Raw genomic sequence first — 288,358 nt, 5'->3', positions numbered from 1 at the left:
AGAACCTTAAGCATTATCTGGTGTTAAATTGACAACTTGCAACTTAGAGGCCCATTTATCAAAGTACGATTGCCTCCAAATACAAAAAAAACCATAAGTTTTCATACCTTGTGTATTTTTGCTGATTTTTTTGCTAATTTGTGCAACTTTTTCGTACTGTGTGTAGGGGTTTGAAAAAAATGGTCCCCGTAGGATGGACACCCCTAGTACAGGCCCCAGGGTGGTGCTGGTAATTGGTACACTTGGTATGGTCTGGGATATTAGTAGTTAACAGGGAGTATCCCTGCAGTTCGGGTTGCAGCCACAGGGTGGTGTGCAAGGTTATATAAAGGGATGCAGCCATGTGCTGTGGAGGTCTTAGGCCTGGGACTGCCTCTGGGTAGAGGAACACAACAGGCTCAAGCATTAGATAGTCAGTTCCGGTGACAGGTCACTCCAGGAGTGACATGTAGGTCAGTAAGTTAAAATGGGCGGATATTGCCCCTCCAAGAGTGGTAGTGGGGTTAAGCCCCCAGCAATGCATCTGCTGGAGCACAGGGCCTAAAGTGTCTAGGTAGGTGGATCAAGCCGCCGCTAGAAGGAGTCCTACTCTGAGGGTACCTGGGCGTGAGTACCGGGGTGAGTCCTGGAGGTGGGTCAGCCTGGCGAGAGTACCGGGGAGAGCCCTAAGAGAGGGTCTCTTGGTGTGAGTACCGGTGGTGGAGGCACGCCATTTAGAGTGAAGACTCACTGTTACCCCCAAAGTAAGCGGGGGCTCAGGACTCCTGTTAGCTCCAGAAGTAAGCCAAGAGGGCACCAGTAGCAGCACCGTTCGTTAAAGTGGGCTACATGTGCATCAAACATTATGCAACAAAATCGTATTGTCGCAATGAGTAAAAAAGTTTCGGATTTATTCAAATTTCGGTATTGTGACTTTCCTTGGGCCAGGTTGGAGCTGCAGAGTGCCATTGAGCCCCATGGGAGACTTTCCTTGGGCCGGGTTGGAGCTGCAGAGTGCCATTGAGCCTTATGGGAGGCTTTCCTTGGGCCGGGTTGGAGCTGCAGAGTGCCATTGAGCCCTATGGGAGACTTTCCTTGGGCCAGGTTGGAGCTGGTGCCATTGAGTCCAATGGGAGACTTTCCTTGGGCCAGGTTGGAGCTGCAGAGTGCTATTGAGCCCTATGGGAGACTTTCCTTGGGCCGGGTTGGAGCTGCAGAGTGCCATTGAGCCCTATGGGTGACTTTCCTTGGGCCAGGATGGAGCTGCAGAGTGCCATTGAGCCCTATAGTTGACTTTCCTTGGGCCAGGTTGGAGCTGCAAAGTGCCATTGAGCCCTATGGGAGACTTTCCTTGGGCTGGGTTGGAGCTGCAGAGTGCCATTGAGTCCTATGGGAGACTTTCCTTGGGCCAGGTTGGAGCTGCAGAGTGCCATTGAGCCCTATGGGAGACTGTCCTTGGGCCAGGTTGGAGCTGCAGAGTGCCATTGAGCCCTATGGGAGACTTTCCTTGGGCCGGGTTGGAGCTGCAGAGTGCCATTGAGCCCTATGGGAGACTGTCCTTGGGCCGGGTTGGAGCTGCAGAGTGCCATTGAGCCCTAAGGGAGACTTTCCTTGGGCCGGGTTTGAGCTGCAGAGTGCCATTGAGCCCTATGGGAGACTTTCCTTGGGCCGGGTTGGAGCTGCAGAGTGCCATTGAGCCCTATGGGAGACTGTCCTTGGGCCGGGTTGGAGCTGCAGAGTGCCATTGAGCCCTATGGGAGGCTTTCCTTGGGCCGGGTTGGAGCTGCAGAGTGCCATTGAGCCCTATGGGAGACTTTCCTTGGGCCGGGTTGGAGCTGCAGAGTGCCATTGAGCCCTATGGGAGACTTTCCTTGGGCCGGGTTGGAGCTGCAGAGTGCCATTGAGCCCTATGGGAGACTTTCCTTGGGCCGGGTTGGAGCTGCAGAGTGCCATTGAGCCCTATGGGAGACTTTCCTTGGGCCGGGTTGGAGCTGCAGAGTGCCATTGAGCCCTATGGGAGACTTTCCTTGGGCCGGGTTGGAGCTGCAGAGTGCCATTGAGCCCTATGGGAGACTTTCCTTGGGCCGGGTTGGAGCTGCAGAGTGCCATTGAGCCCTATGGGAGACTTTCCTTGGGCCGGGTTGGAGCTGCAGAGTGCCATTGAGCCCTATGGGAGACTTTCCTTGGGCCGGGTTTGAGCTGCAGAGTGCCATTGAGCCCTATGGGAGACTTTCCTTGGGCCGGGTTTGAGCTGCAGAGTGCCATTGAGCCCTATGGGAGACTTTCCTTGGGCCGGGTTGGAGCTGCAGAGTGCCATTGAGCCCTATGGGAGACTTTCCTTGGGCCGGGTTGGAGCTGCAGAGTGCCATTGAGCCCTATGGGAGACTGTCCTTGGGCCGGGTTGGAGCTGCAGAGTGCCATTGAGCCCTATGGGAGGCTTTCCTTGGGCCGGGTTGGAGCTGCAGAGTGCCATTGAGCCCTATGGGAGACTTTCCTTGGGCCGGGTTGGAGCTGCAGAGTGCCATTGAGCCCTATGGGAGACTTTCCTTGGGCCGGGTTGGAGCTGCAGAGTGCCATTGAGCCCTATGGGAGACTTTCCTTGGGCCGGGTTGGAGCTGCAGAGTGCCATTGAGCCCTATGGGAGACTTTCCTTGGGCCAGGTTGGAGCTGCAGAGTGCCATTGAGCCCTATGGGAGACTGTCCTTGGGCCAGGTTGGAGCTGCAGAGTGCCATTGAGCCCTATGGGAGACTTTCCTTGGGCCAGGTTGGAGCTGCAGAGTGCCATTGAGCCCTATGGGAGACTGTCCTTGGGCCAGGTTGGAGCTGCAGAGTGCCATTGAGCCCTATGGGAGACTTTCCTTGGGCCGGGTTGGAGCTGCAGAGTGCCATTGAGCCCTATGGGAGACTTTCCTTGGGCTGGGTTGGAGCTGCAGAGTGCCATTGAGCCCTATGGGAGGCTTTCCTTGGGCCAGGTTGGAGCTGCAGAGTGCCATTGAGTCCTATGGGAGGCTTTACTTGGGCCAGGTTGGAGCTGCAGAGTGCCATTGAGTCCTATGGGAGACTTTCCTTGGGCCGGGTTGGAGCTGCAGAGTGCCATTGAGTCCTATGGGAGACTTTCCTTGGGCCGGGTTGGAGCTGCAGAGTGCCATTGAGCCCTATGGGAGACTTTCCTTGGGCCGGGTTGGAGCTGCAGAGTGCCATTGAGCCCTATGGGAGACTTTCCTTGGGCCGGGTTGGAGCTGCAGAGTGCCATTGAGCCCTATGGGAGACTTTCCTTGGGCGGGGTTGGAGCTGCAGAGTGCCATTGAGCCCTATGGGAGGCTTTCCTTGGGCCGGGTTGGAGCTGCAGATTGAGCCCTATGGGAGACTTTCCTTGGGCCGGGTTGGAGCTGCAGAGTGCCATTGAGCCCTATGGGAGGCTTTCCTTGGGCCGGGTTGGAGCTGCAGAGTGCCATTGAGCCCTATGGGAGACTTTCCTTGGGCCGGGTTGGAGCTGCAGAGTGCCATTGAGCCCTATGGGAGACTTTCCTTGGGCCGGGTTGGAGCTAAAGAGTGCCATTGAGCCCTATGGGAGGCTTCCAAAATCATGCACAGAAGGATCAAAGTCAAAAAAGGTTTTCCCGCCGTTTACGATTGTTCGGTACTAAAATTTTGTGACTTTCGGATCACCAATACATTATTTTCGTGACTAATACGATTTTTTCGTAAGCATTTCCGTGATATTTGCAATCACCAGATATGATCGTATCTAATCCGAATTTTACCCATTTCGGGATTCAAACTCGTACTTTAAAGAATCAGCCCCTTAGTGGCACATTTATCAAAAATCAAGGTAACTTTTGGCTAATTATGGCCAATGACGAAACATGGAAATATGCAGTAAATCCATGCCTGGTGAAATTATTTCCCCAATTACAAGTCACAGCCAATCTGCTGCTACATTTGATCACTGTTATTTATGTATTCTCCTTTAGTACATTTTTTTCAGTGGATTGTTTTGCAAAAAAATGATTTCTTGATCTCTTCCTTTTCACACTGCAGTGATCAGTCCACTTGGTCTAATCTGATCTAATTTCTCCTTTGAGCATTTTTTTCACTAATTCTTATGGTTAATATCACAAGGCCCCTTTCAGCAGGAGGTAAATCAGCCAGCTAAAGAAAGCTTTTGGTTGGCTCCCATGAATCAAATAAATTAGAGGTCCCAGAAACACGAATGTGAAGGCCTTTAAGAAAATGCATTGGTGACATTTTTTTGGGCCAAAAAGCACTTATGCCTTAAACTGAGCCTACTATGGGGGGCATGTAATAAAAGTCCACTCCACCATCCACTAGATCAAAACTGGGGGTTATCAGAACCTTATTACATTCCAGAGCAGGAAAGATCCCCACTAGCACAGAGGCGAAGGTGAAAGAGCTGGAGCATCTCAGAGGGGCCCTTTTTTGCCAATTTACAGTTTTTCGAATTTGAGTTTTAAAGAATTTGAAACACCTTCTGACTGTAATGCATTTGGCGCATGAAAAAATATCCATAGACTCCGGTGCGTTCAGCAAAATTTGAAAAACATTTTTGGTAAAACAGGGCAGTTTAGATCACCGCTAATCATTATTCTCACAGGGGGAATACCTTTTATAACAACTCTAACCATTGACCAGCAAGTTATAACCAGCCATTTAACACATGCATATGTAGGGATCCCAAAGAATTAGGCCCCTCCAGGATTAGTTCCCCTTTAGACAGGCACCATGAGGGTGGCCTTATGAGATTTGGACACCTAAAGGTGGTCCTAGGTGTTTATGTGTGAAAAGGGAGTTTCCCTGCAAGTTAACAGCAACCACTAGATGTCGCTGTGCTAAAAGTATAAAAGGGAATGACTCCCATGTTCAGCAGGTCTTAGTCCTGGGACTGCTTCTTGTAAAGAAGCGTATAACAGGCTTGTGTTCTAGTACAGGAGGTACTGTAACAGGTCACTCTAGGAGTGACAGGCAGGCTAGAGAGAACAGGCAGTGATAGCCCCAACAGGAGAGAGAGGGGTTAAGACCCCCCAGCACTCATGGCTGGAGTTAAGGACCTGTAGTGTGTAGTAAGAGGAGCCAAGTCAGCACCTGGGAGTGTTCCCAGTGAAGGGGCCCTACGTGTGGACCGGGGTGAGTTCCTAGGTGGAAGCATCCGGCGGGAGTACCGGGGGTAGCCCAAAGAGAGAGAGTGACTTGAGCCGTCTGTATGACATCCTCTGAAGTGTTCTGCCTGCATCAATAAACAAGTTCATCTGGTTCATCATTTTAACCAGTGTCTTGGCTTTTCATATACTGAGGATCCTCAACTGCCTGGTAAGCAGCTACCCCAAGGGAGGGGCAAGGTACCGGGAGTTGCTGGGAGTCCGGGTCCAAGGAGGACCTCATAGAGTTTTCCCAGGGAGGAGACATATAGTTCTACCTATACCTACCCTGGGTGGAGGCACGCCATTCATTTATATCATACCTGTCCCCCCATAATAAGCGGGGGCTCAGGGCTCCTGTAGCGCCACACGCAGGTGATTGCGTGTTTAAAGTACAACAGTAGCCAAAATAGGGTTACACATATAATTAAAATTAATTAGTTTATCATTAATGGAGATTATTTACCTATACACTTTGAATTCTGTACCCACCACCTTCTCACTCTTATCTTAACACATCATATTCAGTTCAAGAAGGAAATAACCTCTGAAAAAATAAATTACAACACAGGTATGGGAGCCGTTATCCAGACCCGGATAGACTGAGTCTATGGGAGACGGCCTTCCTGTGATTCAGAGCTTGGATAACAAGTTTCTGGGTCATAAATCCCATACCTGAACCTTATAGAAATGTATTCAGTTGTTTTATTTGATGTTTCCATTTAGAAAAACTAACTGTTATCTACTGTACATATGTATGTATGTATGTATGTATGTATTTCTCTATTTAAAAAGTGCTACTTATGTACGCAGCGCTGTACAGAAGAATACATTAATACAAACAGGGGGTTATTAAGATAATAATAGATAAATACAAAGCATAACAACAAATACAGATAAATACAAGATAAATACAGTTGCAACAAGTTAAGAGTCAAAGACACAAGAGGATGGAGGTCCCTGCCCCGTAGAGCTTACAATCTATATGGGAGGGTAACTTACAGACACAAATAGGCAAATATAAGTGCTGTAGGTCACAGTGGGTGACGCTACAATATAAATACATATGCAAACACTGAGCACTATTAGTCTATAGGCATGTTATTACAAGTGATTTCTAATAATTAGTGATAAGCGAAATAATTTGCCAGGCATGGATTCAGCGTGTGTCAAAAAATTATCACCCACGGGACAAAAATAGCTGCACCCCTAAAAAATAATGTGCAGCAAAAAAAATTATCACGTACGTCATTTTTTTTGTGTATCGTGTATCATTTTCGCCGTTTTGCGAATCTTAACATTGGCGATTTTTTGGGCAAAGCGAAATGGGACAGATTCGCTTATCACTACTTAGAATGATTTACTTCCCTTGTATAAGATTAGCGTAATTTTTTTTTTTTTTTTAATTTACAATTTCAACATTGCCTGAACTAGCACAATTTTCTTTTTCATATTGACCAACTGCAGAAATACATTACCTGTCGTGATTTGTTAAAAAAAAAAAAAAAAAAAAAAAGCAATATCGTTTTTCTAAGAGTCCATACTTTTTATTAAGAAATAAATCATTGGAGCATGTATATTATTAGCAAAGAACATAAGGTACTATTAAGAAACTAGAGGAAAGCTTGATGGATTATTCATGCCAAAAAAAGGGTAAAATATCATAAGTATTGTATAGTGTTTTCATAATCAAAATTCTGATTATCAGTCAAATATCTTAGGTTCTAAACTTCATAGAAACAGGCCCAAAGCAGTTTTTATTGATCTCTTATTTAATTAAACTGAAATGTAAGGTTTTCTGTATCTCAAAACAGTTCATTATTAGCCGTTTAGTTTGTCAGCCATCATTTGGCACATGAATGGTTTCGAATAAAACTGTTTAATGTGCAAGGTGTAGTATGTGCATCTGTCTTCACAGACAGACCTAATCCTTCATGGTTCACTGAGTGCACTTTTATGAGTACTTTTGATTGGTAATTGAGAAAATAAATCTTTGAAGGTCCTACATAAATGCAAAATATAAAAACAGACATTACATTTCAGCAGGTGCTCGAAAATATATTTTATAAGGTGCCTTCCGAGACCAATGGAATTTAAATGAATTTTGCCAGATAGAGATTTAGGATTGGCATTCAAGCTATAAATGCTTTTGTGATGCACTGTCAACTGCAACCTATGTGTTTTCACTACCATTCCCTTCATAGTATATGATCTGTGGGTAAAATGCATCCTGGCTCCAGTCACGCAGCGTGAAGCAGCAAATCATCATTTGGGCGCTTAGTGACCTTAGAGACAGAAGGTATCTCATATTTATAGTTTACTGATGCACATTACTAATTTAAAAATCAAAGGCTACACCTTTTCATTCTGGGAGAAAAGTTGTGAAAATAAATGGAAAATAGTTGTTAGTTTAGAATTTGAAATTGAAGTTTCACTCCTCCGTTTAGGTACTACGTGCAAATGTTGATATTTTTATGTTGCAGTAAAATGGAAAACGATTGCTCTTGCTCTTGCTCACGTTGATCTTGGTCGGTAGGTTATGGAAACATTTTAAATAGCTTTATATTATTTTTAAGAACATTTATAACTAAATTGTACTATTTCTGCTGTATTGTTCAGTATTCAGAGTCTCAGAGATGTATTCATTTTTGTACAAATACAAATGCTAGGAGTACACTTTCTTCTATACCCATCTTCTGCCAGGTATGGGATCTAGTATCCAGAACGCTTGGAGACAGGGGTTTTCCAGATAAGGGATATTTCTGTCATTTGGATCTCCATACATTGGGGGGCCTATTTATTATGTTGTGTAAAATGAAATTTGATTAAAAAAACGATGTTAAAAGCTGTGTAAAAATAAAAGTTTGCCATCCACCCGACAGATTTGGCGGCACAATTTTACTTAAGTTCCGGTGGAAGAAAAAGCATAAAAAAATTACGCATGCCGATGTGCAGTGCATTTAGTTGCAGTTAGTGATGGGCGGAATAATTCAACAGGCATGGTTTTGCGGTGAATTTCCACATTTCGCGATTGGCAGATTGTTTTGCGAAACGGGCAACAAAATTTGCCTGGCGACAAAATGTCCCCCACTTAAAAAAAAAACAAAAAACTTCATTTGTAGCATTCATAATTTGCAGCAAATTTTCGCATTTCACCATTGGCGAATTGTTTCGATAAACTTCCGGAAAAATTTGCCGTGGAAAAATAAGTCACACAGATTTTTTTTTTGTTGTGCATCAAATTGGACGCAGGAGCATCAAAAAAGGCGCGGTCGTGTAAAAAAAAACACTAGCGACAAAAAAATGGACGCGGTGACAAAAAATAGACGCAGCCGAACAAAAATTTCGTGGCAAATGCGTTTTGCTTATTTTTCGTTGCTTTGCGAATTTTCTTGCTGTTTCGCAAATTTTATGGCGAGGCGACACGGGACAGATTCGCTCATCACTATTTATAAGCTTACTATGAGATAACACAGAATCATTTTGCTCCAAACAAGATCCAGATTAGTTTGGCCAGATTTGTATAGCACCATTTGATTCAAATATGCACACTTTGCAGGATCCGTCCTTATAAGTTCTGACTTTGACATGTTGACTATCACACAGCTGGCAGAGGTTTACCGAAATGGTCTCTGCATTTATGTCAGCTGCGTTTTGATCAAGATGTTTACTGATCAAGGTAGAACAGAGCCATTGATCAGAGTTATTACAGGTTTATTGAAGTGAATAAATGCCTCAGGTGCAAAGAGAACCCATAAAAACAGTGCAAATAATATATGTCGTTTTCTTGGAAGTTCTTTTCTGGTTAATAAAAACAATAAGTTAGGAGCACATTCACTTATCTTTCGTATTGCAGATGATATCTTATGCCACCCATGCTCATGAAAATGAAATTGTTCACTCTATTACCTATTCTTTCAATGCATTCACTTACTGTGGCCTTGTGGCTAGCTCTACATATTGTAAAATGTGTTTTCCTGCTTTCATGTTATTCTCTTTGAAATGCTTTTAAATCCTACATGGGGCAACTGTAGTCTTCAAAAAAAAAAAAATGTTACTGTCTGGGAACATTTGTGTCAATGTTTGTTTGATTAATTCATTGTTAACACGGGCCGTGAGAGTTTAAAACCCTTTGAGTTGAGATCTAGTACATCACTGCAAGAGAATATACATATTTATTTTGATTTGGCTCTTTTAAAATGTGTGGGATAAGGATACATTTAAGCCTCTACATAAAATGGGAAAAAGGCAGAGGTCTCAAAGGTGCGCCAACATCGGATTGTGGTTTCCACACCTTTGATTCAGTTAACGTAAAGCTCTGCCTTCTTGGTAATAAAGATAATGTAGTGATTCTCCCTCTTTTGTTATAGGCTGATTTATACATGTCTCCTTTTTCTCTGTCATTTAATTTGATGGCAGCATGAAACAAACTAATTGGGGCTTCAGAATATGTGATTGGAATGCCAAGAAGTATCTACAAGGGGCTGGGTTAAAGATTCTATAACCAGACAGTATTCATTTTATCTATGACTATAACCTACCACTAGTCGCAAAATTAGAAATAAATACACTTGTTTGGTAGCTAATGTTAACGTCTACTAAAGGAACACATAAAGCCCCCTTTATTAAACATTGGCAGCTGTGTAATCTCTTACTTTATAAAGACTCCATCTGTGTAGAGATGAGCGAATCTGTCACGTTTGACTTTGCTGTAAAATTTGCTGAAAATTCACAAAACAGCGAAAAATCAGCAAAACTCAATGTTTCAACTCAGGTGTGTCAAAAAAAATTGTCACGTGTTTCAAAAATTTGTTACACGCAGCATTTTTTTGACACGTACAACAAAATAGGCATTGCATCAAATTGGGCGCAGTCTCATCAAAATAGGTGTGGTCACGTTAAATAAGGTGTGGTCATATAATAAGCACAGTCACGTAAAAAAAGATGCTCGTTACAAAAAAAGCCGTAGGCATCAAAAAAGTCACGCCACAAACGCATTTCGCTGATTTTACACCGTTTTGCAAATTTATTGTCATTTCGCAAATTTTCTGGCGAAACGAAACAGGACAGATTTGCTCATCATTACTTATTAAGTAAAAAATGTGAAAAATTTGCCATCTAAAAGCTAGGAGGTCATGTTACAGTAAATGGCTAATAGTTAATGTCTATTCTAAACTATTTAGTCAATTTGAGTTTTTTAAAAATCATGCAAGAATTACAAAAATTCGGGTATTCTAGTTTTTTTTACAGTTTTAATCAATTGTGTTTTTTATTCAGATTTTTATTAAAAAATAAAAATAAGGGAACCTTTTTTTGACATTTGAGGTTAATTGAAGTAGAAAAAAAATTATATAAATTTGAAAATTGACAACTAGTGATAAGTGAATGTTTTCACCAGGCATGGATTTGCAGCAAATTTCCGCCTTTCGGCATTGACGAATTGTTTCGCAAAATACAGCAAAAAATTAGCGCAGAAAAATACAAAGTGCATCAAAATAATTATCGCAATAGCGTCAAATTGGGCGCAGTTGCATAAAATTGGACATGGTCGCGTCAAAATAGGCGCAGTCGCATCAAAAAAAGACACGCGTTACAAAAACACGAGACGCGAATTGTAAATCCAAACTGCAGTTATAGTACATGTAGGTATGGAACCTTAGCCACTATTTCAGGAATAAGTCCCTTTTTTTTTTTTTTTTAACTTTTTGTTCATGTTGGATGTTGTTCATTTTTCCCTATTCTGCTCCATTGTTTGAAATGTGTTACATTTTTATAGTCCATGCAAAGGCAATTTAACCGAAACAGTTTGTACACATTCCCTAAGGCATTTGTTTCTTGAGGCTCGCCTGATGAAAGCTGTCAAAACTTTAGAGTGTGTTACTCTGTCTTTTCACAAAATAGATCAATTTTGGTTTGTGCATTTGTCCTGATGGAGAGATGGATTCTAATCTGAAGAAAGTACTAAGGTTCATTTTGCACCAGTAACCTCGTGATCAGATGTATAATACAGTAATTATTAGTGATGGGAGAAATAATTTGTAAGGCATGGATTTGTGGCGAATTTCCATATTTTGCCATTGGTGGATTGTTTAGCGAAATGGGTAACAATATACGCTGAGGAAATAATAGCAAAAATTTAAATGAACAAAAAATTGTCAACCACGTCAAAAAAAAATTGTCACGTGTGAAAAAAATGGAGCAACATTTTCACTAATCTTTTGAAAGATTTGCTAATTTTTTTAAAATTTATCTGTTACACTTTGGCAAGTCTGTTGTGTTATAACGGCAATGAATAGCGATGGGCCAAATTTTTCGGCAGGCATGGATTCGCTGCGAATTTCTACGCTTCGCCATTGGCAGATTTTTGCACGAAACATTTTTTTTTTTTTGCCATGTGACAAAAAGTTGTCGTTCGCATGGAAAAAAAATTGTCGTTCGCTGCAACAAAAATAACATGCATCCAAAAAAAAATTTGTATGTGTGTCATTTCCGGTGTTTCATAAATTTTTAGCCGTTTTGCGAAACTCACCTCTTTCTATCAGGGAAGGGAAGCCATAGCCTAATCCAAGGATCTACATCTTCTACTTAAAGACCTTTCTGCATGGAACCAGTCAGGACATGGGCATCAAATTTGCAAAAATGTGTAACAAACTTTGAAATGTTTTGCCAGGCCTGGATTTGCAGCGAGTTTCTGCATTACGCCATTGGCGAATTGTTTTGCAAAAGTTCTGTGAAAATTCACTATGGGAAAATTTGTTGAGCATCAAAAAAAAATAGCGCGACAAATGCGTTTGGCAAATATTATGGTGAAGCGAAATGGGACGAATTCGTTCATCACTAAAGTTAAGCCTTGCCTTAGATATTTTGGGCAACCACCAAATCTTAAAATTCTTCTCTAAAATGAAGATACAGTATATAGGAAAATACTGTAAGACCGGTGTTTCACCCCCAGATAAATTCAACTGGATGCACAAAAATGTACTAAATAAATGTTGGGGAGTAGTGATGAGCGAATCTGTAAAATTTGCAAAACGGCAAGAAAATTCGCAAAAAACACATTTATCGCAATATTTTTTTGTTGCCCGCACTTTGTTTACATGACCGCCCCCTTTTTTTGATGCACCTGTGCCCAATTTGAAGTGCGTCGAATTTTTCCGCTGCAAATTTTCACTGAAGTTATGCGAATCAATTCCCCAATGGCGAAATGCGGAAATTCGCTGCAAATCCATTCCTGTCGAAATAATTCACTCATTCAATCATACACTCTCACAAGAAGGGCCCTCTTCCCGTGTCTCCTAACAATATGCAATTGTAACTGTGCATCTAGTCTAGTGAAATGTTTGTCTGTAGATGTAAACTGTTATGTCAAGATGGCGCAATATAAAAAAATAATATTTATTATAACATATTATATTATAATAAATTATATTAATTTTAAAAAAACTCTAAAACAAATAAATATTTACCTATATTATATTTATAATATTATATTGTGTGCATTTTAAAAGCTCAAATCTCTATAGTAAATCACAGTTTTTAAACTTGTCTTTACAAAACCTGGTTCCCTTAGAACTCCTCTTGGCTTTTGGTTATTTAAGCAAGAAGATCGTTTTTTGTATTTATTTTTCATGAAATATATTCCAGAATGGTGTATATGTTTGATCAGTAGATCAGGTTTGCTTTTTAGATTTAAAATGTACAACTGAATAAAGCTAGTCAGTCCCATTTTATTTCTACAGAAGTAAGAAAACTCCTTCATTTAACTATGGCTGATTCTCATAAGTCAGTTTATTTATATTGGATCAAAGAGAATGCTCCTTCTTTAGATAATATATTGACTTACTTTTTGCTTCCAAGAAGCAATTATATATAGAACTGGAGACCAGATAATTAGAACAACCTTTCTAAAAAATGGGTCTGTTGATTTGCAGGATTTTTACAGGAAAAAGAAAGACTATTAGTATACTGTATATAATAGAATATAAGCCTAGTTTTTCAGCACCCAAAATGTGCTGAAAATGTCACCCTCGGCTTATACTCGAGTCGGGTGCCATGGGTCCCTCTAGACTAACACTCTCTCCATTGTGTGCAAATTAGGCCACCCGCAACCAGACCCCCCAGTGCCCTGGCCTAGGCTCCCACTAACAATACTTATTTCCCCTTACATCCCTCCGGGACTGGGTCTGCTGCCAGTTTGCCAATGTGCAATGAGCATGGGGTAGTACTCATATTGTTTTTGTTGACCCTCTTCTCCGCTTACAGAGCTAGTTTACTGTTTTTCTTTGAAATAAATATTGAAAAACATATACCCCACTGATGTCTCAATTAATGTAATTTTATTGGTATTTATTTTGATTGTTAAAACTTAGCAGTAGCTGCTGCATTTCCCACCCTAGGCTTATACTCGAGTCAATAAGTTTTTCCAGTTTTCTTAGGTAAAATTAGGTACCTCGGCTTATATTCGGATCGGCTTATACTCGAGTATATACGGTATATAGATTCATAAAACATTCCATTTAACATCATTATTTTTTTTGGTATGTGAGGTTGTAGCCATTGACATCATGTTGTGTCTCAGTCTGAATTGTCCTTTGTGTGTTTTGAAAGGAAATGCGCATTCTAATCTGTTTGCTTTTGGAATATTGTATTAAATTGTATTAATGTCCATGTTGATATTCTGCTATACAAACACCTTGTGAATTTTGAAAATTTAATAAACATAATTTGAAACATGATCCCATGACAATATGCTATTTAGTAACAAACTCAATATCTGTAGGTATCTGCATTAAAAACTAACAAAAAAAAATCTCTATAATAGTCTACAACCACAAAACTCCTGCACCTTTATGTTCCTGCTTTACTTTTTTGTTTGTTAACAGCATAAGATAACAACATTTGCAAATGTTCCAAACAGCAAAACATTTGGGAAACGGTGGAAATCTCTTGTAATTATTTTAAAGGAGAAGGAAAGTCATTTTGGCTTAGATTTGCCACATTAGTGCCACGCTATATTTATACAGCAGAAAATAACCTCCCTCTGTTAGCAGCTGACATTTTAGCTTGGTCTTGGTAGCTTCCTGCTGTGGTTATAGCTAGTGATGAGTGAATCTGTCCCATTTCACTTTGGCGAAAAATTCGCGAAGCTTTCAAAAGATTCGCGAAATGTTAAAAAAAATTTGTTGCCCGCGGCTATTCTTTTGTCGCCTGCGGCTATTCTTTTGTCGCCCACGGCTATTCTTTTGTCGCCCGCGGCTATTCTTTTGTCGCCTGCGGCTATTCTTTTGATGCCCGCGGCTATTCTTTTGTCACCCGTGGCTATTCTTTTGTCACGCAGCTATTCTTTTGTCGCCCGTGGCTATTCTTTTGTTGCCCGCGGCTATTCTTTTGTCACCCGTGGCTATTCTTTTGATGCCCGCTGCTATTCTTTTGTCGACAATTTTGGGACACGTGGCAAATTTTTCTGCGGCTAATTTTTTTATCCATTTTGCAAAACAATCCGCCAATGGTGAAATGCGGAAATTCGCTGCAAATCCTTGCCTGGCGAAACATTTCGCCCATCACTAGTTATAGCCTTTGGAAGCACAGATCACACATTCCTAAGGGTGGGGGAAGTGAGTTCTTATGGGAGGGAGGTCCAGGAGAAGGGAGGGGGAGAGGGAGAGAACTGAGCAGATTTAAGGCCCAAACCTGAAGGAGCCCTAAAAGAGAGGAAGTCTGATACAGAAGAACATGTTCCCAAGAAAGGAAACAAGAAATCCTGTTTTGATAGAGGACTCTCTGTAAGTGCTTATGGCTGTAGTTACATAGACCTTTCTGATAAAGCTTACTTAGTTTTTACCTTTCCTTCTCCTTTTAAAACAGCCTGTAACAAAGCATAATGTCAAGGGATAACAAAAATAGAACTGGACCCAGAGATGGGTAGTGATAAGTGCAAACTAATTGGTATGCAGAAAAAAAGGTGAGGAGAGGAATAGGATACAGAGAGTAAGATGTGGTATAAAGGAAAGAGCATAAAAAGAAATAATGTATGATAAAAATAATGTATAGCAAAAATGAAGAAAGGATTTTTCATTTTGCACTGTAATTTTTTTAGGTAACTGATGAGAATGTAATTTTGCAATGTACTTTTTTGCAAAAATAATCCCTTTTCCAGTCCTTTTTTTTTTTACAAAAAGAAATTGTGGATGTGTCGCTAAATACTCTGCCTTTGTAAGCATTATTATGTGAGATATTTTTCTTTCCCATAACACCAGACACAATGATGTCAGAAGCTAATTTAAAACTGGGCCATTAGGAACAAGTGTGTCAAACTGGTTGCTCTGCTGATTTGTAGGCAGCTCCACTTATGCCAATTGCCCTCCCTGTATGGGAAAATTCCTGTAAGGTTTTTTCCATGCCATAATGTTTATACACAAAAATTGCATGCTATTTTAATTTCTATTTTTTGCAGAGGGATGAAGAAATGAATAGGCTGATTTCCTACGATCTTTTTCGTCCATTTTCTTGGACTTGAGAGAATCATGTTGATTAAGAGCTTTTATATCTGTCCCATGCTGAGTGATTTTTCATTTGAGATCTGAAGAGCACTTATGGGAGGATAGTTTGCTACTTTATCTTCTCTCATTGTTCTAAGCTGTTATCAGTTCCCCATGATTCCATACATTTTTGATGATAGCTGTAGTTTTTTTTTATTTTAAATGAGAAGCAATTTGATCCATTAAGGTTACTCCTTTCCTTGCATTTTAACATTTTAATTAGAGCTAAGCCTTTGGGATCCCATATCCAGGAATCCATCATCCGGAAAGTTCCGAATTACGGAAAGGCCATCTCCCATAGACTCCATTATAAGCAAATAATTCTAATTTTAAAAATGATTCCCTTTTCTCTGTAATAATAAAACAGTACCTGTACTTGATCCCAACTAAGATATAATTACCCCTTATTGGGGCAACCCTATTGTGTTTATTTCATGGTTAAATGATTCCCCTTTTCTCTGTAATAATAAAACAGTACCTGTACTTGATCCCAACTAAGATATAATTACCCCTTATTGGGGGCAGAACAATCCTATTGGGTTTATTTAATGGTTAAATGATTCCCTTTTTTCTGTAATAATAAAACAGTACCTGTACTTGATCCCAACTAAGATATAATTAATCCTTATTGGGGGCAGAACAGCCCTATTGGGTTTATTTAATGGTTAAATGATTCCCTTTTCTCTGTAATAATAAAACAGTACCTGTACTTGATCCCAACTAAGATATAATTACCCCTTATTGGGGCAGAACAGCCCTATTGGGTTTATTTAATGGTTAAATGATTCCCTTTTCTCTGTAATAATAAAACAGTACCTGTACTTGATCCCAACTAAGATATAATTACCCCTTATTGGGGCAGAACAGCCCTATTGGGTTTATTTAATGGTTAAATGATTCCCTTTTCTCTGTAATAATAAAACAGTACCTGTACTTGATCCCAACTAAGATATAATTACCCCTTATTGGGGGCAGAACAGCCCTATTGGGTTTATTTCATGGTTAAATGATTTCCTTTTCTCTGTAATAATAAAACAGTACCTGTACTTGATCCCAACTAAGATATAATTACTCCTTTTTGGAGGCAAAACAAGCCTATTGGGTTTATTCAATATCCTAATGATTTTTAGCAGACTTAGGGAAAGATCCCTTATCCAGAAAACCCCAGGTCCCGAGCATTCTGGATAACAGGTCCCATACCTGTACTGCTTGCTTAAATGTGTACATATTATTAAAACAATTATATCTTAACAATTACCGTATATGAATTCAATATTCCATATTTTCTCAGGCTATACTATTATCCAAATTAAAAGGTTTGTGCATGTGTTGCAATTTCAAACACAGGGAGGAATAAAGAAATGATTTCAACAGATACAGATTAGCTGCAACAGAAACCAACTTTTTAACAAAATTGCTAATTCTTAATTTGCTTTTAAAAAATAAACGGAGGCTGGAATATTTAGTAACTTTTTACATAATTGTACTAAAAAATTGACAAAAAAGATTTCATAAAAATAATGCTACTAAAATATTTTTGCAATTTAGTCACACCTTTTTTGTTTTTTTAATTTTCACGAGGTTCCCTTTTCTTTTATCTGTGGTAAAGGATATCATCTAAACTTAGGACAACTTAAAAAAAGTTAAATTAAAAGGTTTGTGCATGTGTTGCAATTTCAAACACTGGGAGGAATAAAGAAATGATTTCAACAGATACAGATTAGCTGCAACAGAAACCAACTTTTTAACAAAAGCTGCAGTTATAGCCATTTTAGCTCGGATTACACATTCCTAAGGGTGGGAAGTGTGAGCTTTATGTATCCCATAAGGATACATAAAGCTCACACTCCCCACCCTTATGAATGTGTAATCCGAGCTAAAATGGCTATAACTGCAGCAGGAAGCTACGGAGACCAAGCTAAAATGGCAGCTGCAAATTTAAAAAAAACAGAGGAAGCTTCTAGGGCTGATTACTCAGGTATGATAAAGCTTTCTGCAGAATAAATATAGTGTTCTAGGTGGCACTACTGTAGCAAATCTATTGGCAGTAAAATGCCAAAATGACTTTCTTTCTCCTTTAATACAGGTACAAAATCCAATTTATTTCAATAGAAATTGACACATAACATTCTCATGCTGCAGGCCAAAGTAATAGGAAGGCAGATTTATTAAAAAAAAAAAAATCTATTTTCCTAATTTAAAAAAGATAAAAAAAACTTTTAAAAATCTGGTATGTCTGCTTTTTTATTAAAAAATTTGAATTAAAAAACCTTGCTTCCATAAAACTATTCAAAAAAGCACCCTGAACACACTGTAATCCCATTTACCTACCTTGTTGAATGAGTCTGCCGAATTGAGTCAATCTTGAAAACTCAAATTGAAAAATGGCTGCAATTTTGCTAATACAACTCCCATTGACTCCTACATCAAATAGCCAGGTTTTAGAGGCTGATTTCTTATATTTTAGTTTTTATTTATAGTTTTTGCACTCAAAACTTTCACTGCTTGGCTGCCATAATTTTAGAATTATTTGATGTGACTGCAACTTATTTGACGGGTCCGCAACTTTTTTTCCAAATTTTGTCGCTGCCAATTTTCTCACAAAAAAATTTGCCAATACTGAAGCAACAAATCCATGACTGGTGGAAAAATGTGCCCATCACTACAGAATAGCTTATATACAGTATATCTAAATTAGTTGCTCACTAGCTGTACAGTATAGACATGTTATGCTTGTTACATTAATATTATTATAAAGAGCTAGCTGAAAACTGTTTATTTTTTTTTTCTATGAACTGTATAGGTCTCTAGTATAGGGCATTTCAAAGTAAACATCTCAATATGGCAGGTGTTGCAGCTCCAGGATATTTTTACTGAAATAAAATGTTAAGTAAATCCAAATAAATAGGATGAAAATGCATAGAAATTGCAAACCTTTGATAATCAAAAAAGTGAATTTCAAAAGTCTTAAAGTACAAAATAAATGAGTGTTATTATGTTCAACTTAATAAAATGGAAAAAGGAATGGGAATTTTTGCCGAAAAATTTGTGAATCTTTCAAAAGATTCGCGAAACAGCGGAAAATTCGTGAAACAGCGAAAATGTCGCGCGTCAAAAAAAGTGTTGCCCACGACTATTCTTTTTTTACTTGCGGCTATTCTTTTGTCACCCGCAGCTATTCTTTCATCGCGCAGCTATTCTTTCGTCACCCGCGGCTATTCTTTTGTCGTGCTGCTATTCTTTTGACGCCCGCGACTATTCTTTTGATGCGGGCGACAATTTTTTGTACGCGCAGCAAATTTTTCCGCGACAAATTTTTTCATCCGTTTCGCAAAACAATCCGCCAATGGCGAAACGCAGAAATTCGCCACAAATTCATGCCTGCCTAAACATTTCGCCCATCACTAGATATTACTAATTACTCAATCTCAAAGATAAGCTAGGTATCAAGTGGCTGCGGTCTCAAAATTTACCTTGCCTATATGGCTAAATTATACTACAAAACCACAAACCTCAAGGACCTTAGAGTGAAAACAGTGATAAGATAAAGTGTTCGAGTCTCTTTAGCTTCTATACTTTAAAATTACCCCTGACCCTTTATGTCTTAGGTTACAATTATGTCCCGGGACTATTTGTCCCGTTTTGCTTTTGTGAAAATTTTTCGAAACATCAAGAAAATTCATGAAATGGCAAAAAAATCTCCGAAATGAGGTCGTTGCGCAAATTTTTGGTTGCACGTGTATTTTTATTTTTGTCACACGTTTGATGCGACCACGACTAATTTTTCCGGGGCAAATTTGTGCCGAAGCAAAAAAGCTCTATCAGTTTTGAATCTTTGTCTGTTCTGAGAAAAAACTGTTTTATTGAAGTTTTTGCTTTCATTATCAGAAAAAAATTGCAAAATAGCTAAATGTTTGTGAAATAGCATTAACACCATGAAAGATGCAAACTTTAAATGTCATGCTATACAGTACATTCTGCCAGTGACACTTAGTTAGTTTTTAAAGAGCAACAATTGCAAAAATGAACATTTAATATAATTACATTAAATATATATATAATATATTTAATGTAATTATTGATTATATTTAGAAAATAATTATTTATATATATATATATATATATATGAAATTATTTTCTAAATATAATCAATTAAAAATTCTGTAACCTTTCTGAAATAAAGTTAGTAATATTTCCCTCTGAGTAACCATTCCATCTTCATGTAGCAGTTGGGAGCCAGATTTTGAACACCAGTTTGGTCTAATACAGCCTTTGTGGAGTGCTCCTTTTGCCTATGTATTAGCGCTAACTCAAATCAACACATCAGTTATTGGGTTAATGCCAGTACATTAGCTAGGAAAGAGAGCTCCCACAAAAGATAGAAACAGAAAGAGACAGATGTTGAGTAGTGATGAGCGAATCTGTCCTGTTTTGCTTCACCATAAAATTCGCGAAACTGCCAAAAATTCGCAAAACGCATTTGTTACACAATTTTTTTTTGTCGCACACGTCTTTTTTGTCACCTGCATCTATTTTTGTCTCCCACATTTATTTTTGTTGCCCACGTCTATTTTTTTGTCGCCCTGGCTTTTTTGACGCGACCACGTCCAATTTTGAAGTGGCTGTGCCCAATTTGACGTGCGTCAAAAACAATCCCGCGCAACAAATTTTTCCGCTGCAAATTTTCACAGAAATGTTGCGAAACAATTTGCCAATGGCGAAATAGGAGATTCGCTGCCAATCCATGCCTGGCGACAAAATTTGCTCATCACTAATGTGGAGATGGAAGTTAGTGAAGACTAACTTGGTTATTTCAGAAATGGTACTGAATTTGTCATTGATTATATTTAGAAAATGGCTTATTTCAGTATAATGAAGCTTATATTAAATGTTAATTTTCGCCATAGGAATTATGGAATTATAGAATAAAACATCCTTAGAACCTTGGCAGACAAGGTCTTAAAGGAACAGTAACGCCAAAAAATGAAAGTGTATAAAAGTAATTAGAATATAATGTACTGCTGCCCTGCACTGGTACAACTGGGGTGTTTTCCCCAGAAACTTATATAAACAAAGTTGCTCTGTAGCCATGGGGGCAGCCATTCAAAGGAGAAAAGGCACAGGCACATAGCAGATAACTGATAAAACACTATTGTATTCTCCAGAACTTATCTGTTATCTGCTATGTAACCTGTACCTTTTCTCCATTTTTCCAGCTTGTATGGCTGCCCCCGTGGCTACACAGCAGCTTATTTATATAAACTATAGTAGCATTAATGTAGCAAACACACAACTTTTACCAGTTCAGGGCAACAGTACATTCTATTTTAACTGATTTAAAACACTTCCATTTTTGGTGTTACTGTTCCTTTAAGGTCTTAAACATTGCACGAATGCACATTACGAATCCCCACTGTTAAAATGAAATAAATGAAATAAAGAATATTACGTTGATTACTTTTATTTTCTGTTTATGATTTTTATTGCATTCCTCTTCTTGTGACTAGTTATATAACTGTTCTTTGTTCCTTACGCAAAGATGTCTTTTAATAGATTGATGACAGTTGTATAGTAATTAATTGTAATAAACTGCTGACATTTTGACAGGTGTCAGGATGCAAACAATGAATTGTTTTTGTTTTAACTGCCTCAGTAAGACAAATCACTCTTCGTTTCAGTGTTCAAACAAGTGGATATAACATCCTCTCTAATATCAAAATGTACATAGCATTTGCTTGGCCTGCAATCATCTTGTCCAATAAACATCTTTCCCATACTGAATAGTTTACAGAATTTGTGTGCAGTAAACAATTAATAGGCATTGGTAGAGTTAAATTTTTCAGCACTTGTGAAGTCCCACATTATATGAGATATGAAGAAACACTGGTTTAAAGACAAGTAAATATGGACTCCCTTATTTAAAGCTGATATGTCACACTTACCATGATCATCCCCGTGCATTCTAAATAACCCCCCCCATTCAACAACTGCTTACATAATAAGGAAACCTTGCCTGTTGGGGTGTGCTTGGAATAAAAATGCACTAGGCTTGTGTATGTATAACCTTTTGGTCAAGACTAGACCTCTGCTACTTCATTACTGCATGATTCTACTGTATAAGATTCCCTGCAAGAGTAATTGAGGGTGCAGATCTACTTTTTATAGAGATAGACAAGGATTCAAAGACTTAACTGAAGTAAAGACAAAAAGGGCTTAGTAAACCTGCACTGAATAGTACAAAGGGTCAGGCAAAGTAAAATTAATATAAAGGGTCATGAACCATGAAATCAAAGCAACCATTAACTCAGAGATCCCCAACCAGTGGCTCATGAGCAACATGTTACTCCCCAACCCTTTGGGTGTTGCTCCCAGTGGCCTCAAAGCAGGTGCTTATTTTTAAATTTCTGGTTAGGAGGCAAGTTTTGGTTACATAAAAAACAGTGTAATTGCCAAACAGAGCCTTCTGTAGGCTTCCAGTCAACATAGGGGATATCAAATAGGCAATTTGGCACCTCCAGGAACTTTTTTCATGCTTGTGTTGCTCTTCTAAACTTTTTTCATTTGAATGTGGCTTTACAGGTATAAAAGGTTGGGGATCCCTGCGTTAACTGGAGACAAGAGAAAAACAAACACTGAGTGAAGGGACGGCTGTCAGAAGCAGGATACCAGGAACTGCAAGACAACACAAGTAAGAAGTACAATATGGGACCTATAACTAGGGGCACTCCTACCACGAGGCAAGGTGAGAAACTTGCCTTACGCAGAGGTGACAATTAAGAGCGGAAATTCTGATTTTAAACTTGTTAGTTATTCACAAAGGAACAGAAAAGGATGCACTGAAGTCATAAACAAGTGAACCCTGGAACCTAGAGGTAAGAAAAGGCATTAACACTTAGAAGTAAATACTAACTTCAAATACTGTACAGTTATGGCATATAGATGTAACTAACTTTGTCTGACATCACAGAGTCCTTGGCAGCACAAAACTAGTACAGGTATGGGATCCCTTATCCGGAAACCCGTTATCCAGAAAGCTCCGAATTACGGAAAGCCCGTCACCCATAGACTCCCATTTTAATCAAATCATTTAGAATTTTAAATCTGATTTCCTTTTTCTCTGTAATAATAAAACAGTAACTTGTAACTGATCCAAACTAAGATATAAATAATCCTTATTGTAAGCAAAACAATCCTATTGGGTTTAGTTAACGTTTTATTGATTTTTTAGTAGACTTAAGGTATGGAGATCCAAATTATGGAAAGACCCCTTATCCGGAAAACCCTTGGTCCCGAGCATCCTGGATAATGGGTCCTATACCTGTATTCGAATTGGATTGTTAATGATCAATTTAAATGTACTTACAGAGTAGAACATGGGGAAGAGGTGGTCCAACTTAACATACTGTAACTTGAATTTTAATTTACACCTGTTAATAGGATCCCACTTACTCTCTAAATCATTCATGGAAAAAATAACAGTGTTGGGGTTTACAGAAGCCCTATTATTGAACTAAGTCATATTTACTTGGTCTTTAACAATAATCTCCCATATACTATTTTTTTAATAGCCATAAATTAATTAATTAGTTGTCATCTGAAGCGGAAATATTGCTGTGTTTCTTTACCTTACAATCACACTGACGCTGCATCTTTTGCAGTCAGATCTATCAACATTTCCCATGTTACATGGCATGAAGTTGCTCTTTGCTCATCTTATCCCACTGTGGATATAGTTTCCATGAATTTAACTTAACCTTCATCAGTAAGCTGCTTCTGCTACTTTCACCTTTCCCCTTTAATAATTAATCTTACATGATTTAATCAGCTTCCATCCCTGTTGTGCATTTCTACATTGTTTCCCCACAGCATTTACGAACATGGCTTCAACATCTTCTGTTTCGTTCAGAGTTCACGGTGAACAAGCTAAAATTGTTTATTCTTCCCTTGGAAAGTGGAGAATTTCTTGCAGCTGGAGGTGTTCAAGGTTATAATGTGCACTTGATTAAGACAATGAAATGGTGATTGATCCAGATAGAAAATCTAATTACATGGCCGGAACAGGAAGCTACTTAATTTCCATCCTTGAGGCTAAACTGGCTTCTGTATCATGGGGGATTTTTGTTTTCTTCCTCTGGGTCAATAATGATCGGATCTGTATGAGGTTAAACTTGATGGACTAACATTTCCAACAACCTTGGTGAGAAAGTCTACATTGCTTCCTTTCCAATATTCACAGATATTTAAAGAGACTGGGTGAACCTTTTGGAAGCTGACAATGCAGGAAAAGTTTAATGCACAATTTAAGAAACAATATATTTCACTGTTGAACTGGGAGGCAGTTTTTGTCTTGTGCTTTCTTTTGCGAGCGGCAAACCCACACTAGAATCTTCATCACCCAAAAAAAAAGATGAAAAACTGTCACTTCATCATTATGCACCCTCGTCTTGCAAATCAACGAATGGCATTACCAAAAGTCATTGGAGTCAATAGAAAGGAAAAATTACATTGTGGGTAAGGTGTTTTTAGCATATACATTACCTTGTTAGAAAAGCTTTTCACAACTGTTCTTCATATAATAAAAGGCCCCCATGTTGCCAATGTCTTCTAAACCTGTGCCTTGTTATCCTCTATGATAGACAGGGGAAGCTCTGGCATTTTCCTGCTTTGGTTTTTGGTTCCTTTTTGGCGTAAATGACCTTTAATGACTGTACCTTTAATGAATGGGATTTTTTCACACAATGCTTTCAGGTAAATTATACAATACAACTATACAATCTTTTACAAAATGAAGGAACTCCAAACATCTCCGGACAATGAAGAATTACTAGAAACAGGTCTTTATTATTCCATCTAAAAACTTAACACCTGACGCGTTTCGTGCACTTACGCACTTACTCATAGGCATTCTTACTCATATACAATCTTTTAGGACACAGAAGGCCTCAAAACATCAAAGCTTAAAGTAATACAAAAAGATTAGCTTCTTCTAGACCAGAGCTTCTTTGGTACTGAGGCTAGAATTTTGCTGACCTATGTGGTGGAGAGGCAATAATGACAGCCAGAGTTTTCAAACCACAGGCACTTTAAGCCACACCCATGTTACCATAATCACTTTTAAGGCTAAACTGCAATAGACAGACTGTCCAAAAAGTAACGTCCAACATCATATAGCACTGACTGCCCAATATTAAATGGCAAAATAACATCAAATAGCATCAAATGGCACAGGCCACTCAAAATGTAACTGCAAATTAGCATCTAGCATTTAAGTAACCTCCAGGAATTTTCTTTTTCACTGTTAAAATTACAGTGCAGCTCCTCCTTACCCAGGAAAGTGCTGAATGTCTTCTTGCCTTTGAGACAGGGTTATTTATGACTTAATGCCACCAGTGGCATCTGGCCTCTTTTAAAGTCTTGAAAGTTCTTATTGCGTTCATCCTCACATCTGATAAAAACCTCTGTGTGCTCCTCTGATAGCATCTCCTTGCTCCACTGAATATGTCTGATGTCAGATGTAATTAACTGAGCTCAATGGACATTTTCACCGAAGCACACTGGTGGAATTAAGTCATAAATAACCCTGTCTCAAAGGCACGGAGACTTCCAGCTCTTTCCTTGGAGCAGTCTAGGGAAAAAGGGGCTGCACAGTGGCAGAGGGAGAGAAAACCTCAAGGTGCAGGCCAAACAAGGTAGATCCATGGGCCGTATGTGGCCTGCGGTTGCCAGTTGGACAGCACTGTCCTAGACAATGAGTTTACTAACAGAAAAAGTACTAACATAGATTCTTTCTTCCTGAATATAAGCAACATCATACATTGTAATTGCTATAACAAACATATCTCTGTCGTTGGCCACACACTATTACAGTCGCAAATAGCCAAACTGCTACAACAATAACTCCTTAAACACTATACTACATACAACATTATCAATGTAAATAGCTGGTATCTTTTACTGTTACATTAATTATCATTGTTGTATCACTTTTTGAAGTTTGGACCACTATGTTACTACGTCTGTACCACATGCTGCATAAGATTTCCAATGTGCCATGAATCATGATACAAATGGCATTACATTTTGACTTGACTTAAAGAACTTCTTCATACCACGAAGATCAGACAGGGAACCTACATTATAGGTTTTTAATTTAATAGATAATCCGAGCACTTTTACACTTAGGCCTAGCTATTACCTTTATCTGGGATGCTTTGCATTCTGTATTAATAAATTCCTAAATTCCTATTATGATGAAAGGGTCTCCTAATTTGAAATGCTTTTCTTGTGGATATAACAGTTGCCAGCACTTGATTTATTTCTATTGTACTTGTCATTTTATCCTCTTCTTACACGATCCCATGTAAAACTATAGGATCTCTCCTTCTCAAGCTTGGCATCACTTGTGCATTCTATATTAAATTGCTTTCCATGGAGACGTTACTTATCATCTCATGATCCTGTATCAAATTTACATTACCTTACTTGAGACCTTTCACCTAGCATTCATATCCTCCCTGCTCTAATCAAAGAACAAGTTGAGGACTCTGTTTTAGAATTTTTTTTCCAATAGTACAGATAAAACTTACCTTCAGTTGTACTTCACTCCAACATCTCATTACATTTTTGGAATTTTAGTCCAAATAATATAATTGATCCTAATGCTCTTATCTTCATTGACTCGTCTTCATAATCTTCATTCAAATATAGCTGCTAATTCTCAAGTGACCAATCCATTCTTTTCCAAATAGGGTCGGACTGGCTTACCAGGAAACTGATAAAATCCTGGTGGGCCCAGTCACCTGCCCACAAGCCAGCCTTTCCCAGCAACCACTGCTCTCCACTCCCCATCTTTAATTTTTAGCATCAAAGTGAGTAGCATAGCAGAGTGGGAGCAATGGTGGCTGAGCGTGCTGTGGAAGAAGGTAGTGGCAGTGGCTGAGTGGTAGGCCCTTCTGTGGCTGGTTGGTGGGCCCTTGAGTCAGGCACGGGTACCCCAGTCCAACTCTGTATGGTACAGGTATAGGACCCATTATCCAGAATGCTCGGGACCAAGGGTATTCCGGATAAGGGGTCTTTCCGTAATTTGGATCTCAATACCTTAAGTCTACTAAAAAATCAATAAAACATTAATTAAACCAAATAGGATTGTTTTGCATCCAATAAGGATTAATTATATCTTAGTTGGAATCAATTACAAGGTTCTGTTTTATTTCTACATAGAAAAAGGAAATCAGTTTTAAAATTCTGAATTATTTGATTAAAATGGAGTCTATGGGAGTCGGGCATTCCGTAATTCGGAGCTTTCTGGATAACGGGTTTCCGGATAAGGGGTCCAATACCTGTATATTCTAAAGCAGTCAGCTGCAGTCTTAGGCTAAGAGATCTTCTAAGAGATGGGCAGACGTATATAGCTAATAGTGATGGGCGAAATTATTTGCCTGGCATGGATTTGCAGCAAATTTCCTTGTTTCTTCTTTGGCGGATTTTTTCGCAAAACGGCCATCCAAATTCGCTCGCATAAAAAAACTGTTGCTTGCGTAAAAAAATGGCGCATGTAAAAAAAAAAACCGTTGCATACGACGTCTAAAAAATGACTCACGCAACAATTTATTTTTTTTTTTACATCCGACCTTTCCGTCGTTTAGCAAATTTTCAGCCGAACCAAAACGGAACAGATTCACTCATCAGTAGTTGCTAACTCAAGGAAACCTGGGAAACGTTATCAAACCAGATCTGGAGATAGTCAGGGGGTCTGTATGGCAAGAGCCTTCTCATTTTGTTTTGTGCTTCTGTGTATAATGTTTTCTTCCAGGCCCCTAACATTCAATTAAAATACTGGGTAAGAGGTTTTTTCCTGTATTACAGTGCAGCAAGAGTCTTTTTTTCTCTACAGACTGCAGTGGAGTTTTTTTTCTGTTTCCTTTTTTTTATTTTCATTAATTTTTTTTATGTAATAAAACCATGAAATCCAAGTGTGCTACTGAGTAGATTTATTAAAATGAAGGATGGAAGCAAAGTGTCTATTAAACCATAAAATGGCACCCATAATTGTTTAGATGATAACTCTGCATTTTAAATGGGATATTGTAAGAATTGCTTAATAAAAAAAATCAAAGCTCTTTTATTGAGGCGCAATAAGAGTAGTTATACTGAAGCAACATAATTGTCAAGATTATCTATAGGTTGAAAAAAAACTGAACTACCTTGAAACTAGCCATCAACAATATATATGGCTTTTAAAATAGATCTCATCAAGGTGAATAACGAGCATTTTAAAAACTGATGGACTGTGGTTAGAATTTACTTGGAAATGAAAAGCACTTTGAAATTCTGCATGCTTGCAGTCAGAAATATCGCTATGGTAACTAATCAGAATAAAAGGTAAGTAAATCTTTAAAAAACGCTATACAATAGTTACAATAAAAAGAGGTTCTTTATAGACAAAGATATACTGACTATATAAACCAAAACACATATAGATATATGATAGATAGATGATAGATAGATAGATAGATAGATAGATAGATGATTGATAGATAGATAGATAGATAGATAGATAATAAATAGATAGATAGATAGATAGATAGATGATAGATAGATAGATAGATAGATAGATAGATAGATGATTGATAGATAGATAGATAGATAGATAGATAGATAGATAGATAGATGATAGATGGATAGGTAGATAGATAGATGGATAGATGGATAGATAGATAGATAGATAGATAGATAGATGATAGATAGATAGATGATAGATAGATAGATAGATAGATAGACAATAAATAATATAATTTGCTGTCTGGATGTCTGTGACATCCAGACAGCACCTTAGTTACTGTATATGGGGGGGGCTCTGATCTGATTGGTTAATGTGGGACACAAGTTCATATTACATATTACAATACGAGCCTGATTATTACATTAATTGCTCTGGTTTCAGAGTTACTGTGTACAAATAACCAGCCCTGTAGCATCAGCTAATATGACAGGCTACCCTCATTTTATGATTTGCAACAACCCCTAAGCTTTGCTTCTCAACAGCTGCTCAGAGCATACTGAGCATGCGTGTGTCACTGGCTCTACCTATGCTGATTAGAAAACCCTGCACTACACTGAAGGGCGAAACCGGTCTGTAGTTGGCAATCTGATCAGCTATTATCCTGGCTTTTGCTTTAAACCCAGTGGGTGAGCTTTAGCCTATAGGATAAACCCATGTAAATGGGATTTTTCTAAGAGCCTTCAGGAATTATGTACAGTATGAGGCGGTCTCCTTTTGCACTACTAACAAAATGCAAGATGGTGACCCCCTGTAACAACTTTGAAAGCTTGGGTCATTACTGTTATAGGGAGGCTGAACTTTTAGGTCAGTGCAATAAGTTCAGTATATAAAATATGGCATTTCTAGCATACTAATACCAGAAATTAAAACTCTTTTACATCTATCATAACAATAGGCTTTGCATGCTATTTATAGTTTTGCATTAAAAGTATTTCCTGATGCTTTTACATTCCTTATCTGATCCCCCATGTTCCTCGATGAGGGGGCGGCCATATTTGTGAGAAGGGACAGTCGGGTTGGCAAAACAGTCAGGATTAGGGAGTTCAAGTAGCAATTGCTTACAAAAGTAGGCTTATCAATTAAAAACAAACAACATGACCTATAGGTAACTTTTAAAAATACATTCAGATTTTGAGTAGTTTATTAGTGTCAGTAGCACTTTAACAGTTTAGTATTTTAGAGGGGAGTCTAAAGTGCAAAGGAGTGGAGAACAGGTCAGTAGTGATGAGCGAATCTGTTCCGTTTCGCTTTGCCGAAAAATTCGTGAATCTTTCAAAAGATCCGCGAAACAGCGAAAAATTAGCGGCACAAATGTCGTGCGACAAAAAAAAATTGTCGCCCGCGGCTATTATTTTGTTGCGCGGCTATTGTTTTGTCTCCCGCGGCTATTATTTTGTCGCGCAGCTATTGTTTCATCGCCCGCGGCTATTATTTTGTCGCGCGGCTATTATTTCATCGCCCGCAGATATTATTTTGTCGCCCGCAGCTATTATTTTGTGGCGCGGCTATTGTTTCGTCGCCCGCGGCTATTATTTTGTCGCGTGGCTATTATTTCGTCGCCCGCAGCTATTATTTCATCGCCCGCGGCTATTATTTAGTCGCCCACGGCCATTCTTTTGTCGCGCGGCTATTCTTTTGACGCCCTCGACCATTCTTTTTTTACACAGGCGACAATTTTTGGACGTGCGGCGAATTTTTCCGCGGCAAATTTTTTCATCCGTTTCGCGAAACAATCCACCAATGGCGAAACGCGGAAATTCGCAGCGAATCCATGCCTGCCGAAACATTTCGCCCATCACTACAGGTCAGTACATTATTCTTTCTTTTACTCAAAATGAATGACTCCTTTTTCTGGAAAACTCTGCATCCAATTATTTTTTATGCCCGTTGCATTTCCCCCCATGGTATTCAGCAGGTAGAGTAATTGTTTATATTTAGCAGCTCTATTTGTGGGCATGCCAACACCTTTCCGTTATGAGAAGAGGAGGTCTCGGTGTCATGTGATGCCAAGAGTTAATGAGGTTCTTGGAGAAATGAGAAAGTAATACCTATGAAATGAATGTGTGAAACACTAATATTACTAAATTGAAAGGAAGTACAATTTAATACTGTTCTTGATTAAATCTGGCCACTCTGGGACAATTACAGTAAAACAATTATAAAATGAACAGATCTATCCCCAGTTTCTCATCTGAGGCTCAACCTGGTAAAAAACTGTATCAAACATCTAAATGTATTGCGTGCATGCTAAATAATATATTAAAGGAGAAGGAAAGTAATTTTGACATTTCACTGTCAATAGATTCACCACATTAGTGCCACCTAGAACAATATATTTATCCTGCAGAAAGCATTACCATACCTGAGTAAAGAGCCCTAGAAGCTCCCTCTGTTTGTTTAAGATAGCAGCTGCCATTTTAAGTATCTTCCTGCTACAGCGTTAACCGTTGGTAACTCAGATTACACATTCCTAAGGGAGGGGGGAGTGAGTTTTATGAATTCTTATGGGAGGGGGAGCAGGAGAGGGAAGAGAGGAGCTTTGCAGGCTCTGGCCCCGGGTATGAAGGATTTTTTTGAGATAGTAAGTTAGATACCTTAGAACATGTTTACAAAAAAGGAGACAAGAAATCCTGTGTTTCTTTTGATAGAGGACTCAGTGCAGCATTACTGTCAGTGCTTATGGCTGTATTTACATAGACCTTTCTGATAAAACTTACTTAGTTTTTACCTCTCCTTCTCCTTTAATTCAATTCATGATTCGTGAGTAAAATTAACCAACTACGGTTTCCGTGAATAATAGTACGGTTATTAAAAAAAAGTCTGTGAATTGTGTAGCTGGTAGCACAGGTATGAGATCCTTTATATAGAAACCTGTTATACAGATATCTCAGAATTACTGGAATTGCAGGTGATAAAGCATGCCCAAATAGCACAAAAATACCTAGTTCTATTGAGTTTTGTCCATTGTACTGTGAGAGGCTACATGTCTTTGCCTGCATCTGTGCATCTGGGACTGGGTCTACAGGAATTATTTTTTTCCTCTTTTTTACTTTCCTGTTTATAGTTGCTTGGTGGGTAGAGATGAGCGAATCTGTCCAGTTTCGTTGAAAAATTCTCAGGTCTTTGAAAAGATTTGCGAAGCGCGGCAAAAAAAAATGTTGTGCATGTCTTATTTTTGCTGCGTGCAACAATTTTTTGCAACACCCATCATTTTCTTTATGTCTGACACTTTTTTGACGTGACACTTTTTTTTTTTTGTCGTGCGTGACAATTTTTTTGTTGTGCACCGAATTCTTCCGTAGCAAATTTTTGCTCCCGTTTCGTGAAATGCGGAAATTCGCCCCAAATCCATGCCTGGCGAAAAAGTTCGCTCATCAAATTGGTGGGTTCTAGTGATGGGCGAAATGCTTCGCCAGGCATGTATTCGCTGCGAATTTCCGCGTTTCGCCATTGGCGGATTGTTTTGCGAAACGGATGAAAAAATTCGCCACAGAAAAATTTGCCGCACGTCCAAAAATTGTTGCCCGCGCCAAAATAATAGTCGCGGGCGACAAAATAATAGCTGCGCGACGAAATAATAGCCGTGCGAAAAGAAATAGCCGCAGGCGACAAAATAATAGCCGCCCAACAAAATAATAGCTGCAGGTGACAAAATAATAGCCGTGCGACGAAAGAATAGCCGCAGGTGACAAAATAATAGCCATGCAACGAAAGAATAGCCGCGGGCGACAATTTTTTTTTTGACATGCAACATTTTCGCTGTTTCGCAAATTTTCCGCCGTTTTGCGAATCTTTTGAAAGATTTGCAAATTTTTCGCCGAACCGAAACGGGACAGATTCGCTCATCACTAGTGGGTTCATGATTTCACCTCAAGGAAAATTTTAATGTTTTGATCAAGGAACAATAAGTGACTAAACCAAATTTTGTAGTTTTTATATATATTTTGGTCCTTTAAAACACAGGTTATTTCAGAGCCAGATTGGGGACTGAGTGAAAAGAGGCCAAAAAGAGAACGTTCATTCCAGAATTCATTTTTTCATGAACAAGTTGATATTCAGGAATTTTGTTACTTTGTATTCCGAGATTAAACATACTAGTTAGTCACAAAACACCCACAACCAAATAAAGCAAATCCGTTCGGAAGCTAATTTTTATTCTTATAATATCTAATTGTATTTATTAGTTCAATCAGCCCTTCTCGCATCACCTTTCAGTTGCCATTCAAACCTCTGAAAAGCCACAATCTAAAAGCGAGACCAGTTGCAGATTGCATCAGAATATCATTGCCTGCAGCATACAAACATTTTATTTTAAGATGTACATCAACAAATGCAGGATCTCTAGGGGCCAATTTATTCCAGTGTTTGTTATGGTAACAATGGTCACTGCTTCGTTAAAAAAAAAAAAAAAAAACGTCAGGCATTCACTATTCAACTTTTTATTTTCTACTCTGACATTGTCCAAATCCATTCTTCTCAAATGAGATTGGCACTGGGGAGTACAACTTTACCCCCATATGTAATAAAAGGCACTATGTTTGCCCAGGTGCAGTAACCCACAACAACCAATAAGATATTTGCTTTTAAACAGGTGACCAGTCAATGCTTTCTGCTCATTGGTTGCTATGGGCTACTGCTCCTGGGCAAACATAGTGTCCTTTATTACATAATGCCAATAGATGGGTGTTAGTGTTCAGTGCTGCTCTTAGCAACTCCATTCAACAGAAAGGAACTTAACTAGTGATGAGCAAATTTGTCCCATTTAGCTTTGCCGAATCTTTTGAAAGATTCGTGAAACGGCGAAAATGTCGCATGTCAAAAAAAATGTCGCCCATGGCTATTTTTTTGTCACCCACGGCTATTCTTTTGTCGCCCGCAGCTATTCTTTTGTTGCGCGGCTATTTTTTTGTTGCTCGCGGCTATTATTTTGACGCCCGCGACTATTCTTTTGTCGCCCGTGGCTATTTTTTTGTCACCCGCGGCTATTATTTTATCGCCCAGAGCTATTCTTTTGTCGCCCGCGGCTATTCTTTTGTCGCGTGTCTATTTTTTGTCGCCCGCGACTATTCTTTTTTGACGGCGGTGACAATTTTTGGACGTGCTGCAAATTTTTCCGTGGCAAATTTTTTCATCTGTTTTGCGAAACAATCCGCCAATGGCGAAACGCGGAAATTCTTCGCGAATCCATGCCTGCTGAAACATTTCGCCCATCACTAAACACATTTTAGGAAAGTGGCACGGGTATCTTCATTAAATTGTCGGGTAATTTTTGCTGACAGGCAGGAAAAGTTTTGACAAAGATAAGAAAAATAACCAACTGCTGGAAATCCTTCAGGCTTTGCTAACTCAATAACTGATATATCTTCTTCTTAGTACCTTGCAGTTGGTCTTCATTATTTATATTTTATAGTTTTCAAATTATTTACCTTTTTCTTCTAATTCTTTTCAGCTTTCAAACAGGGGTCACTGACCCCCTGAGCCAAAAAACTATTGCTTTGTGATTATTGTTTATTATTGTTATTTTTTTACTCTTTTTTTGGTACTTATTCATATATCAGTCTTTCATTGAAACCACACCCTGGATCCCAAGCTGCTGAAACTGTGAACTGGAGAGTTGGAGCTGCTGAATAAAATCTGAAATCATTTAAAAACTACAAATAATAAAAAATGAAGACCAATTGCAAATTGTCTCACAATATTGCTCTCTACATCATACTAAAACTCAAAGGTGTTAAGGAACATTTTAAAAAGTTACTGTGCATTCCCATCAAAAAAATAAATTGTAGCAGCCCAACAATAAACACTCAGGGGCACATTTTTTCGTCTTTCTAGATAATTTCAGAGATTTACAAGTGGGTTTTTACCAGAATTCATTTTTTTTGTCATTATTCCCAGAAAAATTCAAGTTTTTCAAAAATAACTCCCATAATTCGTCATTTATTAAAGTTTAGTTAACTTTTCAGTAAAATAAAAATTCGAAAGGTTTGATCTGTCAAGTACCATTGAGTCCTTTGGAGGCTTAGGATAGTAGAGGAATAGAATAGTCATTAACAGCCTGTCCTTGACACATTTTCAAGGACCCCTTCATTGCTTTCAGTTTCACCCAGTTCAAGGACAAATTAACCCCCTCATTGCGTTCAGTTTCACCCTGTTCAAGGACAAATTAACCCCTTCATTGTTTTCAGTGTCAGAGAAAAAAGGAACCATCTTGTTTTCTGTACTCCATCTTGTTCATATCAATTAATTTAGGAGTGTTTTAAATTTGTTTAAAAGTGTTGTTCTGTTAAAACTGTGAAATGCTGATTTTGCCTAATGGAGGGGCCTCCAACGAAAATAGCCCACTCCACACTTTGTACATGCGTCAGAGAGGAGCCTTAGTTCTATTGGCTATAGGGCTCCTCCACCTTTCGTCTGTGTTCAAGAGATAACAAAGTATTGTGTAACTTTAACCGTATAAATGATGGTAGTTAAATGCTTAAACTTTGAGTAGCATGTTGTAGGGACAACGTCAATGCGTCTGTCTGTCTACTCCTTTCACGTGAAATAAACCACTTCAATCAAACTGACCTATCCAACAGTTTTTCTTTGACATCAGTTTCACCCAGTTCAAGGAAAAATTAACCCCCTCATTGCTTTCAGTTTCACCCTGTTCAAGGACAAATTAACCCCCTCATTGCTTTCAGTTTCACCCTGTTCAAGGACAAATTAACCCCTTAATTGTTTTCAGTTTCACCCAGTTCAAGGAAAAATTAACCCCCTCATTGCTTTCAGTTTCACCCTGTTCAAGGACAAATTAACCCCTTCATTGTTTTCAGTTTCACCCAGTTCAAGGAAAAATTAACCCCCTCATTGCTTTCAGTTTCACCCTGTTCAAGGACAAATTAACCCCCTCATTGCTTTCAGTTTCACCCTGTTCAAGGACAAATTAACCCCTTCATTGTTTTCAGTTTCACCCAGTTCAAGGACAAATTAACCCCCTCATTGCTTTCAGTTTCACCCTGTTCAAGGACAAATTAAGCCCTTCATTGTTTTCAGTTTCACCCTGTTCAAGGACAAATTAACCTTCTCATTGCTTTCAGTTTCACCCAATTCAAGGACAAATTAACCCCCTCATTGCTTTCAGTTTCACCCAGTTCAAGGACAAATTAACCCCCTCATTGCTTTCAGTTTCACCCAGTTCAAGGACAAATTAACCCCCTCATTGCTTTCATTTTCACCCAGTTCAAGGACAAATTAACCCCCCCATTGCTTTCAGTTTCACCCAGTTCAAGGACAAATTAACCCCCTCATTGCTTTCAGTTTCACCCAGTTCAAGGACAAATTAACCCCCTCATTGCTTTCAGTTTCACCCAGTTCAAGGACAAATTAACCCCCTTGTTTTTTTCAGTTTCACCTCGTTCAAGGCCAAATTAACCCCCTCATTGTTTTCAGTTTCACCCAGTTCACGGGGAACGTAACCCCTTCGTTGTTTTCAGTTTCACACTTTTCAAGAGGAAGTTAATCCCATCATTATTTTCAGTTTGACCCAGTTTCAAGTGAAACTTAAACAAGTTATTGTTTTCCACAAGTGCTCATGCTTCTAAAATGGCTGCTGGAGCAATTCCTGTTTGAGAAAAACAAAGAGTTTTCATAGAAATGAACGTCGAAATTTTCGTTCGAACGATTCAAGCATTATTGTGACATTTTATAAATACAGCAATGATTGAGTTTAATTCGAATTTATACCATGTTGAATTTATACGACTTTCAAGCCCAGAAAAAAGAATTAATTTTAGCAAATGTGCCCCATAAACTCTGTCAAATATACTTGTTTTTCAATGTGCATACAAATCAGGGCTATCATGGAATAGCCTCTTGCTTATAATATGTATAGTATTTAATATTCTACAATATCATGTGAATATGTCATAATATAAACTGCACACATTCTAAATGGAACCAATGTCTAAATCTGTCAGCAGCTTGAATTGGAATATGGCACCTTAACCTCCCATCGAGTAACGGCGACTCTTATAAACAGTGACGCCTCTTTAAGTAAAGGAATCCTTAATGTATCTGAACATTTTTAAAAGCAGTTAAAGGGCAGCAAAGCACAGTCACAATCCATTAACCAGTGTTAGAATGCTCAGGGTCTTTATGGCTGGTAATTTTTCTGTATTCTTACTTACCATTTCCTCTTTATATATATTTAAACACACACAACATTTGCAGCTTGCTTAGTTTTCTCATATTCTTTTCTTGTAATAATATAAATGTCATTGCCATTTGTTTCTAAACAAAGGATTGCATAGGGAATGTAGATACTGCAGTGAGTACAAAAAGAAAAAAATCATAATTTTTCATTCTTTCTTTAACAAATATGCCCCGAAGGGTCAGCGTGTTTGCGTGTATTAAACAGTGCAATGTGACACTACTATCCCTTTGTTTTGGGACTAACCAATTGAAATCTGTAAAGAGATTATAATTAGGGATGAGTGAGATTTTCAAACAAAAAACATGGTGGCAAATTACCCACAGACCCCAATGTATTCTGTGTTGAAAAGTCTCTTGGCAAAAGGCCATAGACTCCAATGGATTGTGTGCTGAAAAATTCACAGTGAAAAAAACACCCATTGACATCAATGCATTTTGCTATTTTTTGGTGAATGTATGTATGTATATCTTTATTTATAAAGTGCTACTTATGTACTCAGCGCTGTACAGTAGAATAGATTAATACAAACAGGGGGTTATTAAGATAATAATAGATAAATACAAAGTATAACAATAAATACAGATAAATACAGTTGCAATAAGTTAAGAATCAAAGACACAAGAGGATGGAGGTCCCTGCCCCATAGAGCTTACAATCTATCTGGCAAATAGGCAAATAAAAGTGCTGTAGGTCACAGTGGGTGACATTACAGTATAAGTGCCAGTTCCCAGATCAGGTGCTGGGCGAGTGCTCCAATTGGTAGTCTTTAAGTTTAGTTTTGGTGAAGCAGGACAACTTTGTGCATCATTAGTTATAAATAGTGATGGGCGAAATAATTCGGCAGGCATGGATTGGCAGCGAATCTCCACATTTCACAATTTGCAGATTATTTAGCGAAACGGGTGACAAAATTCGCCACGGAATAATTCTGCACGTGACAAAAAATTGTCTCCCACATCAAAAAACATTGTTGCACATGTCAAAGAAATGCTGTGCGTGACAATTTTTTTTGCAAATTTCTTGCCATTTTGCAAATCTTTCGAAACATTTGAGAATTTTTCGGTGAAATTGGACAGATTCACTCATCACTAATCATAAAGGTTGATGTAAATAATTATTGAAATTATTAATAGCGATGGGTGAAATAATTTGCAGGCATGGATTAGCGATGAATTTTCGCATTTTGCCAGTGGTGGATTATTTCCCAAAATGGGCAAAAAAAATTTGGTGCATAAAAATTTGGCCGGGCAACAAAAAGTTTTTCACCATTTTGCGAATCCTGTCAAAGATTCACAAATTTTCCGGCGAAGCAAAACAGAACAGATTCGCTAATCACTAGCTATTAAGTTTATCAGAATATAATGCCAAGTGCATTACTGTATATCAGAGTGAATTTATATATTAATAGTGAATTATCAATTGCTGGGTGATGAGTTTAGTTACCCTAGAAGCTGACGGGGGTTTTTGTATCTCAGGGAACCTTATTTATTTCTTGGATTGTCATAAATATTTCTGGGGTCATTTACCAAAGGCCATGTTTTATTTTATCATGATTCATATTTTTTGCACAAAAATGGGATTTTGTCTAAAGAAAAAACACAATTTTTTCATGATTTATTATGTGACAAAAATGCAACAAATCTGAAAGAAAAAATACGCCATCTATATATAGAAGTCAATGGCAGGCATCCCTTTAACAACTGGAAGATCTTTCTTTGCTTTGTGGTTTTAGAGGTTTTCAGGGGGGTTTTGACACCTGTATTTGGGTGACAATTTTTTCCATGTCTGTTTTCATTTGTGCTTTTTCAATTCAAATCTTTTAATAAATGACTGGGCATTGATGGTTTTGGTGGAAATTAGTTTAGTTTTGATTTAAAAAAAAAAAACAAAAACTCAAAATCGAAATGTTAATAAATGCCCCCCCCCCCTATTGTCTCAAGATGCTGATAAGTAAGTCTTTATCAAAAAAAATAAAAAAGCAGAATTTATACAAATGGCCATTGATACCAAATTTATACAAACGGATTTATATTATCAAAAAATGACCAGAATGTCTGACAAATATTAATTATGGAGTTAGAACACTTGTGGTAGAATACCTCTGCATGGATTTGTATTATGTAGTGATAAACAATTTTTTTTGGTAGGAATGGATTCACTGCAAATTTTTGCATTTCGCCATTGCCAAAACGTAAGCGAAAATCCGCCGCGGAAAAATTAATCATGCATCCAAAATATTCACGCCCGCGTCAAAATGGTCACAGCAAAAAAACAAAAAAGACTTGTGCAACAAAAAATGAGCGAAAAATGCATTTCGTTGATTTTTGGCAGTTTTGCGAGATTCGCTCATCACTAGTATTATGTATTATTTGAAAACACTTAGGGGCACATTCATTAAAGTATGAAATCTGAAATCCAATAAGTTCTGATGATTGCAAAAGTCGCGAAAATTCCATTAGTTTGAATACGAAGATTTTGTACTTACGATCCGAAAGTTTCAAAATTTTCACATTGAAACGATCATTTGCGAATGGCGATCCGAATGTTCGAAAATGGCAGGAAAACCTTTCTGATTGATTTTGGAAGCCTCCCATATGATTCAATGGCACGCTGCAGCTCCAACCTGGCCCAAGGAAAGTCTCCCATAGGGCTCAATGGCACTCTGCTGCTCCAACCCGGCCCAAGGAAAGTCTCCCATAGGACTCAATGGCACTCTGCAGCTCCAACCTGGCCCAAGGAAAGTCTCCCATAGGGCTCAATGGCACTCTGCAGCTCCAACCCGGCCCAAGGAAAGTCTCCCATAGGGCTCAATGGCACTCTGCAGCTCCAACCTGGCCCAAGGAAAGTCTCCCATAGGGCTGAATGGCACTCTGCAGCTCCAACCTGGCCCAAGGAAAGTCTCCCATAGGGCTCAATGGCACTCTGCAGCTCCAACCTGGCCCAAGGAAAGTCTCCCATAGGGCTCAATGGCACTCTGCTGCTCCAACCTGGCCCAAGGAAAGTCTCCCATAGGGCTCAATGGCACTCTGCAGCTCCAACCCGGCCCAAGGAAAGTCTCCCATAGGGCTCAATGGCACTCTGCAGCTCCAACCCGGCCCAAGGAAAGTCTCCCATAGGGCTCAATGGCACTCTGCAGCTCCAACCTGGCCCAAGGAAAGTCTCCCATAGGGCTCAATGGCACTCTGCAGCTCCAACCCGGTCCAAGGAAAGTCTCCCATAGGGCTCAATGGCACTCTGCAGCTCCAACCTGGCCCAAGGAAAGTCTCCCATAGGGCTCAATGGCACTCTGCAGCTCCAACCCGGCCCAAGGGAAGTCTCCCATAGGGCTCAATGGCACTCTGCAGCTCCAACCCGGCCCAAGGAAAGTCTCCCATAGGGCTCAATGGCACTCTGCAGCTCCAACCCGGCCCAAGGAAAGTCTCCCATAGGGCTCAATGGCACTCTGCAGCTCCAACCTGGCCCAAGGAAAGTCTCCCATAGGGCTCAATGGCACTCTGCTGCTCCAACCCGGCCCAAGGAAAGTCTCCCATAGGGCTCAATGGCACTCTGCAGCTCCAACCTGGCCCAAGGAAAGTCTCCCATAGGACTCAATGGCACTCTGCTGCTCCAACCCGGCCCAAGGAAAGTCTCCCATAGGGCTCAATGGCACTCTGCAGCTCCAACCTGGCCCAAGGAAAGTCTCCCATAGGGCTCAATGGCACTCTGCAGCTCCAACCCGGCCCAAGGAAAGTCTCCCATAGGGCTCAATGGCACTCTGCAGCTCCAACCTGGCCCAAGGAATGTCACGATACTAAAGCTTAAATGAATCCAAAACGTTCGTACTCGCGACAAATACAATTTTGTCGCACAAATTGTTGCAAAGTACAAAAAGTAGCGCAAATTAATGAAAATATTGCAGAAAATACGCAAAAGTTGTAAACTTTAGAAAAAATACCTGTCTAATTTTAATCAATGTTCCCCCTAGTGGCAGATTTATTACATTTCAAGATCATGTCAGAAAACTGCGGTGAAAAAACAAACTTTTTTTTTTTTAATTTGAGTTTTTGAAATTCAAATAAAAAAAATTGGTAGCTTCCTTGGTGTTTTTTTAAGATTAAAGCTACATTAATGTTTTGTTAAATTTGTAAACATAAAGAGAACAATACGATTTTAGTTGTGATTGAGTTTTTTTTTCTGATTTCTGATGTTTTGTAAAAAATGTGCTATAAAGAACAAAAAAATCCCAATGGTGAAAAAATACTTGATCGAGTTTATTCATGTTATTCACAGGAAATGTCTCAATATTATTATCTACCACTGCTAAACAACTGGGCTTTAATCTTGAAAAAGTTTCACCAAAAACACCTCGTTTTAGGATTTCCTCGTTTTATGTACAATGTGCATAATAGTATGAAGACCAGTAAAATCAAAATTAGACCTTAATACACATTAATCATTTTCTAGCAGAATGATGTGGATGCTTAACACTATCAATAGGGCTAGTAAGAACTAGCCAGCTTAGATATGGAGATCTCTATTATGTTTGGTGATCCCTATACATCGCAATGTTCTATCACTATCACTGCATATCACATGCATAGCCTAACCTTTTGTTCATCTCCATGTTGTTAATGGCATTATACATCTCGTGATATACATGATTCTGGGTATCACCAAAAATACCTCTACAACTATAAAGTGATTTAAAACTATAGTGTAATGTAGGGATCCCCAACCTTTTTTTACCTGTGAGCCACATTTCAATGAAAATACGGCTGGGGAGCAACACAAGCACAAAAACATTCCTAGTAGGAAATAAGGACTCAGATTGGTTAATTAGCAGCCCAATGTGGACTGGCAGACTACTAGGGGCTCTGTTTAGGAGTCTTTATGCCTACAAAACATGCCTGCAAGCCAGAAATTCAAAAATGGGCACCAACTTTGAGGCCACTGGGAGTAACATCAAAGGGGTTGGTGAGCAAGATGTGGCTCGCGAGCCACTGTTAGGGGATCACTGGTCCAAGGGGTATTAGCATAACATATTAGGCATGGAATTTATTATATGGAGCAGTGGTGTAACTATATTTTACTGAGCCCCACAGCAAATTCAATTTAGAACCCCAAAACATTAGTAAAACATTGACCTGTTCTACCAAGATATATTGAATATGCTCATTTATTTAGGGCACTTCTGGGCCCCCTACGTTCCAGGACCCCCCTCCAGCTGCAGGGTCCGGTTCCTCTATAGTTACGCCCCCTGATATGGAGCCCTCATATACTGAATGTCCAAGAACTGGCAAGCCCATTCCCCATATTGTATTATTTAGATAATGAATTCCTAATTCTTTCCTGATTTGCCATCAGTACTAACATTCCGATGCCATAAACTGGGCCAGAATAAATGAACGTTGATGACAAGACAGCCATATTTGCTTCTTTTTACGTTATATTTAAGTCTACATTTTGTTTTAGGGAGATGCAACATGTCCAATGTCCTTTAGAAGGTCTTTAGGAGTAAAGCCCATGACATATGAATGGTTTCAAACACTGCAGCAATGATCACAGGAGTTCAGTCACATAAGGTTTGTTGATGCATGCCCTGTACAGAACCAAATCTCCTTTGTAGAAGTAAACATTTATTTTTTGCTAGAATGTTCCGCAAAGATATACACCAGCCTATTTAATATAAGTTGCTACTAATCTCACAGAATGCAAGTATTGCATATACCCTTGATGTATTTCCCCATGCGTTTGATAAAAACATAATCTAATTTCTCCTGAAACTGTATAATATATATTATCTATCACTGCAGCTGCTGCTATTTCTATCTGTGTGTGCGGCATAGATGCCAAGGAGTCCGTAGTTCAGTAAGTATTGCTGAGCTTGACAGTTCTGACAGCTGCAATTGCTTTTTTTTTTCATATGAGGAGGCGCATACAGGCTGGTGATTTGTTCCTTTAATTGGAAGACTTGTGGGTGCCCACTCTTTAGGGTTGATTCCATTAGTAAACCTACTTATGTGAAATAAAAGTTGAGACTGGTTGGTCAGATCATTACCTGCTTATTTTTTTTTATTTATTCCTTAAGCCTGTTGAACAATTGATAGTTCCAGTCAAGGTTAAGGGACATACAATAAACAGAACTGCCATTATGTTATAGTTGATTCATGGCACTGTGTATAGCACAATATAGATTAAAGAGAAATATCACTACATTTATAATCACCAGAAGCAGCATCCATAACGATATCCATTCCTAGCTCTTCCCTAACATGCTTAGTGGACATCATTTTCCTGAGATGAACAGGCAGAAAAATCTCTGTTTGCAAAGCATTAGGCACACTTGGCTTGGCTGTATACACCAATAAACGTACTAATATTTACCATCCCAACAAATAGAATTCCAGTGTAATTGCAGATACCTATTAAAGGAGAACCCAATCCTAAAAAAAATATAGTTTATAGAAACTTAGTTAAGTGGGGCTGAAAAAATATCAAAGTCCATAGTTCTAGAAATGCTGTATTTTATATACTGAACTTACTGCACTCAGCATATAATTACCTACAACAAGGAGTTCCTTCAATCACTAGTGATGAGCGACGGAGCAACTAGTGAAAATTCGCCACGGAGCGACTAGCTTTTTGTTGTGAATCAAATCGGGTGCAGCAAAAAAGGGTGCGCTTGCGTAAAAATTGGTCGCAGTCGCGTCAAAAACACACGGGCGACAAAAATAACCGCGGGTGACAAAAAATAGACGCGGGCAACAAAAAAATTGTGCCCGTCATTTCGTGGATTTTCTTGCCGTTTCACGAATTTTATGGCGAAGCAAAACGGGACAGATTCGCTCATCACTATCAATGGCTACTCCTCAACTTGCTTCTCATTCAGAACTTATTGTTACCCATTTCTCAGATATCTCCCATTCCAAGGAATGGAACTACCCTACAAAAGGTAATTGGAAAAAGTGTTGGGGAGCAACACAAGCATGGAAAGGGTTCCAGGGGGTGCCAATAACAGCTATAATTGACTTAATAGCCCCTATGTAGATTGGCAGCCTACAGAAGGCTCTATTTACCATTATACAGGTATTGGACCCATTATCCAGAATGCTCGGGGCCAAGAGTATTCCGGATAAGGGGTCTTTCCGTAATTTGGATCTCCATACCTTAAGTCTACTAAAGAATCAATAAAACATTAATTAAACCCTATGGGATTGTTTTTCATCCAATAAGGGGTAATTATATCTTAGTTGGGATCAAGTACATGTACTGTTTTATTATTACAGAGAAAAGGGAATCATTTAACCATGAAATAAACCCAATAGGGCTGTTCTGCCCCCAATAAGGGGTAATTATATCTTAGTTGGGATCAAGTACAGGTACTGTTTTATTATTACAGAGAAAAGGGAATCATTTAACCATGAAATAAACCCAATAGGGCTGTTCTGCCCCCAATAAGGGGTAATTAAATCTTAGTTGGGATCAAGTACAGGTACTGTTTTATTACAGAGAAAAAGGAAATCAGTTTTAAAATTCTGAATTATTTTATTAAAATGGAGTCTATGGGAGACAGGCATTCCGTAATTTGGAGCTTTCTGGATAACGGGTTTCCAGATAAGGGATCCTATACCTGTACTTGGTTTTAATGCAACCAAAACTTGCCTCCAAACCAGAAATTCAAAAATAAGCACCTGCTTTGAGGCCACTGGGAGCAACATCCAAGGGGTTGGGGAGCAACATGTTGCTCAGAGCCACTGGTTAGGGAACACTGCTTTAACCCAATCCACCCTAACACAACTCAACCAGTACGACAACTGGTGCTGGCAGTTGTAAACTTGTAATCAGAAACTTTGACTCATTTTTGAATGATCTGCATTTTAGCTGTATAGTCAACAAATATGTTCACATTTTTAAATTTGGTTGACCATGTGACTCACATACTCAGCTGCACCTTGTGTCCCAGAACATACCTCATTTATAATTTAAATCGATAGTTGTCAGCCTGTGTTACACAACATAAAAGCTAAGTTGCTCTTTATGAATAAACTGGGTCATAAAAAATATAGAACTGCCAACACAAGACACATGAAAACAGCAACATTGTTTTACTTCTTTTGGGATACAAGGGTTTTAGAGCAAGATATCAACAAGCTGTGAAAAGGCAACACATGCTATTTACTTTATGGAAAGAACATTATGTCTACAGCTATTCATACATTGTACATTCTTAATACATAGCTGTGTGCCAATAGATGCAGGGTTGTTGTACATACTAACTATAATGCTAACAAATAGTGATGAGCGAATCTGTTCCGACAAAAATAATAGCCGCGGGCGACAATTTTTTTTGGCACCCAACATTTTCGATGTTTCGCTAATTTTTTGCCGTTTTGCGGATCTTTTGAAAGATTTGCAAATTTTTCGGCGAAGCAAAACGGCGAAAAATTTGCGAAACGGTGAAAATGTTGTGTGGCAAAAAAAATTGTCGCCCGCAGCTATTATTTTGTCGCGCGGCTATTATTTTGTCGCCCGCGGCTATTCTTTTGTCGCCCGCGGCTATTATTTCGTCACGCGGCTATTCTTTTGACGCCCACAACTATTCTTTTTTGACGACAGCGACAATTTTTGGACGTGCGGCAAATTTTTCTGGGGCAAATTTTTTCATCCGTTTTGTGAAACAATCCGCCAATGGCGAAATGCGGAAATTCACCGCGAATCCATGCCTGCCGAAACATTTCGCCCATCACTACTAACAAATGCTCAAAGAAAGAATGGTTGTAGGAGCGGCAATTGTTTCCTTATTTCCTTAATTACATAATTAATAATAACCATTACTGAATGCATGGGAGTGTCCCAAAATTATAAGCTGATGTTTGGTGAATCATTTTATCCTTTATATTCATTTGAGGAAATGGTTTACTTAAAGAGATACTGACACCAGAAATGAAACCTTTTTTACATCTATCATAACATTGTCTTTGCATGCTATTTATAATTTTGCCACAAAAGTATTTGTCCAATGCTTTGACATTCCCTATCTGATCCCCCATGTTCCTCTGTGAGGGGGCGGCCATATTTGTGCAGCAGGAGGCCATTAGCATTAGAAGGGATAACTGACAGGCTGAGACGGGACAGTCAGGTTGGCAAAACAGTCAGGTTTAGGAACTTTAAGTAACAATTACTCACAAAAGCAGCTCTATCAGTGATCAATGATCGACATGACCAATAGGTAACTTTTAGGGGCCAATTTACTAATCCACGAACGGATCGAAAGCGCCCGAATGCGTTTTTTTCGTAATGATCGGTATTTTGCGATTTTTTCATCGCCGTCGCAACTTTTTCGTAAATTGCCGCAACTTTTTCGTAGCCATTACGACTTGCGCGAATTGTCGCAACTTTTTCGTAGCCATCGCGAAAAAATCGGAAAGGTTTGCCCGTCGTTTACTAGCGCAGAATACGAAAAAGTCGCGACAATTCGCGCAAGTTGTAACGGCTATGAAAAAGTCGCGACAATTCGCGCAAGTCGTAATGGCTACAAAAAAGTCGTGACGGCGACGAAAAAATACCAAAAAAATACCAAAAAGTCGTAAAATGTTCGTTTCCAATCCGATTTTTTCCCATTCGGGATTCTGATTCGTGGATTAGTAAATCAGCCCCAAAGTGTACATTTAGCGTCTGTATCACTTTAACATAGATTTCTAAATAAAAGTTGCACACAAAGACATCGCTGGCAACAAAAACATCAGTCTCCTCCAATATGAACAAGTGATTTTATGGACATGCCCCTTCTCCACCGTAACCACATGCCATTCTGCTCTACCCCTGGTGAGGTTTGAATATAGACCAATCCAGGCAAAAAGTGTTCACCATATTTAGTTGGATGCAGGTCTCAACTTGCAAAGCATGGATAGCAATAAAATAGCTAAATATACAGATCATATTAGAGCTTCTAAAGCAAACACATTTTTGAAAGTACAGTAACGGAGATCAGATGAGTAGCACTTATTTGCAAGGAACCCATTGCAGTTTGGAGTAGCCCCAATCTGAAATAATTATCTGCATGTGTGTACTTTATATGTTTCAAGTGTTAAGGCCAATGGGCACCTAGGTTTTGACCGTCTTCTAAGAGACAGATATATTAACTAGTGATGAGCGAATCTGTCGAAAAATCCGCAAAACGTGTTTGGCACATGACTTTGTTGTTGCCTGCGTCTTTTTTTTTTTGTCGCCCACATCTTTTTTTTTTACGCGACGGTGCCTATTTTGCCGTGCCCGTGCCCATTTTGACGCGACTGTGCTCAATTTGATGCGACTGTGCCTAATTTGATGCAACCATGCTTATTTTGATGTGACCACCACTTTTTTTTTGACGTGCGACAAATTTTTCCACTGCAAATTTTCGCTGAAGTTTCCCAAACAATTTGCCAATGGCGAAATGCGGAAATTCGCTGCAAATCCATGTCTGCCGAAAAAAAATCACTCATCACTAATATTAACATTTAGATTCCTTTCTTTTTTTTTTGCGCTAAAACTCACACGCCCAAATTAAGTCTTTCTGAAACTTGTATGAGCAAAAAACGTCAAAAACTTGAACGTAAAAATTTGGCATCTAAAGGATAGCATGTATATGCAGACATCAATGGGAGTGATACTAAGCAAGAGATATATGAGGTACAACATACAGTATATGTTCCCTTATATGCAGGAAACAGCGTTAGTGATAATAATATGTGGGATGCAAACATTTGTTCCTTTTTGCACAGTTCTGATATGCTTTGCAAACGCATTGAGATTCAGCCACCAATGAAAAAAATTATGTGTTTAAGTAATTTACGTTAGTGCTCAATAAATATAATTTTAAAAAATCATGCTGCTTTCAAGCAGATATTGAAAATAAGCAATGCTCAGGCAATAAATTATGGGGGGAACGTTACATTGCAAAATGCAGATTTGTATTATTTTTGCAACATTTTATTTTTATTCTGCTTATGTGTTTAATTATACTCAGGATAATGCATGCAAATGGATATTGTGCCACACAGAATGCCACTAAGACGACTCAAATGACTGAAAGTAATATTATACCTTCTGGGACATATATCCCAAAACACTTCAATGGTGCATAAATATTTTCTTGGTGAAACCAACTGCTTTGTGTTGTTTGTAGCTCATACACAGCATGATGAATGCAAACGGATATTCTGACATAATAATGCAGCTCAGGCTATCCATGATTTCTCAGAATATCCCAGATAGTTTGGTTTTCTAAAGTGGATTCCTAGGTATTAATTTCTTAGAGATGGATGAAAATAATATCTCGCCTCCTGGGACATATATCCCAAAACACTTCAACATTGCTCAGTTATCGTTTTGGTGAAACCAACTGACTTATGTTGCTCATAGCTCAAACACAAGCTGATCCATGCAAACAGATACTCTGACATACAGATGCAGCTCAGGCTATTCGTGATTTTTCAGAATATGCCAGTTTTATTTGCTAAGCTAAATTCCTAGGGGTTAATTTGATTTAGATGAAACCTTTTGGGACAAATATCCCAAAACACTTTCAACCACTTTCAACTTTTGGGCCATTTACTGTATATACTCAAGTATAAGCCTAGTTTTTCAGCACCCAAAATGTGCTGAAAAAGTCACCCTCGGCTTATACTCGAGTCGGGTGCCATGGGTCCCTCTAGACTAGCACCCTCTGTCCTTTGTGTGCAAATTAGGCCACCCGCAACCAGACCCTCCAGTGCCCTGGCCTAGGCTCCCACTAGCAATACTTATTTCCCCTTACATCTCCTCTGGGACCAGGTCTGCTGCCAGTTTGCCAGTGTGCAATGAGCGTGGGGTAGTACTCATATTGTTTTTGTTTACCCTCTTCTCCGCTTACAGAGCTAGTTTACTGTTTTTCTTTGAAATAAATATTGAAAAACATATACCCCACTGATGCCTCAATTAATGTTATTTTATTGGTATTTATTTTGATTATTGAAACTTAGCAGTAGCTGCTGCATTTCCCACCCTAGGCTTATACTCGAGTCAATAAGTTCCAGTTTTCTTAGGTAAAATTAGGTACCTCGGCTTATATTCGGATTGGCTTATACTCGAGTATATACGGTAATCTGTCAAATGTTGATAGCATTGATGGTGCTAGAATGAGCAGAGGAAGTGGAAGGGGTTAAAAGGAACAGGTTAGAACAGGAGGAGGGGGGATCATCAATCAGGAAGTGGGATCAGGATAGGGAGAGGTGGCAGTAAAAAGGAAGAGGTGGTCCCAGTTACCTTGTGGAAGCCAAGGAGCATTGTACTGCCCCGCCTACCCTTGAGTGAAGCCAGTGGTGGAGCAGGGGGGGTGGAGTTCGTTTTATGCTGTCACAGCTTGCGGTACGAATGCTTGCTAGTGGGTGGTGGTTAAGCCTCAGTTTTGGCACATTGTGTGAAAAGGTGAATGGTAACTTCCTCAGACAAGGGCCCCAGGAGAGTAGTGCTGTTCGGTTTGCCTATTCTCACTTGCCCACCTGAAGCTGCTGCGGAAGGTGGCTGGCATGGCAGGTAGCCATGGTTGGTGGTTTTTCCTTGGCAAGCATTCCAATGGGCATAACATGGATGTTAAATGTTATTGGTAAAAATGTTATCATTTAAATTACTGTATCTATTTATCTATTTACATATTTTCTGTTTAATAAAAGCTGAGGCCTGTTATATCCCATCCTCGACGTCATCATTGTCTCTGAGGTACCTGGGGTGGGGGAAGGAGCTGAGTAAGGAAGATACAACCTGGCCAAGAGGACGGTATTGTTCTCAGTACAGCATACATATGTTGTTGTGTATGAATTGTGCATTTGTTATACACTCCAATTGTACTAAGTCAAAACATATGCAATTTCATGACTTGCGTGCAACTCTATGACATCAGTTTACGATTGCTGCGAAACAAGGGTATTCTGTCTGTATGTGACAAACATTACATTAGGTTCTGGCCTTCTCACCTGTAATATCTCCATTCCTAGGAAATACATAAAGTGAATTTGAAGCAGGCAGGTTGTTTATCCAGGATTCACTGTATTGTAATTAGTTGAAAAATGCTAAATCTGATTATTGAGCATATGTGTGTAATAAATAATGTCCACAAAATGCCATTGTTAAACGATTTTGTTCTGTTAAAACCTTTACAATTATTTAATACCCACGGAGCGAAAATGCAATCAGATCAATATTTTACATTGCTCCCAAGCATTGTTTCTGTGCGTGTTACAAGTCATTATTTTAGCAAAGCAATAGATCAAACAAACAGCAGTTATCTAAATATAATTTTCACAAATCATCCAGCACCTACTGAGATATAAATTATACTGTTAATGTTTTACTAGTTGCATTAATTATCTACTAACATTGTTAATTAAGTTCTGAGGTCTGTTTCATGTATTTATTCCCATCTAAAGACATGAAAAATTAAGGCTTGAAATGGGCTATTTACATATGTGTTCAATATAAACTATAATAGAAATCTTGATTATTTTTGTGTGTGTATATTTATTCGATAGTGGATTTTTTTTTCTTCATTGTAATGACGCTGCTACCCTTATATAGAAATTGCTGCCCTACTGGGAAGATATGTTATTAATTTGCCCCACTATTCGGTTTAGACCTTGGGGATTTCGCAATGAATGATGGTAAAAAGTGTTCCATGTTGCAAGATATGCATATTTGAAGCAGATGTGTTTCTGTGATGTTGTCCCCAAGTAACTACCCCTGTTCTATCAATGTATACTATTGGTATTAATGGTGTGCATCCTATGGACTATTTTGTATTTACAGTGGACTCATTGGGTCTTTCTGTGGGTAGCACCCATTAAACTTTTTGCTGCAAATGGTGTGCACCCTATGGACTATTTTGTATTTACAGTGGACTCATTGGGTCTTTCTGTGGGTAGCACCCATCAAACTTTTTGCTGCAAATGGTGTGCACCCTATGGACTATTTTGTATTTACAATGGACTCATTGGGTCTTTCTGTGGGTAGCACCCATCAAACTTTTTGTTGCAAATGGTGTGCACCCTATGGACTATAATGTATATTATGACATATATCAATACAATTGTGCTAATGTCAACTACCCAACTAATTCATTCTTCCTGGACAGCCACTATCTCCATAGAGTGAGCCTTATCCTCCCTTTGCTTTCTTTCTTTAGTTTACATGTTAGTATTACAATCCCTCACTAGTAGTGATGAACACATTTTTTCACCAGGGATGGATTTAGAATTGTTTTGCGAAACTTCAGTGTAAATTTGCCCTAAAAAAATTTGGTGCTCGTAAAAAAAAGTTGCTGTGTCAAAATACATATGGTCGCTTTAAAAATAGGTGTGGTTGCGTCAAAAGAGACACGTGCAAAAATTCACATGACAACCGTGTTTTGCGGATTTTTTGCCGTTTTTTGAATTTTCCTGTCATTTTCAGGGGAGCGAAACGGGACAGATTCGCTCATCACTACTCACAAGTGATGAGCAAATTTTTTCGGCAGACATCCAAATTTCGCCATTGGCAAAATGTTTTGCGAAACTTCCGCGTAAAGTTGCAGCAAAAATATTTGTTGTGCATCAAAAAAAGTAATTGTTGCATCAAAATAGATGTGCACGACCAAACATTTGCGTGACAACCGTGTTTCGTGGATTTTTTGATGGTTTGTGAATTTTCCAGTCGTTTTGCGAATTTTTCGGCTAATCGAAATGGGACAAATTGGCTCATCACTACACACTAGTGATGAGCGATTTTTTTCAGCAGGCATGGATTTGCAGTGAATTTCTGCATTTTGCCATTGGCGAATTGTTTTGTGAAACTTCTGAAAAAATGTGCCATGAAAACATTTATTGTGTGTCAAAAACTGTCGAAGTCGCATCAAAAAAGGTCATGTGCCAAAAAGAAGTCTCGCCACAAACGCATTTCGCACATTTTTGCTTATTTTGCGATTTTTTTCTGTCATTTCGTGAATTTTTCATCGAAGCGAAATGGGGCAGATTCACTCATCACAATCCCTCACACTTTTTGAAATTTCATTGTCACCTGACCACTGTTCTTCCCATCTCCTAAGTCCCCCATCCTAGAGGGCGATTACTTATTAATCAACATGTGCATTAATGCATGTAAAAACATGTCTTTTATGAGCTATGCCAATAAAAATCAAGTTATAAAAAAAAGAAAAAGATGTGAGGGAATCACAAGTGTTTTAATACTTTAGAAAAATTAGTATTTTTTATTTTTTTGATTGTTGCAATTTTATGCAAGTTTTTCCTCTGCTCATTTGCAAAAATAACTCACTGACAATTGTGATTAGATGGAGAATAACGGCCTACGGGTTTATTTACTAATGCTTGTGTTGATAGAATCTATGTGAATTTAAATTCAACTGTCTTTGTCTATTAGATTATTCGGTAAAATTATATTTTATTTTCATTTTCCACCTTTTTTCCAATGTTTTTGTTATTTTCAACAGTATGTTCCACCCCAGCCCTCCTGAATGTTAAAAATGATATCCAATGAGAGTATTTTTACATTCTTTCAGCATTCAATTAAAATATCAAATCAAAAGTTAAAAAAAGAAATTGTGGTGTGATGGAAAAATAATTGTACAGCACAGAAATTGTATTGATGCAAAAAGAAAGAATTGTGTAAAAAGTGTTATTTCTTTACATTTCAATACTATAAAACCAAGATTTTTATCGACTCCATTTTCCAAAGACTTTCGGTGCAATGTGTTTTCACAATTAAAAAATTTTTTTTTTAAAAATTAGGAGCCAATTTTCAAAGTTTTGACCCATTGGATAGAATGATTTTTTCCAACTTCAGTTGGATTTGATTAAGTCCATTGGACTAAGTAACCAATGGGGTCATTCTTGAGCGCACACTAACACAGCGCTAGCGGAATGAAAAACGTGCAATGCCAATATTTTTTCTCTGTTTAAATAACTTTTCCTTTGCCCATAATTAATATATGCTTTGTGAATGTGGGGTGGGGGGCTTATTTGAAATTCAAATGCATAAGCTTTTTTTTTAATTTGAAAATCCCCAAAAACTTACTGAAAACTTGAGAAACCTGAATTGTAATTAGTGATGAGCGAATCTGTCCCATTTCGCTTTGCCGAAAAACTGGGAAAAAAAGCATGCGTAAAAAAATTGTCACACGCATTGTTTTTTTTTACGCATGCAACAATTTTTTGACACACACGTAAAAAAATGCATGCTCGTCAAAAAAATTATGCGTGCACAAAAAAAAAATTTTCACGTTCGACAGCAATTTTTTTGTTGCTCAGCGAATTTTAACGTGGTAAATTTTGTTGCCGTGTTTCGGAATCTACGGGGACGCAACTGCCTATGACTAAGTACCGGAAGGGTATGAAACTAGCGAATTTTTTCAGCAGGCATGGATTCGCAGCGAATTTATGCATTTCGCCATTGGTGAATTGTTTTGCAAAACTCAGAAAAAACCCGCAATCACGTCAAAATAGGCACAGGTGGTCAAATTGGGTGTGGGCATGCCAAAATAGGCGCAGTCACATACAAATGGGCGTGCTCAAATAAAAAAAAGTGTGTGACAAAAAAGCCCTACGACAACCGCATTTCATGGAATTTTCGCCGTTTCACAAATTTTCCTATCGTTACGCGCATTTTTCGAGACAGATTCACTCATCACTATACAAACACGTAAGGTGGCACTTTGTGGGGTCTGTAAGTTTTTAATATGGATATTTGAATAAAAATGGGATTTTTTCTTTTGAAATTTTGCATGGAGTTTGTGATACGTTTCTGATATGGATAAAAAATGTCACTAACTTTAAATTCATTCATCTGATTTCTTTAATCCTTATTTTTGCAAATGTTTATTCCATTTATGACTTTTATTACATGCAATTCATAATCTATATTTCAAATATACCAAGCATAACTAGAGTTCCAGGCACGGGGCTGATTCATTTGTTCTGCTTTGTATGTGAGTCATTGCGTGAGATGTAGAAGCCGTGCTACTTCGAGGTACATTGGATTCCATTGTTAAAAAACTGTCAAGCACATCAGTGTAAAAGCTGTTAGCTGAAAAAGATGGGGACCAAAACAGGGGAAAAGAGTGTGAATTGAATCAAGCACAAATGTTGAAGAGAATAATGCTCTAGGTCAGCAGATTTTTCACCCACCTTCTCTGCTGGAGCATTTACATTGGGATCTGCTGTTCTGCTCTGGTGTTCAGTAAGCACATTTATTACATATAAGCATATGCCTCAAATACAAGCTTCTAGCTGCAGGGCGACAGCCATGTTTGTATATTTGTTTGAGTTTCCAATTCATTTTGTTAATATTGTGCACATGAACGGTTCTATACATTTGTAGCTTTGTTCCCCTGGCTCTTAAAGAAAACTTCATCTTCTGCTCGAAGGAGTCTTTGTAAATATTTTTCATGGGTCACTAGGTCAGTGGATGGTAGGCAATCAGAAAACAACAGCTGAGACTCGTTCTTAAGGGAATGGGTGAACGGTACTGAAAATCTATGCACGAAACCTTAGTAAAGGTTGGAACAAATATAGGCATGATAATTATAGAAGCAGGGACATGATTCCCAAATATTATGGGAAATATATATATTAACAGTACATAGTTAAGTTGGGTTGGAAAATGACCAAAGTCCATAAAGTTCAACCCTTCCAAGCAAACCCCAACGCACACACATAGACCCATACCGATCTATCTATACACTCACATACATAAACTATATATACTATACAGGTATGAGACCTGTTATCCAGAATGCTCGGGACCTGAGGTTTTCTGGATAAGGAATATTTCCGTAATTTGGATCTCCATAACTTAAATCTGCTAAAAATCATTCAAATATTGAATAAACCCAATAGGATTGTTTTGCCTCCAATAAGGATTAATTATATCTTAGTTGGGATTAAGTACAGGTACTGTTTTATTATTACAGAGAAAAAGCAAATTATTTTTGAAAATTAGAATTATTTCCTTATAATGGAGTCTATGGGAGATGGCCTTTCCGTACTTTGGAACTTTCTGGATAACAGGTTTCCAGATAAGGAATCCCATACCTGTACTATATATATCAATATTAACTGTAGATATTAGTATCACAATAGCCTTGGATACTGTGCTTGTTCAAGAACTCATCCAGGCCCCTCTTATAGGAATTAACAGAATCTGCCATTACCACATCTCTAGGAAGGGCATTCCCCAACCTCACTGCCCTAATCGTAAAAAAAATCCCCTAAAATGCTTCAAATGAAAGTTCCATTCCTCTAATCTAAAGGGGTGGCCTCTGGTACGTTGATCATTTTTACGGGAAAAAAGGACATCCCCCATCTGTCTATAATCCACTTTAATGCATTTTCCCCTTTAATTGTCCTCTCTCCAGCTCATTAATATCCTTCTTCAGGTCTGGAGCCCAAAATTGCACCGCATACTCCAGGTGAAGCCTTACCAGAGACCTATAAAGAGGCAAAATTATGTTTTCATCCCTTGAGTTATTGTAAACACTTACCTAAAGTATACTGTGAGATTTCCAGCTTCTGAGTCTGATTCCTGACTCTGCTGTAGTTACTGCTTTACAAGTCCCAGCCCTTTGGGGTTCCTGCACTCTGAATCTCCAGAGCTTCCTGCTACTGCTACTCTGACAAGTGGTTCATTTCCTATGAAATTTTTACCTTTGAGCCCCTGTTTGAACATTCTATCCGAACATTCGTCGGAAGATGAACGTGTATGGCCAACTTACCATGGTGCAAAACAACAAAAAACTTTACCTGAAACAAAACACACAAATAGAGACTGGCAGTGGTGGCTGAGAAGAATTGTTGGGGTTAAGTACTTCTGTGCTCAGTCTCTTCATCATGCATTGCCAGACAACCAGATTAGGAATGACAACAGCCCAGATATGCACGGTAGCACTTTAACTTCTTCTTAAATAGAAAACAACCTTGTAGCCAAGAGACTCTCCATAACACAAAATTGGGAAAATGAGGCTCAAGCTGAAATTCCTGGTACTTTCCACTATGTAGACTGAAGACACAAAAAAAATGTGATCTCTTACTGTGAATAGTGAGGGTATATTTTGCATAGCTCTGCATGACTCCATATTTACACCACACATAACATTGTATTTGATAGACATTGTGTACTGTGTGAATATGAGGTCAAGCTGAGCCATTTCAATGCCAGTTAATAGGGGATTCAAATGTAAAAAATAAAATCCCATTTTTACTTACTCTACTTAAAATAAAAACCTGTTTTCAATATAATTTCATTAAAAATTCTGTACAGGTATGGGATCCCTTATCCGGAAACCTATTATCAAGAAAGTTCTGAATTACGGAAAGGCCATCTCGCATAGACTCCATTATAAGCAAATAATTCTAATTTTTAAAAATGATTCCCTTTTCTCTGTAATAATAAAACAGTACCTGTACTTGATCCCAACTAAGATATAATTACCCCTTATTGGGGGCAGAACAGCCCTATTTGGTTTATTTCATGGTTAAATGATTCCCTTTTCTCTGTAATAATAAAACGGTACCTGTACTTGATCCCAACTAAGATATAATTACCCCTTATTGGGGGCAGAACAGCCCTATTGGGTTTATTTAATGGTTAAATGATTCCCTTTTCTCTGTAATAATAAAACGGTACCTGTACTTGATCCCAACTAAGATATAATTACCCCTTATTGGGGGCAGAACAGCCCTATTGGGTTTATTTAATGGTTAAATGATTCCCTTTTCTCTGTACTAATAAAACAGTACCTGTACTTGATCCCAACTAAGATATAATTACCCCTTATTGGGGGCAGAACAGCCCTATTGGGTTTATTTAATGGTTAAATGATTACCTTTTCTCTGTAATAATAAAACAGTACCTGTACTTGATCCCAACTAAGATATAATTACCCCTTATTGGGGCAGAACAGCCCTATTGGGTTTATTTCATGGTTAAATGATTACCTTTTCTCTGTAATAATAAAACAGTACCTGTACTTGATCCCAACTAAGATATAATTACCCCTTATTGGGGGCAGAACAGCCCTATTGGGTTTATTTAATGGTTAAATGATTCCCTTTTCTCTGTAATAATAAAACAGTACCTGTACTTGATCCCAACTAAGGTATAATTACCCCTTATTGGGGGCAGAACAGCCTAATTGGGTTTATTCAATATTTAAATGACTTTTAGCAGAACTGAAGTTATGGAGATCCAAATTACGGAAAGATCCCTTATCCGGAAAACCCTAGGTCCCAAGCATTCTGGATAACAGGTCCCATACCTGTACCAATCTTTAGATGGCTGCCGGCTGTTCTAAAGGGAAGCGTACAGTTCTGCCTGAGTTTTGCAGGGTGGGAAGGAGGGTGTATGTGGGGGGGGGGGGGTAGCAAATATTAGCCAGGTTAGGCAAACAAAACATGAAATAACCCTGCATAATGCTTCCCTGCCATTCGAAAGTGCCAACTGTTTCCCTGCAGTGCAGCCAGCACATTTCTAAAGATTTGTATCCGCAGCAGTCAGAACATGTGAAGCCAACGGAGAACTGAACTGCAAACGGTTCAGATCTTTTAATGAAAGTATATTGGAGATAGGTTCCTTTTCAAGTAGGGAACCTAAAAAATGGGATTTTATTTTTTGCCTTTACATCGCCTTCAAACATTTGGGTTTATTCACAGGGTTGCATGTCGACAAGAACATGTTTCAATACCTGAATAGCAATTTGGATAAACATAGATGTTCCTCACTATGAGTTAGTGTGTAGCTTGACATGCAACTAAACGCCTTCCTTCATCAATTCCCCAAGACCAGATTTGTATGCTGCAACTTTATAACAAAGGGTCAGTGTGAAAATAAAAACAAGGCATACTATACCCCATAGCATAGAATGAGAGAGTACATTAAACACTGTGATCAATAGCATGCATTGAGATGAGAGGCATCCATGTAGGTGTAAGACCTAGATGCCTGGGCAATTACTGGTAGTATTACTATAAGGCAGCTGCACATAATGAGTTATAAACTAGCATAAAGGTATAAAGAGGAAAATAATTATTTATGTAGGTTTGGGACCTATTATCCAGAATGCTTGGGACCTGAGGTTTTCTAAATAAGGGGTCTTTCCGTAATTTGGACCTCCATATCTTCTCAAAAATGATTTAAACATTAATTAAACCCAATAGGATTGTTTTGCCTTCAATAAGGATTAATGATATACAGAGAAAAATGAAATCATTCTTAAAAAATGTAATTCTAAAATTAAAATGGAGTCTATCAGAGATGACTTTCCTGTCATTCTGAGCTTTTTGAATTATGGGTTTCTAGATAACAGATCCCATACTTGTATTGGTAAACCAGAGTTGGAGAGTATTAAGATGGCAGTTGTCCTTAACATTTCCTGGAAGTATTGTTACCTAGGTAGGGCATTTCTAAAAGCAATACATGTAAACATTAATTAAACCAACAGGAGGCGCAATAAAACTATCTAACAGTGCTGAAGGTATAACAAGGAACAATGCCATTTCTTTCCCTTATAATGAATATGTGTTCAAGTCACATTTTATTTCCCTATAAATGTCTGTATTTAACAGCTACTGCACATATGTGCTTCTGCAACTGCCATCTGACATAGGTATAATTTGCTGACTTAATACACATCCAGGGTGGAATAATATCAATAAGTTCATGGAGTGCAATAGAAGGGATTAAGTCAGGAGAATGGAATCCACTGTACTGATGAACATAATCCCCTGAGCTCCATTACACTTCTCCCACTGGTGCGCCACTGAATGCCCTTGAAATAGAACATTTTTCTTCTCCTTACTCCATTTATTTACAGCACCCATCCATTCATTATTGGCTGAAAAATCTTCTTACCAGTCATTTATCTTGTTACATTTTCTAAGAAGACAATAGGCTTGGTCTGGTCCTGGTCCAATCCAATAACTATGGTAATAATTTGCCTAAGGACATGGATTCCGTAACAGATGTGACTGCTCATTCACTGTGTCTGTCATTCTAACTTGATGTTCCACTACGTCTGAACTCAGCAGTGCAACATTACATTCACCGTGTAGGATTCTATTATGAGTTCAGGCACAGGTAACTGATGGCCAGCCAGACTCTTTTCTTCATCTAAAGTACAACTATAGGTTAGAACCCCATTTGCATTTAAGTGAACTAAGGATTTGCACTATATTATGTTTTGGTTTGGTGCTAATATCTTTAGTCTGTATATGTCATGAACCTATTGATCGCCCCCTCGTCTATTCTTCATTAATGATGTTAGGATGCAGAGTGTGCAGTAAGCATCTCAACTGATAGACATTTAACCTTGCAGTTATTTGTGCACTTGTATTTTGTCTATGAAGATTTTCATTCATCCAGGTCATGGTATATCTAGTATAAATAAATTTGAAGCAACTGGACTTGTTTAGTAATCATTGAAGACGTTTCACTACTCATCCGAGCAGCTTCTTCAGTTCAACTGAAGAAGCTGCTCGGATGAGTAGTGAAACGTCTTCAATGATTACTAAACAAGTCCAGTTGCTTCAAATTTATTTATACTAGATGCACTTGTATTTTGTTTTCCAAGGGTAGGGTCAAACTTTTCTCTTGCATGCCATCCTAGGCCAAAAAGATCCTGAGCATCATATTCGCCTTATTCATGATCCTCTACAATCTCTAATGCCATAATATAACAATTAAACACTAAAGGTGGCCATACACGTTAAGATCCGTTCGCTTGGCAAAGTCGGCAAGCGAGCGGATCTTCTCCCGATATCCACACCTACGGGTGGGCGATATCGGGCGAATTCAGGCTAATTCGGTCGTTTGGCCCTGGGGCCAAACAATTAAATTAAAACGAAAGTAATGGGCGCAGTCGGTTCAGGGACTGCATCAATGAGCCGATGCGGTCCCCGATCCAATTACATTTTTTACCTTCCCGATCGATATCTGCCCGATTTCAGGACAGATGTCGGTCGGGCAGGCCCGTCATTTGTGCCCCTACACGGACTGACAAGCTGCTGAATCGGTCTAAGGGACCGATATCGGCAGCTACAATTAGCTACCTTAAGGGTAAAGCCTACTGGCCATACAGGGACCTGCCCACATTCAGTCAGGTTTTTAGGATAGAATATCTGAGGCAGATTTAACAAGGTCAGAAAAATTCATTACTTACTGTATATATTCGAGTATAAGCCTAGTTTTTCAGCATCCAAAATGTGCTGAAAAAGTCACCCTCGGCTTATACTCGAGTCAGGTGCCATGGGTCCCTCCAGACTAGCACCCTCTCTCCTTTGTGTGCAAATTAGGCCCCCGCAACCAGACCCTCCAGTGCCCTGGCCCACTCCCAGTCGCAATCCTCCGGGACTGCATCTGCTTCGAGTTTGCAGACGCGCAATTAGCGTGGGGTAGTACTCATATTGCTTTTGTTGACCCTCTTCTCCACTTACAGAGCTAGTTTACGGTTTTTCTTTTAAATAAATATTTAAAAACATATACCCCACTGATGCCTCAATTTATGTAGTTTACTGGTTTTTATTTTGATTATTGAAACTTAGCAGTAGCTGCTGCATTTCCCACCCTAGGCTTATACTCGAGTTAATACGTTTTTCCAGTTTTCTTAGGTAAAATTAGGTACCTCGGCTTATATTCGGATTGGCTTATACTCGAGTATATACGGTAACTCATATACAGTATTGTAAGTTTTTTTTAAGGTATGTAAAGAGTCCTTTCCCTTCTATGGGAAATGCTGTAAAGAGTATGAGAGAAGTGGGTATTCCCTATTCTATAAAAGGGAGGGGAGCCCATGGTGTTGGGGGCCTACTAGTGCCGGCCCCCTTCTGCGCTGTCAGACTACCAGCAGCGCCGCCTCCTGACTATCTTCCCGCCATTGTGCTGTGATCCGAAGGCAGTGCATAGTGATGTCAATGACGCAGTGGCGTGAGTGGGGAGTACTATTTAATCTGACTCAGCAGTTCAGACGGTGCTTGGACATCAGTCCTGGTGTCTCATAGTATAGGTGGCCATAAACTGTAAGATTTTCTCATTTGAGCAAAATTCAGTCTATATCTTTTAACCTGTGCGACCAATGAGACAACCAATTTCCAAAGCCTTTGCGATATCGGATGCCTCGTTGATCATACATGCACCGAAGATCGCACAAAACGAAACCGAACCCACCAGGATTCGGTGCGTCCCTAGTCTTAAGATAGGGAAGGTAGTTTGTATGCTCCACCAAGGAAAATCACAGTCTGCACCAAAGGTATCAACCATTTCTTTTGCTGGCCGAAATCTGCAGAAGGAAAAAATGCAGAGTTTGATATTAGCCTTATTATAAACATCTGTACAAATAGATAGGTAGGGAGACAGAATTACTGTTACCGTTATGAATGTTTCTGTAGGAATCTCAGAGGAATAAATAATATCATTTAATACTATGAATAATTATATTACATAATTTAATCTTTCTGTAGGATTTTAAACCAAATAACAAACAACCAGATACCTACATTTTTTTGGGGAGGGGGGGAAAATCCCATTAAGAAAAGCTTCTCTGTAATTTACTATGTTAATTGCAAAGTGCATTGATGCCACCCTGTGGTTACTAGAGGCAATAATGGGAGCTTAGTGATACTTGGAATATTACATTGCCTTCAGCAGTGGAAAGTAATATGTTAGGGACTCAGGGGCTAAGTTATTTGGGCGTCTGTCTTGACAGATGGAGTCAGTCTCAGTAATGCCTGTAGCTCACCCCTACTCAGAGCACCCTTCATTTCATCTGGACTTGTCTGCAAATTCATGTTTTATGCAGGGTTTTTGTGTTGGTTTGGGAAGAATTTGAATTAGACCGTACAAGTTTAAATCAAATCTGCTTTCCATGCTTCCAAATAGCATTACGTCTCTCTGTGTCCACTGAAGCAGCTCCTCTACATCTACAAATCCGTCCGTATTGCACCAACCCTGACATTACTTTACATTTTGCATGTAAACATTGAGCACGGAAATCCTTTACATTATCTGCCCCAGTTTACCATTTGCTGGGATATCTCCTTTATTTTCTAAATTTCAAGCTTGTTTTTACTATCCACATAGAAAAGAGCCAAAAGAATATTGTCTTATTGTCTGAAGAAAAGGATATAGGAAATACACAGTGTGTACACTGTGCGGTTTCCTTTTATCCAAGATTGCAGCATGGGTGCAAAATTTTTTATACTAAATAATGCCCTGCACCTTGATAAATCTGAGATTACATGTGCATCAGGCATTCTGTCCCTTGACGCTTTAGTTTTTCTATACTCTATTAATGCTGCAAATGAAATGTCTGAGTAATTGGCTTAGTTTAGCCTCCACAAATAAGCATTTCCAAGAGCAGCAGAGAACAATGGGGTTTGGTTTTTTTTTATTTAGTATATATTTATATGAATTTTAAAAGTTCTCAGACCCACCACAACAACAGAGGTTGGATAGCTCTATGTATTCTCTTTTGGTCAGGCTTTCAGATGGTGCAAGAACTTGAGTGGGTGGTAACGAGATGAACAAGGCCCATTTTACTCTGCATATATCAAAGGTTTTGTAGGAAACTATGAGGTGCCGTTCGTCCGAAGTACATTTTGTCTACAAAAATACATTCTGTATACAAAGAACAATCCTCAGTGCACAGAAAGAATGTGTAGCCATATACACTGGTAACAAATACACAAAAGACATATTTCTGAGAATTTAATCAATTTTATGCACAAAAGGATATTATTATATTACAAACTCCATTCTGTAAATTTTAACAAGCATTCTGTCTCACAAATGTGTAATATCCATGCAGCAGCACCATTTTTTTACAGAATTATATAAAACAAAACTTTGACAAAATATATAATGGTGTAACTGGCTAGCATATTCCAAGCTAGATTTCCATGACATAATAAATGCTTGTGACAAAAAGGAAAACTCTGCCCCACAAGCTGCACCATCCCCAGTGCATAGACGATGTGTGGCCTGATATAGAGGCGGGCACCCTCTAATGTTGGCTGTGCTGCATAGCAATAACCATTAACAAAGAACAAACACTCTTAAAAGGACAGCTGTTAAACACTACAGGTTCTTAAATGGAATGTCTTACAGATGGATGAGAACTATAATGCTGTACTGATTCTGTGGTACAAAACTGATCTAATGATGTGTCTCTGGATTGTGCAGCTAAAATAAATTATATACCTTGAGGTAAGTCAGCTATTGCCATCATTATAATAGGCCTGATATCCCCTCATTATGATTGCCCCCCCTTTTTTTTTTTAGAAAGATTCTTGCTCAAGCTAAGGGTTTTTATGTTTTTTTATTAAAAACTTCACAAGAAAGAATTAACACTACTCAGACCAACATGCCGGCCAATAATTACAACTTACAACCAAAATTCACCCCACAGTCCCTGGCCAAATGTCCCAATAAACAACCTGACAATTGGATAAAAGCAGTCTCAGCCAATGAAAGTCTATGTCTTTGCTGTAGATTTCCGGAAGGGGACGATGGAAAATCAAAACTATTTACATCCATAGCAGTGGGAGTAGGACCCTGAGGGGCAAATTGGTGACATGGAGGGGGTGAGACAACAATGTAGGGGGAGAATGCAGAAGGAGCTGGACCAGTGATATAGATGGGCAGGCTGGAGGCTGAGCAACTGAAACCCTGTGTGTATGGGCAATAACAACCTGGCTTGATTAGGAATTTTGCCCAGGTTGAGGGTAGGCCGGAGGTAGAATGACAGGTAGACTGGTAAATTCGCAATACTGGCCCTGGCTTTGGCTGGTATTTTACTAGCTACATTGTCAAAATACTGGCCAGGTAGCAACCCTCTACCAATAAAACACAAATAAAGATATTAATTATAATTCCCAGAATAACAAGTCATGTGGGGGCCCCTTGGTATAGTACAATATACAAACAGATATTTATGGTAGCAGTGTAACTCAGTATATGTGAGACACTTATAAATACACCAGTGAGTAGAGCACAAACCCATATAACATAAGCTTCTCCCTCCAAGGATACCAGCTGAGTCATATCTTTACACTGCAATATGTAGTTGCACAAGTTTGTATAATTCCCCCACTGTAGTAGTGACCCTAATAAGCTTTGTAGATAATTATTAGGCTCCAATGTCTGTCCTCCTCCTAGCCGTAATATTGCCCCAGTTAGCTGATAGCACTCTCTTAATAATGTGCTTAGCTATAGTTCAACAACTTTATAGTACACATAGCCATGGGATTCAGCCACTTCAGAACTTGATGCAGACAGGCTGCTTGTATAGTATGATGTGTAGGCCTTATGAGCAGTATCCTATATAGCTGTAGTTAGCCTAAAACATAAATGAGTACTATGTGCAAACAAATGTTATCATATACATATTGGTACTTCAGGGGGATCATCATTTATTTATATGATATATTATGTGTCTATGTGGCGTTGGACTGGGGTGTCGAGGGTCCAGCAGGGCTGCCACCCCAGGAGCCACTCACATCAGTTGCCATCTTCTCCACTGATCCAGCTTTTACCCACACCCTGTGTCCTATTTTCATTTTTACACTGAACTGCTCCTTTAAAATGATCAGGAGCAGCTTTTTGGCCCCCCTGGTCACTTGTGGGGTGTTGCTGCCTGTAGTGTAACTATAGCGGAATGGACAAAGTTCTGACTATTCTCTATAGTTAAGAAAATTCCCCCTCCCTGAGTGGTGGGGTGTGGGGACATGAGCGGGCAGTGAGGGGAGGGGTGAGAAGGGATTGAGGGGGGGGGGGCAATGCCTTATTGTTACACCACTGGCTGCTGCCTGAGGCGAGTTTCTCAACTTGCCCCATGGCAGCAGCTTCCCAGTAAAATTGAAGAATGTTACTGAAGTACATGGGGAACATAACCAATAGTAGGCCATTAAAGAGGACACAAAGGTATATATATATATAGCAATGAGAACAAAGGAAGCATCGATCACCAGGTATAGATTTCTTTAAAACATTAATACCAAATGAGTATCGTCAGATTTTCCATTATGGAGTCAGGAACTGATCCATTTGGGAACAGCACAAACTGCTGAACAAATAAGATATCGTTTGAGTCTAATTGCATTAAATTTACATCCATGGAACCAATCAAATATGTCCCTATTTAAAGTTACCATATTATATTCACAATAAAGCCATATAAAGGTGCTTTTCAGATATATTTTCTCCACTAGGACACATTCATAGATGTTCCCGCTGAAAGAGTTGCTTTTTTTTTGAGCTCCATATTGCTTTCTTTCTAAGTAATGCCCTACAGCAACGTGCCAGATCCTGTAGTAAACTCCTCGTCTGCCTCATCCTTCAGAGCGCTTCAGGCAGTCAAACAACTGCAGGACATGCACAGAGTGCCTTTCTTTATGATCAATTGCTCTTTGAAATTCATAATCTGTTGCCGCAATATGAATATGTGTTTCATGAAATGCCTCTTGGCCAGTTCTCTCTTCTAAAAGAAGGCGTGCATACGATGATGTGTTTATTTTGTGATTCTATAGGATTCATCATTATCATGTACTTGTATATTTGCTTCAGTCAGTACATTCTGCAGAGAAAGCCAACATTATTTCTTTCTTTCCGTAACAGTAGCTGACTAATGGATTGGGCTACATGACTCACGAAATGTTCATCTCTATATCCGTGCCCATAGTTCTAATAGAGAGTGGGAAACATATTAGGTAGTTAATTAAGATGGCGTGTGGTTTGGAATGAACACAAATGAACTGTTTTGGGGAATATTTTGGGCCAATTTAACTAAAAGACACATTTGTATGCACATGTAATGGTCAGGTCAATTTTTGGGTGTCTTTTAATTAAATTGGTTGCCATCACTCAATGCAAAATCTGCTACTATAGTGCAGCAGTCCAGTGAATGAACTGAGTTGCAAACCAGGGCTACTTTACCTTTTCACAAATGGTGATATGGTTAGATAAGATTTGCCCTATTAGATTTGTATCCCTAGATTGGTGCTTTTGGAAACTATACATTCTGGGTTTTCCTAGAAGACCAAGATAATCACTAAAAACCAAGTGTATTTAAGCTCCATCAGGAACGCACTACTCCTGGTAAGCAAGAATGGACAATTTGTCTGTGTTAGTATAAATAGTGGAGGGTTGAAGCTTTTTTCATCTGAATCTCCTTCATGCTGAAGGGTGAATGTGTGTTTGTAGCTTGGGACAGGCAGGGAATGGTAATTAAATTGCAATAGTATGTCTATTGACAGAAAAATCCTTCTGAAGCCTCACCAATTTTCCTCAGATGGGGAAAAAAATTCCTTCCTGATTGCCATCATGGGAATTCCTTCCTATGATGGCACTCGGACTCGTATGACTGATCCAGGGAAAGAATGACATGAGGCAGAAAAAAATTTCCCACAAATCCATGCCTTGTGAAATATCTCATCACTAGCTACTGTCCCAACTCTGCCTGCCAATTGCTCCAGTTGGTGTTTTTTCATTTTGTCTTCATAAAAACCTTTTTTTTTTTCATTGAAATGTAGCTTACAGTTAAAAAAGGTTGGGGATCTCTGGTCTAAATGATGCTAGATATTGATATTAGATGAGGAGAAAATAAACAGTGATGCAGATTCCATAGGAATTTATCTAATAAGGAATGGCTTGCAGTGCCATGTTGTGGAATGCCATGGAACATTCGGCACCGCAACTACTGTGCAACATACACATACAGTACATACACACACATCCTGATGAGCTAATGTACACTGGAGAATGCTATAACACAGGATCTCTTATCATATTGTCACTCTTGATCATTGTAAAACCCTTCTTAATTTCTATTCAAAGTCAAAAGCTCATGTTTAATATAACATTTCTTAGCATTTCTTCTGTAACCTGCAACCAGCAGCTGTTTTATAGATGATGTGTGAATGCAAAATCTAACATTGATGAATTGCACACTTGCAGGGCACTGACAACTTCTAACCTATTTATGGCTAAGTGATACAATCATTACAGTAACCCCTTCAAAATCCATCACCTTTAACATCCTAAAATGACAACCTAGTTAAGGCTGCTGATGTTGTCTGCAAAATAATTTCCACAAAACACAAAAATGGTCTCTGTAAATCAATGTATTGCAAAAATGCAACATAACTTGTGATTGGGTATTGTGTTTTATATGAAAATAGGCACATTACACATTATTTATGTTTTCATATCCTAAGTGCAAAAAGTGCAAAAGTGCAAAATCACACATGCACAAAGGGTGCAAAAAATCCTGTCCTAAGAAGAGCAAGGCCCATACTCGAATCCCACAGGCCAAAAGGCACTCATCAAGCCCTCCTTCTCCAAATCTATTCCCCGATCCACAGACAAAAAGGCCAAAGTCTTGTTTTCATGGGCCCTTTATTCCCCAACCCCTGGCCAGAAGGTGAAGTCTTGTATTCACGGTTCAGGGAGGACCACAACCTAATGGCCTTTGATCAACACAAGCATTATAAAGAGGAAACTGTATTCTATTGTTTCTATTTATTCTATTGTTTTCACTAATGGGTTATTTTCCCTTTATTACAACACCTTTGCTTCCCCCTGTGATTGGCAAAGTTAACAATGAGCTTTAGAGATAATAAGCTCTCTTCAAACAAGCCCTTCCCTTTCGCCAGTAGCAGCCTGTGTCTCAGAGTTAAGGTGGCCATACACGAGGCGATTTCGCTCGTTGTGCGATGAACGATTATATCGACAAACGATCGTATGGCGATCGAGTTCCCATACGATATGCCATCCACGGGCAACGATAATTCGGGAAAGATTTTGTCGCATCATTATCGTAAAATACCTACGATCGTACATCTACGTACGATCGATGTCGTTGACTTCTGCTGCTGGCAATCGTGACATGCGCAGAGAACAATCGTTGAAAGACAAATGTCTGACACTCACACCAACTGGCAGATTTTATCGTTAAACGACCAAAATTTTTAAACCTGGCCGATCGATTTTGGGGACGATAATGTCGGCTCGTTTAGTGGGCCGACGATCGTTCGTACACCACCAACTATACGATAACTTAACGATAGCATCGGATCGTTCGGGAATCGGTCGTTTGTAAGTAAAAAATCGGTCCGTGTATGGCCACCTTAACAGATAAGGAGTGCTTTATTCTACAGGGATTATTATGGGTACTTTGTTTTACTGCTTTCTCTTCCTCCTACAATGGCTCTGGAGAACCAGCATAGTTAAATGGCACTTCCTGTTTCCTGTTGCCAGTGTACAGCACAAACTAACAAAACCCATAGATATTTTCTAATTAAAACAGTAGGCAATACATATGTTCAACACAAGCCCTATTAATTGAACGTTTTCCTGTTTTGTGATTAACAGACCTGTAAAGAAATAGAATTATAAAATATATCTACAGTATTGTGGGAATTGGAGACTAAACTGTAGGAGAAATGACTACTGCTACATTGTTTCAATGGTACAGGTATGGGACCTGTTATCCAGAATGCTCGGCACCTGGGGTTTTCCGGATAAGGGTTCTTTCCGTAATTTGGATCTCCTACCTAAAGCCTGCTAATAAAATTATTTAAACAGTAATTAACCCAACAGGACTGTTTAGGCCCAATGAGGATTAATTATATCTTAGTTGGGATCAAGTACAGGTACTGTTTTATTATTACAGAGAAAAGGGAATCATTTAACCATGAAATAAACCCAATAGGGCTGTTCTGCCCCCAATAAGGGGTAATTATATCTTAGTTGGGATCAAGTACAGGTACTGTTTTATTATTACAGAGAAAAGGGAATCATTTAACCATGAAATAAACCCAATAGGGCTGTTCTGCCCCCAATAAGGGGTAATTATATCTTAGTTGGGATCAAGTACAGGTACTGTTTTATTATTACAGAGAAAAGGGAATCATTTAACCATTAAATAAACCCAATAGGGCTGTTCTGCCCCCAATAAGGGGTAATTATTTCTTAGTTGGGATCAAGTACAAGCTGCTGTTTTATTATTAGAGAGAAAAATGAAATCATTTTTAAAAATGTGAATTATTTGATTACAATGGAGTCTATGGGAGATGGCCTTTCCGTAATTCGGAACTTTCTGGATAATGGGTTTCCGGATAAGGGGTCTGATACCTGTACATGTAATCAGCACCAGCAGTGTAGAGAATAGCAAATTGCCAAACAGTGGTTGCTTTCCATGACAATTCTATTTAAAAATAACTTAATTACAACTGAAATGTTTTTATGAAGTTATATTGAATAGTCATTTATAATCAAGTTTGCCTTAATCAAACTTGTATGTTTATTTTTAAAGTAGAAGTAAACCCTAAAAATGAAAGTGACTAAAATGCCATATTTACTGTATTTACTGTACTTAATGCACCAGTCTAAACTTTCAGCATGTTATTAATAGCAGTAATGATCCAGGCCTACAAAACTGGCACAGGAGCTTCCCATCTTGGAAAGTGTCAGTGGCACGCACATGCTCAGTGGGCTCTGAGCAGCTGTTGAGAAGCTGAGCTTATGGGTTGTTGCAAATTATTAAGCAAAAAATGAGGTTGGCCTGTAATATAAGCTGATTCTACAGGGCTGATTAATAAATGCTGATGCTAATTGCACTGGTTTCTGAGCTGCCATGTAGTAATTACTAATCAGCCTTATATTGTGACATTTATATTCCATATATACAGTATATTGGGAGTCAGTCCCTAAGCTCACGCAGAGTATGCGCAGGGAATCAGCAGAAAAGAAGATGGGGGGCTACTAGGGCATCATTGGGGGCACAGATCTTCCCTGCTAAAGGCCTCTGTATGCTATGAGCTGGTACAGAAGCCCAAAACATAATGTAATTTCCCAGGTCTCCCTGGGATAGATTTAGACTCACAGTCTAAGTAAAGTCCAAAGATATCTACTCTACTGCACAGGAGGGACAACTAGAAAAGGCAAATAAGATGGTGGCACAGGTTAGGGGGTGGTGGTTTCTTAACTAGTGATGAGCGAATTTTTTCAGCAGCCATGGATTCACAGCGGATTTCTGCATTTCGCTACTGGAGCATTGTTTTGCTTCTTCTTCAAAAATTCGTCATCAAAAAAGGTAGCGGTCGCATCAAATTTGATGCGGTCAAGTCAAATCGGGTGTGGTCGCGGCTAAATGGGCGCAGGCGCAGCAAAAGAAAGGTGCATGTGACCCCAAAAAAGATGCAGGCGACAAAAAAAAGATGCGGGTGACAAAAAAAGTTGCTCAACAAGCGCGTTTCGCAGATTTTTCGGCATTTCGCTAATTTTCTTGTTGTTTCACAAATTTTTTGGCAAATCAAATGGGACAGATTCGCTCATCACTATTCTTAACATATTGGAACCCCCAGTGAATCTGGCTTTTCTTGTCCCAGACTCCTTTTTTGAGTATTTTGGTATTCAAAGGACTATGGGTTTGGTTCATCCCTGGTACAAACAGCATAAAAATCAACAGGGGTCTCAGCTCTTGGAAGCTGAATATATTATTTTTGTTTTGATACTTAGGAGGCATAGAGTGAAATATAATATTGGTTAATATGGAACGAAACAACACAGAAGTGCTATCGTGTAGCTGCCAGAGCTAAATTTGATGTTATGGCAACTACATCTTTAATTTTGAACTTGCAGAAGCTTATCCACACCATATGTTATGCCATTATACACAAATACAATTAATGTAAAAATAACTATTTTTTTTTTCATTCGCAAAGAAACTTTGAAGTGAAGACTAAAACTATTATTAGTGCATGAAGAAATCACAAAGTGGTCACATTTTCTTGTGGATTTTTCAGTGTTTTAAAACGGAAATAAAGGGGATTGAATACTTTATCGGAATTCGCATTATATATATATATATCAAAATACAGAATTATGCTACTAATCTATTTGTGTCTGGATACATTATTATTAAAGAGTATTTGAACACTTGATTTAAAAAATACTGCTGCCAAATTCCAGACTGCTGTGCCAGGAGTGTGGGTTTTGTATGGATGAGCAGCCACACACAATATCACCATGCACAATGGAGTGATGAAAAGGTCACCGCCATTGGATCCTGAAGCAGTGGAAACGCACCCTCTGGAGTAATGGCTTCTCACTATCTGTCAGTCCAACTGAATATTCTGGGTTTGGCAAATTCCAGCAGAATGTTACATGCCTGAATGCCTAATGCCAATGGTGAAGGAGGAATAATGGCCTGAGGCAGTTTTTTCAAGGATGGTCTATGAACCCTTATTCCAGTTAAAGCAGGCTGTACAACATACGGTGATATCTGTGACAAATCTGTTCTTACTACTTAGGGGCAACAGTTTTGAGGAAAGCCTTTCCTCTGTGCACAAAGCAATTGTAAGGCGCTCCGCGTGACCTACCTCTATGTGCACCGGTCCCTGGGCTCCTCCATGTAGGCACGCTCCCCTGCGTGTCCATCTTGGGCACGTTCCAGCACGAACTGCCCATAGGCGCATGCACAATAACGCCTGGCGTTATGGTGTTGGTGGACGCACTGACGTCACTTCAAAGTTAAAAGGCGCTACTTGGTTTGTTTTGATTGCCCAAGCTGGTTCTGTGTACCTGGTTCTTAGCTAAGCTTTATTTTAAAATAATATACTGGTTTTGACTCCTTGCCTGATTTTTGACTTACAAATCTTTGCTGTCTGCCACCGACCTTTGCCTGACTTCAACTTTGCCTTTGCCTAATCTCTTCTGTATCACATTTCTGGAAATAACCTTGCCTGTGAGTAGGATCCCTGTCAATTCTGCTGCAGAAAGTCCGGAACCCCAAAAGGGCATCGGTGAATACCGGGGTTGGCAGGGCTCTTCTGCTTCACTTAAGAGGTTACTCCTGGCAGTTACGGGTTCTTCTACATTACAGTCCATAACAGCAACATCTGTACATAATGGGTTTTCTTTGACGGGTGTGGAGTAACTTGACTCCCCAACTCAATTGAATATTGTGGGATAGGTTGTAAATGACCATTACAATTTCTTAATGCCCTTTATATATTAATATAGGTATGTGCAGAGGATTTTTTGTCTCTGTACATGGATTTTATGGGCAAACCCTTACTGCACCGTGGCCTGATGATTTCAAATTTTTGGTGAACACGACTTTTCCTTTTTGAGTATCTAAATTCCACTCCCTACTATCCTACTTCATTTAGCTCATATGATGGTGAGGCATTAAAATTCAGTTTTAAATCCACTCCCTATTTATCCTTATCCCCCCCAACAAACTTGTTAATTGCAAATTTGACCTTTAATGATATATCCTGAGGTGGCAACTGCTGAACGTGAGAGCAAGCGATGCACCCATGGCACGAGAAATCCCAGAATCCTATCATTTGAACACTGGAGCTCTTTATTGCCTTGGGAAAACTGGAAAGTCAAATCTGTTTAAAGAGCATTGTTGGCTTAAATAGGACATGCAGTTCTTTCTAAAAACAATATATAAAAAAAGACTCATTAATAAGTTCCATGAATTACGGATGCAGTCCTCTGAAATAATTCCAAGGTTTAATAATAAAAAAGAGCATTCGAGTCACGTCTCCTCATGAAAAATTCATCGAGTAAACAATTATTTGTTTTTTAAGCATGCCTTTATTGTCAATTTAAACAAACATTATTTATGGTGCATTTTGATTCCCAACCTATTTGTAAAAGCTAATTTGGAAAGCTAAGTTGGAAAGTTCTGCAACTTTTTTCTAGACAGATTGCTGGTCGCTTCTTAAGGCATGTTATAAAAAGAAGCTTAGAAGTCCTTAATTATATACAGATGTATTGTGTTATACAGAGAATTAACAGAGAGATAACGGTCGGAAAGGCTAATCCTGGTAGTTCGCACATTTCTGTTCAGTGGGAATGAAACACTGTGCACTCTCAGCATGGGATGGGATGGGAATTCTGAAGAAGAAGGACTATAAAGGGTTACAATCCTAAACCGCTGACTTTTTAGGTTTCACTGTGGACCTATGTTTTAAACTGACAATTTCACCACGAAGTCCTCCATAACATGGAGTCATTGGCATAAGTGACCATTCATTTAACCTTTTTAGTGCCACAGGACGTAGAATCTACGTCCTGTGTATCAAAGGACCAAAGTGCCACAGAACGTAGATTCTACGTCCTGCTGCACTTCCGGTTTTGGGAGCGGAGGAATGGCTTTTCAAGCCATTCCTTCGCTCCCCACTCGTTCCCCAGCCTCCAGACAATAGTCAGAGGTGGGGAACGAGTGGCCCCTGGGTAGCGATTGCCCAGGGGCCCCATGATACATACCTGCCATCCACGTGGCTTTCTGTGCAGCTCCTCTCCCTTCCGCAGCTTCCCCCTCTGGCCCCCCTGCTTCCTGACACGCCCCCTCACATGATCTACTGCTGCTGGGCCAGATCGAGTTTCTCCTGCAGATCCTGATCTTCTAGACCCCAAGTAAGTGGCAAATACACACACAAACACACAATCACACATTTATTACACAAATACACACTTATACTCACACTTACACCCACACACATGCATTTTTGGGAGGTTTTCAAACATTTATCACTTACAGCACTTAGAGAAACTCACACTTGCTTGCACACTCGCACACATGCACACAAAACACATTTTACACACATGTACACACACACTTACACACTTATGTAATTTTGTAATTATTTTTTTTTTCTAATCGCATCGTTTTTATTCTTGCCTGAAAAAAATGTTTTATTGCCATTGCGGATAGTGTATTCGCTAACCGCACTGCGCAATACCTTTTGTGTATTATTTTGGTGTTTCTACTACATTTTCTGTGATTTTGGTGGATTTTTGGGTATTTTACTGCATGTTTAGCCATTTTATAGCATTTTCAGTTATGCATAGTTGTTGTTTGCTTGACTTTGTCTGTAAAACTTATTTGCCCTAGCCAAAATACTCAAACGGTTATTCTGCCCGCAGATATTATTAGGCAAAAAAAAAAAAAATGATTTTAGTGATTTTTTTTATCTTTATCAATTTTATTGCTTTTTACATTGTTCTTTGTTACTTGTCTTTGCACATGGACATTTTGTCTGCTGTATTTCAATTTGGCATCCTCTGTACCCCACATAGTTTGGTAAATCTATTCATATTGGGCATCAAACTGTTCAGTAGACTAGTGGCGTTCATACTTAGAGTGTTTTATGTTGGTACGTTACTAAATGTGGGGTACATAATGGGGCAACATGCAAGCTTTGTGACGATTTTCAGAAATGTCACAAAAACAGTTCTGTTTAGCATAGCTTTGTAATTTGGTAGTTTGCAGTAGAAAGTTTTATTTACCCATTTTTGTTTTGTCAGAATGTGTACTTTCGGAAAATATATGGGTTTCTAGGGTGTCTTTACTGTTAGGTGGTCGTATGGCACATAATACACATACCGGGTGCAAAAACTGCATGAGCCGAAGCATCTTATGTGAAAATTCATATGCACTATTTTTACTTGGGTGCCCCTGTACCCCACATAGTTTGGTAAATCTATGCATATAGGGCATCAAACTGTTCAGTAGACCCCTGGCGTTCATATTTAGAATGTTTTATGTTGATACGGTACAAAATGTGGGGGTACATAATGGGGTAAAATGCAAGCTTTGTGACAATTTTCAGAAATGTCATAAAAACCGTTCTGTTTAGCATAGCTTTGTAGTTTGGTAGTTTGTAGTAGAAAGATGTATTTACCCATTTTTGTTTTGTCAGAATGTGTACTTTCGGAAAATATATGGTTTTCTAGGGTCTCCTTACTGTTAGGTGGTCGTATGGCACATAATACACATACCGGGTGCAAAAACTGCATGAGCCGAAGCATCTTATGTGAAAATTCATATGCACTATTTTTACTTGGGTGCCCCTGTACCCCACATAGTTTGGTAAATCTATGCATATAGGGCATCAAACTGTTCAGTAGACCCCTGGCGTTCATATTTAGAATGTTTTATGTTGATACGGTACAAAATGTGGGGGTACATAATGGGGTAAAATGCAAGCTTTGTGACAATTTTCAGAAATGTCATAAAAACCGTTCTGTTTAGCATAGCTTTGTAGTTTGGTAGTTTGTAGTAGAAAGATGTATTTACCCATTTTTGTTTTGTCAGAATGTGTACTTTCGGAAAATATATGGTTTTCTAGGGTCTCCTTACTGTTAGGTGGTCGTATGGCACATAATACACATACCGGGTGCAAAAACTGCATGAGCCGAAGCATCTTATGTGAAAATTCATATGCACTATTTTTACTTGGGTGCCCCTGTACCCCACATAGTTTGGTAAATCTATGCATATAGGGCATCAAACTATTCAGTAGACCCCTGGCGTTCATATTTAGAATGTTTTATGTTGATACGGTACAAAATGTGGGGGTACATAATGGGGTAAAATGCAAGCTTTGTGACAATTTTCAGAAATGTCATAAAAACCGTTCTGTTTAGCATAGCTTTGTAGTTTGGTAGTTTGTAGTAGAAAGATGTATTTACCCATTTTTGTTTTGTCAGAATGTGTACTTTCGGAAAATATATGGTTTTCTAGGGTCTCCTTACTGTTAGGTGGTCGTATGGCACATAATACACATACCGGGTGCAAAAACTGCATGAGCCGAAGCATCTTATGTGAAAATTCATATGCACTATTTTTACTTGGGTGCCCCTGTACCCCACATAGTTTGGTAAATCTATGCATATAGGGCATCAAACTGTTCAGTAGACCCCTGGCGTTCATATTTAGAATGTTTTATGTTGATACGGTACAAAATGTGGGGGTAAATAATGGGGTAAAATGCAAGCTTTGTGACAATTTTCAGAAATGTCATAAAAACCGTTCTGTTTAGCATAGCTTTGTAGTTTGGTAGTTTGTAGTAGAAAGATGTATTTACCCATTTTTGTTTTGTCAGAATGTGTACTTTCAGAAAATATATGGTTTTCTAGGGTCTCCTTACTGTTAGGTGGTCGTATGGCACATAATACACATACCGGGTGCAAAAACTGCATGAGCCGAAGCATCTTATGTGAAAATTCATATGCACTATTTTTACTTGGGTGCCCCTGTACCCCACATAGTTTGGTAAATCTATGCATATAGGGCATCAAACTGTTCAGTAGACCCCTGGCGTTCATATTTAGAATGTTTTATGTTGATACGGTACAAAATGTGGGGGTACATAATGGGGTAAAATGCAAGCTTTGTGACAATTTTCAGAAATGTCAAAAAAATCGTTCTGTTTAGCATAGCTTTGTAGTTTGGTAGTTTGCAGTAGAAAGATGTATTTACCCATTTTTGTTTTGTCAGATTGTGTACTTTCGGAAAATGTATAATTTTCTAGGGTCTCCTTACTGTTAGGGGGTCTTATGCCGCATAATGCACATGCCGGTAGCTTATATTGCAGTGTATACACTTTGTATGCACTAACTTCCTTTTGGGGTCTCTAAATGCCAGATACATCAGTGATCCTATGCACAATGGGCATCAAACTGTTCAGCGGACCCTTGGTTTTCATATTTAGGGTGTGTTTTCTTCGTACCTAATGTTATGTGGGAGATATGGTGCTTGAAAGTGGAAGATTTGATGTGATTTTCAGGTATTTCACCAAAACTAGCAATTTTGGGAAAGTACTGCGACTCTGTAGTTTGGAGTAGAAAGACATGGGTACCAATTTTGAATTCGCCCGAATGTGTACTTTCCAAAAATATATGGTTTTGGGGGGTCAATGTATTTTTGTGTGTTTTTACCCCACAGAAAATGCAGTAATCGTGTTGAATTTTCAGTAGCTAAAGAGACCTCTGGGGCAATCTCTATGCACTGACGTCCTTATGGGGTCTCTAAATGCCAGATACAGTGCTGATCCTATGCACAATGGGCATCAAACTGTTCAGCGGACCCTTGGCTTTCATATTTGAGGGTGTGTTTTCTTGGTACCTAATGTTATGTGGGAGATATGGTGCTTGAAACTGGAAGATTTGATGTGATTTTCAGGTATTTCACCAAAACTAGCAATTTTGGGAAAGCACTGCGACTCTGTAGTTTGGAGTAGAAAGACATGGGTACCAATTTTGAATTCGCCCGAATGTGTACTTTCCAAAAATATATGGTTTTGGGGGGTCAATGTATTTTTGTGTGTTTTTACCCCACAGAAAATGCAGTAATCGTGTTGAATTTTCAGTAGCTAAAGAGACCTCTGGGGCAATCTCTATGCACTGACATCCTTATGGGGTCTCTAAATGCCAGATACAGTGCTGATCCTATGCACAATGGGCATCAAACTGTTCAGCGGACCCTTGGCTTTCATATTTAGGGTGTGTTTTCTTGGTACCTAATGTTATGTGGGAGATATGGTGCTTGAAAGTGGAAGATTTGATGTGATTTTCAGGTATTTCACCAAAACTAGCAATTTTGGGAAAGCACTGCGACTCTGTAGTTTGGAGTAGAAAGACATGGGTACCAATTTTGAATTCGCCCGAATGTGTACTTTCCAAAAATATATGGTTTTAGGGGGTCAATGTATTTTTTTGTGTTTTTACCCCACAGAAAATGCAGTAAACGTGTTGAATTTTCAGTAGCTAAAGAGACCTCTGGGGCAATCTCTATGCACTGACGTCCTTATGGGGTCTCTAAATGCCAGATACAGTGCTGATCCTATGCACAATGGGCATCAAACTGTTCAGCGGACCCTAGGCTTTCATATTTCGGGTGTGTTTTCTTGGTACCTAATGTTATGTGGGAGATAAGGTGCTTGAAAGTGGAAGATTTGATGTGTTTTTCAGGTATTTCACCAAAACTAGCAATTTTGGGAAAGCACTGCGACTCTGTAGTTTGGAGTAGAAAGACATGGGTACCAATTTTGAATTCGCCCGAATGTGTACTTTCCAAAAATATATGGTTTTGGGGGGTCAATGTATTTTTTTGTGTTTTTACCCCACAGAAAATGCAGTAAACGTGTTGAATTTTCAGTAGCTAAAGAGACCTCTCGGGCAATCTCTATGCACTGACATCCTTATGGGGTCTCTAAATGCCAGATACAGTGCTGATCCTATGCACAATGGGCATCAAACTGTTCAGCGGACCCTTGGCTTTCATATTTAGGGTGTGTTTTCTTGGTACCTAATGTTATGTGGGAGATATGGTGCTTGAAAGTGGAAGATTTGATGTGATTTTCAGGTATTTCACCACAACTAGCAATTTTGGGAAAGCACTGCGACTCTGTAGTTTGGAGTAGAAAGACATGGGTACCAATTTTGAATTCGCCCGAATGTGTACTTTCCAAAAATATATGGTTTTGGGGGGTCAATGTATTTTTTTGTGTTTTTACCCCACAGAAAATGCAGTAAACGTGTTGAATTTTGAGTAGCTAAAGAGACCTCTGGGGCAATCTCTATGCACTGACGTCCTTATGGGGTCTCTAAATGCCAGATACAGTGCTGATCCTATGCACAATGGGCATCAAACTGTTCAGCGGACCCTAGGCTTTCATATTTCGGGTGTGTTTTCTTGGTAGCTAATGTTATGTGGAAGATAAGGTGCTTGAAAGTGGAAGATTTGATGTGATTTTCAGGTATTTCACCAAAACTAGCAATTTTGGGAAAGCACTGCGACTCTGTAGTTTGGAGTAGAATGACATGGGTACCAATTTTGAATTTGCCCGAATGTGTACTTTCCAAAAATATATGGTTTTGGGGGGTCAATGTATTTTTTTTGTGTTTTTACCCCACAGAAAATGCAGTAAACGTGTTGAATTTTCAGTAGCTAAAGAGACCTCTGGGGCAATCTCTATGCACGGACGTCCTTATGGGGTCTCTAAATGCCAGATACAGTGCTGATCCTATGCACAATGGGCATCAAACTGTTCAGCGGACCCTAGGCTTTCATATTTTGGGTGTGTTTTCTTGGTACCTAATGTTATGTGGGAGATATGGTGCTTGAAACTGGAAGATTTGATGTGATTTTCAGGTATTTCACCAAAACTAGCAATTTTGGGAAAGCACTGCGACTCTGTAGTTTGGAGTAGAATGACATGGGTACCAATTTTGAATTCGCCCGAATGTGTACTTTCCAAAAATATATGGTTTTGGGGGGTCAATGTATTTTTTTGGGTTTTTACCCCACAGAAAATGCAGTAAACGTATTGAATTTTCAGTAGCTAAAGAGATCTCCTGGGCAATTTGTATGCACTAACTTCCTTATGGGGTCTCTAAATGCCAGATACATTGGTGTTCCTATGCACAATGGGCATCAAACTGTTCAGCGGACCCTTGGCTTTCATATTTAGGGTGTGTTCTTTTGGTACCTAATGTTATGTGGGAGATAAGGTGCTTGAAAGTGGAAGATTTGATGTGATTTTTAGGTATTTCATCAAAACTGGCAATTTTGGGAAAGAATTGCGACTCAGTAGTTTGGAGTAGAAAGACATGGGTACCAATTTTGAATTCGTCCGAATGTGTACTTTCCAAAAATATATGATTTTGGGGGGTCAATGTATTTTTTTGTGTTTTTACCCTACAGAAAATGCAGTAAATGTGTTGAATTTTCAGTAGCTAAAGAGATCTCCTGGGCAATTTGTATGTACTAACTTCCTTTTGGGGTCTCTAAATTCCAGATACATCGGTGATCCTATGCACAATGGGCATCAAACTGTTCAGTGGACCCCTGGCTTTCATATTTAGGGTGTTTTTTCTTCGTACCTAATGTTATGTGGGAGATAAGGTGCTTGAAAATGGAAGATTTGAGGTGATTTTTTAGAATTTTCATAATTTTTTATAGAAAATGCTAAATTCAGTAAAGCATTGCCGTTTGGTACTTAGGAGTTGGAAGACATAGTTACCCATTTCGGATTCGTCAGAATGTGTAGTTTTCAAAAATGTATGGTTTCCTGGGGTAAACCTAATGTTCCAGGATTTTTGGCTTTGGAATGTAAAGTATGCCGTATTCTGCTGTAATGCTTTGAAAATTTAGTAATTTACTGCTGGGAGTTTTTGATCTATAGAAGTCAGAAATCTCAATAAAACTATACATATCAGGTATTGGCACGTTCGGGAGACATGAGGCTTTCCAAATCAGTTGAATTTTTGTCCATAAAATAAAATGTGTTTCTGGTAGAAATCCTTATATCATGAAAAATAGCATTTTTTCTTTTTTTTTTTTTATTTCAAGCTCTAAATCTTGTTCCAGAAGTGGAAATACACAAAAACTCAGGTAGATTTGGAAAGCTCAGGTTCTCCTGAAAAAAACAATATATAGTTTGCCTACCTAAACTTAACCCTGCCCCCAGTAAAAGCCCCTACATTGAGAGAGCACAGAATGTTCACAAAACGTCTGGCACTGGGGGGAACTGAAATGACGAATTCGGCTGGCACTTAAAGGGTTAAAAGGGTGTTTTAATTTTGATATTGCATCGAATTTGTTTAGGACAAAAAAAAAAAAGAAATTGAATCTACCCCATATTTGGTCCTTCCAAGGCAGATAACTAGATTTCCAGGATACAGATTAACTCCTTGCACAATAAACTCCTGGTTATCTGTAACACCAAAACAGTCAAAACTAGGGGGTAAAGGAAGGGGTTGTTCACTAATATCTAATTATCTGCCTCACAATGAACACACATGGAGTAACTTCAGTTTCCCTTTTTTCCCTATTTAGCTGGAAAATTAATTTAGAAATTCCTTTGAATACATAGCTAACCCAAACGTATAAGGTATTTTTCCAAAGTCTCTGTTAGGATATCCCCATTACTCTTGGTTACTCTTACTGTCTGCTTGGCGTTCTTGGTTTCTCTTATTGTTTGCTTGGTGCCACATACTGTATATACTCGAGTCTAAGCCTAGTTTTCAGCACCCAAAATGTGCTTAAAAAAGTCAATAACACAAGAAAAAGGGAAAGTTGTGCTCAACCACTAAATTGTAAACCATTAGGCAGGGGTGCAATGAGGCTGTGATCACAAAATACATATAAACAACCGCAAAAAATCCTCTGCACTCACCCATTATCAATATGTAGAAATAGGACATTAGGACATTTCTGTGCATTCAGCTACTAAGAAATGCCTTCCCTCCCCACCCCAAAAAGAGGGATTGTTTGTCCGTACATTGCAATATACTTCAAGCTGGCCAACTACGTCAAAGTCATCCCTTCTGGCCAGTCCTACACTGACTGACCTATATAAGTAATTTAAGATTAGTACTGAGCAAAGGGACTAAGTTTTACCCCTCGGCTTATACTCGAGTCGGGTGCCATGGGTCCCTCTAGACTAGCACCCTCTCTCCTTTGTGTGCAAATTAGGCCACCTGCAACCAGACCCTCCAGTGCCCTGGCCTAGGCTCCCACTAGCAATACTTATTTCCCCTTACATCCCTCTGGGACCGGGTCTGCTGCCAGTTTGCCAATGTGCAATGAGCGTGGGGTAGTACTCATATTGTTTTTTTTTACCCTCTTCTCCGCTTACAGAGCTAGTTTACTGTTTTTCTTTGAAATAAATATTGAAAAACATATACCCCACTGATGCCTCAATTAATGTAATTTTATTGGTATTTATTTTGATTATTGAAACTTAGCAGTAGCTGCTGCATTTCCCACCCTAGGCTTATACTCGAGTCAATAAGTTTTTCCAGTTTTCTTAGGTAAAATTAGGTACCTCGGCTTATATTCGGTTCGGCTTATACTCGAGTATATACGGTAGATACTTTCTTCTTAAGCTTCCACTCAATTGTCCATTTTCTGCTGTAATATCTTTTTCACAACTTCTTGCTACAAATTCCTGCACCTAAATGCTATGTAACTTTCCAGGCAATCTAACACTGCCAACTTCTACTACTTTTAAAGTACATCCATTTCCAATCATTCTCCCACATTCTCGCCCTCTCTCTCCTGCTTTTACCTGCTGTTGGTGACACCTGTCCAAATCCTTTTGCCTCCTACATACCAAATTGCTTTCACTCTCACAATTCTGCACTTTTCTCCAAATCCTTTCAAACCTCTAGCCTGTGTAACCTTATACACAAGCCTGTATTCCATTCTCTTGTGCCATTTTGAATTTTCCAAATTCTACTTTGATTTAAACACCATCATACTTTGTTTCATTGTATATATATTTTCAATTTATGCTTCAGATAAAGTAAAACCCAGAATATATTATGCCTGATGAAGACATGTCATTTTATTATAATTATTTCTATCGCAAAAGAAACTTTACATATAAGGTCCCAGGCACACAGAGCCATTCCTCTGCTTCTCTCAGCCTGCATTTTTTCTGAAAGCAAGCATTTATGGACCAACTTTCTACTCCATGTACCTGCAAGCAGAAGCTGTACTTCTTGGTGCAGGTAAATGGGTCTGTGAAAGGAAGCAGATCTTTATATAGCATATAGAAAAACACAGGCTGAGAGAAGCAGAGGAAATATTCCTTGTGCCCCTGGCCTAAAGGTGACCATACACGTCTTTCCATAATTTGGATCTCCATAACTTAAATCTGCTAAACATCATTTAAATATTGAAAAAACCCAACAGGACTGTTCTGCCCCCAATAAGGGGTAATTATATCTTAGTTGGGATCAAGTACAGGTACTGTTTTATTATTACAGAGAAAAGGGAATCATTTAACCATTAAATAAACCCAATAGGGCTGTTCTGCCCCCAATAAGGGGTAATTATATCTTAGTTGGGATCAAGTACAGGTACTGTTTTATTATTACAGAGAAAAGGGAATCATTTAACCATTAAATAAACCCAATAGGGCTGTTCTGCCCCCAATAAGGGGTAATTATATCTTAGTTGGGATCAAGTACAGGTACTGTTTTGTTATTACAGAGAAAAGGGAATCATTTAACCATTAAATAAACCCAATAGGGCTGTTCTGCCCCCAATAAGGGGTAATTATATCTTAGTTGGGATCAAGTACAGGTACTGTTTTATTATTACAGAGAAAAGGGAATCATTTAACCATTAAATAAACCCAATAGGGCTGTTCTGCCCCCAATAAGGGGTAATTATATCTTAGTTGGGATCAAGTACAGGTACTGTTTTATTATTACAGAGAAAAGGGAATCATTTAACCATTAAATAAACCCAATAGGGCTGTTCTGCCCCCAATAAGGGGTAATTATATCTTAGTTGGGATCAAGTACAGGTACTGTTTTATTATTACAGAGAAAAGGGAATCATTTAACCATTAAATAAACCCAATAGGGCTGTTCTGCCCCCAATAAGGGGTAATTATATCTTAGTTGGGATTAAGTACAAGGTACTGTTTTATTATTACAGAGAAAAAGGAAATAATTTTTGAAAATTAGAATTATTTGCTGATAATGGAGCCTATGGGAGATGGCCTTTCTGTAATTTGGAACTTTCTGGATAATGGGTTTCCGGATAAGGGATCCCATACCTTTAATTTTCTTTACGTGTGTTTTAGTGGAGTTTAGTAGCCATTAAAATGTAGCTGCTACTAGAAGCTCTATGTGTCTTCGCCACACAGAGCTACTAGTAGCAGCTACTTTTTTTACAGCTACTAAATGCCATAATATACCCTGCCCCATAGACAATACTGAGAACTGCCTCTGCTAAAACACACATAGAGACAGTTATCAGTAAATAATCAGCATTGTCTATGTTAGTAGCCACGACAAGTAGCTGCTACTAGTGATGAGCGAATCTGTCCTATTTTGCTTCGCCGAAAAATTTGTGAAGCTACACGAAAATTTGTGAAACCTGTTTGTCTCGCAACTTTTTTGTCGTCCGCATTTTTTTTTGTCGCGCTCAACTTTTTTTACATGACCGTGCCCATTTTGATGCGACTGCAACTTTTTTTGACAAATTGACAAATTTCGCGACTGAGAAATGCTGATTTTCTGTGAATCCATGCCTGGCAAAAATATTTGCTCATCACTAGCTGCTACTATTAGCTCTGTGTGTCTTCACCCTAAGATTACAGACTTCTCCTCCTCTCCAGCACAACAACCCCCTGCCTTAAAATGGAATTCAAAGAGGAAGAACAATTGTATCCCCTCCTTTGTATATGCTAGGGAATATCTATAACACTATTGAACCAATGGGAAGACATCCCACCCATAGGGCGTAAGTCATTCTTTACAGAGTAAGAAAAATAATAATTTCAAATACTTTACATAATTAAACTAGTGCAACATAGATTGAAGTTGTTTTCATTTAATTTTTATTTTTCTACCTTCTTGCAATTAATCTTCTTCAAAGACTTCTTAAGTTCGCAAAAGTTTTCTAAATATACCGTATATACTCGAGTATAAGCCGAGTTTTTCAACACTAAAAATGTGCTGAAAAAGTAACCCTCGGCTTATACTGGGATATATACGGTATATGGACGACCTTACCATGCATGTAAATGCGTCGTGCGCACAACATGTACGGCGCAACGCTGCACCATTGAGGGGCGATTGTTCAGCACCCCCCCATCCCCCGTGGGCATCCGTACCTTGTGTGCTAGCAATAGCTGGGCAGGGAACAAGCTGTGCCGATGCGCTGCAGCTGTGTCTGTGCGGTGCGTCAGCACCTTCCTCCGTGGCCATCCGTACCCCATCCGTTCCCTTTGCAGTGCGGCGATGCTAGCCATAGCCGGGCAGGGAGCAAGCTCTGCCGATGCGCTGTTAGCGGCTGTGTTTGTGCGGCGCAGTACCGAGTGAGTGTCTGTGCTACGTGATCTGAGCCACACTAACTAAAAATAATCTTGGGCCTTCAGCTTATGCAAATCCCGGGAACCTTCTCCTGCTGGTGCTGGGGCAGCCAGGCAGTACTCATATGCCTCATTATGTGCGAGCCCAGAGACAGGCAGGGCTGCAGCCCAAAGAGGGAGGAACAATTAACTGCCACAGCCTAAATAGCAGCTTTAGTACAACAAAAACAACTGCAAGGGGAAGCTATTACTGAAACACCCAGGTAAACAACTCTAGATATGATATGTAACAAAGGTAAAGTGGTTGCTTTCTTTCTAACCTGTTATCCTCTAGTCATGCAAAGCACACAGCAGGATGGCAAGTACTTCATAATTAGTATGGCAGCTTCCTTAGCCTTCCCAAACTTGCTTTTGTCTGCTGCTGTAGAATTTTTCTTTCCCTAAATTTGATATGTTATCTGATCTGATATGTTATTTGATTACTGAAACTTCGCCGTAGCTGCTGCATTTCCCACCCTAGGCTTATACTCGAGTCAATAAGTTTTTTCAGTTTTCTTAGGTAAAATTAGGTACCTCGGCTTATATTCGGATCGGCTTATACTCGAGTATATACGGTACATTTTTTTCCTTGAAAAATTGCTATTCCCTCTCCTTCTATCAAGATGCTGAGGGTGCTTTGCCGGCCTCAATTCTTCCTGAACAAACCACAGCCATCAGTCGTTAAGGCCCATGGCCAATGCCCCCTCAAATTTCTTCTTTGAAGACAAGAACTTCTCTTTTGTGTGAACTTTTTTGAACCGATGAGCGCACTTGTGCTGACCTCAAAATGTGTGTGCATGTTCGGTAGCGCACACCGGAGAGGAAATGTTGCCCATGGAATATCAAGTGTTTTGATAAACACATCAAGCAAAGATGATCAAAAATGTTGTGGATTGCGGCAGGTCATTGGTTCAGGTACAAGAAGCATTCCAAAGGCATTTATATAGAGAAGCACACTTCTAAAAAGGCTGCAGATATGTATTAAGTAACACATTTTAGAAATGAGGACTTATTAGCACAGATATATCCTTGAACCCATAATAACCACCTGACATCAGGCTGATGCAGCCCTTGAGCTACTTGGGGTAGCAACCTTTGGCAAGTCATACTTTTTCATTTACTTTGCTATTTGATACTGTACCCCACAGTAAGTTAATGATAAAATTGAGAAATATTGGCCTGCAACATAATATTTGTAATTGGATAGAAAAATGGCTGAATGCAGGGTGCTGCCACTTTGCAGAGAGATTTGATAAAATTGGATAAAACTGGGCAGCGAAATGGAAAATGAGGTTCAATGTTGTCAAGTGCAAAGTTATACACTTTGGTAGAAATAATATAAATGTGAGTTATCCACTAAATGGTAGTGTGTTGGGGGGATCCTTACTTGAAAAGGATCTGAAGATTTTTGTAGATAACAAGTTGTCTAATTCCAGGCAGTGTCATTCTGTGGCTACTAAAACAAATAAAGTGCTGTCTTGTATAAAAAAGGGCATTGACTCAAGGGATGAGAACATAATTTTGCCCCTTTATAGGTCCCTGGTAAGGCCTCACCTTGAGTATGCAGTGCAGTTTTGGGCTCCAGTCCTTAAGAAGGATATTAATGAGCTGGAGAGAGTGCAGAGACTGCAACTAAACTGGTAAAGGGGATGGAAGGGTTAAACTATGAGGTGAGACTGTCAGGGTTGGGGTTGTTTTCTCTGGAAAAGAGGCGCTTGCGAGGGGACATGATTACTCTGTCCAAGTACATAAGAGGGGGTTATAGGCAGATGGGGGATGTTCTTTTTTCCCATGAAAACAGAGCCCCCCCTCCTTTATATAAGAGGAATTGAACTTTCATTTGAAGCAGCGTAGGTGGTTTTTTACAGTGAGGGCAGTGAGGTTGGGGAATGCCCTTCCTAGTGATGTGGTAATGGCAGATTCTGTTACTGCCTATAAGAGGGGCCTGGATGAGTTCTTGAACAAGCAGAATATCCAAGGCTATTGTGATACTAAAATCTTTATGTATGTGAGTGTATAGATAGGTCAGTGTGGGTCTGTATGTGAGTGGATAGATAGGTCAGTATGAGTCTGTATGTGAGTGGATAGATAGGTCAGTATGGGTCTGTATGTGAGTGGATAGATAGGTCAGTATGGGTCTGTATGTGAGTGGATAGATAGGTCAGTATGGGTCTGTATGTGAGTGGATAGATAGGTCAGTATGGGTCTGTATGTGAGTGTATAGATAGGTCAGTGTGGGTCTGTATGTGAGTGGATAGATAGGTCAGTATGAGTCTGTATGTGAGTGGATAGATAGGTCAGTGTGGGTCTGTATGTGAGTGGATAGATAGGTCAGTGTGGGTCTGTATGTGAGTGGATAGATAGGTCAGTATGGGTCTGTATGTGAGTGGATAGATAGGTCAGTATGGGTCTGCATGTGAGTGTATAGATAGGTCAGTGTGGGTCTGTATGTGAGTGGATAGATAGGTCAGTGTGGGTCTGTATGTGAGTGTATAGATAGGTCAGTGTGGGTCTGTATGTGAGTGGATAGATAGGTCAGTGTGGGTCTGTATGTGAGTGTATAGATAGGTCAGTGTGGGTCTGTATGTGAGTGTATAGATAGGTCAGTGTGGGTCTGTATGTGAGTGGATAGATAGGTCAGTATGGGTCTGTATGTGAGTGGATAGATAGGTCAGTGTGGGTCTGTATGTGAGTGGATAGATAGGTCAGTATGGGTCTGTATGTGAGTGGATAGATAGGTCAGTATGGGTCTGTATGTGAGTGTATAGATAGGTCAGTGTGGGTCTGTATGTGAGTGGATAGATAGGTCAGTGTGGGTCTGTATGTGAGTGTATAGATAGGTCAGTATGGGTCTGTATGTGAGTGGATAGGTCAGTGTGGGTCTGTATGTGAGTGGATAGATAAGTCAGTATGGGTCTGTATGTGAGTGGACAGGTCAGTATGGGTCTGTATGTGAGTGGATAGATAGGTCAGTATGGGTCTGTATGTGAGTGGATAGGTCAGTATGGGTCTGTATGTGAGTGGATAGATAGGTCAGTATGGGTCTGTATGTGAGTGTATAGATAGGTCAGTATGGGTCTGTACGTGAGTGGATAGGTCAGTATGGGTCTGTATGTGAGTGGATAGATAGGTCAGTATGGGTCTGTATGTGAGTGTATAGATAGGTCAGTATGGGTCTGTATGTGAGTGTATAGATAGGTCAGTGTGGGTCTGTATGTGAGTGGATAGATAGGTCAGTGTGGGTCTGTATGTGAGTGGATAGATAGGTCAGTATGGGTCTGTATGTGAGTGGATAGATAGGTCAGTATGGGTCTGTATGTGAGTGTATAGATAGGTCAGTATGGGTCTGTATGTGAGTGTATAGATAGGTCAGTGTGGGTCTGTATGTGAGTGGATAGATAGGTCAGTGTGGGTCTGTATGTGAGTGTATAGATAGGTCAGTGTGGGTCTGTATGTGAGTGGATAGATAGGTCAGTATGGGTCTGTATGTGAGTGTATAGATAGGTCAGTATGGGTCTGTATGTGAGTGGATAGATAGGTCAGTGTGGGTCTGTATGTGAGTGTATAGATAGGTCAGTATGGGTCTGTATGTGAGTGGATAGATAGGTCAGTATGGGTCTGTATGTGAGTGGATAGATAGGTCAGTGTGGGTCTGTATGTGAGTGTATAGATAGGTCAGTGTGGGTCTGTATGTGAGTGTATAGATAGGTCAGTATGGGTCTGTATGTGAGTGTATAGATAGGTCAGTGTGGGTCTGTATGTGAGTGTATAGATAGGTCAGTATGGGTCTGTATGTGAGTGTATAGATAGGTCAGTGTGGGTCTGTATGTGAGTGGATAGATAGGTAAGTATAGGTTGTGGGTGCTGGGTTTACTTGGAAGGGTTGAACTTGATGGACTCTGGTCTTTTTTCAGCCCTATGTACTATGTAACCCTGATAGTGCTTGGGAGCAACATGCTCACCAACCCCACTGAATGTTGCACCTAGTGGCTCTAAAGCAGGTGCTTATTTTTTAATTTCTGCCTTGGAGGCAAATATGGGTTGCATAAAAACCATGCTTACTGGCAAACAGAGCCTCCTGCAGGCTGCCAGCCCATATAGAGCTACTAAATAGTCATTTACAGACTGTATTTGGCACCTCCAGGAAACGTTTTTATGCTTGTGTTGCTCCTCAACCCTTTCCACATTTGTATGCAGCTCACTAGTAAAAAAGATTGGGGACCTCTGTTGCAGAACATGCATAAATATGCCATAAATCCCTATGGTTTTGGTAATTAAAACTTGTGTTTCCTTTATTTCAGGATGCAGGTATTGTCCCTAAAGGCAGCGTATTTATAAAAAAAAACAGCATTGGCAGAAACTTCAAGGACAGCTCCAACTCCAGCTAAACACCCTGTCCCTTGCTCTGAAATAATAAAACTGTTAATATTACACATTCAGAGTCGTGTAGAAATGCAAAACACTCCCTGCCCAACTGATATTGTTGTCTTTGGGTCCGCTCAGGATTAACTTCAAGGTTACGTCGCAGCCAAAAAAAAAAAAAAAAAAAAGCCTTATACATTGTTACCAACAGGGCTTTCTATTGATAAATAGTGATCCCATGGGGCTTGGCTGGCTTTGCCCGGCACGGAGTATGAGTTAGGAAATTAGCTGCTCGTTGTCAGGCACGTTACACCTCTTTTGAAGGCGGATCTTAAAAGTCTTCCCTCTCTCAGGAAACTGAAGTCTGAACTTGTTTAGAGCACGAGAGGGACATCAGATGTAGACAGAATGCCTCTTATTTTCGTCTGCATGTTGTTTTGTTTGCAGCCCTGTTTTGGATGCCATGCTGTTTGCCAATGCATGGGCAGAAGTTTTGTCTGCCAAGAAAACAAGATGGAACAGATTCCAAACAATATCCCCAGGAATGCCACTGAATTGTAAGTCTTGGGATTCAATCTTATTGGAGTTATTATGTCATAATGCCACTCATGGTATATGTAAGCCAGATATACACTATATATATATATACAGGTATAAGACCCGTTATCCAGAATGCTCGGGACCAAGGGTATTCCGGATAAGGGGTCTTTCTGTAATTTGGATCTCCATACCTTAAGTCTAATAAAAAAAAAAACAAAAAAAAAAAACCATTAATTAAACCCAATAGGATTGTTTTACATCCAATAAGGGTTAATTATATCTTAGTTGGGATCAAGTACAATGTACTGTTTTATTATTACAGAGAAAAGGGAATCATTTAACCATTAAATAAACCCAATAGGGCTGTTCTGCCCCCAATAAGGGGTAATTATATCTTAGTTGGGATCAAGTACAGGTACTGTTTTATTATTACAGAGAAAAGGGAATCATTTAACCATTAAATAAACCCAATAGGGCTGTTCTGCCCCCAATAAGGGGTAATTATATCTTAGTTGGGATCAAGTACAAGTACTGTTTTATTATTACAGAGAAAAGGGAATCATTTAACCATGAAATAAACCCAATAGGGCTGTTCTGCCCCCAATAAGGGGTAATTATATCATAGTTGGGATCAAGTACAGGTACTGTTTTATTATTACAGAGAAAAGGGAATCATTTAACCATTAAATAAACCCAATAGGGCTGTTCTGCCCCCAATAAGGGGTAATTATATCTTAGTTGGGATCAAGTACAGGTACTGTTTTATTATTACAGAGAAAAGGGAATCATTTAACCATGAAATAAACCCAATAGGGCTGTTCTGCCCCCAATAAGGGGTAATTATATCTTAGTTGGGATCAAGTACAGGTACTGTTTTATTATTACAGAGAAAAGGGAATCATTTAACCATGAAATAAACCCAATAGGGCTGTTCTGCCCCCAATAAGGGGTAATTATATCTTAGTTGGGATCAATTACAGGTACTGTTTTATTATTACAGAGAAAAGGGAATCATTTAACCATTAAATAAACCCAATAGGGCTGTTCTGCCCCCAATAAGGGGTAATTATATCTTAGTTGGGATCAAATACAATGTAATGTTTTATTATTACAGAGAAAAAGGAAATCCGTTTTAAAATTCTGAATTATTTGATTAAAATGGAGTCTATGGGAGACAGGCTCACCGTAATTCGGAGCTTTCTGGATAATGGGTTTCCGGATAAGGGATCCTATACCTGTATATAGAAATCATCAATATCATGACAAAGTATAAGTAACCTCAAGATATTAAACTCCCTTTACTGATATATAATATTTATCCTGAATGATTGTATAAACCTATTCCTTATAATAATTATATAAAACCCAGGGTAGTGACTGTATCTATAAGATCGACCATATATCATAAGGGTTGATGAAAACATAAAGAGAACATTCTTTTTATGTCGGGTTGAATCTATTTTTATATCTAGAAGTTTTCTTTTTCCCCCACAAATTCTAGGAAACGCATTTTGTACGTGTCGTTATAGAGCTCAGGGTGACAGGAAAAAGCTAATGTTGCGTTTGTAGTGTTTATCTTGTAGCGCGTCTTATCAGCCTTAAGGACGCATGTTTACTGTGATGTCAGCGCAGTAAGTGGTGTCACTTTTTATAGATACAGAATAGAGGCGAACATTCCAAGTCCTCCCACACAGGCAAGCAGAGCTGAATATATAAATGACTTTTTTTCAGAGAGAAAGCTTCAGTAATATATGGAGAGAGAAAAAGTATCAGTAATATATATATAATTTTTTTTTTGAGGTCTTTTTAACAACGCCAAAGTGTATTTATTGGTTAAAAAACAATAAATACACCTGTAGAGTGCTGTACTTTGCAATATATCTATGCATTATTGGCACTTTGGCAAATGATTTATTTTTGAGGGTATTATCCTTTTTTGTATTATACATATAATATTTATAACCCAGTAGAATAGTTTTAACTCCAATAAGCATTATTCTGTTATATTAAGGATGATTATAATGGATTATAAAGGATATGTTAGTTGGGATCAAGTACAAGGTACAGATATGGGACCCATTATCCAGAATGCTCAGGGCCTGGGGTTTCCGGATAAGGGATCTTTCCGTAATTTGGATCTCCGTAACTTAAGTCTACTAAAAATCATTTAACCATTGAATAAACCCAATAGGGCTGTTCTGACCCAATAAGGGGTAATTATATCTTAGTTGGGATCAAGTACAGGTACTGTTTTATTATTACAGAGAAAAGGGAATCATTTAACCATGAAATAAACCCAATAGGGTTGTTCTGCCCCCAATAAGGGGTAATTATATCTTAGTTGGGATCAAGTACAGGTACTGTTTTATTATTATAGAGAAAAGGGAATCATTTAATCATTAAATAAACCCAATAGGGCTTTTCTGCCCCAATAAGGGGTAATTATATCTTAGTTGGGATCAAGTACAGGTACTGTTTTATTATTACAGGGAAAAGGGAATCAATTAACCATAAAATAAACCCAATAAGGCTGTTCTGTCCCCAATAAGGGGTAATTATATCTTAATTGGGATCAAGTACGGGTACTGTTTTATTATTACAGAGAAAAGGGAATCAATTAACCATAAAATAAACCCAATAGGGCTGTTCTGACCCAATAAGGGGTAATCATATCTTAGTTGGGATCAAGTACAGGTACTGTTTTATTATTACAGAGAAAAGGGAATCATTTAACCATTAAATAAACCCAATAGGGCTGTTCTGACCCAATAAGGGGTAATTATATCTAAGTTGGGATCAAGTACAGGTAATGTTTTATTATTACAGGGAAAAGGGAATCAATTAACCATTAAATAAACCCAATAGGGATGTTCTGACCCAATAAGGGGTAATTATATCTAAGTTGGGATCAAGTACAGGTACTGTTTTATTATTACAGAGAAAAGGGAATCATTTAACCATTAAATAAACCCAATAGGGATGTTCTGACCCAATAAGGGGTAATTATATCTTAGTTGGGATCAAGTACAGGTACTGTTTTATTATTACAGAGAAAAGGGAATCATTTAACCATTAAATAAACCCAATAGGACTGTTCTGCCCCCAATAAGGGGTAATTATATCTTAGTTGGGATCAAGTACAGGTACTGTTTTATTATTACAGAGAAAAGGGAATCATTTAACCATTAAATAAACCCAATAGGGCTGTTCTGACCCAATAAGGGGTAATTATATCTAAGTTGGGATCAAGTACAGGTAATGTTTTATTATTACAGGGAAAAGGGAATCAATTAACCATTAAATAAACCCAATAGGGATGTTCTGACCCAATAAGGGGTAATTATATCTAAGTTGGGATCAAGTACAGGTACTGTTTTATTATTACAGAGAAAAGGGAATCATTTAACCATTAAATAAACCCAATAGGGATGTTCTGACCCAATAAGGGGTAATTATATCTTAGTTGGGATCAAGTACAGGTACTGTTTTATTATTACAGAGAAAAGGGAATCATTTAACCATTAAATAAACCCAATAGGACTGTTCTGCCCCCAATAAGGGGTAATTATATCTTAGTTGGGATCAAGTACAGGTACTGTTTTATTATTACAGAGAAAAGGGAATCATTTAACCATTAAATAAACCCAATAGGGCTGTTCTGCCCCCAATAAGGGGTAATTATATCTTAGTTGGGATCAAGTACAGGTACTGTTTTATTATTACAGAGAAAAGGGAATCATTTAACCATTAAATAAACCCAATAGGGCTGTTCTGCCCCCAATAAGGGGTAATTATATCTTAGTTGGGATCAAGTACAGGTACTGTTTTATTATTACAGAGAAAAAGGAAATCATTTTTAAAAATTAGAATTATTTGCTTATTATGGAGTCTATGGGAGAGGGCCTTTCTGTAATTTGGAATTTTCTGGATAACAGGTTTCCAGATAAGGGATCCCATACCTGGCTTTCTATATATTTTTTAGATTTTTCATATATATATATATATTTTTTATAGATTTTTTTTTTGTAATTTACATTTGAACTATGCAGGTGTGGGATCTGTTGTCCGGAAACCTGTTATCCAGAAAGCTCCAAATTAAGGGACAGCCATCTTCCGTACATTCTATTTTAATTAAAAAAGTCATATTTTTAAAAATGATTTCCTTTTTCTCTGTAATAATAAAACAGTGCCTTGTACTTGATCCCAACTAAGATTAATTTAAAACTTAAGGTATGGAGATTTCAATTATGGAAAGACCCCTTATCTAGAAAACCCCAAATCCTGAGAAGTGATGAGCGAATCTGTCCTGTTTCGCTTCACCATAAAATTAGCGAAAAGGCAAGAAAATTTGCGAAACAGCGAAAAATTTGCGAAACGCATTTGTCGCACCCAATTTGACGTGCAACAAAAAAACTTCTGCACGACTATTTTTTCTGCGCCGAATTTTCACAGAAGTTTCGTGAAACAATTCGCCAATGGCAAAAAGCGGCAATTCACGGCGAATCCATGCCTGGTGAAAAAATTCGCTCATCATTAATCCTGAGCATTCTGGATAAAAAAGGTCCCATACTGTGTATACATATACATATATATTTATATACAGAGAGATGTCTAAGCAATTATTTTCTAAGATTAGATACTGTCACTACAGATGGTTCATATCGAGGGACAACTATGTAATAAGCACAATCAGCACCATGAAAAATAAATCTGCTGTCGCCTAATTGGTAGTGGAAATAATCTCATGTTTGTTATTTCTCTTGGCGGAGCTTCATTTGCTTTAAATGGATTTATGATCAGCGCAGCAATGCAATATTTACCGATCAATAACAGGTGCTTCATAAATATTAGCCTAAGCTAGCATGGATTTTGGATTTCTGCCATTTGGATGGCATCAGAACACTGAGATAATAATTAGAGTTGTTTGTGTTCATGTTGTTGCCCTTTTTATGGGGACTGATATAATTCACAGTTTTAAAAAAGATAGCAAAAGCATAACGATGGAAGATTTGTTGATCTTCGCCATTTCACTTTGCTCTAAATGCAGATAAAGGAGGTTAACTGGCTAAATATAATGCATTTGTTGAAAGGGAATTATGCACAAATTCCCAATAAATCCTGAAGTATCAAAGGAAGGGTACCGCACTCTCAGGTCTTATGATGCAACAAACGTTTTTATTAAACAAGTGACTAACGTTTTGGCTCTCTGAACAGCCTTTCTCAAAGTGCTCAGTCGAAACGTTAGATGGACGTGTTGCAATAAATTTTCTTTATTTTTTCCACTAAGTCCTGTGAGTGCGGCATTTCTTCTAATATGCTTTATACTATTGTTTGATACTGTACCCGGGCTCTCTTTATATCTTTAACGTGAGTGCCTGTTGCCCATGACTTTTATATATATATATATATTTATACAGGTATAGGACCTGTTATCCAGAATGCTCAGGACCCAGGCTTTCCGGATAAGGGATCTTTCCGTAATTTGGATCTCCATGCCTTATGTCTACTAAAAAATCATTTAAACATCATTTAAACCCAATAGGATTGTTTTGCCTCCAATAAGGATTAATTATGTGTTTGTTGGGATTAAATACAAGATACTGTTTTATTAATACAGGTATAGGACCCGTTATCCAGAATGCTCAGGTCCAAGGGTATTCCAGATAAGGGGTATTTCCGTAATTTGGATCTCCATACCTTAAGTCTGCTAAAAAAACAATAAAATATTATTTAACCCCAATAGGGTTGTTTTGCATGCAATAAGGATTATTTATATCTTAGTTGGGATCAATTACAAGGTACTGTTTTATTATTACAGAGAAAAAGGAAATCAGTTTTAAAATTCTGAATTATTTGATTAAAATGGAGTCTACGGGAGACAGGCTTTCCGTAATTTGGAGCTTTCTGGATAATGGGTTTCCAAATAAGGTATCCCATACCTGTAAAGAGAAAAAGGAAATCATTTTTAAAAATAAGAATTATTTTCTTATAGTGGAGCCTATGGGAGACGGCCTTTCTGTAATTTCTGGATAACGGGTTTCTGGATAAGGGATCCCATGCCTGTATATATATATATATATATACATAATGATAGATCTATCTACTATTACTATCTCCAAAAGCACAGCAGCACCTTGAGGATGCCTTCTACAGAACCTCTGTCCTTTGGATGATTCCATTTTTTTCAAGACAAATAACCAGAACTAGATGTTCCTCAGTGAAGACTTAAAGGAACGGTAACACCAAAAAATGAAAGTGTATAAAAATAATTAATATATTATATACTATTGCTCTGCACTGGTAAAAGTTGTGTGTTTTCTTCCTAAACATTACTGCAGTTTATATAAATACCCTGCTGTGTAGCCATGGGGGCAGCCATTTAAATTGAAAAAAGGAGAAAAGGCACAGGTTACTAAGCAGATAACAGATAAGTAGCATAGATTCCCATTGTATTCTACACAGTTTATCTGCTATCTTCTTATGTAACCTGTGCCTTTTCTCCTTTTTTCAATTTAAATGGCTGCCCCCATGGCCTCACAGCAGCTATTTCTATTAACTACAGTAGACTTTCTGAAGCAAACACACAACTTTTACCAGTGCAGGGCAACAGTACATTATATTTTAATTATTTTAAAACATTTTTATTTTTTAGTGTTACTGTTCCTTTAAATGAATTAATGTCACAAAGGCAGTAAAAAAATATTTCAGAGTAAATGACTTTGCAACGTGATTAAGTTAAGGGTATAAGTTAAAGGAAAGTGTAACCTCTAGCTGGGATTGCTGCAGTTCCTTACAAGCACAATATAGAGCAGTGATCCCCAACCAGTGGCTCAGGGGTAACATGTTGCTCACCAACCCCTTGGATGTTGCTCTCAGTGCCCCCAAACCAGGGAGTTATTTTTGAATTCCTGACTTGGGGGCAAGTTTTGGTTGAATAAAAACAAGATTTCCTACCAAATAAAGCCCCTGTAAGCTGATAGGGTGCATAGAGGCCCCTAATAGCCAATCACAGCCCTTATTTGGCTCCTCCATGAACTTTTATGGTGCTTGTGTTGCTCCCCAAGTCTTTTTACATTTGACTGTGGCTCACGAGTGAGAAAGGTTGGGGATCCCTGATATAGAGAAATAAGTGTGTTGGTACTACCGGTGTCTTCATTGAGCAAAATGCCGAGTCCTACAAAGGTAGCTGTTGTTTCTAGTTGGAAATGTTATAGTATCTCCCTGTTGAGTCTACGTTATGTCATTACAAACATTATCCCTTTTATTTGCACAACAGTTAAATGAACTCTAGGACAAATATTTTTTTTCCTCTGAACTGAGTCCTGGAAAACTGACAGGTGAATACAGTCTGAAGGGCAGATAGCTGCACAAAATAGAGGGATTTTCTTTATTATTGAATCAAGTGTTTCTTTATCTAAACTAACTACTATTATCTATATCAGGCTGAAGTTGTTTCCTGGAACATGATGTGCTGATAATGGGGCTATACCCATAGATAGCTGCTTAACGGCTTCCCACACCATTTTTTTTGCAATTGTTTATCATTTATTTTAATTACAGGAATATCATTTCAGTGTTCAGAACCTGCTGTTCTTGTCCCCATGTTCAACTCAAAGAGACAGTTCAGACAGTATATCTGTAAGTCTGCAGTAACCCATAATGGCCCATTAGCAATTACAGTTTCTTTCTTACAATATATGTTTATATGTGTGTGTGTATAATCAGTCAGTATATAAAGGCACTCAGGTATACCAGTGTTAACTTCTCTTGTGTGCAGTCCAAATCAGTTGTGGAGATAGGCTGACTCCGTTGTGTATATTTATAAAAGGACCCTACAAAAACTCTCTAGAAAGTCCCCATTAAGGTGTGGGAGGACGTTTCTTGAACAGAAAATCAAGGTTGCTACTATAGATAGATATATGTGGAAAGAAGAGCCTGAAACAGTGGCTGTGGGAAGGAGGGTCTGAAACAGTGGCTGAGAGAAGGTTTTAGGCCCAGTTAAGGTAAGATTGGGCCAGATATGCTCTCCTAGATTGTTCCAAAAGCCTGTCCTGAAGCTCAAATATGATTAGGGCTTGGGATAAACACTTAGGGGCCCATTTATCAATGTATGATTGGGTACATTTACAAAAAAAAAAAAATTCGGCAATTTTTTATTAATTTCCACAACTTTTTACGTATTTGTTGCAACGAGTACAAAAGTTTTATAATTCATTCAAGCTTTGGTATCGTGACTTTCCTTGGGCCGGGTTGGAGCTGCAGAGTGCCATTGAGCCCTATGGGAGACTTTCCTTGGGCCGGGTTGGAGCTGCAGAGTGCCATTGAGCCCTATGGAAGGCTTTCCTTGGGCCGGGTTGGAGCTGCAGAGTGCCATTGAGCCCTGTGGGAGACTTTCCTTGGGCCAGGTTGGAGCTGCAGAGTGCCATTGAGTCCTATGGGAGACTTTCCTTGGGCCGGGTTGGAGCTGCAGAGTGCCATTGAGCCCTATGGGAGACTTTCCTTGGGCCAGGTTGGAGCTGCAGAGTGCCATTGAGCCCTATGGGAGACTTTCCTTGGGCCGGGTTGGAGCTGCAGAGTGCCATTGAGCCCTATGGGAGACTTTCCTTGGGCCGGGTTGGAGCTGCAGAGTGCCATTGAGCCCTATGGGAGGCTTTCCTTGGGCCGGGTTGGAGCTGCAGAGTGCCATTGAGCCCTATGGGAGACTTTCCTTGGGCCGGGTTGGAGCTGCAGAGTGCCATTGAGCCCTATGGGAGACTTTCCTTGGGCCGGGTTGGAGCTGCAGAGTGCCATTGAGCCCTATGGGAGGCTTTCCTTGGGCCGGGTTGGAGCTGCAGAGTGCCATTGAGCCCTATGGGAGGCTTTCCTTGGGCCGGGTTGGAGCTGCAGAGTGCCATTGAGCCCTATGGGAGACTTTCCTTGGGCCAGGTTGGAGCTGCAGAGTGCCATTGAGCCCTATGGGAGACTTTCCTTGGGCCGGGTTGGAGCTGCAGAGTGCCATTGAGCCCTATGGGAGACTTTCCTTGGGCCGGGTTGGAGCTGCAGAGTGCCATTGAGCCCTATGGGAGACTTTCCTTGGGCCGGGTTGGAGCTGCAGAGTGCCATTGAGCCCTATGGGAGGCTTTCCTTGGGCCGGGTTGGAGCTGCAGAGTGCCATTGAGCCCTATGGGAGACTTTCCTTGGGCCAGGTTGGAGCTGCAGAGTGCCATTGAGCCCTATGGGAGACTTTCCTCGGGCCAGGTTGGAGCTACAGAGTGCCATTGAGCCCTATGGGAGGCTTTCCTTGGGCCAGGTTGGAGCTGCAGAGTGCCATTGAGCCCTATGGGAGACTTTCCTCGGGCCAGGTTGGAGCTACAGAGAGGCTTCCAAAATCATGTACGGAAGGATCAAAGTCAGAATGTTTTTCGTGCCGTTCACGATCGTTCGGATACGAACATTTCGGAACTTTCGGATCATACCACAATATTTTCGTACAACCATGATGCGATCCGAAATGTTTGGATTTAACACGATTTTTTCCCACTCGTACTTTTTAAAGTCCGAAATTCAGACTTTGATATATCAGCCCCTTAATTGCTGCCCTCGATATTCTTAAATATATGCCTAAATGGCAGCAAGTTTTTCATATATCTGTAAGCTTGTTATGAGCTAAGGAGGGTCTCAAAAGGTTGTTTCAAAGGGTCTGAACTTTGTACCCTAAAAAAATTCAGTTATCCAATTCTGAAAATCTCTTAAAGGGATAGTTCACCTATAAGTTAACTCTTAATAAGTTATATAATGGCCATTTCTTATTGCCCTTCATTTTGTATTGATTTTAAATGATCTGCCTTCCTTTTCTGACTCTTTCCAGCTCTCGAACAGGGGTCACAGACCCCGGCAGCCAAGAAACTATCGTTTAGTGAGGCTAAAAAGGCTATTGCTGTTACTTTTTATTTATGATCTTTCTATTCAGACCTCTCCTATTCATCTTTCAGTCTCTTATTCACAAAACCTCCTGGCTGAATTTGGACCCTAATAACCAGATAGCTGCTGAAATTCCAAACTGGAAAACTTCTGAAACAAAGATTAGTAATGTAAAAACCCCAAATCACGAAGACTAATTACAAATTGAATATAATGACATCATACTTACAGTTCATTAAGTGTTAATTGGTTGCTGGTTGCATGGGGTAAATATGTGCCTACTGTGCAGCCCCTTTGTAGCCCATGTAGCACTTTTCTTTAGGAAACAAACTCCTGCCTACACATAATCCTATAAATGATGCAGTTTCCTAGTTTTTTGTGTGTGTGTGTTTTTTTTTTTTTTTTTGCTGTTCCACATTGCATAAAACTTTGTGTTTAACTGCTCAGCAGTGGCTTGATTTGAGTTCCTTTTGTTATCTTTTACACTATGCTAAATTGCTTCGCTAAATGGCCCATTTGCAGCATTCACGTAATGGTAGGATTGTCAGCCTTCTCTTTCTTGCCTGCTAAATGTCTCTACAGGAAAAGTTTCTACCTTCCATAAAACATTACCAGGCTTCTATTTTTGTTCAATGGGATTTGGCCATAAATCACATAATTAGAGGTATAAAACCTCGCTGAGGAAAGAAGCTGCAACTTAAGGCAGAACCCTTTTATACAGTACAATACTCGCATACCTGGTGCTACATGAGCTCTACTGTCACAAATAAAATAGTCATTATTCTTATACATGTCTATATATTTATTCTTGTTTTTTATTTTATTGTAAAGCAAAGATGGTGCATTTTGCTTTGAAATAATGAAAATTAATGAATTTGCTTTTTATGTCTATAAATATAAAGAAAGGATCGGGGGAGGGGGGTTCCCTGAGAATATTCTGGTATGCGATTTACTTTGGCTCACATAAAGTATGGGGGAACATGCAAAATAAACACATCATGCTATTAAATTAAAAGATAGATAGATAGATAGATAGATAGATGATAGATAGATAGATAGATAGATAGATAGATAGATAGATAGATAGATAGATGATAGATAGAAGATAGATAGATGATAGATAGATAGATAGATAGATAGATAGATAGATAGATGATAGAGAGATAGATAGATAGAATGATAGATAGATACATAGATAGATATATGATTGATAGATAGATAGATAGATAGATAGAGATAGATGATGAAAGATAGTTGGTAGATAGAAGATAGATAGATAATAGATAGATAAATAATAGATAGATAGATAAATAGTTATAGATAGATAATTGATAGATAGAATGATAGATAGATAGATGGATAGATAGATAGATAGATAGATAGATAGATAATTGATAGATAGAATGATAGATAGATATATGATTGATAGATAGATAGATAGATAGATAGATAATTGATAGATAGAATGATAGATAGATATATGATTGATAGATAGATAGATAGATAGATAGATAGATAGATGATAGATAGAAAGATAGATAGATAGATAGATAGATAGATAGATAGATAGAACAATCCTATTGGGTTTATTCAATATTTAAATGATTTTTAGCAGACTTATGGTATGGAGATTCAAATGACAGAAAGATCCCTTATCTGGAAAACCGCAGGTCCCGAGCATTCTGGATAACAGGTCTCATACCTGTACTGGGTTCATTGTACTGTATTCAGAATGATGATATAATACTTCTTTTTAATACACACATTTGTAATCAATCAATAATACAAATTATATTTGGTGAATTATCCCAAACTGTCTATTTCAAACTTAACAAACCGGATGAGATTCACCAATTCACATTATATCTGGCAAGCAGACTGCAATAAAACACTGACTTTGGTAGAAAATGATATCATAAAACTTTATTACTTGACAAAGACAAGCACAGTCCCTTTAGAGCTGCCGGAGCTTCAGTCATTTAAAAGCATAGAATAAATGAAAAGGGCAAAAATAAAGGGTAAGAGTACAAAACTACACAAATTCAATGGGTAATTTACACAATAAAAAGGTCACAGTCAGACATTTGCACAGTGCACCTAGGTGTCCCCCATCTGCTCCCTACCTAACCCCTAACTTGGGCTCAGGGGTGAGCCGACCCACTGGGCCATCAGGCCTCGGCACATGGGAAGACCGCATAGGGGAGGGGTGGGGGGAAAGTGGAATGCGCAGGACGATAATCAGCTGTGGCAGTTAGTGATGGGCCAAATAATTAGGCATAGATTCATGGCGAATTTCCGTATTTCGCCATTGGTGGATTGTTTCATGAAACGGGCGACAAAATTCGGCACAGAAAAGTTTGCGCAAAAAAAAATGCATAACAAATTGTGCACAACATTTGCCATTTCGCAAATCTTTTGAAAGATTCATGAATTTTGTGGAGAGATTTGCTCATTACTAGAGGCAATCATCAGCACTCATGGTTGCATTAATCATTCTGGGGAGGTACAGAGCAGTGTGCCAGAAGCGCCCAGAGTGGTTGGCCTTTACCTGCGGTGGGGGGAGCGGGTCAGAAATAACTGGAATAGTGGGTCCTTAGCTCAGGTTTTCCCATGGGCCCCCAGTACCCCCCAGCTTGTGCTTTATTCAAACACACATGAAAGAGAGCGGCAGGAGGCACAGAATGCAAGTGGGTCTTGTCCTTACCAACTGCCCTATATATTTACCCAGGGAGCAAGTGCTTTTTAAGCAAGCATGCTCTTGAACCCCTTAGCTCCCAACACTTCCACCCCAGGGTCAGGTAAATGACCCCTCAAAATTAAGCTGAGTGGCTGACCAAAACAAAAACCAGCAAGGTATTTAAAAATACAGCTAGAGGTATCAGCGGCACCAAACCAAGTGCTAAGAGACCACATTAAAAAAAGAGCACATTCATTTCTTGCCCTGTACAACATAACATTGGAAAGGCTAAAAGACCTTAAACATATAATTTGAAGAAAAAAGGGAGAGTAGAAATCTGTGCAACAATACAGTATAGAAAGTTACATATATATCAGTATATTAAGTCATTGGGAGTTTCAGATTTAGCCATTACTAATTTACCAGATGCCCAGTTACTACTGCTATGTATTGATGAGCGAATCTGTTCCGTTTCACTTCGCCCAAAAAATCGAGAATCTTTCAAAAGATCCGCGAAACGGCGAAAAATTCATGAAACGGCAAAAATGTTGTGCAGCAAAAAAAATTGTCACCCGTGGCACGGCTATTATTTTGCCGCACGGCTATTATTTTGTCGCGCGGCTATTCTTTTGTCGCCCGCGGCTATAATTTTGTCGCACGGTTATTATTTTGTCGCCCGCGGCTATTATTTTGTCACACACGACTATTCTTTTTTGACACCGGCGACAATTTTTGGACGGGTGGCGAATTTTTCTGCAGCAAATTTTTTCATCCGTTTCACGAAACACTCCGCCAATGGCGAAACGCGGAAATTCACCACGAATCCATCGCCCATCACTACTGCTATGGTCACTGCCTGGCTAGTTGACTGGTTGACCCCTAAAATCCTCAAACCAGGGTACTTTAGTCAGACTTGCCTACAATTAGAACTGCACTATTTTCCATTATGTTGTAATATATGAGGGTTTGTTTAGGAACACACAATTGTTGTGCACACTTGCTTCCAAACACGTTCCTCGCACTAAGCACCCTGTGTCCATCTAGTCAGTTCTGATGGATTTGATGCTATTCACCAGGTGCAGGGAATGACTGAATACCTTCTGTAAAGAGCTGCATAAATGTGGGCACTAAATAAATAATACATAAGAAGAAGAATAAAAAAGGAGAATAGCCTTGCCCAAATCCTCAAGATGAATTCAAACTGCACAACTCAACGCAATTCGCTCCTCAAAGCAGCCTGAAAGGGGTTTTGAAGAAGGCCTTCTACAATGGCCTTTGGGAGTCCCAATGATGAAAGCTTTATATCTTTGAGTTGTGTAAATAAATGCACAGATCTGATGGATTCTGAGTTTCTGAATACTTTCTTATCTGTCAATTTTGTGAATCATGGTAAGAGCAGTCTAGTTCAGGGGTTCCCAGCCTCTGCACTTAACATGTTGCAGAACCGCACTGAAGAGATGAACACTCCGCATTGTTATTTTCTTTTTATACTTTGAATAGAAAGTTAACTCTTCCAGGGTCCCCGAGAGAGTGAGCAACCTCTAACTAAAGCCTTGGGATCTCAGGCAGCAACGATTACCTATTCCACTGCATTTCAAACAAATTACTATCCTACTGTCAAGCCAATGACCAGTTTATATTGTCATAAGCTGTGGGGCCACAACTGAGGCTCAGGGGCCATGGGTCATAGTATTTGAAGGAGAAACCAAGGAGGAAGCTCATTGAAAAACAGACAGGACAGATGTTGACAAACAGGAACACTATATCGAGGCACAGGCAATGGTTTCACAAGGCAGATGGTAGACACTGGTGTATACAGGCTTACTGGCAAGGCAGTTAATGTACAAGCACACAGTGTCAACAGAGTCCAATTGGCAGCGCTCAGGCAGTTAGACAGGTAAGCGTCAATACCAGGTTTAGATCAGGAACAAGTTGAATGTTTTCAGCAACTATCTACCATCTACTACTTCTGCTGCAATGTATCTAGGAACTGGCTGCACCTGTTATCTAATACAGAACAGTAAGCAGCAACTGGTAGAACCTGGCATACAGAATAGAACAGGTAGGCTTCAATACTTACAGTATAACTTGCCCCTGTATAATAGAGGAAAAGGAAAATGATTGTACAGGTATGGGATCCCTTATCCGGAAACCCATTATCCAGAAAGTTCCGAATTACGGAAAGGCCATCTCCCATAGACTCCATTATAAGCAATTAATTCTAATTTTTAAAAATGATTACCTTTTTCTCTGTAATAATAAAACAGTACCTTGTACTTGATCCCAACTAAGATATAATTACCCCTTATTGGGGGCAGAACAGCCCTATTGGGTTTATTTAATGGTTAAATGATTCCCTTTTCTCTGTAATAATAAAACAGTACCTGTACTTGATCCCAACTAAGATATAATTACCCCTTATTGGGGGCAGAACAGCCCTATTGGGTTTATTTAATGGTTAAATGATTCCCTTTTCTCTGTAATAATAAAACAGTACCTGTACTTGATCCCAACTAAGATATAATTACCCCTTATTGGGGGCAGAACAGCCCTATTGGGTTTATTTAATGGTTAAATGATTCCCTTTTCTCTGTAATAATAAAACAGTACCTGTACTTGATCCCAACTAAGATATAATTAATCCTTATTTAAGGCAAAACAAGCCTATTGGGTTTATTCTATATTTGAATGATTTTTAGCAGACTTAAGTTATGGAGATCCAAATTACAGAAAGATCCCTTATCCAGAAAACCCCAGGTCCAGAGCAGTCTGGATAATAGGTCCCATACCTGTACCAGGTTGCAGGTTCAAACTCAGTAAGGGATAATACCTCTTATTTGCTTCAGGGTGCCTGCCCCTATCATGCTCTCCCTACCATCTCATCTTATGTGTCTGTGCCTTTTAGAAACATAATTACTGTACATATGGACCTCCATACATTCTGCTGTCTTGCCTCTGGTTCAGTTATACTGTGCCTGGGTATAAGATTTTTTTTTAGCCAGCAGCAACCCACTGAAATGCATGGATTTTCTCAATCTGCAGAAATACTTTACTCATTTGAATTCTTGGGCACGACCCAAAGATTTCCCTAGCACCACTTCCTTCATCCCCGCAGAACTGTAATGACTAGTCAGAGCTGTCACTTAGGAGAGAGAAGGTGCTAAATCTGCTCCTTATATGCTTGAAAACATTTAGAAGTCATTCATGGGAAACCATTTTAATGTAATTCAGATTTTATGAGGTTAGCTGGGACATTAAAAGGGCTATATCACTGAATAATTTGGAAATCTATCATTAGGCACTGCCATTCTCATCATAATTTGGCTACTGGGGGTTTGTTTTTTTTTTTCTTTTTTTCTAATCAATGTTAAATATTGCCGGTACATATAGCACCTTTCATTTGCTGTATATCAAAGAGATGCCATTATAAAAATAAAACAATGTGTATTATGTAAAGCAGCTACTTCTGGAAAGGTTACAGTCAAGTTTGGGGCTTCAGTAGGAACTACCTAGTAATTCCAGGTACTCATTTAATTCTACTACTTGCACTTCCTTTCAGGAAAAAAGACAACATTGACAGGGCCGATATAATGAGCATATGAGCCCCCATTTTTCAACTTATAGACCAAGATCAATTACCCTTTATCTGCAAGTCTAATTTACTTTAGTAAAGTTGGCCATACACTGTAACATCCGCTCGTTTGGAGAGGTTGCCAAGCCAGCAGATCTTCTCCTACAGGTGGGTGATATCGGGCTAATTGGATTGTTTGGCCTTAGGCTGATGCCACACATGGCGTTTTTACACTGGGTATTTTCTCAGCCTAAAAACGCCGCACAAGCCACACAGCCCCTGACTATGGCGTTTTTCAGCCTAGTACTGGCGACGTAGCAAATCCCGTTTCCATGGTGCTAATAGTGCGAAATAGTAAAAAACGCTGCGTATTTCCGCTAGGTCTGGCAGCTGCCATTGTGTATACATAGGAATAGCTTGCTGTGCAAATACTGGCGTATTTCAGCAAATGCGTTTTCTAGCGTATTTTCGCTTTGTGTGGTTTGTTTTGAGTCTTTTCAAGTTATTTCTATGGATGATGATATAGTGCGTTTTTCAACCGCCGAGAGAATTAGAAAATACGCAGTGTAAAAACGCCACGTGTGGCATCAGCCTTACGGCCGAATGATCGAATTAAAATGGCGGACATAAGCGCCGTCAGTTCGGGGACCACATCAACGAGCAGCTTGACAAGCTGGTGGTTAATAAAAATTTTCAGAATGGAAAGATTTTTGCATTCTACTTTCGGATTCAGTTCGGAAACCACCTATTTTTATACTGTTTATTAATGTTCTTGTGTTTGTAATTGCAATGTTGTTTCAGCTCCAGTGGCTTTTCCCAGGCTCTCATAGAAATGCAAGAGTGCCACTTTTTTTGTTGTTGTTGTTAAACTACAGCTCCAAGATACTGTGTGGCGCTGAGGTTGAACTGAAAAAGTTCATGGGTCATTATTGTACATATATTTTTATTCATAGGGGGACATTTACTAATCCACGAACGTCCGAAAGCATCCAAATGCGTTTTTTTCGTAATGATCGGTTTTTTTCCGTCGCCAGCGCGATTGTTTCATATATTGCGCAACTTTTTCGTCGCCGTTACGACTTTAACGTATATTTTCCGCGACTTTTTCGTCCAAAATTTGGATTGGTTTTTCCGCCGTTTACAATTGCTCAATACGAAAAAATCATGCAAAATACGATAAAGTCATGATGGCGACAAAGAAGTCGCGCAAAATACGAAACAATCGCAGTGGCAACAAAAAAAATAGCAAAATTTTCATTTCCAATCTGTTTTTTTCCCATTCGGGATTCGGATTTTAGGATTAGTAAATGTGCCCCATAGAGTTCATACTTATGTTGTAATGCTGTATAGCAGAACAGTAAATGAATAGAACAAACAGGGGGCATTACCATAGTAAATACAAATACGTACAAAGTACATTTACAATAAAGACTAAGCGCTAAGTGTCAGTGTTACAAGAGGAAGGAGATCCTTGCCCTGCAGAGCACTCAGAATTTTATTTTTCATGATTTGTGTGTTTGCGCCAAAATGCGATTTTGTGATGGAAAAAAAACACAAAATTTTCACAATTTATTGTGCAACAAATCCAAAAGTAAAAATGCACCATCTAAAACCTGTTGAGAGCATGTAAAAGTCAATAGCAAATTTCCAACTGGAAGATCTTTCTTGGCTTCAGGTCATTTGTGCGATAATACGTAAAAGTGGCATTTTTGTTGCATGCTTTTCACATTTTTTTCCGTGTCCTTTTTCATTCGTGTTTTTTCAGTTCAGATCTTTTGATATATGGCTGCCATTCTTGGAAAACCTCTAAAAACATTAAAATCCGAATGTTGATTACCGGGCCTCCCTGTGTTATATTATTATGTATGTGTTTCTGGTAACTCTGTGGAAATTGTTAGTAAAACTGTCAAATATGCAGTTTTCTGACTCCCATTCACTTCCAGTTCTGATAATGTGTTAGGTATTGCCACACTAACGACATAAATCATAAAAATGGTTATAGTAGAGTAAAATATAATTCATCTTAACTGCTGTTTCTAACTGCAGTCATGAACCTGATACGCAATTTCCAATCTCTTTTCATAACATGGCAGTTGACCCAGTGACTAGCAGGCTGCATCTCACCCAAAGGCAAGGATGTTTCTGCCATACATCATGGTGAAAGCCTTGTCTCACATGGCACTGTAACAGGTGCAGCAAATAAGGGCGACATTTCTGCTCTGTCAATAGTACAGACAGTCAGATTGCATTGTTTGCAGTAGCAATGCCCCCCTAACTCAACCCTTCCCAAGCATGAGTGAGTCAAGGGGCAGTGGTGGCATTGCCTTGCCTAGAGGATATCTTCTGTGCCTAAAAATCACCAATGTCCAATCACTGAAGTATTTCCATTCCCAAGTTATTTTCATGAAGTTCTCATAAGTCTTGGCATAAACAACAAATGAGCTATGTGGGAATTAGAAAGAAGGGAAATTCAAACTGCTGTCAAATGTAACCAATGCCAGGTGCAACTTTCTTGCTGGTCATGCCCACACAAGGTCATTGAGAATGTCTTGCAAACTATAAGCTGGTAAGGGATAATTAAGACACAAAGAAAATGCAAAAATGAAAATGAGGATATAAGGACAACAAAAGAGCAAAAACTTGGGGTTGACCAGAAACAAGAGTAGGTATGAGGGATCAGAGGGTAATGTAGAATATAAATAAATAGGTCGGAAAAGTGACAAAAGAAGAGAAAGGAGATAGGGTAATAAAGCATAAAAAATAAAAGACTAATAGAACTGAAACTAATAAGTTTACGTGGGGATAGCAGAATATAAGAATAAGGAGAGGGGTGGAAAAGAGAAGGAGAGAGGGTAAGGCACAAGTGTCACGACTAAGCAGGAAGAAGTCGTTGAGGAAGGACCTCCCCTACACCTCCCACTAAGGAACACAGCCGCTGGGGATGAAACAGGACTGGAGCCAAGTGAAGGAGTGGCAGGAGTGCCGAACCAGGCGTCTTAGGCAAAATCGGAAGGCAATCGGATGGTCAGGCAGGCAATAGGTCGGTACAGGCAGCAGGATTCAGAATCGGGAGTCAGGCCGGGTCAAAATAACAAATATCAATCAGGAATAATGCTTGGCGTCTTTCACAAGGAAAATGATCACTTCGCAGTGATCCTAGGCCTCTGGCGTCTTTTTAAGCGCAAGGCGCACGCGCCGGCGTCAAGACGCACGCCGGCGTCATAGCGTGTGCCGGCGTCAGAGCGCGCCCCCTTGCGACCAGGTGGACGGCCACGACGAGCAGGTACCTTACAACAAGAGAAATTGAAAGGGCGGGTTTGAGCAGTAGAAGAGGGTTTAAGGTGGGAAAACAGAAGAGAGATGGGCCAATAAAAAAAGCACGGAGAACAAAATGGAGTGGGGGCAAGGAGGAAAGGTCAGACGATGGGGAAAGCATATACCAAAATAGTTGAAGGGGGAGACAAAACAAATATAGTAAGAAAAAATAGGGTAGAAGGGGTGGTGGAAGGGGGCAGTAGCATATGAAAAAAGATACAAAATGGATGACTATGGGATCAAAAAGCAAGGGGGAAATAACGCAAAAAGTGGCGAGACTATAAAGAATTTAAGAAAAGAGAAGAAAAATTCAGGAGAAGAGAAAAAGAAGGCATGAATATAACATCAAATTGTAAAAAGATGGGAGAAGGAGTTAACAGAAGCAAAGACAGTAGGATTTGAGTACAAGAGTAGAAAGACCAAAGCACATGAAATAGACTTGTTTTAAGCTTAAGAACCCAACTGCTGCTGCTCCTATGGAATAGGGTCTTACACAATATACACACGTTTGCAGGCTTGATTATAATAAAATATATTATCAAGAGAAATCGACACTGTATGGGATCCTTCAACCTGGGGGCGATAAATTCTTATAGAAAGTCACATCTGATCCCAGGGCCAATAGCCACTTGATTCCTAACAAGTATAATATAATCTCGCGGTGGCTGTCACCTGGGTTTAACTAATGTGACTTTAGCAGAGGCAAATTGCCATGATTAGCAGCTCCACTTGCTATTACCTAAAGATTGCTGTTTGTTTCTCTCATCTAGCCTTAACAGATTTCCAAGCAGGGACGATGATCATTTCCATAACAGTGAAGAGCTTTAATTTGCTTAGATTAAACATGATATAATGACATCCTTTTAACCCAATTACAACATGGGGGTGAGTGTTATCTACATCAAACTCATCCAAGACGTTACTCTCTGGCAATTTTCCAATCATTTAGATAAATATCGTCAATGCGCCACTCGCAATTTTATAATTCCTCATTTTCTGCTTTGGAAACCCTAAAAAATCAAATGCCACCTCTTTAGTAATTATGATCAAATGATTCACTTTGATGGCTGGCGTATTAGAACACTGTGCCTCCCATCTTTGCAACAAACCCAAACACTAACTAGATGTATATGAACTCACAATAAGGACAATAACATACGCCCAATCATTTTGCTGCTTGTCTGAATGCATCTTAATGCCTTGCAAGGTAATACTTTAATGGAAAAGGTGGCTGGAACCATCAAAGAGTCTGACTTCACTTCAGCGTAGGGAAATAGCAATGAAGGAATTAGCATCCAAAATTATTTTAAGAGCGGCAAAATTATGATTATGTCAAGGAGCATAAAAACAACAAGGCAAACAGCGCTAAGCTTAAAAAAAAAATAGGAAAAAATCCAAAAAGGCTTAAAGCAGTAAATATATGTTAATGTACCAGCTATTAATAACTTTATTAACACTTCATTATCAGTGATGTTCAACCTGTACGCCTTTAATTATTTCTTTACAGCTAAAGATTGCTCAGGGGCCATGGCAATAGTAATTTAAAAATAGGTGAAGGACTTCCATTGCTATATTTACACTTCCCATCATGCTATGTAAGGGCGCTCTAATAATGTGCCTATAAAGTATAGAGGTGCAAATCACCCACATGTGTACATGAGTGATGGGGGTAAATGTACTAGTCAGCATCTGTCTGCTCAGTACCTTGATCATTAGTGGCCTTCAGAAAGTGGGGCCCCCCAAATACTTGGCTTTCTTGAAGAGACCTCTGTTGTTTATTAAGTAGTACAGGTTTAGGACCCATTATCCAGAATGCTTGGGACCAAGGGTATTCTGGATAAGGGGTCTTTCCGTAATTTGGATCTCCATACCTAAAGTCTACTAAAAAAATCAATAAAACATCAATTAAACCCAATAAGGAATATTTATATCTTAGTTGGGATCAGTTACAAGGTGCTGTTTTATTATTACAGAGAAAAGGGAATCATTTAACCATTAAATAAACCCAATAGGGCTGTTCTGCCCCAATAAGGGGTAATTATATCTTAGTTGGGATCAAGTACAGGTACTGTTTTATTATTACAGTGAAAAGGGAATCATTTAACCATTAAATAAACCCAATAGGGCTTTTCTGCCCACAATAAGGGGTAATTATATCTTAGTTGGGATCAAGTACAGGTACTGTTTTATTATTACAGAGAAAAGGGAATCATTTAACCATTAAATAAACCCAATAGGGCTTTTCTGCCCCAATAAGGGGTAATTATATCTTAGTTGGGATCAAGTACAGGTACTGTTTTATTATTACAGAGAAAAAGGAATCATTTAACCATTAAATAAACCCAATAGGGCTGTTCTGCCCCCAATAAGGGGTAATTATATCTTAGTTGGGATCAATTACAAGGTACTGTTTTATTATTACAGAGAAAAAGGGAATCATTTTTAGAATTCTAAATTATTTGATCAAAATGGAGTCCATGGGAAACAGCCCTTCCGTATTTCTGAGCTTTCTGGATAACGGGTTTCCAGATAAGGGATCCCATACCTATATAACATTTTGGGTCCCCAGGAATGAATGGGCCCTCTACTCCTTGATGGATGCCCTGTCAGATATTTATATACATAAAACATAGTCAAACTTTAAAAAACATCTGTAGGACTATCCTTATTGTTGTTTCTTATTTATAGAATACTGACGTGTTGGGCAGAACCTTACAGATACTGGTCATCATTAACATCAGCCCCTACCCAAGGGGAGCCTCGAGTTTAAACTCCTGTAAGGAAGGTCCGTGCCTGTCTAGCATGCAGCAATTATGTGAGGTACACTGAGCCAGTTCCAGGCTGGCATTTGCCAGAACCCATAGATTTCCATTCTAGGCATGCGCTGAGCTTGTACTGCTCTTTGACGCCAGCGCCAATGCAGCGAGGAATGGCACATGCCCACTAAACACCAGGAAACTCTAGAAACAGGGTTCCCAAATGGTACTAAATTCAAAGTTTAAAGCACCACTATGACCTATGGACTTGGGCTCATTAGGGCTCAACCCTGAAGATAGTAGGGCCTTGTAATATCCATGAGTTCATGCTTTGTATACTGGTGAGCTTTTATTGTCCCTGACCTGTCCTGACCCTTCCTGAACACTGTCATCCCTGAACAATTGCTTGAACGGTAAACTTTGTAGCTTGTGTGATGAGCCTTGGCCTTGTCCCTGACTTGCCTGCCTATGGTTGCATGCCTAATAACCCTGCTTTTGCCAGTAGTTATCCTTAGCCTTGCCTTGTTACCTCTCTGTGCTTCTTTAGATATGTCTACCTTCTATTAACCCTATTTGTGTTTCATTAAAATGTAGTCTGCCTGCACACCTGTTTCCTAGCTCCTCTAGGTCCCGACTCCAAACACTACAACCAGTGGTGCCTTGATCATGACTTTTGCCCCTCATCACGCAACACATTAGAAGACTGCAAGATCACAAAGGGGTGCTAATGTGTGCCTCTTACTGCTAACTTAAAAAGCATTTGCATCTGGGATCGACCTGCCTTCTGTATTTAGTGGCAGCATGGAAATCCAGTGCTATGCGCAGCGCACAGTGCCGTCGGGCACAATGCAGCTCTGTCCTTATCACCTGTCATAGTGCAGACAACAAGTATAGCTTTGTTTTGGCCTGCACCCAGTGGTGCTCCTCAGACTCCTTTTGAACACAAGCAGTGCTTATTCATGGGGGAAACAGATTTCTTTGCTCAGTTTTGGAACACAGAGACCTGAAACTATTTTTTATGCACCAGGTAGGGGGCAAAATGCAAAAAATATGGTTGATTGTACCTTAAAAGATTAAAGCTGGCCATACACGCACCGATACTATCGTACAAAACCTTGTTTCGTACGATATTCGGTGCGTGTATGGCATGTCGGCGAGTCGACCGATATCGCAGGAAGCTGCTGATATCGGATGACTCGCCGATCGGCCAGGTTAGAAAATTTTGATCAGGCGCCATAGAAGGCGCCTGACCAAAATCTGCCGTCAGGGCTGAATCGGCAGAAGGAGGTAGAAATCCTATTGTTTTTACCTCCTTATCTGTTGTTTCAGCCCTGACGGTGTGTGGCGGATCTGACGATGTTTCGTGCAACCGATGGTCGCACGAAACATCGTCAGATCGCCATGTGTATGGCCAGCTTTAGGCCTCCAAATAAAATAACAAAATGCAGAGAAGTCCATGATATTCCATGGGAGGGATAAAGGTTATTTTATCTTAACTGCAGCTGTTGGAAATCTTTAACATGAATGGTAAAGATAATGTAATCATTATTATACACTATGTAATCTTTACTTATAGCAAGGACATTTTTCTAAACGAGGGCCCCTCAAGGCCTCTCTGCCCTTCTCTATAAATACCCCTGGTGTACGGTAACTGAATCCTGTCAGGCCCATCTCAATAGGACTGAGTCCAGACCACCAGGATAGTGACAAGCTTTCTCAAATGCTGAGATTTCTCAAAAAGAGTTACAGCTGTTCCTTTCTAAAAACATTTTTAAGAAAAACAGATGTGCTAAATTTATGGAGAGCATCGGCTGCGAGCTTTGGGAGTCTCTGCTGATAACATTAATAAAGGCTGTGTTTGTATGATGTATTATTCCCGAGATACAGATTAAAACAATGTTTGAGCTGTATAGGTTGTGTGCCAAAATCCAAACTCGGAAGGGCACGTGCAGTGAAAACATTGTTTTTGTTGTAAGGGAAAGGAGAAATAGGAGGAATGTTATCACTGCTACTCCCATATCTGAAACAGAGAGAAAACAGCAGGTGTAATGTATTCAGCAGTGTATCAGCGATAGGGAGTGAGGGACGAGAGTGTGAGAGAGCGAAATGATGAGAGTCAGGACTGAGTGGGAACAGAGGCCCAAAAGATTAAGGAAATCAGGAAGATAAGAAGCAGGAGAATAAATAACGAAGGAAAGAAGAGTTTATATTTACAGTATTATTTAATTATCAGATCTGCCAATAAAATCATATTTTATAAATAAAACAAATGATGTAGTAACATTATTTAATTGGAAAGTTTGTACTTTTGAAATGACTGCATAGTTATTACTAGAGAGGGGCGAAATAATTTGGCAGGCATGGATTTGCGGCAGATTTCATTGGTGTTTTTTTGTGAAACGGGTGACAAAATTTGCAGCTGAAAATTTTGCAGTGCAGCAAATAATTGTCGCCCCCGAAGGCAAAAAATTGTCGTGAGTGTAAAAAAAAATGACGCACGTCAAAAAAAAAGTTGCATATGTCGTTATTGTAGCCTTGGTGACTGGTGACCACTTCCTGTGATAGTTTGTTATATATTTTGTGTGGGAGAATGTTTCTCCTCCTCTTTGGCCTCCACCTCTGGATGTCAGTGCTGAGGAGCCTGACACTTAGACCTCATTAAAGAAAAGGCCCCAAAGAGAGGCCCTTGGTAAAGTTGGGGAACAGGGCCCAATAGGAGTGTAAATCAGATAAGCTGAGCTAGAAAGTGCAGTACTAAACTCCAATGTAGAAGTGGTAGATGGAGGTATAGTTCCCAGGTGTAGGGATCATAGTGCACAAGAAATCAAGGTGTAGTTCTGACATACCTCCCTCTTACTCCAAACTGTATTGCGAGGGCCCAGCTGAGATAGGTTAATATAACTGGTACTGTACACCAGTTAAGTGGGAGCTTGTCCTGAGTGGAAAAGTAAGGTTTACATACTCAAGCCTTATTAGGTGTTTACTTTATTATATGTCTATAGCCCTATTGCCCCCTTTATGATCCTTTGGGCCTACAGTGAAACCTATGCAGAGCAAATATAATGCTGTACCCAGTTAGTTGTTGCTATGGTGGCAACTTGAGATGCCAACCCTTGCAATGCCAAGACAATGCCACCTTGGGTTCACCTAAGATCCTTAAGGAGACCTGGCCACCATAGACCTGGCTGTAACTCCAACCTTTTGATGCAATTGTGGCAGATGTAACTTGAAACACAGCCACAACTACATTGTATTAATAGGAATAATACCTTTTGCAACTGAAAGCAGAAAGACTTACTGGAGTAAAGAACAATGGGCCAGATTCAGTTCAATGAGAAAAACTGATCTCATGGTTTATCACATGACAACTCTATTGAAAACTCTATTGAGATTTATAGGAAAATCTAGAACTGAATTAGGAGATAAGTTTTTCTAACTAGATTGAATCTGGTCCAATATGTATCACAAGTTGCATATACAGTAAATATCCCTAAAGGCCAACAATCTCATTATGGCCAGATAACCAACTCTTAAGCATTATATAGTACAGGTATCGGACCTATTATCCGGAAACCCGTTATCCAGAAAGCTCCGAATTACGGAAAGCCCATCTCCCATAGACTCCATTATAAGCAAATAATTCAGAATTTTAAAACTGATTTCCTTTTTTTATGTAGAAATAAAACAGAACCTTGTAATTGATCCCAACTAAGATATAATTACCCCTTATTGGGGGCAGAACAGCCCTATTGGGTTTATTTAATGGTTAAATGATTCCCTTTTCTCTGTAATAATAAAACAGTACCTGTACTTGATCCCAACTAAGATATAATTACCCCTTATTGGGGGCAGAACAGCCCTATTGGGTTTATTTCATGCTTAAATGATTCCCTTTTCTCTGTAATAATAAAACAGTACCTGTACTTGATCCCAACTAAGATATAAATAATCCTTATTGGATGGAAAACAATCCTATTGGGTTTAATTAATGTTTTATTAATTTTTTAGTAGACTTAAGGTATGGAGATCCAAATTATGGAAAGACCCCTTATCTGGAATACCCTTGGTCCCGAGCATTCTGGATAATTGGTCCTATACCTGTAGTATCATCCCAACACCTAAAAATGTTATAATGGTAAATATGCAAGTCAAGCATATACATTCCCCTATATACATGTCAGATCATGTATTTCATTATATAAACAGGGTACAGGCTGAATATCAAATATTTAATAATAACCAACCGGAATATAAACTTGGGAGAAGTTTTACTGAAAATAATAAATGGTTTGTGCTCACTGTCCCTATACCTTTATAATTAACAAATGAATACAAGAATATCTGAACCAACAATAGGGTTGTAGAAAATCTATTCATTTTTCATTGGGTTTTCTGACCTTGAGATTTTGACTACAGAATCCCAGACCCTGAGACTGTGGTCAAAATTCTTAACCGTCTTCTTTTGTTCTTCCTCTATCTTTTCCCAAGAGATCAAGGTTAATGTCAGTGTTACATTTGGATAAGGTGAAATATGCCTCTTTTCCTTTGCTACTGATATTAATATACTTGTCCTACCTACTGCAAATATCATGCAAGGGCAACGTAATCCTCTTTGGGTTATTAGCTATATAATAAAAGCACTACGCACACTCTCTATACGATGCTACTGGACAAAGGGATAGTTTGTCTCCAAGCAACACAGAAACAATCCTACTTGCTATTTAAGCCTATGAAGATAAGATAATCACTCTGTTTGTACAGAATATATACTGTATTTTGTGCCTTTGCAATGGGTTGATATTTTTTTAGGTAAAGACGATTAGCAGTGAAGATAGGGACATGCAGTACATGCTATAAAACTATAATATATACTGCATGTCCCTATCTTCACTGCTTATCGTCTTTTACCTAAAAAAATATCAACATATATAACATAGGAATGCATTTGATAAGGAATATTTTCCTGTTCGGTCATTTCATGAAATGTACAGAGCTTTCAATATATCTGCCAGCTCTTTTCACGACTTTACCCTCTATTTGCTGTAATTGGTTCGTCGCTATACTTGACTTGAACTCCAAGGATGATTTTCTCATATAAAGCCAGAGATCTAAAAGGAATATAATGAAGTCAAGGTCTTGTTCACGTCAACAACAGGGATGTGTGAAACAGTGGAAATGTTCGTAAAAAACGGCTGAAAATTTGCCAAATGGGGCTACCGCATGATGTTTTGATGTGTCCGATGCCACCGCGACGTATTTGACGCAAACACAACTTATTAGACACAACAAATTGAATTTTTCCATGAGTTTTCAAGTGATAAACCTTATTCTAAGTTGAACTGAATCTGGCCCGTGACCCCCATTTGAAAGCTGGAAAGAGTCAGAACATTAAGGCAAATAATTAAAAAAATTAAAAATGAAGATCAGTTTCCAAAAGTTGCTAAGAATAGGCCATTCTATAACATACAGGTATGGGACCTGTTATCCAGAATGCTCGGGACCTGGGGTTTTCCGGATAAGGGGTCTGCTAAAAAAATCATTTAAATATTGAATAAACCCAGTAGGATTGTTTTGCCTCCAATAAGGAATAATTATATCTTAGTTGGGATCAAGTACAGGTACTGTTTTATTATTACAGAGAAAAGGGAATCATTTAACCATGAAATAAACCCAATAGGGCTGTTCTGCCCCCAATAAGGGGTAATTATATCTTAGTTGGGATCAAGTACAGGTACTGTTTTATTATTACAGAGAAAAGGGAATCATTTAACCATGAAATAAACCCAATAGGGCTGTTCTGCCCCCAATAAGGGGTAATTATATCTTAGTTGGGATCAAGTACAGGTACTGTTTTATTATTACAGAGAAAAGGGAATCATTTAACCATTAAATAAACCCAATAGGGCTGTTCTGCCCCAATAAGGGGTAATTATATCTTAGTTGGGATCAAGTACAGGTACTGTTTTATTATTACAGAGAAAAGGGAATCATTTAACCATTAAATAAACCCAATAGGGCTGTTCTGCCCCCAATAAAGGGTAATTATATCTTAGTTGGGATCAAGTACAGGTACTGTTTTATTATTACAGAGAAAAGGGAATCATTTAAGCATGAAATAAACCCAATAGGGCTGTTCTGCCCCCAATAAGGGGTAATTATATCTTAGTTGGGATCAAGTACAGGTACTGTTTTATTATTACAGAGAAAAGGGAATCATTTAACCATTAAATAAACCCAATAGGACTGTTCTGCCCCCAATAAGGGGTAATTATATCTTAGTTGGGATCAAGTACAGGTACTGTTTTATTATTACAGAGAAAAGGGAATCATTTTTGAACAAATTTCAAATGGTTCTCGAAAAATAAAATTGAAAAAAAATGCTTTCATTTTGAAAATAGAACTCCATTAACTTGCCAGCTTTTTGATGCCAACTTTTTTTCATTCCAGTTTGTGCCACAATATCTCAATCTCAGTAAAAACTCACATCTAAATTTTGATAAATCTGCCCCTAAGTAAATAGCAGAAAGCACTTGCAGATAGGTACATATCGTGCCCAACTGAACGGAATAATCCATTCATTTCACCAATCAGTTTCTTTAAAAAAAGAAGTACTCTCTGGTACATTAGCAGAGTTGCATAGCTTGAACATCCATGTGGTGTTACTAATCCTTTAGATTTAAGTCTATGACTTTAAATGTAAGCTTATCATTATCATAAGTCTTCTAGGAATAGAAAATGTATTTTTTAGCCATGCTCGTAGGTTTTAATGTGTCTTTAATCTATCAAGTAGCAAATAAGACACACTTAGGGGCACATTTACTAACCCACGAACAGGCCGAATGCGTCCGATTGCGTTTTTTTCGTAATGATCGGTATTTTGCGATTTTTTTCGTATTTTTTGCGATTTTTTCGGCATCTTTACGATTTTTGCGAAAAAACGCGAGTTTTTCGTAGCCATCCGAAAGTTGCGCAAAGTCGCGATTTTATCGTAGCGTTAAAACTTGCGCGAAAAGTCGCGCCTTTTAAGTTTTAACGCTACGGAAAAGGCGCGACTTTTCGCGCAAGTTTTAACGCTACGAAAAAATCGCGACTTTGCGCAACTTTCGTAATGGCTACGAAAAACTCGCGTTTTTTCGCAAAAATCGTAAAGACGCCAAAAAAATCGCAAAAAATACGAAAAAGTCGCAAAATGTTCGTTTCCAATCGGAATTTTTCCAATTCGGATTCAAAATCGTGTCTTAGTAAATCAGCCCCTTAGAGCTTTAGAAGCAGAACTCAAGTCAGGAATTATGTGTGTGGTTGCATTAGTTGACTGACGACTGTCTGATGAGTCAAGTTCAAAAGAGTTTATTACAAGGTTGTAAATAGCTGTCTCTCTGTAGTACAGAATATTTGAAATACAGATCGTAAATTAAAAATACCTTTGCAACTCTATTGCCAGAATAGCGGAGGAAGGCTTTCACCTTAACTTACAATAGGGCTTGTTATTTGAATATGAGATGACATTTAACCTACATTGTGTCAGGTAGGAAATGTGTTTTCTCTATCTCTATATTCTACTACACTACTATACTATCTACGTTTATATATAGCATATGTGATCTAGGAGCTGTAATACAGGAGCCTTCAATTACTGGATGCTCAAGGTAGGCCCAAGGTGCAGGGATTTCTTCTGCGTTGTGAGTAAGTATAAAATAAATAAGCATGAGCACTTTACTGAATGAAAGGTATCGGACCCCTTATCCGGAAACCTGTTATCCAGAAAGCTCCGAATTACGGAATGCCCGTCTCCCATAGACTCCATTTTAATCAAATAATTCAGAATTTTAAAACTGATTTCCTTTTTCTATGTAGAAATAAAACAGAACCTTGTAATTGATTCCAACTAAGGTATAATTAATCCTTATTGGATGCAAAACAATCCTATTGGGTTTAATTAATGTTTTATTGATTTTTTAGTAGACTTAAGGTATTGAGATCCAAATTACGGAATACCCTTGGTCCCGAGCATTATGGATAATGGGTCCTATACCTGTAGTTGGATAATAGTTCCCATATCCATAATGTATGTTTGTATGTATGTATGTATGTATGTATGTATATCTTATAAAGCGCTACTTATGTACGGAGCACTGCACAGTAGAATACATTAATACAAACAGGGGGTTATTAAGATAATAATAGATAAATACAAAGTATAACAATAAATACAAATAAATACAAGATACAGTTGCAATAAGTTAAGAATCAAAGACACAAGAGGAGGTCCCTGCCCCGTAGAGCTTACAATCTATATGGGAGGGTAACTTACAGACACAAAGAGGCAAATATAAGTGCTGTAGGTCACAGTGGGTGACACTGCAATATAAGTGCCAGTTCCCAGATCAGGTGCTGGGTAAGTGCTCCAAAAGGTAGTTTCATTTTAAAAAGACTGAGGGAGGAACGAAGGAGTCGGCCAGGAACATACGGAGACACAAGGGAAGAGATGTAGTGAGGAACAGAGGAATAAAGGGCTTTGAAGGTTACGAGGAGGAGTTTGTAAGATATTACCATTAATACCATAATACAATTGCTTTGGCAATGTTTGCTACAGGTCTTGTCTCATTGGTTGCTACGGGTTTTTGCACCTGGGCAAACTTTGTGCCACTTTATAAATGGGCCATGAGTTCTATTTTTTCACTGCTCGTGACACAATTTCCAAATTGGCAGCCAAATACTTTTCTTTCCAGTATTCAATGAGAATGAAGTTACTGCACCCATCTAATGTTGGGAAAGCACTGTCCACGTAAAGCACCAATTTTATTTGGTTTTCCATTGTTTTGTAAATGTTAAAAAATGTGCCAAAACTCCTTTAGGGGGTGATTTATCAATGGTCGAGTTTGATTTTTTTTCTCTATTTTTTGCACTTAAAAACTCGAATTTGAGTTATGGTTTAAAAACTTGAATGTCTTGTATTTATTAAAAGCAAACAAACAGAAAACTTGTAACAAATCACCATCTAAAAGCTTGCGAGTTTCTACACAAGGCAATGGGAGTTGTCATAGGCAAAGTCAAGCCAAATTTCTTTGGCTTTTTAAGTTTTTATAGTTTGTAACCTGGAAAAATTCAAGATATGCGAGTTTTTTATTCAAGCAAGTTTTTCTTATTAATAAATAAGTGAGCATTCGATATGCAAGTTTTTTCGAAAACTTTAGAAAAACAAAACAAATTCTGGAAATTGATAAATAAGCTCCTTAAAATGAAAGGATGGTCGTACTGGGTTAGTATGGCCTAGAGAGGGTTAAACACAAGGGTAAAATGAAGGTGGAGGCAATGGAAAGTCTTTTGCTCTGTTTATGACAAATGATTAGTTATACTGAGCCCCTTTTGTTAATAAGCTGATCCTGATCCTAAAACAATGTGTAAATTAGTTTTTTTAACTAGTTTAAGATAGAAATACATATACAGCTGTTGACCGCTGTACTCCATGCAATATGATCGCATTTAAATTTTGGAGAGACATTAAATTAACCAGTTAGTGCATTTGAAAGCAGTGTAGTACAGATATGGAATCCATTATCGGTAAACCAGAAAGCTCAGAATTACAGACTCCATTTTAATCAATTATTTCAGAATTTTAAAAGTGATTTCCTTTTTCTCTGTAGTTATAAAATAGTACAGGTATGGGATCCCTTATCCGGAAAACCGTTATCCAGAAAGCTCCGAATTACAGAAAGCCTGTCTCCCATAACCTCCATTTTAATCAATTAATTCAGAATTTTAAAAGTGATTTCCTTTTTCTCTGTAGTAATAAAATAGTACAGGTATGGGATCCCTTATCCGGAAACCTGTTATCCAAAAATCTCTGAATTACGGAAAGCCCGTTTCCCATAGACTCCAAAATAATTCAGAATTTTAAAACTGATTTCCTTTTTCTCTGTAATAATAAAACAGTACCTGTACTTGATCCCAACTAAGATATAATTACCCCTTATTGGGGGCAGAACAGCCCTATTGGGTTTATTTAATGGTTAAATTATTCCCTTTTCTCTGTAATAATAAAACAGTACCTGTACTTGATCCCAACTAAGATATAATTACCCCTTATTGGGGGCAGAACAGCCCTATTGGGTTTATTTCATGGTTAAATGATTCCCTTTTCTCTGTAATAATAAAACAGTACCTGTACTTGATCCCAACTAAGATATAATTACCCCTTATTGGGGGCAGAACAGCCCTATTGGGTTTATTTAATGGTTAAATGATTCCCTTTTCTCTGTAATAATAAAACAGTACCTGTACTTGATCCCAACTAAGATATAATGAATCATTATTGGATGCAAAACAATCCTATTGAGTTTAATTCATGTTTTATTGATTTTTTAGTAGACTTGAGGTATGTAGATCCAAATTACAGAAAGACCCCTTATCTGTCCTGAGCATTCTGGATAACGGGTCCTATACCTGTATTTATCTTGCTGATAGAAATATCCATTCTGAATAGTAAGGACTGAAAGTTATTGCTTAGCAAAATGACAGTTTTCTGATGATTTGGTCAGTTGAAGCTTCGTAGAAATGAATCTCTTTCCCCAGGGAGTTTATTTCTCCTTTAAGCCGAGATATTTTAGGAAATGTATTTCTATTTGATTATATATATACTTTACATATAAGCGGTAAGTCAGAATAGGGTAGCAGAATGGACAGGTTTCATGTAGATGGCATTATCCGCGTTTTTCTGCATTGACTCCAGAATTCTCTTTTTGCCCGAGGCAATGTACAATAGCCAACGCTTGCTTTCGCCTCAACTTTCCCAAGATGGGTTTTTCTGTTTTGCAGGTTTAGCACTGTTAATTTTAGTCTTTCGCTCTTTTTAATAACCTGAAAATGTGTGGTCATTTGGACAAGTTCCTTGCTTTTTATTTTTATACCTTCCATATGGTTTATTCCTTATTTCATTTTCTAGTAAATAATTGTTCTGTAGTACTTGTCTACAGCGCATTGTCATTCAAATTCAAATTGGCTAAGTTTTTTCTTAGGTAAAGTTGTTTGTGCTTGTGCATTTAAAATGTAGGCTTTCCTCACATTGTACCAACGGGGGAAAATTTATAATTTACTCATGACAATCTGTGAATCTACCGGAATATCACCCACCACTTCTACAACTTTGACCATTAGCCAGCACAAAGTACAGTGCACTAAACACAACAGTACGATGAGCAAAACTGATATAAAGGATGACAACCTGTATAACCATGGCTACTGTTTTTTATAATTTGCATGAAGTATTGAATAAAATATCCACAGAAGGAACAGAACCATTACAAATATTATACAATGGACCTGTTGACTGGCAACACAGCTGATCATTTGGTTCTGTCAAATGGGTTTAATGACCCATTTACTATTGCCCTGGCAAAGTCAAACTAACCCATTTACTGATGCCTTCTAGGGGGGCACCTGTACATCTCCAAGGCTACCAATGCTAAGACATAGAAGATACTAGGAAAATAGAAGCAAGTCAGCCAGGGTTTGGCAAAGGCAACTAATGTCAGAAGCCAAAATCCAAGCTTGGGACAGGGCATCCAGAAACTACTGTAATTCAAGTCTAAGCAAAAAAAAAAAAAAATGCACCCAGGCAATAGGTCAAAACCCCATAGGCAGAGACAGACAAAACAGACTTCAGGATGATCCATACAACTCTTGCTTGAGGAAGGCTGAACTCCTATACAAGCCTTCGCCATTTGTTTTCTACTTTGTGTCCTTAACTCTTATGTCTCGATATTGTCTCTTCCATTTTATCATTATTATTATGCTTTATTTATAAACAGTATCAGTGCATTCCACAACACTTTGCAAAGCTCATAGCCCATTGTAGCTTATGGTCTAAGTCTAAGTTCTAGTGATGAGCGAATCTGTCCCATTTTGCTTTGCTGGAAAATCTGTGAAACTGCTGAAAAATTTGCAAAACGGTGACAAATGTGCAACAAATTTTTACGCGCACTTTTTTTTGCTCCCCATTCATTTATTCGTTCACGTACACTATGATCAGTTGTATCTCCTTTATGTTTTAACAGTATGGGAGGAAACCTTTATTAAAAAGACAAGCTTGTTCAATTATCTGACCATATTTGATGTTGATGCAGGTAACATTACCTTGATGGAATTCAGACTCACCTATGTTCTTTATTACAACCAGTGTTACAATTGACATTTTTAAGAACATCATTTCATGCTGATACTTGAGGTCCAACTCCCATTAAATAATAATACCATACAAAGTTGTCTATGGAGCTCCTTAGCAGATTGCAGGCCCCAAGATCTCCTGGATGGCCACATCCAGCTGGACAGCCTAAAATATCCCTTAGGTGTAACCATGGCTTCATCTTTTGGAACTCCATATAAATGAAGGAAAGAAGCAAAGTGGCATCAGCAGAGAAGAGCAGAGAAGTGAGAGCAGATACAAGACATTTGGAGAACTTGACTTCAAAATCAAGGATAACAGTTGGAGACAGAACACATGAAGGATGCTGTTTCATCTGGATCTAAATAATGAATTTTCATTTTGTGGCCTTGAGCACTCGCTCTTTCAAGCAGAAACTATTCTTTCACAAGAAGCTGCAGCTGTGTTGGCAGTTAGAAAAAAATATATCACTGCTCAAAACTTGTGTGGGTCATCTTGGAATTCTCACTAGGCAGCCAACTTCATGTGGCATCCTTGGGAAATAAAAGTTTGTACTGATGGAATAGGGGAGGGATAGGAATGGATGTCATCCTTCCACTTCTTTATTTCTGTAAAATAGCATCCCCTTATGAAGAGGGGAATCCCTGAGCTTTTTTATTGTAATACTGAATCTTTCTGTTGCTCCTCTTCTGCATGCAAACAAAATGGAGGGCTTTAAAAGGGCAAGGAAAAAGAACATATCGGAGATAACGGGGTGTTAATAATTATTTATCAGTTTTTGGAGTGTTAATAATTATTAATCGGTTTTCAAATTTGTGAATTGTAGTTTGTTTTTCTAAATCGATTAAACTCACATTTTGGATGCTCGCTTTTTTATTAAAGTGGTAAACTAGTGCAAATAAAAACACTCGAATACTCGAAGCAAACTTGAACATATGGATTGCCTTTGCCTAGACCCACTCACGTTGACTTCTATAGAAACTCCCAAACTTTTAGATTTGCACAAAGTTTTACATTCAAGCTTTTGGGGTTTTTTGCACTTAATAAATACCAGACATTTGAGTTTTTGAAACATTACTCGAATTCGAGTTCCTTAAGCACCAAAAAACTCGAATCGAGAAAAAAATCAAACTCAACTGTTGAGAAATCTCCCCCTAAGTGTTATACAGATAAGGAAGGTGGAGGCATGAGAGATGGTTATAAAGAACAGGAGAACAGAATATATGAAAAAAAAGAGAAAATGAAGGTAGAGACTGGAAGCAGCGGAATAGTGGGGTTATATTGTATATACTGAGGCTGTGCTGTTATGCAGGCAGGGGGCTGAAACTGAATTGTCTGCCAAGAAAAGTTGCGTGCACAATTTTGATTTACAAATACTTTGGTAAATCCAGCAGAAGGAAATAGCAAAATAGGGTTGCTTTAGAGTGGGTGAAACCAAGACGTGCTAAAGGTGATGCTTATTATGTATGTATGTATGTATAACTTTATTTATAAAGCACCACAAGGGTACGCAGCGCTGTACAATCTTACAGAATACACAATTACACACAGGGAGGACAAGTGTTATAATAAATAAATACAATAAATGTATATATGTAAGTGCCATGTGGTATGAGACACAGTAGGAAGGAGGTCCCTGCCCCGTAGAGCTTACAGTCTAAGTGGTTGGGTAACATACAGGCACAAATTGGAAGGTAAGAGTGCACCAGGTATGGGCATTTGCCCTTAAGCGCAGGACTGGGCAAAATAATGTTTTAGTGCTCCAGAAGGTAACAGCTGAGCTTTTTCTTAAAGAGAGTTAGTGAGTGTTCCCTACAGTCCACTAACAGTGGGCGTGGCTTATAATAGCAGGAGGGGCTTATTTTTGGCACTAAACAAAACGTGTGGTGCACATAGCATCCTTCCACTTTTTTCACCCCAGTTCAAGGACTGTGAAAAACCCTAGAACATATTTACATCAATTAAAACCATACGTCCGCATTTAAATATCCATAATAAAGAAAACATTTAGAATATCACTCAATTCATCCATATTCTCATCTGCTGACCCTGCCTGCATTTTCTCTGTCCTTTGGTCCTACTCTGCCTCTATGGCTTATTCTTTTTTTATTCCTGCTTACTTCTAAAATATATTTTATGGCCTGTGTTATTTAGTTTTCCACTGGGCCTTCATACCTCTGATTTATTGATCCTATAGAAAAACAAATCAGTTTTATTATGAAATTATATAAACCAGAAGATGATACAGTCATAAATCAAAGGATGTATTTGAACATTGGTTTTCACACGGAGACCTAGGGCTAGTGGAAGATGATAATTGATTCAACTTGAAGGTTAGATGTATAATAAATCAGAGCAAGGTGATTTATTCAGGTGTTAAATCTGATAAGAGTGATTTTGCTGAATGAATGCAAAGGGTTTTTTTTTAAGGCTTTCTTTAACAACAACTATGCATAATCCTGGCTGTATACACTTTACTGCTACTGATGAAAATGTATCATTGCATCGTCTGTAAATTTGGTTGAATGCATAAACATCTTGATTTCTTCCCTCTATGCGGCAGAAGACTAGTCGGGGAATCTACTAACTGGCATAAACTATTGTAAAAGTAGGTTTTGTGCAACGTCTTTATAGCTTGGAATTGGAACCTCTTATAATACCTGTTTCTCTTAATGGAACAGCCGGTTCTATAGACTTCACTTTTAGTTACGTTCTGTTTATAACCCCCGTTTACTTTGTTGATCCTTTGCAATTTTTACAGTAAGCAGGGGCATTTTTTAATCTCCAAAACCACAAAAATTAGAATTTAAATAACTCTGCCCCATAGAATCTCTGAAATGTTGAACTTCATCAGATTCAAATCCTTCAGAAATCATTTGCTGACCTCTTTTATAGCTACTTTCTTTTTTGGTTTTTTGGAATGTGTAACAATATTAACATTACTAAATACATATATATATGGGACCTGTTAACCAGAATGCTCGGGACCTGGGGTTTACCAGATAAGGGGTTTTTCTGTAATTTGGATCTCTAGACCTTAAAGGAGACATATTGGATAAATGGGAAACCCCTAACCCTGTAGGCAATTATGAATAATATCCGGTGCTGGTTTCCCTTTGGGCTAAACATTAACCCTATCTGTAACAATGGCCCCTTTATTGGAGCTCCCTATAGGTCCTATCACTTCTCTGTCCCAGTTTGAAATGAAGAGTGGGCGTGTCCTAACGGTCCCTGCCAGAAGCACAGTAGGAGGGGGAGAGCCAATCACAGCCCTGCACTCACACAAGCACAGACAGGCTTCAGTTCCCTATCAGGTCAGCCTAGCTGCTGATTGGTTCCTATCCTACAGTGCAGGGTACGGAGGGCCGCCGGCTCCCCAGCTCATCCAGAGAATTCAGCCACCAGGAAGTGGCACAGATGGGCGGGGCTAGTGGGGTTTTGGTGGAATTTCTCAATAAATCAGTCAGAAACACAACTTTTTAAAGCACATTCCTTCTATATCTAGAGGAGTTTAATTCACTGGCACATTCATAATTTTTATAGGACATGTCTCCTTTAAGTCTACTAAAAAATCCCAATAGGATTGTTTTGCTCCAATAAGGATTAATTATATCTTAGTTGGGATCAAGTACAGGTACTGTTTTATTATTACAGAGAAAAGGGAATCATTTAACCATGAAATAAACCCAATAGGGCTGTTCTGCCCCAATAAGGGGTAATTATATCTTAGTTGGGATCAAGTACAGGTACTGTTTTATTATTACAGAGAAAAGGGAATCATTTAACCATTAAATAAACCCAATAGGGCTGTTCTGCCCCCAATAAGGGGTAATTATATCTTAGTTGGGACCAAATACAGGTACTGTTTTATTATTACAGAGAAAAGGGAATCATTTAACCATTAAATAAACCCAATAGGACTGTTCTGCCCCCAATAAGGGGTAATTATATCTTAGTTGGGATCAAGTACAGGTACTGTTTTATTATTACAGAGAAAAGGGAATCATTTAACCATTAAATAAACCCAATAGGGCTGTTCTGCCCCCAATAAGGGGTAATTATATCTTAGTTGGGATCAAGTACAGGTACTGTTTTATTATTACAGAGAAAAGGGAATCATTTAACCATTAAATAAACCCAATAGGGCTGTTCTGCCCCCAATAAGGGGTAATTATATCTTAGTTGGGATCAAGTACAGGTACTGTTTTATTATTACAGAGAAAAAGAAAATCATTTTTAAAAATGAGAATTGTCTGCTTATAATGGAGTCTATGGGAAATGGCCTTTCTGTAATTCTGAACTTTCTGGATAAGGGGTTACCGGATAAGGGATTCCATACCTGTAGTAGTTTTTTTTAGAAATGCTAAACATTACATTCAATGAAAAAACCTGAGGGGTTTTTTTCAGGCACCAGAACTGAAAAATAATGCGTGTCTTTGTACAATAAGCTTAGTTTAAAGGGAAACTAAACTGCCATCCAGTATTTTATATACTGAATTTACTACACCAGCCTCAACAATAATCATCTAGACCTTCAAACTTGTCACAGAAGCTCACTGTAGTGGATTTTGCTAGAAGTGTCAGTGACACTGTACATGCTCAGTGTGCTCTGGCAACTATTGGGAAGCTAAGCTTAGGGGTCGTCACAAATAATCAAACAAAAAATGAGGTTTCCCTGTCATAGAAGCTGATGCCACAGGGCTGATAATTAACTGATTGTGATGCAATTTGCACTAATGTCAAAGCTGCCATGTTGCCAATCTGAATTAATTACTAATAAGTCTTGTATTGTGACATTTATATTCTATTTATAGAGCATATTGTGACATTTATATTCTATATATACAGTATATTGTGACATTTATATTCTATATATACAGTATATTGTGACATTTATATTCTATATATACAGTATATTGTGACATTTATATTCTATATATACAGTATATTGTGACATTTATATTCTATATATACAGTATATTGTGAGTGGGTCCCTAAGCTCAGGTAAGTGACAGCAGCACAGAGCATGGGCAGGGAATCAGCAGAAAAAAAGATGGGGGGCTACTGGGGGTATCTTTGGAGGCACAGATATGACTGCATACTAATGATAATGGCCATGATGTACACACCAAGCTTTCTGATTTCATAAACTATACATGTCTATCTTCCATATGTAATAAGAGGCACTTTGCCCAGGAGCAGAAACTCATACATGTTTGCTTTAAACAGGTGACCAGTAAATTCTACCTGCTGATTGGTTGCTATGGGTTGCTGCTCCTGGGCAAAGTTTGTGCCTTTTATTACATCACCCCCTATGTGCTTTAAAACAAAGAGACCAATGGATACAGTTTTATTCATGCAGGTATTATTTGGGCAGGTTGAGGGAGGCAACAAGGAATACCTGCTGACCCAGTCCCTAATGTAAGCTTCTTTCAAATGTGCAGGTTGTGTTGCCTTGTACCTACCAGCGCTGCACCTCACCCCAAATCTTTTATCCTTGCTGGATGCAAGTGTTCTTTGAAGCATGCCATTGAACTGTTGCATTTAGATTGTAAGCTCTGATATATACTGGGAGCTGCTATCTTGCTCCCTTCCCATTGTTCTGCTGATCGGCTGCTGGGAGGGGGGGCGGATATCACTCCAACTTGCAGCGCAGCAGTAAAGTGTGACTGAAGTTTATCAGAGCACAGGTCACATGGCTGTGGCACCCTGGGAAATGAAGAATATGGCTAGCCCCATGTGAAATTTCAAAATTAAATATAAAAAAATCTGTTTGTGTTTTTGAATAACAAATTCCAATACAGGATTCTGCTGGAGAAGCTCTATTAACTGATGGGTTTGGAAAAAACATGTTTTCCCATGACTTTATGTTATCGCAACCATACATTGTATTTCTTTTCATTTATTATCAAATGCATTTTTTCGGCAGGCATGGATTTGTAGCAAATTTCCCCACTTTGCCATTGGCGAATTGTTTTGAGAAACCTCATCGAAAATTTGCTGCAAAAAAATTTGTTGTGGGTCAAAATAGGCGCGGGCGTAATAAATTGGGTGCATTGCGTCAAAACAGGCGCATCAAAATAGGCACAGATGTGTCAAAAAAAAGGTAACTTTTTTGTCAATCGCGATACCCGCATTTCGCAAATTTTTTGATGTTTCAAGAATTTTTGGGGTGAAACCAGGGCCGGAACTAGGGGTAGGCAGAAGAGGCAGCTGCCTAGGGTGCAACGACTAGGGGGCGCCAGGCAGAAGCCTGCCTTGCCTACCCTAAGGGGGAGATTTACTAATCCACGAATCCGAATCCTGAAAGGGAAAAAATCGGATTGGAAACGAAAATTCTGTAGTCTTTTCGTTGCCGTCGCAAGTTTTTCGTATTTGTCGCAACTTTTTCGTCGCCACCGCGACTTTATCGTATTTTGTGCGACTATTTCGTTGCCGTCGTGATTTTTTCGTATTGAGCGATTGTAAACGGCGGAAAAACGAATCTGATTTTTTCGCGACAGGAACAAAAAAGTTGGGGAAAATATACGGAAAAGTCTCGACAGCGACGAAAAAGTCACGGAACATATCATCATTACGAATAAAACGCATTTGGACGCCTTCGGACCGTTTGTGGATTAGTAAATCTCCCCCCTAGTCGGTGCGCTCCATTTTTATTGCCCCCGCTGCTTGTGATTAGTCGGCGGGGGCAATGAATTATCGCTTTGCATGCCCCCCTGCGCGAACTGCGCATGCGCGCCCAAAACCAGGGGGGTGTTTACGTTAGCACAGGTGCAGGGGTGAGGTGACCGACCGGGTTGCATAGGGAGCCAATCGGCTTGCCCCGCCCCTGGGTGAAACGAAACATACTTGTTTCCAGGATCTCTATATATTGCCCCCTCTAGTGATATAGTAAGTTTTGAGCAACATACAGAGCATTCTGGGTAAATCACAAATGCAGCCTGTTTACATACAAATATTAATAGGCAGTATGCACAAATACACTTGTTTTATCACTTGTTATAATGTGGGAGGATTTCTAGTGATATCCGTATCAGTAAACAAAGCCTTTTATCTCGGGATAAAAGTGTAAATTGCATTTTTACAGTATGTCTCACAGGATTTCCTTTGCTTTCACAGGTCAGCCTAGGGAAGCTGTAATTCTCTCATGTGCCTAAAAGCTCCCACTAATTGTACCTTCCTATTAACAGTGACCTGACTGCGCTCGCTGCCCTACACACTTGTATGGGCTGAAGCTAATGGCTTTTATTCCAAAAGACTAACAATGATATGTCATTTTGCAGCATTTTACATAATCAAATATAAACATAGTGCTGTCAAGACATACATTTAAACACGTGTGTATAATATTTCTCCATGAACCTTTAAATGGATGAATTGGTAAAATGATTTGCGTGTAAGCAAAATAACAGCCGCTTAAAGAAAAATAAAGTGGCATGGAAAATTTAATATGGATATGGGATTGTTTATCTGGGAACCCATTATCCAGAGAACGTTATGGCTCGTACATGGATTCAAGCGCTGTAAAATGTCAAAATGGATACAAAATTGAGCGCATTTAGAACCTTTTTGGGGTAAATATGTGATGTGTAAATGAATTTACCATACAATAATTCCTTGTTGATGCCAAAACAATTATTCTAGACCTCCATCCTCTTGTGTCTTTGACTCTTAAGGGCTCTGGCACACGGGGAGATTAGTCTCCTTTGTCACGGGCGACTAATCTCCCCGAACTACCATCCCACCGATGAAAATGTAAGTCGTCGGTGGGATGGCACACGCTAAGCAGGTGATTTCGGCAAATCGCCGAAGTTGCCTCGCGAGGCATTTTCGGCGATTTGCCGAAATCATAGTAACATAGTAACATAGTAACATAGTAAGTTGGGTTGAAAAAAGACATACGTCCATCAAGTTCAACCATAATGCCTATACCTAACCTGCCTAACTACAAGTTGATCCAGAGGAAGGCAAAAAACCCCATCTGAAGCCTCTCTAATTTGCCTCAGAGGGGAAAAAATTCCTTCCTGACTCCAAGATGGCAATCGGACCAGTCCCTGTATCAACTTGTACTAAGAGCTATCTCCCATAACCGTGTATTCCCTCACTTGCTAAGAATCCATCCAGCCCCTTCTTAAAGCTATATAATGTATCAGCCAGTACGACTGATTCGGGGAGGGAATTCCACAACTTCACAGCTCTCACTGTAAAAAATCCTTTCCGAATATTTAAATGGAACCTCCCTTCTTCTAAACGGAGTGGGTGCCCTCGTGTCCGTTGGAAGGACCTACTGGTAAATAAAACATTAGAGAGGTTATTATATGATCCCCTTATATATTTATACATAGTTATCATGTCACCTCTTAAGCGCCTCTTCTCCAGTGTAAACAGACCCAACTTGGCCAGTCTTTCTTCATAACCGAGACTTTCCATACCCTTTACCAGCTTAGTTGCCCTTCTCTGGACCCTCTCTAGCTCAATAATGTCCCGTTTGAGCACTGGAGACCAAAACTGAACAGCATATTCTAGATGGGGCCTTACCAGTGCTCTGTAAAGGGGAAGAATAACCCCCTCCTCCCGTGAATCTATACCCCTTTTAATACAGCTCAGAACCTTGTTTGCCCTTGCAGCTGCTGCCTGGCATTGCTTGCTACAGCCAAGTTTATTATCTACAAGGACTCCAAGATCCTTCTCCATTATGGATTTGCCTAGTGCAGTCCCATTAAGGTTATACGGGGCTTGCATATTTTTACATCCCAGGTGCATGACCTTACATTTATCCACATTAAATCTCATCTGCCACTTAGCTGCCCAGATTGCCAGTTGGTCAAGATCCTGCTGCAGGGATGTCACATCCTGGATAGAATTGACTGGTCTGCAGAGTTTTGTGTCATCTGCAAACACTGATACATTACTCATAATACCCTCCCCTAAGTCATTTATGAACAAATTAAACAAAAGTGGACCCAGTACAGAACCCTGAGGGACCCCACTGAGAACCTTACTCCAAGTAGAGAATGTGCCATTAACAACCACCCTCTGTACCCGATCCTGTAGCCAGTTTTCTATCCATGTGCAAACGACTTCACTAAGACCAATAGACCTTAGCTTAGAAAGCAGTCGTTTGTGGGGAACGGTATCAAATGCTTTGGCAAAATCCAAATAGATTATATCTACTGCATCCCCACTGTCCAGCTTCTTACTTACCTCATCATAAAAAGCAATTAAATTGGTCTGACATGACCTGTCCTTCATAAAGCCATGCTGATTACTGCTCATAATGCCATTCTCCACTACATAATTTTGAATGTGATCCCTTAACAAGCCTTCAAATAACTTGCCCACCACGGATGTCAAACTTACAGGCCTATAATTGCCAGGCTGAGATCTTATTCCCTTTTTAAATATGGGAGTGACATTCGCCTTCTTCCAATCACTAGGTACCATACCTGATGAAAGAGAGTCTGAGAATATCAGAAACAAGGGCCACTGCAATTCTGCCCCTAGCTCTCTCAGTACCCGAGGGTGTATTCCATCTGGCCCAGGTGCCTTGTTTACATTTATCGTGTGTAACCCTTTAAGCACCATATCCTGTGCCAACCACTGTGTAGTTGGAGCTGAGGCAACAGTGAAGCTATTGGGTGAGACTTGGCCCACTGGCTCCTCTACTGTATACACAGAAGAAAAGAACTGGTTAAGCACATCTGCCTTTTCTGTATCCGCTGTAACCATATTGTTATTATAACTCAATGGGGCCACACCCTCAACCTGCATCTTTTTACTATTAATATACTTAAAAAACTTTTTGGGGTTAGTCTTGGCCTCGGCCGCGATGCGCTCCTCATTTTCTATCTTTGCCTTCCGGATTGCTGTTTTACAACACTTGTTATAGTGTTTATATTCATTAAACGCAGCTACTGTCCCCTCTGACTTATATTTCTTAAAAGCTTTCCTTTTTTTCCCTATTAACTTCTTTACCTCAGAGTTAAGCCACATAGGGTGATTCTTAACACTTCTACTTTTTCTTATTAATGGAATGAATTGAGAACAGTAATGATTTAATATCATTTTAAATGACAACCATTTCTGCTCTGTATTTTTATCAGAAAACATAATGCCCCAATCTATGCCCTGAAGCGCTGCCCTTAAGGAGCTAAAATTTGCCTTCCTAAAATTCAGTGTCTTTGTTGCCCCCGTGTAAATTTGTTTCCTGCACCAAACATCAAATGAAATAACATTATGGTCACTATTACCCAGGGGTTCAACCACTTGCACATTTGCTATACGTTCTGGGTCATTAGAGATCACTAGATCTAGTATAGCATTGTTCCTGGTTGGCTCCTCAACAACCTGTGACATAAAGTTGTCGTGCAGCAAGTTTATAAACTTGTTCCCATTTACTGTCCTGGCAGTACTATTGCCCCAGTCAATATCAGGGTAATTAAAATCCCCCATTATTATCACTTGCCCCAAACTAGCAGCCTTTTCTATTTGCAACAGGAGCTGGGCCTCCTCCTCTTCGCTTACATTAGGGGGTCTATAGCATACCCCTACAATTAGCTTGGTAGATTCTTTACTATCTGTGAGAAGCTCAACCCATAAGGATTCAGCTCCCTCTGTTACCCCCATCACTTCCTCCTTAATATTTGCTTTTAAGTAGTGCTTAATGAACAGACACACTCCTCCTCCTTTCCTATTGCCCCTGTCCCTCCGAAACAATGTATACCCCCCAATATTAACAGCCCAGTCATGAGACTCATTCAACCAAGTTTCAGCAACACCAATCACATCATATTTTCGCTCCAACGCCAGTACCTCCAGCTCTCCCATTTTACCAGTCAGACTCCTTGCATTGGTAAACATACATTTAATACTGGTTCCGGCGTGAGAATGACGTGTAAACAACTTATGGGCCTCCCTGCCATTATCAGTATCCCGAAGCAAGTCTCCTCCCCCAATTTTCCTTACTATGCCCACTACCTCATCTATCCTGTCTACCACAGAATTTCCCGCTGCACCCTCCCCCCCCACTCCTAGTTTAAAATCTCCTCCAACCCGCTAGCCATCTTTTCCCCCAAAGCAGCTGCCCCATCATCATTGAGGTGCAGCCCATCCCTGGCAAAGAGCCTGTAGCCGATTGAGAAATCAGCCCAGTTCTGGAGAAACCCAAAGCCCTCCTCCCTGCACCAATCTCTCAGCCACGCATTAATCTCCCTGAGCTCCCGCTGCCTTCTTAATGTTGCTCGTGGCACAGGTAATATCTCTGAGAAAATTACCTTGGAAGTCCTCGCCCTCAACTTCGCACCTAGCTTTTTAAAATCGTTCTTGAGGACTTCCCCCCCTCCTCTAACTTTGTCATTGGTACCTATGTGTACCAAGACCGCCGGGTCTTCCCCAGCCCCTCCCAACAATCTGTCCACTCGTTCCACCACATGCCGAACCCTAGCACCAGGCAAGCAACACACAGTTCGGCATGTAGGGTCTTTGCGACAAATTACCCTATCCACCTTTCTAATAATTGAATCCCCTACAACTATAACCTGCCTTCCCTTCCTAGCACTACTCCCCCCACCTGTATTAGAGGTGCCGGCTCCCAGGGTGCTCTGAGAGTCAGCCTGCTCCATACACGCCAGCTCAGAGCTGCCTTCCCCAGCATCTTCACCTAACGCGGCAAATCTGTTGGTTTGTACAAGCTTTGAACCAGCCCCCCTACCCTTGTGTCCCCTACTGCCCCTCTTAACTGTTACAAATTTGTCTCCCTCATTAACCTCCACTGTCCCTTCTCCCCCCCCCACTACACCGGCCCCTGCCAGTGGTTGCTCAGTGAGCCTCCTGTTCTCCCCCATGTTTGCAGCTGCCCTCAGTGCTGCCAGTTCCCCCCTTAGATTCTGCACCTCAGATTCCAAGAGGAAAACCCACCTGCATCTCTCACAAGTAAATGCTGCATGGAACTGCTGCTCCAGGACCACATACATGCGACAAGATGCACACTGAGTAACACCAGCAATCATACTGCAACTCATATTGCAACTGGGTACTTACAGTCTCCCGAGTGCAATCCCTTGTATAGTGCCTTTTAAGTTTCAAACGCCTTTTTTGTTTTAAACGCCTGCTATACACTTAAATTTACATGCAACACTTTAGATTACATGCAAAACTCGCTAGCAGCTCCCAAACTCGCTGTGCAGTCAGAAACTTATTGAGGTTCAAACCAAACAGCCAAATGTCTGTTGAGAATTTACCAGATTTACTCCACCCCCTTAATTAGTATGCTCAATCAGCCAGGTAGCACTTACAAGTCACACAGCAGTTAGTTAATTGCACTTACTTTCTCCTTTCAACCAGCACTCCCAGCATGCACAGTAAACCCCAAACGCCTTTTTTGTTTTAAACGCCTGCTATACACTTAAATTTACATGCAACACTTTAGATTACATGCAAAACTCGCTAGCAGCTCCCAAACTCGCTGTGCAGTCAGAAACTTATTGAGGTTCAAACCAAACAGCCAAATGTCTGTTGAGAATTTACCAGATTTACTCCACCCCCTTAATTAGTATGCTCAATCAGCCAGGTAGCACTTACAAGTCACACAGCAGTTAGTTAATTGCACTTACTTTCTCCTTTCAACCAGCACTCCCAGCATGCACAGTAAACCCCAAACGCCTTTTTTGTTTTAAACGCCTGCTATACACTTAAATTTACATGCAACACTTTAGATTACATGCAAAACTCGCTAGCAGCTCCCAAACTCGCTGTGCAGTCAGAAACTTATTGAGGTTCAAACCAAACAGCCAAATGTCTGTTGAGAATTTACCAGATTTACTCCACCCCCTTAATTAGTATGCTCAATCAGCCAGGTAGCACTTACAAGTCACACAGCAGTTAGTTAATTGCACTTACTTTCTCCTTTCAACCAGCACTCCCAGCATGCACAGTAAACCCCAAACGCCTTTTTTGTTTTAAACGCCTGCTATACACTTAAATTTACATGCAACACTTTAGATTACATGCAAAACTCGCTAGCAGCTCCCAAACTCGCTGTGCAGTCAGAAACTTATTGAGGTTCAAACCAAACAGCCAAATGTCTGTTGAGAATTTACCAGATTTACTCCACCCCCTTAATTAGTATGCTCAATCAGCCAGGTAGCACTTACAAGTCACACAGCAGTTAGTTAATTGCACTTACTTTCTCCTTTCAACCAGCACTCCCAGCATGCACAGTAAACCCCAAACGCCTTTTTTGTTTTAAACGCCTGCTATACACTTAAATTTACATGCAACACTTTAGATTACATGCAAAACTCGCTAGCAGCTCCCAAACTCGCTGTGCAGTCAGAAACTTATTGAGGTTCAAACCAAACAGCCAAATGTCTGTTGAGAATTTACCAGATTTACTCCACCCCCTTAATTAGTATGCTCAATCAGCCAGGTAGCACTTACAAGTCACACAGCAGTTAGTTAATTGCACTTACTTTCTCCTTTCAACCAGCACTCCCAGCATGCACAGTAAACCCCAAACGCCTTTTTTGTTTTAAACGCCTGCTATACACTTAAATTTACATGCAACACTTTAGATTACATGCAAAACTCGCTAGCAGCTCCCAAACTCGCTGTGCAGTCAGAAACTTATTGAGGTTCAAAAAAAAACGCCTGCGCAACGTGTGCCATCCCACCAGCGACTTACATTTTCGCCGGTGGGATGGCAATCCGGGGAGATTAGTCGCCCGCGAACAGGGAGACTAATCTCCCCATGTGCCAGAGCCCTAACTTGTTGCAACTGTATTTATCTGTATTTATTGTTATACGGGTATAGGATCTGTTATCCAGAATGCTCAGGACCAAGGGTATTCCGGATAAGGGATGTTTCCATAATTTGGATCTCCATACCTTAAGGGGGAGATTTACTAATCCACGAACGGTCCGAAGGTGTCCGAATGCGTTTTTTCGTAATGATCAGTATTTTTGCAACTTTTTCGTCGCCGTCGCAACTTTTTCGTATGTTCCGCGACTTTTTCGTCGCCGCCGCGACTTTTTTGTATATTTTCCGCAACTTTTTTGTTGCTGTCGCAAGAAAATTGGATTGGTTTTTCCGCCGGTTACAATCGCTCAATACGAAAAAATTGCGCCGACGACGAAATAGTCAAGCAGAATACGATAAAGTCGTGACGGCAACGATAAAGTCGCGACAAATACGAAAAATTGCGACAGCGATGAAACAGTCCCAAAATATTAATTTCCAATACGATTTTTTTCCTTTCGGGATTCGGATTCGTGGATTAGTAAATCTTCCCCTAAGTCTACTAAAAAATCCAAAAAACTTTAATTAAACCCAATAGGATTGTTTTGCATCCAATTAGGATTAATTATATCTTAGTTGGGATCAAGTACAGGTACTGTTTTACATAGTTACATAGTTACATAGTTACATAGGGTTGAAAAAAGACCAGTGTCCATCAAGTTCAACCCATCCAAGTAAACCCAGCACACCTAACCCACACCTACCAATCTATACACTCACATACATAAACTATAAATACAACCACTAGTACTAACTGTAGATATTAGTATCACAATAGCCTTGGATATTCTGATTGATCAAGAACTCATCCAGGCCCCTCTTAAAGGCATTAACAGAATCTGCCATTACCACATCTCTAGGAAGGGCATTCCATAACCTCACTGCCCTCACCGTGAAAAACCACCTACGCTGCTTCAAATTGAAGCTCTGTTCCTCTAATCTAAAGGGGTGACCTCTGGTGCGTTGATTGTTTTTATGGGAAAAAAGAACATCCCCCAACTGCCTATAATCCCCTCTAATGTACTTGTACAGAGTAATCATGTCCCCTCGCAAGCGCCTCTTTTCCAGAGAAAACAACCCCAACCTCGACAGTCTCACCTCATAGTTTAAATCTTCCATCCCCTTAACCAGTTTAGTTGCACGTCTCTGCACTCTCTCCAGCTCATTAATATCCTTCTTAAGGACTGGAGCCCAAAACTGCACTGCATACTCAAGGTGAGGCCTTACCAGGGACCTATAAAGGGGCAAAATTATGTTCTCATCCCTTGAGTCAATGCCCTTTTTTATACAAGACAGCACTTTATTTGCTTTAGTAGCCACAGAATGACACTGCCTGGAATTAGACAACTTGTTATCAACAAAAACCCCTAGATCCTTCTCCATTAAGGAAACCCCCAACACACTACCATTCAGTAGATAGTTTGCGTTTATATTATTCCTACCAAAGTGCATAACTTTGCACTTATCAACATTGAACCTCATTTTCCAGTTTGCTGCCCAGTTTTCCAATTTTGTCAAATCGCTCTGCAAAGCGGCAGCATCCTGCATGGAACTTATAGTTTTGCACAATTTAGTGTCATCAGCAAAAATAGAAACAGTACTGTCTATGCCCACCTCCAGGTCATTAATAAACAAGTTAAAAAGCAAAGGCCCAAGGACTGACCCCTGCGGTACTCCACTAACCACACTGGTCCAATTAGAAAATGTTCCATTTACCCCCACTCTTTGTACTCTATCCTTCAGCCAGTTCTCTATCCAATTACAAATATTATGTTCTAGGCCAATATTCCTCAATTTGATCATTAACCTTCTGTGAGGTACTGTATCAAACGCTTTAGCAAAGTCCAAGTAGATGACATCAACTACCATTCCAGCATCAAGGTTCCTGCTCACCTCCTCATAAAAGGCGACTAAATTAGTCTGGCAAGATCTGTTACGCATAAAACCATGCTGGCACAAACTAATAGTATTGTGAACTGCAATGTATTCATCTATCCTATCCCTTATTACCCCTTCCAAAAGTTTTCCTACTACTGATGTCAGACTAACAGGCCTATAGTTTTCAGGCTGAGAACGCGATCCCTTTTTTAAATAATGGCACCACATTAGCAATCCGCCAGTCTCTCGGCACCATGCCAGACCTCAATGAATCCTGAAAAATTAAGTGAAGAGGTTTGGCAATCACAGCGCTCAGCTCATTTAATACCCTGGGATGAATCCCATCCGGCCCTGGACCTTTGTTTACCTTTACATGTTCAAGTCTCTTTTGAATTTCCTCCCGAGTGACAGAGAAAAGGGAATCATTTAACCATTAAATAAACCCAATAGGGCTGTTCTGCCCCCAATAAGGGGTAATTATATCTTAGTTGGGATCAAGTACAGGTACTGTTTTATTATTACAGAGAAAAGGGAATCATTTAACCATTAAATAAACCCAATAGGGCTGTTCTGCCCCCAATAAGGGGTAATTATATCTTAGTTGGGATCAAGTACAGGTACTGTTTTATTATTACAGAGAAAAAGGAAAATCATTTTTAAAAATTAGAATTATTTTCTTATAATGGAGTCTATGGGAGATGACCTTCCCATAATTCGAAAGTTTCTGGATAACAGGTTTCAGATGCCATGTATTATATTTATGGAGCCATCATTTCACACAGCACTTTCCAGAGTGAAGGGAAACACATACAAGACCAAACAGTTTACATATACAGACAAACACCTTATTTGCAGTTGCCTTTGGCACTTAAGTCATCACCAGGGTGCTGCTATTTTCATTATTTTGCTCACGAGCTCTTACAACTTGTCAGGGATTAAACACCAGTGAGACTAATTTAAGAAGGTGTAAAGTGCACTAATGAGATGTAATTTTTAGTTACCCAGAATTAGAGATTTTCTCCCAGAGTTCCAGCATAGTTGCACGCTACCACTAAATAGCAACTTGTGTGATGCATCAATATGGATGCAAACTGGCACCTGCGTTTCATATTTCGCATTTGTAGCGCAATGTTTGAGAACAAGTTACAAACTTACAGTATATCTAGGCTGATGTAAAATTCAATGACTTTCTGCCAAAAAGTGTTTGGTACAAGGGACATTGCAAGGGACAAGTATATTACTTCTCTTCGTACAGGTTAAGAGCTGACTTGTGGGTTTTTTCCCTTGCATCTATGTTAGCGATATTGTAACATGCTTATTTATAATTGGAATCAAACACAGGGGGTTTAGCCCATGCTGCCAGTTAAAAACAGAGACCCTGGGTTTTAGCTGCTTATTTCCACTAGACAACTATCATGGGAAGTGACAAGGTGCATTTAGTTGCCCATAATGTAATAAGGTGTCTTAAGCATTTTAATTATGGCCTTCTAACCTGGACAGGTTCTTACAAGGCTTAAACCTATAGAGTGATGCCATTGTGTTATAGTAAGAGTGAAATATCTATCACTTAACATATGTACATTCCATCCACTGTATATTCTATATCAAATTAGCAATAAGTATCTAACTAACGACAGTCTTTGTACTGCATTTTTACTAAAGAGCATATGTAACCACTATGGTAATATCTGTCCCCATCTGAGCGGAACTGCTTCCCTTTCCTTAGTTATATTTTATATCTGTTTATCTTTGTGGTTCTTTATTTCACAATATCCGTTTGCGTTTAGATGAACATAGATAAAAGTTACATTAATACGAAATGCTAACGGTTTTGACCTGTTAGACCTCAAAACCGTTGACAACACACAGTAGTACAAAGATAAAGCAACCCCTCGGCACAACTGAATATGTTGCCACATATTCTGCATTTATACATTATTGTTTATCAAAATCAATTTAGGTCTACATCTGTACTTAAACAACAAAGGGAAAAGTTCAGTAAAACAGGGTAACGTACATGGGCTACATGGTATGTGTAGTCCCAGAAGTGCTAAAGCTACAGATGGAGAAAACTGCTCAAAAAATTCTCACAGCTCACCAACATACAATATGCCACAACATTCAAAGTAATGGGAAAATGTGTAAGAATGATCTATTGTAGGGGAGAGACTGTGTGAGCCAAAACATTACATCTATAGGTGCAAAAGTGATGCAATTGCAATATCTCTGTTACATACGGTGATGCTCTGCACTCTTTATTAATGCAATGGAGGCAGTACTCAGCCTTTTGGTACCAATAACATAACAGAATACTCTTGATAGACAAACAGAGAAGACACTGTAGGGCCGATTCACTAAAGTGGGTTAAAACGTGCACTATTTATAGCATACTTGCTTTAATTTAGACGCAATGCCGTTATTTAAGTAGCGTTATATTTTAAATTGCGTTATTTAAGTAGCGAAAACTATTTTTGTGCGGTATTTGACGGAACCCGCACTAATCAATGCATCACGCACAAATAGTCGCCACATGCGAAAAAACGCACCCCATATTAGCCATACACGGTATTACTTTCGTAAAAGTACTTTTATGAAAATGCCCATTACCCTGCAAACTGGCGGCTGCGTCACTCTGGGGCCAACACAGACTTGAATAAATCCCACTGCAAAGTCCATATTGTGTTGCCAAAAGCTCATGAACTGTACTTTTCTATAATTACCGCCTGCCCCAAGTAGGTGTTAATTTTCGAATAGACTAATGCAATATTTAGCGCGTATAAGTGTTTGTGAATTATGCGTTAGTATTATTTCTGCGCGCTAATTAACACAATGCGGTCAAATTAACGCATGTGGTAGCGTGAAATTTAATGCATGCATTATGCGACTTAACGCACTCGATAATACGCACTCGAATCACATCAATTTTAACGCAAAAAAGCATGCAATATGCGTTATCGCACTTTAGTGAATCAACCCTTATATTCCATAACAGTGTCCCAGCTCAGGTTTACTGTTTGAATGGATGACTCTACTCATAGGGTTTTAGTCTTTGCTTTCTAACTAGTTGGGGTCCAAAGATGCCTTTTTATACTAAAGCTGTTCACCATAGTTTAGTGCAGTGATCCCCAACCAATAGCTCGCGAGCATCATGTTACTCACCAACCCATTTGATGTTGGTCCCAGTGGCCTCAAACCAGGTGTTCATTTTTTAATTACTTACTTGGAGGCATTAAAGCTATGTGTAGCTCTAAACAGAGCCTCCTGTAGTGTGCCAGACCACATTGGGCTACCAAATAGCCAATCACAGCCCTTATCGATCACCCCTTAGGAATTTTTTGTAATGCTTGTGTTGCCACCCAACTTTGTTATATTCAAATGTTGCTGACAGATAAAATAGTTTGGGGCCCCCTGGTGTAGTGAGTACAGGGGGTGCCTATAAGACGTCTATTATGTCAACATTTTCTCTTCTCTAGTGAGGGTAAGGCAAGAGGGAATGCTACTTTCTGCTAATAAGCAAAAAAAATGATATAAAGATGAAAAAGGCAACCAAGGAACGGTGAGATTCCTGTACATCCCACCTCTCCTTCTTTGGTATTTTTACACATTGGCATAAACAAATGCTTTTAAAAAGTGTTTTTCCATACACTGTACCTCTCAGCGCAAACCACACATAAATATACACATACATTACTTATAGGGTCAAAACGATGGCTGATTCATTAGTCCATCTTTCAACAGAAATAGCCTTCCCAAAATAGACAGGGAATCTGCTCAGCTTACTGTATAAAAAGACATGAAAATATTTCACTATCTTTCAATCTGTTCTCATGTTCTGTGACCCATTGCTGCTTTTCCAGGCTTCAGGCTGTCTTAGTTTTTGTTCTATTTATTTTATTGCCATGTGTAATTTTAATTTGTTTCATTCTGTCATAAGTGATTATTGTTAATTATTGGGAATAGATTGTAAGCTCTACGGGGCAGAGACCTCTTTCCTACTGTGTCTCATACCACATGGCACTTATTCTCTGTGCATTTATATATATATATTGTATTTATTTATTACAACACTTGTCCTCCCTGTGTGTAATTTTGTATTTACATACATACATACATAGGGAAGCAAAGCCCCCTTATCAATTTCTAACCATTAGCCCCACCCCCAGCATAGGTCCCCAACCTTTATTTTTGCCTAGGAGACAAATTTAAATGTAAAAAGAGTTGGGGAACAACAGACATGTAAAAGGTTCCTAGGGGAGCCAAATATGGGATGTGATTGGCTATTCATAGGCCCTATGCTGATTAATAGCCTACAGGAGGCTCTGCTTGGCAGTACACATGGTTTTGATGCAACCAAACCTTGCCTTCAAAACAGAAATTCAAAAATAAGCACCTGCTTTGAGGCCACTGGGAGCAACATCCAATGTTGGTGAGCAACATATTGCTCCTGAACCAATGATTGGGGATCCCTGCCCTAGCCCCTCCTGTACCACATGAATGGGGATCCCAGAATATGTCCTTTCCCCCTGTTCCCCTTTAGCAAAAATAGATCAGTATCTCAGGGTTGGCAGTCTCCATATCTGCCTATTTCTCAACCAGTGTCCAGGGTGTAATTGCTGACCAGAAGTCTTGACTAAGTTCAATTCCAGTGTCCATGCTATTCCTCAGCATTTACCACCAGGGAGCCTAGGCAGCGGATGTCAGTTGGCAAAACATGGCATCCACCAACTCAATTCTGCCACTCTGCATTTTCCAAAGAGGTACCAGGCATAGGAATCCTTGTTGAGTCAGTAGATATGAATGAAGAATGAATACAGGGAGGTTCTTCCCCATTAATTAAACATAATTCATAATATTGTAGACATAGTGATTGTTGTACATAAACCAAGGGCAACGCCTAGCGTAAACAGGTATGCGTCTCTCTTCTATTCACAAAAGTGTTTTCTATAAGACAAGACACTTTACACACTAAAGCTGAACAACAAACCAAACCACATTTCATAAACATATAAAAGAAAGAAATAATTCCCCTTGACAAATAAGTGTATTTTTTAGCTCTATACACTTTCAATATCTTGCTATAATGGATAAATGAAACTTCTATTACTGGAAGACTCCAAACCAGGTATTTTTCAGTTATATTTTCTTCTGCAGAATTAAGATGAGACAGAGACACATTTTATTTCACACACAGTATGCACTTTATGTTTTTTTGGCATAATAGACGCCCATTGTGTCATTTTCTATTATTTTCTCAGCTTTACAGTTCATAATAATTCAGTTTTTTTTATGCTATTAGAACTGTTCTGAGCTTGTCATTTTTGGATCTCCGAAGTCAACAAAATATTTTATATTTCTTCTGATGATACAAAATGTATTGGAATAAACAAGAGAAAAGTATCAAAGCTCGTACCAACCCAAAGTGACCTTGACCACGTGCTGTACTCTAAAGAAAAGAGATCTGTGCCTGAAACTGGAACTTGCCTGATTGTTTAGACTTGTACTATCTGTGTTATGGGGAACAGAGGAGAAATAGAAGGAGAATGAAATAAAAATCTATAAAGTAACATAGAAAGAAAATATTTTTATGGCGTTTTAAGACTCGTTCTATCTCTTGTTACCACTGGTTATATTTTCTAATGTGACAGATTTTCTTTACAGCAAAATTCAAGCCAACTTTCCAAAACAAATTAGGGTTTTTTTTACACGATTTAACATACCTATCACTACCTATAACTATCAGTGAACACTTGTTTCAGTTTGGTTGGTTGTTTGTACTTGGTTTGTTCCTGCTTGCTATATGGATGGTATACTCCACTTGCGCAGTTTATCTAAATATAGGAAAAAAGGGTTCAAGGCACATAGTCCACTTTACATTACTCAAAGGAAAGGTTTTGTATAGGGATGTAGCAAACCTGAAAAAAAAAATTTGCGGACCCGTTTGCGAACTTACGCCAAAACTCGCGAATATTCGCCGGTGTTCGCGCGAATTTGTTCGCCAGCGAACAGTTCGCTACATCTCTAGTTTTGTATAATGACGGCTACTCCAGCATTTGCCCCTACATCTATGTATATTATTATTAGCAGTCATTATTTAAACAAGCACCCACAAAAGTGCGATACAGAGACCATACATCATTTACATCAGTCCCTGCCCCAGTGGAGTTTACAATCTAAGGTTCCTATGACATTTACACATAGTAGGGTCACTTTTATCAAGGACCAGTTAACCTACCTGTATATTTTTGCAGTGTGGGAGGAAATTACAGTACCTAGAACAGTGATCCTCAACCAGTGGCTCGTGAACAACATGTTGCACACCTGTAAGGATGTGAAATGTTAATAGTTAATACAAATGCCACTAGGTGGCAGTGTGTTCTAAGTTTAAATAATAAAGTTGTGTGAGCAAGAAAAGGAAATAAAGGAAAGAGAAACAGGAAATGGAGTAGCCATTTTGGCATTGAGAACGTAAGGGAAAGAAGTGCTTGTCAGGGAAAGCTTAGGAAGGAGTGCCATAACTGTGTGCTGTACTAAGGTCACACAAATCAAGTTGAAATGGTTTACAGGAGAGTCTTCCATCACTTGCATCTCAAGGTAACACACCAACCCCTTGGATGTTGCTCCCAGTGGCCTCAAAGCAGGTGCTTATTATTGAATTTGTGGCTTAGTGGAACATTTTGGTTGCATTAAAAACCAGGTGCACTGCCAAACAGAGCCTTCTGTAGGCGGCCAGTCCATATAGAGGCTACCAAATAGCCAATTATAGCTCTTATTTGGAACCCTTGGAACGTTTGCATGCTTGTGCTGCTCCCCATCAATTTGAAAGTGGCTCACATGTATAAAAGGTTGGAGTACCCTGACCTAGAAGAAATTTTGGGGACACAACCATAAGGGAAACAAACAAACTTTGGGAATTAAACTAATGACCTATTTAAAGCCAATGTGTCTATATGAGCCAACCATATTTAATCATACCTATAACAATGTGTATTCTGTATAGTAAGATCATTTAGGGGGAAATTATCTGCTTTACTAAAAATGATAGTCCCTTTTTTCCATAAGGAATTATATTTCACTCATTTTTATTAGTATTTGTATTTTACTATATATATATTTCCTTCATAAAAAACACAGGTTTAAACCTCTTGTCTTGCAACAAACATGATGGGATCAGTTTTTCAGTACATTTACTCCATTGTTGCTTGGGGAGGTCTATGTCTATGAGAATATAAGTATAAAAGTGAGTGGAGAAGATAAAAGTTCTGAACATCTAATGTGACAGTATAACACAACGTCATTAAAGTATATTTAAAAAAACAATTGTTAGGAGAATTGAACGATATTGAATGAAGGTCAACGTTGGATTGCTTGATACACAATGCTCTTACCATTCAGAGGACAGTCAACAGTTAATATACTCTGTAGGGTCTTACAGTTTCTTCTCAACATCTGATGTCTACAAAAAAGTTTTATGATTTTTTTTTTTTCCCATCCCAATGTTACACAGCAGAGATACATTAAATGTTATTTGTGCAGGGAATGCCATCTCATCTTCAAAGTGAAAAGCACAAATAAATCCTAGAAGAGGAAATTGCATTTCTTTCCGGGACCATTCTGTTTGAAGACATGTTTATTACTCAAAGGACAGAACTTGATAGCATCAAGTACCCATTTTGTACTTTGAGTAAAAAGCTAAGATCTTGCTTTAAAAGCACGTGGTGTTTGAACGAATGCATATAAAAATGATAAACCTTTGACTAAACTGATATCAATCGTCTTAATAAGGGGCAAAAAGTCCATTGAAAACCAAATGAAATATTCTGAATTGGGGGAAAATGTGAAGATGTTTTGACATAGAATGGATGGGGTTTGTGGTAACGGATCAAAGATGTCTAGAACTGGGAGTGCACATAAGAGAAAACAAACATTAGGCTCCGTAGGGAATATTTTGGCAGATGCTAGATAAGTCTCTATGATATCTCGGCACAAATGATTTGTTTTTTGTTTTTTTTAAATGTTATTGGTTCTTTAAACACAGCATATGTTTTAGCGGATGACAGTGCTTTGCACTTTGCTCTTTGTTATCATGGTACATATTGCTACAAGATAATATAGGAAAGATAAAATCAAGACACAAGGAAGAGCTACAAACTGCGTTATCAACAATTATTGAAATGATCAATAGTCAAAATGAGATAGAAAACAGAGCACAGAATTCCTTATAATAATATTATTCCAAATAATGTAAAACAGTAACTATCACTGAGAAGGAAATAGTTAGAGCAGGGGTCCTCAAACTACTGTATTTAAACATGGGGCCAGTTCATGGTCCCTCAGACTGTTGGGGGGCCCGACTGTAGTCCTCAAGCTATGCCCCCCACGTCCTGAAACTATGGCCCACTCCCTGCTCCCCTGATCTACGCTGCGTCTGCAGTCAGGTAGTAGCCAGGGGAGAGGATGCAACTGGGTAAATCACCTTGGGGGGCCCGCGGGCCGTAGTTTGAGGATCCCTGAGTCAGAGGAAAGGAAAACAAATATAATAACTACTGATGAGGATATCTGGCCGGTTTTGCTTCGCTGACAAATTTGCGAAACCACAGAAAAATTTGCAAATTGCAGTCATGTCAATAAACATTTCTTCTCAAGCTTTTTCCCACTCCAAATGCACTGAAGTGAATGGGTATTTTTTCTCAGTATTTTGATCTGCAGCAGTTTCACAAAAAATTTCACCTATGTCTGGTAAAAAACAAATCACTAATAATAACAATGTAATAACATAACAAATGTTGCACCAAGCTTAAAGGGCCATACATGGGCCAATAAAAGCTGCCTATGGCAGCTTATCGCCAGTGTATGTTGCCCTCCAACGGGCCTACCCATCCGATATCTGCCCAAAAAGTGGCCAAATGTTGATTGGCCAGGTTTGATTGAGGATTGGTTCTGCAACTTGATAAAGTCCTTGATCGGCAGCCTGCATAGTGGCTGATGCAATGTCAACCCAAACTGAGATGGGCATATAGGGGAAAAATCCACTTGTTTGGCCACCTTTCGTTCCCGTACTAACCTATCAGATGTGTGCTTTCAACCAGGTGACCAGTAGGTATACATTTGTTTCATTTCATTATCTCCTTATCCAAGCTAAGCATTCCCTGTGTTAGGCATAATTTAATACAAGGAAATCCCCAAAACACCAACTTTTGCCAGTGGCCCACCCTAGCCCCTTGCCAGTAAATTTACAGTGATATATAGATATATATATATTTTTTTTTTTGCTCAAAACCCTATAATTTTCATCTCTTTTTGAAGTTTGTGACCACCATATTGGTTCCATTAACGTCATTCAGTTCCCTGCATGTCCGTTGTTCATATGCATGCATAACCCCTACTCTCTCATCTTGCATTCAACATTCACATTATGCTGGAGTCATTGTAAAATAAGAAGCTTAAGATGCTTTGGGCATGATTCACTAAAGGGCGATAAAACGTGCGCTATTTTTATTGTGCGCTAAAATTTTTACCGCGTCTTAATTTTGTTGATTTTTCGCACGATTCACTATAAGCATACTCGCGCTTTTTTACGCGCGATATTGCATGCGTTATTTAACTCGCGAAGATCATTTCAATGCGGTATTTGCTGGTACATGTGCTAAATTACGCCCGCGAATAGTCGCCGCATATGAATGGTAGCTTAGAAATAGTGTATAACAATTGTCGCCGCATATAAATGGTGTATATAAATATTAGCCACATATAAATAGTAGATGCTTATAAATAGTAGCCACTAGTGATGAGCAAATGTGTTCTGGTTTCTTTAGTGAAAAATTAGCAAATCTTTCGAAAGATCCACGAAACGGCAAAAATGTTGTGCGGGCAAAAAAATTGTTGCTGTGACTATTATTTTTTGACGCTTGTATCAATTTTTGTATGTGCGGTGAATTTTTGCGTGGCGAATTTTTTCATGCGTTTTGCCATTGGCGGATTGTTTTGCGAAACGCATGAAAAAATCCGCCACGAAAAAATTCAACGCACGTCCAAAAATTCGCTGCGAATCCATGCCTGGCGAAACATTTCATCACTTGTAGCCAAATAGAAATAGTTGCGCAAATGAATGCACACCATGTTAGCCATACACGCCAATACTTGCGGAAATTACTGTATTAAAAATGAACATTTCGCTGCAAACTGGCGGCTGCGTCACTCTAGGGGAAACACAGACTTGAATAAATAACACTGTAAGTCCATATTTTATTGCAAAAAATCATTTACTGTACTTTTGTATAATTTTTCGCCTGCCTGTAGTAGGTGTTAATTTTCGCATAGCCGAATGCGATATTTAGCGCGCAAAAGTTATTGTGAATCATGCAATAGTATTCTTTTCAGCGCGGAAATTAACGCATGCGGTAAAACTAGTGCGAGAAATAACCCATGCGAAAATGGCGATTTTTCGCACGCGATAATACTATGGTGAATCGTGCGCAAATTATTTTGCGTTTTTTAACGCAAAAAAGCGTGCGATAATTTTTATCGCCCTTTAGTGAATCAGGCCCTTTATGTCTAATTTTAACACTAAGAGCACTTGCCTTAGCCTAATGCGACTTCCTCATGGGCTTTGAAATTGATTTTGGGCAGTAATGTGAATCATGCATATTTTGGGTGCTTGGTAGGTGGCTATGCACTATTTTAGGTGCCCTAAGAGATGGCCAAAATCTTGCGGAGGATTTTCTTGTCCTTACATTTTTACAACTTTTGAACTGTTTAATATGCTTGGTTAGAACCAGTACAGTGGTGCCATAGTTATCACTGCTTCCTTGCAGCGCTGGGGTCCTATCCTCATTTCCAACCAGGGCACCATCTGCAAGAAGTTTGTTTGTTCTCCCTCCCAGGAAGGCTAATTGGCTCCTGGTGAAATTGTGAATGTAATAGGGACTTTAGATTGTAAGATGTATATTCTCTGTAAAGCATTTCAGAATATGTTGGCACTATATAAATAAAGAATAATAATAATCTGATCTGGAGATAAAAGAGTATAAGATCAGCCAAGCTTAATAAATTTACAGCTTGGAAAATATATATTTCATTGCTATGTCCCTGTTTAATACTGTTCATCAGGAAAGCCACCCCCATTAAAATGTAAATCAAAATGACTATGCATTTCTATTACTTTTCCATTCCACTGTTCGGTCATGGCTGTTTAACAAAAGGTTAATAAGCACATAGAGATTACATCAGACATCTGGGTAAAAAAAAAAAAAAGTATGGCACCCATGAAGCTCGCACTGTGAGGTACGAAGCAGCAGTAAAGATGATGAAGGAGCAGATAAAGCTAAGATAATATATAGAATGTAATTCAGTCATAGCTTGTGTTCTGTGCACTGGAGATGATAAGATAAAGGGGCTCAAACAGAAAATTGATTAAAAACAAGCATTAGTAAGCACATCTTTACTTTAATGATAAAAGTGATGAAGTGGCTATATATCAAAGAACTTTTGCCCAGTAAAGACACGTTTGTAATTCAAAATTCAATTAGCTGTTTGTGTGGAGAGTGGAAGATATTGGATAAGCACTAGAATATTTTTTTTCACCCACAATACATCAAGGGCAGTACTCTGTGAAGCAGGGGTCGCGTACCTGTTGACTTCTTTTGGCAAAAACAATGAGGACTACAACTACATGCTGGGTCCCCCTCCTGTAAGTGTTTTTTAGTTTCCATAAAAGCATTTTGCGCTACAAAATGTATAAAAAATGTAAGTTTTATTTAGAGGGAAAACCTTTGCGCTTTTCAGTATCTTTCTATGGTTGCTTTTGTATTTAATGAAAAAGTTAAGACAGATATATATTAATATCTCTGTTCTGAGGGTTTATTTTCATTCTGTATAGGTGGTTCAGATTATAATGTGTGAACCTCATCAAAATTCAGCGTGAGAGTTGATGAAAACGTGTTGAAAAATTGCCTATTTATATGTGAGTGGTATATAGCCAACACTATATTAGGTGCTTTATATCATATTGGAGCTATATGCGAGTGATAGGGGGTCCTATCAGATTCCTCCTAATCCATGCCAGGTGGAGAAAGGGGGATAAAGGATAGGGGGACAGAGAGTCTAAGTACTGCCTATTAATAGCTCCATCAGTATCATCTCAATGAATTTTTAGTTTATTTTTGGTGAAATCTAAATGCAGTGTAACTTGCAATGCAATGTCTTCCTACTTATCCACCACTGACAATTTGCCAACCTATTAGCTGCCTACTTGTCCACCATTGACAAAATTGTCAAACTATTAGGCCATGTATTGGCTGAAAATTAACCGTTCTTTTGGGGCTTTAGCCCCTGTTTCTGTGAGTCCTGTGTGAGTTTACCTACCCTGTCCTGATTAATTTTACTGATATCTTGGCTTGACCCCATTACACAGACTTGGCTATTTATATGTGAAGAGTGGTACATAGCCAGCGCTTTATTAGGTGCTTTATATCATCTGTGACACTTTTCAGATATTTTCAACATGAAGCTATATGTGGGTAAAAGGGAGTCCTATCAGATTCCTCCTAACCCATTCCAGGTAGTGAAAGGGGGATAGTGGAGGGATAGAGAGTCTACGTACTGCCTATTAATAGCTCCATCAGTTTCATCTCAATTGATTTTTAGTTTATTTTTGGTAAAATCTAAAAGCAGTGCAACATGGCAGACATTGGTTTTCTATTCATCCACCACTGACAATTTGCCAAACTATTAGCTGCCTACTTGTCCACCATTGGCAAAATTGTCAAACTATTGGGCCATGTATTGAATGAAAATTAACCCTCACCCTTGATTGATATATAATTGCAGCTCTTTCAGAATCTGACTAGAAAAGCCTTCAGCCTAAGATTCCATAAAGCCATACACAGGCCTGCAATTAATGATGGCTTTTTCTTCTATTTAAGTCTGTCCCTTCCTTTCCCCTATGCTGGATCATAAAGTTCTTTTGGGGATTTAGCCCTTGTTCCTGTGAGTCCTGTGTGAGTGTTTACCTACCCTTTCCTGATTCATTTTACTGATCTCCTGGCTTGACCCCATTACACAGCCTTGTTTTGCCACCTGTTGTCTGTCCAGACCTTTTGCCAGCTTTATGGACTTCATACTGCCCGCCACATACATTATCCTTTAGTCGGTTTCATGAACTTGCATTTTTCATTATATCTCGTACCATATATCCATGGTTATTCGTTTTTTTCTCATTTAATCATCCTGTTTTCCTATGGTATACCTTGACCCTGTCATGAATGCAACCAACAAGTTTCAACAGTACCCTATGGCATTCAAGTAAATACCCCAAACAGTATATATACTGTTATATATATATATATATGTATAAAGCAAGGAAAAGCTGTGGCAAACAGTGTAAGTCAGTCAACTGGTGTGCTGCTATTTAAAACAACAACCTGAAGTAGGGATGCTTGTTGTCCAAAGCAATGCTGTCCAACTTATTACATGTAGTGGGCCAATAATATCTTATAGAGCAGTGATCCCCAACCAGTGGCTCGTGAGCAACCCCTTGGATATTGCTCCCAGTGGCTTCAAAGTAGGTGCTCATTTTTTAATTTCTGGCTTGGGGGCAACATTTGGTTGCATAAAACCCAGTGTAAAGCCACACAGAGCCTCCTGTAGGCTGCCAGTCCACATAGGGGCTACCAAATAGCCAATTATAGCTCTTATTGTCACCCCCAGGAACTTTTTCCATGCTTGTTTTGCTCCCCAACACTTTTTCCATTTGAATGTGGCTCACGAGTTAGAAAGGTTGGGGATCCCTGTTATAGAGTAATGATAATAATCTCTATGGTGCCTCTGAGTAGACTTGGGGCCATAAAAAACCTTCAGAGGGCCACATATGGCCCATGGGCCTCCAGATAGAAGGTTTTTCAAGTTTTTTTACGCCAAAACTAGATTTTTTTGTGGAAAAAAAATGTTATTTTTTTCCATGATTTATAATGTGATAAATCCAAAAAACCTGTCAAGATCATGTAGAAGTTAATGGCAGATGTCCCTTTTACAACTGGAAAATATTTTTTGCTTTGTGGTTTAAGAGGTTTTCGGGCTGTGTTTTTTCCCGCAACATTTTTCCGTTCATGCTTTTTCAAATCGGATCTTTTGATAAATGACTGCCATTCATGGAAATGAGTTTAGTTGTGGTTTCAAAAAAATTTGAAACCATGAAAACCTGAGTTATAATAAATGGCCCCAGAAATTCCAGATGTTGTGGCAAATTTTTGGTGACACTCAAATTTGACATTTCATATTTTGATATATATGACCCTAACTCTGAAAACAGCACTTTTATTTTTTACCACTGATATAATCCACTAAATACATTTTTATACTTCTCTTTACACCAGTTGGCTCCTCAAAAATATCTTTATGTAGTTTTATAAATATGCCCCCTAGCATTTTACAAGCATAATGATTCATTTCACTTACAGTGCAGATATGGGTTCCATTATTTGGAAATCCATTATCAAGAAAGCTCGGAATTATGGGAAGGCCATCTCCCATAGTCTTCATTTTAAGCAAATAATTTGGATTTTTTTTTTATTTTTCTTTGTATTAATTAAACAGTACCTTATACTCAATCCCACATAAAATGTAATTAATTCTTATTGGTGGCAAAACAATCCTATTGGATTGAATTCATTTTTAAAAGATTTTTAACAGACTTAAAGTATGAAATTCCAAATTACGGAAAGACCCCTTTACCACAAAACCCATAAGAGATGCCATACCTGTATTTTAAAACTTTTTTTTTACATGGCTATATAAATATACATGCTTGTCTAGCATAACCCTAAAGAGTGAGACCTTTGACTGTATATAACATTTCTGAGCCTGCCTCATCCGTTGGGGTTTTTAATGTAATGCACTTTTGGACAAAGCAGACTTTCAGCAAGATTATGGGATGCTTCTCTACTAATAACAGCCCTATAGAATTCTACTCATGTTTGTTTATTTGCACTACAGTATGTTTAGTCTTGGGGAGACCCATTATGATTTTCTGCACAGAATGACCTTGTTCTAGAGTAATATCAGCAGTTGAGATTGTGTCCAGTGGGACAATGGCAACATCAATGAATAAAAGTCAATATTTCCAAGAGACAGATATCATCCAGTAATTCCCATTACAATATCATATTAGAATCAACAATATTATACTACCCACACGCTGCAAACAAGTATCATATTTAAAGAAGAAGCGTAATGTACATGTAATCTGTGCTCAACGAGGACACCATCACTGAGACAATATGGTGGGGAAATTGATGGGTATTTTATGAAACTCTTTGTTGGGGGTTATGCAACCAGTCAACAATCCAGTTCAGAACCAAGAAACAGTAGAACTTTTTTTTATCTGTGAAGATCAGTCCTCCTTTTGAACTTGTAATACAAAGTATCAGAGTGCACACCTTACCAGAACCTCAATAATGATAGAGGTGCAGTGCACTGGAGAAAACCCATTCAGCAACTCCAAAAAATAATCACAAAAGCAAAAAAGTGTCTGCACACTCAAAAAGTACAAAATAATTTTTTTTTTATTAAATACAAAACATTGAAATTACAGCCCAACGCGTTTCAACCCATTAAAGGATCTTCATCAGGGGATAAAAAAGTTAAAAAGGGGCCCCTTTTTAACTTTTTTTTCCCCTGATGAAGACCCTTTATTGAGTTGAAACACGTTGGGCTGTCATTTCTATGTTTTGTATCTAATTATTTTGTACTTTTTGAGTGTGCAGACACTTTTCTCCTTTTGAACTTGGTCTGTATAGATTCTCTCTACTAAGGCCACCACTTCTTTTGGTTCAAGATGAATAAAGTGAACAAATATTTTGTAAATGGGAAGTCTTACTCTGCCAAAAATGATACTGTTTTTTTATGAAGCCACACACTACACTTCAAAACCAATCACTAACCAGCCTTAAAGCATGGGAATTTTATACACCTTTGGTTTTAAGAGCAATAAGATGGTAAAGCTGCATAAATTCTACATTCTATGTGGATACACAAAAGTCAAAGCAAACTGAACGATATAGCTAACTTGAGTATTAATGAACCCTCCAGCATTAGTAATCTACTAAAGCTTAATAGGCCGGATCTTGAACTCAAATATAAAGTTCCATGGACAGCAGCAATGAATCTAATTCATTAATGGTGCATACAATGGAACATGAAAGATTTCACCGTGACCCCCAACAATGTACAAGGCTTGTAAGATCTCCCAGCACTCATTGTTGGAGTCAGGGAACTAAGTGGAAGGAATAGGAGGTTTGCCTAATCCAAAAGGGATAGCCGGTGGATACTACCGGGGTGAGGTCTCAAGGGGGTGTCCGCTTGGCGGGAGTGCCCTAGAGAGGGGCTTCTGGTGTAAAGTACCGGAGGGAATCCCAAAAGAGGGTCGCCTGGCAGGGGTATTGCTGGTATCCCAGGAGAGAGGGCCTCCTAAGGAAAGAAAGTGCTCCCTGAGTGTTTGTGACTTATGCAACGCCTGTCTGTCAAGCTACAATAAAAGACATCACTTGGTTCATCATAACATCTGAGTGCAGTGTCTTGCTATCTTGAGGATCCACTCTGCCTGGTAAGAGTCTACCCCAAGGGAGGGGGCAAGGTGCCAGGAGTGCTGGGAGTCCCCAAGTAGAAGTGTAATATCAAGTTCTCAGGAGGGGAGTTACAGTTCAGTCTGTCCCTATCCTGGGTGGAGGCACGCCAAATAGTACAGCAACATCTGTTCCCCATAGTAAGCGGGGCTCAGGATCCAGCAGATAGCAGCACATTCTCTAAAGTGGGCTACATAGGTATAACATCGTTGTCCTCTAACCTGGCTCCTCAAAGGCAGTGACTCAATAAATGATGTCAACAAATGATGTCATCACAGGTCAACAACATCACAGTGATGCCATTACACAGCTTTTGGAGGCCTTGCCATTAAACTTGCTGCAAGGGGAAGCTTGTGATCTCTTGTGTAAATATATACAGGTATATATATATGGTCCCAAAGTAGTAGAGGGCTTGACTTGAAGGATAAAGTGGATGATATAACTTAAAAGAAAACAAAAAGTTACATAAAAACCTTTCCAATGGTCATCAGTATTGTAGAAGAGAAATTACATCCTCAGCATGGAGGTGAATGAATGAGCAGATCAATGATACTTTAAAAAAAACATTATTTTGGGAGAAATTATTTTTTTTTAATTATCTTGAACACCACTAATTATATGAAATGGTTTGTTCAACGCACAATGTACAAATAGTACGGTTCCTTTTCTCCCTGCAGTATAGTTTAGTAGAAGAACAGATACAACAGGAGAATAATGGGCCCCATAACAATATCTTTCATGTTGCCCTGTGCCTGCATTTCAGAAACAAACTCATTAAAATCAAAGATCCACGTCATTGTGGCACAGGAACATGGTCTAACTGGGTGTCATCCTCTCTCACAGGCAAAGTGAAAACAAAATGGCACTTCATACAAGTGGAGAATAGTGCATTTTCTGCCTTTATTGATGTGGGCTAGTCTATATAAAAGCTATGAGAAAAAAAAGTTTCCACTGAATGCCAGTTTCTTTTCTATTTTACAAGGGTGGTACTTGGATGAAAGCTTAGACGTATGAAAAATAACATCAGCCAGATAGGGGTTGACAAAATGGAGCATAAATTACAGTATTGTCTGCAATCCCCACAAATACAGTTCTCAAAAGAAGAAGAAATTACCTGCCTAATAAAAACAAATGTAATGGCTAATCCTGTATAGTAAATATATACAACAACTTATGTATTCTGATATTTTGTGTGTGTGTGCATTTTTATAAATGTTTTCACTGTATTTGATCCATCTGTTCATTTTATTTGCAGGAGATTTATGCTTACAAAAATCACAATTATACCGAACGGGGCATTCGCAGGATTTCAAGACCTTGAGAAAATGTATGTATTACGTGTCTACATTTTTATTATACAAAATAAATGCAGCTTTGGGAAACAAAATAGAATGAAATGGGCGCTTAATGTCAAATGTAACTCTAATGTATACCCAAGTATAAGATAAAAAGAAGACATAGTATGTCCCCACTTACCTGCAGAATTTGATTTTTCGAATATTGGTTCAAAATGTTTTTATTCAGAAAACTGAAAGCATTCTGTTTGACTTAACAATTTCTGGTAATAGGTTATTTTAAAAGCTCACACTGGCACAGTAAGTATATTCAATAATGACATAGTATTTGATGTGTTTTGAATGTTTACCTACACAGCAGAGCAATTCTAAATGGGGCAAAGCAGTGCCAGTATAAACAATTAAATATTATTTATCAAATCTAACAAAATCCATAATATATTTTATATAACAACTAACAATACCATTAGAATAAAGGGTTTCCTGGTTCATAAAAAAGTCTTAGAGAGGTGTGTTCTCTGCAGTGGAATGATAGACATTTAATAAACCATTTGCCAAAAGCAAGTATTTAGGTGATGTGGATGAGGATATCTAGGAACAAATGTCCTCTCTTAGGGTGCCGACACACAGAGCTACTAGTAGCAGCTACTTGTCACAGCTACTAAAATAGACAATGCTGATCATTTACTGATAATTGTCTCTACATGTGTTTTAGCAGAGGCAATTCTCAGTACTGTCTATGGGAGGGGATTTTCTGGGGTTTAGTAGCCGTGACAAGTAGCTGCTACCTACCGTAAGTAGCTCCGTGTGTCTTCACCCTTAGGGTTAGAGAGAAGGAAAGGAACAATGGATTCTGAGATAATACTAAAGTCAATAAGTTGATTCGCTAAATAATATATGATATGATTACAGGTGAACCCCCAACATTTTGCAGAGGAAAAAAGTGAAGACTACCTGAGCAGTTAGGGAGGTATATTCATAAGAAAGCTCAGCATTAGATTAGTATCACACAAATAAAGAATGGAGAAGGGATGTACAAGAACATGTAAATTGTTAACTCATTTAGCGAGATTATTATATCTGTTAAGTGTTAGGTGGAGAAGAAAGAGGACAGTTGGAACTATGCAAATAAACTGAGGTGGGTGCATAGCAAGTGTTTAATCACCTTAGGTATAAAAGGCAGATAGGGAGAGAGAGAATGAATGGTAACAAGAGTAAGAGAATGGCAATGCTGGTGTATTGGACACATGGTTTAGTGTTATGCACATCATGCCCTATCTGAGTGGCCACACTGTATTACATTTCCCGATATTCAGCATATCTTACACATTTAAAGCATACAGAATCACATGGGGGCATTGAGAAACCATTACAGGCACTAGGCACTTGATGCTGTTTTCTGAAACTGATATAATGAATTGTGTGCCTTTACTGGTGACATCAGTTTACGGACTATCACCAGTATAAAAAATAGTATACTTTTACTTGTTGAAATAGCAGCAGTAATTTTGGACATTCTTCTTTATGTTGTAGCATGGGTAATTCAACATATTGCCTGCCCATTTTTCTGTTATTCATATAGCACCAATGCATTAGAGAGAAATTAAACACCATTTAAATCAGTCTCTGCCCTGGTGGAGCTTACAGTCTACCATATTCAGACACTGTAGGATCAAGGATCCAGTTCGCCTGTCTGTAGGTTTTTGGCGTGAGGGAAGAAACCAGAGTACACAAAGTAAACACATGCAAACATGGGAAGAACATGCACATTCCTTGCAAAGAGTGTCCGAGCTGGAATAGAACAAAGGACCCCAGTGCTACAGGACAGAGGTGCGACCCACTGAGCCACCATGCTGCCCAAACCATCCTACTGTAGTGGTGTAGTGGGCTCCAGATGAATGCACTACATTGCCTGCAAATTTGTAAAACTGGCCCCGGCCTATACTTCTACTGCTACCTGCTACTACTTATTTGGTCCCCAGCCAGCCTCCAAACGTAAACTCAATCCCCCTTGCTTCACCCTCCCCCCAAATCCAAGCTACTCACACAATTTGTGCTGGCTCTGCCCAGCCTTGCCCCCACAAAGTCACTGCTCCGCCCCCACAATGTGATAATGCCACCCACTTTTAGACCCACCCCTTCCCTTTATATAAACATTCAGTAAAGACCCAAAGAAAAGTTGGCAATCCCCAGTAAAGGCAGCACTGGCTGAGTTTACATGCAGCTCTAAACTTTAGTAACAAGTGGGGTGGGCTTTTCCTGCACCAATGTACACAGTGGGTAAAAATGGGGAATAGTGTCTGAGTACTTTTGTTGGTATGTGTCTTTTTAACCTACAGACTGTACTGCTTATTCCTATAAACTTTTTGAATGTAAATTCTACATCTGCAGCACTATCCAGGCTCATACTCTAGGTGGCAATGATGAGCAGTTTGTCAGACTCTATGACATTTTGTTGCAGACAAACAGCTTTAGGATCTTGGCTTTACAGGTAGCACTGGGGGATGAGTGAATCTTCATGGGTGAAAATCTGAATGGATTACTTTGAATTGTCTACAGCTTATAGATAATACTAACACTATTCTACATCATAAGCCTTTTCATTTTTTGGGACAGTTCCCCATTAAGTTGACAGGGAGCTGACAGATCATCAGCCAACACAGGGGGCATAAACATTGGCTTATTTAGGCACTAGGTGACTGGAATCACTCAGTGTTGGGGCTGAAGAAAGAAAAACAGAAAAAAACTCATGCAATTAATGATATGTGTATCAGAAATCCACAGGTCGAGTTGTTAGAGATTCGGAAACTGATTTCTAAGGCAGGGATAGATTTTTTGACAGTAATGAGTTAATGCAAAACTTTTTCATTTTTATTTTTAGCAGCGGCCACTTTCAAGTGATTTTACAATTATTCACAGAACAGGGAAGTGCTGGGGGATTTGAAAATGGGCTTTGATCAATAAAAATATAGCCTGTTTGCTGAAATTTTAATTGGTGTTTTCGTTTACCCTACAATTTCTTCATAATATAATTTCATGGTGCTGTAAACAAATGCTTGAATTCTAAATTGCATAAGGATAAAGTCTGAATGATACTGTACAAATTCTACATTTATCTCCTGTCTCTAATGATGCTGAAAAAATAGAAAACACATTTCCATTTAGCGTATAAAAACTAAGAGGTAATACAAGGGATTCATTTTAGAGAGCTAAGTTACACTAGCCAATTTTCTGACTTTAAAATTGTGTTTTATCCAGTATTTATAATGATTCAGGATTTTGTTCACTAAATAAATTGTGGGGAAGGGAATATAGTATAACTGGGTCCAAAACTTAAAGAGGGTTTAAAGGGACAGTAGAACTACCAGCTGCTGAGGTCTACATTGCTGCCAATGAAAGTCCAATGTAAATAGAATATGTAGTGGGTCTTTTAAGCTTGTGACTTGTCTAGTAACCCATAGCAACCAATAAACTTGTCGCATTTACTGGTCAGCTCTTTAAAAACAAACTTTTTGACTTTTGACTTTATTATCCCAATCAGATCTACAGGGGTTATTTAATAACGGATGTGCAAGTTAGGGAACAGGTATGGGTAGTGTCGGACTGGCCCATAAGGATTTCAGGAAAACTCCTAGTGGGCCCAGGTATCAGTGGCGGTTGCCTGCCCTATAGCAAGTAGTAAGGCTAGTGTAGCCTTGTGGCCACCTATGCAGCACTATGTACCACACACACACCAGATTTCTTATCTAACACAGCCAGGTCCCAGACAGCATTGCTGTTTAAATGAGGACCAAGGGAAGTACTTTTGTGTCCCTTAGTGCTCTGTACTTCTCTCTGGGGGGTTCAGTAAATACCCCCTTAGGTTTCTAGGCATTTTATAGCTTTTTGCCAACAGCATAGAATCACCAGGGAAGGAGGTAAAGGATATGGAAATCCCAAAAGATATTTTGCAGAAAGATTCCTACCACCCTTGTCACTCAAAACACCAAAATTATACTCTAAAAAACTCCAGTACACTGAGCCCCCAGGTCAATGGTCCCCCACCCAGTTACCATGACATAGAAACCCTGCCAGCCCCACCTTCACTGCTTTGCCCCCTTTCTGCCTCTCCACACCACCCTCTGCTACTTACTCCCTGCTAAGTACTACTCGCTACTTACGCCCCCCCCATTCTGACCAAACACCCTGTAAAAAAAATTAAAGATGGCAGCATTTTCCACCATGGAATGCACTACCATGTTTAATTTTCATTTTTCCGATGTTTTGTGTGGGTGGCTGACTTGCAGAGAGGCAGTAGGGCCCAACAGAATCAGGACCCACTGGAATTTATCCTGGTGGGTCAGTCCAACCAGGCAGTTGCTATTCCTTTGCTTAACTGCCTAGGGGAAAGTGCATTTTGGATTTTATGTTCATGAATCCACTCCTCTTCTATACTGCAGTGGTTGAGTTTCTCGAAAATATGCATCTGTTCCTGATATGGAGCAGTGTAACGCTCCTGCTTTTAAAAAGCATTGTCATCGCCCATCTTAATATAAGCAATATTGGAAACCAAAGAAAGATTCTTTATAACATTCCATGGAAAAGACTCACTGTCATTTGCCTTGACAATAAAATTTTAAATACATTTAATTTATTTATTTTTATATTTATACTATGTAAAAAAAAATCAGTTTACTGAGTGTGCAAAAATGTTATCTTGGCGGTGTCCCTTAGACACAACACACAATGCTCCAGTAGATAAGGAAGGACATTTTTTCTGGGCCCCCAACATCAGAGGGGTAAAAGTACCAAATAAATATTTTATTCTCTGCCAAAGCTAAATAAAGCATCATGCAAAGACCATCTGCCCCGCTCCATGACCAAATGATAGAATTTTTGCTTGGCTTAAAAAGACTTTTACACATCTCTCTGACACTCAGCAAGAAAAAGCACTTAAAAAGCTGAAGAAAATTCAAGATTCTAAACTTTGGCCAAGTGATTTGATCCACATAAAGCTGGATCCAAATCTAAATTATGAACAGACCAACGTGACTTGTTGGGTTGGACAGAAAATGTGAATTGATGTTTAGTATGGGACAAAGAAGATCTCATAGGGTTTAATTTCAAATGATGATTATACTATAGAGTTAAGGGAATATTTTTCAAAATGCAAACAGTTTGCCTTAGGGCGGCAATTGATTTACTGGGTTGCATTTGGTTCTTTCCTACTGGGATCATATGAAAAAATTGGAAAGTATTACTAATACCCTTTTTTTGCACCCCAAGAAAGATTATTTGATAATCCTCAACATTCAGTACTCCCCTTTCCTTTTTTAGGGGGGATTAAGCTTTATTGCCCAGAAAGACAAGGATCCTAAAAAAAGCCCTTCAATAAATGATCTTAGTTAAAGCATAAACTTATATTCAAATCCAGGTATGGGATCTGTTATCTGGATACCTGTTATCCAGAAAGTGAGAAGGCCATCTCCCATAGACCCAGTTTTGATTAAATAATATTAAATAATTCACTTTTTCAAAAGTTATTTTCTTTTTCTCTATATTAATAAAACACTACCTTGTACTTGTTCCTAAATAATATACAATGATTCCTTATTGTAGGCAAAACAATCCTTTTGGGTTTAATTAAAGTGGACCTGTCACCCCATCATAAAAAGCTGTACAGGTATAGGACCCATTATCCAGAATGCTCGGGACCAAGGGTATTCCGGATAAGGGGTTTTTCTGTAATTTGGAACTCCATACCTTAAGTCTACTAAAAAATCAATAAAACATTAATTAAACCCAATAGGATTGTTTTGCATCCAATAAGGAATATTTATATCTTAGTTGGGATCAATTACAAGGTACTGTTTTATTTTTACAGAGAAAAGGGAAATCAGCTTCGGAGGTTTCTGGATAACGGGTTTCCGGATAAGGGATCCTATACCTGTATAATAAAAGTCCTAACAAAAAAGATTTGGGTTTCATGTTTAATTGTTGAATTAAAGCACCTATACCTGTTATAAATGTATTTAAAAATCTGAGCTGTCAATCATACATTGCCTGCCCCGCCTCTATGCCGCAGGCATAGAGACGGGGCAGGCAATATATGATTGACAACTCAGATTTTTAATTACAATTACTTTAACTTTCCATTTAGTACTTCCTAGATGGCAAATGCATATGATTTTGGGGTGATACCAAGATTGCCTTAATAACAGTGCCCACAAAATACAGAATTTTAACACTGATATCCTTTTTCCCTGTAATAATAAAACAGTACCTGTACTTGATCCCAACTAAGATATAATTACCCCTTATTGGGGGCAGAACAGCCCTATTGGGTTTATTTCATGGTTAAATGATTCCCTTTTCTCTGTAATAATAAAACAGTACCTGTACTTGATCCCAACTAAGATATAATTACCCCTTATTGGGGCAGAACAGCCCTATTGGGTTTATTTAATGGTTAAATGATTCCCTTTTCTCTGTAATAATAAAACAGTACCTGTACTTGATCCCAACTAAGATATAATTACCCCTTATTGGGGGCAGAACAGCCCTATTGGGTTTATTTCATGGTTAAATGATTCCCTTTTCTCTGTAATAATAAAACAGTACCTGTACTTGATCCCAACTAAGATATAATTACCCCTTATTGGGGGCAGAACAGCCCTATTGGGTTTATTTAATGGTTAAATGATTCCCTTTTCTCTGTAATAATAAAACAGTACCTTATATTTGATCCCAACGAAGATATAATTAATCCTTATTGGATACAAAACAATCCTATTGGGTTTAATTAATGTTTCATTGATTTTTTAGTAGACTCAGATTGGTTAATTAGTAGCCCAATGTGTACTGGCAGACTGCTAGAGGCTCTGTTTAGCAGTACTCATGGCCTTTATGCCTCCAAAACTTGCCTCCAAGGCAGAAATTAAAAAATGGGCACCAACTTTGAGGTACTGGGAGCAACATCAAAGGGGTTGGTGAGTAACATGTTGCCCCTGAGCCACTGGTTGGGGATCACTGTTATAGTGTGTGACCATTAAGACCCACACCAGCCAACATTTAGCTTCATAGTATAGTTCTTTATAAGTTCCCAGTATGTGCTGTTTTGCTATTTGTGGACTTTTTCCTGAGCTCAGGGGACACACTTCTGCTTAGTTCCAGGCCAGTCATTACCAAAGGGGTCAGGGTGTCAGGACACAGAATTCTGGGAAATGTATGGTTTCCTGCATCTATATGCACGTTGAATGGAATGAGGTCTTTTAGAGCAACAATAACATATTTGTGAAAGCCTATATACTCCCCACAGAGAGCTGTTTATATAATTCAAATTATAGCATATCAGTGAAAGAGAGTGACTTGTAACTTTTGCCTAACGTGGGGCTTGATATATAACACCATATCCCTTCACAATGCATTTTTCATATAGACAAAGCTAGCTTGAATTCATATTGTAGGGCTGTAAGAATGGTTTGTATAAAAGCCCTATACTGCATGGCTAATAAGCTATTCATTTACTGTAGATATGTGATGCAGACTACATTTAGAATCCATATGTTTATATACATTACATTTTGGGAAACTCCAAGCCATAGAAATGAAAGGGATGAGTTGCAGAAATTAAATGTTAAGCAGCCTATTTTTGGTTATCAAAAATTAACATTCACACTAAGGGGCTGATTTACTAAGACACAAATTCGAATCCGAATTGGAAAAATTCCGATTGGAAAACGAACATTTTGCGACTTTTTCGTATTTTTTCGGCGCCTTTACGACTTTTTGGAAATTGTTGCGGCTTTTTCGTTACCAATACGATTTTCGCGAAAAAACGCGAGTTTTTCGTAGCCATTACGATTCGCTCGTATCTTGTCGCAACTTTTTCGTATTGAACACTCGTAAGCGGCGGACGAAACTTTCAGACTTTTTGAAGCCTGATTTTCAGACTGATTTTGGAAGCCTCCCATAGGACTCAATGGCACCCTGCAGCTCCAACCTGGCCCAAGAAAAGTCACCATACTGAAGCTTGAATGAATCCGAACGCTACGAAAAAATCGCAACATTTTGCGCAACTTTCGGAATGGCTACGAAAAAGGCGCGACTTTTCGCGCAAGTTTTAACGCTACGAAAAAATCGGCAGATTTTACGCAACATTCGGATGGCAACGAAAAGTCGCGATGATTTTCCGAAAAAATCGCCAAATACCGATCATTACGAAAAAAACGCAATCGGACGCATTCGGTCGGTTCGTGAGTAAGTAAATGGGCCCCTTAATATAGAGACACATTTACATTTACATTATTGATATCATAACACTGATGGACAAGCTTCAGATCTTTCCCTAAGTTTACTGTACCTCATAGGGAAAATGGTAGCTACTACTGTAAAGGGGACAATAATAGCATACTTGCCCTATGGAACACAATAAAATGTATTTATGGACAATTATATATAACTGCTAGTCTATTCTTGTATGACTAAAGCTTATTACAGCAGCACCCTCCCACCTAGTATTTGTCTAGGATGACTTGAGGCTCTATTCAAGACTATTTTTCTAGGCCTATTCATCATAAAAAAACAGCTACTGTTTGGATTCAGGTCATGGAGATACTGCCTATAAATATATCACTCCTACTGAATCACTGGGTTATCTAAATTTAAATCTCTGGTTGTCCATCAAGGTGAACTTGAAACTATAATTTACACCATCTCATCACTTTAATGCACATTACATCAACATCAATCAGTTATAGTATGCCTCCAAATATTTCCAGTTATGATTTCCATAAATCTGCTGGAGCAAGAAGATATGATGCATGTGGCTCCAAAGCAGAAGACTGTATTTTCAACTGAAATCCATATTTTGTATCCGTGTGTGGAGGTTTCCATGGTTCTACACTGTTGTAAGGAAAAAATACTGGAACCTTCCGCTGTTTTTCTTGCATCAAATAAGAATGTTGGCGACACATTCTCCTTGTTTGGTGCGGTTAGGTCGTTGCACCAAAATAAGTGTGTCTTTGCAAGATTTGGCTACCAAGGAGGAGACTAAATGTTGCTAGTCTGATAATTTAGCTTCCAGACCAACAATCAGATTACAACATGGCCTATTCAGAGCAATCACGAGAGGACAACAGGACTGGACTGAGATTTAAAATAGGCCCTGACATCTCATGTACACAGAGGCCCATAATCCCCACACTAGCCAACTAAATATTGACTGTCTTTGACATCTTACAGCAGCCCCTCTGGCATTTTCCAGTCCTGAAGGACCATGTCTACCTGCTTGATAGTTAACCAATGCCCAAACAGATAATGGAAGGGCAGCCAATAGTGATGAGCGAATTTTTTCGCCAGACATGGCAATTTTTTTTTGTTGTGCTCCAACTTTGGCGCAGTTGCATCAAAAAAGGGCGCAGACACGTCAAAATTGGGTGTAGTCGCGTCAAAAAAGCGCGGGCGACAAAAAAGACGCAGGCGACAAAAAAATTGCGCACCATTTTGTGCATTTTCTTGCCATTTTGTGAATTTTATGGCAAAGTGAAATGGGACAGATTCGCTCATCACTAGCAGCCAATTGTTTTGGGACCAATAAGCTGCTGACTCAGTTTGGCGTCCAAACTGTAGCCAATGCCTGTGCATGGACAGCTGAAGAGAATATTGTACTAAATATTACTTAAAAAGTAATATAAACATTTACCCTTTGCCCCCATCAAACACCCATAAAGCTGTCACTGCCATGTTCCAAAGCATTTACCGTTTATCCAAACATTCCTACATATGGGGGATTTTTTTATTTGTGTTTACAAATCTTATAGTCCTCTCAAATCCCAAGGTCCTAGTGCAGCAGTCACTTCTGAATCCCAGAAATAGCCCTGGTGTATGTATTGTGTATCTGGCTGGTCCAGCCTCCCACAAATACAGTATAATATAGAATGAATAATTTGTTTTGTTATATGGAAAAAGTTTGAAAGAACTGACACATGACACACAGACACATACTCAACACTGTGAAGATTTGTATTGAGTTTTAATGCTTCAAGCCATGGATTTATCATAAAAATATCCATATGAAATATTTCTCTTTTTTTTTTCAAAACTCCACACAAAGAGTCCTTTTCCTCTGTGAGTTCATCTTTTTGTTCCACCATCTGCAGCTCAGTTTTGTTTTCTCTTTTTCAAGACAACACAGATCCGTGGGAGAGACCTTGAAAATTCTTGGTTTTTGACACAAAATGACGATGGGCGTGTCCTTTCAATCTTTCAATACAACTATGATTCAATGAGGTTGAATTTTCATAAAAATAATATACAAATCAGCTACAAGCACCTGTTTGTTTAGTTTTAAGGCCGTGCAGATGTAACACATCCCTATCATTTATTCATGTTATGATTTCCTAGAATAAATTTTACAACACAGCCATGATATCTAGAGTAACTATTCTTTTATAGGCATTTTTTCCTCAGGCCAGTCTGTGCATCTTTATGATGAACACATAAATATTAGAAAAGAGACTCCTACAAGGGAATGTGATCGGATTGTACAAACAAAAGCCAAACTCAGTACAAGGAATCTCAAGGATATTACAGGCCTGCGGCAGTGAAAATAGATCATTAACAGAAAGTCAGTCTAATAGAGGAGCAATAGAGGATCAGCAAAGTAACGGTAGACACAAGTGGAAGCATCTAGTCATTTGGAAGTCACACTGAATTGTGTAAATTGTGGTAAACTTTACAGTATAGCCAGTTTGACCACTGAGATGAAGATATAATCTATGTTCCATCACATAGTTCTGGATTGGTGTTGGATTTCCACTAAAGGGTTGTGTGATAGGTCAATAAACAATACAGTCACATGATTTTCAGCTTATCAAGCCAAGTCCTAGCTGAATATATTTCTTTAGGCCAGTTAGGACAAGCATCTAGCACATTATTAGTTGATTTCATTCTTTTAAAAATTGACAGCACAAGCTGATCTTGGTGTGCCTATACGTTCTCTATGCCCTTCTTAAATCTCATCTTTTGGGTTGCTCTGTAAATATAAGCACTGTAAGTGAGGGGATGTCATTGAAATAGTAATATAATCTGATCCAAAGATAATGTTACAAATGTTTGGAAAAGTAAATTATAACTGGTCGACAAAATCATTTCCAGTTGTGTTTTTTACTAGAGTTGAGCTTGAGATGAAATAAAAAATACTCTTGTGCCTTGGCTCTGAAACCAGCTTGTACAGTGCTTCTTAACCTGGGCCTCTGAATGATGCACAGGTAAAGATAGGGATGGAAGATGGGTCTAAGTGCTCCCTACCCCTCATGAATACTTGGAAGACTTGCTGCATTCTTTTTAGGGATCAAGGTCTCTGTGCTCCAACTAAGTATTGCAAAGAAGTGCAACGTATGGTGCAAAAAAAGGCCGCACTACAGATACACTTTGCCATAGTCATTTGTGTGAACAATTCCATTAACTAACAGTACTTGCATCAACATGTGCTCCTTGCACTTCCGTATAGTTGCGCTAGATCCATTGCCTTTCTTCTGTCTCCTCTTCTGAATTTTGTGAATTTGTGCCCAGGAGCTACCACCATGTCTGAACCAGGCAATAGCTCCAGGGTTCCCTCAGTGACCTATGTCCATCACTACAGAGCAGCTGCACCCTAGGAATCAGATACACACATCACTCCCATGCTGAACACCAAAAGTTATGTCAATGGGCCAATGGGATCATTTTAAAACATCAAACGCATTTCAGCGCATCAAAACACACGCACAATTTCATCAGTTTTATCATATTAGCTGCAATTGCCTCAGAGAGCTTGAAAATTATTGATTAACAAGATTAAACTTGTGAATTTTGTGTGATTCTCCCTGCGGATGAATAGAAGTTTCTCTCTGGCTGGTCACTGAACTGGCTAAAACACAAATTGCCTCTTAGTTTCCCTAACACCCCATTCTCCCCTGGCTGGTACCCCTTCTTGTTCTTGGCTGGAGGCAGGGCATTGTTGACATTGTACATCACACTGTTTGGCACTAACCATCTTAGCCTAATAATGCCCAGATAAGCGCACTCAGATTGCTTGTCATTTAATCATGTAAAAATGCGTGAATGGGTTCATAAGCCACCCTGAAATAAATTTCAGCCACCCATACTTCCTCGATAAATGATAAAATTGTCATATCTATATTCGTAGTCAATATTCTTCAACAGTCATACCATTAATCTACATTACATTTACAGAAGTCTTTTTAGTTTGTAAGTTTAGGTGCCAGTTTATAGGTGCCATTTTTGCATCATTCTCCTACAGTTCCAAGGCAGTAAAAAATGATTTACACCCCAATTTAACTCTGAATGGATTCCATTCACCCCCCCCCCCCCCCATGCTGCGTGGGGCACCCCAGAGTTCAGGAACCATTGTATTACAATAATGCGTTTTCTATACAAAGTCTCAGATATTAGAACTTATGAGAAATACAGTATGAAAAAAAGACTTATCCCAATATTATTCATCATCCGTTCTTATAGATTTTAGTAATTACTGCCATTATTTTCTTGTCTTCTTGTTTTACATTTCATTAATCACTGCTCCGCCAGGCTCCCTATTTATTTATTTTTTCACACTTTAATGGTTACTATTTAGAGAGACATACTTTGTCCAAATTATTTGTGTTGCGTTCGGGCAGTTTCCACTATTGGTATTTAAAGTTGTTATATTTTTAAACACGCATTTAATGTTCACTAAAGACTACTTGTTTTCCTCACCTCTTATTAATGGATCTCCATCTATGGCAGGAAAATGGCGAGTTTACTGCTTCTGAACAGAGATAAATAAAACCTCTAATGAGAAAGAGAGTGTATTATTCTTACAAAACTTTCAACAGATGTCTCTTTTGGTCAGCCACGACACAGTACAGGTATAGGACCCATTATCCAGAATGCTCAGGACCAAGGGTATTCTGGATAAGGGGTCTTTCCGTAATTCCGTAAGTCTACTAAGAAATCAATAAAACATTAATTAAACCCAATAGGCTTGTTTTGGCTCCAATAAGGATTAATTATATCTTAGTTGGGATCAAGTACAGGTACTGTTTTATTATTACAGAGAAAAGGGAATCATTTAACCATTAAATAAACCCAATAGGGCTGTTCTGCCCCCAATAAGGGGTAATTATATCTTAGTTGGGATCAAGTACAGGTACTGTTTTATTATTACAGAGAAAAGGGAATCATTTAACCATTAAATAAACCCAATAGGGCTGTTCTGCCCCAATAAGGGGTAATTATAACTTAGTTGGGATCAAGTACAGGTACTGTTTTATTATTACAGAGAAAAGGGAATCATTTAACCATTAAATAAACCCAATAGGGCTGTTCTGCCCCCAATAAGGGGTAATTATATCTTAGTTGGGATCAAGTACAGGTACTGTTTTATTATTACAGAGAAAATGGAATCATTTAACCATTAAATAAACCCAATAGGGCTGTTCTGCCCCCAATAAGGGGTAATTATATCTTAGTTGGGATCAAATACAAAGCACTGTTTTATTTTACAGAGAAAAGGGAAATCAATTTCAAAAATCTGAATTATTTGATTAAAATGGAGTCTAAGGGGGACGGGCTTTCCGTAATTCAGAGCTTTCTGGATATCGGATTTCCGGATAACGGATCCCATACCTGTACTTATCAAGTGGAATTATATAAGATAACAATTGGAGATGTTCAATTAATTTAAAATCAACAGGCTTTCCAACATTGGGCCAAATTCAATTCAGTGAGAAAAAAGTTATCTCATGGTCTATAACGTAGACATAAGATTCAATTTGAAGGAGAAAAAACTTTCCTCCTAATTCAGTTGTATATTTTTCCCCATAGGCTTCAATAGAGTTTTCATATGATAAGATTTTTTTTAATTTAATTACATCTCAAATTGAATCTCGCCACCCTTTATTTCACTGAATTGCATCTGGGCTATTGTCTCAAAATACATTTGAGTTGTTACCCAACAGCAAGTCTATCGCTTGAGTGGCTAGTCTTAAATACTAAGGATTTGTACAGATACAGTAATACCTGTAATATTTGTGCACAGGTAGGAAAAGGAATGGGGACCAGCCTTGTTGATTGAAATGATCATGTCCTGATGCAAGGAATGACAAAGAAAAGGAGAGATGCTGTAATTGGTTCAATTGGCTGAAACCAATGGACGGGTTCTGTTATTGGCTTCAGTATTTGTACATCTAGCTGGGTACAAGGAAAAAGCTTAGGGGGACGATTTATCAAAATTTGAGATGGAGTTTTTTCTCGATTCAAGAAAATAAATCGATTTTTTGTTTCGAGAAAATTTTTAAATAAAAATTGAGAAAAAACTCAGTGTAAAAACCCACAAGAATATTCTTCAGAACCTTGAATAGGTATTATTTATCAAAGAGAAGTTGGGAAGTAAATGGCAATGTGTCTATAGAAGTCAATGGGAATTTACTAGTGATGAGTAAATCTGGCCCATTGTGCTTCCTGTTGAAAAACTTGGGGAGCGGCAAAAAGTTTATTAAAGTCAATTGACATGGCTTTTTTGCCCAGTTATTGTTTCCAAGGAAAATACATTAGCGTTTATGGGCGTTTTTTCCTTGGTGACTCTTTTTCATGGCAGCTTTAACTGTGCAAAATATGTTTGGGCTATGGGTGTTTTGTTCAATGCAATTTTTTTGTGGCACAAATTGTCATGCCTAATTTTTGTGAAAATATTCGCTGCTGGAGAAATGTGGAATTTTGTCGCAAATCCGTACCTGGAGGAAAATTTCATTTCCCTAGAATATACAGAGGACCACACAGTGTACAAAGTTTAAGTTGCCCGTTTTTTTGCACTTTGCAGACTGCGTGGTGCATTGTGCAAATAGCCATAGGGCTCTACTCTCCTTTTTTGAGCTATGCCATGTGCTTTGAAATAGGGCCATATTTAAATATAGGGAGGTGGCTTTTGGGGGAAGGGCTCTCAGGTGCCTTTATAATAGATTTTCTTTTTCTTTTTATAAATTAAGGGGATAGGCTGTGCAACGTGGCCCATGTGACGTCACTCATACGGAAGTGACATCACATGCTACCGGAAGCGATGCCACTTCTGCATTCTTGGGAGTGTATTTAGGTCCGGTGGGTGATTTATTTCCCAGTTTATTAAAGCATTTGAGATTTCCAGCCTTGGTGAAAATGAATGTAACAATGTGATTTTTGCATGTGTGCAAGTTTTCATCCACAAAAAAACACCACTGTGATTATTCTTTCCAAGTTTTCCCTTAAATAAGCTAGTGCTGGGGAACAAAAACTAAGGTTGTAGAAGTTTGTGTGCACTTTTTTCCCTTTACCACAAAATTAAGAAAATTGGCCTCCCCAAATTATTATAAGTCACTGGCTGTAATGATCACAAGGCAGATTCTTTACAGAGATGTTCTGTTTGGCTAATATGCTGTATCCTGCTCTGTCCCACAGAGAAATATCTCAGAATGATGTCCTGACTTCCATAGAAGCCAATGTGTTTTCCAACAGCCCCCAGCTGCACGAGATGTAAGTAACTGATGCCGTCGACTAAACAACAAACAAATATATAACCACATTTAGCATCCAGTGTTGATATGAATAATATTATACTACAAGAATGTGAACTGAAGCTTTTACAAGCCATTTACAAAAAGTCCAGTTTAATGGAAAGTGAAGAGGATAGGCACATTAAAATCATATTAACAGCATGCCCATGCCCCTCCTGAATTTCTGCACCAAATGGTGTGTTAATGATAACCATTGCTTTCCGTGTTTAATATTGTGTAGCCTGTCAGCTTTCTCTGGTTCTTCAAAGGTAATTGACGCCTTTTGTGAGGGAAAACAAAGCCTGGCCCCTCTGTGGCACAATACAATAGTTGGCCCCAAGCCCCCCTGTAAGAGCTAAATGCAGAATAAACTGGGCATGCTCACCAAATGGCACCCTATTGGCCCAGCAGTATTAGCTGTTATTGGTGCTATCACAATTCAGGGCCAGATAGGTTCCTGTAATGACCCACATAGAACATCATGTTCCAGAAGCTGCCTTTGAGGTCGGCAGAAAGAATTAAACGCTGTCCTGCATTTACTACAGAAGCTGTTCGCTTTCTGGCTTACAAAAGTGGTTGCCAGGAAATCCAATTTATTAGTCTTTATACACATGTGGAAGATCCCAGAGACTGCCCAGCTGTAAACCATCACAGGTGCACCCACATGTTTCAGTGCCCGGCAGTTGCAGTGCCCAACCCTGGCATCCCCTGGAGGCAAAACTACTAAGTGCAGGTTGGCTACCATCGAAACTCCAAGGAAAAGTGTAAAGTTGAAGCTGCAATAAAGAGCCTCATACCCTAAAGGCAGGGTGTGTGAGTCCTGCCCTATACCCACATCCTTGCATGGCACTATTGTATCAGGTTCATCAAGGGGGAAAGTGTGGGAAATCTAATTTTTGCATGCATTTACAGGTTAAAAAATCATGACAAAATTGCACGGAAAAAAATAATTTACCAGCCAAGGCATCTTAAAAGAACATGTAAACTTTACATTTTCCTACCATGTATATAAATTGGGCACATATCCGCCACCCAAACCAACCATTTGTATTGCATATATCTCCTTCGTTCGCCAGCACCATCACATCTTCCTAAAACAAATAGTAATTAAATTAAATCGCCAATTAATAAATCATGCTCTATGTCAGGTGTCCCCAACGTTTTTTACCCATGAGCCACACTCAGATTTAAAAAAAGCATAAAACAAGTTCCTGAGGGTGCCAACAAGAGCTATAATTGGCTATTTGGTAGCCCCTATGTGGACTGGCAGCCTACAGAAAGCTCTGTTTGGCAGTACAACTGGTTTTTATGCAACCAAAACTTGCCTCCAAGCAGGGTCTGACTGGGCCGCCGGGACACCGGGAAAAATCCCGGTGGGCCCCGGCCCTAGTGGGCCCCAGCGGCCCAGTCCGACCTTTGCCGGCGCTCCCCCTACTGACTGTTCCTCCCCGACGCGTTCAATTTATACGCGCTCGGGGAGGATGTCAGGCGAGGGCCCTGCGGGGGGGTTAGGGGGGCCCCTGGGGGGGTTAGGGGACGCGGCTGGGGCGGGAGCCCCGGTGGGCCCTGCACCCCCCAGTCTGACCCTGCCTCCAAGCCAGGAATTAAAAAAGCACCTGCTTTGAGGCCACTGGGAGCAACATCCCAGGGGTTGTGGAGTGACATGTTGCTAGCGAGCTACTGGTTGGGGATCACTGCTCTTTATAAACCATTCCAATATCAGTGCACAATGATTCAGTGATTCAGATAATGAGTTCAATTTCTTTCATTCTCTCTGCAAATTTGGAAACGTGATGTGCATGGTTAGTGATGAGCGAATCTGTCCCGTTTCACTGAAAAATGTGCGAAATGACAGGAAAGCTTGTAAAACGCGCTTATCTCGCAAATTTTTGGTCGCTTGCGCTCTTATGGCACGACCGCACTTTTTTTTTGTCTTGACAGCACCTATTTTTAATGTACAACGCCTATTTTGAGACAACCACAACTTTTTTCTTACGCGCAACAAATTCATTGTTTGGGGTCGAATTTGCGCGGACGTTTTGCTAAACAATTCGCTAATGGAGAAATGCAGAAATTCTCTGCAAATCTATGTCTGCCAAAAAAAATTCGCTCATCACTATGCATGATATACAAACCATACAATTTCACCCTTCTGGGCTCGAACCAGACAAACCTGTACAGGTATGGGATCCGTTATCCAGAAAGCTCCGAATTATAGGAAGGCCATCTCCCATAGAGTCTATTTTAATTAAATAATTCACATTTTTAAAAATGATTTCCTTTATGTAACAATAAAACAGTGCCTTGTAATTGATGCCAGCTAAAATATAATTAATCCTTACTGGAGGCAGAACTATCCTATTGGGTTCAATTAATGCTTAAATGATTTTTAGTAGACTATGGGGCATATTTATCAAAATGTGAGTTTAGAGCTTAATACATAAGCATACATGGGATTTTTAGAAGCATATTTATCAAATTCTGAACTCTAATTTTCCCCCATTGATGAATACACTTCTAAAAACCCCATAGGAATTAATAGAATGTGGGGAGTTTTTATGTATTAAGCTCTAAAATCACATTTTAATAAATCTGCCCCATAAGGTATGAAGATCTCATTTATGAAATTACCTCTATATCTATAACAAATCCAGGTCCCAAGCGTAGATAAGAGGCCCCATCCTTGTACAATAATTCAACAGACAAACTCTGAATCTTTGTAATAACAGATCTATGCTGATTCTGAAACACAGCTATTCATGCTTATAAAGACTGATGTTTATATATAAATGTACAACCGTGAGTTTGATATCCCAGATTAAAATCCCATAAAGACTCTAAGGATGCACTTGATTACTTGGTCCAATAACATCCTGCTCTTCTACAGATGGGCCCCCATAGTCCCATCTTCTGCTGCAATGGAATATATTGCTAATACTAGCTACAGAATGGGAAGATTCCCTTGGAGTTTTAATTCTCACATCCCCAAAATATGCCATTATGATTTACACTGCAGTAAAAGTAAAACAAACAATTGCCCAGTATTAATAGGACTGCAGATGTCTTCTAAGGAATTAACTTCACTTTTGTTTATTTTCTTTCTCCAGAAGGATTGAAAAAGCCAACAGCCTAGTATACATTGATCAAGAGGCTTTTCAAAATCTCCCGAAGCTTAAATACTTGTAAGAACCCTTCAAGTCTTTATATATAAATTATATTTTTAATTTTATTAAACATAATTAATCAGTGAATATTTTGTTCATACATTTTTACTATGCTGATAAAATGTGCACCCCAGTTCTGCAGCAGAACATGTGTCTTGTATAAAAAAGGGGCAAGGTGCTTGCGAGGGGACATGATTTCCATGAATGTCAATCATCTATCAAACAACCCAAATTGAAAAAGCACAAAAAAAAGACAGAAAAACATGTGAAAACCGTGACTTTTTCATATTGTTGCACGAATGCGTGTACAAAAAACCTGAGAAACCCGAAAACCACAAAGCAAAGAAAGATCTTCCAGTTGCGAAAAGGACACCTGCCATTGACTTCTACATGATCTCGACTTATTTTAGAAGCTTGAATGAATCCGAAACTTTCGTACTTGTTGCGACAAATACGATTTTGTTGAGCAAATTGTCGCAACGTACGAAAAAGTAACGCAAATTAACAAAAATATTGCAGAAAATACACAAAAGTTGTAAACTTTAGAAAAAATACGAATTCGACCTGACGTACTTTAATGACTGTGCCCCTCAGACATCATACATTTAAAAAAAAATCCTAATAATCTTGAAATACAGTAGGATCCCTGCAAGTAACTGGAATCTGCTTAAAATTGTAAACATTTCCTCATGGACTGATTCATTGTGAGCCGAGACTGAGCTACCGGGGTGCAGATGGGTGCAGATGCTCAGTGCCGCTGCCAGCAGCCAACTAGGAGATGGGCACAGACAGCAACATATGCTCATTCCTTGGAGCTATATCATCTGACTCTACTGTCAAGTCTGTAGAAGCTAAATGAAGCTCCATCTAGACACCTTAGAGAAATGTACGACAATTATAGGCATTTACACGATATAAATGTGAATGTAAATGCCGAATATGGAAGTAAATAAATATTTGTCATCGTTACCTTTTTACCACGGATTATATGCCGTGCAATGGCAGCTACTCTACTAGAAGCACTGTATTTTGGCTCCATTGAATCCTTACACCATGCTCTATATAGACCAAGCAAATGTCTACCTCCCCCCTAATACCTCTTTTAAATGCCACCAAAAAAACCTGGGACATGTTGTATAAAACCTCCAACATAAAAAACTCAGTCTCACCCGACACACCTCTGTGGCACAATACCCTTCTTAAAAATTTTGCAAATTTTAGAAAAGGTGCTACATGGGCAAGAGCAGGGGTTAAACAACTCCACCACTTACTACACTCAGGATCCCTAAAAACCTGCGAGCAATTCCAGGAACTTCCTGCCCTGGCGGACCTGTCGGTGCTCAGTTACATGCAAATACGACATCTCTTCCTTTTACAATTTCAGCATGATACCCACCCCATACAATACACGACAGTAGAAAACATAATCTCTGCTCTAGACAAGCTTAAAACCCTCTCCAAAACATATGCAGCAATCACATCTCACAAATATGACCCCAGAGTCAAACTCAGATGGGAAACAAGTGGCCTCCACTTAGACCCAGATGACTGGGAAGAGGTGATAGACAATCTCTATTCCCCATTAATAAGCACAACTAATTCAATTCAAAATTATACACCAAACATACTTAACGCCTAAGAAACTACACCAGATGGGTCGCTTGGAACACTCCCGATGCCTTCGCTGCAATGAACCTGATGCGGATTATATGCACTTGCTTTGGAATTGCCCAGACATCCAGAGATTTTGGCAACAAGTCATGCGCTTCCTAGCAGACAAACTTTCCTTACCTCAAGTTTTAAATCCAATCACATGCTTGCTGGGCCTCGTGGACTCCCTACTACCAAAGACAGCCTCGAGATCACTTATGAGAGCTCTTCTATTCTATGCAAAAAAAACTGTGGCCTTACACTGGATGGGTCCCCTACCTCCTACTTTAAATAAATGGATAAAGCTGATTAACTCACAACTGGAACTCTACAGGTTAACATACCTAGCCAGAGGATGCCCACTAAAGTTTGAGAAGATTTGGAACCCATGGTTGGAGTCTCCAGCAACAACTGTCTAAAGCACCACAATACGCTCTCCATTCCCTACTTCCCCTCCTCTCTTCCCTCCTTCTCTCTTTCTTCCTTCTGTCATTTCTTTTGTTTATAAAAAACTCAATAAAAGTTGACTATTAAAAAAAAAATAGGTGCATAAACACTTTCTGAACTTCCAAAAATAAATATAAATGCTTTTTTAACAGACATACATGGTTCCACAGATACCCATAACATTTTGTCTTTGACTTGTAAGAATAATATCCCAACTCCCCTTGGGCTCATGCAACCACTCTGCCCTTTTCCATTTTGAAGTGATGGATTCTGGGACTTGAAGTCCCTTTGCTTTCTATAGTGGGTGGTATACATTTTGCATTTATTGGCACAATTTAGTCTTATTAGCAAAAATAGATATATTACCTTTAATGCTCACCTCCAGGTCATTAATAAAGTTAAAAAGCAAATGGACAGACCAATAACAACACTGGTCCAATTAGAAAATGTTCCTTTTACCGCCACTCTCTGTAATTTATCCTTTAGCCAGTTCTCTAGCCAAGTACATATCAGTGACCAGTATTAGCCCCATACCCATAATATTAGCAATGACTGGAGTCACTCAGGATACTGCAAGTGCTGATTGTAATACATCATGAGGCTCATGATCATTAAGATCACTGGTATTTAAATGACTCTTTTGCAGAATGTATGTTTGTATAAAGGGGGCTAATTATGTAACAAAACTTACAATATCATTTTATTCTTTAGGTTAATATCCAACACTGGAATTCATTTTATCCCCGTGGTTTCCAAGATACAGTCTCTACAAATGGTTTTACTGTATGTATTAACCAACTATATTCCTCCTGCATCTAGAAGTCGTTTCCTTGTTTAATAGATTTCTTTTGAATGTATATGGAACACTAATACTTTGCTCTAAACCAGTGATCCCCAACCAGTGGCTCAGGGGCAACATGTTGCTCACCAACCCCTTGGGTGTTGCTCTCAGTGCCCCCAAACCAGGGAGTTATTTTTGAATTCCTGACTTGGGGGCAAGTTTTGGTTGAAGAAAAACAAGATTTCCTACCAAATAAAGCCCCTGTAAGCTGATAGGGTGCATAGAGGCTGCCTAATAGCCAATCACAGCCCTTATTTGGCACCTCCATGAACTTTTATGGTGCTTGTGTTGCTCTCCAAGCCTTTTTACATTTGACTGTGGCTCACGAGTAAGAAAGGTTGGGGATCCCTGGTCTAAACTGAAAAAGTAATAAGATACAGCTTTCAGTAGATAGAGCAGTCATACGTATATTTGCACTTTTATTTTCTGCTGTTTCTCTTATACCTAGAGAAGAGCAAATGCAAACAAATGTGATTTGTCAAAATGCAATTAAATCAATAAGGGGGTTATATAATAAAAGACACTACGTTTTCCCAGCTTCCAATCAACAGGTAGAATTTACTGGTCACTTGTTTAAAAGCAAAAATCTTATTGCTTTTGGGCAAACTAGCCCCTTTTATTACATAACCCCCTTAAAATGTCTCCTATTTACAAATGTATTGGCTAATCTACAAATAGAATGCAAAGAACTGAATGCACATTATACATAATTGAATAACACATTATAGCTGCAAATTAGAACAACAATGGCATCAGCAGCCACTTCATTTGCCATAAGTTCTGTCCATGGTCATAACCAGCAAGGTTGGAGGTAATTCCAGGGTCCTTTGTGTCCATGTACGCAATCAGACCCTGCTGAAGAGGCACAATGACGTTATCACATGTTAATAGCATGTATGGGCACAAGTACTTTTCTGAATAGCATCAATTGCTAATTTGATTAGACATGAGGATAAGTACAGACAGTAGCCAACTTTGTCATTTGGGGAAAAAAGTATCTTTTTCTCCTTGTTAATTATCTGTTTTATGGCACAGTTTACAGTAAAACATCAATGCTGGGCCAAGAAAACCAAGAGTTTTTTGCTACCAAAACATGAACCTGTGATGCCATCTTTACTTTTGTCAAGGAACAAAATCCACCATCAACAGCAAGAATTTGCTGAGAATTGAAAATGCCCAACCTGACAAACCCTTCTCCATTATGTCTAGTACATTTGCTAGTTCCAGACCTGAAAGATCAGCATGTCGGATTCAAACCTGTATATGAAATCCATTTATCACAAGGAGCTCTCTTTGTGACTATTCTATCTTCACCCTACAGGCATGGGATCCATATTATCAACCTTTATTCAACGTCATTTCCCAATAGCATACTATGGAGTGAGTAATATCTAGATATTTTGGGCCTGATTCACTAAAGGGCGATAAAACGTGCGCTATTTTTAGTGTGCGCTAAAATTTTTACCGCGTTTTAATTTTGGCGATTTTTCGCACGATTCACTATAAGCATACTTGCGCTTTTTTACGCGCGATATTGCATGCGTTATTTAACTCGCAAAGACTATTTCAATGCGGTATTTGCCGGTACATGCGCTAAATTACGCAAATAGTCGCCGCATATGAATGGTAGCTTAGAAATAGTGTATAAAAATTGTCGCCGCATATAAATGGTGTATTTAAATATTAGCCACATATAAATGGTAGCATATAAATAGTATCATATAAATGGTATCTGCTTATAAATAGTAGCCACTAGGGATGAGCAAATGTGTTCTGGTTTCTTTAGTGAAAAATTAGCAAATCTTTCAGAAGATCCCCGAAACGGCAAAAATGTTGCGCGGGCAAAAAAATTGTTGCCCGTGACTATTATTTTTTGACGCTTGTATTAATTTTTGGATGTGCGGTGAATTTTTGCGTGGCGAATTTTTTCATGCGTTTTGCCATTGGCGGATTGTTTTGCAAAACGTATGAAAAAATCCGCCGCGAAAAAATTCAACGCACGTCATAAAATTCGCTGCGAATCCATGCCTGGCGAAACATTTCATCACTTGCAGCCAAATATAAATAGTTGCGCAAATGAACGCACGCCATGTTAGCCATACACGCCAATACTTGCAGAAAATTACTGTATTAAAAATGAACATTTCGCTGCAAACTGGCGGCTGCGTCACTCTGGGGGAAACACATACTTGAATAAATAACACTGTAAGTCCATATTTTATTGCAAAAAATCATTTACTGTACTTTTGTATAATTTTTCGCCTGCCTGTAGTAGGTGTTAATTTTCGCATAGCCAAATGCGATATTTAGCGCGCAAAAGTTATAGTGAATCATGCGATCGTATTCTTTTCAGCACGGAAATTAACGCATGCGGTAAAACTAGCACGAGAAATAACCCATGCGAAAATGGCGATTTATCGCACGCGATAATACTATGGTGAATCGCGCGCAAATTATCGCGTCTTTTTTACCGCAAAAAAGCTTTTATCGCACTTTAGTGAATCAGGCCCTTTGGCTCAGATGTGCAAACCTACCACAACTTTAATTCCAGACAAATCTGCATTTAAGCTGGCCATACACGCAACAATGATGCTTTGAAACTTTTTTTCGTACATTATTTGGTGCGATCGATTTGGATCGATGAGACGACCGATATCGCAAAGGCTGCGGATATCAGTCGTTTTGACGATCGGCCGGGTTAAAATATTTTGACCGGGCGCCGTTGCAGGCGTCCGAACCAAATCCGCATTCAGGGCTGAATCGGCAGGTGGATGTAGAATTCCTATTGTTTCTACCTCCATATCAGACGATTCAGCCCTGAACGTCAGTTGGGGAAATGAACGATTTTTCCTGCAAACGCTAGTCACAGGAAAGATCGGAATTGCTACGTGTATGGTCAGCTTTACAGTGCTTAGCTCTGATTAGGTCAATGTTCTATGTAATGAGGACAGCAGGAAACCTGAATAAACCATTCATTTTAAAACAAGAAATACATTGATCAGATTGACCAGCGATGTGTATCATATCATGTTGTACAATGTCTAGTACATATGCCATTAAAATAATATATTCTTTATTTTCCTTCCGATTAGGGAGATTCAAGACAATATCAACATCAAGAAAATTGAAAGAAATTCATTTGCTGGACTAAGTATCGACAATGTCATATTGTGAGTCTGCTTCTTTTGCTCTTACATATTATCATGAGATAAACAAAAAAAAGCAAAGGGAGGAAAAACAGTCTCATCATTTAATGTTTCATTTCAAATCTTATCAAACAAGATATTTTAGGTTCCACATGTGACTTTTTCCTTTTCTGCTGAAGAATACATCTTTCACAGTTTTGCTACATTGACCATTGTTTTTGTTCACTGCACTCCACCTTTCTTGTCCGTCATCACAACTGTATGTCCTTGGACCACTGTTTTCCAGATGGATTACTTCTAATTTTCAAGATGATTATCTTTCCCTTATAATTATTATAGTCTTATATAATAATTCCAGTGGAACAGCATTCACACTTTTGAAGGTTCTAATCCTGGAAGTCCCTGTAGATATGGCAAATATTGACTATTCCCTTGATATTTTTCTTCCCTAGAGTTTAACTTAATTGCTTCTGTGTAGAGCATCATAACCTCAGAAGAGTGTCAAGCAGACCCATCCTGGAATACTGAGCCTTTGGTGCATACTTTATCTGTGATTAAGGTATTATCCTGCTTAAGATGTTCAGCAAAGAGGAGACTCTTTGCTGAACAGTTGGCCTCTCCTGACCCTCATGGGAGGATTTTTATGGTAGGCATTGGGATGCTGATACTATATGGCTACCCAACCACCTCTGATCTACAAATATCCCACACATATCATTGGTTTGTGGTTTGATTATCACACATGATGCTGTTGGTAGGGAATGCTGTAAGTAGCTCCTCATATTGCTTCTATATAAGGAGTTAACAATGGCATACAATACATACACAATGAACAACTCTGTGTCTTATATATTTATTATGTATATAATGTATACATTGCTTAAGATCTGTAAAAGAAAAGCTGGGCATCAATCACTTCATACACAATGGCATAAATCTATAGTTTGCTGTGCACTGTATGTTATGTTACTTTGATTTGGATTTAAAACATGGAATTTCAACCACATTCCCTGAAATTGTCTATATGTCCCCTACAGAGCTGCTGGGGTGGGTCAGTCTTATTCAAAGATGAAAAGGAAGTATGTAAATGGACACTGCATTCAATAGAGCATTCAAGTGGATTGCAAAAGCAACTCATTTATTTTCAAATGGGTTGGTTGTTGGTTTTTCCAGCCACAATAAAGCTTTAGTTTTGTTTGTATCGTACAGACAGAATAATTTTACCCAACAACCTGTAGCAACCGTAGCCCAAGCCTCAATCTATTCCTCCCACCACCACCAATTGTCACCATGAAGCGCTTTGTTCACATAAGGGCAAAACGCTTACAAAGTGCTCTTTTTTATACCAATACATCAACTATAAAGCTTTATACTATAGTATTTGTCTTTTATTACTGATATTTCAAAAAGACTATCATTGTGATTATGTATTTTAAAGTCTTTCCTTATGGGCGGGCAGCATTACAAGAGCCATACGCCCATGGTAGTCTTAAATGACCATGAATACTATAAAGCATGTTATGGTCTTGATTTCAGCAAGTAAAAAGCATCAATCAGAACAACTATAACAGCTGTTGCAATACAAAATAATGCACCTAGATGTAATTTTTTTATCTGCAGAAGAGCAAACCTACAATTCACAATTAGGCCCTCGCAGACAGAAGGGCGGCACTGTAAATAGAAGCAGGTTACCATGAGGTCTATAATAAAGTGAGGTTGACTATTATTTACAAATATATGTGGGCCTAATGCCATTGTGTATGGTGCCGATGCCATTATTTACATATGGCAGTTCCATTTCTAGGGGGCTTTGTTGTATAATATTTTGTTACACTGCACCATTCGTGGTCTTTTTGTTTTTTGTGTTTTTACAGATCTTAAACATATAATATACATTGTATAATACTTTGGTAAGAGAGGCAGAGAGTGGTGGCCACACGAATGAAAAGAAGTTATGATTTCCATTCCGTACATGAGGAGGAGGCTTGACAGGTCATGCAGATATGGACGTATTCAGTAAGTGTTCTTCAAGGAAAGTCAGTCAGTCAGTGGGAGAATTATACAATGTATAAGGCTGAATAGGCTCCATTATTAATGTCTGATAATTTCATAAAAGTGATTTGGATTGGACGTGACAAAAATAGCATCTGCATGGGATATTTTGCATTCACTTAACCCCGATCTTGATTCTTTCCATTGAAATTTCTACCTATGAATAAAGTATAGATTATCAGATAAGCAAGGCATAAATGAAGTGATAACAAGGAAATGATAATGTGCAAGCAGACCTATATTTAAGATGCAGTCATGAACAGTCCATATGCATATGGTTATATTATCCATTTATAATCCACGTATTATTTATTATTGTGTAAGGGATGCACCAAACTCAGAATCCATTTGGATTCAGGCTAATACCTAATTTTACAAAAAGACTGGGTTGAATACAAAACAGAATGTCAATACTAACTTGCATCAGCTTGAAGCAAAATGTTAAACAAATTCTCAATAATCATTTCAGGATTCAGATTAAATTGGGTAATTTGTGAATATCAGCCACATTGATTTTATTAATACATTCCCCATCGGACCTTTGACAAAGACTTGGACAATACTCAGTTGGTCTTGAGAGGAAGCACTTTATTACATTCTTACTGGCTAGTTTAGACCATTTGCATAAACACCATTTTTTCTCACCTCTTCAGTAGGTCCAAAACAGATCCTATGTATTAGGATTATTATTATTAGTGATGAGCAAATTTTTTCGCCAGGCATGGATTTGCAGCGAATTTCCGCATTTCGCCATTGGCGAATTGTTTCGTGAAACTTCTGTGAAAATTTGCCATGGAAAAATTAGTCACAAAGATTTTTTGTTTGTTTCAAAATGGATGCGGTCGCAACAAAATTGGGCACGGGCAACAAAAAAAATAGCCACGGCAACAAAAAATATATGCAGGTGACAAAAAAATAGCCGCGGTGACAAAAAATATATGCAAGTGACAAAAAAATAGCCGTGGGCAACAAAAATATCTCGCAACAAATAAGTTTCGCAAATTTTCTTGCCATTTTGCAAATTTTATGGGACAGATTCGCTCATCACTAATTATTATGTGCTATATACTGTATATACTTAGTATAAGCCTAGTTTTTCAGCACCCAAAATGTGCTGAAAAAAGTCACCCTCGGCTTATACTTGAGTCGGATGCCATGGGTCCCTCTAGACTAGCACCCTCTCTCCTTTGTGTGCAAATTAGGCCACCCGCAACCAGACCCTCCAGTGCCCTGGCCTAGGCTCCCACTAGCAATACTTATTCCCCCTTACATCCTTCTGGGACTGGGTCTGCTGCCAGTTTGCCAATGTTCAATGAGCGTGGGGTAGTACTCATATTGTTTTTGTTGACCCTCTTCTCCGCTTACAGAGCTAGTTTACTGTTTTTCTTTAAAATAAATATTGAAAAACATATACCCCACTGATGCCTCAATTAATGTCATTTTATTGGTATTCATTTTGATTATTAAAACTTAGCAATAGCTGCTGCATTTCCCACCCTAGGCTTATACTCGAGTCAATAAGTTTTTCCAGTTTTCTTAGGTAAAATTAGGTACCTCGGCTTATGTTCGGATCGGCTTATACTCGAGTATATACGGTACCTTTTCTATGCTAGTCTACCACATGCTTGTCAAGTGTAGGCCCTCCTCTGATTAGCAATACTGGTCCTAGGCATAACGTCTGTCATTTGTGTCCCAGAGGACATAACAATTGTGTTCTTCTCACACAAGCATAATTGAGATGTGCACATTCCAGTCCTTGAGGATGAGGGGAAAAGTATTTATTTATTTATAACAGGTTTCTGTTATCTTGGGAATACTTGGGAACTTGGGTTTTTTGGATATGTGGTTCTTTTTGTATTGTGGAATAACACACAGTAACATGGATTTATGCTGATGAAGTTACAAGGTGGAGATGTCTTATAATTGCAGAGGAAAGCATATCAGTAAATGTACAGAATTATCTGTTGGAATGGAAACTATTGGAAAGTCATTGCCATTATTTGTATCATATTATGCTAACAACCTGGGCGAGAAAATGCCTAGAATTGACCTGTGAAATTGAACAATGAAAACTATGCTCAGGGATCTGGAGGATGTAGTGGTTACTAGTGCAGCTTAAAGTTTAAACATTGACATTAGAAAACCTAAAGCAACGTTAAGCAATAGTAAAAAGCATTCTCTTTTTATATGGGTCTTCTGTCCCCAGAATGCAAAGAAACATTTCCAAATCTCATGGGATCTTCTGGAGAAATAAATGAAAAATTGATCTGCCAGTGTCATATTCTGAGATGAGAATGTTTATTTTAAGCAACGTGTCTACAAATATGTTTGCAAAATCATTTTGGTCTTCTAAACCAGTGGAATAGAGAGAACACATTCATTTCCTCAAAACCCTGAGGATGTTCTACTGAAAGGAAATGTTCAATGTTCTAAACATTTCATGGCTTATAAAGAGGCTATGGAATCTGGAAACAGTATGGTTGGTAAAAAGCAATTGCACTTCAGTTGGATACTTTAGGACAGTCCTGTTCAACCAATTACAAGTAGTGGACCCTCTGCATACCAACTACAGGTATAGGACCCGTTATCCAGAATGCTAGGGACCAAGGGTATTCAGAATAAGGGGTCTTTCTGTAATTTGGATCTCCATACCTTAAGTCTACTAAAAAAAATCAATAAAACATTAATTAAACCCAATAGGATTGTTTTGCATCCAATAAGGATTAATTCTATCTTAGTTGGGATCAAGTACAGGTACTGTTTTATTATTACAGAGAAAAGGGAATCATTTAACCATTAAATAAACCCAATAGGGCTGTTCTGCCCCAATAAGGGGTAATTATATCTTAGTTGGGATCAAGTACAGGTACTGTTTTATTATTACAGAGAAAAGGGAATCATTTAACCATTAAATAAACCCAATAGGGCTGTTCTGCCCCAATAAGGATTATTTATATCTTAGTTGGGATCAAGTACAGGTACTGTTTTATTATTACAGAGAAAAGGGAATCATTTAACCATTAAATAAACCCAATAGGGCTGTTCTGCCCCCAATAAGGATTATTTATATCTTAGTTGGGATCAAGTACAGGTACTGTTTTTTTATTACAGAGAAAAGGGAATCATTTAACCATTAAATAAACCCAATAGGGCTGTTCTGCCCCCAATAAGGGGTAATTATATCTTAGTTGGGATCAAGTACAGTTACTGTTATATTATTACAGAGAAAAAGGAAATCAGTTTTAAAATTCTAAATTATTTGATTAAAATGGAGTCTATGGGAGACGGGCTTTCCGTAATTTGGAGCTTTCTGGATAGCAGGTTTCCAGATAAGGGATCCCATACCTGTATTGCTCCTTAGATGAAAACCAGTAAAGAAAGTTTTGATTTTTAAATATTGTTCTTTCTCATAATTTGGTGCCGCCAATCTAACGTTCTCTATTTTACCTAGAATTAAACTAAAAACCTAAGTTGTCTGGTTTATCCCCAGAGAAGGTCAACATCGCAGGAGAGATTTTATCCTTCCGTACCTAAAAAAGCACAAATCATATTTCAATAAAATTTTCATTCATGTCTATCAATTTTTTTTCTCCTGCCATGCATCTAAATTTTAAAGCCTTTTAGTTGTTCCCTAGTAATAACATATTTATGTTGTTTTTTTTTATTTTTCAGAAGGCTCAACAAGAATGGAATTGAAGAAATACAGAACTATGCATTTAATGGCACAAATTTAAATGAGCTGTAAGTAAGAGAAAAACATTTACTATGCATATGGGAAAATAAAAAATAATGACTTTATAATAATGTTTTCATCAAGTAAAAAGAGTGAAGTTCTAAGAACCTCAGAGGGCTTCCGTACAAAGCCTAGAGGAACAGTACTTTGCAAATTTAGCACAGTAATGTTAAAATGTTTGAGTTCAAGCCCCCCTTTGCACTGACATAAACTCTACACTGGGGCCAAAAGTGGAAAAGGAGAATAATCAGGGTCGGACTGGGGGGTGCAGGGCCCAATGGGGCTTCTGTCTCAGGGGCCCCTGCATCCCCCCAATGGCCCCGCTGCCTTCACCCCACCACAGGGGCCCCCTCCACCCGTCCGTCCCCCAAGCGTACGTACCTGCAGTGTGCCGGGGGTGGGAGAACGGCGGATTGGTGGAGCGCCCTTCGGACATTGGCCCAGACGACCCTGATTATTCTCCTTGTCCACTTTTGTCCCCCTAAATTAACAATCCCATATCTTGGGAACCACTGATTTAGGCGATTAGAGACTTTAAACTGGTGCAAAAGATGAGAAACGGGAATTAGGTGGGAGCAGTTCTGTGCTGTGTGGTAGAATTGGAAATTTGTGCTTATTTGAGTTTATTTTGTTCTTAAAGAGTGTTGTACTGTGTTAGCCATAGATCAAAAGCAAAAAATATAGATTAAATGATACCTTTTATTGGCTAAGTTAGTAGATTATAAAACACCAGCTTTCGGGACTACTTAGGTCCCTGCATCCATGCCTGAAGCAGAGGCCTAAGTAGTCCCAAAAGCTTATGTTTTATAATCTACAGAGCTAGCCAATAAAAGGTATCACCTACTCTATATTTTTGTGCACAGGGATATGGAAAGGTGTTGCATTAGAAAAGAGGAAAATCAGATTTGTTATTGTTTAAGAAATGTTTAGCTTGAAAATGGCAATGGCTAAAGACAACATGAGAGAAGAGGTATTTAGTGGAGAATGCCTACCTTTATATAAATATTATCAAAAGCCACTTGGAACAATAATTGCATTATTATGTATTGTGTGTGAATTCAGCCAAGGATGTTTGTGTCAAGCATAACAACAGAGGGTCTGCAAGAGTAATCAAAAGCTTGGGGATTCAAGGTAAAATCATCAATAAGTATATGAAATGGAGAAAGAAGAGAATATAGCAAGGTAAAAGGCTACTGGATCAGTAATGAAAGTACAAAGAGATCCTTAAAAAATAAATAAGAAAACAAATAAGAAGCAGACATCTTTTAGGATTCTTGAGAGCATCCACTGCTGGAGGCCAATAAACAGGGTTAAATACACACTAAATGGCCATAAGTATGTGGGCATCCCTTTTAAAAATTGGAACTGACTATTTAATACCCATTATTGCAGACACCTTGCCACTAAAGCATGCTATCACTTGCCAATTCAATGCTTCCTACTCGTAGAAAGAGTTTGGGAAAGGTCCTTTCTTGTTGCAGTGGGATAATAACCCTGTTCCCAAATGAAGGACCCTGACCTAGACCCAATCTGACAAACTGGAATGCCAACTGTGAGATGAGCCCCCAGCATCAATACTCAACCTCTTACGTATGAATGGAAGCAAATCCAACCAACAATGTTCCCAAATTAAGAACCCAGACCCAATCTGACAAACTGGAATGCCAACTGTGAGATGGGCCCCCAGCAACAATACTCAACCTCTTACGTATGAATGGAACCAAATCCCACCAACAATGTTCCAGCTCCTAGTGGAAAGCTACCAAAGAGTAAATGCTAAACTCTGTTTTAGCAGCAAAGAGAGTACCGACCCCTTATTAATACCTTTCATTTTGGAAAGTGATGTTAGACACGTGTCCACATACTTTTGCAATATAATGTAGCTAGTGAGAAGGCCATTTGTCAGGCTGATGAATGAAGCCACATGAAATGAGGTGCTTTTAATCGCTAATGTTGAAGAATTACTGGGCAAAGGAAAAAGATACTTAAAAGGTCTATAACAATGCAGGGTTTTCAAGACTACTCTAATGGGCCGATTTGTCATTGGTCAAGATTTCTCCTTGGCTAAATCCCAAAGATAAAAAAGCAATTCTGCCACAGATTGAGATTAATGTATATTTACCACATTTTCTTATGTCTTCTGAACAGTTTGTTCTCCCTGAAACATTTCAGGGGCTTTGAGGTTTGAACTGAAATATCTCTGTCACTCCTTTGACTTGAGAATTCTACAGATTGTGTAGATTTTCCATCATCATGCTTGAGAAATGATAAATGGGAGAAAGCAAAAAAAAAATAATGCGAGGAGCAAAATCAGCAATTCTTGGGCGTAAATAAATGTACCCCTAAGTCTTTAAGACACAGGACATAAGATGGATAGTTATGGAATAATGTAATATTGCGAACTCTATGTTTTTACGGGGAAAGTTTATATTTATCCAAGTAAACTTATATACAATGAGAAAGTTAATCATATAACGCAGGTCATTTAAAAAGATCATCCTGTGATTAAAGGACATGTAAACCCTTACATTTTTCTACCATGTATATAAGTTTGGCACATCTCCTCCACCCACACTGTGTCATTTGTACTGCATATATCCCCTTCGTAAACCAGCACCGTCTGCAAACAGCATATGTGCATTGTAAAGTTCATGCAATGAATAATGCAGGCTTACACAGGCAGAACTTACTTTGATAAAAGTCCTGCTTGGAGTGTGCCCTGTAACGGGTCAACTGAGCACAGGACAGGAGGTTAGAAGAAAAAAAAAAACGTTTCTCCAGCAGAGTGCACAGCTAGAGCAGAGTTTCAATGGAAACCAGCAATACCATCTCTTTATTGGCTGTTTATTGGCTGTTAGTTGGGAAGAACTGAGCCAAAATCAATTCCTACGGTAGGGGTCCGGGTGGGTTAGAGAAGGAGAAGGAATCCCAAGTGATTAAGGGGATGCTGCAACCTTGCTATTATTCTCTGAACAACCATAATGGCAGGTATTTAAAGATTTAAATTATTACATTTTTGAAAAGGGGTTTACATGTCCTTTAAAGAACCTACTAATTATCTTATATGTACTTTGTATTTAGTAGAGCTTATTTATTTGTGTGTTAGTTACATTTGTTTAATATATATTTATACTATTTTTCATGTTGCATTGGGCCCTTGGAAACCTTAACATTTATGATTATGTTTATTTCATATGTTCATGGCTCATCTTGTTGAGGCCAAGGTTACTAGATCATGTGGAAATCAAGCTGGAATCAGCGGCAGCCCCAAAACTCGATTGATTAGAAGTGTGTCTGGTTTTGTAAATGATCTATTAACATTTTCTGTAGCTGCCATTATCTCAGGCTGGCTAACCACATGCTACATTACTATCTCATATAGCCCTTCTGTTGTTCTAAAATTCCATTAAAACTTAGCAAGGAAATTACCTAACTGACCAGGGGGTACGTGTTGAGGAAATTGGGGAGCAGTCAGCTGTACAAACCAATAATCCCTAACAGGGACAACTCGCTAGGATTTCTTCAATATTCTGAGCACAGAGACAATCCCTTGTGCTAAGTACAATTCTACAAGAAAATGTAAGTACGTTGTTGCTCTTTAACCTAAGGGTTTTTGGTTCTGTTTAGCTCATCTATTATTTATTAACCTTTAATAATACAATAAAGTCCATCCTTTCCATTTATCAGAATTCTCAGTGGCAATGAGAGGCTGGCAAGACTACCTGACCTTGTTTTTCATGGATCCACTGGGCCAACTGTTTTGTAAGTTTTCACAATTTAAATATTTAATTCAGTTCTTACAGAAGGAACAGAAACAAATCCTTATGTGCACATTAATGTCATTTTAACTTGAGCTTAATATTTCCACCAATATATTATATATTATATAAGATAAAAGAGGTGTTTGTGTGTTGCATATTGCAATATGCAGTTGCATATTAACTTTATATTAACCCTTTCTAGGGAATTGTAATATTGTGTGCTTCCGTTCCACCGTAGTATAAGGCAACATTTTGGTCTGCAGCTTGAAAGACACAATTGCAAATGCCTTCACATACTTCTATACAGGCATGACGTACCCTCACAATAAATATGTCAAAAATCATGGCAGGACCCAAGGACAAAAAAACAGTTGCAGTTTTGTCCAAGTTCAAAGTAAATGAGAATTATGACAGGTGGTAAGAACAAGGCTGCCCCGCACCTAATGCCGTCTGTACCCAATGCCAAATCTTACATAGTTACATAGTTACATAGGGTTGAAAAAAGACCAGAGTCCATCAAGTTCAACCCATCCAAGTAAACCCAGCACCCACAACCTATACTGACCTATCTATCCACTCACATACAGACCCACACTGACCTATCTATCCACTCACATACAGACCCATACTGACCTATCTATCCACTCACATACAGACCCACACTGACCTATCTATATACTCACATACAGACCCATACTGACCTATCTATACACTCACATACAGACCCATACTGACCTATCTATCCACTCACATACAGACCCATACTGACCTATCTATACACTTACATACAGACCCACACTGACCTATCTATACACTCACATACAGACCCACACTGACCTATCTATCCACTCACATACAGACCCATACTGACCTATCTATACACTTACATACAGACCCACACTGACCTATCTATACACTCACATACAGACCCATACTGACCTATCTATCCACTCACATACAGACCCACACTGACCTATCTATCCACTCACATACAGACCCACACTGTCCTATCTATCCACTCACATACAGACCCACACTGACCTATCTATCCACTCACATACAGACCCACACTGACCTATCTATACACTCACATACAGACCCACACTGACCTATCTATACACTCACATACAGACCCATACTGACCTATCCACTCACATACAGACCCACACTGACCTATCTATACACTCACATACAGACCCATACTGACCTATCTATACACTCACATACAGACCCATACTGACCTATCTATCCACTCACATACAGACCCATACTGACCTATCTATCCACTAGGTTCAAGAACTCATCCAGGCCCCTCTTATAGGCAGAATCTGCCATTACCCCATCACTAGGAAGGGCATTCCCCAACCTCACTGCCCTCACCGTGAAAAACCACCTACGCTGCTTCAAATGGAAGCTCCGTTCCTCCAATCTAAAGGGGGGGCCTCTGGTGCGTTGATTGTTTTTTTGAGTAATCATGTCCCCTCGCAAGCGCCTCTTTTCCAGAGAAAACAACCCCAACCCTGACAGTCTAACCTCATAGTTTAAATCTTCCATCCCCTTTACCAGTTTAGTTGCAGTCTCTGCACTCTCTCCAGCTCATTAATATCCTTCTTAAGGACTGGAGCCCAAAACTGCACTGCATACTCAAGGTGAGGCCTTACCAGGGACCTATAAAGCGGCAAAAATATGTTCTCATCCCTTGAGTCAATGCCCTTTTTTATATATATAGACAGCACTTTATTTGCTTTAGTAGCCACAGAATTAGACAACTTGTTATCTACAAAAACCCCTAGATCCTTCTCCATTAAGGATCCCCCCAACACACTACCATTCAGTAGATAGTTCGCGTTTATATTATTTCTACCAAAATGCATAACTTTGCACTTATCAACATTGAACCTCATTTTCCAGTTTGCTGCCCAGTTTTCCAGTTTTCCAACTTTTTTCAACAAAGGTTAGATGCAGCCAGACCATGGACACAAGCACTTTTTAAAAAACACTAAGAGCACTTTGTGTCCCACGATGCTCTTACACTTTTATTCTAGGTCAAAGTAAATAACCCCTACTAAATCGTATTACTTTTTACCATTTCCAAGAAAGATACAATTTCTGGGTTTATTCATTACATCACAAAACATCACAACAAAACTGAAAAACAAATATGTGATGAATAATGCTTAGCATCTCCACAAACATACTAACTAGCAAGTATACAATTATTAGCTTTCATGTGGAAAGCCATCTACTGTTAGCCTCACCAAAGAGTAATTCCACCCAGCTTCAGTAATGGATTGTTGGCCTTTTCCTTAGGTGCAGGGTGCAGTCAGGCCATGGATAAAAGTGTTTTTTAATGAGCACTAAGGAATGTGCATTTGTGCCCCATAATGCTCTTGCTCTTTCATTTGAAGTAAATAACCCCTGCCAACTTCTAATACATTTCACAGATTCCAAGAAAATGTCCTTTTTTACATGTTTCCTTCATATTACAGTACATAAAAGTAAAACAAAGCTGAAAAAGAAATAGGTGGCGAATAAGGCTTAGCATCTCCAAAAAGAGACCAGTCAAGTGTACAATCATAAACTCTCACATAAAACACCATCTACTGGTAGCCACTAGTGATGGGCGAAATACTTCAGCAGGCATGGATTTGCGGTGAATTTCCACGTTTTGCCATTGGTGGATTAATTGGTGAAACGGGCAACAAAATTCTCCGCGTGTGACTTTTTATTGACACGCAACATTTTTGCAGTTTTGAGGTTTTTCTGCATTTCGTAAATCTTTTCAAAGATTCACAAATTTTTCAGTGAAGCAAAACGGGACAGATTTCACGAAATAATCATGACTAGTAGCCACCCCCAAACAGAAATTCCACCCAGCTTCAGGGATGGAGCACATGGTTCCATTCTTACCCTTGCAAGTACTGAAGTCATGTGCTTTCACTTTAATGCACCATGCAGTTCTATTGCAAAGGATATTTTTAGCGATGGCATGGATTCACAGCGAAATTCCGCATTTCGCCATTGGCGAATTGTTTCGTGGAAAAATTTGCAGCAGAAAAATTTGTCACATTTAATTTTTTTTTGTCGCATGTCAAATTGGGTGCGGCCGTGTCAAAATTGGGCGAGGTCGTGTCAAAAAAAACACGGGTGACAAAAAAAAATAGATGCAGGTGACAAAAAAATTGCACGACAAATGTGTTTCGCGAATTTTCCGCCGTTTAATGAATTTTCTTGCTGTTTTGCCAATCTTGTGGCAAAGCAAAATGGGACAGATTCGCTCATCACTAGATATTTCCTCTTTACGTAAAATATTTGCCTAGCATAATCATCTATAAATTACATTTACCACTCTTCCAATGTATTAACAATATTTTCTTTGAATTGGTTCAGGGATATTTCTAATACAAGGATCAGCTCTTTGCCGAGCTTTGGACTGGAGAAAATAAAAAGACTCAAAGCAAAGTCTGCATATAATTTAAAGAAGCTTCCAGCCCTGGAAAAGTTTGAAGAACTGATTGAAGCTGATCTAACCTACCCTAGCCACTGCTGTGCATTTGCGAACTGGAAGAGAGAAATGTAAGTGTTGGGTTTCTTAGAAATAGGTTGTTTGAGCTTCAAGTGTCATGGGATTAAATTCAAGATCAAGTTTATTAATTTTTCAAATCATAAAGACAAAAACATTAACCTTCCCTATAGCATAAAGGGGAAAGAAAGGTAAAAACTAATGTAAATACAGCCATAAGCACTCACAGAAACACTGCACCTCTATCAAAAGAAACACAGGATTTCTTGTCTCCTTCAGGTTTGGATAAGAATGCATAAGAACTTATTCCCCTTCCCTTAGGAAAAGCTTTCTGCAGAATAAATAGTGTTCTAGGTGTAACTAATATGGTGAATCTATTGGCAGTAAAATGCCAAACTGACTTTCCTTTTCCTTTAAACGCATACTGAACTGTTCCCTGCAACATTGCGCTATGTTTACAATGTTAACTGACCATATGTGCTTGAATGAAATACGATTTGTGATTGCAGAGTGCCAAGACATTTTTATGTTTACATTTTGACAAAACTTCAAATTGCAATAAGAAAAACTTGAATCTTGATAAATCTGCCCCCAGAGGAAGATTTATCAAAAATCAAACTCACTAATTTGAAAAAAGTCAAAAACTTGCCGAACTTGAATACTTGATCTTCCAAAAAAAAAATCAACTCAAATACAACTAAATTTCATTCTGCAAAAACTCCAACACTCGAACTGAAAAATAACTTGAATTTTGCTAATACAACTCCCACTGCTTTTAGATACCCAATTTTTGGGCTTAACTTTTGAAAACTCAAATTCTCAGTTACTGTAAAAAACCCAAATGACTGTAAAAAGATGAATATTGATAAATATGCCCCCTTGTGTCTCAATAGGGCCTTTTTCAATGATAAACGAGAGATATTTTTTAGCCTAAGACCACTAACCATTCAGTCACTGCTGAAGTCATGGGAAGATCTTTTGTTCCTGCCAAATGCACACAGTGAAGTTTCAGACCTTCTACCATTCACTGCAATAAAGAATATATTTTTGTGTAGGTCGTATCATGGCTTGATTCACAGGCACTTCTATGAATTAGAGCTCCCAGCCCACTGTATTAACCACAGTGAATAATGTTTATGCTAAAAAGCAAACAAACTCAATGTTTAGTTCAAGTAAAGGGCTCCCAAACCATTAATTTGAATCCCCATCTAAACAGACGATTCAGTTGTTTCTTTTTAAATGATGAACTGTACAGCTGGAAATGCCCTATCCCTTTCCAATTAGACAGTATGGCAGAATTGAAACGTTGTTCTGTTGAATACAATCAAATTTCAAGTCTCACAGCACAATTTCAATTATTTAAACGTTCACATCTTCTCCCTCTGTCTTTCTCTCCCCCCCCCCCCCATGATAAGCTTTACACTTGATAATGCAGTAATCATCCACTAAAAATAGCTTGTCTAGACTAAGTGCCAGCAAAACTCATCCCTACTGCCAAGGGACAAGCACCGGGCATGGAAAACAAAACTTGTTCACTCAGCACCAGTTTCTTACAGAGTGTAAATCATTTAGGGAAAGGGATATTTCCTGCCTCTGTTCATAAGCCCCCCATAAGCATTTTCTTTGTTTCTTCTTTACCTTAGATGACTCTTTATTCAGGCTCCATTGGGCGGGGTGAGGTCAAAAGGGCTAAACTCAGAATAGAGAGGTTTAAAGAGTCCTTATTGTAAACACTCATATTTCACTAACGAGTTATTTGAAAGTTACAGTTGAAATTTCAGCTTTTTGGTGGAGATGGGTGGTCTGTAGTTGATTGTTATTCAGATTCTTTCTTTATATACCCTGGCTCTGTGCTCTCATGAGTTTACTATCTGCTTTTCTCCACAGATGCTTATTAAATCCAATTTATTATGGCCCAGTTATATTTTAATCAGGAATATCAAATACGTATGGTCTTGGCCGTGAAGAGATCAAAATAACTCAAAATTGTTACCACAGAAGTCAATGGGAAGTGTATTTTTTACTTTCCTCAGTAATACCAATTTATAGTAAGGAGTGAATGGATTTGCGGTAAAAATGGATTCGCAATGAAATTCCGCATTTTGCCATTGGCGAATTTTCAGTTTGAGATTTTTGAGTTTTGCAAGTTTTGTTTGAGTTTGTAAACTCCAAAATTTGAGGTATTTGAATTTTTATATTCAAACAGGTTTAATAAATAAGGGAGCATTCGATATGCGAGTTTATTCAGTTTAGAAAAACAAACACGAAAATTGATAAATCAGCCCATAGAGGTTAAAGAGCAAATAGAAAAGTAAAAGAGCTCCAATAAATGTGTTGATATATTTTGATATTGTATTACTTACATATCCCTTAGATATTGAGTATATTTGTATTGATATTTGAGTAAAATGTGTTAGCAACATGTCAAGCTGACAACACTACAATGAGGTTTCCATGAAAAATTATTTTCGTCTTGTTCAGTATTGCCAAGGGTAATATATACCAATATATTTACGAGGGGCAGTTCACCTTTAATTTATTAACTATTAACTTTCAGTATAACATATTCTGGGATGTTCTGAGATAATTTACAACTGGTCTTGATTAGTGATGAGCAAATTTTTTTGCCAGGTATGGATTTGCAGCGAATCTCCGCATTTTCCCATTGGCAAATTGTTTCACAAAACTTCTGTGAAAATACACCGCAAATAAATTTGACGCTCGCCAAAAGTTGTGGTCATGCAACAAAAGTCGTGGTCACGTCAAAATAGGCGCAGTCGCGCCCATGGCAAAATATACATGGTTGCATAAAATAAGTCTCAAGTCAAACGTGTTTCGTGGATTTTTCACCATTTTGTGAATTTTACTGTTATTTTTCAAATTTTCCGGAGAAACGGGACAGATTCGCTCATCACTAGTCTTGATCTTCAGTTGGGAACTTCAGCAGCTATCAGGTTCCTAGGGACACATTTACTCTAGCAACAAGGCAGTGAATAGGAAAGGGTCAAAAGAGAAAAACAAGTAATAATAAGTATAAATAAAATTGTAGCCTCAGAGAGCAATAGTTAAGTGGTTGACCCCCATTTGAAATCTGGAAATAGGCAGAAGAATAATTCAAAAACTATAGAAAGAAAAATATAAAGATCAATTGAAAGCTGCTACTGAAACAGTACTTAATACTTATAAAAACATGCATATCGAAAGAAAAATTTATAGGTTAATTTATCCTCAACGAAAATTGGACCACATCCATTTTGTATGTGATATCAGTTCACTTCATAAAGGTGTTTACTCTTCTTGGCACTGTGGGTCACAATGATCTGGTTCAGAAATGTTCAGATAAGCAGGTGCCTCGTGCGGCCCCTTAAATAAACGAACAAAGGCTATTATTAGCTGTATGGCAACTTTCCCAGCACCTGATGTAACTACTTTGTGTGATCCTGGAGCAGCTTGTAAAGCACACTTACTGGGAGACACAGGGCTTCAGCATTCAGCAACGGAATCAGCCCAAATGCTATTTTTGTCTCTTGGCCAAAGAAGTTAAATAGAAATCTACTTTATATACTTTTATAGAACATTTCATTCGCTTTAATCTGTTGTATACGTTCGTCAAATCAGTACGAGTTTAAAATGATTGCTTTATGAACTGAAGATTATAGAAGTAGTAACATTCCGATTTTTAATAGACTGAAAGTTTAAAATGAGATTAAAGCAATAGAGAGAACATTTACACTGTAGTTTGGAAGAATTACCGTATATACTCGAGTATAAGCCGATCCGAATATAAGCCGAGGTACCTAATTTTACCTAAGAAAACTGGAAAAACGTATTGACTCGAGTATAAGCCGACACCCCCAGTTACATGGGAGTAGGAGAAACAATAGGTTAGCTGAAAGCAGTTCTAATGTGTAGCGCTGGCTCCTTCTGAAAGCTCAGACCCAAGCACAATGCACCGAGATGGCGCCTACACACCAATATTACAGCTACAAATACATTTGTTGGTTCAAGAACACAATTTTATTTGCTATGTAAACAGTGTAAAGCATGCTGTGGCTTCCCTTAATGGTACAACGATGTTATACACCATTACATAAACTGGAACTTCCTCAGGGGCATCTTTACTTCCACTTTCTGCCAATCAGACCACATTATTAGCCCAATTATACACATACATTATGTAACCACTTGATATAGCAATTAAGCAATACAGACAGGCAGGTCAACAAACGGATAAAATGGTGTAGAGGCATAAAGTGCAAAGCTACCATATGAAGTTGAAGGACTGTCTCATCAGCAGGGTCTGGGGGCGTATAAAAAACTCATGGTGGCGATTTGGGACATAAGTGCCCGATGAGACACCTACAGAATGGCCACCCAGCACCCTGCTATATTTCAATGAGACCCAAAGCAACTCCCGGTGTGCAAGTGAAGCAGCGGTACCTTGCGGTGTGCCCTGTCAGCAGCGCCAGAGGATCCGTAAGTCCAGCATTTACGCTGCTCTTTAAATAAGCGGCGGCGCTCCTCTTAATTCCTACCTGTGTGTCTGCAAGGAGCCGTCATGTAATCACCTCGCCAGCTGCCGCGTGACAAGGGTTAGAGGAACAGAGCGCTCTCGGCAGATTACAATAAGCAGCACACCCGACAGCAACAAGACAGTAGTTTCGCGCTGCTTGGCCGGTCCTTAGAGTTGCGGGACAACCTCAATAAAGTCCGCGAATGGGTCCTTCTCCTGTGTAGGCAATACAACGCCGAGTCCGAGCGCTATCTGGCGGGAACGAGCAGCTGCAAATCCATTTACCATATATGCGCGTATATGCTCGAGTATAAGCCGAGGGTTCCTTTTTCAGCACATTTTTAGTGCTGAAAAACTCGGCTTATACTCGAGTATATACGGTAAGTCTAAGCGGGCCTTTAGCTAGCGGCCTGATTTCAATTTTTTTTCCAAATCAGAGTTTTTAGCACTAAAAATTGTAGAAAAAAGATTTACTATATGACAAAACTGCAAAAAATCCAAATTTGCCAGTAGTCATGACCGAATCTGTCCCATTTTACTTCGCCGAAAGATTCAAGAAACACTGAAAAAATTAGTGAACCAGCAAAAAATTTAGTAAACTGCGAAAAATCATTTTCTGACAAGCGCAACATTTTTTGCATGTGCAACAATCTTTTATGACGCACATCAAAAAAAGTCACGGTCGTGTAAAAATGGGAGCAGGCACAAAAAAAAAGACATGCACAACAAAAACTGCACACAACAAACGCATTTTAGCATATTTTTCGATGTTTCGTGAATTTTCCTAGCGTTTGACGATTTTTTCGACAAGGCAAAACTGGACAGATTCGCTCATAACTAATCACCTGACTAGGGATAAGCTAATTTTTTCACCAGGTATGGATTCCCAACGAATTTCCGCATTTAGCCATTGTTTTGAGAAAATTCTGTGAAAATTTGCAGCAGAAAATTTTAACGGACGTCAAAAAAAGTCACGGTTGCGTCAAAATGGGCGTGATCACGTCAAAATAGGCGCGGGAGACATAAAAGTTGGGCGACAAGGGTGTTTTGTGGATTTTTGCCCGTTTCACTAATTTGTCATGAAATGGCACGAGTGTCTGATTGGAAGTTGAGATATATATATTTATATACATAAATACTGTAGGGGGCAGATTTATCAGCAATCCGATTTTCATGATTTTAAAGTTTTTGGAAACCACAGTTAAACACTATTTCACCAAAAACACAAATATCTAGTCCTTTATTAAAAGAATCAAACTGAAAAAGCGCAAACTTAAAAAAGTAGCAAAAAAATCTCGCAAAAACTGTGCGCAAATGAAACAAAAAAAAGCCTGTAAACCTCTAAAACCACAAAGCAAAGATCTTCCAGTTGTAAAAAGGACAGCTACCATTGACTTCTACATGCTCTCGACAGCTTTAAGATGGCGGATTTTTGTCACATAATAAATGGCGAAAAATGCAATTTTTTTCTGTGACAAAATCATATTTTGGAGCAAAAAATACAAATTGTGAACAAAAATGAACGTTAGAACATTCTTTAAATGTAAGTCACCTAAATAAGTACAATATTCTCCATATACTGTGCATAACATAGGGAATAATGTACCCCCAAGTCACCAAGAAGCTCTATTACTATTAAAGTTATAGCACAAGGCAGCAGGCCTAATGCTTTTATACAGGTCATGGGACTCCAAGGTGACCTCAAATATTGTCATATTTTATAACAGTGTACATTATTTTTTATAATACACAAGTTTTATTGAGTCATGTGACTACATCAAGCAAAGATTATAACTGATGACATCCTAAGTACCATGTATAAGAATTTAATGTACAGAATATTCATGGCTCTTGTGTATTATGAAATAATAACGAACATAAAATGATGTGTGGGTGGAAATATATTTGTGTAAAGACGATAAATTGGTCAGATGATTACATAGATGATCCAATGAACGCCTTACTTTGCTTCACTAAGAAATATATTTCTAATCTTTAGATTAGCAGGAAAGGCAACAAAGTATTTATTGTTTCTAAATCCTTACTAGGTCAGTACAAAGATAAACTCAATATTTCATAACTGGAATTCATAATGTGTCCCTCATCAACTGCTACTGTCAGTTTCTGACATTTTGTCCCTGTGACTTTCCTTTGACATCCCTCTTTGCAACTCTGACAGAATTTCTTTTGAAGATGTATAAATAAGTAGTTCCAATTTGAATGGAAATTGGTGAGGCAACAGTAAACCTTGACAATTTATAAACATAATTTAAGAAATATAAAGGGGAACCCTATGAGTACCCTTAGGGGCACATTTACTAATCCCCGAATCCCGAATGGGAAAAAAACAGATTGGAAATGAAAATTTTGTAATTTGTAAGTTTTCCTCGCTTTCCTCCAGATACACAAACAGTAACAATAACTTTTTCCTTGTTGCAGCACAGACTGGGATCCAATCTGCAATAAAACTTATGAGAGTCAGCCCGAAGATTTGAAGTCTTTGAACAAAAGGTCAGCCCAAGTGGATCCTATATTATCCAATGGAGAAACAACATATGACTTGATAGACAAGGAAGATGACATTGCATTTGACTACTTCTTTTGTTATGGAAAACGGGATTTTGTATGCTCTCCTACTCCAGACGAATTCAATCCATGTGAAGATATAATGGGGTACACGGCTCTCAGAGTCCTTATATGGTGTGTCAACATTCTGGCTATCACTGGAAATTCAGTTGTTCTGATAATATTGCTAACAAGTCAGTACAAATTCACTGTTCCCAGATTTCTAATGTGCAACCTTGCATTTGCAGACTTGTGCATGGGTGTCTATCTGTTGCTCATTGCAGCTGTGGATATTAAGACCAAAAGTCAGTATTATAACTATGCCATTGACTGGCAAACAGGTGCAGGGTGTCACGCTGCTGGGTTTTTTACCGTCTTTGCTAGTGAGCTGTCTGTCTTTACTCTAACTGTAATAACTTTGGAAAGATGGCACACAATAACATATGCAATGCAGTTAGACCGGAAAGTCCGATTTCGACACGCAACAATGATAATGGCTTCAGGCTGGGTGTTTTCATTCACAGTGGCTCTGCTTCCAATAGTTGGTGTTAGTAGCTACATGAAAGTCAGCATTTGTTTGCCAATGGACATCGAAAACCCCCTTTCCCAGGCATACATCATGTTCCTTCTTGTCCTCAATGTTTTGGCCTTTGTAGTTATCTGCACGTGTTACATCGGTATTTACCTGACCGTCAGGAATCCTGACGTCATATCTTCCAACAGTGACACAAAGATTGCCAAACGAATGGCGATACTGATATTTACAGATTTTTTGTGCATGGCTCCAATATCATTTTTTGCAATCTCAGCTTCACTAAAGATCCCCCTCATAACAGTATCCAAATCCAAGATACTTTTAGTACTTTTCTATCCAATCAATTCCTTTGCTAATCCTTTCTTATACGCCATTTTTACCAAGACATTCCGCAGAGATTTTTATATTCTGATGAGCAAATTTGGCTGCTGTGAAGCACGGGCACAAATATTCCGAACAGAGACCTCCTCGAGTGCTCACAATCTTCATGCTAGAAATGGACACTTTGTTCCGGGACCAAAAAGCAGCAGTGGGTCAGTTTACACGTTGGTTCCACTCAACCACTAACAGTGAAGCTGTAACAACATACCTCAGGAGGTGTGAAATTTCTATTTGATAGAAGTCTAAATTATTTAGTGTTTCCTGAAATAAAAAAAAACACTCCTTTTCTAATTTTTTTACAGAAATAGCTTAATCTTGAATTATAGTTTCTTTATAAATACAAAAACTAAGAGGCATTTAATTTTGTTACTTTTTTGCACCTTATTTTTTTTTTTTTAAACATATATTTGGAATTTTTATAAAGTCATATTGTCTAAATACCGAATCCACTGTAAAAATTCTCCCTTAATATATAAGTGAATCTAAATATATCACCTTTCTAGGTATCTACGTATTGGATCTTACCATAACATCGACAACAGTAGAAGCAGGGTACAACTTTAGATACAAGTAAGGGATCCTTCCATAAAGGAACTAAAAAAAAGTTTAAAAGAGAACCAATAGGATTGTTTTGCCATCAGGATAGATTTATGCTATAAAGGTTACCCTTAGATCAGTGATCCCCAACCAGTGGCTCGGGGGCAACATGTTTCTCCCCAACCCCTTGGATGTTGCTCTCAGTGCCCCCAAACCAGGGAGTTATTTTTGAATTCCTGACTTGGGGGCAAGTTTTGGTTGAATAAAAACAAGATTTCCTACCAAATAAAGCCCCTGTAAGCTGATAGGGTGCATAGAAGCTGCCTAATAGCCAATCTTAGCCCTTATTTGGCTCCTCCATGAACTTTTATGGTGCTTGTGTTGCTCCCCAAGTCTTTTTACATTTGACTGTGGCTCACGAGTAAGAAAGGTTGGGGACCCCTACCTTAGATAAATGGTACTGCTTGAGTATTACAAGAAAAAGCAAATTAGTTAGAAATAAAGACTTGGCTATACAGGATTCAATGGGAAAAGGAATTGCCATAGTTTAAGTTTTCTGGATAACATATTCCTGTATAATAGACCTGTACCAGTACCTGGAAAAAAAGATTTAATATCATTCAAATTTTTGAGGTTTTCCAAATCTAGAAAAAAGTTAACTCAATTGTATTTTTTTTATCGCCTGCCTGCATTTTTAAAAAACTTGAATTAGAAAAGCTTGATTGCGTTAAATGACAAAAAAAAGTAAATCGCACTAAAATCACATTCCTCCAGTCAATTATTTGAAAAAATCTAATTCTTGAATTTTAAAATAGCTTGTAAACAGAAAACACTCCTCCCATTGACTTGGGCATTTTGCCAAATTTTAGATGCCAAATGCTTTCCATTGTTGAAGCTAGAAAATGTGAATTGGATAACTCAGAGTCAAAAATATTAGAATTAGAATTAGAAGCTTTTTTTTGCCATGGAAAAATGGAATACAGGAAAAAAAAGCAAACTCTGTTTTTTAGCAAATCAGCCCCATAATGTCTAAAACAGTGCTATCCAACTTTTTAATGCTTAGGGTCAGTTATTCAATATACTACATTAGTGGAATGGTTTCTAATAAAAATGATGGCATTATATACAGAGGTGTAGGGTGTTCTGGGGGACTCTAACCTGATCCAAATCATCCAGTTACACACCTGACCGGTTTTGACCCAGACAGCCCGGTTTTCAGAAGGGCTGCCCGGGTCAAAACCTCCTGCCTGGTTTCCCAAATTAGGAAAACCGGGCAGAACTCAATTGGTGCGGCAATCGGGCAATCACTGATCGCGGCGTCATAGTCCTGCCCCACTGCATCATGGCTCCGCTTCCCCTCCGTGACGTCACCCCTGCCTGGCTAAGAAAGCCAGCAGAGGTGGCAACCCTATAGACAGCCTTAAATGAGAGAACATAGATGAATAATGAGCTTATAAACTGTATATTCCTGTTTGCTATAGTATCACACTTTCTTAATTCTGTCTTAATATAAAGCTTGTTGACCAAGCTGAAATGTAGGTATTTGGACATACAGTTTAATCTTCACTGAATGGTCAAGGCAAAAAATGACAATAAATACGTGACATGCATTTCAGAATACAAGTGTGAAAATGGCTGCATAGTCAATGGAAGCTCTTTGTTATTGTGTTTTTGTATATATACAGTATATATATATAGGTATGGAACATATTTAAAGAAAGGGAAGGTGGGATGGAGATGCTTGTTCTGCTTCTCCAGAATAAAGCGAATATGCCCTACAGTGAGACTGAAATGTAGCAAATGATGTCGCAGCGGGATTCTGTATATGCTGTATATGAATTTCAAACAATTCCTTTTTTTTCCTGTTGAGCTGGTTGTGCATGGTGCCTGTAGCAGGAAGTGGTACTCTGTTCAGCTACCTGTTCCCTCCATCTGTTGAACCCAGGGTTTCCCAATAGGCACCGTGGACAGAAAAAAAATCCATATTTAGGTCCAGGTTACTGTTAGACAAAAAAAAAAAGAAGCAAAACATGACATAATTTCTTAGGCTTCAATCAATGAAGGTCAATGAGGTGTTCGCCATTACCACTTTTCCCTATTAGAAAGTAGTGATGTAGCAGACAGGTAAAGAATAGGGTGCTGATGTTCAGTAGAATACTGTATGAAATTAGCTGAAAGGTAGCAAAGCACCAGGAATTAGGTTCATGATTAGTGTAGGTACAAAGGCTTGAATGCTGTGTACACTGCCAAGAACATCAAATACACCAGGACGGCACATCCTGCTAAGCTATAAATAATCCACAAATGAAAGTGAAGCCCATTTTTCAAAGGACTACTTTGCACAAGAGCTGGAACAGAAAACATAAGCATTGGCAAAGAATAGGGACGATAAAAGAACACTAGGCAACACAAGCAAAAAAGTGCAAAGCATGAAGCTTCATTTATTTGAGACAATGTTAAGTATTTCAGGACCTCTTTTTTCCCCAAAACATTGTTTAATGTAAAATACTGTAAATGTGGCTTCCTACCTTCTACCTTCTTTTCTGAGTTGCCTAGTTTTCCACTAGGAAAATTGTGTTTGCATCTGTATAGCCCCTATGGAACCTTAGCTGAAGTTCTGTATAGCCCCTATGGAACCTTAGCTGAAGTTCTGTATAGCCCCTATGGAACCTTAGCTGAAGTTCTGTATAGCCCCTATGGAACCTTAGCTGAAGTTCTGTATAGCCCCTATGGAACCTTAGCTGAAGTTCTTTATAGCCCCTATCGAACCTTAGCTGAAGTTCTGTATAGCCCCTATGGAACCTTAGCTGAAGTTCTTTATAGCCCCAATCGAACCTTAGCTGAAGTTCTGTATAGCCCCTATGGAACCTTAGCTGAAGTTCTGTATAGCCCCTATCGAACCTTAGCTGAAGTTCTGTATAGCCCCTATGGAACCTTAGCTGAAGTTCTTTATAGCCCCTATCGAACCTTAGCTGAAGTTCTGTATAGCCCCTATCGAACCTTAGCTGAAGTTCTGTATAGCCCCTATGGAACCTTAGCTGAAGTTCTGTATAGCCCCTATCGAACCTTAGCTGAAGTTCTGTGTAGCCCCTATCGAACCTTAGCTGAGGTTCTGTATAGTCCCTATCGAACCTTAGCTAAGGTTCTGTGTAGCCCCTATCGAACCTTAGCTGAAGTTCTGTATAGCCCCTATCGAACCTTAGCTGAGGTTCTCTATAGCCCCTATCGAACCTTAGCTGAAGTTCTGTATAGCCCCTATGGAACCTTTGCTGAAGTTCTTTATAGCCCCTATCGAACCTTAGCTGAAGTTCTGTATAGCCCCTATCGAACCTTAGCTGAAGTTCTGTATAGCCCCTATCGAACCTTAGCTGAAGTTCTGTATAGCCCCTATCGAACCTTAGCTGAAGTTCTGTATAGCCCCTATCGAACCTTAGCTGAAGTTCTGTATAGCCCCTATCGAACCTTAGCTGAAGTTCTCTATAGCCCCTATCGAACCTTAGCTGAAGCTGAGGTTCTGTATAGCCCCTATCGAACCTTAGCTGAAGTTCTGTATAGCCCCTATCGAACCTTAGCTAAGGTTCTGTATAGCCCCTATGGAACCTTAGCTGAAGTTCTTTATAGCCCCTATCGAACCTTAGCTGAAGTTCTGTATAGCCCCTATCGAACCTTAGCTGAAGTTCTGTATAGCCCCTATCGAACCTTAGCTGAAGTTCTGTATAGCCCCTATCGAACCTTAGCTGAAGTTCGGTATAGCCCCTATCGAACCTTAGCTGAGGTTCTCTATAGCCCCTATCGAACCTTAGCTGAAGCTGAGGTTCTGTATAGCCCCTATCGAACCTAAGCTAAGGTTCTGTATAGCCCCTATCGAACCTTAGCTGAAGTTCTGTATAGCCCCTATCGAACCTTAGCTGAAGTTCTTTATAGCCCCTATCGAACCTTAGCTGAAGTTCTGTATAGCCCCTATCGAACCTTAGCTGAAGTTCTGTATAGCCCCTATCGAACCTTAGCTGAAGTTCTGTATAGCCCCTATCGAACCTTAGCTGAGGTTCTCTATAGCCCCTATCGAACCTTAGCTGAAGTTCTGTATAGCCCCTATCGAACCTTAGCTGAGATTCTGTATAGTCCCTATCGAACCTTAGCTAAGGTTCTGTATAGCCCCTATCGAACCTTAGCTGAAGTTCTGTATAGCCCCTATCGAACCTTAGCTGAAGTTCTCTATAGCCCCTATCGAACCTTAGCTGAAGTTCTGTATAGCCCCTATGGAACCTTAGCTGAAGTTCTGTATAGCCCCTATCGAACCTTAGCTGAAGTTCTGTATAGCCCCTATCGAACCTTAGCTGAAGTTCTGTATAGCCCCTATCGAACCTTAGCTGAAGTTCTGTATAGCCCTTATCGAACCTTAGCTGAAGTTCTGTATAGCCCCTATCGAACCTTAGCTGAAGTTCTGTATAGCCCCTATGGAACCTTAGCTGAAGTTCTGTATAGCCCCTATCGAACCTTAGCTGAATTTCTCTATAGCCCCTATCAAACCTTAGCTGAAGTATTTCAATCATGGGGGACATAGGCAGAAAGCTAGCAAGAGAGTCAAAGGCTGCATAAGAGTATCCTGTACAATGAGAAAACATGTGAGGAAGTTACTATACTTGTGGATTTTATAGAGGACCTAAATAATGGGTCTAGATCAGTGCTGTCCAACTTCTGTTGTACCGAGGGCCGGAATTTTTCCGACCTACGTGGTGGAGGGCCGATAATGGAAGCCAGTTTTGACCACTCCCCTTTTTGAAACCACACCCACTTGAAACCACACCCATGTTATCACATGATCATACCCATATTAATGGTTGTAGTACAGCAAAAACCTGCCATACTCTGCCTGCCCTACCCTGCCTGTGTGCCATACTCTGCCTTCCCTACCCTGCCTGTGTGTGCCATACTCTGCCTGCCCTACCCTGCCTGCGTGCCATACTTTCACTGTGTGTGCAATTCTTCGCTGGTTTGTGCCATACTTGGCCCGTGTGTGCCATACTCTGCCTGCCCTACCCTGCCTGTGTGTGCCATACTCTGCCTTCCCTACCCTGCCTGTGTGTGCCATACTCTGCCTTCCCTACCCTGCCTGCGTGCCATACTTTCACTGTGTGTGCCATTCTTGGCTGGTTTGTGCCAAACTTGGCCTGTGTGTGCCATACTCTGCTTGCCCTACTCTGCCTGTGTGTGCCATACTCTGCTTGCCCTATGCTGTGTGCACACACAGGCAGCCTACAGTGACACAATGCTGGCACTGCTCCTACAGTCTGCACAATAACTATATATTAAAAAACTTTTTAATTGAAGTACCACCTCAGTATATGTTCTTTTTGTAGTGTGCAGGGATTATTTGTGGGTTTCTACTGCTCCTGAGGTGTGAACAGGGGAACAATGTGGGTGATTACAGCCTGAGCCTGAGGTGTGAACACTGCAGGGGGTAAACAATGCAGAGATTAAAAGGTGTGAACAACACAGGGGATTACATATTTAAACAATACAGCCTGATTACAGCCTGAATCTGAGGTGAGAACCATGCAGGGGGGGCAGTTAATCACAGTACTGATACCATTTAAAGCTTACACAAGAGTAAGCCAGACAGGTGGGGGGCCACACAGAGGGGGGTCGCGGGCCGCATGCGGCCCGCGGGCCGCCAGTTGGACAGCACTGGTCTAGATGATTCTGTACCAGATGTTACAGTATTCAAGTGGGTGGTGTTTTGGTCTTTTCTTTGCGCCTTTAGAAACAGAGAAAACAAACTATACTTTATACTTTGCTCATCTGATGCCACTGATTATCAACTGATGCTGGTATTATTTGTGTTAATTGTGTTTATTTTAATAAAAACTAGAAGCTCTCTGTGTTTGTTTAAGAAAGCAGCTGCCATATTAGCTTGGTGTGATTTTTTTTTCTCCTGCCTGAGTCTCTCACACTCTGTTGGCTAGTGGATGTCAGCTCAGATTACAGCAGGGAGGGGAGAAGGGAGGAGGGAAAAAGGAAGGGGATGGAGAAGAGAAAACTGAGCATGTTCAAGCCCGAGTCCTGGAGGTTTGAGCTGAGAGAAGAAGTCTAATACAAAGAACCATGTGTACAAAATAGATGGAAAGAAATGCTGTTTCGTTTGACAGAGGACTCATTACTGTGAGTGTTTATTGGTGTAATTACATAGACCTTTCTAAAAAAAATCTTACTTTTACCTTTCCTTCCCCTTTAAGGACTGGAGCCCAAAACTGCCATGCATAATCAGGGTGAGGCCTTGCCAGTAATGTATAAGACAAAGACAACACTTTATTCACTTTAGTTGCCACTGACTGGCACTGCCTAGGGTTACACAGTAACTAAAATCCCCAAATAATTCTTAATTAAGGAGGCAATTTCCATTTGATTTTTTTAATGTAACATATTGATTAATAATATAAACTGAATTGAATCGAAACCTGAACACAAGAAGATGTTGAAAGTAGAAACTCAAAAAGTCAGAATGGTGGTCAAGGTGCAGCAACCTTACACCCTCACTTAGGCGAAAATCTCATGAAATCCACAAAGGCCATGTAAATACAGTTAAAAGAGATAATCCTTTACATGTCTGGTGGAGCTTTACTCATTTATCGTGATGAGTGAATCTGTCCTGTTTCAATTCGCCATAAAATTTGCGAAACACTTTGAAAATTCGTGAAAAGGTGAAAAATCAGCAAAACATGTTTGTTGCATGAACTTTTTGTCATGCGCATCTTTTTTTTCCCGCAACCACACCTATTTTGACGTGTTGGCACCTATTTTGCGTGTCCACGGCCATTTTGACACAAATGCACCTATTTTTGACGCAACATCACCTATTTTGGTGCAACATCGCCCATTGTTACGTTACCACTCCCATTCTGATGCGACCGCAACTTTTTTTGGCAGGCAACAAATTTTTTTCCAGTCGATTTTCTCTGAAGTTTGGCAAAACAATTCGCCGATGGCGAAATGTGAAAATTCGCTGTGAATCCATGCCTGCTGGAAAAATTCACTCATCACATCTGTCCCATGTCGCTTCAGCAAAAAATCAGTGAAACGGCAAAAATGTTGCACGTCAAAAAAAAAATTGTTGTGCAAGTTATTTTTTTTGACACACGCAATAATATTTTTGACGCCCATTTTTTTTTTTTGACACCCACAACAACTTTTTTTGCCATGGGCGACCATTTTTTGTTGCTTGATGAATGTTTATGCGGCCAATATGGTTGCCCATTTTGCGTAAAAAATCTGCAGATGCCAAAACGCCATGAATCCATGCCTGGCGAATTAGTTTGCCCATCACTGCTCATTTATTGCTCAAAGTGCACTTAATCGTTCTCTGAAATTGCAGAATTTCAAAATTACCCAAACCAAAGAGATTTCACAAGGAGCAGATTGAACTTATGAAAAGCTAAAAAATTATTTAGTCCTATCTGATCATGGGGGCCATGGGAAAATATGAGCGCAATATTCTTAAAATCAATGTGCAAGCAATTCAGTTTGGTAAATATATTGGGGTTTTTTTCCTGCTACAAAAAACATTGGATATTGACTGTATACACAGCAGTCTATAGTTTATGAGACACCTTCATACTGGTTCTTCTGATTAACCAAAGCTCACATCATACATACACTTAATAAGGAATTATAAATAGCAGGCATTGCAGCTACCATAATATTATGAAAGTTTAATAAAATTCTCAATGAAAAAGATGTATTTTGTTTATTGGCACAGTAACTGCCCAATGCACGTGTATTTACCATCCATAGTAAAATCTGCTCATTGATTTAGAATCATTTAAAGTCTTTAATATAGGACATTAAACATTGATACATTGAATGAAATGGAATATATGGACTATAATCATGAAACCTGTATACGTTTTGGGCCAGAAAAGGGTGCAATTGCTAGCTCTGTGTACCACATATTCTCTTGTTAATGATTGGTCTCAAAGCATATAACATTTGTTCCTATTTTATGTTCATCCAGCACCTTACATCCTGGCCTGGAGAACTAGACGGATGAGTATGAATGTTGGCAGTGGTGTCAATAACCATTTGTCATGATAACAACTTTGGATCCCTGCAGAATTTTACTCATTGCTTTTGGAACAGAAACCTAAAATATGATCACACATAAAATGTTCATCAAGCCTTCTCCGACTAAGGGCAGTATCACTGCCAATTCAAGGTAAACTGAATCAATCAATGAAATAAAACATGTGGTATAGTAATAATAAATAACGAGGAGTCCCTGTGTTCAAATAAAACAGGCGTTTAAATATATATACTCTATATATCGTACATGTGTAGGGTTAGTGTGTGTGCCCCTTTCTGTGTGGGTATACTTGGCACGTCTATATACTAGATATACATCAGATATGGGTAAAATATTTCTTTAAATAAAGTAATGATTATACGGGATTTTACAATTTCACCATTTTACATTGTAATTAAACTATTGATTCTTCTGTAAACATACTTTGTAAGGATAAGCTGTCAGATGCTGAAGTATATTACTGCAATATCCACCAAGAACATTAGGACCCCAGAGAATGAGATTAATGTCCAGATATTCAAAATGATTGAGTTTTAGGGCATATCTGTAACATCACCTTAAAAAGAAGCATCCAGGAGTCTGGCATTTTTGCTGGTAAGCAAGGAGTGTTGACCCAGTGTTTTAGGTATATAATATAGCAGGGCTGTCCAACTGGTGGCCCGTGACCCCCCTCTGTGTGGCCCCCCCACCACCTGGCTACTTTGATGGCTTACCTTTGTGTAAGCTTTAAATGGTATTAGTACTGTGATTATCTGGAAACCTGCATTGCTCACACATCAGATTCAGGCTGTAAACCCCCTGTATTGTTTAAAAATGTAATTCCCTGTGTTGTTCACATGTTTTAATCCTCTGTATTGTTCACCCCCTGCCCTATGTTGCCTGTGTGCCATACTCTACCTGCCCTGTGCTGTCTGTGTGTGCCATACTCTGTCTTCCCAATGCTGCCTGTGTGTGCCATACTCTGCCTGCCCTATGCTGTCTGTGTGTGCCACACTCTGCCTGCCCTATGCTGCCTGTGTGTGCCTCGCTCTGCCTGCCCTATGCTGCCTGTGTGTGCCATACTCTGCCTGCCCTATGCTGCCTGTGTGTGCCATACTCTGCCTGCCCTATGCTGCCTGTGTGTGCCATACTCTGCCTGTCCTATGCTGCCTGTGTGTGACATACTTTGCCTGCCCTATGCTGCCTGTGTATGCCATACTCTGCCTGCCCTATGCTGCCTGTGTGTGCCATACTCTTCCTGCCCTGTGCTGCCTGTGTGTGCCATACTTTGCCTGCCCTATGCTGCCTGTGTGTGCCATACTCTGCCTGCCCTATGCTGCCTGTGTGTGCCATACTCTGCCTGCCCTATGCTGCCTGTGTGTGCCATACTCTGCCTGCCCTATGCTGCCTGTGTGTGCCATACTCTGCCTGCCCTGTGCTGTCTGTGTGTGCCATACTCTGCCTTCCCTATGCTGCCTGTGTGTGCCATACTCTGCCTGCCCTATGCTGCCTGTGTGTGCCACACTCTGCCTGCCCTATGCTGCCTGTGTGTGCCATACTCTGCCTGCCCTATGCTGCCTGTGTGTGCCATACTCTGCCTGCCCTATGCTGCCTGTGTGTGCCATACTTTGCCTGCCCTGTGCTGCCTGTGTGTGCCATACACAGGCAGGGTAGGGAAGGCAGAGTATAGCATACACAGGCAGCATAGGTAGATATTAGTATCTAATTAGTATCCCAGTTGGATACTATGCTTGTTCAAGAACTCATCCAGGCCCCTCTTATAAGTATTAACAGAATTTGCCATTACAACATCTCTAGGAAGGGCATTCCACAACCTCACTGCCCTCACCATGAAAACCCCCTACGCTGCTTCAAATGGAAGCTCCGTTCCTCCAATCTAAAGGGGGGCCTCTGGTGCGTTCATTGTTTTTATGGGAAAAAAGAACATCCCCCATCTGCCTATAATCCCCTCTAATGTACTTGTACAGAGTAATCATGTCCCCTCGCAAGCGCCTCTTTTCCAGAGAAAACAACCCCAACCTCGACAGTCTAACCTCATAGTTTAACCCTTCCATCCCCTTAACCAGTTTAGTTGCACGTCTCTGCACTTTCTCCAGCTCATTAATATCCTTCTTAAGGACTGGAGCCCAAAACTGCACCGCATACTCAAGGTGAGGCCTTACCAGGGACCTATAAAGGGGCAAAACTATGTTTTCATCCCTTGAATCGAGTTTGTGTGCTAACAAATTAGCCATTGCCGGGAAAATTAGAAAAGAAAAAAAGAGAGAAAAGTAAGACCTATACATTAGCATCTCCCTCTCTATTTTGTCATATAGTGATGGGCGAAATGTTTCGCCAGACATGGATTTGCGCCAAATTTCGACATTTCGCCATTGGCGGATTATTTCGCAAAACAAATGAAAAAATTTGCCGCGCGTCCAAAAATTGTCACCTGCGTCAAAAGAATTTTGTGGCGTTTCATGAATCTTTTGAAAGAGTCGCAAATTTTTCGGCGAAACGGGACAGATTTGTCCACTAGTGTCATATAAATATATATAATATTGAAAATGGTTTCAAGTTCTCCTTGCCTCACTCTGAAGATGGCCACATACTCCTCCACCCAGTATCTACCCCTCTCATTCACTTAAATCCACCTATTGGGCTCCAGCATGGGTTGAGCCTGGGTCATGCTGCCCCTCATCCAAGCTGGGGTGGCTATCAGTGGTTTACTGGACTATCTAGCCGTCCTACTAGAAAATCAGCTTTTACCAACCATTAAATATATTGTTAGTGCCACAACTCTGTTTGGCTGCCACAAAATATCTACATTACCACATGGTTAGAGTGTTGTAAGCCAGAGAGTTGCCTATAATACATATAAGGTATGGGCTATGGGTGGTTAACACAGGGTATGATTGAGCATCTAGAATTGTGGCCAAACATAAACCGTAAATGGGCCCAGCCGTGGCCATATAATACCATCAACACAATCCTGTGTTATCTGGTCTGTATGCCAGACCGATTTGGCCTAAAGTCACTTAGTGACATTCACCCATCCATTCAGCCCTCCCTCCGACTATGAGGCCCTGCCTAGCCAAAACTAGCTTTGGCAAAGGCAATATCTTGCCCACCCTCTTTGAGTTTCACTTTGGTCAATGGTAGATGCTCCCTATTTTCTCAATATTGCAGGGAAAATTATCATCTGTTTTTCATTTTCAAAAAGTCAAAGTTAATTAAATCTTTGTATTTTATATTGTATAATATTGTATTTTCATCTATAGAGGTTTAGCTTATAGTGCAGTCAAGCTTGGGGTCGTGGTCCAACCTTTGTCCCTGCATCAAAACAATGACCATCCATTCAAAAAACTGCTCCTTGGAGAAATCAACAGATCAATAAACTACACTTTATGCAGAATTTCCCTATATGACCACGAGGGAATTAGTTCATGTTTTGCAACCTGTATTTAAGCAGAATATAACGTCTGTCTAGATAAGGTGATCCAGCTTTAAATAATGCCGGGTTTATATGAGAAGCTCACTTGAATCATTTGCTAGATACGTGGAAAAATGTAATATCAACAGCAAACATTGGGAAAACTTCATTTTAGAGGGATATAAAATATGAGTCATTAGAGTGAGCAGAATATTTTATTATTAAAATTGTATTATTATAAAGCTGAATTAGATATAGTATAGTAGTAGTAGTTTGCTTGCAGCCTGTGATGCTATTGGCTAGCCCTCAATAATAAACAGGCTTGACCCTGTAAATATCTAGAGCCTCATTTACAAAGTATAAGGCAGGCTGCAAAGAGTAAAAACCCCCTTGTACTTTATACTTAATTAACCCTTTCTTTAATGTGCTCCTGTAGAATTGTATCACACTCTCTTTTCTTTCTATTACTTATTTGCAATCCAGTAGACCTGACCCCTCTTTGCTAGGGTGCACCAGGAAAATAAATCACAAACAGTTTGCAGAAACAACTAGTTTGGGTTGAAAAACTGTCAAGTCACTGAATAAAATCTGATCTGTTGTTGGCTCCGCCCACGTTTTCTAACCTTGGACCCACAGTTATACAGTAAAAACCACTGTCCAAAATTTGGGGACCCTGGTTTTAATAGTGTCTGAATGGCAGCAATTTAAATTTCCCCACTGAAATTCAATGAGTGACATCTGATTGGTGGTTGGTGGCTCCGCCCACTTTTTCTAACCTTGGACCCACAGTTATACAGTAAAAACCACTGTGCAAAATTTGGGGACCCTGGTTTTAATAGTGTCTGAATGGCAGAAATTTAAATTTCCCCACTGAAAGTCAATGAAAGTGACATTTGATTGGCGGTTGGTGGCTCCACCCCCTTTTTCTAATCTGGAACTGCGGTTACCCAGTGACTAACTCTGCAAAGTTTAGGGACCCTAGGATTAATAGTTAAAGAATGGCAGCATTTTAAATTTAAACCAATAAAATTCAATGGATAATATTTGATTGGCTGTTAGTGGCCCAACCCACTTCCTATTTTTGAACTGCAGTCCCCCAGTGACCAACTTTGACCAAAAATGCAGTCCCCTAGTGGCCCTGGTGTTAATACTGTGAGAATGGCAGCAGGTTGAATTTCCCCATTTAAAATCAATAGTTAAAATCTGATTGGCTGTTGGTGGCTCCACCCACTTTTTCTAACTCTGAACCGCAGTTACCAGGTGACTAGCTCTGCAAAGTTTGGGGACCTTAGTATTAATATTTACAGAATGGCAGCAGTTTAAATTTAAACATATGAAGTCTATACAGGGGCGCTTCTGCCATGAGGCGAGTTGAGAAACTCGCCTCAGGCGGCAGAAGCGCCCCAGTTACAAGGGGCGGCAAAAAGCCGCTCCTGGTAACTTTAAGAGCCGAATTTCCAGTTTTTAAACCGGAAATTCGGCTCTTCTAGTGCAGAGAGCGCAATTGCGCTCTCTGCACTAGCGATCAGACCGCCCCCGGACCCGCTCCTGCGCTGGAGAGGTAAGCGCTGGGGAGCGGGGGGGGGCGGCATCCAGGAGCCGCCTCAGTCTATAGGTGAAATCTGATTGGCTGTTCGCCCCGCCCACTTTTCTATGCTTGGAACGTAGTCACCCAGTGACAAACTGTGCAACGTGTGGTGACCCTGACATTAAACATGTGAGAATGGCAGCAGTTAAAATTTCCCCCCTGAAAACAATGAAAGAAATGTGATTGGCTTTTTGTGGCCCCGCCCACTTTTTCTAACCTTGAGTACAAAGCCACCCAGTGACTGGCATCAAACCAATAAAATTCAATAGGTGAAATCTGATTGGCTGTTGGTGGCCCCACCCACTTTTCAAAACTAAAACTGCAGTCCCCTAGTGACCAACTGTGAAAAGTTTGGGGACCCTGGGGTTAATACTGTGAGAGTGGCAGCAGGTTGGATTTCCCCATTGAAAGTCAATAGGTAAAATCAGATTGGCTGTTGGTGGCTCTGCCCACTTTTTCTAATGTCATTGGGAAAATTCGGGTGTTCGGAGCGGCGCCACAAAAAGACGGGGGCGGGATCGCTTAGAAAAGCACAAGCAACCTGCTCTGCTATAGGGCGAAGAAATGTGGGGAGTTTGGGTGTTGTACCCCTAAAACTGTAGGAGGAGTAGCGTTTAGAAAATGGGGGGCGCTAAGAAGAAGAAGAAGAAGCACTTTTTATATTTGGCTGTTTTAATAAATTTCTTTGTATTTGTGGTTTTAGCAAAGATGAGTTTTTTCTTGGTTTCAAAACCCACTCAATTTAGAGTGTTGATAAATGGCAGATATATAGACAGATATATCAATATTCGGATTTTAGTGTTTTTTAAAACCATGAATAAACTCATTTCCACTAAAACCAAGAAAAAGATTAAAAGATCCAATTCGAAAAAAGCACAAACAAGTTAAAATGTGGACCGAAAACAAAAAGAATACAAAAAGCACAAACAAATTTAAATGTGGAGCGAAAACAAAAAGGATACAAAAAGCACCTTTTCTTGTGGTTTGTACATCTTCATATGAATTTTCGTGGACTTACAAACGAAAAAAGAACCCCCACCAATTAAATGGAGTATGTTACAATGTGCCTAGGACAGCTCCCATTGACTTCTACATGTCCTCAACAGCTTTTATATGGCGTAGTTTTACATTTACATTTTGTAAATGCACATTTTTTGCACAAAATACTTGAATCACCGAAAAAAATATGAATGTTAGTAATTGGCCCCCTAAGTGTGCCTATAATGGCTGCCGTGCTTAGGGGCATATTTATTATTTATTACACGTTTTTTCTTCCACCGGAACTTATGGAAAATAACAGCGTAATATCCGGCGTTCAGACGGCGATCTTTTCCATTTATTTTACACAGCTTTTTACTCCGTTTTTTCGGCGAATTCGTTTTACACAGCATAATAAATATGCCCCTGGTGTAAAGCACTTTGAGTCCCACGAGACAAAAGCACTGTATAAATCAGTGATCCCCAACCAGTGGCTCAGGGGCAACATGTTGCTCCCCAACCCCTTCAATGTTGCTCTCTGTGCCCCCAAACCAGGGAGTTATTTTTGAATTCCTGACTTGGGGGCAAGTTTTGGTTGAATAAAAACAAGATTTCCTACCAAATAAAGCCCCTGTAAGCTGATAGGGTGCATAGAGGCTGCCTAATAGCCAATCACAGCCCTTATTTGGCTCCTCCATGAACTTTTATGGTGCTTGTGTTGCTCCCCAAGTCTTTTTACATTTGACTGTGGCTCACAAGTAGTGATGAGCGAATTTTTTCAGCAGGCATGGATTCGCCGCAAATTTCTGCATTTCGTCATTGGCAAATTGTTTCGCAAAACTTCAGTGAAAATTCGCTGCGCGTCAAATTTTGCACATTTTTCACAAATTTATCTTGCCGTTTCGGGAATTTTATGGCGAAGCGGGACAGATTCACTCATCAATAGTGATGAGCGAATCTGTTCCATTTCGCTTCGCCGAAAAATGCGCAAATCTTTCAAAAGATCCGCAAAACGGCGAAAAATTCACGAAATGGAGAAAATGTCGTGCGACAAAAAAAATTGTAGCCCGCGGCTATTATTTTTTCGCACGGCTATTATTTTGTCGCCCGCGGCTATTATTTCGCTGCAAGGCTATTATTTTGTTGCCTGCGGCTATTATTTCGTCGCACTGCTATTCTTTTGTCGCCCGCGGCTATTATTTCGTCTCACAGCTATTATTTTGTCGCCCGCGGCTATTATTTTGTTGCACGGCTATTATTTTGTCGCCCGTAGCTATTATTTAGTCGCACGGCTATTCTTTTGTCGCCCGCGGCTATTATTTAGTCGCACGGCTATTCTTTTGTCGCCCGCGGCTATTATTTCGTCGCACGGCTATTCTTTTGTTGCCCGCGGCTATTATTTAGTCGCACGGCTATTCTTTTGTCGCCCGCGGCTATTATTTAGTCTCACAGCTATTATTTTGTCGCCCGCGGCTATTATTTAGTCGCACGGCTATTCTTTTGTTGCCCGCGGCTATTATTTAGTCGCACGGCTATTCTTTTGTCGCCCGCGGCTATTATTTCATCTCACGGCTATTATTTTGTCGCCCGCGGCTATTATTTTGTTGCACGGCTATTATTTTGTCGCCCGTGGCTATTATTTAGTCGCACGGCTATTCTTTTGTGGCCTGCGGCTATTATTTCGTGTCACGGCTATTATTCTGTCGCCCGCGGCTATTATTTCGTCGCACGGCTATTATTTTGTCGCCCATGGCTACAAATTTTTGTATGTGCGGCGAAATTTTCCTGCGGCAAATTTTTTCATCCGTTTCGCGAAACAATCCGCCAATGGCGAAACCATGCCTGGCGAAACATTTCGCCCATCACTACTCATCACTACTCACAAGTAAGAAAGGTTGGGGACCCCTGATATAAATGAATTTCCCTGTAAAACGAAATCTCTAAATAGACTTTGGTCTCTCCGCACGTTCATAGATCTGTCATGTGACCCTTGCTGTGAATCTGTCCCGTCGCCACACATGCAAATGACATTTTGAATTCTGGCAATTTTGATCTTATTATTCTTTACGATGCTCATTGCTAAACATTTGATTTTGCTCAGAAAACATATCTAAGGGATTTTCTATTAAATATATAAAAGCTGCCACATTTGCCTGCTTCTGTTATAGATTATAGCCTGAAATGTTTACAACTTACATTTAAGTGACTATAACTGTATTTATGATCCACAGAACATTTCATGGGAACAAGAGGGCCTTCAAGAGAAAAGTGCTAGTAAGTTATGCAATGCATGTTATCTGCAATTCTATTTATTGAGCACATCCTGTATGTGCAAGGTCATTGTGACCTACCCGGACTATTTTAGAATGAATTCTCCATCGCAGTCTACAACTATCAGTCAGTTCACTGTCAGTTAATGCAGTGGCAATGTGACATCATTTATTTTTTCAACTTATATATTAAAGTTGTATATACGGGTATGGGATCCCTTATCCGGAAACCCGTTATCCAGAAAGTTCCGAATTACGGAAAGGCCATCTCCCATAGACTCCATTTGAAACAAATAATTCTAATTTTTAAAAATGATTCCCCTTTTATCTGTAATAATAAAACAGTACCTGTACTTGATCCCAACTAAGATATAATTACCCCTTATTGGGGACAGAACAGCCCTATTGGGTTTATTTAATGGTTAAATGATTCCCTTTTCTCTGTAATAATAAAACAGTACCTGTACTTGATCCCAACTAAGATATAATTACCCCTTATTGGGGGCAGAACAGTCCTATTGGGTTTATTTAATGGTTAAATGATTCCCTTTTCTCTGTAATAATAAAACAGTACCTGTACTTGATCCCAACTAAGATATAATTACCCCTTATTGGGGGCAGAATAGCCCTATTGGGTTTATTTAATGGTTAAATGATTCCCTTTTCTCTGTAATAATAAAACAGTACCTGTACTTGATCCCAACTAAGATATAATTACCCCTTATTGGGGGCAGAACAGCCCTATTGGGTTTATTTAATGGTTAAATGATTCCCTTTTCTCTGTAATAATAAAACAGTACCTGTACTTGATCCCAACTAAGATATAATTACCCCTTATTGGGGGCAAAACAAGCCTATTGGGTTTGTTAAATGATTTTTAGTAGACTTAAGCTATGGAGATCCAAATTACGGAAAGACCCCTTATCTGGAAAACCCTAGGTCCCGAGCATTCTGGGTAACAGGTCCCATACCTGTATATATTTTTTGAAATTAAAATGTTTATTAAGATATTTGCATACATTTCTTAAAGGGGTTGTTCACCTTTGAGTTGGCTCTAAGGGTTATATTTATCATGCTGTGTAATATGTGGAGTGAAGCATTACCGGGGATGTTGCCTGGCACATCATGACGTTAGTATTAATCATTAAAAGTTATGGCTTAGAGCTATTCTCCTCTCATAAGGCTTACAGCAATACCCTTGTTGAGCTGATACGGCTGATTTGGGAACCGTTTCTTGCCAAATATCCATTATGATATTTTTGGGGTTCATTGGGTTTTGGAAACTGTTTCAAAGCCAAGAGAGTGGTGCCCACAGGTCAAGATATATTAAAGGTTGGAGGTGCCTCCAAAAGCCCAATGTCCTGCAGATCTTGGAATAAAGCATGGTGCAGGCAGGGAGCAGAAAAAAATAAGTAACTAATGGATATAGTATCTTAAAGGAATACCAAACCCCCAAACAATGTAGGCGTCTATAAAATATATTGCATAGAATAGCTAATATGTAAAACCCTACTTCATCTAAATAAACCATTTTCATAAAAATATACTTTTTTAGTAGTATGTGCCATTGGGTAATCCTAAATAGAAAGTTGCCATTTTAAAAATTAAGGGCCGCCCCCTGGGATCATAGGATTCACAGTGCACACAAACAAACCCAGGCACAATTAAATGTTAGGTGGGAACATATCAGGCACACTAATACCAATACCTTTTATAGGAAAATGTCCATGTATTTGTAGGGGATCAGAGAACTCTTTTCCCTGTTTCTCAGTCTGTGACATCATCCCGCCCAGCTACAGATTGGGGAGGAACCCGATTGGCCGGATGCCCCAGTGCACTGTTGGGAGAGAGAAGGTGTGCCGGACTTTGGAGCCAAAAATCAGGGGCGGACCCAGCAGTTTATAAAGGAAGCCCCTGTTGTTTTGCCAGCAGTTGAGACAGAGACCATCCAGTAAGTAGTGATTGTAAAGACTAGCTAGCTGTAAAGAGAGCTCTGCTACACTGCGGTTAGATGCCTTTACCCCCTGCGGATCCCAGTGAGTGATCCATCTGAGGGAAAGGTATTGAAAGTCTTCTGTGTGTGTCCCAGGTATTTCTTATGGCCTGCTACATGGGAGCAACTGCCTATTCCAAAGGGAAAGGTACTTTGGGGCAGGAAGTGCTACCTGGGGAAACTAAAGAGCTCTTGGGGAAGGGACTTTAACAGGACTGAACTGGGAAAGGGTATTTCCTCCAGGAGTGGAGTGTGGAACTTAATCCTCAGAGAGACTGAGCCAGTAGTGGCTAAAACCACACAGGTTTCTCAAAGCACAGGGTTATCACTTTTGCATGTTATAGTTATTCCATTTTCACACTGATATATATATATATATATATATAAAGTTGATATTTGCTGCAAACTGTGTGTGATTATTTTCCTAGTGGAAATTCCGCTGAGGTGTGCTCCTCAGTGCCCACTAGGTGGCGGCACTGCGCTAAAATCCCAGTTCCCAGCACCTTAAATCTGCAAAAGGGACCAAATGTCCTGTTTAGGCAAGTAATACAGCCCAAAATAAGTAAGTGTGCCAAGAAAGGGTTACATTTTGATGCAGTAGGCTTGCTGAATATCTCCCACTATATTATATATATACCCAATATCATACAAAACAGTATTAAAAACAATGAGAGCGCCCTCCCCATAACAACATCTACAATAAGTACAAAAAGTAGAAACTGTTTAACTATTTGCACGCTTTACACACATGTTCCTTTATCACACAGTTGTTATAAGCCCCTCTGGGCTGTGGTGTCAGCAGGATTTTGTCCAATAATCCCACAGTTACTGCCAAGAGCAATATACACCCCCTCTGTAAGTTCCGCACCGGCTAATGAATCTCTTTGCACAAAGAGCATGAGTTCCATGTTGTTATAAGGTGCCCCTCCGAGATTCTTAGGCAAATTATAGGTCACCTCTCAGCCACAGCAGTTAATATCACTCCCACTGCTGATAACTTACTTATGAATAGCATCAATCAAAATCCAAAGCATGAATTGCACAGTTATTTATTCCTGCCTCTCATACAGGTCTGTTTAGCCAATCCAGTTTACACATACAGCAGTGTGTACTGCCCTCCCGCTGTGTGTTAGGCTTAGTTGTAAATCATTAGGGGATAATTGCACACAAAATTCAGAATTATTTATATTTGCCTCTCACTCAGGTCAATGTAATCAAACCAGCGTGAGCTTCCAGCATCCAAACCGTTCTCCCCACAGTCTGCATCACACCATACGGCTGTTACTTTCTGCTTCAAAGGGACTTAGTATATTCGGTTTAAAGGTAAACTTGCTTGGAAAAAGCAAAGCTTGGGTAACACCATGCAGTATACTGCTGCACTAGGAGCAGTGTTTGACCCTAAAATGGAATACGGACTACTGAAGATGCAACTCTTGAAGCAGAAAGTATAGTGTGATGCAGACTGTGGGGAGAACGGTTTGGATGCTGGAAGCTCACGCTGGTTTGATCACATTGACCTGAGTGAGAGGCAAATATAAATAATTCTGAATTTTGTGTGCAATTATTCTATAATTATTTACAACTAAGCTTAAGACACAGCGGGAGGGCAGTGCACATTGCTGTATATAAACTGAATTGGCTAAACAGACAGAGTTATCAGCCAAAATGGGCGGCGGCAACAAAAAAAGACATGGGCGACAAAAAAATTGCGTGAAAAACACGTTTCGTGGATTTTTTTGCCCTTTTCGCAAATGTTGCTGTCGTTCCGCAAATTTTCCCGTGAAACGGAACATATTCACTCCTCACTAATATTAACTCCTGTGGCTAAGAGAGGTGGCCTATAATTTGCCTAAGAATCTCAGAGGGGCACCTTATAACCACAATTTGGAACTCATGCGCTTTGTGCAAAGAGATTCATTAGCCAGTGTGGAACTTACTCTATTTAATTGAAAATACAACTTTACCAGTACAGTATTGTTCTTGACAATAATGGTGGGATTATTGGACAAAATCTTGCTGATACCACAATAATTAATTGCCCAAAGTGGCTTATTACATAGCGGTGTTATAAAGAAACATGGAAAGTGTGATTGCACATACAAATAGTTCTCCAGTCTCTCCTTTTTGTGATTATTGTAGTTGTTTGATATTATTGTTGTTATGGGGAGGACATGCCCCTTGTTTTTAATACTGTTTTGTATGATATTGGGTGTATATATAATATAGTGGGAGATATTCAACAAGCCTTTTGCATAAATAAATGGACATTTTCCTATAAACTATTGGTATTAGTGTGCAAGATATGTTCCCACCTTAGTTTCTCTGTTTTGAACTTTAATTTAGAAATATTTTTGAGATCCTACACCTCCCAGATAATTCAGGAACTACTGGTGCTAATTGCTATATAAATAATTTTTGTTTCCTGTCAGCTGATCTCTGAGGGAGCACACAGACCAGCACTAAATGGCGGCTCAAGGGAAGAGATGTCATAGAGCAATATTTACTGATATATGTTCTAGTTTGGCAAGATTCTTTAATAGGCCACTTGATATGATATAAACTATCTGCTGGTTAAGTATTCATTCTGGGGGTACAGTTTTCCTTTGAGGCAGAGTTACAGTAATACTCAATGCTCAAAAGCCATAAATAGTGTATTCAACTCTCTGGAACTTTCCTGGATATCATTTCAAAGGAAACCTTCTCTTTTCCTATTCCCACACATTTTCAACCCCTGAGATGGTGACTGTACCCCCAGAGAACTAATGTGACTAACAAGCCAAAGTCAAGTTAGGGGTTGCTTTAATGTGTCCCAACTGCAATATGTTCCATAAGCAACTGAGTTGTTACTTAAGCCTGAAATTGGATAATACTTATTTGCAGTGTCCCTTACCCAAGCTTCCTACTATACAGTGAGCCTACCTACCACAGGCTTTGCATCTAACTTCACTCCTGAAGGGGTTCTTGCTTCCTATTAATCTAGACTATTGATCCCCTACCAATGGCTCTTAAACAACATGTTGCTCGCCAAACCCTTTGATGTTGCTCCCAGTGGCCTCAAAGTAGGTTCCCATTTATAAATTTCTGGTTTGGAGGCAAGTTTTGGAAGCCCAGAGATGCAGTATATACAGTAGATACATAGGGCTACTAAATAGCCAATCACAGTCCTAATTTGGCACCCTCAAAGAATGTTATGCTTGCTTAGCTGACCAATACTTTTTACATCTAAGCGTGGCTCACGAGTAAGAAAAGCTGGGGAACCCTGCGCTAGACACTTGGGCCTACCTGGGAGGTGAGACCCGAAGCCCTTGCAGATCTGACATCATTAATGAGATTATAACAAGCCTTCCAATTACTCACTAGGGGCATAATCCATGGAAAGCAAATTTTCTTTTCTTTTTTTGTGTGCAGGCTACACTGTCCAAAGACACAGAGGGTGATTTACATTTTTTTTCTGAAAAATGTTGGTTTCAAGTACAAAATTGCTTTTAACAGTCAGGACCAAGATTTACGGTGCATTTGAATAGTGTTTTTTCCATTGTTATGTCATGATAAAAAAGTGTGCCATTTAATATTTTAGTTTTAGCTTTGGCTACATTCACATTGTAGCCTTCCACTGCTGCAAGTATTCATTTTTCAACCTTCTGTTCCATAGAGGGGAGGGAGGACCCATATCGTGGTAATAATGTTTTCCCAGCAGGAGCATCTCTCTGTCTTTGTCTGGCTAGCAAAAACACAACGGGAAACTGCGTTTACTGTTCTCTTTTGACAAAACAGCAAACAGCTCAGAAGTATTAGGGTTTTTACTAATAGAGATAACTTTACTGATGACACTGGACAAAGTGTGTTATTCTCAGCATGGATTGCTACATGACAGCCACTCTGTTCTATACATATAAATACCTCTATATACTATCCCCAAAAGGTGTCAATGCAACTATAAAGGTGCAAATAAATTAATGACTAGGTTCTTGTGAACCTTACAAAGACTTTTTATGCTCTCTAGGATTATTTTATCAGTGGATGACAACACAAAAAAGTGTTGATGAACAATTATAATTATAAATGTCCAGCACAGCAGAAATGGCACAATTCTTTAGGTGCAACTCCATGCTAAAACTCATGGCAGTATGCATTGCCTGGAAAGAAGCGATTCCCAAATAAGAGGCTCTGATGTAACAAATGGGGCCCCAGTCAGAAGGACAAAAAAGTTAGCGAATGTTACAACAATTCTTAAAATATGTGTAACCTTGTTACAAACTAAGGGGGGTCATGACCAAATGTTGGGTCTCAAAATTGGGTAAGTGGGATTCAGGAAACTTCTGCTGTGAAGTCAAATGACCTGAGAGATATGATGACAACCAGTGCCGGGCCAAGCCGACCAGGTGCCCTAGGCAGCCTGGTTGGCTTGGCCCCCCAACCAGATTCCCCCCCACGCGTGTATTCGCCGGGGTGTTGCTGGGGCCGCTGCAGTGGGGGGGAAAGGGTTCAGAACTAGTGGTAGGCAAAAGAAGAGGTAGGCAGGTGCCTTTCTGCCTACCCATAGTTCCAGCCCGGTTGGTAAGATGTATCATAAACCAACTGTGCAAACATTTTGGCGGCTGATGAGAGAGGCAGAATTGTCTTAACTATTTTTGTATTCAAAATACATCCTTTCTCAAATTCATTTGTGGAGTGACCCTTTTATTGGTACAATAGAGAAATAGCATAAAGGTTTGGGAAAGAGTTAAGAGTAGAGTAGAGTAGATGACAGAGACAGATAAGACACAAACATTTGGTTGAGTGTAAGTTGTATATACAGCAGTATTTCTTTCCTCTCATGAGAAACTGTAGTAGTTAAAAGCCTAGAGCTACTACAGATATTTCAGTCAAAGGGAGTTATGGTGGTTATGGCACACTTACCTGATTCTTACTGAAGGATGCAGATATCCTTATTTTAAGGACTAAGCATTATGATTCTCACTACATATAAAAGAAAGTAGTCTATAAGCTGTCATGCTACTGTATGTGCCACAGGTTTCTCTTCTGCCATCATCCTCTATTTGGAATTCATTTAAGACATAAGGGGAATGGCCTTATATTGTATGAAAAATAATACACGAGGCCCAAAACAAAAAATGTCCACTCAGGTGTCTCATGTTTAGATTTTGAATAAAAGCACCAAATACTGGAACTTTTATGAGTTTTTCATTTTAGGAAGACTACAGGGGAATATTCAGGATTTTTCTGTCACCTAAAGTATTACTAGTGGAGAAAGATCTCCAAGTTCTATCAGCTTTAGAGCTAAAGAAAGTATTTGTGTATTTATCCTAAAGAATTGGTGCTAGTGCTTGCTCCCTATTTAACCTGACTTAATCCTCAATCATTTATTTTGTTGTCATGTTGGGTTCTAACTTTTCTTCCTTATCTGAAAACTTGTTGGTCTCTTGTCTATCACTGCACTGCATGCTGATCCCAACCCTCAGTGCACTGTATATTTCAGCATACTGTATAGCCTAGTGACTCTAATATACTTTCATTAGTTCTAGTCATGTAACCTGCCTTGATGGTTTGCTTTGGTTGCATAATTTAAAAGAGGGAATCCCTCAAAATGTATTGTAATGTATTTTGTTAGAGCTAGCAATTACATGAAGTACCTTTGTTGACTGGGTCTTGTTAGGGTCACTTAGCCTTTTGAGATTGAAGTAAAGGCCAAGGAAGAAGCTAGACTCTGGAGAACAGGCCAAAATCCAATATGGAGTATCCAGAGAGTTAATTAGTCACTGGTAAAAAAAAAGGTGGGTCAGAAACAGGCAAATGGGTCAGGAAGCAGTTAAACAGCAGGAACATAGAGCACACTCAGGAACAAAGCAAAAGGACCTTTCATTTGGTATTAAACCCAAATCCTCAGTGTCTGTTTTTGAAATATGGCAACATATTGAGGTGCTCTGATGTCACAAGCTGACCCTCTGATGTTGCATACTAAGATAATGACTCTATACCCAAGACCACTGCCATTTTGGATCCGGCAGTGGACAGGAATGGAGCAACAGACAGAGGTCCTGATAGTTCTACCATCATGATGCTCTTGCTGACATTAAGGGCTGATTTATAAAAATTCAGCAGGAGACAAAAATCACAATCACTTTTATTTTCTTGTTTGTTTTTTTAAACTAATATGACGTTTCTTCTTTCTTTTTGTTATTTTTAATCCTTTTTTTAAGAATACAAATGTAGTAAAAACCACAACTGAGATAATTGCATTTTTTTTAGCACTTGACAGCAGGCCCAGCATGAGTTTTCTTAATAAGAGATGTCTAAAACAATGGAGTGGAATTTCTCTACTTGTTTTAAAAAAAAACAGATAAGGCATTAAAAAGCCAAGTTGCAAAGACTTTACTTCTACTGTGCATTGCACGGGACAATAAACCCCTTTTTGTATGTATTTGTGGTTTGTCCTCTGTATGTACATTGGAAAGCTGAACTAAGACAAAGAAGAGCTGAATGGTTAGCAGGCAAAACAGCACTTGCACATTGAGTCTTTGCCGCCTTGCACATATGCCATAGAGATTTAAAAGGCCACCAAATCAATTTGCCATCAGCCTTGTCCACTATCATGATCAATATGCTGACATGACAAGTGCTCGCCCTCGCTAAAGAGAAGCATTTAGATAGATGATTCCTTGATGTGTTATATTTTTACAGACTGGAATGTTACAGCTTCTCCTAGCTGAATTCGGAGTGTTTAGAAGATCTATATGATGCCCTTTTAGCTATGAAAAAGGGATTTGAAACCTTGGAAAATCTATTTTTTGAAAAGGCATCCTCTTGAGAACATTCTTTTAAATGTAAGACACTTTGTAAATCATCCAGGGTTAAAAATGGAGACCTACTGAGAATAGGGTCGGGTTGGAACAGTCTATTTGCTGAAGTATTTCATATGCAAGTGTATCAACAGAGCTTCAATAATTCTAAATCAATCTTTGACCAGGATTCTTTTAATAAATGGGCCAAAAGGGGGCAACCAGGACAGGGGTCCCACCACCAGACTTTTCATCTGCTTTAACTTTCGAATGAAGTGTCCCCCTGAATCCAGTTGGAAAGCACTACAATATAGCATGTAAAAGAAATTCAGACTATTCACTTTTTATTTTGTTTTTCCATTTTGTAATTATGGTTCATCCATTACCATGACTGTTGGTCAAGGGCAGTGCATGTCTGGTCTACTTTTGGTAAACACGACCATTTATATACTGCTTGGCTTATTATATTCAAGTTCATCTGCTTAAGGGCAGTACAGGTATGGGATCCCTTATCCATTATCCAGAAAGCTCCGAATTATGGAAAGCCAATCTCCCATAGACTCCATTTTAATCAAATAATTTAGAATTTTAAAACTGATTTTCTTTTTCTCTGTAGTAATACAACAGTACCTTGTAATTGATCCCAACTAAGATATAAATAATCTTTATTGGATGCAAAACAATCCTATTGGGTTTAATTAATGTTTTATTTATTAATTTAATGTCGACTTAAGATATGGATATCCAAATTACAGAAAGACACCTTATCCAGAATACCCTTAGTCCTAAACATTCTGGATAATGGGTCTTATACCTGTACTATCATTTAATGGGGCCCACAAATAAGATCTTTGCCCAGGGCCCACTGGTTCCTTCAGGGTCGGACCTGACCCTTGCCGGTGCACCCCCTGCCTGACTGCTCCTCCCGACACGTTAAATTAAGCGAGCTCGGGGGAGGACGTCGGGTGAGGGGCCCTGCGAGGAGGGTTAGGGGGGCCCCTGCTGGGGGGGGGATTAGGGGACGCGGCTGGCAGGGGCACCTGCGGGAGCCCCGGTGGGCCCTTCACCCCTTCACCACAACCCTGAAGGAACCCAGGGTCGGACTGGGCCGATAAGGCACTGATTGGCCCAGACCCAATGCTCCGGTCTCACTCCCCCAATGCCTCGTGGGTAAGTTTCATTTACGCACGCTTGGGGGAGGGGGTCGGATGGGTGGGACTCTGTGGGGAGGTGTGTGAAGGCCCAGTGGGCCCTGCACCCCTTAGTCCGACCCTGGGTTCCTGAAGTCAGCCCTGCCTTCCACCACTACAAAATAAAATGTAGAATATTTGACATAATCATGTGACAAAAACTCACAAAAATAAGCAAAGATTTTCATTTTTTTCATACAATTTTATACAAAGGAAGGATGGTTCCACTGATCCATTAGACATTTTATGTTGTATTAAATACGCTAATATTTCATAGAAACCAACTTCCCATAGAGCAGCGGATAAAGCTTCTGATGACTGTCTGCACAAGAAAACAGAATTATCATAATAATGTACAAATATCCCTATTTCTAACTTTTGGAAGAGGCTCATTGTTAGATATCTTGTTATTTCCTTTTTTGTCGTGAATTGGTCCCATATTTTATTACAAGGTTTCATTGTCTATGCCCAAAACACATCTTGATTTGTAACAATCATTTCCTTTGGTATATTTCTTGAGCATAACAACACAAAACAACTTGTATTTATTTGATAAGGTCTTTTAAAGCCTGATTACTATGCAAAGGAAATTGTGACCTTGCTGTGCTTTTATCTTTTATTTTTTTTTCTAAAATTGCTTTCTTTTCCATGGAAACGCATTTCTTTTTTAGCCTCCAATGTGCCGTGATGCATGGCATTTACTATCTTTTTAGAAGACTATTGTTCTATCCAGAATAGCATCACGTCTCAAACAGCAACGGATTCAAAAAGAGCTCCATGAGTGAGCTGATTAAAACAAATACATTCAAATATTCTTCATTTATATTTAAAAGCAAATAAATGTCCCATAAATAAACAGATGGAACCAGTTTCACTGAAGCATGTAGTACAATAAAGTACAATATTTCATACTTGAAGAAAAAAAAGGTTACTTTATGGTATATATACAGGTATGGGACCCGTTATCCAGAATGCTCGGGACCTGGGGTTTTCCTGATGAAGGGTCTTTCCATTAAGCCTGTAAAAAAAAAATATTTAAACAGTAATTAAACCCAATAGGCTTGTTTTGGCTCCAATAAGGGGTAATTATATCTTAGTTGGGATCAAGCACAGGTACTGTTTTATTATTACAGAGAAAAGGGAATAATTTAACCATTAAATAAACCCAATAGGGCTGTTCTGCCCCAATAAGGGGTAATTATATCTTAGTTGGGATCAAGTACAAGGTACTGGTTTATTATTACAGAGGGAAAAGAAATTCATTTTTAAAAATGTGAATTATTTGATTAAAATGGGGTCTATTCCATCCTTTCCGTAATTCTGAGCTTTCTGGATAACGGGTTTCCCACACTGCATTGTGACAAACACACATTTTATCACAATGTAATTGCTTATACAGTAACACCTGACGCACCTATTTTTTATGTCAGCAGGGGCAGGGCAGGGGTATATAAGTGATTGTGGCTGTTGGGTTTAGTTGGGGAAGTTTGTCCGAGGGGGGCCTACAAGGATTGGGTCCCACTAGGATTCTACCGGTAGCCCAGTGGGCCAGTCCGACACTGTACACAGCAGTGACACACACACAATTATGCTCTGCCATGCAGCACAGTTAAACAAAGCTAAAATGACATACACACGTACACATAAACTTTTATATATGTCCTACTGTCATTTATTTGTCCAACTCTCTGTTTAAACTGCGTGTAACAGCAGAAGTCTGAGGCTAGTGGCACATAGGGCATTTTGACTACCTTCGCCCTTCAGCAGAGAACAGCGGCACAACAAACTCCCCTCCCTGTCTGTTACTGGGCCTCTGTGACAAATTCTGGATTGTTTTTTGACTGCCACAATTCTGTACCGTGCAATTGGAACTGAGCTCTAGAGGTGTTTCGAAAGAACAGAGTAAAAAATACCACTTCTGTATAATTCATAGTAATAACAGATGCATCTCCTTCCCCTGTCTTCTGCCAGTCGTCCGATTCCCACAAGTGGTTCTTTTTTTAAGCATTATTTTTATTATTTACACTAGTCTCCATCCTAGAGGAGCTTACACTCTAAGGTTCCTATCACAGTCACACACTAGGGTCAGTTTTATAGGGAGCCAGTTGACATGATAGTATTTTTGGAGTGTGGAACACCAGTGTGCCTGGAGGAAAACAATTCAGTCATAAGGTAAATATTAACTAGAAATAACATCCAGGTTTGTTATCCAACTCAATACTAGTGATGGGTGAAAAGTTTCACCAGGCATGGATTTGCGGCGAATTTCCGCGTTTCGCCATTGGCGGATTGTTTCGCGAAACGGATGAAAAATTTTGCAGCGGAAAAATTTGCCGCACGTCCAAAAATTGTCGCCGGCGTAAAAAAAGAATAGTCCCGCCACAAAATAATAGCCGCGGGCGACAAAACAATAGCCGCGCGACAAAATAATAGCCGCGCGACAAAACAATAGCCGCGGGCGACGAAACAATAGCCGCGGGCGACGAAACAATAGCCGCGGGCGACGAAACAATAGCCGCAGGCGACGAAACAATAGCCGCGCGACGAAACAATAGCCGCGGGCGACGAAACAATAGCCGCGCAAAAAAATAATAGCCGCAGATGACAAATTTTTTTGTCGCACAACATTTTCGCCGTTTCGCGGATCTTTTGAAAGATTTGCTAATTTTTCGGCGAAGCGAAACGGAACAGATTCGCTCATCACTACTCAATACCCTTGTGTTCCAGTGCTAGCCAATGATCCACCATGTCACTCAAATCCATCATGCCACCTACATGTACCCCTTTATGTAATAGCAGGCACTAAGTTTGCCGGGAGCAGTAACCCGTAGCAACCAATAAGAAGTTTGTTTTTAAACAGGCGACCAGCATTTGCCACCTGCTAATAGGTTGCTACAGGTTACCGCACCTGGGCATTGGGCAAGATATAATAATGTTTTTAGCAGTATTCCAATGAGCAGGCAGTTATCGAAACTCAAACTTTTTTTTTTTTACATGAGAATTGTCACTTTTTTCCAGAGCTTGACTCTTTCTTGCAGAAAGACTAAAGAATGTGGCACTTCTTAAGGCTTCTCAGTTTAGTGGAGATATATATATACAGGTATATATTTAAGTCCTAACACATGCTTATGGGCCTATTAATTGAATGGATCTCGGCAGCTTTTTATCTAAAAATTCCAATCTTCAGGAGAAACTTGATAAAGTAAAGATTTGCCTTGATCTTTGATAGCCTTTTGTTTTATGTCTAATTTACTTTTCTTCTGATTAATTACACTGAGCAGGGCATATACACCCCAAAGCACTGGAACCTGAATCACTAATTAGTCATCTCCAGTTGACAACTTGCAATAATCTGTAATTGATTTACAGAATGTAGATTTTTTTTTTTAATTCAGAAGTGGTTATGGCCAATATCAGCACCACGCATTTCCCACCACTGCATAATTAATGATAGGGAAAGGTAAAAACTCAGTAAGTTTTATGAGAAAGGTCTATGTAAATACAGCCATAAGCACTCACAGAAACGCTACACTGAGTCCTCTGTCAAAAGAAACACAGGATTTCTTGTCTCCTTTTTTGTAAACATTTTCTTAGGGTATCTGATTTCCTCTCTCATAAAAATCCTTCATTTCCGGGGTCAGAGCCTGATGAAGGGGCACGCCCCCGAAATGCTGCTTTTTGAATAAACACGCAGGGGCTTTGTCCCGCTTGAACTTTACTTGTCGTGCTGGCTGAAATCATTTTTGCTGGACTTTGTTGAGAGTACCGACTCTCTGGGTCGTGCACCAAGTAGTAAACCTTTGGAGGAGGTAAGGGTGTGCTGGTGTAAGGTTTTTTCTATTCTGGGGTCAGAGTCTGCCCAGCTCTCTCCTCTCTCCCCTCTCCTGTTCCCCCCTCAAACAAGAATGCTAAGAACTCCCTCCCCCCCCTCCCCTAAGAATGTGTAATCTGAGCTATAACGGCTAGAGATATACAGCAGGAAGCTATGAAGACCAAGCTAAAATGGCAGCTGCAATCTTAAACAAACAGAGGAAGTTTTTAAAGCAGTTTACTTAGGTATAAATGCCAAAATGACTTTCCTTCTCCTTTAAGAACATATATAGCTGCAAATTATTTCCTCTTCGGTTTCTCTATCTATTAATTTCTATTATTAGGCGGTTTTCCTTGATCTGCTCCTTTTCAGTGCAAAGAATACAAAACCTCTCACAACAGCGAGTGAGTGTACAGACGTGCAGCCATACACAATATACAGCAAACTGCATTCCTAAACAGCAAGGAATTTGTTTTTACCAGCTGCAAGGTTACTGAGAAACAGCAGTAATTTTCCACACAATGACAAAAGCAAGAAATATGCAAGTGAGGATGAGTTCATTGTCAGGGATATATAATTAGTTTTTTTTTCCTGAAAATATTAATGCAGAAGGAATAAACAGCATGAACTCCCAGCATGTGTTACATTGTGCCATATTGCAATTTTACTGAAAAATAAACCCATACCAAGAGCAAAATATCTCTGGTTCCTAAAGTCTACATCCTAAAAAAAATACACATTTATATATAAAATCCACTGTACTCCCCCTTACCAATTTACTTAGTACATTAATACATTTTGTTTATACAGGTACCAATGCCCTCCCCTTTAAAAGAAACAGGGATTGTTTGTCCATATACAGGTACGGGGTCCCTTATCCAGAAACCCGTTATCCAGAAAGTTCTGAATTAAGGAAAGGCCATCTCCCATAGACTCCATTATAAACAAATTATTCTATTTTTTAAAAATGGTTTCCTTTTTCTCTGTAGTAATAAAACAGTACCTGTACTTGATCCCAACTAAGATATAATTACCCCTTATTGGGGGCAGAACAGCCCTATTGGGTTTATTTAATGGTTAAATGATTCCCTTTTCTCTGTAATAATAAAACAGTACCTGTACTTGATCCCAACTAAGATATAATTACCCCTTATTGGGGGCAGAACAGCCCTATTGGGTTTATTTAATGGTTAAATGATTCCCTTTTCTCTGTAATAATAAAACAGTACCTGTACTTGATCCCAACTAAGATATAATTACCCCTTATTGGGGCAGAACAGCCCTATTGGGTTTATTTCATGGTTAAATGATTCCCTTTTCTCTGTAATAATAAAACAGTACCTGTACTTGATCCCAACTAAGATATAATTACCCCTTATTGGGGCAGAACAGCCCTATTGGGTTTATTTAATGGTTAAATGATTCCCTTTTCTCTGTAATAATAAAACAGTACCTGTACTTGATCCCAACTAAGATATAATTACCCCTTATTGGGGGCAGAACAGCCCTATTGGGTTTATTTAATGGTTAAATGATTCCCTTTTCTCTGTAATAATAAAACAGTACCTGTACTTGATCCTGACTAAGATATAATTACCCCTTATTGGGGGCAGAACAGCCCTATTGGGTTTATTTAATGGTTAAATGATTCCTTTTTCTCTGTAATAATAAAACAGTACCTGTACCTGATCCCAACTAAGATATAATTACCCCTTATTGGGGGCAGAACAGCCCTATTGGGTTTATTTAATGGTTAAATGATTCCCTTTTCTCTGTAATAATAAAACAGTACCTGTACTTGATCCCAACTAAGATATAATTACCCCTTATTGGGGCAGAACAGCCCTATTGGGTTTATTTAATGGTTAAATAATTCCCTTTTCTCTGTAATAATAAAACAGTACCTGTACTTGATCCCAACTAAGATATAATTACCCCTTATCTGGAATACCCTTGGTCCCGAGCATTCTGGATAATGGGTCCTATACCTGTATGTCAAACACTGCAAATAATAATAAAAAATGAAGACCAATTGCATATTGTCTCAGGATAGAACTCTCTACATCACAGTAAAAGTTAATGTAGGGACCCATAGGGTTAAGTGCCCTATGGCTTCATATCCCTACCTTTCGTTATCTTTACTATTATAGGGCAGAGCCCTCTACACTCAGGTTACAGTTCCTAAGCTATCCCTTATAGGTTTAGTCCCGGTAGACCACTCCCCTTGGAGACTATATAGTGTCTTGCAAGGAGGAGTGTCTCCCTCTTTGGCTGCCATTGTCTCAGGCATCAGACCACTGAGCCTGGAGGCACAAGGCCCCAGTAAAAAGAGTCACCTATCATCTGAAGTCAGGGACAGGGCCCCGTGAATGAGCATTAGCCAGCACAGTAAGTTCTTGTTATAACACCCTCTAGGAGTGGTGGGCACAGTTAGCTTATTTAGCAAGGGCAGCCATTAGCCCCACCAAAGGAGTGATTAGGATCCCAGGAGTAGTTCTCCTATTCGGCAATGTTGCCTCAGTGCAGGGCCACAGAGTAGAAGTAGGACAGGCAAGTATAACCCCTGATCCACTCACCTGTAGGACTCATCCACTAGAGGTTATCAACCGTACAGAGTATCTACCACCCGGACTACCTCCTCAGGCACTGGTTGTATAGCTGTGTATCCTGGCCCAGACTCTACCAAGAGGTGGGAGAGACTGGAGCACAACTTCCCTTCTGCTAAAGGCACTCTATCCTTGTATCTTATCCATCTGCTGTGAGTATAATACCCTGTTTGCACTATTCCATCAGTGTTTGGGACAATAAACAAGTTACTAGTTCATCAGCAAGAACCTTTCTGGCGTCAATTATTACAACTGCACTACACAGCTCTATTCAAGTTGTAGTTCAACAACACCCTCAGCTCCACCTATTCATGTCCCACTTAGCGGAGGCCCACACTGGGAAAAGGAATCGCATGTAACACATGCTCTATACCAATTACTAGTCTGGGTTTGCCATATCTAAGCCAAGCAAGTGTTACATTAATTTAAAGGAGAACAACAACTTTAACCATCACAGTGATGTTCCCATTATCCAGAAAGTTCCGAATTACAGAAAGGCCATCTGCCATAGACTCCATTATAAGCAACTAATTCTAATTTTTCAACATGATTTTCTTTTTCTCTGTAATAATAAAACAGTACCTTGTGCTTGATCCCAACTAAGATATAATTACCCCTTATTGGGGGCAGAACAGCCCTATTGGGTTTATTTAATGGTTAAATGATTCCCTTTTCTCTGTAATAATAAAACAGTACCTGTACTTGATCCCAACTAAGATATAATTACCCCTTATTGGGGGCAGAACAGCCCTATTGGGTTTATTTCATGGTTAAATGATTCCCTTTTCTCTGTAATAATAAAACAGTACCTGTACTTGATCCCAACTAAGATATAATTACCCCTTATTGGGGGCAGAACAGCCCTATTGGGTTTATTTAATAGTTAAATGATTCCCTTTTCTCTGTAATAATAAAACAGTACCTGTACTTGATCCCAACTAAGATATAATTACCCCTTATTGGGGGCAGAACAGCCCTATTGGGTTTATTTCATGGTTAAATGATTCCCTTTTCTCTGTAATAATAAAACAGTACCTGTACTTGATCCCAACTAAGATATAATTAATCCTTATTGGAGCCAAAACAATCCTATTGGGTTTAATTACTGTTTAAATATTTTTTTTAGTAGATTTAAGGTAGGGGATCTGAATTACGGAAAGATCCCTTATCTGGAAAACCCCAGGTCCCGAGCATCCTGGATAATGGGTCCCATACCAGTAGTAGTACACTGCAAAGGCAGAAGCAAAGTCAAACTGATCCGGGTCAGGGCAAGCAGCAAGGTTCTTGAGCGAGGTATCAGGCAAAGGTCAGAAGTGAGGACAGGAGGCAGGTCAGTAAGGTAGAGGTCAATCAGGGGCAGGCTAGACTTCAAGGGGAGACCAAGATAACCAGGCAAGGAATTACAGTCCAAGGACGGGGTCACAATGTGTGCCATGTGTGTGTCATGCTCCAGAACATGTGTTGTATATACTCATGGCATCTGTGGAACAAAAAGACGTCTGCGTCAAACCTGGCACACAGACAACATCACAGGCATACATGCTAAGATCCACTCACTTTGTGTGGTCGCCAAGTGAGTGGATTTTCTCCCGATATCAACACCTATGGGTGGGCGATATCAATCTAATTCAAGCTAACTTGGTCATTTGGCCCTGGGGCCAAACGATCGAATTAGAACGACGGGTATAGGCCGGTAGTCGGTTTGGGGATCGCATCAACGAGCCGATGTAGTCCCCGATCCGACTACATTTTTAAACCTGCCCGATCGATATCTGGCTGATTTCAGGCCAGATATCGGTCGGGCAGGCCCGTCATTAGTGCCCATACACGGGCCGATTAGCTGCCGAGTCAGACTAAGGGACTGATATCGGCAGGTAGGCATGGCCGGGTACGTGTGACAATACATGCACCCCTGATACTGCCCATTTAATTAAACATGAGATGAGTTCTTGCCGGATCACACAAAAACCCTAAATGATACCTAAAATAAAATAATGTTTGATCCATGTCTGTTTTCTTTTACATAACCCAGCAGTAATGAATAGAAGCCGGCACAGGTGTTTCAGTAGACATGACTGCCAGCACTTAGACCTGTTCCAGATTTATTTATTATTTCCTGCTTCCAGGCTCCAAAAAACATGAAAATCTGTAAAAATATCCACAGATAAAAATTCCTTTTGCTCGTCTCTAGCAGAGAAAATTGGAAGCTTGCAATCAGCACTTGAGTGACAGAGAAAGCGTGCAGTAATGTGGCCATCAATACACTCGCCGGCTCTCATTCCCTCTCCTTTTCCTACATATTATTGTATTGCGCGGAAATTAAACAATCTGATGTCAATGTAGCAAATGCAGATCCTGAGTGTAAAACCACATATTGCTGTTTTATGACTCACAGCTATTATTTGTAATTTGTTGTCTTCACAGTGGAGTAAGTGTAGCGCGCTCTTAGCTTCCCATGAATCCGGCGCTGAGAGGCAGCTCTTGAAGACGAAAGCTTTGAGGTTTCAAAAGCAACCCATGTAGCAATTTTCTCAATAAAACCAATGTCACCTTTCTGAAGGAGGGAGGAAAGCTCTAGTGTGTTGGAGGCAGCCGTCCCGCTCTTCCTTGTGATTTTTGTTTGACAGTTTCAAGGCAAAGGACTTTGTTCCTATCACAACTAGGCATTTGAATCCTCCCTTAAAGGGATACTGTCGTGATTTTTATGGAAAAATAATTTCTAAATTACACTGTTTACATAGCAAAAAATTCACTCTATCATTGAAAACTGTATTTTTGAACCAATATTGGTGTGTAGGCGCCATCTCAGTGCATTGTGCCTGAGTCTGAGCTTTCAGAAGGAGCCAGCGCTACACAGTAGAACTGCTTTCAGATAACCTATTGTTTCTCCTACTCCCATGTAACTGGAGGAGTCCCAAGCCGGACTTGGATTTCTTACTATTGAGTGCTATTCTGATACCTACTGGGAGCTGCTATCTTGCTCCCTTCCCATTGTTCTGCTGATCGGCTGCTGGGAGGGGGGGGGGATATCGCTCCAACTTGCAGCTCAGCAGTAAAGTGTGACTGAAGTTTATCAGAGCACAGTTCACATGGCTGTTAGGGATGTAGCGCACCTCAAAAAAAAGTTCGCGAACTTACGCCAAAAAGTGCGAAAATTCGCAAACTTTGCGAACCCCATAGACTTCAATGGGAAGGCGAACTTTAAAACCTAGAAAAGCCATTTCTGGCCAGAAAACTGATTTTAAGTTTAAGTTGTTTAAAGGGTGCCACGACCTGGACAGTGGCATGCAGGAGGGGGATCAAGGGCAAAGCGTATACATATTCCTATATATACGCAAAGGCAGCTGCCAGACCTAGCGGAAATACGCAGCGTTTTTTGCTATTTCGCACTATTAGCACCATGGAAACGGGATTTGCTTGTGGCTTGTGCGGCGTTTTTAGGCCGAGAAAAAACACAGCGGAAAAACGCCTAAGGCGAACCCAAATTGCGAACATCGCGAAAAGTTCGCAAACTTGCGGACTTGCGAACACCGGATGTTCGCGCAAATTAGTTCGCGGGCGAACAGTTCGCTACATCTCTAATGGCTGTGGCACCCTGGGAAATGAAGAATATGGCTAGCCCCATGGGAAATTTCAAAATATAAAAAATCTGTTTGTGTTCTTGAAAACCAGATTTCAATGCAGGGTTCTGCTGGAGAAGCTCTATTAACTGATGGGTTTGAAAAAAAAACATGTTTTCCCATGACAGTATTTATTTAAGATCAAGAATACACTCTAAATGGTTGGCGTTATGATAATTATACTATATAATATGGCAATAGTCACATACTGGCATTCCAGGCATTTTGCAGGATCCAATGTCCTACGGCAGGCAGTTGGGCCCTGTACTCGCTTTTGTGTCCCTTAGGTCATGGTCAACACAAATGTGGATATGATTGGATATGGGTGGGAAGGCCTCCAGCCAGCAGGACTTAGTGGACAGGACTTAGTGGGAGGATGTGGGTTTTGGAGATCTGGATCATACTGTAGGTGAAAGTCCTAATCCTAATTTCTTTTACAGGCACACAGAGGCCGCCCTCATTATCCGCCCCCATCAGATTTGCTCACATGCTTATCCTTGCAGCTCCCATACGGAGCACTGGGGACAGGACATGCTGAAGTTTTCTGCCCATCCCCAGTTCCCCGTATGGGAGCACATAAGTGTGACTGGGTGGCACGCCGCCCCAGGCCCGGGCCTGATCCTAATACATGCCTTGAGCAACATTAAAGGGGTGGCTGACCTTCAATTTAACTTTTAGTATGTTATACAATGGGCAATCCTTTTCAACTAGTCTTTATATTTTATTTGTTATAGTTTCCTGAATTATTTGCCTCTTTCAGGCTTAAAACGGGGACCACTAACCCCAGCAGCCAAAAACTATTGTCAGAATATCACTCTCTACATCAGCGTTTTTCAACCACTGTTCCGCGGCACACTAGTGTGCCGCGAGATGTTGCCTGGTGTGCCGTAGGCAGGGCACCAATGTACTAGGGGGGCACTGCTCTTGGCACCAATGTACTAGGGGGGCACTGCTGCTGGGCACCAATGTACTAGGGGGGCACTGCTCTTGGCACCAATGTACTAGGGGGCACTGCTGCTGGGCACCAATGTACTAGGGGGGCACTGCTGCTGGGCACAGAGTTAAATTTTTTAACATTTTCTAATGGTGGTGTGCCTCGTGATTTTTTTCATGAAACAAGTGTGCCTTTGCCCAAAAAAGGTTGAAAAACACTGCTCTACATGACACTGGGGGGGGGGGGGATTTATTAGCATTCTGATTTTCATGGTTTTACTTTTTTTTTAAAAAAAAAAACAAGACTAAACTCATTTTCACAAATGGCAGTCATTTACTAAAAATCAGACCTGGAAAAAGTATGAACCAAAAAAGTTGCAGAAAAAAGCGTGAAAACTGCAACATTTTAGAAAAACCACAATTTTTTCATATTGTTGTTGAGAAAACCCCTAAAACCCCGAAGCAAAGAAAGAGCTTCCAGTTGTTAAAGGAATATCTGCCATTGACTTCTACATGATCTTGACAAGTTTTAGTTGGCGTATATTTGCATTCGAAATTGTCACAGTTTTGTCACATAATATTATTATTATTATTACTAACATTTATTTATAAAGCGCCAACATATTCCGCAGCGCTGTACAATAAGTGGGTTTCATACACTGGACATACAGAGTAACATATAAAGCAATCAATAACCGATACAAGAGGTGAAGAGGGCCCTGCCCAAAAGAGCTTACAATCTAATAAATCGCAATAAATTTGCTGGGTTTATTTCAAAACAAAATTGAGGTTTCAGCGACAAAAAACCAAAATATGTATTATAAAAGTATATGCCCCCCCTAAATGAATACAAAGGTGAATCTGCAGAAGGGGAGGCAGGTAAAGAATGGGCAAAGGCACAACCCTGCTTTCCTGCAGTATGAATCTTGTAGCCTATATACCCTATTGATAAATGAGCCTTATTGTCTTTGTATTTGGTGCCTTTGCAAAACAAAGAGTGGTGATTAATAATGACAGGATAATAAGAAACTTCATTACACAGTTGAGCTAGGAAGCATATGCATTCGCTCGGATTGCACATCCCCAGAGCATTGCACATTCTGCGCCATATCGGCACAGAGCTTTATAATAATGTACAAGCACAGAATTAAATTACAAAGTAAAGTGCCCAAGGGTTTCCCTTATGGCTCCCCTACCTCTACCACTGCTTTTCCAGGTCAGGCTTTTCCAGGTATATAATATGAAAGATAAAACCATAAATGAAAGATTAATGGAGGCCGTTTTCTAGGTAAAACAAGGTGAAAGTAGAATTGATTCTTTTTTTTTCCGAGCTGATCAATATTTCTTTTTCTCGGCTCTTCTAGAAAATATTTTTAATCCAGAGAAACTAATAGATGCTCCTGTCAGAGAAAATGATGACAAATATCTTGTTCCAAATCCATGATGGAAAATAATGAATGCCTCTAAGAGTCTATAAGTGCAGCATAGTGCTATAGTTACAGTAATGCTTATTGTTATATATAAATGAGAATGCTGTAAAATGAGCAAATAAATATATGGAGACGCTGCTTCCCCCGGCTTTTGAATAAACAGCACATTTGATTTAAATGGATATTTGTTGTGCAAAGTATTAAGTGATTTATATATACAGTATAAGTGTGTGCTAATGGTTACCAGAGCTGGAACTAGGGATAGGCGGCAGAGGGGAGCAATTATGAGAAAACGGGGGGGCACAATTTCAGAAAATGTTTTTTGGGGTTTGTTGCTGTTCTATCGCTCTTATCCAATGACCTATCAATAACTATTATCAATCACAGTGCTACACACATCTTCATGGCTTTAAAAACTGCTCCCTTGGTGTCCTACACAGTTACATAATTAAGAAAGCTTGAAAAAGACAAAATTATGTAGGGACCCCAAGATTTGGGCCCCTTAGGTGGGTTCCCGTTTAGACAGACACTAGAGGGTGGCCTTGTGGGATATGGACACCTAAGGGTGGTCCTAACTGTGTGTGTACTATAATTATTCTTTCCAGGTTAAAAGAGAGTTTCCTCTGTAATTCAGCAGTAACCACTAGGTGGTGGTGTTCTGCAATATAAAAGGGGAAGACTCACAAACTTTGAGGTCTTTCTTCCTGGGACTTCACCTCTTTCAGAAGTTAGCTACAGGATCCAGTTAGATAATTCAGTTAGATATTTTATAGTAACTCTTGGGGGCTGATTTACTAATCCACTAATCCGAATCTGAATGGGATAAATTCAGATTAGAAAACGAACATTTTGCGACTTTTTCGTATTTTTTGCGACTTTTTCGTAGCCGTTACGACTTGCGCGAATTGTCGCAACTTTTTCATAGCCATTACAAATTTTGTGAATTGTCGCGACTTTTTCATAGCCATTATGAAAATACCGATCATTACGGGAAAAACGCATTCGGACGCTTTTCGGACGTTCGTGGATTAGTAAATGTGCCCCTAGGAGTGAAAGGGTAGATAGTGTATTTAGTTGGGCAGTCTGAAGCCCCTCCGAGGAGATCAGTGAGGTTATTACCTTGCGGAATTACTGGCTGCAGTTCAGGTACTTTCAGTGGCTGGTTCAGGTCACAGCATATTCCCATAGAGAGAAGATTATCTGGAGAAAGAGAATCTCCTGGTTTGGATAAAAGGGGAGAGATACCTGAATCTGAATATCATATTACTGAATACTATTTGGATTAAATAAAGAAGTTAATTTGGTTAAGCAGCAACCGTCAGTCTCCTGGTCAATTCCTCTCCAGGTGGATCGACAACAACCTGGTAAGCACTCACCCAGGGTCTCGGTGGGCCCCAGCTCTAGTGGGTCCCGGCGGCCCAGACCCGACCCTTGCAGGCACTACCCCTGCCCAACCGCTCCCCGCCTGACGCGTTAAATTTACGTGCTCGGGGGAGGACGTCGGGTGGGGGGCCCTGCGAAGGGGTTAGGGGGCCCTGCAAGGGGGTTATGGGGCCCCTGCGGGAAAGGGGTGGTTAGAGGACGCGGCCGGCAGGGGCACCTGCAGGGCCCCTGGGGTGGGAGCCCTGGGAGCACCCTGCACTCACCCAACGGGCAGCAATGTTCCGGGAGTTGCAGGGAGTTGCCAGTTGCAGCCTACACAACCTATCACAGCTCAAATAGCACACACGCTCAAAGGAACTTATAGCCAACACTAACGGGTGTGTTACAATTATATCAGGTTTAACCCTTCCAAATGATCCCCAGTGCATATAAATGTAGAACACTGGTAAAATGGTTGCTCCTTTTTCCTGACAGTCCCCTAGTAATTTAGACACTTATGGGGGCCCTTATTCTAGAATGGAACTGGTACCTTAATGTGGCCCTGTCCGGTTTAGTAAGATTGCTTCAGTTTGGTTGTGCAACTCTCTGTGTCTCAAACAATATTCCCAAAATGATAGGTTTGGGGACACTGTGATATTGCTAACAAGCGGTAAGGTCAAATAAGGTGACTGAGTTTCAGCTTCATGTGGATGTGATTTTAGATGCTAAATGGTGCAACATTGTGGGGTTGCTTTATTATTGATGCAACTGGGGAATCAAGAAGGTTTCCTAGTAGTTTTAGTTTTGCTATTTATCAAATCTTTCCTGACTGAGGTGTCAGTTAGTACATAATGTAATCTACTGCTCTGGGAAGCCCTGTGGCGTAATAGTGCTCAGTGCTGCCCAGCAGCAACACCAACCAACACTGAGCACTATCAGCTGTCTAAGTTATTGCTTCTCAATTCAATTTACATGCAGGGTAAAAGGATACGGAAATACAAGTAATAGGCAGTATTATACATAAACACGTTTGGTGCACAAAACAATCATAGCTTTACCCAAAATTAAAAAAATATTTATACCAAAATGACAGATGTACCTCTGTGTCCCATGGTCCCTGAGTTCCTCCCCCCTAACGTGTTTGGCATCAATGGACATTTCATGATGAATAAATCTAATCTAATCTAATGAATATAAATCTAAGACACTATTAATGTTTTATCAGGCAGTAAATATAGTAAATATTACAGAGAGTTGATCAATCAGCCCCTGCATTTCTTGCCAGTTGTTTGACCTCACAGCAGTGCAGGCTATTTACTACTGGTAAAATGTAAGACTGTAAAGGTGATGGCACACTGGGAGATTAGTAGCCCGCAATAAATCTGCTTTACTGCTTTAACCCAAGCAACTAATCTCCCGAAAATGCTTTCCCACTGGCAATAATGTAAAACACCAGTGGAAAAACGTACACGTCACTTTGTTTTTCCAAAGTCTCCCAAAGGTGCCTCGCGAGGCAACTACAGTTGACTTCCGAACATGAAGCAAAGTATATGTTTTTCCACCAGCAATTGATATAATTGCCAGTTGGAGAGCATTTTGGGGGGACATGTTTCCCATGGTAGCACTGATTTAACCGCATGTGATAAATCTCCCTGTGTGCCTTCACCCTAAGCCTCCGATGGGCAATCGGCACAGCACCCTGTTGTCCAGAAAGCTCAGAATTAAAAGAGAGCCATCTCCCATAGATTCCATTTTATCAAATAATTTGAAATTTTTAAAAATGATTTACTTTTTTTAGCTATAATAATGAAGCAGTACCAAGTAAGATCCAATTAATGTTTATTTTGGAGATCCCATACATGTACTGCATTGCCAACCACTTCAAAAACCCACAGACATTCCAGAAAGATTTCTGAAGGTTTAGAAATAGACATAGCCAAGATCAAAGGAAATATGTCATTGATGTACACTATGAAACATGATTACTTCAATGCTTTATAAATAGGGCCCTATGACTAGGGGTCTTGGGGCCAGAAGCATAACCCTATGCATTAGGTAATGTAAGGTCCTTTCTGTAATTGTGATCTGAACATACCTATCCTGACCTAAACAGATGAGTCTAATTCATCCGTAATATTCTATAACACTCTCCCAAGAACAGTCCTTGCACTATGGCACTTTATTATCTGTGTATCAATTCTGTTGACTGGGCAGCTTGTGACTTTAATCTGCCTTTGGTCTTTGAAGACCAAGCTTCTTCTCTACAACCGCACATCAAAAATGGGCCTTTGTACAAAGTGATGAAACTCCGTGCCTTTACACATGCCGAAAGCCTTTCCTGGCACAGCAGGAAAACATGTTTGTTCAAGATGATTCAAGATTGTTTTATTTTTTTTTTATTTGAAGTCATTTGTGTAAGTGATGCAATTAGGCGCATAATATATGGACAGTGTATGTGAAGCTTGGGTAATGACAACGTTACCAGAGGAAACATCTGTGTTTCTGCATTATTTACCAGTAATCCATCAATCAAACGTTTATTCCATACAGAATGTGCCGTTCTGAAACACTAATATGAATTGCAATTTTCATTTGAATTAACAAAAACATTTTTTAAAAATATTATTCGCATAGCTCAATGCTTATTTTCATTGCTTTTGAGGAGGTGCGTCCTTTTGTCATATGCAGAGGAGAGCAGAGTCAGACTGGGGCACCTGCAATTTTAAAGGAATAGTTCAGTGTAAAAATGAAACTGGGTAAAATATCAAATGTTTTCTATATAGTTAGTTAGCTAAAAATGTATTCTATAAAGGCTGGAGTGAGCGGATGTCTAACATAATAGCCAGAACACTACGTCCTGCTTTAAGTTCTCTAAGCTGCTAGCAGTCAGTAGCCAATCAGTGACTTGGGGGGGCATATGGGACATAACTGCTCAGTTAGTTTGCATTTGAATCTGACCTGTGTGCTGACAAACTAACTGAACAGGTATGTCCCATGTGCCCCCCCCTAAAGTCACTGACTAACTAAAAGGTTAGAGAGCTGTAAAGCAGGAAATAGTGTTCTGGCTATTATGTTAGACATCTGCTCACTCCAGCCCTTATAGATTACAGTTTTGCCTAACTAACTATATTGCAAATATTTGTTATTTTGCACAGTCTATCTATTTTACCCAGGTTTATTTTTACACTGGGCTGTTCCTTTAAGGGCTCTCCTTGTATATGTATGTATCTTTATCCAAGTAAACCTTTTGACCATGTTTCAATGCCTGTTTTCTGCACTGTTAAATTGTTAAAGTTTTTATAACTATATTGCACAGGTTACATTGCAAATAATTGATTCTACCCTTTAACATTTTATTTTTGAACCAATAAATCTATTTTTTTAGTTGTAATATCTAGCTAAGTCTGAGCTTTCAGAAGGAGCCAGTGCTGCACATTAGAACTGCTTTCAGATAACCTATTATTTCTCCTACTCCCATGTAACTGAAGGAGTTATGACTTGGCTGAGCCAGACTCTGATTTTTCTATTGACCTGGCCAAGCCGGACTTGGATTTTTACTACTGAGTGCTATTCTTATATGTACCACTAGGTGGGGCATGAGAGCATTTTTAGCAATGCAGGGGTCTGGAAGCTGTTATCTTGTTACCTTCCCATTGTTCTGCTGATCGGCTGCTGGGGGAGGAAAGGGAGAGTGGGTGACATCCAACTTACAGCACAGCGGTAAAGTGTGACTGAAGTTTATCGGAGCACAAGTCACATGACTGAGAGCACCTGGGAAGAAGGAATATATCTAGCCCCATGTCAAATTTCAACATGAAATATAAAAAACATCTGTTTTCTCTTTTGAAAAATGGATTTTAATGCAGGATTCTGTTGGATAAGTGTTATTAATTGATGCATTTTATAAACAACACGTTCTTCCGTGACAGAATCCCTTTAAACTTGCGCCTATGCAGCTGAGCCTTGATACCTGGTGCAGTCAGTCCTTTACTACCCTTAGGTCATCTGATCTTGCAATTGATCTAGGTCTGCTAGACCTAGCTCCTTGCACCACTCAAACCTTCCTTTCACCTACTGACACAGAGGAACCCTCGAGCTACTGCCTCCTTTGGACCAGGAGGTGGTTCCAAGGTTCCCTGAGCAACGGGTACAGCCTAGTTGTGCCTAAATTGGGCACATGCTGAACACTGGAACATATACCAACTGGACTCCAGAGCAATTGTGTCTCCGATTTGCAATTAAGTAAAAGAACAATTCTGTTTATTCTGATGCAGCTACAGCAATTGCTTCAGGCAAAACGTCCCTTTGTGACATAGCAATGTTGAAATTCTAAGGGAAAAAAACATGGTTATTGCACTAGAAACTGCAATTCGCGCACTTCATTGGCAATTGTAAATTACCACTTATATGTATCCAACATTCTTTTATTTTACAAAAAAAAAGTAATTGATTATATTTAGTGATTATGTGCCCTGTTCAGTTCATTCAATTCCACATGAGTATCCAGTATTGCAGGTAACCATGCAATATGAGAAACACTTAAGGAATCCAAGATACCATAGGTAGTCCCAATTTCAGAGACAGCTGGAGCCTGTAAGATAAGGGCATTGTGATAAATAATACAACTGGGTGTTTCCTTTTAGATGCATGAGAAAGTCTGCCTTTTTGCCTATAACATCTTGGCTTCTATACATGGTGTTTACAGCAGCCTTTTGGGCTTAGCTGGCATTGTCATCTGCAATAATGTGATCAGGATTTACATTGTTCTCCCTCTCTGGTTTAAAACAGAATTAATGATAAAGTAGGCAAATCAATCAATTTTGTAGAGATCATATAATTTGGGTAAATGCTTTTTAAAATGTTTATAGATTTCAGATTTGTGCCGTGGGGCGAAAGCCAGCAGGAGCTGATTTAAACTCCAAAATAATCTAAAACAAAAAGGCTCTTGTTCGGGCAGGATTCCAGGTATTGAATATTCAGTACATACCACAGAAGCTTTGTTTGCTTCCCAACTAAAGGGAAAAACACACATCTTAAAGATAGTTCTAAATGAGAATGTGCAATTATCATTTCTCAACACTGAGTTCCGAGCTTACATTTCAGCGCTCATTTCTGCTGAATACTCGCAGATACTGAATACTTGGCACGGCCACTTTACCAACAAGTCCAAACTGAGATTCTTCCTAAGTCAACATTGTACTCGAAATTCATTTTCGGATATGTTTTATACCTCAAAACAGGTTATGGGTGATTAAAGAATCAAAAATACATTTTTTTTAAACTCTCTAGACTTTTTATGGGGTTAACTTTTCACATAAGAGCAGTTTATAATATCTATGGATTTAAATGAAATGACCAATAAGGTTATCTACCTGTTGGTATCCTTCAAGACCAATGCGAGTTAAACAGAATATTATTGAGACCAGTTATACTATATAATGCAACAGTATGCAACAAAATTAAATTACGGCCAGTTATATACTGGTACTAAAGGATAAGCATTGGACCCAAAGCACTGTCAGGGATTTTAAATCCCTATTACACATCCCCAACCTTTTATACCCGTGAGCCACATTCAAATAGAAAAAGTCTTGGGGAGTAACACAATCATGGAAGAAGTTCCTGGGGGTGCAAATAAGAGCTATAATTGGATATTTGGTAACCCCTATGTCGACTGGCAGCCTGTAGAAGGCTCTGTTTGGCTTTACAATGGGTTTCATGCAATCAACACTTGCCTCCAAGCTAGAAATTCAAAAATAAGCACCTGTTTTGAGGCCACCGGGAGCAACATCCAAGGGGTTGGGGAGCAACATGTTACTCCTGAGCCACCAGTTGGGGATTGCTGCCTTAAGGCAAGGGACTGTTTCCAAGTGAGTTTGACAGAATGGAGCAGGAAAGAACAGAACCAAGGCAGTTAGGAGTGGGATGGAGCAGGTATAGAGGCAGGGACAGACAGGAGTGGGATGGAGCAGGTATAGAGGCAGGAACAGACAGGAGTGGGATGGAGCAGGTATAGAGGCAGGAACAGACAGGAGTGGGATGGAGCAGGTATAGAGGCAGGAACAGACAGGAGTGGGATGGAGCAGGTATAGAGGCAGGAACAGACAGGAGTGGGATGGAGCAGGTATAGAGGCAGGGACAGACAGGAGTGGGATGGAGCAGGTATAGAGGCAGGGACAGACAGGAGTGGGATGGAGCAGGTATAGAGGCAGGGACAGACAGGAGTGGGATGGAGCAGGTATAGAGGCAGGGACAGACAGGAGTGGGATGGAGCAGGTATAGAGGCAGGGACAGACAGGAGTGGGATGGAGCAGGTATAGAGGCAGGGACAGACAGGAGTGGGATGGAGCAGGTATAGAGGCAGGGACAGACAGGAGTGGGATGGAGCAGGTATAGAGGCAGGGACAGACAGGAGTGGGATGGAGCAGGTATAGAGGCAGGGACAGACAGGAGTGGGATGGAGCAGGTATAGAGGCAGGGACAGACAGGAGTGGGATGGAGCAGGTATAGAGGCAGGGACAGACAGGAGTGGGACAGAGCAGGGGTAGAGCCAGGAACATGGCTGAAGCAGGACCAAGGAAAGGGACAAAACTACTTTACTGCCCAGGCCAGAAAGTGATGCAGGAGGAGGGTTTATATAGCACAGAGTCAGCTCTCATTAGCTAAATAATAGGGCTGCTGGATTAGGATGGAAAGCCAGGTAAAAGGTAATTAGACAGTTTACTAGCAGCATTACATGGCCTAGTGGTTAGGGAGAGCAAGCATAAAGCTGGCAAAGAATAACAAGCACAGAGATCAAGTAATCTGTGTCACATAAACAGGTATTAATCCATCAACAAATGGCAAGAGGAAAAAATGTTGGATTAATACTAAATGGGAATTGGCTTTTCCTATTCTCCAACTGGCTACTTCAGCAGGTGAAATATTGACTATATCCCCAAGTGCCTTTGAAATTACAGACTTAATCAGCAACATATTAGATTTATAAATTCAAATTGATGAAAAACAAAAAAAGGCCATGTTGTGGTGACAATAATAATAGAGAAGATAATATACTTTGGAATGTGTGAAAACATTTTCTTAATGGTTCTTATTGCTCAGGAATTAGGCACTCTTGATACTGAGCTGTTTTGAAGGGGTTGAAGGGTGAAATTCTAGGACTCCTATGCATAGTAGGGCCATGAAGAGAAGACATTAAGCAGGTAAGAAGAATATAGTATATCAAGTATAGTAGAGCAAGATACAAGATGGCAACAGTGGGGTAACAGTAATAATTTACAGCAGTGATCCCCAACCAGTGGCTCAGGGGCAACATATTGCTCCCCAACCCCTTGGGTGTTGCTCTCAGTGCCCCCAAACCAGGGAGTTATTTTTGAATTCCTGACTTGGGGGCAAGTTTTGGTTGAATAAAAACAAGATTTCCTACCAAATAAAGCCCCTGTAAGCTGATAGGGTGCATAGAGGCTGCCTAATAGCCAATCACAGCCCTTATTTGGCTCCTCCATGAACTTTTATGGTGCTTGTGTTGCTCTCCAAGTCTTTTTACATTTGACTGTGGCTCACGAGTAAGAAAGGTTGGGGATCCATGGTTTACAGTATATCTGTATTTTTAAAGCTTCAGCTGTTTATAAAGGACCTCACACCAGCAGCCAGAGGCTTTTGAGGATGTGCTGGCAGTAGTAGTTCTCCATTAGATAAAACCAGTAAGTCGGCTATCCTACTTAATATGACTAATGGAGCTCCAATAAGTCTCTTTTGCTCCAGGCCCCACCTCTTCATAAGCAGTTTTGGAAGAGAGACAGAAATCACAGCATATCTGGCTGCTGTTTTGCAAACCTGGTAAATTTCCGGCAAAATGTTAGTGTTAACTGACTGCTATATACATTGTTGAGGCGATTAGTCGCTGTGATTTTTTTAAAAGCTAGTCATGGAGACTAATCGCCACAACGCTACCTCCATTCTCAAACATATAAGTTGCTTTGTGTGAAGGTACCCGCACAGGTACAAGTCATGGTTACTTTAGTGATAGCAACTAGTCGCTGTGATTAGATTTTACCCCACCACTGGTACCTTCTTTAAGTTGTACATCTTGTGTACTTGTGTCTTTAAGAGGTACATCTTGGGTTGAAAAGCTTCCCAGTAGTAGAAACATCTAAAAATATATGAACAGGTAGGGTCTGCCTTAAGGTGGCCATACACTAACTAATTTCACTCGTTCTGCTATGAGCGATCTAATCGGTACACAATTGTTTACCGATTAGACGTTCGGTTTGCCATACAATATTCCACCCACGGACAACGATTATTTGAAAAGATGTAATTGTATTGCTGACGTAAAATAAAGAAAGATCATACATCTAGGTACAATCCAATATCCTTCGTTGACTTCTGCTGGCAATCATGACACGCGCAGGGAACAATTGTTCAACCACAAATGTCTGCCACTCACACCAACTGGCAGATTTTATCGCTGAACGACCCAAATTTTCAAACGCAGTCGATCAATTTTTTGGGCGATAATGTCCAGCCAATTAGTGGCCCAATGATCGTTTGTACACCATCAACTATACGATAAGTTAACAATATTATCTAATCGTTCTGGAATCGGTCGTTTTAAAGTAAAAAAAATCGGCTCGTGTTTGGCCACCTTTACTTATTTGTTATGGAGGATAGAGATACATAGATATCTGTCAGCCTTGCTAGATGCCCAGTTGGTTCCATCATATCAAGGTTCACTATATCTAGGTATGTTTGTCACTGGGAAGTCACGCTTAATTGTTACTGAGTCTTTAGAATGCCATTGCTCACACTACAACATAGGAATAAGATCAACATTAGAATGAGTTGTATTTAAAGGCTTGTGTACCCTATCACCACTCTATATAACTGCCTCATCATCCCCTGTTTTACTTTTATAGCAATGCTAATGGGTAATACAACTTTCATTATCACACTACAAACTTAAATCTCCTCTTTCACACTTTATTGATTCAGTCTTATTATTTTTTTTGTTTACCTATGTATTGAATGTTGCCTCGGTATTTAGAACCATAAACACCTGGCATTCCTCCCTATACATGCATATTTCTAGGAAAAGGACACGCTAAGAGGTTTGTTTACTTTATGTCACATCAGAAAATGCTGCAGAAGATGTGAAAAACAACCCAAAAAAATAAACAAAAATAAAAAGCTCATTAGTTTCAACAAATGCATAATGAATGTATGAAAGAAAACCCTTAATCATATAGCCAAAAGGCATACACAACATATCCATCACATTCACAGTTCTTATTGAAGTGTAACTATTACCAGTTCCCTGTTCTCACACAGGAATTGTATCAGGGTTAAACCACATCTTCCATGTTGTGCCATGGTGTCCTGTGTAATAGCAAAATAAAGCTTCTTTATGAGTAAAATAAGATGGGTAGAATGAGGTTAATCAATGAATCTTTAAAAGAAAAACAAGTCTACTCCTGAGATGACGGTGTCCATCACAGAAAGCAAATAACTACTATTACAATGGCATTTGTTAAAATTACACACAGTTACAACATTTAAATATTCTTTGCATTCTTAGAATTTGGAAATGTCATAATGAATTATTCATGGATCATCGTAAAAGACCGGGAAACTGTGCAAAACATTATACAAATTAGGCCATTTCGGGTTAATGTGTACAGAGCTCATTTAAGGGCTGGGTGCAAGATATTGGAGCAATCCATTTTCTGCCCCTGGTGTAACATTTTTTCTAAGAATTCTGTGATACCTGAAGCTGCCACACATGCACAATTTTTACCTGTGAAGTAAGGGGCAGAACATGGGCACGCACTTTTTGGCACAAATATTAGTAGGCATCTCTGATTAGAGGAATCTTTAAGGAATTAGGGATGTATAGTTGTTTGACACAGAGTGATACCTCCTCATTTCCAGCTCAGGTCTCTCTGAACCATTGTTCTTGGCCTTAAATACAGCTCTCTTAATCTTTCTCTGCACCTACATTGTTTTGGTCAGCCTCTTGTTATCAGTCCTTGGTAATCTTGGATCTCTTTTGACCTGGTTTATTCATTTGATCCTTGTGTTTATCCAACATGACTTTGGTTTATGCTTGCTTGATTCGTGGCTTTTGACCTTAAACTTGATTGGTGGTGAGTAACGACTGGTTATTGTGACCAATCAAAAAACAAGACATTAATGAAAAAGGAGAGGCTGAATGTCAATATAGACAATATAGAAATGACTGGGATGGAGAGGGCAATGAAACAGGGACAGGCAGGATGGAGTGGGAGAAGAAAAAGAGAAAGGAAGAAGCAGGACGGAGTGGGTGAAGAATCAGGGAAAGACAGGAGTGGGATAGAGCAGGTGAAGGATCAGGGAAAGGCAGGAGTGGGATAGAGCAGGTGAAGGATCAGGGAAAGGCAGGAGTGGGATGGAACAGGTGAAGAATCAGGGAAAGGCAGGAGTGGGATGGAACAGGTGAAGAATCAGGGAAAGGCAGGAGCGGGATGGAACAGGTGAAGAATCAGGGAAAGGCAAGAGCGGGATGGAACAGGTGAAGAATCAGGGAAAGACAGGAGTGGGATGGAACAGGTGAAGAATCAGGGAAAGGCAGGAGCGGGATGGAACAGGTGAAGAATCAGGGGAAGGCAGGAGCGGGATGGAACAGGTGAAGAATCAGGGGAAGGCAGGAGCGGGATGGAACAGGTGAAGAATCAGGGAAAGGCAGGAGCGGGATGGAACAGGTGAAGAATCAGGGAAAGGCAGGAGCGGGATGGAACAGGTGAAGAATCAGGGAAAGGCAGCAGCAAGTGAAGTGAGACAGGGAGAAGTGGAACAGAGCAAGTCTAGAGACCAGAGCAGGAAAAGGACTAGAGCAGGACCAGGACTAGGAGTAGAGCAGGAACAGGAGCAAGAGCAAATAGGGACAAGCCACAGTGTTCAAAGCTAACAGAGGCCAATGCTCAGGCAAGGAACTGCACTAGGAGCTGGGTTTAAATATGATGCAGCTAGCTCTGATTGGCTGACAATAACACTGCTTGGTTGTGATAGGAGGGCCAGGTGAAAACATGAGAATAGATGTCAGTGAGAATGAATGAGTAGGAGATAGGAACTCACAAACTGTTTTCCTAGTGGTGAAGGAGAGGTTCCTGGCTCAATTCCCAGTAAAAGCTTACAGTTCCAAGTCAAATGGACAAACAAACAGTAAAAAATGCACAGCAATCCTATGAAGTGATGTTGATATTTTTGCCAGTGTAACACACTGTAAGTATACCCATGCCAATATATTTCCATAGCACAGTACAGAGTTTTTTCATCATTCATCTGTCCATGCTCCTTTGGAGCTTACAATCTAACCCCCCTTCATTTTCACTAGAGTCCATTTTATCAGGAGGTTCGTAGGAAAAATGGGTACAGGAGAAATCTGTGAAAACACCAGGAAAGGATACAAAGCCCTCAGAGAAGAACCAGACTCAGGACCTATTGCCTGTGGGGCAGCAGTATTTACCATTGAGCCACTCTGCTTCCTACATTAAATAAGTGCACTTTAATTACATCAAGGTGTCAGACATTTTTAATTATGGTGTTTTTTGAATGTTGATGACAGCAGGAATAAAAGTTGGTAAGCCAGTAATGATCTCTTGCTGGTTCAGATGACCAAAAAAGTGCCCCCTCACCTCTGCTCCAAACTCCCCTTCACTTTTCTAGGCCGCTGTCTGCGTCTCTTTGTTCTGCTTAATTAAGTAACTTCTGCACGCATAGACCTAAAGATGTTACCCCGTAAGGATATATTGTTGCCATGGCAATATATAAAGCAGTAATTATTAAAAATATAATAGAACAAAGTCTGGGTTTTAAAGCCTTTGGGTGATTTATACTTAGAAACGAGTCTTGTCATTTCCAGTAGAAAATTAATATATCACTGCTGCCTATTGACATTAGGGGTCATAAAACAGTGGAGAAGTTATTTCAAAACACTCTGACACTTCTGATTGTTAATTTATATTAATTTGGTTTAACTTTAAAAAGGAACTAGAAAAGAATTTTATGTCAATAATTATTAGTCCATAAAAAGGCTGCAATTCTTAAAATGGAGGCCCGTGAGGCCTATTGTTCTTGGTAACTAAATGTTACACTACTTGTGGCGTTTTGTGAATTTAGCTTCTGGAAATTGCCCTTCAATTACAATATATTCAAGTTCACCAGCTATGTCAAAGTCAACCCAACTCTGGCCAGTCATACTCCCTTTTCATTGGCTCCACTGGGATCACCTGACTGTAGCTGGGAAGAGTGGGAGCTACAACAAAGAGCTGGCCACTGCCCCTGTATAAACAATAGCAATAGGTATTGATCGTAATACTTTATTACTCTGGAAGGAAACAGAGTGGATATATAGATAGAGAACAATCTATCCATTGGGCCTCAATGAGGAGTTGAATTTCTCCTGTTTTTTATACAGAAGGTAATTTTCCTTTCCTGGTAGGTTGTCTCTGGAGCTATTGTTGTCTGTAACCTGCCTCCGTGTACTTTTCTCGATGAAATCTCATTGGCTAGAATGTCCTACAGCTACAGTATAGTCATTTAGTAAGTGTTTTTTATATGAGGGGTTTACTTTTTATTTTGCAATGTTTGGTAATCTTCTAAAATGTTCTTTTCTTTTTTCTTCTGGATTGGAGTGGATAGCTGTGGGATATGATACAGTGTGATATGTCAATTATTATAACTTATATAACTTGTATAATAGTCAGATTATCCTGTTCCCAGTGGAGGTGGCAAGGTGTTTCATTTTGGTATATACAAGTGCTGTAGTAAATGGGTTGCTATGGCAATGATGATGCGTTGCTATGGCAACGTGGTTTTTAATATGACAGTAACCCCTAAGATTCTGCAGGGGCTGGATTATACCCGGCATGAGGGGGTTCTGCAGAATTAAAATGCTGCTTAGATGTGGTTTGTTGTAGATAGACCTTTTACAGCTACATTAAAGGAGAAGGAAAGGTAAAAACTAAGTAAGCTTTATCAGAAAGTATGTAAATACAGCCATAAGCACTCACAGAAACGCTGCACTAAGTCATCTATCAAAAGAAACAGATTTATTGTCTTCTTCCTTGTATCAGTAATTCCTGTGCCACAGACACACAGCTCTCTCCTCTCTCCCCTCTCCTGCTCCCCCCTCCCTCAAGAATGCTAAGAACTCCCTCCCCTCCCTTAGGAATGTGTGATCTGAGCCAATCAGCAGGAAGCTTCCTCATAGTTTTACAAACTGCACATGTACACTGGTCTTGGTGCAGGAATGAGGCATTATGGAAATTTTCTTTACAGAGCTCAGCTCTTTTAGTTGTCTGTATGAATTTTGTGGTTGCAGCCTCATTGCACCTCCGCCTGATGGTTTAAAGTTTTCTGGTGAGCACAACTTACCCTTTCTTGCTATTGTTTATACAGAAGACTGTATCTTGTTAGGGCAAAGAAATCAGGATGGTCTAATGTCCTGACAAAGACTGAGAATTTGGGGAAGAGACCCCAGGCGATGGTGTGCCAGTTAGGGAATTGGAGCATTTAGGTAAGTGAGAACCTAGTGGAGCTGTAGTGAGACATATTAGGAGAAGTTCACACGCTGTATGGATGGACACAACATTGGTATAGGGGAAAGAGATATTGAGAGAGTTTATAGGAGAAGGAAAGGCAAAGTCACTTGGGGGTGCCAAAATGTTAGGCACCCCCAAGTGACTTACTTACTTACTTTTTACCCCGGGCTGGTGCCCCCGTTAGAAGAGAACAGCACCAGCCTGGGGTAGCTGTAGCGCTTCCTCTCCCGTATTCACGCGCTTGCGCAGTTGAGTGAATAGTGGAAATTTAACATAGAAGTCGGCTTTTCACTTTACTGCGCATACGCCGACCCAGGGATTTTTCCGGCAGCGCGAATACGGAAGGAGGAATCGCTCGCTACAGGTCCCCCGGGCTGGTACAGTTTTCTCCTAACAGGGGCACCAGCCGGGGTACAAGGTAAGCTATTTAAGTCACTTGGGGGTGCCTAATATTTTGGCACCCCAAGTGACTTAGCCTTTCCTTGTCCTTTAATAGTTAATGGGATTCTGCTAGTGCACTCCCATATGATAGGAATTGGAGACTTATAAATGTAATACTGCAGTGATACCCTTGGGCGAGAGCCCACCTTGGTGAGGGCGAGAGTAGCATGTAGCATTGCTGTGTCTCAATGCAGCAGGAATGAAATGTTAGTGCTAAGCTTGCTAGCTGTGACTACACTAAACCTTGCTCATTATCTTACTGAAGCGTACCCGTACACCAGACTGAGCACTACTTAAATATTCTGCCTCAGGTGGGAATAGCGAATGACACCACTGTTGAAAACAGTGATCCCCAACCAGTGGCTTAAGAGCAACATGTTACTCCCCAACCCTTAGATGTTGCTCAGTGGCCTCAAAGCAGGTGCTCATTTTTGAATTTCTAAAGTGTTGGTTGCATAAAAACCCAGTGTAAAGCCAAACAGAGCCTTCTATAGGCTGCCAGACCACATAGGGGCTATTAAGCAGCCAATTATAGCTCTTATTGGCACCCCAGCACCTTTTCCATGCTTGTGTTGCTCCCCAACACTTTTTCCATTTGAATGTGGCTCACAGGTATAAAAGGTTGGGGATCCCTAGTCTAAAAGATATCCACTGTGCCTCCGTTAAGTTTAATGAACCCCGATTTGAGATACTTGGGCACCACCTTAGCTCCCACAGAGCTTCCAGGCTATGTGATTCGGTTTCCCTGACGTGTGCATAGCTAACAATGTCGGGCACAGTCTCATTATTCTATGCCACGAGGATCCATTACAGTCTGCAATTGCTCAAATTCAACAAAAGCATTTTATGTGCAGCTGTGCAGCTGAAGAATAATACCTCTTTACTGCGGAATGGTTTGATTTTATTGCAGAATTGAATCAGATAAACCATTATTTCCACCTTATATGCTCAATGCTTTGCTTGTGAACAGGAACGCTCTCCTGACAATTATTTTCAGTGCAATCTACACTCCTTAAGCAACAGCATATATATTTGTATATATTTCTATATACAGTTGTAATGTAAAAACTCTAATAAATGTCTTGAGGTTTATGGGGGGGGTGTTCTGTAAATCTTGGCAGGAACTAATGAAACAATATCGGTGCCTAGTTTTGCTGAACTGCAAGTCTATACCGTACAGCAGTTTTACACTGACATAAGATCATGGATTTGGTCGATGGTTTGACAAGGTAAGGCTATAAAGGGTTAAATAACTGAAGTGATATTCTCACCGCTCATTTTTTTGGATGTGTGCAGCTATAATTAGCTCTTTCCAGTCCGTCATTTTCAAGACCTTAATTGGTTTTCACAATATTTAAAAGAAAAAAAAAAAAAACAGTTCATTTTCTTTTGCCATTTTGTAGCATTAGCACCACCGCATGGTACATTTCTAAAGCACTCTCGCAATGTCATCGTGGAAGAGAGGAATACAGCCGTACTGTTTAGAAATACATATTCAATAAATATTGAAGGGGTTTTTTCTGTACACTGAGTCCCATGCCTTTTGTTTTTATCTGAATGTATTTTTTTTAAAGGGGAAGTTAAATAAACGTTGCAAAGAGAAAATATTAACGTAGATAAGAAAACAAATCAGCAATATAATGCAATGTAATAGTCTTCAGTAGATGGGTATTATATGGTAAATTTTAATTGACATTAGCACATTTGAGTACCTACTTTTTGAAGCAAAAATAATAGGGGTCATTTAGAATGCAGGGGCATTGTACAAAGTGTAAAAAAAATGCTTCAATTGGCCATTTTTTGGCACTGCATTGTGTAACTTTCTGCGGGCCTCTGCACTCATCTTTGTACCCCAGACTAGGCCTGGATTTGTGGCAAGACCACAAAGGCCCAGGCCTAGGGCGGCACAAATTTAGGGGCGGCATTCCGCCCAGCCGCAATTAAATTTGCTTGCTTATGGAGCTGTAACCCCTTCTTGGCTGTAACCAAGCCAATAGCACGGCTAGTGTAGGTTTAGAGCATGGGGTACACGCGACTCAATCCTTCAGGATGGGCCTTTGCTATGTGGAAGTAACCAAATGGAGCTATGGTGTAGTGCAACTACAACTCACTGTAGCTGTGTGCAGTGCATGTAACAAATGGGCGCCAGAAAACTGCTCTTCCTAAATAATCTCGCTATCTCACTTTCCTAGAAACAACTCTTAGAAATTATCCTGATACACACTACTCCTCATTCACGGGGTCCCTGTTCCCCGAGTTCACTAGAGCTAGATGCAGACTCTAGGGTACTTACTTTACTGGGGCCCTGTTGATCCCAGGCTCATTGGAACTTCCACCTGGGTCAACAGATGCAGCCAAAGAAGCAGACCCACTCCCATGCTGAGTGCCAAGGGAGGGGTCTCCTTGTTAACCATTAAGGCACATATGCAAAACTATAAACTGATAAATGGGTCTTTGCCCAGTAACAGCAGAACTAGGAAGCTGTAGGGTGTAAAGCAATAGGGACATGTTAACCCTATGGGTCCCTACAGAGCACTGGGATCAGGACATTCAGAAAACTTCAGTGCACCCTGTCCCCACTGCTCTGCATGCGCGATCCTAAGTGGGGTGGAGGGGGGGTGGGAAACGAGGGTGGCTTCTGGGTGCCTTCGCAACAAATCCAGCGCTGCACCAGACACCTGCGGCATGTCCCTTGTATCCAACACTGCCTGTGTTAGGCATCACTAAATCATAGAATGTGTGGGGGGGGCAAAGCACCCACCTCCTAATTTGTGCATCTTTCGTAGCATCTCCTGACACTGCTTTCTGTGCCGAGTGCTGGATTTTTGATCTGATACTTGGTGCAGAGAGCGGCATTCCCCAGGGTTCAAGTGGTTGTTAGATAAGTACTAAGGGTACTAAGGGTCCAAGCTCTTAAACTTGCACACTTGAGTTTGGATATTGACTTCTTATATAAAACACACAATGGTTTTTTTTCCACTGGCAGAAATCCACATAAGCTATATTAAATTTAAAACTGAAAATTGTGCATACAAAGAAATCATTGTTAGCATTGTTCATATTTTTTCCATTTGTAACTTTATTACATTCCCCATCCCGGCATTTTTGTTTGTACATAGTGCTCATCTGGGAGCATGGCCAAGAATCTCATATAGACAGAGAGCGGAGGTGCTTTGCGAAATGTGTCAGGCTGAAACCATATTTTGTTCCTTACGGTGGCCCAGAAGGGCACACACTTGCACCTACCCATCATATGGTACACTAGCAGAAAAAATAATCTGAGTGGGCAGAGCTACAAGTTACAGCATTGTAAGTCAATGTACTGTACATAAAGTAATTGCAAATCAATGCACCTAACACTGTGACTAATCCACCTGAATTTGACAGGTAATTTTCTGTACAGGGCATTGTGTATTGCAGGGGTCCCCAACCTCTTTTACCCATGAGCCACATTCAAATGTAAAAAGAGTTGGGGAGCAACACAATGATAAAAACAAAAGTTGCTGGGGTGCCAATTAAGGGCTATGGTTGGCAATTTGGTAGCCCCTATGTTGACTGGCAGCCTACAGGAGGCTCTGTTTGGCAGTAGACCTGGTTTTAATGCAACCAAACCAGAAATTAAAAAATAAGCACCTACTTTGAGGCCACTGGGAACAACATCCAAGGGGTTGGGGAGCAACATGGTACTCCTGAGCCACTGGTTGGGGATCACTGGCGTATTGCTTCAATGCACCCGATGTTACCTGGGCCTAAGACAGGGGTGGGCTAACTACGGCCCGCGGGCCACATCCGGCCCCTTGGCCTTTTTAATCCGGCCCGCCGACGACGCCAAGTCTCATCACGCGAGACTTGGTGTCATTGGCGGGCCGGAATTAAACAGACTAAGGGGGCGTAACGCTGGCCTGGCCCTGCCCGCCTGGCCTGGTCTGGCCCGGGGGTAAGTAAATGTGGCCCGTGAGCCAAAAAGTTTGCCCACCCCTGGCCTAAGGAGTAGTGATGAGCGAATCTGTCCCGTTTCACTTCGCCGGAAAATTTGGCGGAAAATTCGCGAAACAGCGGAAATGTCGCACATCAAAAAAAAATTGTCGCCCACAGCTATTCTTTCGTCGCGTGGCTATTATTTTGTCGCCCACATCTATTCTTTTGTCGCGGGGCTATTCTTTTGTCGCGGGGCTATTATTTTGTCGCCCACAGCTATTATTTTGTTGCGTGGCTATTATTTTGTCGCCCGCGGCTATTATTTTGTCACACAGCTATTATTTCGTCGACAAATTTTGGATGTGCGGCGAATTTTTCCGCAGCGAATTTTTTCATCCGTTTTGCGAAACAAGCCGCCAATGGCGAAACGCGGAAATTCGCCGCAAATCCATGCCTGCCAAAACCTTTCGCCCATCACTACTAAGAAGTCATGTGCAAGTATTGGTGCAAAGGTGATGGCACCTAATATGCACACCATTTACAAGCACAAAATATTATATTAACTATAATTCAATTAAACATTGTTTTGCTAATTTTGTCATTATAACTTATGGGAAACGTTATAAAGGACACAAATGTTTGCTTTCAGTGCACATTTTGCTTTGCACTAATTATAGCTTTGCAGACCCTGTAATGTTTTACATATTTGACCATCTGCTGCCATTTATTTATGCTACTTGTTATGTTAAAGTTTACTTCAGCAAAGGATGATCATGGCAGCTTCACACATTTCTTACCATTATTGAAAAAAATAGAACGTTTCAACGATTTTCAGGCTGTGGAAAGGTGTGAATGTAATAGCCCATATGTCCTACAATATGAGCTTGTGCTTTGAGGAAAAGTTGATTTGCTGCGTTATGGCTTTGTTATGGAACACAAATTTAGTTTCCAGATACTTTTGAATCTTAATTGTTTGGTGCTTTACTTACATCAAATCTAACAGCAGATCTGTTACAAGCATTCAAGTCCAGGAATTCTTTGAGGGATTCCGCTATACAGGTATGGGATCACTTATCCGGAAACCCTGTATCCAGAAAGCTCCGAATTACGGAAAGCCTGTCTCCCATAGACTCCATTTTAATCAAATAATTCAGAATTTTACTGATTTTCTTTTTCTCTGTAATAATAAAACAGTACCTGTACTTGATCCCAACTAAGATATAATTAATCCTTATTGGGGCAGAACAGCCCTATTGGGTTTATTTAATGGTTAAATGATTCCCTTTTCTCTGTAATAATAAAACAGTACCTGTACTTGATCCCAACTAAGATATAATTACCCCTTATTGGGGCAGAACAGCCCTATTGGGTTTATTTCATGGTTAAATGATTCCCTTTTCTCTGTAATAATAAAACAGTACCTGTACTTGATCCCAACTAAGATATAATTACCCCTTATTGGGGGCAGAACAGCCCTATTGGGTTTATTTCATGGTTAAATGATTCCCTTTTCTCTGTAATAATAAAACAGTACCTGTACTTGATCCCAACTAAGATATAATTACCCCTTATTGGGGGCAGAACAGCCCTATTGGGTTTATTTAATGGTTAAATGATTCCCTTTTCTCTGTAATAATAAAACAGTACCTGTACTTGATCCCAACTAAGATATAATTACCCCTTATTGGGGGCAGAACAGCCCTATTGGGTTTATTTAATGGTTAAATGATTCCCTTTTCTCTGTAATAATAAAACAGTACCTGTACTTGATCCCAACTAAGATATAATTACCCCTTATTGGGGGCAGAACAGCCCTATTGGGTTTATTTTATGGTTAAATGATTCCCTTTTCTCTGTAATAATAAAACAGTACCTGTACTTGATCCCAACTAAGATATAAATAATCCTTATTGGATGCAAAATAATCCTTTTGGGTTTAATTAATGTTTTATTGATTTTTTTAGTAGACTTAAGGTATGAAGATCCAAATTATGGAAAAACCCCTTATCCGGAATACCCTTGGTCCCGAGCATTCTGGGTAATGGGTCCCATACCTGTATACAGAGGTCATGGATAAGGTTGGGATAGCCAAGCTGTGGCCCTAAGGCTGTAAACTACAAGTCACAACTTTTCATTCAGCTATTGATACTTGTTAAATTGCTGCCATAGTTCAATTGCATTTGGAGGACCATGGGTTCAACATCTCATATTTGAATTAGAGGCCCATTTACCAACATTCGGATTTTCGAGGTTTTTGAGGTTTTTGAAACCACAACTAAACTCATTTCCACAAATGTCAGTCATTTATCAAAAGATCTGAATTGAGAAAGCAAAAAAAGACAGGGAAAGGACATTAAAACCACAACTTTTTTATATTGGTGCAGAAATGACAAAAGAGACCCAAAAACCTCTAAAGCCACAAAGGGAAATCTGCCATTGGCTTTTACATGATCTCAACAGGTTTTCGATGGCGTATATTTGCTTTCAGATTTGTGGCAGTTTTGTTGCGTAAAAAATCATGTTTTTTTCCTTGCAAACCTATTTTGGTGCAAAAAACATGAATTGTAAAAAATAATGGAGTGTTATTAAATGCCCCTTATAATGTTGTCTGTATTAATTTTCCACTTCCTGCCTTTCTGTTCTTCTAATTGTTAATTTACTTTGCATTCTTCTTCTTACTTTTTTGCCATTTCTCAATTTGTTTTTCTCTGGTAACCCTTTCCTCTCTCCTCATTTTTTTACCCATCCTATTTCTCTCTGAGGTTCTGTCCCTGTACATGATCAGTCCTTCCTTTAACAAGAAAGTGCTCCTTACTTTTATTGTTTAGAACAGGTAGAAGGCAAAGTTTTACCAAGGTTTTCCTAAATTCAGTCCTGTTTGAGAAAAACAAGGGTGGGATGCCATGAGGAATAATAAGGAAAAATGACAGTGGATGGGTGCACAAGGTGTGATGGATTAGGAGCAGAGAGTAAATTATGAAGAAGAAGGAGGTAGAAGAAAGGAGTTCTAAGTGAAGATAAAGGAGTTTTTTCTAGAAGAATGAACTTAAAATAGAAGTCTGAGCCCAGTAATTGTTTTGGGGAGGAGACAGGAGAATTAGATTAAGACCACAGAAGAGATCGTAGTAGTCACTTCATTGTGTCCTGCTATGGTGTTCATTCCATCATGCAACATTGTACATGACACAACTCACCCTTAACCAGAGAAGAGCAGAAAATCTTCTCCTATAAGAACATGTTTTTATACACTGTATGTTATATAAAACATTACAGAACCTATTATTCTATTGTAACCAGATATTATAACATTATATATGTAGTATAGTAATAGGAGCTCATGTTCATTGCTGTGAATAAGACGGATATGTATAACATGTAGTTTCCTAGCAACTCAATGATGTATAGGTACAATAAGCTCCAGGGTAATCTCTGCACAATGACTCAAAAGGACAATGAAATGTCTACGTATTATAAATAACAATGACTATGGCATACTAGCGGGCACAATATAACCAAAGGTAAATAGGCATAGAGTCTTGAATCTTTATTATTATTATAACTATGCTACATCAGTCTGCCTGTGTGTTATTGTAGTGTGTGCTTAAGTGTGAAGAAAGTGTTAAAAACCAAAAGAATAGTTTATTATTTATAGTGCAAAAGGTTTACTAAACAGGGTCCATGATAACAGCAGCAACTGCAAAAGAATACGGGCAATAGGAGTTATCTTAGACAGATTAAAGAAGTTGTTATAAGACAAAATATGATGGTAAACATGTAAGTTTATATAATTTATTATATGTAAATAATGTGATTTCAGTTACAGCCACTAGATAGCATTGTTACATGGGAGATTCCCCTGGGGAGGTTCCAGATCAGCGGTCCTCAACCTGTGGGTCGGGACCCCTTTGGGGGTTGAACGACCCTTTCACAGGAGTCGTCTAAGACCATCGGAAAACACATATTCCCGATGATGGTCTTAGGAATAATTTTATGAGGAACTGTATTAAAGGGTCGCGGCATTAGGAAGGTTAAGAACCACTGTTCTAGATCAAGTTCTCCTCTGTGGCACTGGAAGGGGATTTCCCAAGGGAAGTTATTTAAAGGAGAGAGTAAGGTACCACCTCCTCTGGCTGATTAGAAAGGGATAGTGCATGACGCCAAAGAGCCTAAGGTAGGCCACATTCAGAGATGTATCCTGTAGGATTAGTTAGGTTAGGTAGATTTGGAAATAGAGAGAGGGGGGACCAGTGTCCTAATGGTACCTCATCCAGTTAGGGACTCAGAGGAAGAGGGACTTGGTGAGATAAGGCCTAGTGTGCCTTGAACACAAGGCTGAACCAATGCTGAAAGTCTGTGAGATGGTAATGCATCCCTGGTGAGGGGTAGGAGCAGGGAAGTAGGCATCAGGCTGGGACCCAGTGGCCTGGGGAACCTTAACTGCCCAGGAGTGTGAGAAGTGTTAATTTGATGCTGGTGACTGTAAATAACTGTCCCTGAGTTCAACATTGGCGCGTGTGAAGCTCCAGTTTATTTATATTCAAAGTGACTATTACAAGTTGCTGTGCTATTGCTGTGACCGTTAAGTTACTCAGCTGATTATTCCAACAGGGCACAGGACAATACTTTACAAACAGCAGGCATGGAGGCAAGTCTGTAAATCTGCAAAGAGGCCTAAAAGCCCAGTAGGCTGCAACGGAAGCCCAGAGATCAGGGAAGGCAACGGCTGGGAATAAGGGCACATTGCAACAACAAAGTCCAAAGATAGACCAGGAATCAGAAACAATAAGTCAGCAGACAAATGGAAAAAATGGGACTGGAACTCACACTACAGCTCAGGACCCAGGGCTCAGAAACTCAGGACCAACATGTTAGATCACTGCGAGCAACTTAATGGTTCAGTGCAGGTAAGAGGAGGAAAGGAATTGCCCATAGATGGCCTTAAAGGATCTGCAGTTGGGAACATAGGAGGCAAAGGAGCCTATAAAATTGAATTAGAAGACAACATGCACTAAGCCTTCTGTAGCTGAGCCATGAGTAGTATGCTTACATTTAATAGGTCACTTAATAGGATTTTAACTCTATAAATGTGTTGGTTAAGTATTCTGGGGGAGTATAGTTTTCCTTTAATACAAGGTTCCCTGGTTCTAGACTGCGTGGCTTCTGAAATCCCCGTTAATACCAAACTCTTTTTAAAATACTGTTTGTATGCCCATCAATCAAGCCACGGCAAAGTACATTTATTCCCCTACTGTAGGCTGAAGCTGTGTTCATAAGCAGATATTCAAGCTGTTCTTTTTCTGCGACTGTTTAATTGTAATGGATTTGTGATTTATACATTCTTAGCCATTTTGCATAAAATAATGTGGCGGCTAAAGCAATCTTTAATTCTGGTAAAAATAGCTTAAGTCTCGGGGATTTATATATTGAAAGGCGACTGCGATACTGATTGCTTTGGAGTTAAATGCTGTTTCACTTGCGAATTACCCAGTGCATTTGTAAAAATGTTCAACAGACGCCGTAAAATCTCATCTTTTTTTTTTTTTACATGAAATCATTCTGCAGAGCTCAGGAACGCACGGATCCTTACAGCAGAGAACACAGCCACACAAACATGCGTATATGCAGTTATAGACACACAAAGCCACACATATAAGGGAGCATTCACTTACCCTGACACAGTGTACAAAGTGCAATTTTGAGCGCAATCTACATGTGCTGCATATTCTCTTAATGCAGTTGTGCTGCGCCTATGGCAATTGCACCCAATTCGCCAAAACAGATACAACTGCATTAATTGCAAATTGGGTATAGTTGAGCAGAATATTTCCTATGTCTGTCTGGCATCATTTCCGGTGTTTGGAGAGCAACATGTAATGTGAGCGAGTGACCTGTGAGCCCTATTCTTTGGCTTTACATGTGCTGCATCTATTGATATGGGGCATTGAGGGAACCAGGGTCAGCCTGCAGCATCGGGAACCGCCAGGACTGCAACCTAAGGGCCCCCCTCACAATGTCTGTCCCACTGCTCTCCTTGCCGTGTCCTTTTTACCTTCTGGGGAGCAGGCTTGGGGGAAAGTGGGTGACCCGGGCAGGGGATCGGGGAAGAGGGAGCAGCCTGGGCAGGGGAGAGGGAGCAGGCTGAGCAGGGGGGTGGGGGAGAGGGAGTGGCCCAGGCAGGGGAGCAGACTTGGGGGGGCTGGGGCCAACCAGATATTTTCCTCGTGTCCCACAAGCCCAGTCCAACTCTGGTCAGAAGGTAGGGGTAGCTTTAGGGTTTCTATGTGTCAATAAGCACAGTAGAGACTGAATCGGAACAGAAGACAGGAAGGACTACACCAAGTACTTTTCACCAAGTAATGAAAGTGGTTTTAGGGGAATTTGCAGTAGTCCATTGTGCTTGTGGTTGTCAATGAGTCCAATAATATATATGGGCAAATAATAGTATGCTAATTATATTATTAATATCTCTGCTGATCCTCCCATGACATAAACTGAGAACCCTGCCTCTAGGGGCACTTTTATTAAGGGAGTTGCTCCTGCCACAAATATCCCCGATGTGCCAGAATTGTGGCACACGATTGTGCTGTGCCTTTTTATTGCAACCTTCTGTGGGAACCTTGGATTTACCACCACATTCAGGTTGACAGTGACTCCAGGTTTCCTCAGTGATATTGCAGAAGAGGTAAAACGGACATTGATGTGCCATAATATACAGCAAGCAGTGATTGAACTTGCCATCGTGCCAAACAGATACATTTTATTCCAAGTTTTATGATGGTTTTTGTGCATATGGCAATATTCAGCCAGTTTATATCAGTGGTGATGTGGAGCACATTTTAAAATGTCACCAAAGCAAAGTATTATTTCACACAGCAAATGTGCAAATTCTGTTTCTTACTGTTTTCTCACTGATGATTTAGTTGTTGTTGGCAACTACACAGAACTCAATGTTGCTCTTTTACAGATGGCAAGGCAGAGTACAAAGTGAAAAAACACGCACGAGCCACCATGTTTGACACATTTTGCACCATCAGAGAAAGTAGCTGCATCCTGCATTTCATTTTCCATATGAATACAGCATTGCCTGCATTAGGCATCACTGTATTCATAAATAATGTGTGTAGGGAGGCACATAGGGTGATTAGGTGTGATTTTATTTTCATCCTTTTTAAATGAACCCTTATATCGCCACAACATACAGTGACATAAGCTTCAAATGAACGAATTCCAGCTCTTATTTGGTGGAGGTTGAGGGGAGAATTACAGTGACAAGTCATTTGGGGGTCTTTATCTTTATTAACATTATGCTGTTTCCAGTCTCAAAAAAAATATACTGGCCCGACGTTACTTTCCCATGGTGAATGCTGCCAACTTTCCCTTCTGTAGTACCATAAAGAAGGGAAACAATTGGTCACGTCTAAAACACAATAGGGAACATTGTGTAACATTGCAAACATTCACAGAACATAGTAACATAGCAATTTAGATTCAAAAACACACATATTTTTTTTGGCCTCAGTGAAACATGCCCTTTAGTTGATCCATCGGATGGAGAAAAACCCCATATGAAGCCTCTCCAAATTGCAATAAAAATTCTTGCTGGCTCCAAGAGGACAGTTGGATCAGTGGCTGGATCAATTTGTGCTAAAAGTTAGTTTCAGTAAAAGTGTATTCCGTCCCTTGCAGAAAAGCCATATGACCCCTTATTTATCTGCCAATACCACTGATTCAGGGAGAGAAATCCACAAAAAACAAAAAATCCTTTTTTACATCTCATGATGAAACCTCCTTTTTTCAGTGGATGCCATTGTGTCTGCTGGAAGGACTTACTGGTAAACAAAAAATCAGAGAGTTTATTATATGGCCCCTTATATATGTATCCATGGTTACCATATCTCCCCTGAAGCGCCTCTTCTTCATTGTAAACAACCCCAACTTGCCCAGTCTTTCTTCATAACTCTTCCATAACATTAACCAGTTTAGTTGCCCTTTTTTGGACTTTCTTTGTTTCAATACAATCCAATGATGCTGGAGACCAAATCTTCACAAATGGGGCCTTACTGGTGCTTTGTACAGGGGAAGAATTACCCTCTGCTCACATTAATATACTGTGTTCAGGACCCATTTTAATACAGGACAATACTGTGCATACTAATATACAGCAGGCAAAAAAAATGCAACTTTTTGTGGATTGTGCAATCACCAAGTGGAGGAAAACTATATCCCCAAATAAGGGAGGTCTCTATAAAAATATCTTGCATAAAACAGCTCATATGTGCTTTAGCTAAACAAACCATTTCATAAAAATATAGTTTTTTAGTAGTATGTGCCATTAGTTAATCCTAAATAGAAAATTTAAGTACTAAGGGCCGCCCCCTGGGATCACATGATGCATGGTGCACACAACCAAACCACGGGCACACATACATGCAAGTCACATCAGCCAATGAATGGGCAAAGTTCTGTCTTTTACTCCTGCACTACTTCCTGTTACAGTGAGAGCTGCATTATTTCCTGTCAGGTGACCTCTGAGGGAGCACACAGACCTTCGCAAAATGGCGGCTCAAGGGAAAAGATTGAAAGGGGCAATATTTACTGATATATATTCCAGTTTGGCGAGATTCTTAACATGATATAAACTATCTGTTGGTTAAGTATTCATTCTGGGGGTATAGTTTTACTTAAGCACTGACTGCTGTGTTTCTGAGTCAGATCATTGCAAAGGGGAGCCATTGTGTGTGGTCTACCACTGATTGAGCTACTAATTGCTCAGGAGGCAAAATGTATGCAATTGCCCCATGTGCCCTTGCCCTTGAGTCATTCACATGCTATGTTCCAACTTATCCCGCTGAGATCCCCATATCACGGCCCACTGATAATGAATTACTTTAATTTCAATGTCATGTCTGAGCAGTTTTAATGTTCTCTCTAAATATGGATTCTGACATATATTCACACATGAACCCCCTCCCCGAATGGCACAATTTATAACACATAGAGGGAAAAGCTTAGCGGGAAATAAACGGAAGCTGTATATCAGCGCTTGGGCTCTAGCGCTTTCAGCAGAGCTTAAAAATAAATTGTAAAGATTAATAGAGAACTTAGAAGGTGCGATCACACAGTTTGTAATGCCTGATTAACCGTCCGGTGGGGATTCGCTTGAGAAATGTTGACTTCATAAAGCATTTTCACTTTCATTAGCATATTTATTTTTCTTAAGGTTGGTATTATATATCATACGCAGAACAAGCTATATAAGAACTATTGTACTTTGCGCTAAAACCAATTTTAGGAAATCACAGGAATTACAAGTACAAGTGAAACAAAATATTTACAAGCAAATATTGTAGCCTCGACCGCCAGAAAGACAACTCTACTGTGATAGTAAGCGATAGCTGTAAATCTTCATCAACTCAAAATGCTATTTGTAGTAGTTTTATTTTTTTTCACTACACAATACAGCAACTTTCAGACTTTTGGGGCACTAGTCCTAGGTTTTGGTCTGCCATAGATTCCCTAATACATGAAGATACATGAAGACATGCCAACCCATTTCCATGTGGAAGTCATACAGAAGATTTTTCCTCAAGAAGACTACCCTGGCACTTTTTTATGATAATGGCACTTGGTTCCTGAACCCTGTTCTCATCTGTCCTCCCTATAGGCATCATTGCATGCACATACTAACCAATCCAATCCAGCCTTGGTTTGATCCAGATGATGTTTCTAGCTCTCCCTCAATTGACTGAACAGCTCCACCCCAAGTTCTTTGCTTGATAATCAAGTTGGTCTGGTGAATCCTGTGTTCCTTGACCCTTGTTCCAGGTTTTTTGATCCGGCTTCTTATCTGCCCATTCTTTGCTGCACCATGGATTTTTGTGTATCACCAGGTTTGCTCTTGACTCTTGATGGTTAAATTTCACCTGCTTGCTCTCCCCCAGCGAGAGTTGTTTCCTGCAAAAGAATTAAGTTACCCTTGAAGAAACCAAAACTTACCTGCTGTAGCACTTACAGTTCTACTGGCTTAGTTTTTTCCTGCAAGTTGCATAGAGTAAAGCTGGCCATACACACACCGATAATATCATATGAAACCTCGTTTCGTACGATATTCGGTGCGTGTATGGCAAGTCGGAGAGTCGTCTGCTATCGCAGGAGGCTGCTGATATCGGTTGACTCGCCGATCGGCCAGGTCAAAAGATTTTGATTGGGCGCCATAGAAGGCGCCTGAGCAAAATCTGCCGTCAGGGCTGAATCGGCAGAAGGAGGTAGAAATCCTATTGTTTCTACCTCCTTTTCTGCCGTTTCAGCCCTGAAGGTTAGTGGCGGGTCTGACGATCGCAGATCGCTACATGTGTAGCCACCTGAAGACTCTAGAGCATTGTAATTGGTACTGAAAATATTAAATGGGGATCATATAAATAAAATGTATGGGTCATACTAATGCTCAGTGCATGACAGGGAGTGATAGGGGATGTGATTAAGGACTACTATGTCCAGCCCATCTCCAAGTGCTGCCAGTGCTGCATATTTTAAGTACTAAGGGCCGCCCCCTGGGATCATACAATTCACAGTGCACAAAAACAAACCAAGGGCACGCATACATGTTAGGTCACATCAGCCAATTAATGGGCAAAGTTCTGCCTTTTACTTCCACACTACTTCCTGTTACAATTAGAGCTGCATTATTTCCTGTCAGCTGATCTCTGAGGGAGCACACAGCCTATCCACATAATATAATATAAACAATGTTTTAGTTAAGTATTTATTCTGGGCGTATCGTTTTCCTTTAGGGCCGTGACAGACGGGGAGATTAGTCGCCTGCGACAAATATCCTTTGTCGCGGGCAACTAATCTCCCCGAAATGCCATCCCACTGGCTAGAATGTAAATCGCTGGTGGGAAGGCATACGTGGCATTGCGATTTGCCAAAATCTCCGAAGTTGCCTTGAGAGGAAACTTTGGCAATTTTGGCGCTGCGTATGCCATCCCACCGGCGATTTACATTCTAGCCAGTGGGATGGCATATCAGGGAGATTAGTTTCCCGGCGACTAATCTCCCCGTCTGCCACCCCCCTTAAGGCAGGTGTTTATTCTAGGGCACCTTTTTGTCTGCTCGCCATGTGTTATGCACTTTGCAAACAGTCTCTGAACCCGTGCATTGGTGCTGTATGCGAATAGCAAGGATCCTATCATAGCTACAAGTCCCTTTGTTAATAATGTTTAAGCATGCACAAAATTGCCTGTTCTTTTACACTTTGCACTTGTGCTTACTTCTGTAAATGAGGCCTTTTATTTCTACCTTTTTATCTCGTATGCTCAATCAACAGCTTTGTAATCACTGTGGTGCCTGGAGGTAGCGTTTCGCTTTCATCAAATCAATTAAATATCATGCCTTTCAATGGATCAGCGTGTATGAATTTTCACTTCTTCTCAAATTATGCAAAGCTGCGGCTAATCTTTTAATCTCCTCCAGTGAGTGTATCGGGAAGCAGGGAATCCGCCGGAATCATTCGCTATTCAGCACCCACTGTCTGGGAACCGCTGGAGAAACAGGAAATTCGGATTGTAAGAGGGACCGTAGTGATTTCTTTTATACAAAAAAAAAATCCAGATGGAATGAATATGCATCTGAAACCAGCTAGCAGAACAGATCAGGATTCATTATGAAGGATAACTAAAGCCTAAAAATAAACATGGCTTGAAATGTTTCATAAATGTTTCAAATCTCATATTTACCGTACCAACAAAAGACTGCAGCAACCCTATAAATAGTGCTTGAATTGGGGGAGAAAAAAGTGGAGGGATGATGTGTGCGCCACACATGGTGTGTCAACTTGAGCAACTTCCTAAATAAGCCACACCTACTGTTATAATAAGCCCTGCCCACCAACACTTTATGGTTTCACCCACTTTAAAGCAAAGCAGTTTTGCTATTTCCTTTTCAAGATGGGCATCATTTTCTGCCCATTATGTGAAGCTATACCAAATGGACCCCAAATATAACTTGTGCTTTGAATTTTCTTGCTTGGTAATTCAGCTTCTGTAACCTGCCTGTGTATTGTGTGTCCTTGCACAGCATAGCCCCAACATATTCTATATTCCCCCACATTATTTAATATATATAATCCTTTCACCATTCCTCAATGTGTTCTCTACATTCATTTTGTCTATTTGTTTCCCTTATTTTCTTCTTCTCTCCTGTTCCCTATAACCCTCTGTGATGCCTCCACCTTCCTCACCTGTGTAACCTACTTCTCTCCCTTCAATATTTTCTACCCTTTTACCTTCTATGTGCTTTTTTTCCTTGCATTTTTTTAACCTTGAAGAGAAGCAAACGAAAGCTCCAGGAATCAAAATTCTTGGATTCCCCCCAAGGGGATGCCATTTCCCAGAAATAAAGAAGTGGGGTGATGGTATTCCTCCACATCCCAGTAACTCTAACCCCAATTCTAGTACTGCCTATAAATGTAATGATCCTGCCCATCAAAGTTGTCCACAATTAGGAGCTACACCACTGAACAGGATATTTTGACAACTCCTACTTACACTTTTTGCTGTGTGAATTTAATGCACAATGAGAATGTCCTATAGACACTACCACTTCCCATGAGGGAAACAACAGGGTCAATAATCACCCAATATCAGTTAACTGAGGGCAGTCATGCTATTGATCCCTCAGCCCTTTATAATGGATGGTTGGAATTCCAACATTAAAATATTTGAGATCAAGCACCAGATTCCCCCCTACCCCGAGTCATCCTATTGATGCTTAAATATGTTTGGTTTAATCTGCTAAATATAAAGTGACCTAAATATAATATTATCGGTATAATTTAGTAAGTTGGTATAAGTTCATTATACAACTACATATTGGTAAAGACTTTAATATCTAGCGTTCTACTTAGAATGACTGTCAGCATTTCAATCTGTTCAATTACAAGGTCATTTGAAACTGAATCCAGTGTTTGTTTGAAAACTGCTCTTCTTTGCCCTCATCCAATCTGTTTAATATTATCCTTAGCAGTATTTCCCTACATTCTGATAATAGTAACAGTAATTAATTCCAGTTGTGGGGATTACGTTGTACAAGGGACTTTGGGTTTTTTTAGGGATTATGACCCTTTTTATTTCCCAAACATTTGGGGACAATGTTTCCAATAAAATGACAAATCATTTGTTCAACACCTACAACAACCTACAAATATATGTGATCAATCATACTCCTGTAACTGGTATATTGGGGGTGGCTACCCCAAAACTGCTCTGCTAATATGATTATTCTATGATCCAGACCCAGGCTAAGGGCCTTACACCCATCAACCCAGTAGGCACTTAAGACAATACACGCTAAGGTGCGTTAAAACGAGCGCTATTTATAGCATGCGTTAAAAATTTTATCGCGTCTTATTTTTCGCTTCTTAACACACGATTCACTAAAAGGATACTTGCGTTAATTTAGACGCAATGCTGTTTGCGTTATTTAAGTCGCAAAGACTATTTTCATGCGGTATTTGACGCAACACGCACTAATTAACGCAGTGCGCACAAACTGTCGCTGCGTGTGAAAAACCGCATGCCATATAAGCCATACACGCCATTACTTTCAGAAAACTACTGTTCTGCAAACTGGCGGCTGCATCACTCTGGGGCCAACACAGACTTGAATAAATCCCACTGCCAAGTCCATATTGTGTTGCCAAAAGCTCATGAACTGTACTTTTCTATAATAACCGCCTGCCCCAAGTAGGTGTTAATTTTCGCACAGACAAATGCGATATTTAGCTTAAGTGTTTGTGAATCATGCGTTAGTATTATTTCTGTGCGAGAACCACTGGCGCCCAAAGCTATTAAGAAAGAGTGAATGCTTAATACCTTTGGGTGCCAGTGGTGAAAACAGTGGAACTGTTTATTCATACAATCTCAGTGTCAATATCACAAGCCAGGGGGCTCATATGATGAACAGGCCACGTAGGTACCTCTCAGCCACAGGGGACTGAGTTCTTGTTGTGCCATTATTATTTCTGGGAGTTCCTTGTAGCCTTATTCTCCCACCTTTTGCCAGGTTTTGGCAATCATTAATTTTGTTCCCTTTAAAAGGTCCCTCCCCCATTTGGCTGGATCATTTCTTAATTTAGTTTATTTGTGGATTGTTCCTGAATCAGTATCCTGTGTTGTTCCTGACCTTGTTATGTGAAGTGCTGTCCCTGAGTTCTTGGTAATCTGTGCTCCTGTACCTTGAGTTTCTAGTAACGTTCTGTGCTCAAGATTCCTCGCTTCTGTCTCCTGGTAACCTGCTTGATACCTAGCCATGGGGCTCCAGAATAACGGTGTGACCCCGCACCACCATGACCTCCCTGACATAATGATCCAGCCTTACAACATGGAGCCCGATGGTATCACCCCCTGGCGGAATCCACCCCAAGAACCTACAGGCTGGCTTTCACAGTTAAATGGTAGGAGGGGGAAAAGGATGCACCAGGCTGGCTAATGAGCAGATTTATATCTACTTTCCTGTTGGGCGGAAAAGCTCAGGCATGGGCTGAAGGGTGCTTTCAAGAGGAAACCCATTTCCCCGAGGACGCCAGCCATTTTTTGTACTCAATGAAGGTGCGTTTCACAGGGGACTTCATGCCTATACCATTTGTTTAATTTTCTATGGCTCTAGCTGTGATGAACCCTGACAGATACCCTCATGCTTACCTTTTGCTTGAAATTTTCAGTTCATCTTACTTTTACTGTGTCCATCTTTATGGGCATTAGCCTAGAGGAGTCATCTGATGTTTCTCTCTTTTTTTTAACTAAAATGCTATCCCCTTCTACTAAAATTTTTTTTTTGGTTGGTTGAACTGACCAGCAGATGGTGCTTTTGTGTCTAATTCATTATATTCAGGCTAGATTTATGGTGAAGTCACAAAGGCCTGGGCATAGGACGGCACACATTTAGGGGGGCTGAATTTTGCCCACATACTGGGGTCTAGGAATGCTGAAGTTTTCTGGGTGCCCTGTCCTTAGTGCTCTGTATGCGAGCTAAAAAGATGAGCTTGCGGGAAATCCGGAGTAAGGGGAGGGAGGGTGGGGAAATGTTGTGGGGCTCTGGGCACCATAATTAGAAATCTGGCATTGATTATATAAGCATAGTCAAAAACTGCTACTATCTTGAAAACTAGCAAAAATAATTCTTATAGGCTGCAATAGTGTTTAGAAAAGCACTTACTTTTACGAAAGCAACATGTGCCTTATATTTTCTTATATTTCAGTCAAAGGATCTAGTACAATTAGGAGCTCTTTATCATATAATGATATACTGTATATATTACATTTATTGTTGCCTTTGTGATTTATGTGTTACCCAATGAAGAAATATTTTGTGAAGCATTCAGTGCCTGATTTCAAGCATTCTTCATTTGCCAGTCCCAGAGCTATATCATTTCCACACCTCTCCAGGATTTAAACGCGGAATTGTTTTTTATCAGTCGGTCGGTAATGAAACTCACAGTTTCTCGGTTTTAGCGAGACGGGGTCACAGTGAGCGCTTCCAAAGTATGAAAAGTAGCCACGGTTCCAGAAATTAAGAATAAAGCTGTAAAATGAATATCAAATGCGTTCCCGAGTTATTGGAAACTGAAAGCTGAGCAAAAGCAACGCGCTTCCAACAAACCCTGCCTTGTGCTTTTCATGTCTCAGTCTCGCCACACAGTAGAATAACTTGAAACAAAACTTTGGATGCATTCCAAATGAATTTGCATTCTCTAATTCATGCTTTAGAATTAGGGAAAAATGAACCGTGCCTGGAAAGGCTCTACCCCAAATGTGACTGTCAGATTCTAATTGCAAATTCTCTTATAATCATATAATAATAGCTGAAATCTATATTCTCTGCTTTTATACCTTTCACTGTTATGATTTCATCACATTATTTATAGTGATGGGCGAAATGTTTCGCCAGGCATGGATTCACGGCGAATTTCCGCGTTTCGCCATTGGCGGATTGTTTCGCAAAACGGATGAAAAAATTCACTGCAGAAAAATTCGCTGCATGTCCAAAAATTGTCACCGGCATCAAAAAAGAATAGTTGCGGGCGTCAAAAGAATAGCTGCGCGACGAAATAATAGCCGCAGGCGACAAAAGAATAGCCGTGCGACAAAATAATAGCTGAGGGCGACAAAATAATAGCCGCAGGCAACAAAACAATAGACGGGCGACAAAATAATAGCCGCGGGCGACAATTTTTTTTTTCCGCCGTTTCGCGGATCTTTTGAAAGATTCGCAAATTTTTCGGTGAAGCAAAACGGAAACAGATTCGCTCATCACTAATTATTTATTATTATTTTGCCATCAGAAGTTTTTTATCTGGGCCCCCCCATGAACACAAACATATAATACCACAATTTTTTGGAAACTCCCCTTGCCTGCGCTACACAAAAGGTACAAAAGGTTGAAATTGGCTTGGGCAGCCCTAAAAGTTTAGGGGCCAAGTTATCTTGCTATGGGGCCTTATAACTAGTTGATCCATTCTTATAACTAGTCGATCCATCCACAGAAGTTTAGACAAAAGTTGTAAGTTTTGTCATGAATTACGTAAATTACATAAATTGGACTGGCCCAGGACAACAGATCACCTGTACCTTCATGTTGGCAGTCCTGTTAATCCTTAATACAAGTACCTGCCTATTTATCATCTATCTATTATCTACCATTGGCTTACCTTATCCAGGATGTTGGAAGAAAGAACCCTTTACCAGGCTCACATTTACCTCTATTTCATCAGAGTAGGTCTTGGGGGGGGGGGGGGGAGGTTTGCTTCTTTAAGCTAGAAGACCTGAATTTCCTGTCTGGCCCTTAGAGTAGAGGCCACCTTTAGCCTCCCAAAACAAAAAATTCACCCTGTAGGTAATGTATGGAGCTTGATATGGATACTGCATACATACCAGTAATCTGTAAAGAAGCAAAATTATATTTTAATCCCTCAAGTTAATGTCCTTTTTATGCAAAACATCACTTTGGCTGCTTTAGTAGCCACTGCCTAGAGATACACAGTTTGTTGTCCACAAAAAATCCCAAGTCCTTCTCTGTTAAGGATACCTCTAACACACAACCACACTCTCTGCAAGGTGGTAGCATTCTGCATGGAATAGTATCATCAGCAAAAACAGTTTAGTAGATAGTAGTTAAAATGCTCACCTTAAGTTCATTAATAAACAAGTAAAGAGCAAAGGGCCAACAGCAGACCTCTGCGGTACTTCAATAACAACAATAGACCAATTAGAAAATGTTCTATGTACCAACAATCTTTGTAATCTATCCTTTAGCTAGTTCTCTATCCAAAGTACAAATATTATATCCTGGCAATTATTGCTCAATTCAATTAGTAATCTGTTGTATGGTACTGTATCAAATGCTTTAGAAAAGTCCAAGTAAATCAAATCCACTGCCACCCCACAGTCTAGGTTTCTGCTCATGTCCTCATAGAAAGCATAAGATTAGTCTGACAAGATCTTATACCTAAAACAATGCAACAATGCAGGCACAAACTTGTGATTTGCTCCATTCAAAAAGGAACTGTGTTCCTGTGACTGTTAAGTTGACTAATTTCCCCAAAAAACTATGTGTATAGGCAGATGTCACACCTACCTTAAATATCATCAGTATCATTCTGGCCCATATAGTGAATCCAATGATCAAATCAAATGAAAGTATAATGCTGTTGGAAGGGTCTAGCCAAAGAATAAGTGAACCCTTGGACTGCCGGGGACCCCAGGAATGTAAGGAATCATCAATATATGTTTCTTAACAAAATATATATATATATTGAAACGGTTCTAGACCTAATGGGCATCACTGCTATCTCTTTGCGACCCTATCCCTCTCTATGGGATGCTGACTGAGTATGCGGTTTGCTGTGCTTCACAGATTAAATGACATCAATCTTAAAAATTGCCAAATTGCCGCATTTGTCAGCATGCTTCCCACGGCTCAGTAAGGTTTCTCGATGCTGGGGTTAGAGTAGGGTAAGTTCAGTATCCAGAATAAATGCTTGGTTGTTGTAGCAGGAATAAAACAATCAGAATCTGCTCGTGTTAGTGGGGGGCGGGGAACGGAGAATGTTCTTATTCTGCATCCTTTAGTACTTCCCACACATCACTCAACACAAATAACTTTATTTTCTACAGCCCTTTAAGAAAGGGCAAAATGACCTGATAATACATTTAGCTTCTTGGCCTGAGAGCTGTGTTTTTTTATAATTGCACTACCAATGCCGTCCCTGCTTCTGCTCCTAATTCTGTAACAACAACATTTACTTTAGATTTGTGTGTAGATTATAAATATATTTTATTTTTCCTTTTTAAAAATGTATATTTATATACATACATCTATTTATGTATTTACTTTAGAATTCAGGCCACTGCCTTGTTGTTAGGGTGAGTGGGACCCTGGCAACCAAAATGTTTGCTTGCAAAAAATATAAAATAGAGGGAAATGACTTACCTAAATTAAGATTAAAATACTGTTCTGTGCATAATACTTTTAGAATATTCCCTTATAATGCTTCACAGGAAAGCCAAAGTCGTGGCTACTTGTTTGCTAATTAGGTTGGCTTTGCCAAGATAGATTTCCTTGAGATTTGCTCACAGGTAGTGATGAGGGAATTTTTTCACCAGGTATGGATCCGCAGCGAATTTCCGCATTTTGGCATTGGCCATTGGGAATTTTCTGCATAAAAATTTGTTGCATATCTAAAAAAGAGGCATTAGCGTCAAATTGGGAATGAACGTGTCAAAAAAAGACGCGTGTGACAAAAACAGAGTTGCCACGGGGTGAATAAAGGTGGCCATACATGTAGCAATTCCAATCTTTTGTGTGACCAAGATTGTTCCCACCTTCCACTGACGTTCAGGGCTGAATCATCAGATAAGGAGGCAGAAACAATAAAAATTCTAGCTCCACCTGCCGATTCAGCCCTGAACATAGATTTTGCTTTGGCACCTTCAATGCCGCCCTATCAAATTCTTTTAACCTGAACAATTGATAAGTCAACCGATATCCGCAGCCTTCTGCAATATCGGTCGCCTCTTCAAGCCGCCATACACATGGTTTGGTACGATAATATCGGTGCGTGTATAGCCGGCTTTAGAGGATTATGTGTTCTGTGTCCACAAATATGGATGGCATATGGTTGCTTCAGTCAGGAGGTAAGCGAAGAAGTAGATCCCAAGTAGATTGCAATGGCACCAGGAGCAATGATCACTTGCATCTTGACTGACCACCTCACAAAGGAGGCATCAAAGGATCACGTTTTTCCAACATACCCAAAAGAGAGTGAATTGCAAAATGCACATTCCCTGGTCCCCTGTTTCATTAGTAATGTAGTATTTATGCCCCTATGGCTAAACAGCAGCTCTGTTTATATAAACTATAGTAGCCTTTCAGAGGCAAACACAGGGCAGGGCAACAATACATTATATTGTAATTACTTTTATACACTTTAATTTTTTTGGTGTACTGTTTCTTTAAATAGTTAACACTGCACAATGTACAGTGACTTTGGGGTTATTCACAGATGTTACAATACACAATCACTTCCTGAAATGGTATTGGGCACAGGCAGTATTAGTAGTAGTTAGGAGTATTAGTTACACCCCAAAGGTAGTACTTATTTATAGATGAATCTTTCTATTTCTGACCACTTGAGTCACTTAACTGGCAGGTAACACCATGGTGGCAAACCCTTCCCTTTAGTCTCCTCATTGGAGCTTCAGGCTGCTCTGCTAACTACCCTTAGCCTAAGTCTCACTGCTAGAGTAACTATTACAGATTTTTCCTCACACAAACTTCTCCTACTGAGGCCTACCTCCATCAACATCAATCACCCTCTCCAGAAAGAGGGGTCCAAAGAGAGAGAACAGCATGGAGACTCACTTTTTAAATACTAGGAACACCTGACACCCCTGACCAATGACAGAACTACCAGGGAGCTCTAACCTGGAAAGGAAAAAGTTCCCTTTCCCAACTGCAAAACAGGCCTAGCCATTGGCTAAAATGACTGGGGACTGATTAATGACTGATTGGAATTGTGAGAGATGGTCTTCAAGTAATTTAGAGTTTTCTGAATATTGGGTTTCCATAAGAGATTGCTGATACCTGTTGTTGTCCATTGGAGTCCACTACTGGAACCCATCCTGTATTGGCACAAATGTTGTACTATGGGTAAAAAACATGGCAAACTGCATTGACATTTGTGTGTAGCAGGTACCATCAAGTGTTTTGTTTGCAGTAGCCTCTACTACAAAGCAAAGTGCCCAAAGAGAAGTTTATTTGCTGAATGTAACGTACTGTACTTGTCCCTCAGTAAATATTTATGTTGACATTGCAGGTGCATAATTATCTGAAATGTTTATTTAAATCAAGCTGTTCTGAATAAAAGCAGAGCTAAGGCATTTTTCTGCGTTTTGATGTTGGGGAAGAGTGCATTTCTAATCCAATCAATGGCTGTTTGAGCCTGGGACGTAATTTATGATCAAGAGAAAATACCGATCATGAATTATCTAACGGGTGAGAGAAAGGATGTAGGAGAAACAATGCGAGAGGGAGGGGAGAGAGAATGAAAAATTACAGCAGACAAGGATCTTACATATCATGGCGCATAACAGCCCCATCCCACAGAATCCTATATAAATTCTAATATTCCATTTTTGCACATTTTAATATACCGAAAGTGCATTTTACCTAAGGGGCAAGAAATCATGCTCAGTCTCCTACCCCTAGTACTCATTGAGCATCACAAGAGCAAAGTGGGATGGGTATGGGATCCATTATTTGGAAAACCCATTATCCAGCAAGATAATAATAAAACAGTACCTGTACTTGATCACAACTAAGATATAATTACCCCTTATTGGGGCAGAACAGTCCTATTGGGTTTATTTCATGGTTAAATGATTCCCTTTTCTCTGTAATAATAAAACAGTACCTGTACTTGATCCCAACTAAGATATAATTACCCCTTATTGGGGGCAGAACAGCCCTATTGGGTTTATTGAATGGTTAAATGATTCCCTTTTCTCTGTAATAATAAAACAGTACCTGTACTTGATCCCAACTAAGATATAATTACCCCTTATTGGGGGCAGAACAGCCCTATTGGGTTTATTTAATGGTTAAATGATTCCCTTTTCCCTGTAATAATAAAACAGTACCTGTACTTGATCCCAACTAAGATATAATTACCCCTTATTGGGGGCAGAACAGCCCTATTGGGTTTATTTCATGGTTAAATGATTCCCTTTTCTCTGTAATAATAAAACAGCACCTTGTACTTGATCCCAACTAAAATAGAATTAATCCTTATTGGAGGCAAAACAATTCTATTAGGTGTATTTCATCTTGAAACATTTTTTAGAGATCCAAATTACAGAAAGACCCCTTATCTGGGAAAACTCCTGGCCCCAAGCATTCTGGATAACAGGTCCCATACCTGTACCTAATTTTTTAAACATTTATTTCATGGTTAAGAACTACTTCTGGCCTTATGTATGTATGGAGGTGTGTCCTCTTTGTTCAATCACAGTAGTTAAGTTGTAGTGCAACAACAACACCATACCTTCCCCTAATCAACACCACAAGGGCCAAGCTGAGAGAGAGGGTTGTATATAATGGTGCTCTACGTGGGTGTTGCCAGAAGCACATGATTTGGGCCCCAAAAAAAGGGTTGAAGGTACTTGAGTCTAAAGTTCTTGCCCTTCCACACAGTTGTGCTCAATACTGTTTGTCCGTCCCGTCTGTTGTCCAAATTGCGTACAAGTGTGTGTATTGATGCTGGAGAGTCACCACCACCTCAAAGGTGTCAGTAGCCTCAGAGTACCCACAGTGCCTGCATCATTAGACATAGCATACTTGTACCTAAACAATTACATACAGATTACTTATTTATAGTGGAAGTAATACAATCTTGACCTTAAACATTTCCTTATATAGAATTTATTTAGTATTAAACATTTCCTGCAGAATGGAAACCATTTCAGACATATCTCCCCCTTGTGGCCACAATTATGCTTAAACAATGGGATAACACTGTATTTTGGGTAAAAAAAAAACATGGCGATTGGCATCCAAAATTTGCACTTTGCACATTGCACTTGCATCATAAATGATCCCTGTAGACTTCTGACAAAGCCTTCCTGTGTGATCTTCTGAAAGCTCTGCCAGGGCCCTGATTACAATGAACGTGCAATTGTCAATACCAACCAAAGCAAAGACCTGATTCGTTGCACTTGTACAATTTACCACTGATGTTTGTACATTAGACTTCAGGGGTTTTCCTTGCAACACTGAGAATAATGATAATAATAAATTGCAAAGGCCAATGTTTGAGTACAGTCCTTGCCTCCTTGCGACAAACACAATGGCGATCTATGACTTTAGGATCAAACAACTTTAACCATTAAGAAAAGTTTATATCAGTCCTATGGGCGGAATCATCCTCCTCTGGAAAAATGAAAGTGCAATGCTGAGAGAATACATAGATAATTTTTATTGCACTAATTAAAGTGTAACATAAGAAATACAGTGGCCAATTAAAACAAACTCAAATTATATGAAAGAACCTAACCATAGCTCTAATCCAGGCTACTTTACGTTTATTCTGAAATGATAAATCTCAATTTATTGGGGAAATGCACATAACTGAACTCCAGGAGGAAAAGCTTTGGTTTCAGTGACATTTCCAGCATGGGTGTACATTACTATACATCAGAGCATAACAAATGGAACACTCACCCACTCTCTTTAAGATAAAACTCAGACTGTACCTTCTGGAGCACTAAAACATTATTTTCCTCAGTCCTGCGCTTAAGGGCAAATGCCCATACCTGGTGCACTCTTACCTTGATTGTAAGCTCTATGGGGCAGGGACCTCCTTCCTACTGTGTCTCATACCACATGGCACTTACTCCCTGTGCATTTATATATATATATATATTTATTGTATTTATTTATTATAACACTTGTCCGCCCTGTGTGTAATTTTGTATATTATAAGATTGTACAGCGCTGCGTATCCTTATACATACATACATACAAATGGGGGTGAGTTATAAGATCACCAGGAAGTCATGTTGTGGGTAGACAAAAAAGACCTGTGACTGCACCTAATTGTACCTGTGAATGTGCTGACTGTACAGGTATGAGATTCATTATCTGAAAAACCCATTATCCAGAAAGTTCCAAATTACTGGAAGGCCATCTTCCATAGACTCGATTCTAATCAAATAATTGAAATTTTGTAAAATTATTTCCTTTTTCTCTGTAATAATAAATCAGTACCCAACTAAGAATAAAATGAATCCTTATTGGAGGCAAAACAATCCTAATTGATGTTTAAATGATTTTTTAGCAAACTTAAGCCGTGGAGATCCAAATTATGGAAAGACCCCATATCCAGAAAACCCCAGGTCCCAAGCATTCTGGATAACAGGTCCCATACCTGTACATGGACAGAGAGCTAACTAGTATATTGTGTACAGGGGGTTGATTTTACATTATATCTTCTTTTATTTAAACAAGTTTATTAATGACTTGGATAAGGGCACTGAAAGCAGTATATCTGTTGTGCTATTTTGGCCTCCAGTGCCCAAAAGGAAGAACCATCAAGCTTATGAAGGGATTGGAAGGCCTCCATTATGAGGAAAGGCTACCTATGTTGGGAGAAGATCTGATTAAGGCTAATGCCACATGGGGCTGATTGAGAATCTTGAGAAAGGGAGGTAATCCCGAAGCCTGTTGTGATCTACACAATAAAGGTGTCTGCAGGTTAAAGTATCGCATTGGTGTCAGCAGTTTTCATCATTCTTAATTTGAGAATCAGAACCGACATTGGCATCAGCCTTTCCAGGTCCTGTACCCAGAGCTCAGTACCCAGAGAATACTTGCGCATTTCTGTGCTAATGTCTGCTCCAAAAGTCTGCACCTGGCTCTGGGGTGCAGACACAGGGAAAGGCTAATGCCAGAATGGGTTCTGATTCTCAATCAGCCTCGTGTGGCATTGGCTTAAGGCAGTGATCCCCAACCAGTGGCTCAGGGGCTACATGTTGCTCCCCAACTCCTTGGGTGTTGCTCTCAGTGCCCCCAAACCAGGGAGTTATTTTTGAATTCCTGACTTGGGGGCAAGTTTTGGTTGAATAAAAACAAGATTTCCTACCAAATAAAGCCCCTGTAAGCTGATAGTGTGCATAGAGGCCCCTAATAGCCAATCACAGCCCTTATTTGGCTCCTCCATGAACTTTTATGGTGCTTGTGTTGCTCCCCAAGTCTTTTTACATTTGACTGTGGCTCACAAGTAAGAAAGGTTGGGGATCCCTGGCCTAAGGAGACAAAGTTTTACTGTGTGTAATCACATTGGGGACCAGCAGATCCTTCCAGAGGAAGCAAAGTTATCCATTAAGATCAGAGGAAAGGACAGAAAATGGTAATTTGTAGTGAGAGCTGTAATGTTTTGGAATTCCCTGCCTAAAGAGGTAGTACAGGCAGATAAATTAGATAGCTTCAGAAAGAACTGGATGCATTTTAAGTAATTGAGAATTTGCAAGTTACTGAAGGAACTGGAAGGAACACATTTTGACCAAGGGCAGAAGTGCTCTGTGTCTGAGCTCCAGGGGGCACACCTTTGCACCCCTTAGGGCTCTTTAAGTTCAGTCTGGGTCAATGTAAAGGACCCAAATCATTTCCCTTGCATGAGAACTGTATTTTGCTCCCATTTAAAATAATTTATTTTCTGTTGATATTTTTCAGGAAAACTGTAGCAGATGAACATTTAATGATACTTATGTTTAATCTTGTATAAAGGTGATTTTAACTAGATTCTTTTGTTTTGTCTGCAGCACTATCCTTTCATAATCATCCTCAGCTTCACCCAAGGCCCTGGCATCTATCTAATATGTGTGAATGTCCTTTAGTATGGCTTGGGGAGAAATATGGGAACCAGAAGAAGCCAACATCAGCTGAAAGTGGAAAAAGGAAAGAGGGGATGACAAAATTCGCATTGTTTCTGATTAGCCCGTACTGAGTAATGTCACAAACCTACATCTAGCAACTATATTCCTAATTACTTTGCACAACTAACATTGCTTCATTTCATTTTAAGATAATCAGAGGCAAATTAGGAAAGTTATTGAGAAACACCACCATGGCAACGATGAATTCTACATGAGTTCCAGTTCCGCAGGATGAAAGTGAGACGATAAGTGATCCAAATCCCACATGGAATCTAATGTACAAGGCCGGGGGCTGATATTGGCATGCTGTTATTGAAATTAAATGCCTTTACTACAACGCCTTACAGTTAAATATAAAGGCAGTATATAATGCATAATATGGAATGACAGCATAGAAAACAGAAAGTGGTTGTACAGCAATAAATAAAACCCATAAAGACAAAACTATAAGAACCACAGGACTGAAAGGTAAAAATAATAAAATCTATGCTTAGACATCATTTGGCTAATTAGGCAATGTCACCCACAGCTAATATTTATTCATTAACTTCTTTTTTTATGTAACAAATTCATTTTTTTTCTGCACAAATTGCCTTTGAAACTGCCTTTGGACTGTACTATAAAAGGAGCCCCCTTCTGTATATGATTGAATATGTTACAAGTCCAAATGCTTTTGATGTCAATTTGTCTTATAAGCTTGAGTATAAGAGATCAGTGAATTGCCAACAACCTTGGAGGTACTACTTTATTCTCATTATAAATTGAACGAAGAAACGTGACTAAACAACCCCAGAATGCACCTACAAAGCCAGTGGAGTTAGCTGAGAGAAAAAAGCTACAATTGGCTTATAGGGCTTGGCACTGGGATTTATGATATTGGGGAGGGACCTAACATTTTGCTGGTAACATTCCATGGCCCTTATGGAAAGAGACCCCTAATTGCAATGCTAATTAGATTATATTTAGATATTTGTAGTGATTGCTGTATGATATAAACACCCAGTTTGGGAAAGAGTGCTGACTGCTAGTGTACTAAACCCACCAAAAAATACCCCAGTGTCTGTATTTGGCGCCAAAGTACGTCATCATGATGTTATCAGTCCCTGTAAGACAGACGATGAAGAAGAGCTCAACCTGCTCAATCATTCACTGCTTGAAGTGTTAGGTACTTAGCCGGAACACTACTCTCCTGTGGAGCAGTCAGCAATACAATAAATTCAGTGGCACACCAAATTAGTGATGAAAAGTGTGAAGGTGTTTATTTAGCCCATATACATATGTCTAAAAGGCAATGTTTCAGGGCCCCCCTGGGCCCTTTATCAAGCCATGTAAACCCCCCCCCCCCACCAAAACAGTAAATACATATAGAACACTCAACACAAACTGAGTAAAAAAATGCCCAAAAGTATGATTGTTTGCCTTAAGTCCTGAGAGTGCTGAGTTATTTTTGGTGGGTGTACTTGGCAAACTATTACCCGGTGCCCAGGCAGCTAATAATATTGTTTAGTGCCCTCTTTTGCTATATATGCTCTCTTGCACTTATATATTGGTTTATCACTTACTTCTTTTTTCCCTAGTGTGTGTGAGGACAATCTTATTTAATAGTAAGGGTATTTAGGTCCCAATTTACATTGTTGGAGCTTACTGTGTATGCTGCCTTCCTCCAAGTTCTGGTTCTACTCATTTCTTTTTGTTAAGGTTTTTCCTATGCATGTTTGTATGTAAAGTCTTTAGGTGGCCATACACAGGCCAATTGTTGCTGCCGATATCGGCCCCTTAGACTGATTCGGCAGCTTATCGGCCTGTGTAGGCAGGAACGAGGGGCAGGTTAAAAGATTTAGTTGGATCAAACTGATTGCCCCATTGCCGCCATTAGCCTACATTTTCCCTGATATCGCCCACCCGTAGGTGGGGATATCGGGAGAAGATCTGCTCACTTGGCGACCTTGCCAAGCGAGTGGATCTTCACGTGTATGAGCACCTTTA

General features: G+C 39.5%; 1 protein-coding gene across 1 annotated transcript; it reads left to right on the top strand.

Moving 5' to 3' along the window:
• The first annotated feature begins 88,854 nt into the window (after positions 1–88,854).
• On the top strand, positions 88,855–205,047 carry LOC108647650 (follicle-stimulating hormone receptor-like). The gene is made up of 10 exons (XM_018094136.2): positions 88,855–89,053; positions 156,960–157,031; positions 172,453–172,527; positions 175,655–175,729; positions 178,520–178,591; positions 181,742–181,819; positions 187,520–187,588; positions 191,268–191,342; positions 194,732–194,917; positions 201,817–205,047. The coding sequence occupies exons 1-10, from the start codon at positions 88,905–88,907 to the stop codon at positions 203,042–203,044; spliced, it is 2,079 nt and encodes a 692-aa protein (XP_017949625.2). The 5' UTR covers positions 88,855–88,904; the 3' UTR covers positions 203,045–205,047.
• Positions 205,048–288,358: the final 83,311 nt, after the last annotated feature.

This window comes from Xenopus tropicalis, chromosome 5 (genome assembly GCF_000004195.4).
Source record: "Xenopus tropicalis strain Nigerian chromosome 5, UCB_Xtro_10.0, whole genome shotgun sequence".
NCBI classification, from domain to species: domain Eukaryota; kingdom Metazoa; phylum Chordata; class Amphibia; order Anura; family Pipidae; genus Xenopus; species Xenopus tropicalis.
Note: the sequence above shows the minus strand (reverse complement) of the source record. Positions and strands in the feature narration are given on the sequence as shown.

Excerpts from the sequence above, each read along its gene's own strand:
- LOC108647650 (XM_018094136.2), top strand. The coding sequence starts at position 88,905 with ATGCCTCTTATTTTCGTCTGCATGTTGTTTTGTTTGCAGCCCTGTTTT. Across the intron at positions 89,054-156,959 it reads CCCAGGAATGCCACTGAATT|GAGATTTATGCTTACAAAAA; the intron begins GTAAGTCTTGGG and ends TTTTATTTGCAG. Across the intron at positions 157,032-172,452 it reads TTTCAAGACCTTGAGAAAAT|AGAAATATCTCAGAATGATG; the intron begins GTATGTATTACG and ends TCTGTCCCACAG.